Source organism: Molossus molossus, unplaced genomic scaffold (assembly GCF_014108415.1).
Source record: "Molossus molossus isolate mMolMol1 unplaced genomic scaffold, mMolMol1.p scaffold_m16_p_15, whole genome shotgun sequence".
Classification (NCBI taxonomy): domain Eukaryota; kingdom Metazoa; phylum Chordata; class Mammalia; order Chiroptera; family Molossidae; genus Molossus; species Molossus molossus.
Genome location: NW_023425350.1, coordinates 79,562,443 through 79,850,800, shown reverse-complemented (window position 1 = coordinate 79,850,800; position 288,358 = coordinate 79,562,443). Strand labels below are relative to the sequence as shown.

At 44.2% G+C, this 288,358-nt stretch overlaps 4 protein-coding genes and 1 long non-coding RNA gene across 13 annotated transcripts; 4 read left to right on the top strand and 1 right to left on the bottom strand.

Annotated features, from left to right (window-relative positions):
* Positions 1-22,506: 22,506 nt before the first annotated feature.
* IL1RL2 (interleukin 1 receptor like 2) lies at positions 22,507-65,272 on the top strand (the record flags this gene model as incomplete). The annotated part of the gene is made up of 11 exons (XM_036263352.1): positions 22,507-22,555; positions 24,084-24,318; positions 26,708-26,903; positions 34,305-34,464; positions 35,099-35,101; positions 38,794-38,865; positions 42,106-42,235; positions 42,925-43,061; positions 56,160-56,303; positions 62,650-62,811; positions 64,637-65,272. Coding segments are annotated over 11 exons (1,638 nt in total), but the record flags the coding sequence as incomplete, so codon positions are not given.
* Positions 65,273-81,893: 16,621 nt separating this feature from the next.
* On the top strand, positions 81,894-190,095 carry IL1RL1 (interleukin 1 receptor like 1). Of its 8 annotated transcripts, none has more exons than XR_004959721.1 (12): positions 145,195-145,394; positions 174,075-174,235; positions 174,764-174,974; positions 175,948-176,122; positions 176,213-176,375; positions 177,897-177,968; positions 179,346-179,487; positions 179,579-179,724; positions 183,660-183,806; positions 185,022-185,189; positions 187,949-188,413; positions 189,488-190,095. XR_004959721.1 is itself a non-coding variant. In XM_036263342.1 (12 exons), the coding sequence occupies exons 3-12, from the start codon at positions 174,169-174,171 to the stop codon at positions 188,332-188,334; spliced, it is 1,677 nt and encodes a 558-aa protein (XP_036119235.1). In that variant the 5' UTR covers positions 145,195-145,394; positions 145,693-145,849; positions 174,075-174,168; the 3' UTR covers positions 188,335-188,833. The 8 variants fall into 8 exon arrangements, 7 of the variants coding, with proteins under 7 accessions (XP_036119240.1, XP_036119235.1, XP_036119234.1 ...); XM_036263342.1 differs by lacking the exon at positions 189,488-190,095 and adding an exon at positions 145,693-145,849 and having other exon boundaries at positions 187,949-188,833; XM_036263345.1 differs by lacking the exons at positions 145,195-145,394; positions 189,488-190,095 and adding exons at positions 170,010-170,057; positions 172,404-173,021 and having other exon boundaries at positions 187,949-188,833.
* Positions 190,096-200,639: 10,544 nt separating this feature from the next.
* Positions 200,640-241,340, top strand: IL18R1 (interleukin 18 receptor 1). Of its 2 annotated transcripts, XM_036263349.1 has the most exons (11): positions 200,640-200,889; positions 206,819-206,904; positions 210,620-210,860; positions 214,578-214,743; positions 217,514-217,661; positions 222,354-222,416; positions 226,955-227,066; positions 229,454-229,593; positions 232,427-232,585; positions 237,856-238,014; positions 239,806-241,340. In XM_036263349.1, exons 2-11 carry the CDS (start codon positions 206,847-206,849, stop codon positions 240,159-240,161), a joined length of 1,602 nt encoding a protein of 533 aa, XP_036119242.1. In that variant the 5' UTR covers positions 200,640-200,889; positions 206,819-206,846; the 3' UTR covers positions 240,162-241,340. The 2 variants fall into 2 exon arrangements, with proteins under 2 accessions (XP_036119242.1, XP_036119243.1); XM_036263350.1 differs by lacking the exon at positions 210,620-210,860 and having other exon boundaries at positions 200,872-200,889.
* Positions 241,341-246,183: 4,843 nt separating this feature from the next.
* On the bottom strand, positions 246,184-250,691 carry LOC118631030. Its single transcript, XR_004959722.1, has 4 exons — positions 250,605-250,691; positions 247,840-247,963; positions 247,248-247,365; positions 246,184-246,685 (listed from the first exon to the last, which is right to left on the bottom strand). It is a non-coding gene; the product is annotated as an uncharacterized LOC118631030 (long non-coding RNA).
* A 380-nt stretch (positions 250,692-251,071) lies between these two features.
* LOC118631024 (interleukin 18 receptor accessory protein) lies at positions 251,072-278,971 on the top strand. Its single transcript, XM_036263339.1, is given in 12 exon segments — positions 251,072-251,375; positions 255,480-255,646; positions 256,067-256,355; positions 256,449-256,629; positions 263,085-263,235; positions 267,234-267,299; positions 269,742-269,865; positions 271,792-271,943; positions 273,004-273,144; positions 276,183-276,356; positions 277,297-277,593; positions 277,596-278,971. Coding segments are annotated over 11 exon segments (1,758 nt in total). The 5' UTR covers positions 251,072-251,375; positions 255,480-255,576; the 3' UTR covers positions 277,709-278,971.
* Positions 278,972-288,358: the final 9,387 nt, after the last annotated feature.

Sequence of the window (288,358 nt, the reverse complement as noted above, 5' to 3'; positions counted from 1 at the left end):
TTTTTCATCTTTTTCAAGATTGCTGTGGCTATTTAGGGTCATTTTGGGTTCCATAGAAACTTTTGGAGTATTTGTTCTACTTCTGTAAAATATGTCATTGGTATTTTGATGGGGATTGCATTGAATCTATAAATTGCTTTGTATACTATGGACATTTTAATGATGTCAATTCTTCCAATTAGTGAACAAGGTATATGCTTCCACTTTTTTATGTCTTCCTCTATGTCTTTTTTCAATGACCTGTAGTTTTCTGTGAAGAGATCCTTTCCTTCTTTAGTTAAGTTTATTCCTAGATATCTTTTTTTTTTTTATTGATTAATTTTTGTTACAAATGATTCTCCTTTTTTCCCCCACTGATTCCCCCCTCCCCCTTCCCTCCCGGCTCCTTCCCCAGATTGTTGTCCATGTCCACTGTTCATGCATACATGCATATAAGTTCTGTGGTTCATCCCTCTCTCACCTCCCCACTCCTTAGGGGATTGTCCTCAAACTGTTATGTTCATTATATTACACAAATCAGTGAGATCATATGAAATTTGTCTTTCTCTGTTTGGCTTGTTTCACTTAGGATGATACCCTCCATGTAGTCTCAAAGGATAAGAGATCTTTCTTACTGCTGCGTTGTGTATATGTACCACAGCTTTTTAATCCATTTGTCTACTGATGGGCACTTGGGCTGTTTCCAGATCTTAGCGATTGTAAATAGTGCTGCTACAAAGATGGGGGTACATATATTCTTTCTGATTGGTGTTTTATGCTTCGTAGGGTATATTCCTAGAAGTGGGATCATTGGATCAAATGGGAGATCAATTTTTAATTTTTTGAGGTGACACCATATTGTTTTCCATAGTGGCTGCACCAGTCTGCATTCCCACCAACAGTGTACTAGAGTCCCCTTTTCTCCACACCCTCGCCAACACTTGTTGTTTGATGATTTGTTGATGGCGGCCATTCTGACAAGTATGAGGTGATACCTCATTGTTGATTTGATTTGCATCTCTCTGATGATTAGTGATGATGAACATTTCTTCATATGTCTCTTAGCCATTTGTATGTCCTGTTTGGAGAGGTGTCTATTTAGTTCCTCTGCCCATTTTTTAATTGGATTCTTTGTCTTCCTTTTGTGGAGTTGTATGAGCACTCTATATGTATTGGAAATTAACCCCTTATCTGATATATCATTGGCAATTATGCTCTCCCATATAGTGGGTAGCCTTTCCGTTTTGATGATTGTATCTTTCGCTGTGCAGAAGCTTTTGAGTTTGATGTAGTCCCATGTGTTCATTTTCTCCTTTGTTTCTATTGCCTTAGGTGATGTGTCAGTAAAAATTCTGCTGCGTATGATGTCTGAGGTTTTGTTGCCCACAGTCTCCTCTAGGATTTTTATGGATTCATGAGTTACATTTAAGTCTTTTATCCATTTTGAGTTTATTTTGGTGTAGGGTTTAAGTTGATGGTCTAGTTTCATTTTTCGGCAAGTAGCTGTCCAATTTTCCCAGCATCATTTATTAAAGAGGCTGTCCTTACTCCACTGTATGCTCTTGCCACCTTTGTCAAATATTAATTGAGCATATTGCCTAGGGTCCATTTCTGGGTTCTCTATTCTGTTCCACTGGTCTATATACCTGTTCTTGTGCCAGTACCAGGCTGTTTTGATTATGGTGGCTTTGTAGTATAACCTGAAATCTGGTATTGTGATCCCTCCAACTTTGTTCTTCCTTTTCAAGATTGCTGTGGTTATTCGAGGCCTTTTTTGGTTCCATATGAACTTTTGAAGTAATTGTTCTAATTCTTTGAAGTATGCCGTTGGTATTTTGATGGGGATTGCATTGAATCTATAGATTGCTTTGGGTAATATGGACATTTTAATGGTGTTAATTCTCCCAATCCATGAACAGGGTATGTTCTTCCACTTTTTTACATCTTGCTCTATTTCTTTTTTCAAAGACCTGTAGTTTTCTGCGAATAGGTCCTTTATCTCTTTGGTTAAATTTATTCCTAGGTATCTTAATTTTTTTGCCGCAATGGTAAATGGAATTGTTTGCTTAGTTTCTCTTTCTGTGAGTTCATCATTGGTGTATAAGAATGCCATCAATTTCTTGACGTTAATTTTGTATCCTGCTACTTTGCCAAATTCATTTATTAAGTCTAGTAAGCTTTTGGTGGAGTCTTTGGGGTTTTCTATGTACAGTATCATGTCATCTGCAAATAATGACAATTTCACTTCCTCCTTTCCAATTTGGATCCCTTTTATTTTTTCTTCCTGTCTGATTGCTGTGGCTAAGACTTCCAGTACTATGTTAAATAGGAGTGGCGAAAGTGGGCATCCTTGCTTTGTTTCTGTTCTTAAGGGAAATGCTTTTAGTTTTTGCCCATTGAGTATGATGTTGGCTGTAGGTCTTTCATATATGGCCTTTATTATGTCTAGGTATGATCCCTCAATTCCCACACTGCTGAGCGTTTTTATCAGAAATGGATGCTGGATTTTGTCAAAGGCTTTTTCAGCATCTATTGATATGATCATGTGGTTTTTATTCTTCAATTTATTTATGTGGTGTATCACATTTATGGATTTGCGAATATTGTACCAGCCTTGCATCCCTGGGATGAATCCCACCTGGTCATGGTGGATAATTTTTCTGGTGTATTGCTGGATTCGATTTGCTAGTATTTTGTTCAGGATTTTGGCATCTATGTTCATCAGGCATATTGGCCTGTAGTTTTCTTTCTTTGTTGTGTCTTTTTCTGGTTTTGGAATTAGAGTTATGCTGGCTTCATAAAACGAGTTTGGAAGTCTTCCTTCTTCTTGAATTTTTTGAAATAGTTTGAGGAGAATGGGTATTAGTTCTTCTTTGAATGTTCGGTAAAACTCCCCTGTGAAGCCATCCGGGCCTGGGCTTTTGTTTGCTGGAAGAGTCTTGATTACATCTTCAATTTCTTCTGTTGTTATTGGTCTGTTCAAGTTTTCAATCTCTATCTGATCCAGTTTTGGGAGACTATGTGTTTCTAGAAATCTGTCCATTTCGCTTAGATTTTCGAATTTGTTGCCGTATAATTTTTCATAGTAGTTGTTAACGATCTTTTGTATTTCTGTAGGGTCAGTTGTTATCTCTCCTGTTTCATTTCTGATTTTATGTATTTGGGTTCTCTCTCTTTGTTTCTTGGTGAGTCTAGCTAAGGGTCCATCAATCTTGTTTATCTTTTCGAAAAACCAGCTCTTTGTTTTATTGATCCTCTGGATTGTTTTTTTGGTCTCTATGTCATTTATTTCTGCTCTGATCCTTACTATTTCCGTTCTTCTACTTGCTCTGGGGTTTTCTTTTTGTTTACTCTCTAGTTCTTTAAGTTGTGAGGTTAGGTAGTCTATTAGAGATTTTTCTTCTTTTTTGAGGTAGGCCTGTAGTGCTATGAACTTCCCTCTCAGAACTGCTTTTGCTGCATCCCATAGATTTTGTATTGTTGTGTCCTCATTTTCATTGGTTTCCAGGAAGTTTTTGATTTCTTCCTTGATTTCCTCGGTGACCCATTCATTGTTTAATAACATTCTATTTAGCTTCCATGTGTTAAAATGTCTTTGTATGTTCTTCTTGCAATTGATTTCTAGTTTCATACCATTGTGGTCTGAGAAGATGCTTGTTATAATTTCAATCTTCTTGAACTTGTAGAGACTTAGTTTGTGCCCTAACATGTGGTCTATCTTTGAGAATGTTCCATGTGCACTTGAGAAGAATGTGAATTCTGTAGTTTTGGGGTGTAGTTCTCTGTAGATATCTATTAAATCCATTTGGTCTAGTGCTTCATTTAGAGTCTCTGTTTCCTTGCTAATTTTTGGTCTAGAGGATCTATCCAGTGATGTGAGCGGGGTGTTGAAGTCCCCTGTTATGATTGTATTGCTATCAATTTCTCCTTTGAAGTCCTCCAATAGTTTTTTAATATATTTTGGTGCTCCTATATTGGGTGCATATATGTTTATCAAGGTTATATCTTCCTGTTGGATAGATCCTTTCAATATTATGTAGTGGGCTTCTTTGTCTCTAGTTATGGCCTTCAATCTGAATTCTATTTTATCAGATATCAGTATTGCTACCCCAGCTTTTTTTTCTTTTCCATTTGCTTGAAAGATTTTTTTCCATCCCTTCACTTTCAATCTATGTGAGTCTTTTGTTGTGAGGTGGGTCTCTTGTAAACAGCATATAGATGAGTCTTGCTTTCTTATCCAATCAGCTACTCTGTGTCTTTTTATGGGAGCATTCAGTCCATTTACATTTAAGGTGGTTATTGATATGTACTTATTTATTGCCATTTTTGTTTAGTGTGGTTCTATTTTTCTTCCCATTTCTCCTGGTAATTACAGCAGTCCTTTTAACATTTCTTGCAGTGCTGGTTTGGTGCTAATGTACTCCCTTAGCCTTATTTTGTCTGGGAAGCTCTTTATTTGACCTTCTATTTTGAACGATAGCCTTGCTGGGTAGAGTAGTCTTGGATTCAGATCCTTGTTTTTCATGACCTTGATTACTTCATGCCATTCCCTTCGAGCCTGTAATGTTTCTTGTGAAAAGTCAGCTGAGAGCCTTATGGGGGTTCCTTTGTAGGTAACCTGTTGCTTATCTCTTGCTGCTTTTAGGATTCTCTCTTTGTCTTTAATTTTTGGCAGTTTGATTACTATGTGTCTTGGTGTGGGCCTGTTTGGGTTCTTCTTACTTGGGGCTCTCTGAGCTTCTTGAACTTGAATGCCTTCTTCCTTCCCCAAATTAGGGAAGTTTTCTGTCACTATTTCTTTGAATATATTCTCTAGCCCTCGCTTACTTTCTTCTTCTTCAGGGACTCCTATGATACGAATATTATTACGTTTCCAGTTGTCCCACAATTCTCTTAAGCTCTCTTCTTGTTTTTTAATCTTTTTTTCCTTTTGGTTTTCTGATTGGTTGATTTCTTCTAGCCTGTCTTCTAATTCACTGATCCGGTCCTCAGCTTCCCCTACTCTGCTTTTTAGACCTTCCAGTGTGTTTTTCATTTCTGATATGTCATTCTTCATTTCTTCCTCTTGGTTTTTCATTTCCAGATGGTTTATTTTCAACATTTCTATGTCTTTACTCATGTTGCTCATGTCCTTACACATGCTGTTGAGCTTCTGCAACATCATGGCTCTAAATTCTAGTTCTGTTAACTTGCTTAACTGCACCTCATTTATTTCATCTTCTGTAGAGGTCTCTTGATCTTTCATTTGGCTTTTGTTTCTGTTTCTCACCATTTTCGTTATCACAGTGGGCTTTGGAGTCTGCCAAGTTTTCCCAGTGGGTGTTGGTGTTTTGCTGTTTGTGGCTCCCTCTCCTGGGTTTGGATGCTTCAGGGAGGACCCACTTTAATCCCGCCATGTCCCCTGTTCTCCGGGAGTCTGTGTGGCTCCAGCCAAGAGTTTAGCATGCTATAGCGTTACAAGGGCCCATGCAGGGTGGCAAGGGAGGCGGTGGGAATAATTTCCCGCTGAGTTCCCTGGTCCCGTGGAGTTCCCTGGTCCCACTGTGTTCCCTGGTCCAGCTGAGTTCCCTGGGGCCCTCGAGTCTGTGTGGCTCCAGTGGAGAGTTTAGCTGGCTACAGAGTTCCCAGGGCCCATGCAGGGTGGCAAGGGAGACAGTAGGATTAACTTCCCGCTGAGTTCCCCGGTCCCAAGGAGTTCCCTGGGGGCCACGAGTCTGTGCGGCTTCAGCGGAGAGTTGAGCCGGCTGCAGAGTTTCCAGGGCCGTGCACGGCGGGAAGGGAGACGGTAGAATTAACTTCCCGCCGCGTTCCCCGGTCCCGCCAAGTTCCCTGGGGGCCGTGAGTCTGTGCGGCTTCAGCGGCTACAGAGTTTCCAGGGCCGTGCACGGCGGGGAGGGAGATGGTAGAATTAAGTTTCTGCCGCGTTCCCCGGTCCCGCCGAGTTCCCTGGTCCCGCCCAGTTCCCTGGGGGCCAGGAGTCTGTGCGGCTTCAGCGGCTACAGAGTTCCCAGGGCCGGGCACGGTGGGAAGAAAGATGGTAGAGTTAACTTCCCGTCTAGTTCCCTGGCCCCTGTCCAGGCCGCTGTGGACCCTGGGCTCTCGGTCCCCTCTCCCGTCCTCGCAAGCCTACCAGGACTGAGTGGGTGTTTCTGGTTAAGTGGTCCTCCAAGATGTCTTTCGGCTGCCCTTTCCTGACGGTTTGCCTTTATTTTCCTTGTAAATCCAGTTTGGTCTTGGGAGACGGTCTCGGTCGCTCCATTCACTTCGCCGCCATTTTTTTTCTCCTCTTTTTTTTTTTTTTTTGCCACAATAATAAATGGGATTATTTTTTTTTAGTTTCTCTTTCTGTGAGTTCATTGTTGGTGTATAAGAATATCATCAATTTCTTGATGTTAATTTTGTATCCTTCTACTTTGCCAAATTCATTTTTTTAAATCTAGTAGATTTTTGATAGAGTCTATAGGGTTTTCTATGTACAATATCATGTCTTCTGCAAATAATGACTGTTCACTTCCTCCTTTCCAATTTGGATCCCTTTTATTTTTTCTTTATGTCTAATTGCTGTGGTTAAGACTTCCAGTGCTATGTTAAATAAGAATGGCAAAAGTGAGCATCCCTGACTTGTTCCTGTTCTTAAGGAAAATGCTTTCAGTGTCTGCCCATTGAGTATGATGTTGGCTGTAGGTTTTTTGTATATGACCTTTATTATATCAAGCTATGATCGCTTTATACTCACATTGCTAAGTGTTATCAGAAATGGGTGCTGGATTTTGTTAAATGCTTTTTCAGAATGTATTGATAAGATCATATGGTTTTTGTCTTTCATTTTGTTTATGTGATGTATCACATTTATTGATTTGTGAATATTACACCATCCTTGCATCCCTGGGATGAATCCCACTTGGTCATGATGAATAATTTTTTGATGTACCACTGGATCCAATTTGCTAATATTTTGTTAAGAATTTTGGCATCTATGTTCATCAATGATATTGACCTGTAGTTTTCTTTCTTTGTAGTGCCTTTATCCAGTTTTGGAATTAGGATTATGCTGACCTCATAAATTAAGTTTGGAAGTCTTCCATCTTCTTGGATTTTTTGGAATAGTTTGAAGAGAATGGGTGTTAGATCATCTTTGAATGTTCAGTAAAACTCCCCTGTAAAGCCATCCAGGCCTGGACTTTTGTTTTCTGGGAGTTTCTTGATTACTTCTTCAATTTCCTTAGTTGTTATTGGTCCATTCAAGTTTTCCATCTCTTTCCAGTTTAGTTTTGGGAGACTGTGTTGCTAGAAATTTGTCCGTTTTGCCTAGATTGTCCAATTTGGTGGTGTATAATTGTTCACAGTATGTTTTAATAATCCCTTGTATTTCTGTGGTGTCAGTTGTTACTGCTCCTCTTTTGTTTCTGATTTTGTTTATTTTGGTCCTGTCTTTTTGTTTCTTGGTGAGTCTGGCTAAGGGTCCATCAATCTTGTTTATCTTTTCAAAGAACCAGCTCTTTGTTTCATTGATTCTTTAAATTGTTTTTTTGTGTTTTTTTTTGTTTGTTTGTTTTTAGTCTCTATGTCATTTATTTCAACTCTGACCTTTACTATTTCTTTCTTTCTACTTGCTCTACTTTTTCTTTCTGTTTACTTTCTAGTTCTTTATGTTGTAGAATTAAAAAGTTCATTAGAAATTTTTCTTGTTTCTTGAGGTAGGCCTGTGGTGTTATGAATTTCCCTCTCAGGACTGCTTTTGCTGCATCCTATAGATTTTGTATTGTTTTGTGTATGTGTTTTTTTTTTTTTAAATTGATTTCCAGGAAGTTTTTAATTTCTTCCTTGATCTCCTTGGTAATCCATTTGTTGTTTAATAACATGCTATTTAGACTTCAAGAGTTTGAATGTTTTTGTGTTTTTTTATCATAATCAATTTCTAGTTTTATGCCATTGTGATCTGAGAAGATACTTGATATGATTGCAATCTTCTTGAATTTGTAGAGACTTATTTTGTGTCCTAACATGTGGTCTGTCTTTGAGAATGTTCCATGTACACTTGAGAAGAATGTATATTCTGCAGCTTTGGGGTAAAATTTTCTGTAAATATCAATTAAGTCATACTGATCTAGTTTATCATTTAAGGAATGTGTGTTCTTGTTAATTTTTTGTCTATAAGATTTATCCGGTGGTGTCAGTGGGGTGTTAAAGTCACCCACTGTAATCGCATTGCTCTGATTGCTCCCTTGAAGTCCTTCAGAACTTTCTAAATATATTTTGGTGTTTCCATATTTGGTGCATATGTTTACTACAGTTATATCCTCTTGTTGGATTGATCCCTTTACTATTATGTCATGACCTTCATTGTCTCTTATTATGGCCCTCGTTTTGAAGTCTCTTATCAGATATTAGTATTGCTACACAAGTTTTTTTTTTTTTTTTCATTTCCATTTGCTTGGAAAATTTTTTTTTATCCCTTCACTTTCATTCTGTGTGAATCTTATGTTGTGAGGTAGGTGTCTTGTGGACAGCATATATATATATATATATATATATATATATATATATATCTTGTTTTCTTATCAAATCAGCTACCCTATGTCTTTTGATTGGAGTATTTAAGCCATTTACATATAAGGTTATTATTGATAGATACTTATTAGTTGCCATTTTTATTTTATGCCTGTGTTGCCCTCCCGCCCTCTTTGTTTCTTCTTCTTACAACAGTCTCTTCAGCATTTCCTGCAGTGCTGGTTTGGTGGTGGTAAATTTCTTTAGCTTTTTTTTTTTTTTTTTTTTTTTTTTGTCTGTGAAGCTCTTTATTTCTCCTTCAGTTTTGAATGATAGGCTTGCTGGATAGAGTAGTGTTGGATTCAGACCCTTGCCTTTTATTACTTTGTATAGTTTATGCCATTCCCTTCTGGCCTACAGTTTATCTATTGAGAAATTACCTGACAGTCCAATAGGAGCTCTCTTGTAGGTAACTTTCTGTCTCTCTCTCTCGCTTCCTTTAATATTCTATTTTTTGTCTTTAATGTTTGCCATTTTAATTATTATGTGTCCAGTTGTGGGTCTATTTGTTGGGTTTATGTTGCTTGGGACTCTGTGTTTTTTTTACTTGTGTGACTTTTTCTTTCACCAATTTAGCAAAGTTTTTCTGTCATTATTTCTTTAAACAGGTTCTCGCTTTCTTTGATTCTTCTCTTTCTGGTATCCCTATGATGTGAATGTTGTTACATTTTGTATTATCCCACAGCTTCCTTAAACTCTCCTCCTGCTTTTTATTTTGTTTTCCCATTTGCTGCTCTATTTGAGCATTTTTTTCTACCTTGTCTTCTAAGTTTCTGATTCAATATTCAGCTTCTTGTAATCTACTATTGAATCCTTCTAAGGTATTTTTCATAACAGGTATTCATTCTTTATTTCCTCTTGACTTTTATTCATAGCTTCTACATCTTTTTTTAAGCTGATGTAGTTCCCACTGATCTCTTCATAATTCTTATTAAGTTGCCTGTGGTTCTCACTAAATTGTTTGAGCACCCTTAAAATAATTTCTTTGAATTCTTTATTCTGACAAATTGCTTTCTTCCTTTTCCTGTACTTTTTTTTTTTTTTTCAGGTGATTTCCCCTTTTTGTTCATTTGGGTGTTTTTCTTTGCCTCACCATTTTAGCATTTTGGTAGTTCTAGGCACAATTAGGGATGTTGTCATGTGTAGGCAGGTCAGTGTGTATCAAATAAGGTTGCTGTGCTTCCCAGACTATTATGGTGTATGGTGCCTCTTACCTGCTGTGGGTTCTGTAGAATTGATAACTGGCATTGGTCTGTCATGCAGTCTTGGCTGCCCATGTCTTGCTGCTGCTTGGGCCGTGGCACTGCTCCTGATCAGCCACTGTTGATGCCGCTGGAAGTGGGTCTCAGCTGCTGATCTGTGCTGCTGCTGCCTGGGGTGTGTGGTTCCAGCTGGTGCTTTTCTGGGGTGCATGGGTTCTGCTGGAGCACTGTTGGGGTGTGTGAGTCATACTGGTGCACTGCTGTGGTGCGTGGGTCCTGCTTGTATTCTACTGGTATGTGTGGGTCTTGCTGGTATGCTTCTGGGGAGTGTGGGTCCAGTTCATGCACTGCTGGGGTATTCTGCTGCCTGGTGGTGCTCAGCTCTTGATCAGTCACTGCTGGGGTTGTGTCAGCTCCCGATTTGCATTGCTACTACTGTTGCTGTTGTCACGGGGTGCTCTCAGCTTTCAATCTCTGCTGCTGTTGGAGGTTGGGGATGCTCTACTCATGGGACTTTGATGCTGCTGGGGGAAGGGCTCCATTCCAAATCCTCTGCTGCAGCTGTCAGGGGCAGGTCTCAAATTCCTGAATCTTGCTGTTGTTTGGGCAATGGCACTGCTCTTGATCAGCCTCTGCTTATGCTGCTGGGGATGGGTCTCAGCTGCGGGTCTGTGCTGCTGCCTGGGGATGGATGTCCGCCGAAGCCTCTGCTGCTGGGCGTGTGTCTTGGCTTCTAAGTCTCAGCTGCTGTTGGGGGTGGGGCTCCACTCCCACTCAGTCACTTCTGCTGTGGGGAAGGTGCTGAGCTCCGATCAGGCTTCTGCTGTGGGGCATGGTGCTCAGCTCCTGGCTGGTTGCAGCTACTGCAGCAGGCACATTGATAATGCCACTACTGTGTGCTGGTCTCTGTTGACACAGTGGGGTCCACTGGTGCAAGGCATTCTGGTGGACTCAGGTCACTCAGCCCTAGCCACTCCCCTCTGCCTCCTCCCAGAGAAGACCCCGGGTCTTCCAAAACGGCGGGGCCTCCCGGCTGCGAGAGAGAAGCTCCCTGATTAGCTGCTTACCACAGTAGCAGCTGCTTTCTGTCGACAGCACTGAAACCCTCTGCCCCACATTTCTGCACTGCTCATGGTTGCTCATCCATACTCATGTCCACTCACACTCTCTCACACTCACTCACACTCTCACACAGACACGCTCGCTCAGGTCCAGCCCGCCTCCATCCTATTTTTACTTCTTGTTAATTGTTGTGGCTAAGACTTCCAGTACTATGTTAAATAAGAATGGTCAAAGTGGGCAGTTTTGTTTTGTTCCTGTTCTTAAGGGAATTGCTTTTAGTTTTTGCCCGTTGAGAATGATATTGGCTGTAGGCTTTCATATGGCCTTTATTATGTCAAGATATGATCCCTCTATTACCACTTTGCTGAGCAATTTTATCAGGAATGGGTGCTGAATTTTATCATATGCTTTTTCAGCATCTATTGATATGATCATATGGTTATCTTTAATTTTGTTTATGTGGTGTATCTCATTTATTGATTTGAGAATAGCCCAGCCTTGCATCCCTGGGATAAATCCCACTTGGCCATGGTAAATAATTTTTTCAATATAATGCTGGATCCGATTTGCTAACATTTTGTTGAGGATTTTGGCACCTATGTTCACCAGGGATATTGGCCTGTAGGTTGCTTTCTTTGTAGAGTTTTTATCTGGCTTTGGAATTAGGATTATGCTGGCCTCATAAAAAGAACCTGGAAATCTTTCTTCCTCTTGAATTTTTTAGAATAGTTTGAGGAGAATTGGTGTTAGTTCTTCTTTGAATATTTGGTCAAATTCCCCTATGAAGTCATCTGGACCCAAGATTTTGTTTGCTGGGAGTTTATTTGATTATGGCTTCAATTTCCTTTGTTGTTATGGGTCTGTTCAAGTTTTCTGACTCTTCCTGGGTCAGTTTTGGGAGACTGTGTACTTAGAAATTTGTCCATTTTACCAAAGTTGTCCAATTTGTTGGTGTATAATTGTTAACAGTATTTTCTAACAATCTTTTGTGTTTCTGTGGTGTCAGTTGCTGTTTCTCTCCTTTTATTTCTGATTTTATATGGGTCCTGTCTCTTTGTTTTTTGGTGAGTATGGCTAAAGTTTAATCAATCATATTTATCTTTTCAAAGAACCAGCTCTTCATTTCATTGATCTTTTGAATTTTTTTTTTCAGTCTATATGTTCTTTATTTCTACTCTTACCTTTACAATTTCTTTCCTTTTTCTTGCTCTGGGTTTTTCTTTTGGTTCACGTTCTAGTTTTTTAAGTTGTAGGGTTAGATAGTCTATTAGAAATTTTTCTTGTATTGAGGTAGGCCTGTAATGCTATGAACTTCCCTCTTAGGACTGCTTTAGGTGTGTACCATAGATTTTGTGTTGTTGTGTGTTCATTTTCATTGGTTTTCAGGAGGTTTTTATATTTCTTCCTTGACCTACTTGGTAACTTGTTCATTGTTTAATAACATGTTATTTAGCCTTCATGTTTTTGAATATTTTTATTGTTATTAATTTCTAATTTTATGCCATTGTGATCTGAGAAGATGCTTGATATGATTTCAGTCTTCTTGAACTTGTAGCAACTTAGTTTTTGTTGTAACATGTGGTCTATCTTTGAAAATGTCCCATGTGCACTTGAGAATATAAATTCTGCAGTTTTGGGGTGGAATTCTCTGTAAATACCTATTAAATTTATTTGATCTAGTACATCATTTAGAGTTTCTGTTTCCTTATTATTTCTTTTGTCTAGAGGATCTAGCCAGTGATGTCAGCAAGGTGTTGAAGTCCCCTCTGATAATTGTAATGCTGTCAATTTCTCCTTTGAAGTCCTCCAGAGTTTTTTAAAATATATTTTGGTGCTCTTATATTGGGTGCATATATCTTTATCAAGGCTATATCCTACTTTTGGATAGAACCTTTCAATACTATGTAGTGGCCTTCTTTGTCTCTTATTCTGGCCTTCATTTTGAAGTTTATTTTATCAGAAATGAGTTTTGCTACCTCAGCTTCTTTTTTGTTTGCTTTTTCATTTTCATTTGCTTGGAAATTTTTTTTCATCCCTCCACTTTGAACCTGTTTGAGTCTTCTGTTGTGAGGTGGGTTTATTATAAACAAAATACATATAAGTTATACTTTCTTATCCATTCAGTTACTCTGTGTCTTTTGATTAGAGCATTTAATTTCTTTACATTTAAGGTTATCATTGATAGGTACTTATTTATTTTTACTTATTATGCCAATGTTTCTCTCTCTATCTCTTCTTATTATTACAGCAATCCTTTTAACATTTCTTACTGTGTTGGTTTGGCGCTAATATATTATCTTATCCTTTTTTTTTTTTTTGTCTGAGAAATTCTTTATTTCACCTCCTATTTTGAAGCCTTGCTGGATAGAGTAGTCTTGGATTCAGATTCTTGGTTTTCATTACCTTGAATACTTCATGCCATTCCCTTCTGGCCTATATTGTTTCTGTTGAGAAAGCAGCTGACAGCCATAGGGAAGCTCCTTTGTAAGTAATCTGTTGCTTTTTTCTTGCTGCCTTTAAGATTCTCTCTTTGCCTTTAATTTTTGGCATTTTAATTATGATGTGTCTTGGTGTAGGGCTCTCTGTAATTTCTAAACTTGCATGCTTTTTTTCTTCACCAAGTTAGGGAAGTTTTCTGCCACAATTTCATCAAATAGATTCTCTAACTGTTGCTCACTTTCTTCTTCTGGCACTCCTATGATGTGAATGTTGTTACATTTCATATTCTACCACAGCTCTCTTAAGCTGTCCTGTTTGTTTTTTCTTATTGGTTCTCTGATTGAGTAATCATTTCTACCCTGTCTTCTAATTCACTGATCCAGTCTTCAGCTTCCTCTGATCTGCTGGTTATTCCTTCCAATGTGTTTTTTGTTTTTTGTTTTTTTTTTTTAATCCTCACCTGAGGACATTTTTCCATTTTTTTGTTCAGGTAGAGTGGGAGGGAGAGAGAGGAACAGAGAGAGAGAGAGAAACATCGATGTGAAAGGAACACATCGAGTGGCTGCCACCCGCACGACCGACCAGGGCCGGGGACAAACTGCAACCGAGGTACGTGCCCTTAGCGGGAACCGAACCCGGGTCTCTCAGGACCACAGGCCAGTGCTCTAACCGCTGAGCCAAACCGGCCAGGGCCCAATGTGTTCTTTATTTCTGCTATGTCATTCTTCATTTCTGCTTAGTGGGTTTTTATTTCCAATTTGTTGATTTTCATTGTTTTTATATCTTACTCATGTTGTAGAACTCTTTACTCATTCTCTTGAGCTTCCTCATAATCATTACTCTGACCTCTACCTCTGATAACTTGCTTAACTCCATTTCTTTTAGCCCTTCTTCTGTAGAATTTTCTTGTTCTTTCATTAGGGATTTGTTTCTTTGTTTCTTTGGCTATCTCAGTGGGGTTTGGAACCTTCCAAATTTTTCCTGTGAGTGTAGATGTTCTGCTGATTGTGGCTCCCTCTGCTGGGTTTGGATGAATATGGAAGGGACCACACTAAACACCAATGCCTAGACTTATTTTCCTGTATAGAGTTGTGGGCCAAGAAAAGATTCAATTATCCCAGAGCTTTTGCCTGCAGGCTGACTATTAGTCTCAGTTACTTAATAAACCTCAGGTTGTAGCCTTCAGCTGAATAAAAATGCCACAGGTGGGCAGGGTAAGAGGATTTCCAGTGTGTGGGACAATTGCTTTCCCCTGGGCTAAAGTTGCTTTGAGAAGAAAATGATTTCTTCCCTGTGCATTAATGACTCAGTACAGGCCCAGGCCTCACTCTCAGGGCTCAGTCCCTAGAGACATTAAACCCAACACTGAGAACCTGGTCCAAGGCTCAAAGCCTTCAGAGGTTCTTCTCTGCCCACTGGCTGGCAGGTAGTCTCTGGATGTTAATGAGCCTCAGGTTGTACTTCTCCAGGTTGGGTGGTGTTAAATTCCCCAGGGAGGGGCAGTTGCTTCTCCCCCAGGCTAAAGCCACTCTGATATGAACGGGCTTCTAGAGGAAGATGGCTACTGCCCATGTGAAGGGATGATAATATAATGCTCCTGATGGTCTTCTTCCTAGCTCTCTCCCCAGCTCTACAAACTACCAACTCTCCTCATACAGCTCCAGTCCAGTGTGCCCTCCCTCTGCTGGAGCCCAGTGCAAGTGGATGTAGCTGTGATTTAGTGCACTGGGCTGATTTAGTGCTGGTGTTCCCAGCACATCTCCCTGCCAGACAGAACACATGCTCTGGTGATTTTTCTCAGCCAGGTGTTGTGTGGGCACCTTTCCCTGTTCAGCCACTCTGTGCTGGGGAGCTGGCTTGGGTTTAAACCCCAAACTTCTCAAAGGGAACTGCTCACAGCTAAGACAGCCCTCAGTTGCTGCCCATGTGAACCCAGCCAGACCACCACCAACCACTTCTACAAGTGACACACTCAGTGAGTGGACTCAGTGGGTACCAGAGCCCTGCTGAAGTAAGTCTTGCTCTGTGTGGTGGCCCCTGCACAGCTGATCCTCCAAGGGAGTCAGAGTGTTGTAGACCAATGAGACAGACCAGACTCAGACTCCGAACTGGGTTCAGATTAAGAGAGCTATATTAGCCACTCGGTGACTGTCCCATCCTACACAGAGGAGAGAGCAGCCCCGAGCTCAGGGGGTGGGTTGCTTATATAGTTGTCTTAGCCCCTGTTAAGGAGTTGGGCTAAAGGTTTGCAAGCAAGCAAACTTGTACAGAAGCAGATATCTGCAGTCAGCCGTTATGCCTGAGGGAGCAAGCAGTTTCGGTCTATACAATTGCAATTATTACCTACAGAATATAATGGTGCATTTGTTACCTACACAATATAATGCTTAACTATTAACTCTGGCTGCTAGTTCTGGCTAATCTTAAAGTCCAGGAGGTGAGGTCTGCCTAATAGAAAAATCTTTCTATACATTCACATAGCATGTGTTTATCCTTTACAAGAGGTCAGTGGTCATTGGGCACAGCCAATCCTTGCAGCTAATCAACCTGAGTAAATTATTCCTATTGACATACCAACAGCAATCAAGACTCCATTAGAACAGAAGGGTATACAGTCCACACTAGGGGTGCACCTCAAGGGCTCAGCTGGGGTAATCAGGGAGGCTGGGCCACTGGATCCTATAGGACACCTACAAAATAGGCCACCCTATGAAGCCTAATACAAAATAGGCCACCCTATGAAGCCAAAATGAGGAGACAAAGAAACATGTCCCAACTGAAAGAAAAGAACAAAACTACAGGAAAAGAACTAAGCAATCAATCAGATGCAGAATTCAAAACACTAATTATAAGGATGCTCAAGGAACTTAGTGAAACATTGATGAAACTTAGTGAGACCTTCAAGAAACTTAAGGAGAACTCCAAGAAACTTAGTGAGAACATTAACAACATAAAAAAGAACAAGTCAGAAATGAAGGATACACTAACTGAAATGAAGAATAATTTACAGGGAATCAATAGTAGAGCAGGTAAAGCCAAAAAGCAAAACATCGATTTGGAATATAAGGAAGCAAAAAACACCAAATTAGAACAGCAAAGAGAGAAAAGAATTCAAAAACGTGAGGATAGTGTAAGGAGCCTCTGGGACAACTTCAAGAGTGCCAACATTCACATCACAGGGGTGCCAGAAGGAGAAGAGAGAGAGCAAGAAATTGAAAACCTATTTGAAAAATAATGACAGAAAGTAACCCTAACTTGGTGAAGAAACCATACATACAAGTCCAGGAAGCACAGAGCCCCAAACAAGATGAATCCAAAGAGGTCCACACCAAGACACATCATCGTCAAAATGCAAAAAGTTAAATACAAAGAAAGAATCTTAAAAACAGCAAGACAAAATCAGTTTGTTACCTACAAAGGAGTTCCCATAAGACTGTCAGCTGATTTCTCAAAAGAAACTTTGCAGGCCAGAAAGAAGTGTCAAGAGATATTCAAGGTGATGAAAAGCAAAAACCTACAGCCAAGATTACTCTATCCTGCAAAACTATCATTTAGAATTGATGGACATATCAAGAGTTTCCCAGAGAAGAAAAAGCTAAAGGAGTTCATCATCACCAAACCAGTATTGTATGAAATGTTGAAGGGTCATCTTGAAGGAGAAGAACAACAAAATATGAACAATAAAATGGCAATTAGTACATATCTATCAACAATTGGATCTACAAACAAAATGAGCAAGCAGAACAGAAGCAAACACATAGAATCAGAGAACTTCTTGTGGTTATCAGATGGGCGGAGGCTGGGAGGTGGGGGTAAAACGAGAAAGGAATTAAGAAGTACAAATTGGGTGTTAGACTGATGAACCACAAAGGGAAGTAGGGAGGGAGAGCATGATGAGATAAACCAAAGAATTTCTATGCATAAATGTATAACCAATGGACACTGACAATAGTGTGAGGAAGGCAGAGGGGGGCCGGGATTGGAAAGGAGGGGTCAATGGTAAAAATAAAAGGGGGGCCATCTCTAATACATTCAATAATAAAGATGAGTTTAAAAAAGAAGAAGAAAGAAGGAGAAGCCTACCAGGTAGATATCTGGGGAAAGAGCTCTCCTCATAGAATAAACAAAAGACATATATAAAGGAAGAAAGAGTTTGGAAAATACTAAATAACAGATATAAAGTCAGTGGAATACAGTGAATAAGTAGGAATGTAGAGTAAAAAAAGTCACTTCATCAGGAGGAAGTCTGGGGCCTGTGGGCAATAAAAAGAAGATTGGATTTTATTACAGAGAGAATTAAAAACTATTAGACAATTTAAAACATAAAAAAGATATGATTTAATTTAGCTTTGAAAAATGTCATGCTGAAAGAGGAAAAATGGCAGCAGAATTAATGGCAGCTACACAGACCGTCCAGGACCAAGCTGGAATTACAACTAAAATAAAGACAAATCATCTGGAAAAATCAGCTGAAAAGAAGCTGGAGAGTACCTTTATAACCAGTGATGTAAAGGGGACCTGAAATCGAGTCCCAGATATGGCAGTCATCTGCCGCCCTTGGGGAAGGGCTCACCAAAGGAACAAAGTCCTCTGCCAGCACATCTGTCTGAGAGAAAGCCCCCTCTCCAGCCCTCACCCCAATGCCAAACGACTCAGTTCTTCCTGTATGTCTCCGGTGACTTTCAAGCTGCCTCCCCCACACTGGAGCCTAAAGGGAGTGAGCTGGAGTAAGTCTGTGCTGGAAGAGGAGCTGCCTGGGGCCCAGAAGCTGTGGCCTCCCTCAGCCTCAGTTCCCGCTGGTTTTACAGCCAGACGTGAGGGGACTTCTCTTCCTGGCACTGGAACCCTGAGCTGGGCTCCTGGTGTGGGTCGGGGACCCCTCACTCCTCAGGGAGGACCTTCCCAGCCGAGGTGTTCCTCCTGATTTTTATCTGCCACACGTGGACGTGGGACCAGCCTGTCTTCGCCTCTGCCCACCTACCGGTCTCCAAGAGGCTGCTTCTTTAATCTCGTAGCTGTAGGACTTCCATTCAGCTCAGTTTCAGGTGGTTTTGAATGATGGTTGTGCTGTAGTTTAGTTGTAATTCTGATGTGGCTGTGGGAGGACGCAATGCTGCATTTATCTACCGGCCATCTTGACCAGTGTCCCTGGTGGGCTCCCTATCCCTCCTCAGGCCTCAGCCAGACTGTCAGCTTTGTAAGAAGCCTGCCCAGTGCTCTCTCTACCTTCATATTTCAGGTCTTCCGTGTTTCTCATTAACCTGAAATCTTTTCTTTAAACTTTTGTATTCAGTGTTTCCCCTACACCTTCCCAGTACCCACTCCACTGCTACACACTAGGCTGTGAGCTTTGTTTGTGGTGCACAGTATCACCGGGCACACAATAGGAACTGCGACGTACTTGAGTGAACGAGTGAACTGATGAGCAGAGGTTGAGGGAGCGAGGCCCAGACCTCAGGAAACCAAATGCTTTTTGCATCACCCCTTCGTCACTCCTGCTGCTTCTCACATGTCTAGAAGTTCGTTTTTATTGCAGCAGCAAAAGTGTTCTACAGAGTTGCTGCGATGTGTTCTCAAGTGCCTTAGAAAAAGTGTGAGGTCTTAGGGCCTCAAAGGTGTAAAGATCTTGGGAGAGCCCCAACCTCCTACCCCAACCTAAGAGCTGTTGTGGAACATTTGACCAAGACCTGCAAACATATTTCTACTTTATCCTCACTATAAACTTTCTCTTCAGAAGTTGGGAAATCAGCTGATATTCACTTAGAACAAATAAAAGGTACTATCCATTAAATAAAATATATATTTGTGTATGAAGTGTTTAATAAAAAGATTTCCTTGCTGCTCTTCTGAATAGACACACATCCTGGTTTGAGAATCAAGTAGACTGAAGGTGAATTCAGTAAATCTGAACTCAGCAGTTCCTCCACCATGCAGAGGTTGTTGCTTTCCGCCTCTCTCAGGAAGAGGTGACGAATCTGTAGAGGAAGTCGCTTCACTTCATAAAACCATGAGCCAGTGGAAAAAGCCCATTGCCCATTCCTTGTGACCAATAGCATACACTTCTAAGAATATTTCCATTTCAAAAATATCTGCAATTGAAAAGACTGTGACAAGGAGTTGTTGGGAAGATGATAAAGAATTCTGAGTACGTCAAGGACGTATTAATGTCAGACACTCTGCTAAGGAAGTTTTACAAATGTCACCTCTGAAAAGTGGGTCTAGTCATCTCTGCCTTGTAAATGAGAGGTGCTGGGACTTGGATTCCTGCCAGAGAGAGGACAATGAAGTACATCTTCCCTTTGGAGGTAACCACATGAGACATCAGTGGTAGACTTTAATGAGTTCTCTACAAATTAATAAGAGGAAGACAAACCAAGTGGGTAAAAAGGCAAACATATGAGAAGGAAATTCATACAGAGAATATATGCATGGCCAAAGATGCCCACCAGAACAGTAAATAGGGGAACGTAAGATAAAATCAGAAGATAGCTTTCACATCACTGGACTGACAAAACTAGTAACCTGGAAAAGTGGGACATTACCAAATATTGGCAAGCCATGAAGCATGGCACCCGCTCCTCCAAAGTACCCAAATGTGGAGAAAATTTGGGATTTTCTAATATAATTGGAGATGGACCTCCCCAACGATCCTGCAGTTTCACTCACTAGCCTCTCACAAACCCACACAAGAGGATATTACAAAAACCTGCACCACAGCGCTACTTTTAAGAACACATACATTTGAAACAACCTAAATTCCCCAAGGAGATGGGTACATAATAGGGTGTATGTATGCAGTGGAATATGCACAGTAGCGACCTTGGGTGAACCACAAATACACTTTTCAAAGTGTTTGGATCTCACAAATATAATGTTGAGTGAGAAAAAGCAACTTACACAAGTATATAGTTATGTAAAGACTAAAAAATTCTACACACAAAAACTTTATATTCCTTGAGGAACACACACACACACACAGCGGGGTAATAAGCACCAAGCTGAGGACTGAGTCCTGTGGGTGGGAGCAGGGTAAATAGAAAGACTGCTAATTATTATTTCTGTGGCGGGTCTTGCTTACATACTGTCTGACTTGTTTTAAGTTATTTAGCTCTTATATACTGCATGATACACATTTAAAAATATCAAAAGTGAAAATTAGAGAGAAAACATAAAGTAATTCAATTTAGGGAATTTCAGCATAAACCAGCATTTCTGCGTGGTCATAACAAAGCGGACCTGAGCTTTCGCACCTGGAACCTCCATAAAGAAATTCTGTCTCCTCCCTCCCCATTCGCCTTAGCAAACAGTGCGATCCAGTTGTTTCAATTTTTCAAGGTAATTGAGAACCTAGAGAAATTTTGTTTTTCGGATTTTTAGTTGCAAAGTGCACAATCCCTAAATCAGTTCTGGTTTCAGAGCCTGTGCTCGTTTTTCACGTCTCAGGAAACACTTTCGGGTGGACACCATCTCTGGGAGTGTAGGTGTTAGGTCCGTAGCCCCACCAGCAAAGTGAAATGTCAGAATGTCCCAGAGAGAGCTGCTGAAGGGGGCTGGGACAGCCCCTCAACTGCATGAACTTTGGGGCAACTGGACTGACAGCCTTGGGACACATACTGATCCTCAAACCATAAAAAACAAGATCAGGCACAGGTTTGTCTCTTCATAAGGTAGAAACGGAAAAAAAAAAACAAACCCCAAAAGATTTAGAATCACCCTGGTCGGCTTGGCTCAGCGGTTGGAGCCTCGGCCTGCGGACCAGAGAGTCCCGGGTTCGGTTCCCGCTAGGGGCACATACCAAAAAAAAAAAATTTAGAAACAACTTTCAACAATGCTTATAACAATACTTGTAAGTGCAAGTCACTTGACATTTTTTATAGTAGCTCTTTTGTTTTGTGTTGTGTGGGGCCATAAACCTTGTGTACGGAGGAAACTCATTTAGTGCTGATGTTAGGGGAACATAATAAAGATCTCCACTTACAGCTGCCAAAGGGGTTCTGCCCAGTGTGTAGCGGACTTTCAGGAGGCTGCGTGGCAGGCTCCACCATAAGAAATTAGGTGCAGAGGCAGGTTAGACATTAAAGAGATTTCCAAATAGTGAACACGCATATGTAGTGTTCGTAGAACCATATCACTTTTCTCAGGAAGTCTGTTTGTTTTGGAAAGTATGGTTATTTTTCATAAAATGTCTGATGTTTATGTTCACATATAGTGAATTTATTGTTGTTATTGAAAATAAATAAGAAAATAAATCTTTAAAACACCCTATATTTTAATTTCTAATGTAATAAATAATGACAGACAAAACCCACATGAATGAAAGCACTTTGGAGCCCTGAATCGTTTTGAACAGTGTGGACATTTGCACACCGCGGTGAGCAGCCGCACTCGGGAGGAGCTGCGGCGACGCAATGGCTTCATCCGTCCCCTGCCCCTGTGGTCTCCGCTCACGGTCTCAGACCACGCAGAGACCACCAGGGGTAGCTTGTCCAGGCTCCCGCTCTCTCTCTCCCTCCCCCACCCTCTCTCTTAAATCCTCGCTGAGCATATGTTTTTACTGATATTTTAGAGAGAGAGGAAAGAGGGGATGGGGAGAGAGAGAGACATCAGTTGGTTTCCTCCCTTTGGGCCGGACCAGGAATTGAACCCTCTACCTTTTTTGGCGCAGGGGACAATCCTCCAAACGACTGAACCACCCGGCCAGGGCAGGAATCTCTTGAATGTTGATTGCACATTGTAGTTTCTTCTGTCTCAATGCCCCAAGGGCTATCTCTGGGGCTCACCTGATGGCCAGCAGCAGGGCCGCGGATGGCCTCCTAGTTCTAAGTTTCAGACACGGACAGTCTTTGTGCTCCGGGAACCTGAGCATCACCCAGGCATGATGCCTGCTCAGACTTAAGGAGCATGACTCCAGCAGATAAATGATAGTTCTTACAGCCATCTGGAATGGTTTCCACTTTGGGGTGTGCAATGCGGACCAGTGCAGGGCAGTAATAACTGCTCACATGTGGCGTGGAAAGGAACACATAATTCATTTACAAGGACAATTCAGAACAGACTTCAGCAGACATTCCTGGTCAGCGGCCAGAAAATTCGGCAACAAGCCCTCAGATCCACTTCCTTGTGTCTCCCTACACTCCCTCTGGGGAGGCAGGCCCGCCCCGCCCACGTGGCCAAGAAACAGCCCGGTAGGGAAATGCCTGGCAGAGCCCAGTCCCTGGGGGTCAGGTCCTCCGCGCCCCGGAACTCCTGCGCGCTCTGATCCCGTCCCGCGGGTAGGCATGGGCTGGGAGTCCGGCGGTGCCACCCGCGGGTGGGCGCCCACGGTAAGTGTGCCGGGAAAGAGGAGGCGAACCTGTGCGCGACCGGGGGGTCAGAGATCGGGACTCCCGGGCGAGTCGTGGGGGAGCGGACCCAGCTCTGGGCGAAGGTGTGGAGCCTGCGGCCACCTGCGCATCCAGCAGCGCTCCGCCTTCCTGCCGCGTTCCTGCCGGCCGTGGCCCGGCGCCCGTGAGCCGGCTCTCCGCGGGTGAGCTGGTATTGGAGCGTAGGCTTAGGGCACGGGCCCTGCGGAGCCCAGGCCGCTCAGGCAAGGTCGCGCAGGGCGGGAGTCACGATGGGGACGTGGGCCTCGGCAGAGGCGGGCTGGGAGGTGTGCCGCTCGCAGGGCTGCGAGGCCGATCCTGCCGGGCTGCCAGCTGGCAGAGGGCGATGCCCCAGAGGAACTGAAGGCGCGTCCTGGAAGGGAAGACCCCATCCTGCAGCTACCTACCCTGCTTCCCCGCCTGCGCCCTCCCGCGGACCCACGGACCCCTCTCCGCCCAGGATCCCTGAGAACAGGAAGGGGTCAGGGGAGGGGGTAGGTTTGGGGGCACGTCTAGTAAATGTGGGGCCAAAGTTGGAGGGCTCCCCACGAAGAAGGGAAGGTCACTGACCTGACTTGGGACCTGAGGTTCAGAGGTCGCAGAAGCCGGTCCCTGCCTCCTCCCCTCCCACCCTCTTCTCTCTCCCTTTTAGCCTGATATGGGGGCGGTGTCCCTGCTGCTGTGCGGTTTGTCCATCGCGCTTCCTCATTTTATCAGAGCAGGTATGTTGGGTTTGTCCTGGGCTCTCGGGCCACCCTCACCGCATGCCTCCCGCGGCTCTGCGGAGCCTGGGGTGCGCCCTGTGGAGATGGCCCCGGGCTCGGAGCGGCGCTGAGGACCGTTTCCCAGAGCGCCCGGGGGTCTCCGCCGCTCGGCCCAAAGGTCGCCTTGGAGCTTTGTGGGCAATTTGGAGAGGCTGAGGATTAGGCAAATTTGCAACTCAAGACCTGAGCCGGACGCTCAATGGGTGTAATACTGCTTAGTTTATCTGACAGTCATTTTATGACCCAAGGTAAAAGCAAAGAAAGCATCAAAAGAACAAATTTCTCCCAAGAAAAAAAATAAGCGATTTGGTACAAAAGAACTTTAAAGGGAGCAGATTTTTAAATAATCCTTTTGGGATGAGATGCACCTTTAATTTCAGGCGGAGGGGGAAAGCTGGGTGACAGAAAACAGGACGAAGAGGGCCGAGAGGAGGGCTGTTTCTTCCCACAGGGGGACGAAAGGATGGAGGTTTAGAATGGAAGGGACAGAGGGCATCATTCCAGGTGGTGAAGAAGACGGAGAGGAAACAGTAAAATCTGTCCTATGGACACATTGAAAGGACTTTGAATTATGCTTTCAAATCAACGGACTTTTTTTTAGGAGACTCCCACACCGAGAAAGCTCTCAAATAAAATTGGCTAGGAATTTGAGACATTTGTTAAAACTATTAATAAATAACACTAGAATTCTTTTCAATGGTGGTTGTTTCCTTTTCTCTCCCTAGATGAATGCCAGGATATTCATGTGGAAAATGAGACACCTTCGGCAAACCAGCCGTTCGCTTTCAATTGCACATACCCTTGGCTAACACCTGGAAAAGCCCGTGTGACTTGGTATAAATATCCCAGCAAAATTCCTGTATCCAAGAACATACAGTCTAGAATTTACCAAGATCAAAACTGGATTTTGTTTCTCCCCCTGACACAGGGGGACTCTGGGATCTACCAGTGTGTTATAAAGTAAGTTCCTCACTTAAAATAGAACTAACACTCTCTCGTTCTCTCTCTCATGTATATATTATAATTATATGTATATGCTTCTTTTACAAAAATTCTTAATAAATTCTTAAGTGTAGAAAATTCAATGAGAAGAATACAGTATAGTTTTATAGTCGTTATAAGACAATTTTCAATGAACACATTTTGAAACAAAGCAGATTTGTAAATCAGTTGTTGGAGCATGAAACAGCTTCCCCATGGAAACGATGCCACAGCCAGACCAGAGGACAAAGCTGGTGCAGCCCACCTCATCGCTGCTGCCTTCCTCCCCTGACTGCCGGAGTGTCTGTGATGGACAGGCTCCTGCCCACAGGAACCAGCCCCTTTGGAGTGCCTTTCGGCAAGGCATCTGCTATGGAACTTCAACAGTGACTGAGCACCCAGTATGCTCCAGACCCTGTGCTAGAAAGTGATACTGTGTGAGTGAATGACACAGGTCTGGCGGGAGACCCCTGAGCCCAGGGGGACTGTGGTGAACTGAAGACAGGTGCCTCGGCTTAAGTCTATTTTCCAAAATTTCAAGGAAACCTGGAAATTAGAGTGTATGTGTGTAACTTTTTTTACAGGCTTTGTGTATGTGGCCTAAATAAAACGCTTCTGTGGACCAAATTTTGCCTAAGGGCCCTAATTTTGTCATCTTCCCTTACTAACATGCATGGCCTGAACAAATGATTTGATCTCCCTGAGGCTTGGTTTTCTTTTTTTATTATTTTTTTCTATTGATTTTTTAGAGAGAGAGGAAAGGAGAGGGAGAGAGAGATAGAAACATCGATGAGAGAGAACATTGATTGGCCCCCTCCTGCATGCCCCCACTGGGGATTGGGCCCACAACTTGGGCATGTGCCCTGACCAGGAATCGAACCGGCAACCTCTTGGTGCAGGGTTCATCGCTCAACCACTGAGCCACACCGGCTGGAGGCTTGGTTTTCTTAAATGTAAAATGGAAACCATGCCAGCCTGATAGGGTTGAAGTGAAAATTAGCTGAGATCATGTGTGAAGTAGCTGCCCCCGGAATGAAGTCGCATCCCTCTCCCTTGTTTTGTTGCTGTGATACCTGCTGGTCCATTTCTGTGTCCCACTCTGATTCATGCCAGGCTACTCATTTTTATATGTCAGATCAACTTGAGGGACAGAATTACTTAGTGGTGCACAAGTGGAAGTGGCCATTATCCACCCACCCCGCCCCTTGCCACAGTTTCGCCCACTACTCGGACCAAGCCGCTGGCGACATGGAGAGCCTCTGTCCCGGCCAGTCTCGGTACAGACAGCGGAGTCGAAGGTGATGTGGAACACAAATTCACCCGGAAATCTAGGCTGGACTTAGAACATTTAAATCTGGGAGCTGAGCAATGGGGAAAACCATCTTTTATAGAAAGTAAACATGGATATTGTCTGTCATGGAAGAAAATAAACACTAATTTTCACAAAATTTTGCGTATAGATATGATATATATTTAGTAAACTATATTTTTACTTTGAAATAATTTCAAATTCACAAAAAATTTGCAAGAATAAATAACTCTCATTATTCTTTAACTATATTCTGTTATTTAATATCTTGCCACATTTCTCTTATTATTCTCTCTTCAAATATATAAATACATTGTATACACAATGTATTTTTTAAATCATTTTTTTCCCATATCACTTGAGTTCTATGCATCATCTCCCTTGACCTTTACTATTTCAATGTTATTTTCTATCATCATAAAGAAATATTTCTGCATAATCACAGGATAGTTAACACATCTAGGAAAATTTTCTGTCATGCAATATTTTTCATCTAACCCTCAATCCATCCATATTCCAATTGTATTAATCCTCACAATGATGACCAATATAATTGTTTTCCTTTTTTTCCAGTATAATATATAATTCAAGATCATGCATTGCCTTTGTTTGTCACATATTTTTCATTTCTTTTCATCTGGAATAGTTCCTCAGTCTGTTCTTCATGGCATTGACATTTTGAAGGAGTACAGGCAGTCATTTTATACTATATCCCTTAATTTGGGTTTGCCAGATATTTCTCCATGAGCCTCCTTGGTTGGACTTCTACGACAGTGGCTTGTGTCCTCTTCAGACAACACTCAGAGGCACACGGTGTCCGTCCATCCCTCGTTGGTGACGTTCACATTGGCCACTTGGTCAAGGTGTTCTGCAGGGTCTGCTATGTAAATATCCCCTTGTAACAGCGAGGTGTGCACACTCATGACATGTACCGTTGGGTTCGAGGCAGAGGGTGTGCATGGCACCTTGAGGGTGGCTGCCATATCTGCAGATGAATGGAATCATTTCATTTGGTGATTGTTTCAGTTGATGAGGTTTCAACCTGTTATTTTCTTACAGTAGTACAAATACATGTCACCAAACACATGTAAACATAACCGTGTTGGAAACACGTTGGTGTGGCACTCCTGGGAACAGTCCAATGAACGTATCAGGTGATAACCAACAAATATTACATGACGGAGTGGATAACAGTCTGGTGTGTTATCTGACCTTCCCGAAGAGTTTTCATTTGGACTCATTCAAGTGGTATAAGGTAAAACAAAACAAAGGATTCTTCTATTAATGTTTTCTCTTTTTTTCTTCAAAACCCACTTGTTTTTTCAATTTAAGTTATGTTTTTAAGGCAAAATTGATAGAGATTGTGCACCTAAGACAGCACTGTTAGCTAATTGCCATTGCTAATCTTACCTGTTAATCCTTTATTTTAAAATTTATGGATATTATATCTTTGTAATATTTTATTATTTGTATCTACCACCTCCCCACTAGTATGCTTATTTTTTAGACTATCCTTGACTATTTCTTTTTTCTAACATGTTAATTAATAGTTTGTTTGAATGGGTGCTACATGCACAGGGGTCAATAATCACAAAGCATAAAAGTCACACCCTGGGAGGTCTCCCTCCCACTGCTGACCCATGTGTCCCTGTGGCACCGTCCCTAACCTAGGGCTACTTGTATGTGTTCTCTGCATTCTTGCATTTCCCTTGTATAATGCTGCATAAGCAAATGACACTGTATATCTTACTTCTTTCTTTTGTAGCAGATTTAGCACATTGTGTTTGTTTAGAAATTTTCATTTTATTTATATGATTTTTAAAGTGTTGATCTAAAATCGTTTGAAATATGCTCTTATTACCTTTGTGGTGTTTGTCGGGTTTGCAGCAATGTCTTCCTATTCGCATCTGCGCCATGTGTTGCCATCTCGCTCTGTTTTTGTCAATAACTCTTGCCAGGTGTTTATTATCTTGAATAAGTTTTTCAAAGTACTAACTTGGTTAATTCTATCTTTCATTAATTTCTGCTCTAATCTAGTATGTTCCCCCTCTGTTTCCTTTGGTTTTACTTTGCTGTTATTTTAATAACTTTATGAGATGGATATTTTCATCAACTATAAGCCTTTCTTCTTTTCTACTCTATACATATCAAGTTGTCATTTTCTTTTAAATTCAGTTTTAGCAGCTTTCTACACTTTTGATATATTATATTCTCATCATTCAGTTAAAAGTATTTTCTAGTTTTTCACGTTATTTCTTTTTTCAACTGTGGACTATTTTTAAGAATTGCCTAATTTGCAAATGTAGTGGACTTTTAAAAAGATACTTTTCTGTGTGGTATTCAGCCTAGTTACACTGTGGCAAAGAATCCGCTCTGTGCCTTAAGCACTTGAAACTTGGCGAGTCTGGCATATGCTCCACTTTTGTAAAGGCCCCACGTTTATTCAAAACAATGTGAGCACTGAAATTTGCGTTTGTTAATTATGTTATTCAAGCCTTCAAATGTACTTTCCCCCCCTTCTTTTTCTTTTAGTTACTTAGAAAGACATGCAAAAGTAACCTGAAATGATTGTAGATTTTTAAGTGTGGCATCACTAGTTTCTAAAGTCCAGTTTTGATCTTCTCAGGTGCACCCTCCTCTGGGTGTCTCATAGCCTTTGTCCTCGGATGCCTCCACCCCACCTCACAGCCTCTCAGCAGCCACCTCCTGGCATCGGTGTCATGACCCTTCCAGGTCCTGACGGTAGGGGTCTTCTGGCAAGTTCTCCCTCTTGGTCTGGACCTGTTGTAGTCAAGGGTGTGAGGCAGATTTTAGAATCAACTCTACCACTATTCCACTGTCAAGATGCAGATGTATTGAGCCTTAATTTTCTCACTTAGAAAATGAGAATTTGGTCCAGCGGGTGTGGCACAGTGGATGGAGTATTGTTCCATGAACTGAGAGATCCCGGGTGGAATCCCGCTCAGGGCACATGCCCAGGTTGCAGGCTTGATCCCCAGTAGGGGGCGTTCAGGAGGCAGCTGATCAGATATCTCTCTCACATCAATGTTCCTATCTCTCTCTCTAAAAACTCAATAAAAACATATTAAAAAGAAGAAAATGAGAATTTAGACTACATAATTTTAGAAGGCTTTTCAAACTCAAGCCCACTAGCCTGAGGATAAAACCTATTCTCCCCCATTCCAGTGTGATCATACTCTGAGGAACTGGGGGATGGTTAGCAATTTAAAAAGTGTTATAGTACTTACCATTATTTAAAATGACTTTCTTTTTTTTTATCCTCACCTGAGGACATTTTTCCATTTTTTGTTCAGATAGAGTGGGAGGGAGAGAGAGGAAGAGAGAGAGAAACATCAACGTGAAAGGGACACATCGAGTGGCTGCCACCCGCACAACCCAACCAGGGCCGGGGACAAACTGCAACCGAGGTACGTGCCCTTAGCGGGAACCGAACCCGGGTCTCTCCAGACCGCAGGCTGACACTCTGACCACTGAGCCAAATCGGCCAGGGCTGAAATGAATTTCAATTTCTTTAAGATGTGGAGCTGAACTCAGGCTCTGATGATTGGTCTTCAGTGGCAGCAAATTTTATCCAATGGACCCTTTTAAAAAGCATATGGTTGGCCTCCTTCTCTACTACTGACTCAGATTGTGCATGAGTGAGACTCAGACATATTTATTTTTAAAATAACCACTCAGTTTGAGAAGGTAGAGCAAGCTAAGAAGCAAGCAATGTAGGGAGGAAGGATCATTCTGCAGTGTCCACCTTCCCAGAGTCACTGACCTCAGTTATGGCTCTGTTTTTGAAACTAACTAGTCATCTTGGGTCACTCCTTGGGCCTTGGTGTTTTCATGTATAAAATGAGAGGACAAATTATCAAAATATCTAGAGCTTATTATCTGCCTGGTGCTGGGCCAGGCACAGGGGACATGATGGAAGTTGCAGTTTACCAGAGGAGGCTGACTAGCGAACGGAACATTTGTCACAGCCCGAGGTGCTCATAAAGAAGGCGACATTGGGTCAGGCACAGGAACGTCTGAGGAAGTGTTTCTCGGAGAAGATGAATGTGAACTGTGTTTAAAGAATGAATAGCAGTTAACCTGGCGGGGGAAGGAAGGAAAGGATGGGAATTCAGGAAACGGGGTGTGAGATGTGTCAGGGAGAAAAGGAATGGGGTTTGGGGCACTGGTGGGAGTTTAGGTACATGTAAGAGTGGGCTAAGGTGATGTTAGGAAGGCCGTGGATGGTAACTCACACATAGCCTTTTCCCTACTCATGGTGTTTTAACAGCTAACCTCTCCCCAGGATAATTATGTGATGAACTTAATATTTCATGTAGGCACCGCAGTGAATAAATTAGAAGGGTTTGAGAATGTTGGCAAGTTGATTATTTAGGCTATTTTAGAAATTTAATTAAGAAATGAGGATCATTTAAAAGAGTATGAAGTAGAACTGATAGAATGAAGGAAAAGATGGAGGGTAAATGAAGGTCATTTATTTGTGATGGCTTCTATTTTCTCTGTTAACTGGAAGATGTTATATAGAAAATTTGAAAAAGCAACGTAGGTGAAAAGGTAAGAGAGAATGCTGTAGGAGATAACACAGTGTTTCTAAGGGGAAGACCTTGAGTTTGTAGTGGTACCAAACCCATATTCACGGGATTATCTCCTATGGTGCTCATCTGGCTGTAAGAAAGGGTGACAGGATCCACTGGGTGTGGGTTCTGCAGGATGAATATGCTGGGAGGATAAAGGGCTATAGTGATTGATTGAAAGTGATTGAAAGGGGAGGCGATGAACGTGATGGCCACATGAGTCTAGGTTGGGTTGGAAAGGAAATAATGCCTGAAGGAAACTGGAAATTAGGAGACAATAAAAGGTTAGGAGGATCTATACAACTTAAGATGAATGGGTTAGATGGATAAAAAATTCAGGTAGAAAAAGATGACAGATATGGTGGGAAACACTCACTATCCATGGTGAGCCTCTTTACAGAGACTATAAAGCTGAAAATAAGACAGAACAACCAAAGACACACCCTACGCTTTCGAGAGTTGCCTGCAGGGAAGCTTCTGGATGCAATTCAGTGTCTCCCCAGGCTTCACTGGCAGGCTAACGTGGGGGTGGGGGAGCTTCCTGCTTGTCCTCCGGGCTGTGGGGACTTTTGCAGTGGACTTGCAGGGTCTAGTCCGGGCGTGCGCATATGTCTCCTGAATTATTGTTGGGGGGCTCTATAGATGTGGCACGACTTCACACACTGGGACTGCAGAACTGGCCACTGCTAGTCTCTGACTTGCAGGTGGTATATTTCCAAATCTTGGTCCCACTGTCATGATTGTGGAAGAAGTAGCAGTTATTATGCGAGCTAGTTCTACAGTGTGGTTCTGGGCTAGACCTCATTCCATGAGTACTTCTTAGTATTTTGTAAGCACTTAATATCCTGTGTTGAATCCTTTTCTGCCTTAAATAGGTAGAATGCTTTTTGTTTCTTGCAATTAATTCCAGTCTGAGAGATATGATCTTATAGAGTTTTAAAGATTAAATGAAATAATCTATCTACTATGCATTTACTTCAGTGTGGGTACATAGTAATTACCTAATAAACATTATTAGATATTATTATTTGGTAAAAATAAAAGAATGAAATGGTGGCATAATAAAAAATTATAATCAGAAAGGTACATTTGTTTTTAAGGGTTTAGAGACATAGTAGCTATGGACAATGACAAAATTCAAGCTGTGGCTAAGAGAATTGAAAACTGAGCAGAATAAAGGTTGTCCTTGAAATTGAAGGGGTTATGGGGGGGAATGTTTGGGTATTAAAACATCCAGTCTTGTAGATATATAGGGAAGTACCTACACTTGGAAAAGCAGTAATGTCTCCATTTTTTTTTCAATTCCAAATTACTTCTCAATACAATAATTTCTGCTTCACTACTGTGCTGGGTCTGCCCTTGCTGCGGTTACTGCTGGCTTCCCAGCTGCCAAATCAAAGATTTATTTTCAATCCTGAGCTTGGTCTCCTGGTGCATTCATAACTGCTGCACATTCCTGTCAGCTGAGAACTCCCTCTTCTTTCTACCCGAGACTTACTCATTTCTTATCTCTGTTTTTCTCTCCTGGTCCTTCCTTAGTAATCATCACTGGATTCTCATCCTCTATATTGGGATCTTAGATTTTTGGGTTTCAATTTCAGTCATGGTCATCTTCTATTCTTGCTTTGATTACATTCTAATGGGGATGGCTCAGATAGAACCACCCATAGACAGATGGCTCCCATCTCTCCTTCTCCCACTTGGATCTTTCAACCTCCAGATACTTTGTCAATAAGCTAACATGTGCTCTACTTAGACACCCCATCGCCACCCTCAGCCATAGTCACCATGTTCACAACCACTTGTATCTTACACCAAATCTGATCATTCACTTGTATTTTCTTCGCATTTTCTCTACTTTCTGACAGTACTTTTGATAACCAAGTTGGGGTCATGGAGGTCTGTTCCCTCTCCATGTCCCAAATTCGTCACTAAATTCTGTGGAATTGCTTAAAATAATGTTTTGTGTTCTCTTCTTGCTGTCGTAGCTGTATGGCCTTAGTTTGCGCTCTATTTAGCCTTAATTTATGGAAATAAGTTCCTAAATTTTTTCTTAGTTTCTGGATCGTCCCATCATTAATCCTTTCCCACATAACCAGATAGATTACTTTCAAATGCAAATGTAATTATCTTATTCCATTGCTTAGAAGGCTTTCAATGTTCACCCCCTTCCATGGTTTTCTATCACTGGGCTCTGGCCTGTGCACTGGTTTCTTCTTCATCTCCCCCACGCCCACACCCAGCCAGGTGCTCTGGCTACTTTATGCCTCCAAACTGTTGAACATGCCGCATCAGGAGCGTTCTTTTTGGTACTTGAAATATGAAACACATTCAAATGTTGGCTGCCTTTATTATGAACACTTTCGTTTTAAATCTGATTCATGAGCTATCTATCACTCAAGAATTGTTAAATAAAAATCAAAGCCTTCTGAGAATTTAGACTCTAAAACAATGCTTCGTGGAGTACAGTAGAGGCCCAGCTAGTTACAATAAAAAGATAGAATGGCTCCTAAGAGAGCAAAACTAAACTTTAATATGGTTAATACTTGTACATCCTGAAAGAAAGAATGAGACCATTGAAAAGGGGACTGGTCAGCATTGGAAACATAGGAAGTGAGGCCCAGAGATTGTGCCCATCTCAGCCCATGTAGGAAGAGGTTTCCACAGTCCAAAGATTTGCTTTGTTTGTTTTTCTACCCTGAAGGACGCAACATCACATTACCAGAATCTGATGCCTTCGCCTACCTGGCTCTTATTAATTCCCATTCCACTTGGTAAGCCATTGCCCAATTAGGACTGTTTCCCATAAAGGTGTTTATAGAGAAAGTGTTTCTAGGGAAGGTGTTTCTAGGAAGCTGTAGTTCACATTGTAGATAAACAAGTGCTTGTTCCGGCATCATTGAATTTCCCCTTCTGAGATCAGTTTGTTAACACTGCTCTGGTGGCAGAGAAAAAGGTCCAAAACGTGGGCAATTAAATCTTTATTTATAAATTAAGGGTTAGCGTATTTGTCTTCTCTGCCATCACGGCTGAGCTCTCTGAGGCCAGGGGCCCGCCTGCTTCGGCGCCACGCAGGCCTCTCACAGCCAGCAGAGGGCAGGAGCTCTCGTGTTGGATGATGAAGATGGACACCGTTGTCCAAGAGGTCACTCTGTAGAGCAGAGCTTCCCGAAGAAAGGGGAAAAGATCTGAGAGAGTCCAGAAGTGGGTCTGTGAGTGGAAGAAGTGGAAATTAGCATGAGAATGTGAACTTCTGATAAGACAGGTGATGGCGAGACCTGCCTTCTGGGTGGCCACTGACGATGCGGGTGAGAAAGGTGTCCCTGAGACTAACTAGCCTTCCGGTGGGTTTGGTGCGAGGCTGGTTCTGTTGCTGCCATAGGAGACGGGAGACGGGAGAGGTGACACGGCATCTGCTGTTCATCAGCCCAGTCAGAGACTCCACTATGGTTCAGGCTTCCAAGTAAATGTTGGTCATGACTTATTTTTGACCTCTTCAAAGTCCAGCCCTCAACAGGTGCAGACATAATAGGGCCTGTAACACAGTGGAGGCAGCCATTGGCAGGGGTCTTGGTGCCATGACTGGCGGCCCATTGGGAGAGATGGGCCACTGCAGGTGGGAGACCTTCCTGCCTGTTCATGTCCTCCTACCAGACTCATTTATGGCTCAACCTCAGCCTTCCTCCATGAAGTCGTCCAGCCTACACTGCCCATTCAGCTCCCATTAGACATATTTGTAACACTCATGTCAGCCTGCTAAGCATTCATTTTGTCAGCTCTTCTGGAGAGATTCGTGGGTATAGTCTTCAGTTAGGTTACAAACTACCTAACGTCTGTGGACCACATAGCTTTCTTGTACGTCCTCACAGTTTATATAATGGTGCCAACTAGAAATGTAACTGATACCCAAGATACTCTTTGAATTGAATTTTCTCTTTCTTTCTTTCTTTCTTTCTTTCTTTCTTTCTTTCTTTCTTTCTTTCTCTCTCTCTCTCTCTCTCTCTCTCTCTCTCTCTCTTTCTTTCTTTCTTTCTTTTTCTTTCTTTTGTCTTGGTGTTTAGAACTGTCAAGAGATTAAAGGAGAGCGGTTTATTCCTTGGAGAAATCACCTTTCAGTGAACAACGTCTCGGCAGAAGACAGGGGGCACTACATATGTGAAGCCAGGCTGACACGCACAGGGAGACAGTACCGGGTGTCACACGGCATCACTGCGCACGTCAGTAAGTCTGCCCTACCCTCTGCCTGCTCTCCGCTCAGCTCCGTGATGCTGTCTGGCTGGGAGAGCGGCGACTCCTGATCTTGGGGTTCCCGAAGGCCAGCGGGCTATTGGGCGGTCATGATGGGATCACAGGGTAGAAAGAATGAGGCAAAGGGCACAAGCGGTGTCATTTCCGCCCCCGAGAGAAGAGAATGCTCAAACCCTCGGTCAGCTGTAACTGGAAGAAACACACCCAACGTCTGGGTTTGTTTATGAAAATTAAGTGATATCATGTACACAGAGCAGCTGGGGGTGCCTGCCCAAGACTAGGCATTTAACAGGTGGTGGGTGCTGTGGATCACTGTCTCCGTCCACCCCGGGGCACCCTCGGTGGGCCCTGGGCCGCCCCCTGCCTCCACCCCGGGGTGCCCTGCTGGGCCCTGGGTCTCCCCCTCCGCCCCGGGGTGCCTCGGCAGCCTCCAGTTGGTTCCAGGAAGCCTGATGCCCCTGTGGCTTTAGTTTTCAACCCAACGCAGTTAGTTTTCTTGAATATGTGACCCAGAAATTTTAAAGCAGAATTTTAGGGGTAGAAGAAACTCCAAATATTAATTTAGCTCAAGAGGGCCAAGAGGAGAGACTTACTGAGGCCTACAAAGCTGGTCAGTGACAGAAACCGAGCCTGAACTCAGGCTTCAGACCTAGAAAGCATTTCTCTCTCTCTCTTCTTCTAAAAATATGATTTTATTGATGTATTAGAGACAGAAACATTGATGTGAGAGAGAAACATTGATTGGCTGCCTCCTGCCCGACCCAACTAGACGAGTCCGCTCCCTGGGCATGTGCCCTGACCAGGAATGGAAAAGGGACCTCTCATTCCCCGGGGACACTCAACCCACTGAGCCCACCGCCGGGCAAGGCACTTTCTTTCTAAACACATTCAGTAGGAGTGTCTGCTAGGTTGCCTTTTGCTTTTTTTCCCCCCCAGTAGAGAGTTGTTTTCTATATTTACTGATAGATAATAGGAAATTAATAAATGGGAAGAACTGAAGGCTAAATATATCTTTATTTTTAAATTAAATTTATTGGGGGTAACATGGTTATTAGCAGTAAGTAGGTTTTAGGTGAATGATTCCATACCTTTGATGCGGACTTCGTGTTGTCACCAGTTTCGGTCAGACTTCACGCACTGGGGCTACAGAGAGACCTCTAGATGGCGTGGCTCTTAGGAGACAGGTCGGCGCGGATGGCTTCCCGCATCCCACCTGGAGCCCCTTAGTTATGAAAACCAATTGCACTAGCTTTTATGATTGATATGCATTTGGTTTTGTCTAAGTGATATAACTGACAGTAGGCACTTTTTTAAACAAAATTTTTATCCTCACCTGAGGACATTTTTGCATTCATCCTTAGATAGAGCGAGAGGGAGAGAGGGAAGAAGAGAGAGAGAAACATCAACGTGAGAGAGACATATGGACTGGCTGTCACTCACATGACCCCAAGCAGACTGGGGACAAACTGCAACCGAGATATGTGCTCTTAGTGGGAACTGAACCCAGGCCTCTCTGGACCGTGGGCCAATGCTCTAACCTCTGAGCCACACCGGCCAGGGTAGTAGGCACTTTTTTGTATTGTTCACCGTTGAATCCCTAGGACCTAACCCAGTGCCTGGCCTACATCAGGCCCAAATCTGTGTGTGAACTGAATGATTGACAACTACCAGACTTTAGTTTTATTGGTGCTGGAGGAAATTCTTTGAAAGGTGAAATTTCAAAGGCAACTGAAGAGTAATACCTCAAGAGATCACTGAGTCCAAAAGTCTACCTTTTATATCATTGAAATAAACATTTATTTGCCCCAAATTTTTAAAAAATCTTGTAAATAAAAAAATTTAAAAATAACACATTTTTTCCCCCATTGAGGAGCTCTCAGCCTAGTGGTGGTTGAGCTAGAGATCATCTTAACAGCATGTGGTAAGGACAGAGTTACAGACAGTGTCTGGGGGCAGGAAAGATTCACAAGCAGCCACAAGGGTGGCAAGTAAATGGTCTGGTGGGCTTCCAAGAGGAAATACCTCCTCAGCTGAGTTTTGAAGGGTGAGTAGGGTTTACAGCAATAAAGAAGAGTGAAGAGGGCAGAGAGGATAGTATAAGGCAAAACATACAAGTGTCTGCCCCCAGAGCTTATGTTGGAGGTAAGACTAATCTTGTTAGCACGTGTGCAAGTACACGGTGAGGAGGGCTGGAAGCTGAGGCCAGAGAGGCAAGGCCAAGGGAGCCAGTTACACACAGATTTTATCATGCAGCCTCTGAAGGGTCCTGGGATGGGTGCAAGTCCAGAGTGACAAGGCTGCATCTGTCATGGGTGACAGTTTTGAGATGGTTTGAGCAGGGATTGAAGAGGGTCTGGAGGCCTGGACAATTTAAGCATGTCCAGAAGAATGCGGATAATCTGCACTTTGATGGAAGAAGTAGGGATTCTTGTCTAGGCAGTCACTTAGTGACTCTTCACTCAGTGTCTAACAAGGCCAGGTCCTGTGCTGAGCCCCGAGAACATGGCGGTGAGGCGGGAGGAGGCAGAGTTGTATTAGCTAGCCTGCCAATGAGTAGTAACCAAGGAGATCAATGCAATGAAGAGATCAAGCAGGCAAGGACCTGTTGAGATGACAACGGGTCAGGAAGAGCTTCCGATGATAGTGATGCTGATCGTCGGGAAGTATTAACTGAGTGACGGAACGAGCGAGCTTTTCTGAGGCGGAGAGTGCAGCCAAAGGGAAAGCCCTGTAACAGATGGGCGGCGGCATGTCTGAAGGATAGAGAGCACACATGCTGGCTGGACTTGTGCTAAGTGAGGGAGATCATGGTAGGTTAAAAAGCTGGAGAAGTAGTCAGGAGCTAAGATCGGGTAGGAATATGCAATCTATAGTGAAGAGTATGGATTTTGCCCTAAGAACAATGGTGAGCAGCCAGAGAGGTTGAGAGCAGGACAGTAGCATGATGTGGCTTACATTTCTGAACGCTCACTGTGCTGCTGCGCACAGAGTGACCGCTGCAGACACAGGAGAGACAGTCAGCAGGCAGGTGAGGAAATACAGGTGAGATAGCAAGTAGGCACAGGCAGCATGGTGGGGGATGTGGATGGATTCGAGGAGTTTTAGGAGGTAAAATCCACAGATCTTAGTGTTAGATTGAATGAGGGGTGAGGGATGTGGCAAGGTCAAAGAAGCTCGGCTTTTGGGTATATGCAACTGGTTGGATGGTAATACTATTCAACGAAATAAAGTAGCTTTGGAGGAAAACTGGGCTTAGGAGTGTGATCATGAGTTTGGTCATGGATAAGCTGAGTACTTGGTGCTTTTGAGACACTCAAGGGAGCTATTGAGTAGGCTGTGGTCTAAGTGGGTCTGGACCTTCGAGAAAGAACTGGAAATAGTACAGCGTACAGTCACTGCCTTTAGGTGGTAACTGAGGAGCTGGATGTGAGTGAGAGTGCTTAGGAAAAGAGTAGAATGTCGAGGGTTTAGGAGTAAAGGGTCACAGATTGAGAAATGTTAAGAGATAAAATTAGTCTAACTTGGTGATTGATCATCTGCAGGGGGTAAGAGAAAAGCTGTTGCCCAGAATGACTTCCAGATTTTAGCTGTGTGACCTACTGGAAGGTGACACATCCCCTCCCTGGTGATTACTTCTGTTGAGAATGTACTGAGTTTGAAGAGATTGTAGAAGGTGCACATATTATTGCCGTCATAAAGGATATATGTTTTTGCTTTTTCCTAGCTTCATTTTTTTATAATTCTTCCAAAGCCCACCAACTGTGTGGGAAGAATACACACCCAGGCAAAACAAAGTCTTTTGGTAGGCCAGCTCTCCGGTTTGTTCCCTTAGCAATTAAATTATTTTTGGTTTAAAAATATGTATTTATTGAGTGATATTTTGTCTCACCATGAGTTCTGTTTTTGCTTTTTGTTTTTTTGAAGGTCTGCTCTGTGTCATTTAAAAAATGTTATTAGCCCTGGCCGGTTTGACTCAGCGGTTAGAGCGTCGGCCTGTGGTTTGGAGAGACCCCGGTTTGGTTCCCGCTAAGGGCACATACCTTGGTTGCAGTTTGTCCCGGCCCTGGTTGGTCATGCGGGTGGCAGCCACTTGATGAGTCTCTTTCACGTCCATGTTTCTCTCTCTTTCTCTTCCTCTCTCTCCCTCCCACTCTATCTGAACAGAAAATGGAAAAATGTCCTCGGGTGAGGATAAAATGAATGAATGAATGAATAAATAAATAAATGTTATTACATTAAAGTATTTGGGAATTATCATATGTGATTCTAATGCAATTTCATGTGGGTATGGTTTCTTCGCAGAAAATGTTGGATGTGGAACAAGAATCCCTAAAATAACTTATCCAATAAACAATACAATTGAAGTACAACTTGGTGAGTAGAGTTATGAAAGCCATTGAAATCACTAAGGGCAGAAATCACTATGTCCATATATCCTAGTGAGTTTTTTGAATTTCAAGGATGAAGACAGATTTCATACACACCTAGTTTTCCTGCTCATCAGGAGAGGCATCAAAATAACGAGTCCGGAGAGCTGAGTCCAGGGAAGTTGTGGTATCAAAGGTCTGGCAATGAGCACATGGGTCTAAATGAGCTTTTCAATCTATGTGTCACAACACATTTTAAAACATGCAGTACCTGACTATGTAGTCAGAGGCACTGAGATCTTTTCCCTTAGATTGTCAAATAAAAAAATGACAACAGCCAACACAACTACAGCCGTCCAGTGTGAATGAATCAAAATTATACCTATTTTGTTTGGTCAGATCAGCACAAAATATATTTTTTGGAGTGCCACTGAATTTTCATAGTTATGTGTGCCACGAGATTTAAAAGGGTTGAAAATCACTGGTCTAAATGATTAATGTAAATGTGTCTATGCAAAGGCAATGAAAATTTTAAAATAATTACTGAAAGAGATGATACATAATACAAAACTACTAATATAATGTTGGTCAAGAATTCTGAATTATATAGTCTTGCACTGGAAATTATATTAAAGGAGTAGAGAGAGTTATGTTATATTTCTTATTTTATATAGAAAGGGATCAGTAAACATTGTCTCAGTTTATGATCTAAGTGAAGAAAAAGGAGCTCAAGTTATAATTACAAATTTTAAAGTAATCACTAGTAAAATAAAAACATGTTGAATACTTTCTGAAGAAAAAAGTAAATTAGACAAAGTCTTATTAAAAGACAAATGCTCATGTTGAGTCCAACACTACAATCCGGTTATATGCTATTTTCAAGACATAAGTCTAAAAATAACTCAAATATACTTCTAGAAGATTAAATATAAATTCATATACCTTGTATGAATTAACACAAAGAAATCAGGTTGGCAATATTAATCTTTCAATATGTTAAATGTCTTTCAATGCAAAAAATTAAATGAAAAACTGAATCACTTGATACTAATAAAAATTACAATACTTCCCCAAATAAAAGTTATGTGTCAAATAGCAGTTGAAGATAAAATTCTCAGATATACAAAAATAATATAATAAGACAATATAATTGTTTTGATTATAGTTGGAGATATTAACATACTGTGGATTTGACTAATCTGTTAATAAATTAAGGATCCAAAAGATTCTATTATTATGATAAGAATAATGTATTAAATAAATCACGCTAATAGACATCTATGGAAAACTCAGAGTACCAGAAGAGGAAATCAACAAATGTATCTTCTGCTACTTTGTTGTGATGGTTTAATCCAAAGCCACAGTTACAGATGATTTAGACGCTGATGGCAGTGAAAAGGTGGAATGTGGCCAATGCGGAATCTAAACAAGATACAAATATTATCATTGTCAATAGTAATGTAGACATAATTAAAGTGCATAAACTGACCATTTAATTCTATAAAAAAGCACTACTAAATAACCCCATGGTAGAAAATAACAAAGATAAAAGTAAAAAAATAATAATAATAATGAATTTATTAAATAATAAATTCCAGAGTTGGTTCTGGAATAGAAGGTTTGGAACGGGGAAGGGTGGGGTGAGGGGAGGATTAAAAGAGAAGATAGAGAAAACTCTAGGAAATATAATCCCCCAAAGGTAGAGAAACTCAAACATAAAAGAAAGAAATGAGAAAGCTTATAAAGCAATAAGTGGAAAAGAGATAAATACTGTTTCAAAGCCCTTGGACCTACATGCTTTAACGAAGGTCTTGTAAACTTCCATGGAAACAAGAATGCCTGTAACAGAGGATATTTGCTGTCCCTCACCACGTGACTTCTCTAGTGGATTTCATAAACCCCTAGAAAAGATAAGTGTATCTGCTGTCTCACTCTCTCAGTTAACTTGTTTCCCATTCCTGTCTTTGAAAATTCTAATCATTGTGCTTAGACAATAAAGAGACGAGAAATGTAAACCTTGAAAGAGGAAGGTAAACATATAATTATTTTAAATGATCTATGGAGATCTACTTGGAAATTCTAAGAAAATTCTCTAAAAAGCTATAATCACTAGCAATTCTTTAGTAAGGTATTTCAATATAAAATAAACTCTCAAAGTTAACAGCATTGTTATATACCTGAAATCAGATATTATGTAATTGGGGAAGTTACATTCAACATTGCAATAAAATAGCAAAATATTAAGGAATAAAAGGAACAGGAAACTTGAAAGCCCTGCCTACATTTAAAAAAAAAAAAAAAAAATGCAACATTTTAAACCAGGACATTGAAGAAGACAAGTTTTAGTGATTTTCTTGTCATGTTTCTGACTGGGACACTCAATATCAAATGCAGGTTGTCTCTCCCAGATGAATGTGCGAGTTTAATATAACACCAACTCAATTCCACTGAACTTCCTGAAACTTGACAAAGCTTTTCTAATTTATGCAAAAATTTCCTGGCAAGAATTAGCAAAGAAATAATCGAATAGAAGAAACATACTGTATATTAAAGTATTATAAAGTTATAATAAATATTGACATTTGCATACAAATAGACAGATTAAAGCAGCATAAAAACAAAAAATAAACAGATGGTAGAATATATAGAAATTCAGTAAAAGAGATTTGAGACATCTAAAAATGTGCAGGTGGGGACAGGGGTGGGATGGGAGGAGGGTGTCTAGGGGGAGGAAAGGAGAAACATCTGTAACAAAAATAAATTAATAAAAATTGGAAAAAATGTGCAGGGAAAGAGAAATATAGTATATACGTGATGTTAGTATAACTTGTTAAATTTGAAGAATATATAGTTTATTCTTTACCTTATATCAGATACAAAAATACATTTTGATGAATTAAAGAAATATATATAAATAAAACCACGAAAGTGACATTAAAAAATAATGACAAAATTTATCTAATGTCAGAATGATGTACTTTCAAAACAAAATCTTTGGAAGAAATCACAAAAGATCAAACACTAGGCTAGCATAAAACACATAAACGGCTCTTTAGATGAAACATGGTAAAGACAGCAAGGTCACTTGTCCCTCCGGTCTCTGTCCAGTGAAGTAGATTAACACTGACCTCAGGAGCGTGCTTTTGGAAATCAAAAGATCTTCAAGGCTCAAAAACAAGGCGTATTTGTTAACCAGATCATTTTTGGTAGAGTTTTTATTTCATGTTTGTGAATGCGATTTTTATAGGCTCCACCCTTATCGTAAACTGCAACATAACAGACTCGAGGGATAATACAAACCTACGAGGCTGGACAGTCCGTGGCACTTGGGTGAACTTTGACTACAACGAGTCCCAGCGAATCCAAGAAGGAAACGAGTAGGTGTTTTGTTTTTCCGGCTTCTGGAAACAGCAGCAAGACTCTGCAGTTAAGGACTGGCGTCAGCACCGCCGCTGCAGGGCCTGGCCTCGGCCTCCAGAGCCCGGCGCAGTGCGCTGAGGGCCCGGCCGGTGCAGAGCAGCGTGCGGGGCTCGCGACAGGGGAGCGGGAAGCAGGCCTGCAGGCAGTCACACCGATCTTGGCAGCCACGCTTACCCAGCCTCTTTCTTAGGCCTGCGGTGGTCCGAAAGCGCAGCAGAGCAGGCGGCCACACAGCAGTCTCGGGGAGACTGCAGGGCCGTGAGCTGATGCGATGCTGTGAACCCCGTTTACGCGGGGAGGAAGCGGGCGGTGCAAAACAAGACTCGCGAAATCAGGGCAGAAGAGCTTGGGTGGGCCTTGCAGTGTAGACAAACGAGGATGAGCCGAGAGGAAGAGCGGAAGGTCCTTCCGGGAGGAGGAGGATGTCTGTAATGAGCAGAACTATGCTTCCTGTCACACCGTCCCCCAGAGGACGCAGATTTAGAACCACACAAGACACCCCGCTCTCCGAGACACTGTGAAGTGTTCTCGGGGTAAAACTGATGGCCTAACGTGTCTCTAGAAGGAACTTGCTGCTCCAGACGAAAGGTTACAAAATACGTGGATAAAATGTGACTCCTATTAATGACTGACTTTTCTTTCGCAGAATCTATGTTTCTTCTCAGGAACATATGTTTTACACAGTGAACGTAACCATCCTGGAAGTGAAAAGGGAAGATTACGGCCATCCTTTCACGTGTCGTGCTGGTGTGTCTGCAGCCTACTTCATCCTGAGGCCTCCAGGTAATGCTCCCGCGGGGACGGCTGTCCAGTCTCCAAAATGACGGCGAGGAGACACACGAGACAAGTCGCACTAAATGCTGGTGTGAGGCCACGGGGTGGTGCTCCACAGAAAGCTCAGCGCGAGGTGAGGGGACAGCTGGGGCGACAGATGGGGGAGCAGCCCCGCAGTGGGCTATGCTTCCGTGAGGCTTTGCGAGTTCAGGTGGCTGTACGTGGAGGCGCTCTGCACGGGAATGCTAGAAAACACTAGTGTTCTTTGACTGAATCTGATTGCTCAACACTTATAATCATGTGCTTGTGATTTTCAGCTTTTAGGTTGCATGTTATAAATAATTTGATATGAAAATGAAATGTTTATCAGTATTTTTATCATGTATCTTTGTAAAATTATCCCTAGAGGCTGAATTCTGATATTGAGCAGAAGACCTTCAAACGTATACACACAAATTTGGAATGCTCTCTTAACATTGTGCAGAGCATATTGGTTATTTTTGGAGGTGATACAACCAGAGGGGAGATGGTGATGGTTATAATCATAACCTGGAGAATGGCTTTAAATTTCTAATGTGTCAGGAGAAGTGTTCGAAGAACTTTGCAAAATGTTGATGTGTGGCTTATTAAGACAGTTTTATTTTCTTGACTCCATTACAATCAACTTTTTTATTCTTGGCTAGCTATATGCAGGAGAGGTCTTGAATTTGCATGTCCTTGATGGTCGTTGAACCCATGTTTGCATGTATCTAGCTAGAGTCCTACCAGAAATGTTCTGCTAGAACTTAATATAAAACGTTATCCAGTGGATGCTGTATGGAGCTATGAAATGTGCCTTGGCCCCTGCCCAGTCCCTGACCTCATGAGTGTCCGTCACCTCCCCTGAAATAACAATGAACAGGGATATGTCCACAGCAGCTTGCAGCTCTGACCTCACTTCCATGACCTGGAGGCCAAGGTCACTCTGTCCCTAGCCACCTTAGCTGTGAGTGAGCTCCCAGCACCCCTCTCCTCAGCTGCACCCCTGGGGAACGCTCTTGGGTTGCAACAGTGGAAGAAATCTTGGGCTCATCAGCCACCTCTGTCCATTTTTACTCTTCTCAAGGGCTTTCTCTTCTCATAAAAGTCGTTTTTGATGGCTTTCCGCCCAATCAGTCTCATGCAACTTGTTTCTCTTGGTGGCACAGCTGAGTGATTCTTGAGGTGCTATCAGCAGTGCTGCTCTTTCTGCTTCTCACCTTGACAGTCTCCCTACTCTCATGGCCTCAGCGCTCACCTGCATGCAGGTGCAGTGTCAGCTCTCCGGCCACAGGCCCCTCCCATGCGGCAGCCCTGCACTGCCAGCTGCTCACTGAACGGGTTTTGAACTTTATGTGAAAGGTAATTATGTAGCATGTTTTCTTTGATGTGTTGGTTTATAGGGTTAATTGCCCCATCAGTGATGCAGCATGTAGCTGCAGTTCATTTTTATTGCTGAATCCTATTCCATTGAATAACCAAGTCACAATTTATCTATTATACTCTAAATATGTCATCATTTCAGTTTGGGGCTACTCATAAATATTGCTGCTATGGAAATTTCTGTATGTGTGAGCCAGTATGCATGGGGGAGCATTCTTCTATGATATATCATTAGGAGTAGAAGTGCCACAGAGAATACTCAGGGTCCACCCCAGAGCAGAGGAGACTGTGCTCTGCTGTGGGAAGCCTGAGAGACTGCAGAAGGCTTGAAGTGGTTATAATTGAAATCTGCCTCAAACTAGAAGTATGAGTTTTATTAGCAATTTTGACTAAAAATGACCAGCATATATTTTCTTTATTTTATTTTTAATGTTGACACTATTACAGATGTCCCCCATATCCCCACACCCACAGCTTTTGCCCACCTCCACCCAGCAATCCCCCCCCCCCAACCCAGCCTTCACCACACTGCTGTCTGTGTCCGTAGGCTATGCATGTGTGTCTTTGGCTAATCTCTCCACCTTCTTTCATTCGGCCCCCGCCCTCCCCTCTGAGATCTGTCAGCTGGTTTCCATGTGTCCATGCCTCTGGTCCCATTTTGTCTGTCAGTTTATTTTGTTCATTAGATTCTACATATAAGTGAGATTGTGTGATATTTGTCTTTTTCTGACTGGCTTATTTTGCTTAGCATAATAATCTCCAGGCCTAGTCATACTGTCACAAAAGATAAGAGTTCTTCTTTTTACAGTTGTGTAATAGTCCTTGTGTAAATGTATACAACTTTTTTATCCTCTCAGCTATTGATGGACACTCGGGCTGTTTCCAGACTTTGGCTATTGCAAATAATGCTGCTATGAACATAGGGGTGCACATATTCTTTCTGAATGGTGTTTTGGGATTCTTAGAATATATTTCCAGAAGTGGGATCCCTGGATCAAATGGCAATTCCATTTTTAATTTTTTAAGGAAACTTCATATTGTTTTCTACAGTGGCTGCACCAGTTTACATCCCAACGAGAGTTCCCTTTTCTCCACATCCTCACCAGTTCTTGTTGTTTGTTGTTTTATTGATGGTGGCCATTCTGGCAGGTGTGAGGTGATACCTCATTGTAGTTTTAATTTGCATCTCTCTGATGGTTAGTGATGTGGAGCATTTCTTCATATGCTGTTGGCCATTCACATGTTCTCTTTGGAGACGTGTCTATTCAGGGCCTCTGCCCATTTTATTATTTGTGTTTCTGGTGTTGAGTTGTATACAATATTTATATATTTTGGAGAGTAATCTTTTATCATATGTATCATTAGCAAATATGTCCTCCCATTAAGTGGATTTTTAAAAGTTTTATTGATGATTTCTTTTGCTGTGCAGAAGATTTTTAGTTTGATATAGGCCCATTTGTTTATTTTTTTTCTGTTTCCCTTGCCTGAGGAGATGTATCAGCAAAAATATTGCTATGTGAGATGTCAGAGTTTTACTGCCTATATTTTCATCAAGGGTTTTTGTGGTTTCATGATGTACATTTAAGCCTTTTATTCATTTTGACTTTATTCTTGTGTATGGTGTAACTTGGTGGTCTAGTTTCATTATTTTGCATGTACTTGTACAATTTTCTGGGCACCATTTATTGAAGACACTGCTTTTACTCCATTGTATGTTCTTGCCTCCTTTGTTAAATATTAATTGACCATAAAGATGTGGGTTGATTTTTGGACTCTCTGTTCTATATGCCTATTGATCTATAGGCCTGTTCTTGTGCCAGTACCAGGCTGTTTTGATTACAGTGGCTTTGTAGTATAACCTGATATTCGGTATTATGATCCCTCCTACTTTGTTCTTCTTTTTCAAGATTTCTGTGGCTATTAAGGGTCTTTTTTGGTTCCATATGAACTTTTTGAGTATTTGTTTTAGTTCTGTGAAATATGTCATTGGTATTTTGATGGGGATTGCATTGAATTTATAGATTTCTTTGGGTAATATGGACATTTTAATGATGTTAATTCTTCCAATCCATGAACAAGGGATGTGCTTCCACTTTTTTATATCTTCCTCTATTTCTTTTTTCAATGACCTGTAGCATTCTTGGAAGAGGCACTATACTTCTTTGGTTAAGTTTATTCCTAGGTATCTTAACTTTTTTGCCACAGTGGTAAATGGGATTGTTTTTTTAGTTTCTCTTTCTGTGAGTTCATCATTGGTATATGAGAATGTCGTTGATTTCTTGACATTAATTGCCAAATTCGTTTATTAAATCTACTAGATTTGTTTGTCTGGTGTGTATGGCTCAGTGGTTAAGCACTGACCCATGTACCAAGAGGTTGCTGGTTCGATTCCCTGTCAGGACACATACCCAGTGGGGGACATGCAGGAGGCGGCCAATTGATGTTCTCTCTCATTGATGTTTCTATCTTCCTCTCCCTTTTACTTCCTCTCTCTATAAAACTAATAAAGAAAAGAAAAAAATTTAAAAATCTAGTAGATTTTTGATGGAGTCTTTAGGGTTTTCTATGTACAATATCATCTCATCTGCACATAATGACAATTTCAATTTCTCCTTTCCAATTTGGATCACTTTTATTTTACTTTATGTCTGATTGCTGTGGCTAAGACTTCCAGTACTATGTTAAATAACAGTGGTGAAAGTGGACATCCCTGTTTTGTTCTTGTTCTTAAGGGAAATGCTTTTAGTTTTTGCCCATTAAGTATGATGTTGGCTGTAGGTTTTTCATATATGGCCTTTATTATCTTGAGATATGATCCCTCTATTTCCACATTGCTGAGTGTTTTTATTATAAATGGGTGCTGGATTTTGTTAAATGCTTATTTAGCATCTATTGATAAGGTCATATGGTTTTTATCTTTTATTTTGATTATGTGATATATCACATTTATTGATTTGAGAATATTATACCAGCCTTGCATCCCTGTGATGAATCCCACTCGGTTATGATGAATAATTTTTTGAAGTATCACTGGATCTGATTTGCTAATATTTTGTTAAGGATTTTGGCATCTATGTTCATCAGTGATATTGGCCTATAGTTTACCTTCTTTGTGGTGTTTTTATCCAGTTTTGGAATTAGGATTATGTTGGCTTCATAAAATAAGTTTGGAAGTCTTCTGTCTTCTTGGATTTTTTGGAATAGTTTGAGGAGAATGGGTGTTAGATCTTTGAATGTTCGGTAAAACTCCCCAGTGAAGCTGTCTGGGCCCGGGCTTTTGTTTGCTGGGAGTTTCTTGATTACATCTTCAATTTTTTTAAAGTCTTATTGGTCTGTTCAAGTTTTCTATCTCTTCCTGGTTCAGTTTTGGGAAACGGTGCTTTTAGAAATTTGTCCATTTTGCCTAAATTGTCCAATTTGTTGGCGTATAATTGTTCATAGTATGTTTTGATTATCTATTGTATTTTTGTGGTGTCATTTGTTACTGCTTCTCTTTTGTTTCTGATTTTGTTTATTTGGGTCCTTTCTTTATGTTTCTTGGTGAGTCTAGCTAAGGGTCCATCAATCTTGTTTATTTTTTCAAAGAACCAGCTCTTTGTTTCATTGATCTTTTGAATTTTTTTTTTTTTTTTTTAGTCTATGTTGTTTATTTCTGCTCCAACATTTACTATTTCTTTCTTTCTATTTTCTCTGGTTTTTGTTTATTTGTTTGTTTACTTTCTAGTTCTTTAAGTTGTAGGGTTAGAAAGTCAATTAGAAATTATTCTTGTTTCTTGAGGTAGGCCTGTAGTGCTATGAACTTCCCTCTCAGGATCACTTCTCTGTGTCCCATTTTGTGTTGTTGTGTGTTCATTTTCATTGGTTTCCAGGAAGTTTTAAATTTCTTCCTTGATCACCTTGGTAACCAATTTTTTGTAATAACATGCTATTTAGGCTTCAAGTGTTTGAATGTTTTTGTTGCAATTGATTTCTAGTTTTATGCCATTGTGATCTGAGAGGATGCTTGATATGATTTCAATCTTCTCGAATTTGTAGAGACTTACTCTGTGTCCTAATATGTGGTCTGTCTTTGAGAATGTCCCAAGTGCACTTGTGAAGAATGTATATTCTGCAGCTTTGGGGTGAAATGTTCTGTAAATATCAATTAAGTCCAACTGATCTAGTTAAATCATTTAAGGACTCTATGTCCTTGTTAATTTTTTGTCTAGAAGATCTATCCAATGTTGTCAGTAGGGTGTTAAAGTCACCCACCATGATTGTATTGCTGTTGATCTCTCCCTTGAAGTTCTCCAGAAGTTTTTAAATATATTTTGGTGCTCCCATATTTGATGCGTATATGTTTACCAGGGTTATATCCACTTGTTAGATTGATCCTTTTAATATTATGTAGTAACCTTCTTTGTCTCTTATGGCCCTTGTTTTGAAGTCTATCTTATCAGATGTTAGTATTGCTACACCAGCTTTTTTAAAATTTCCATTTGCTTGGAAATTTTTTTCCTATCTCTTCACTTTCATCCTATGTGAGTCTTTTGTTGTGAGGTGTGTCTCTTATAGACAGCACATTATATGGGTTGTGTTTTCTTATCTAATCAGCTACCCTATGTCTTTTGATTGGAGCATTTAAGCCATTTACATTTAAGGTTATTATTGATAGATACTTATTAGTTTCCATTTTTATTTTATGCCTGTGTCCCACTCCCCTTTCCCCTGTTTCTTCTTTTTCTTACAACAGTCTCTTCAGCATTTCTTGTAGTGCTGGTTTAGTGGCCGTATATTCCTTTAGCTTTTTTTTTTTTTTTTTTTTTTTTGTCTGTGAAGCTCTTTATTTCTCCTTCAATTCTGAATGATAACCTTGCTGGATTGAGTAGTGTTGGATTCAGACACTTGCCTTTCATTACTTGTATACTTTATTCCATTCCTTTCTGGCCTGCAGTGTTTCTATTGAGAAATCAACTGACAGTTTAATGGGAGTGCCCTTCTAAGTAACTTTCTGTGTCTCTCTTGCTTCCTTTAAGATTCTTTCTTTGTGTTTAATGTTTGCTATTTTTATTATGATGTGTCTAACTATGGGTCTAGTTGTTGGGTTCATCTTTCTGGGGACTCTCTGTGTTTCTTGGACTTATATTACTTTTTCCTTCACCAATTTGGAAAGTTTTCTGTCATTATTTCTTCAAATAGGGTCTTTATTTCTTTCTCTGATTCTTCTCCTTCCAATACCCCTATAATGCAAATGTTGTTATGTTTTGTTTTGTCCCACAACTCCCTGAACTCTCCTCCTGCTTTTAAATTTTTTCCCCCATTTGTTGCTATATTGGGTGTTTTTTTCTACCTTGTCTTCTAAGTTGCTGATTCAGTCTTCAGCTTCTTCTAATCTACTATTAAATTCTTCTAAGATATTTTTCATAACAGCTATGTCATTCTTTATTTGTTCTTGATTTTTATTCATAGCTTCTACCTTTTTTTTAAGCTGATGTAGTTCTCACTGAGCTCTTCAAAATTCTTATTAAGTTGCTTGCAGTTCTCACTAAATTGTTTTAGCACCCTGAAAATCATTGCTTTGAATTCTTTATCTGACAAATTTCTTACTTTCATTTTCTGTAATTCCTTTTCTGGTGATTCCTCCTTTTCTTTCATTTGGGTGTTGTTTCTTTGCCTCACCATTTTAGCAATCTGGTAGTTCTAGGCTTGGTGAGGGATGTTGGAATGTGTAGGCAGGTTGGTGTGTATCAAATAAGGCTGCTGTGCCTCCCAGACTGTTTTTGTGTAAGGTGCCTCTTGCCTGCTGTGGGTCCTGTAGGATTGACAACTGGTAGCTGGTATTTGTCTGCTGTGCAGATCTTGGCTGCCCATGTCTTGCTGCTATTTGGTCTGGGACACCACTCCTAATCAGCCCCTGCTGATGCCACTGGGGATGGGTCTCAGCTGCCTATCTGTGCTGCTGTCACCTGGGGTGCGTGGTTCCAGCTGGTGCACTTCTGGGGTGTGTGAGTCCCACTGGTGTGTTGCTGGGGTGCATGGGCCCTGCTGGTATTCTGCTGAGGTTTGTGGGTCCTGCTGGTACTCTGCTGGTGTGTGTGGGTCCAGCTGGTGTACTGCTGCATACATGGGTCTCACTGGTGTTCTTCTGGGGTATGCTGCTGCCTGGTGGGGCTCAGCTCCTGATCAGTCACTGCTGGGGGTGAGTGTCAACTCAGGTTTGCACTGCTACTGCTGCTGTTGTTGCCAGGGGGTGCTCTCAGCTCCCAATTCTCTGCTGCTGTTGGGGGCTGAGGATGCTTTGCTCCTGGGACTTTCTTGCTCCAGGGAGAGGGACTCCACTTTAAATCCATTGCTACAGTTGTCAGGGGCAGGTCTCAGCTGCCAGAGTCTTGTTGCTGCTTGGGCTGGAGCACTGCTCCTGATCAGCCTCTGCTGATGCAACTAGGGATGGGTCTCAGCTGCTGATCTGTGCTGCTGCTGCCTGAAGATGGATGTCTGCTCCCAAGCCTCTGCTGTTGGGGGTGTGTCTTGGCTCCCATGCCTCAGCTACTGTTTCGGGTGGAGCTCCACTCCTGCCCAGTCACTGCTACTGTGGAGGATGGTGCTTGGCTCCCAGCTGGTTGCAGCTACTGCAGCAGGCACCTCAATAGCACCACTACTGTGTGCTGATTGACGTTGACACAGTGGGGTCCCCTGGTCTGATGGTGCAAGTCATTCTGGTGAACTCAGTTCACTTGGTTATAGCAGCTCCTTGCTGCCTCTTCCCAGAGAAGACCAGGGATCCTTCAAAATGGCGGGGCCTTCCGGCTGCACAGGGAGAAATTCCCTGATAAGTTGCTTACCGCCCGCTGTAGCTGCTTGCTTTCTGTCCACAGCACTGTAACCTTCTGCTCCACGTTTCTGCACTGCTTAAGGTTGTTCATCCACACTCATGTTCACTCACACTCTCACACTCACTCACACTCTCACACTCCTCCTTGCTCTGATCCTGCTTGCTGCCATCTTCCTCTCTGGAACCCTTAAATTATCTTCATGCTTTTAAATCATATTTTCTTTTTGCTTTTCAGATTGGGCAATTTTTCTATCTTATCTTCTAAATCAGTGATTCAGTATTCTGCTTCATCCAACTTTATACTTATTCCTTCCAGTGTATTATTTATTTCTACTATATCATTCTTCATTTCTGACTGGTTATTTTCCATGGATTCTATGTTACTTTTCTTTCTATTGCACATCCTTATTACTATTACTTTGAACTCTGTTTTGATAAATTGCTTGCCTCCATTTCATTTAGTTTTTTTTCTAGGGATTCTTCTTGGACTTTTATTTGAGGCCTCTTTCTTTGTTTTCCCATTTTGGCTGTCTCTTTGTATTTTTTTTTTTTTTATGTATTAGATAGAACTACTATGACTCCCATTTTCAGTGGAGTGGCATTTTGTGGTAGGTGTCCTGTGGGATCCAGTGGTTTAGCCTCCTTGATCTCCTGAGCAGGATGCTCTAGGAATGTCCCTTGTGTGGGTTATGTGGGCCCTCCTGATGTATTTGGGTCTTGATTGCTGTTGTCCCATTCATGGGTGGGCTCAGCCCTCAATCTGGCTGACTGAATTTCAGCCCTGGCCACATCAGCTCTGATGTTCAGGTGCTGACAGAACAAAACAAACCAAAAAAGAAAACAAAAACCCAACAACAGCAAATGTAACAACAACAACAGCAACAACAAAGGTATAAAAAAAGAAAAAAATAAATAAAAGACAAGAGACAAAAAGAATAAGAGAAAAATATATGAAAGGAAAGAAGAAAGAGAAAAAATAAATTAAAAATTAAAATATATGTCCTGGCTGATTTGGCTCAGCAGTTAGAGCATTGGCCCATGGATCAGAGAGTCCTGGGTTTGGTTCCTGCTAAGGGTACGTACCTTGGTTGCACTTTGTCCCCAACCATGGTTGAGGTTGTGTGGGTGACGACTACTCAATGTGTCTCTCTCATATCGATGTTTCTCTCTCTCTTCCTTTCTCTCTCCCTCCCTCTCTATCTGAAGATAAATGCAAAAATGTCCTCAGGTGAGGATAAAAATTTAAAATTAAGTATAGGAAAAGAGCCCTGGCCGGCTTGGCTCAGCGGTTAGATCATCGGCCTGTGGTCCGGAGAGACCCGGGTTCGGTTCCCGCTAAGGGCATGTACCTCGGTTGCAGTTTGTCCCCGGCCCTGGTTGGGTCGTGTGGGTGGCAGCCACTCGATGTGTCCCTTTCACATCGATGTTTCTCTCTCTCTCTTCTTCCCACTCTATCTCAACAAAATGTTGAAAAATGTCCTCGGGTGAGGATTACCAAAAAAAAAAAAAGTATAGAAAAAGAAAACTCATGAAAAAGAATAAGAAAAGAGAAGAAAAATGGTAGAATATGAAAAAGAGAGAGAAAATATGCAAGAAAAAAAGGGAAGGAAAGGAAAAAATAAAGTAGTAAAAAGTATAAAGAAAAGAATGAAAAAGAAGGAAGTGGAGTTCACCTCAGCAGTTTATTGCTTGCTGCACTCTTCCTTTTGATACTTGTGAAACTTATTGGACCTTGCTCTGTTGTTGTCTGAAGCTGAATACTTGGTGTGACAGTTATGGGCCTCCCAGGAGGATCTCTGGTGCAAGCCAATGTCAGAAGCTGTTCCACCTGGCCCTTGGCAACCTGTCCAAAGCTCGGCAGGAGAGAGCCCCTAGTCATCTGATGGGTGGGGTCTCTGGAGCTCATAGGTTGTGTCTGCTGCTGGTCTGGCCCATTGAGTTTCCTCATCCTGAGCTTCTCTCCCTTCCCCAGTGGAATTTCACTCAGGATTTGTATCCAGGATTTGCCAGGAATGATTCAGTCTTCAGTTGAGATGGTGTCCACAACCTGCAGGAGGGGGGTGTACACTTCCTCTCCTTCCTGGAGCTGTGTGGGCTGAAATCACAGGGGAGCTTGGATCTGCTTCCCTACAATGCATCTGCAGAGCCTAGCACTCACCTGCCTGGCTCCCAGACAGAAGCCTTTCCAGGAGACACAATCTGAAAATCCTAGCTTGTATGAATATACTATTTCAGATCAGCCACACTTCAACTGGTTTTTGAAGCTGATTGCTTTGTAGTTTAGCTGCAAATCCAGTGTGGGGCTGAGAGAGAGTGGACCGAGCTTCTAGCCACACTACAGCCGTATTAGAATCTGCTCCAGCATAGATGTTCATGCAGTACTGATTTGTTGATGCTGTCTACCTAGAGCATTGTGTTCAGAAGGATTCTGAGGCCAAGTTCAGGCTCAGATGAATAATGCTATTATCAGTGAACACCTGCCAATTGATGCAGGAGGGAGGAGGGGTGGTTTATCTCCTTTGTTGTAGGTCACTTAAGAATCCTGTGCTTCCCAAATCCATCTTTGCTCCTATCAGTTCTTATTTTGTTTTAATGTGTCAGTGAGATAATCAGAGATGCACAGCTGAATTGTAAATGAGAGGAGTGCTTTATTCACTGGCGGGCTGCGGGGGGCATAGTCTCCCCAAATCAACAGCCCTGAACATTCTTGCAGTCAGCTTATAAAGACCAAAACCACGTCCTCTTGACGCTACCTTGGTGTCATTAAGGGGGAAATTGATACAGATAGGGGGCATGAGGAGCTGTTACATAGGTCAGGGTAATCATTAATCACAGTATTTTTATGGTTTTTCTGGGTTTCCCAAGGCTATTACTAATCCCTTTATCTTCATGGTTCTGGTTCCCTAAGGCCATGGTGTTTAGATGAGTCAGGGAGTATACGTGTGGGTCAGAATGGATTTACTTAAATTAAGTAGTCTACTTCAATTTCACATCTCACATGCAATCTATTTTTGGACATGTGCATTTTGCTTTGTTTTCCCTGAGTTCTTAGAAACATTACCCTCTTAAATCCAAGCCTCTTGTTGGTTTACTTGGGGCCAGAGGTAAGGTTACAGCTTCTCCATCTGACCTTCTTATTTTTGTTGAAGACACATCCAGATTGAGTCTTATTTTGTTTTTTTGAAACAGTATCAATAGAAAATTGTTTGGATTGTGTTTACCTTTCCATGAATTTCTTTTAATCACTTATTTTCAGTTTAAGGCTGGTGGTAGCCATATGGACCCATCCGTATAGGGCCTTTAACAGACATCTGTTATCTCAACAGTGAGTTTTCCACTTATTTCCATTTCAAAATCATACTCCCTTTGAATTCACTCATTCATTTTTCTGTTTTGAATTTCACTGTCTTTTAGCTTATTTACAAAGCAGAGGGTATCAATACTCCTGAATGCAATGCATGATCAACTCAAGAACTTCAGGCCATTACTTTGGTCTACTCACCAAGGGCTTCTGAATCTCATAAATGACCATTTACAATATTAAGACCCCTGAAGTGTACATTAAGGATTCCCAGACATAGGTCCCCCCACAGGGAGAGGTGGCGTTGGTGTTCCAAGAACTGGGAAAGAGCAAAGACACATGGAGAATGGGGGAGGGGGGAGCGAACATCTAAGAGCTAGAAAGCAAAGGTTCAAATAAGTGGTCAGGATCAGGTTGGGCACCGAAGCGTAGAGCAGGCCCACTGGCTGTGCTGGCACTAATTAATGGGCTGATGTGTTTCTGGCTTAGAATGTGTTTATAGATATTATGCTTCATTGTACCATGTATTTGGAAACATGCAGTAGTAGCTGGGGATGTCTTTGGCCTCAAAGTGTTTGCAACATGGTATGGCCTAAGGCAATTGTGATGAGCTCTTTAATGAGTATTTTAAAAGTGAAAGTGCTTTGGAAATTCAAAGAAAAGTGAATTCACCCCCTTCCTTGCACATACTTTCCAGTGGGGACTGGAGAACCAAGAAGGGGTCCATGAAGGAAGGATGTAGGTGGTGGGTTCTAAGAATAAGGAAGATTTGTCTTCCCCTCTTCTCCTTCCCGTTTTCTAAGTCTCTGTTTAGAGCTTCCTTCTTTGGCGGCGCAGACTTGGGTTGTGGTAAGGAAGAAAGCTGTGCTGTTCCTCTTGCCAGATCTGTAGGAAGGAGCATGTTTTTGTGGACGCCGGGTTCCAGGGGAACTGGTTCTGCTCCTTGGTCATAACCTGCCCACAATGTTTTCCATAATTGCTCTGCGGTGTGCTCACCAAGCAGAGCAGCACACACACACCCTTTCTGAGACGCACCTCCCGGCAGAGCCCAGCCCGACTCCTGGCACAGGGAGGCAGAGGTGGGAGTTGGTTCCTGGCCAGTCCTGCAGAGTCAACAGAGGCGGCTTCCAGAGGCAACCGAGGTCCTAATTTATGACATTAGTCCTGCCGCTCAGCTCTGAAACATTACGGGGAAGCAGCTATAAAACATTACAACAAAAAACATGTGGCATTGTCACCTGGGGACTCCCCAGTAGTGTGCAGGGCTTCCCGCTGGAGTGCTGACTAGCGGGACGGCCATGTGTGTTCAGTAGCTGTCCTCATGGGACTGGAGTCATGCTGTGCCTGCTGCGGGCACCAGGGTCTGCAGAACATCCCTCTTCAGGCTCCCAAGAACACTTTGTTTCCTAAAATTTACCGGTCAGACCAGACTGGTCACACCTATGATTAAACCATAAGGAAATATTTAAGCAGTGTCCTCATTGATATCTGACATATTGTCATTGGTATCTGTAATGTGATATGTGTAAGGGAAGTGCATAATGGACGCTGTGTTTTTATTATGATTATTATCTTATTTTGCTGTCATTTACAGTGGCAGATTTTCAAGCTCACTTGATTGGAGGGCTTCTGGCCTTCGTGGGTGTGGCTGTGTTTGTCCTGTGCATCTACAACACGTTCAGGATCGACATTGTGCTTTGCTATCGAAGTGCCTTCCATTCCACAGGGACCACAGAAGGTAAGTGTGTGGAAACCCTGAAGAATGCCTCATCGTGGCGCGTGCTCATCTCATTCATGTAACCATTGTAAACACACTTCATCGTATTTTCCTAGTTTGCCTTTTATGTCCTTGACAAATTCAGAGGAAGGCATCTCCCTGGAACTTCCCATACTTCCAAGAAATGCTTTTCCCAAGACAACCAGCATTGTTCAGTGGCTGGGGGAACGAATATTCCGGGTCCCACTGTAACCTTTCTAGAATGGATCTCACATCCTCTGGTATAAGAAAAAGAAGAAAACTCCTTGAGCAAGGTGCTCCTCACATGCAATGTGCCCTCAGCACCGGGGACGCACAGACAGGTGGACACATGGACAGGTGGACACGGGACAGGTGCACGCACGGCCAGGTGGGTGCCGTGGGGCGCCCTGCGGCCTGTGGTTGCAGAGCTCGGCACTCCTGCCTGAAACATTCAAGTCTTCAGCTCTCACGTGTAAGAGAGACAGACTTGAGTTTGAATTTGAGTTCTCCACCTGCTTCCTGGGTGATCTTAGAGAGAGATTTTATTTTTATCTTTCTTAGTTATGGAATAAAAAAAAAAGGAAGGAAGAAAGGGAGGGAGGGAGGGAGACAGGGAGGGAGGCAAGGAGGAAGGGAAGGAGGGATGGAGGGGGGAGGGAGGAAGAAAGGGAGGGAGGGAAGAAGAAAAGGAGGGAGGGAGGGAGGGAGGAAGAAAAGGAGGGAGGGAGGGAGGAAACAGATCAGAGCCTGTCTCACAGAGTGCTGTGTGAGCAACTGAGTTGGAGCCCAGGAACACTGGGCAGGGACCTGGGCAGAGGCGGGCTCCCTTGTTGTCTGGAGGTCAAAGCCAGCTGCCCCGCTCCGCTGCCCAGAGACTGCAGCTGGTCACAGAGCCTCCGGCGAGCTCTTCAACACGGGACCCTCTGTGATTCCAGGCTCTGAAAAGCAGGCTTTCCCCATCGCTGCGGTTTGAACTGTGATACACAGGGTGGGGCAAAGTAGATCTACAGTTGTGAGTATGCAAAACAGTTTACTTTTTATTAATACTTATTATTATTTTCCATATGAACAACTGTAAACCTACTTTTGCCCCACCCTCAGACAGGAAGTAATCTATTCAGGCCTTGAATGAAGCTTTAGGCACGCTAACTGGGTGGAAAGATTAACAGAAGGCTGCAAGAAGTCGTGAGCTCACACGCACGGAGGCACACGCATGGAGGCACACATTTATGCCTTTAAAGCAGGACCGAGCAAAGGCAGCCCGAGCGGGAAGCGGGAAGCGGTGTCGAGCGCGTCTTAGAGACCCTGGCAGAGAGCACTGTGCCCGCTTTGCATATACGAGAACACGGTTGGAGTTGTGGCCCACATGCTTGATGTAACAGAGATGTCCTGACTTGGACTTTACTCTACATTAAATTTTAGAATTCAAAGTTGGAAGCCTTTTTGTAACACAAAAAGCAACCAATTTTTTTATTCTCACCCAAGGACATTTTTTTTTTTTTTTTTTTGCATTTTATCTTCAGATAGAGCAGGAGGGAGAGAGGAGAGAGAGAGAAACATTGATGTGAGAGAGACACATCGAGTGGCTGCCACCCACACGACCCCAACCAGGGCCGGGGACAAACTGCAACCGAGGTACATGCCCTGAGCGGGAACTGAACTTGGGTCTCTCTGGTCCACAGACCAATGCTCTAACTGCTGAGCCAAACTGGCCAGGGCACAACCAATTGGCTTTTGATGACACAATTCAATTGTGGAATTCTGGCTTGGGGTGTCCAGTGCAACTTCAGCGCCTCCGTGCTGGGGAGGGTCCGCTGGATGTGGGGTCTGGTCCCTGCAGAGGCCACCCCGCTCAACCTGCCTGTGCCTGAGCCCAGCTGCCCTGCTGGGAAGAAACCTCAGCGCACCACCACCTGCCCTTTTGGATACACAGATGTGAGCGGTTTGGCTGGCTGGCTGCCTTGTGTCTGCTGACTGACAGCAGACTAGAGCAATTTAGATGGTGTTCCCAGAATTCTGGCCCCGTGAGATTTGTTGTTTCCTTACTCACTACAGCTCCCGGGAGCATGACTAAGGAGTGGGTGGAGAAGTGGTCTGTTAGTGAAGTCAAGTTTAGCAGGAAGACAAAAAAGAAATACTGACTCACCCTGAGCTGGGGAAGCTGAGCAGAGGAGAGACTCAGGGAACCCCATCCTTGCTGAGCCTCGGCTACAGCCCAAATTCGGCTGAGGATTTGGAGATGGGAACCTATAGTCAGCGTGTGGTCCTCTTCCTCCTTGTTCTTTTTTAATCCAGAAAATTCTGTTTGCACTTTGTGATTAAATTCTCGACAGCTCAGTCTATGTGAACTACCCTGTAATACCTCTTGGAGTGCTGGCTTCAAAAGCGAGCCACTGAGGAACCTGATGATGAGTCCCACATGCTGTTTCCAGCCTGGCCTTCAGAGGCTGTTGATGCTTATTTGGGAACATGGGAAGTAATGGAGGGCAAACACAGATGAGAAGGAGGAGAAACTGTGTCCTTGTGATGACATATTTATCCCACAGATTAGTCAGGCTTTTTATGTGACTAATAGTTACTTGTATAAATTCACAGTTTTATAGGAGTCATCAATTGGCCAAACAAAAGCCCATTGTTCTGTATATTCTCTATTCAGTCACGAGATGCTTCAGTGATTCTCCTGCCAGGTGTGCTGGGTACGAGATACACAGATGGATTTACAGATCTCAGGCGATGTGTGTGTGCCTCACCTTATTCCAAGTACATTTGTGGAGAAAGTTCACGTAGAACAGAACAATTGAAACCCAAACCAAAAAAGGTACAGTGAACACAGGGAAACAAAGGAAGAATAGTAAAATAAAGTCAGGATAGAGTTTATGACAAACCTTGGACAGGTCTTATTTTTTATTTTTATTTTTTGGTTAATTCTCACCTGAGGATATTTTCCCATTGATTTTTAGAAAGTGTGGAAAGGAAGGAGAAAGAGAGAGAGGAGAAACATCGATGTGAAAGAGACACATCGATTGGTTGCCTCTTACATGCCCCAGTCGGGGATGGAAACTGCAACCCAGGTATGTGCCCTTAGCTGGGAATCAAACCCGCAACCCTTCTTTCCATGGGCAGATGCTCTAACCATGGAGCCACACTGGTCAGGGCCTTGGACGGGTTTTAAAAGTGAGCTTGTGTTAGAAGCAAAAGCAGAAGCAATTACAATCTTCATTGCATGCTGTTTACAGACACTGTTTAGTTGCTCCTGAGAGCATATGGCCTTCTTGGGGACAATTTTCCAATAAACACTGTTTTTTAGGGTGCCCTCATTTTCAAAGATGATGCAGTAGACCTTGTGTCCAAACACGTTTCCAAGGCGAACGGAGCAGGTTTTATGGGCTTTACTTCCCGTGCTTTCATCCATGTTGGGGATGCACCAAGCCTCATGCTGTTCAGTACGACACTCACACAGAGGCCAGATTGATTGGTTCTCAACATTTACCAGAATCAGGGGAAAGTAAAGACCTGAATAATTTTTCATGTAATCTTTTATAAACATCAGTTTAGGTAAATACATTTTTGTAGTTTTGCCAAAAGCCAATAAGGGCATGAGCAGATACTGTAACATCAAAAGTAGAGTTGAAACTTCTTAGAAAATGAAAGATATTCAGCCAGACCTGATGAACTGTCCCCACCGAGTGGAGCGAGCCGCGAGCACTTCTGGCCCTGTTCGCTCAGAACACTCCCTAGTAGGTCACTGTCTGCAATGTTCTTGATGAGACAGATGGTTGGGAGCGTCCAACTCATTGTTATTTGTTGCTATTTGCTCAACTGCTGTTCTTACTACAGTTGAGAAACCGATGACCTCAAAACTTAGCAGCGTAGAACAAGCATTTATTTTGCTTATGGATTCCATGGGTCAGGAACAGGGACCAACACAGTGGGCAGGGCCTGTCTCAGTTCCGTGAGACTGGGGTTCCCTCTTCATTTTGATGCTGGCTTCTTTTGCTGTGCAGAGGCTTTACAGTTTGACCCAAGACATCATGCTCAATTAATATTTGACCAAGGAGACAAGAGCATATAGTGGAGTAAGGACAGCCTCTTCAATAGATGGTGTTGGGTAAATTGGACAGCTACATGCAAAAAATGAAACTAGGCCATCAACTTACACCAATAAACTCAAAATGGATGAAAGGCTTAAATGTAATCTGTGAAACCACTAAAATCCTAGAAGAAAATATAGGCAGCAAAATCTCAGACATCACACAGAACAGAATTTTCACCAATACATTGCCTAGGGCAAGAACCAAAGAAAAAAATTAATAAATGGGAATACATAAAACAAATTAACTATTCTTATTTGTATAAAAACTAGGAGAACATATGACTGCATCTTTCATAAGGCTTACCACCCCTCTTCAAATCTGCCCGTCAAATGAACTTGCACAGGGGACCAGACGAGGCCAGCTGCTACCCGGCTTCCATGAGGCAGACTCTGAATTTCCACACAGCCAGGAGCCTGCCCATCCCAGCTTACAGGGAGACGCCCACTCACAGTCAAGCCCTGCTGAGCTTTCTTTTTTTTTTTTTTTTAATCCTCACCCGAGGACATTTTTCCATTTTTTGTTCAGGTAGAGTGGGAGGGAGAGAGAGGAAGAGAGAGAGAGAAACATCGACGTGAAGGGACACATCGAGTGGCTGCCACCCGCACGACCAACCAGGGCCGGGGACAAACTGCAACCGAGGTACGTGCCCTTAGCGGGAACCGAACCCGGGTCTCTCTGGACCGCAGGCTGACGCTCTAACCGCTGAGCCAAACCGGCCAGGGCCCTGCTGAGCTTTCTTAACCAGGTGATCCTGAGCAGGGCACACACCGCCGTCCTTCCTGCCCTTTCCAGCCCCTCACTGTTTTTCTAAACTCCCCCCACCCTTGCATGTCATGTTCTTTGTGAATTTTGTTCCAAAAAAAACTCCAGAATACAGGGGATTTTTCCTTTCTCTCCTTCTGCTCGTTCAGTCATTTGCTATCTTAAAGTGCCGGAGGTTCTGTTTATTTCTGTCTGTGAATGGCCTTCCCAGGTGGATCTTGCGTCTTGCTCATCTGTACAAGGCGAGCCCAGTGGCTGTGACCTGTGGTTGCTCAGTGAACAGGTGCTCACTCTGACGATGACGACATGGGCTGTGTTTGCGTTCTCAGGATGGCGCAGCCACCTGCTGGAGTGTGCTCAGAGGTCTGATCCCCTCACAGAGCGGGGTGCAGTTCCAACGATGGGATTCCAAAGGGAGAGTCTCCCCTTTGGCCTGGTGCACTTCGCGGTACTCTGCAGAGGACCCGTGTACCGTGACATCAGTGGAGACTCAGTTGTCACTTCAGCTACTACAGGGGGTCGTGTAACAACATGAACAGTGGCTCTGAGGAGACTGGCCACGGCTGAGGAAGACTCGCTGAGCCAGAGATTATCTACATAGAAAACCCCCCAACTGAAAAGTAAAGAGAACAAAGACTGAAACAAAAAAAAAGTCGAAGGACTGTGTACAACCACAAAAAGTGTAACACATGTTTAATAGGAACACCAGATGGAGAAGAAGGAGAAAAAGGAGCCAGCAATGACCGCCAATTTCCCCCAAATTAATGTCAGACAGTAAACCACAGATCAGGAAGCTCAGGGACTCCAAGTGAGATAAACATAAAACAAAACAGAAGAACCCTCACCTACACATAGGCATTATTTTCAAACTACAGAAAATCAAAGATAAGGAAAAAATATCCCAAAAGAAGGCAGAAGCAAAAACAATCACCATTAGAGAAACGAAGACGTGAATTGTGTCCGACCGCTCAGAAGGGGGAACCGACGTGCGGGTGTGCGGAGCGACGCCCTGCGGTGCTCACGCGGGGTCTGTCCATGGCACACTGACATCATCGACGTGCGGGTGTGCGGAGCGACGCCCTGCGGTGCTCACGCGGGTCTGCCCGCGGCACGCTGACGTCATCGACGTGCAGGTGTGCGGAGCGACGCCCTGCGGTGCTCACGGAGCCGACGTGCGGGTGTGCGGAGCGACGCCCTGCGGTGCTCACGCGGAGTCTGCCCATGGCACACTGACGTCATCGACGTGCGGGTGTGCGGAGCGACGCCCTGCGGTGCTCACGGCTCTGCCCGCAGCACGCTGACGTCCTCGGAGCCGACGTGCGGGTGTGCGGAGCGACGCCCTGCGGTGCTCACGCGGGTCTGCCCGCGGCACGCTGACGTCCTCGGAGCCGAGCAGCAGGGGCGTCACGGAACCGCCTCCGCCTTCTCGGCGTCCAGGCACGAAGGCGGTGGCAGGAGCCCTTCCACCAGCTTGTCCCTTTCTTTTTCAGACGGGAAGCTGTACGACGCGTACGTCCTGTGCCCCCAGCCTCCACGGGGGCGCAGGAGCCCCGATGTGGACGCGCTGGTCCTGAAGGCCCTGCCCGAGGTGCTGGAGAGCCAGTGCGGATACAAGTTGTTCATACTGGGCAGGGATGAATTTCCTGGTCAAGGTATGTTTTAAATGAGGTAGGAAAACAACCTGGCCGGTTTGGTTCAGTTGTTGGAGCGTCAGCCTGGGGACTGGAGAATCACGGGTTTGGTTCCCGCTAGGGGCACTGAATGAATGAATGAATGAATGAATGAATGAATGAATGAATGAATGATTTAGAAAAACAACAAATGAATAAAAAAAGTAAAGGAGACTTCCTCTTGCTCCTTGCCTTCCCCACCAAACCACGGGAAGTCTTTTACCCCCAGTTCTCCATCCTGAGTGGAGGACCCAGCTCTCTGCTCTCAGGAGGCTCATTCCTGGGACAGGATAACTGGGATCCTGGCTGAAATAACAGGACTCTCACTCGGAGCCAGCATGTGGCTAACCATTTCCATAAACCCGTGGTGGGCCACACAGCCCTGGCCACGGGACTAAGAGTGGTCAGTTCCCTGTGTCCTCATGATGAACTGCTGAGACTTTCCCATCAGTGTGAATAGGTAATGAGCTCCATCTAACACTGATTTCCTAAATCTCAACCGCCTAATCGTCCACTGCTCAAATAAAATAGGTCGTCACTTCTCTCATTCAATAGCAGGGTAGCTCTGAGCAAGCAACATCCTGAACATCCCATCTGTCACACGGGGATGAAAATGCTTCCCTGATCTGGTTGAGAGAATTAATTGAGTGTTAACCTGAGCGGGGACCAGTATGGAGCTGTGTACATATTAGACGTTCAATGGACAAATATTTCCCCCTTTGAAGGCTATAAAGCCAATGGCTAAAATTTCAAATAAGCATCGTTTTCTAGTCACCAGGAAATCAAGATTACTACCTTACTGCATTTAATAGTGGCTTATGCTGGGTTGATTTAAAAGATTTCTAACTAGTTAGGATTTATAGGCTACTCATATCCACAGTGAGACCACAGCTATATCTTGGCCCAGAACTTTTCAAGTTACGAGGTCATCCTCCATGAGGAAGTGAGAAGTCAGTCCAGTGCCCGTTATAAACACCTGGGGGAGCTCTGGTTTCATAAGCACATTGATGTTCATTCCTTTACTTCTTTAGCAAATATTAACTGAGCATTGGCTATGGGCCAGGTAATTGTCTGGGCTCTAGGAATATTAAAATAAACCAAAGAGAAAAAAGAGTCCGCTCTTGAGGTTGTGGTCTATTCTTATATTCTAAGTATAAGGAAGACATAAAACTTGGTCTTCATTTCTAAAAAAGACCAACTTTTGTCCATAGCTGGACATTTCAAGAACTCTCCCCTCCCAGCCACCAGAAGCCATCAGAGTATGTTATTTGGTATTTCAAGTTACTCCTATAAATCCTGGTCATTTCAATAGCTATAAAGCACAAGAGGAAAACATGAATAAAGATTAAGATGACATTTGAGCTAACTGCATTTTCTTATCCTTTTAAAATCTGTTTAACATCTGTAACAAAAGTAAATTAATTTAAAAAAATAATAAAATAAAATCTGTTTAATTTTCTAAAATATGTTCATTGTTGTATACCAGACCTTCAGCTGAGCCTGGGATAGGAAGCTAGGCATGATAGTTCTGAGCGTTCGCAGTCTGTGTGGGCTGAGGAAAGTGGCATACCAGCAACTATCAAAACGTGATTCACAATTATAAAAGACGAATTTTTCAGGAAAAGTAAGGAATTTTTCACAGAGGAGATGATAAATATAAAACACAAAAGCAGCTCTTGTTAATCCATTCCTAAGTCATGTATATTTTAACATTCTTACTTAGTGCACCTTTCTAGTGTTCTCAAGAGCACTGAGATCTGGGCTCTTTTATTCATGAGGTCTGCTCTGTCTCTTTCTCTATTTGCAGCTGTGGCCAATGTCATCGATGAAAACATTAGGCTGTGCAGGAGACTGATCATCATCTTAGTTCCTGAATCGCTGGACTTTGACCTATTGAAGAATATGTCAGAAGAACAAATTGCTGTCTACAATGCTCTCATCCAGGATGGGATGAAGATCATTCTGATTGAGGTGGAGAAGGTCAAGAACTATGCATCCATGCCAGAATCAATCCAGTATATCAAACAGAAACATGGGTCTGTCCAGTGGAGCAAGGACTTCACAGAGGAGTTACCATGTGCAAAGACCAAGTTTTGGAAGAAAGTGAGATATCGCATGCCACCCAAAAGGTTTCCACCTCCTCCAGCCAGCTGCTGAAGCTCATGCTCTGTGACCTCGCAGCTGGCAAGTGGGAGGCCAAGGCGGAGTTCTTTACCCAATGATGGAGCATTTGTCCTCATGAAGTGGCTCACAGTTGGACAAAATGCACTATATTCAGGCTATTTGCTCGAAGCTTGTCGTTGTGTGCTTGTGAGAGGGACTGTGTTTATTTGCTTGCTTTCATTAGAGATATTTCTTTAGGGAAAGATATCATCTCTCCAGAAGGCCCTCATTAACTTCTTAGCTCTGAACTCTTATGAATGTTTGCTGAACATGGAGTAGGTATAGCATTTGAGCCCCTGAGAAATGGGACACAGGAAGTTGTAGAGTTGTAGTCCAGATGTCAGGTAGTTAGCACATGGTGTGGCACCTGTGAGGCCAGCGATGGGAACCTGAGTACTCGGGATGATAGGAAGACAGTCTGTGGGCTTGGAGAGGGCTGGCAAGGATAATGGCAGCTTTTATGCCTGACCAGTATCCATAGGGCTCCAGTCCTCAGTGAATATTTGCTGTGTCTGTTTGTACTCCTCTAGTGCAAATATACAGCCATGACCACAGCCTTAGCAGGTTGATACTGGAAGTGACATAGAGGTCACCTAGACCAATGGGGTCAACAGTGGGTACACTGGAATTGTGCATTAATCACCCTCCTGGTGAGCCCCCTGCTTAGAAAGACTTCATCTGTCAAACCAAAATAAGTTATAATTCACTTATTTTTCCAACTGGCTCTGTTGGCCAGAATTCTGAGCAATGGCTATCACCCTGAGATGATGACATTATAGTCCCAATAAAACAAAGTAATATTTCAGTTATCCAGTGTACCTTCATCATAGGTCAGTTTATGATTTAACAAGTCACAAAGACTTTTGATATTAAAAACTAGCTGTAAAGTCTTATCACAACTTTCAAAGACCATAATGTGAGGAGCTTATATATAATCCAATGTTCATTCTGTAGTTGGGTACACTGAGCCTTAATAAGTGGCCTGCTAGCACACAAAATTAATATTCAGAAAATGGTGGCATTTTTATACACTAATAATGAACTATCAGAAAGTGAAATGAAAAGAAGTCTCATTTACAGTTGCAACAATAACAACAAAAATGTCCCTGGGAAGAAATTTAACCAAGGAGGTAAAAGACCTGTACTAGGAAAATTATGAGATACTGAAAATAGAAAAAGAGGAACATATAAATAAGTGGAAGTATATGCCATGTTCATGGATAGGAAAATTAACATTATTAAAATGTCCATACTACCCAAAGCAATCTACAGATTTGACACAATTCTTATCAAAATACTAATGGTGTATTTCACAGAACTAGAACAAATATTCCAAAAATGTATGTGGAGCAACAAAAGACCCTGAATAGCCACAGCAATCTTGAGAAAGAACAGTTGAAGGTGTCAGATATCAAACTATACTACAAGGCCGTGGTAATCAAAACAGCATGGTTTAAAATGGACATATAGAACAATGAAACAGAATAGAGAGCCCAGAAATCAACCCATGGCTTTATAGTCAATTAATATTTGACAAAAGAGGCAAGAAGATACAGTAGGGTCAAGATAGTCTATTCAATAAATGGTGTTGGGAAAATTGGACAGATACATGCAAAAAAATGAAACTAGACCACCTCCTTAAACCATACACAAGAATAAACTAAAAATGGATTTAAGACTTAAATGTAAGACCTGAAATCATAAAAATCTTAGAAGAAAACATAGACAATAAAATCTCAGACATTTCTGGTAGCAGTGGGTTTTTTTTTTTTAATATTCCCTGGGGCAAAGGAAACAAAACAAAAGTAAACAGATGGGTCTATATTAAACTAAAAAGTTTTTGCACAACAAAGGAAACTGTCAACAAAATGAAAAAACAACTTACTGAATGGGAGAACATATTTGCCAATGATACATCTGATAAAGGGTTAATACCCAAAATTTATAAAGAACTTCTGCAACTCAACACCAAAAATAACAAAAATCCAATTAAAACATGGGCAAAGAACCCGAATAGACACTTTTCTAAGGAGGACATACAACTAGCCAATAGATATGTGAAAAGATGCTCAATGTCACTATTCATCAGAAAAATGCAAATGAAAACCACAATGAAATATCACCTCACACCTGTCAGGTGTTTGTTTCCTCCAAAAATAAAAAATGGAACTGCCTTATGACCCAGCGATTCCACTTCTGGGAATATATCCCAAGAAATCCAAAACTGTTTTGAAAATATACACTCCTATGCTCATTCAGCTCTAGTTACAGGAGCCAAGATTTGGAAACAGCCCAAGTACCCATCAGTAGATAAAAATGCTGTCATGCATTTACACAATGGAATACTACTCAGCCATAAAAAAGAAGGAAATTTTACCTTTTGCATCACTTTGGATAAACCTGGAGATTATTATGCTAACTAAAATAAGTCAGTCAGAGAAAGACAAATACCATATGATCTCACTTGGATGTGGAGTTTAATGAACAAACTAAATTGACAAACAAAATAGAAACAGACTCATAGACATGGAGAACAAACTGACAACTGTCAGAGGGAAGGAAGGTTGTGGGCTGGGTGAAACAGGTGAAGGGATTAAGCAAAAAACAAAAATTGGCCAACTATGATCAGAATGTTTGTGTCTCGTCAAATTCATCTGTTGGAATCCTAACACACCTATTTCATAGTATTAGTTGGTGGAGCCGTTGGGATAATCAGGTCATAAAGGAGGAGCCCTCATGAATGGGGACAGTGCCTTATAAAAGAGAGCCCGTGGCGCTCCCTTGCACTTTCTGTCAAGTGAAGACATGGAGAGAAGTCGGCCACCAGGAGAGGCCCTCACCCAGCCATGCAGGCACCCTCATCTTAGACTTCCCATCTCCACACTGTGAGAAATACATGTCAGTGTGTGCAAGCCACCCATCAGGGGTATTTTGCTCTAGCAGTCTAAAGAGACTGAGGCATAGTCCTAATAGCAGGGACTGGAAGGGCACCAGCCCATGGCAGGACAGGAGATGAAGGCAGGGCCAAGGGGAGTGGGAGGGATGAGTTGGGAGAACGGGTCCCCAGTATGGAGGGACAAGTAGGATGTATTAGGGGGACAGGGCCAGGTAGGTATGGGCCTTTCTTCACAGGCTGTGATGGTTTGGAGTGTCTGGTGGGGTCTTAAGTGGTAAGAAGCATAGCCTGCACTTCTGAGAGTGTATGCTCCAAAGTGACCCAGCATTACACATGTGTTCACCATTCTCAGGTCCTGACTCAACATCTAGCTCCTCTTCATTTCATTTATTATTTGCTCTTTAAATACTTTTAAATAGTGGTAAAATATATGTAACACAAACTTTATCATCTCAACTGTTTCTAAGTGTCTAGCACAGCACGGTGTGTACAGCATAGGGTGTACAGCCCAGTGTGTACAGATCAGTGTGCACAGCACATTGTGCACAACCCAGTGTGCACAGCGCTGTGTGTACAGTCAGCAGTGCCATGCGTCTCCAGAACTCTTTCATCTTCCCAAACTGAAAGTGTGCCCACGAAACACTGACACCCATTTCCCTCTCCCGCCAGTTCTTGGCAATGTTCTACCTTCTGTCTGTGAGTCTGGCTACTCTGGGTACTGCACAGAGGAATCCTGCAGTGTTTGTCCGTTTGTGACTGGCTTATTTCACTTAGCAGAATGTCATCAAGGTTCAGCCATGCTATTTGCTTCTTGTTTCATTATTCTTATCTAGTCTCCCTACCTTCTTTCTTTCTTCCCCAATTGAAGGGTGCAGCGAGAAAAGAACAGAACCACTCTATTTTATTATGAGGGCAAGGACCACGCCCAGAAGTAATAAGCAAACTGGGGTTCTTCCAATTAGTTGTTTATTATCTCTTTGCATCTTGGTTTATCACGTTAACGTGAGGATGATAATTCAAACGAGCTAGTTAAAGTAAAATGACCTGTTATTCATGGTGCTCCCAAGAGCACAATGCTGGCCACTAATGTTACCGCTGTCCACCCCCTGGTCCTCCTCACGCGCCTCTTCTCTGGTTAGGCCTTGGGGGCTGTCAGCAGTGCTGAGTGGGGGTGAGCCGGAGGAGGTCTGAATGGCACTTCGCCCTCCGCGTGGTCCTTCTATGGAAGGAGAAGAGATAACCACAGCAAGTGGAATCCACTGACGTAGCCACCAGCTGGTCTGGACGACAAGGTGGAGGGCTTCGGCTTCACTAGAAGGCTGACAGCAGCCCCCACCCCCGCGGGGGAAGAGAATGGGACCAGGGGGCGTGCGCACTGGCAACCAGCTGGGCACGCTGAGCCCTGTGTGCCCCGAAACGCGCTGTGTCGTCCTGTGTCCCTCCTGCGTGCCACGCGTTCTCGCCGCAGGGTGCTGTTGGGTGGGATTGCGGGTACCCACTCGGGCTCAGCTAAAGAGGAGACCGGAGGCTGAGGGTGGGGGCCACCCTGGACTGTGGTAGGCGCCTGCTCCTTTCCCTCTCTGTCCGCAGTGAGAAGGAAGCTATAACCATGGGGAGTATCAGAAGTCCATGAAGTATTTTCTGTTTCAGTTTTGTAATGTCTATATCATAGTTACATTTGTTTGGCACTCCTGTGAAAATGTCAATTTTTAAAATCAATCTAGAAAATAAAAACATTTCTATTACAACCAAGTATCCAGTTTGTCACTATTCTAATAATTATGCTACCTGAGGGTGGTGTCACGCGACACACGGCAAGCCCAGCCTGTGATCATGCTATCGGTGGAAGGGGGGCATCACTTTCCCTACTGAGTGGGGTCCTACACAGTCTCGAGAAGAAGGCTTTTCTGAGACTGGCACAGGAGGATGAGTGGTTTCTATCTGTGCGGGTTTCCTGGGTCCCGCTCCCTTAGTCCAGCCCTGAAACAGGTGCAGCCGGGGCTTGGGGCGAGCTGGAAGCAGATCCAGCGCACGGTCTCTGCTCCCCTGAACTGGGTCTGCCACAGCCTCGGGCTCCCGCAGTCCAGCCATCCATTGTGGGGGTCCGCACGGCTGTGGGTCCCATGGGTAAATGTAGGGGAGCCAGGAGAGTGCATCCGTCCCCTGCAACAGGAGTCCCAAGAGAACTGAGAGCACGAGCCAGGAGCGTGAGAGAGCGAACTTCTTTGTTTACATTAGTATCTCAAAGCTTCCCAGGTCTACTCTGGCCAATGACCTGTTCCCAGGCCTGGCTGACAGGCAGGTACCTTCCCTGTTACCCGGACTTCACTAGGCAAGTTGTATTCTCCCTTCCCTCGGTGTTCTGTGGGGAATGGGCCCGTAGCCCCTGGGGAGTGTTGAACTGCAGCTTCCCGGCAAAGCTGCACAGATGGGCCCATCCTGTTCGGCCTTCCCCCTGCTCCTTTCCCGTTGCTGACAACTAGGTTAATTTTAGTGGTATTAATTATAATTATTAAAGAAATGTGAGGATGATGTATAATAACTTGTTTTTTGCTTACTTGATGGATGAGTTCTTTCTGAATCTGAGTCACTGCATCTACTGTTTTATTTGATTTATTTATGTTGTCCCTTAACTTACTCGGAGTTCCCTGGTAACAAAAGTTTACATCATGAGGCTGTTACGATCTCCACAGACCCTCTGACCCCCGATCTCTCCCTATTCACCTTCCTTTCTTGTCATCACCAAGGTTTACTTGCCCTTCCCCCAACCACCACTGCTTCTACCACCAGTCTGGTTGGCATCTTTCAGAAAATAAAAATATTTCTAAGGAGTGAGTCTTGGGCAGGGACTGGATGATTTTCAATACAGCTATCACGTGTGGCTAGGTTGCAGACCCATGATTTTATTCTTCCTCCATCGCAGACTGAGCATGTGCAAGACGTCTGTTGCGGGTGCTGAGCTCAGAGTCCCAGGTTTTATTGAGCTGAAGTGCCGGCACCCCTACCAGGGGCTTCGTATTTTTAAACTACGAACTACAGGATGAAACACATTTTACATTGTGGCTCGTTATGCACATAGAATGAAAAAAATATGCTCTATATTATCTTTCTATTCTGTTTTATTCTAGTCTTGTCCAATATTTCAGGTTGCAGCCCACCAGCTTGTGTTTCTTAAGCAATCTGAAAAACAACTCCAGCTTCATCCACTCAGTCACAATATTCTGTTTTCTTCCATCAACAAGGCTTTTTCAGGAGCTCATGACTCTTTCATTATTTAACTTCTGGGTCAATAAACTTTGTTATTTTACTTCACCACAGGGCAGCAGATGTCTTCCCAACAGCAGTGTTTCGTGAGCATAATTTCCTGCCTGCATTCAAGGACGGCATCATGAGGAAAGAAAGCAGCTCTGTGGGTGAAGATCCTAGTGGAAGAGAAAAACATTGCCGCTCATGAGACAGACACGGAGGTTCAATCCTTAACTTGGCAAAAAATAGACAAGGTGCCTCCTCTGGGTGCTGTTGCGCCCTCTGCTGGCAACTGGGGTCATACTCTGCATCCTGCTCCTCACAGCCTTTCTCTACCTGTGTCCTGAAGAGGGAGCCCACCCAGGCAGAGCAGGGATCTTTGCAGGGGTGCACACATTACCTCTCCAAGGTCTCCACCTCAAGGCAAGAACATCCTTTTTCCTGGGCTGTGGAAAAAGTTGCGATAGTGCCATTTTCTAAGTTTGTCGCTGTATTCCCAGTCCTTGCTTCAAAGACTGCACAGTCATCTGTCCACAAGGTGTGAATGGGGACCAGAACGTCCTACTTCCCATTTACCCACAAGACAGGAGCCTGGTGGAGTGGTTCTGCTGCCATGAACAACCTGGTTACTATTGAAGGAAAGGGGGAGGGGAGACCGGACAGCACAGGCATGCAGTCATGCAGCTCTGCCTCTTCAGGTCAGTTCCCCCAGACTGATGGCGAAAGGGCTGGACAGGGGCAGTTTAGACACATGCCCAGTGAGGTCTGAGTGACATAGGAAGGTGCTTACCTGTCAATCACACCTGGAAACAAATAATTGGCCAGAATTAGTGTGGCCACTGCAAGGGCATAAAATCTGAGAAGCTCCCGGACAATGGAAGTTCTCGGTTCTCCTGGCATCCTGGGGCTCCTGTTGCGGGGGGCGCACTCCTCTGCACTGGCCATGTGGCCCCGGCCCTGTGGGCTCCACACGATGGCCTGATGGACTGAAGCTAGCCTGATGCCCCATGCTACAGGGAATGCAAACTGGATGCCGGCCCCTCGCCTAGCTCTGCGGAACCCCCACCTACTCTCTGCCAGGACGGGACAAAGGGAACTGACACTTCAGAACCCAAGGAAGATAATTTCATGCAAATAAAAACCATTCATTCCCCCGTGCAAGTCTTAGAAAATTCATTTTCGCAAGAGCCCCACTCCCACTAGTGTCGGAAAGCTGCGTTTCTGGCGGCAGTTCCAAAAAAAAGCGATGTCAGCCTCTCTGGACCCCACACCTCCACCACCTACTGAGGACACCTGTTAAACTGGTGAGTTCTTTACCCCTTAGGCAAGTCACAAACTTTGTGCCTTGGTTTCTGCATTCATAAAAAGGGGATAATAAAAAGTACCGTTGACCCCAGGAAGAAATCTGTCACAAAGGATGCCTTATGGTTAATGGGGCCCCAATTCAAAAGGAGGGTCTAGCAGCTGTTGCTGACGAGGCCTCTCAAACTTTGATTTTCAAAGTTTATATGAACTAAATAAAGATGAAAACATAAAATACTAGAAAGTATAGATGTATACTCATCAGATCAGAACAAAGGAAAGGAAAAATTCACACATTTTATTACAAATTGTAAGTAAAATAAAAAAACATGTGGGCAAAATTATGAAATTTAAGAGTTTAAATCTTTAATGTCACTAGAAAAATGATCAGTTGATATAAACAAGAAGTTTACAAAATACCTAATCAATGATAAAATGTATATAACATCACAAATTCTACAATGCTACTAAAGGACATTTACAATGTGCTAATCTCTTTAAGTACATTATCTCATTTAATATTCTCAATGAAGCTTATATTTTATTCATTCTAAAATGAAGAAATTAAAGATGTAGGAGATTAGATGAGCTCCCTCACCCAGAGGTACCACAGTTGCAAAAAAATGGCCCTGGAAAATTTATCCCTGTCAAGGTGTTTCATGACATTGTAGCATTACTGTTACATTTTTGGTATGATAATGGTAATATTGTTATGTTTCCAAAAGAGTCCTTGTGTTTTAGAGGTGGAATACTGCAACATTACAATGAAATACCACCATGTCTGAGATTTGCCTCATAATGGTCCCGTGGAGGGGGAGCCGGAGCTCGTGGGGACTGATGACCGAGATGCCATGAATGAGGTCCATCATGCTATTTCCTCTATTTTCATATGAGTTTAAATTTTATCCAAGATAAGTTTTAAAAATATAGCAGTTAAAAAGGAGATCAGAAAACAAAAGCCAGACACTTAGCAAATTTGCCTGTGGAAATGGAGAGTGAGTGTCTGAGCAGGACGCAGCTCGGGGAGGGAGACTGTTTGCCCTTGTTTTGTTTGCAAAGTAGAAACAGATTTTTCTTTTTCTGATTCTTTGCTCATTGAAAAAATTCACTGAAACAGGAAAGTATTAAAATAATATTATTAGCCTTTTGACGTATATATGAATACATAGATTTGATCTTCAATAAATACTAATTGGTTCCCAATAAAATACTAATATACTAACATACCAATATATCATGGAAATAATTACAAGCTGATAAACATAGAACTACATTTTTTCTTTATTGAGGTAGAACTGACATATAGCATTATATTAGTTTCAGATGTACAACCTAATTATTTGATATTTGTATGTATTGTGAAATGATCACCACAATGTCTAGTTAACATCCATCACCATACATAGTTACACATTTTTTTCTTACAATGAAAACTTTTAAGACCTACTCCCTTAGGAACATCATTAACCAGGCACCATACATCATTTTCAGTGGCTGCAGTGCAGCCCGTTCCATTGGCTAGATGTACCCTAATTCACTTAACTGACTCTTGATTCACGGATCTGGGTTGTTTCCAGTTTGTCACTTTTGCAAACTGGTACATTCATCTGATGATCTGCCTTGGATAAATGACTGGAAATAGATTCTCCAGGTTAAGACATCCGATACCTCCTTCCAAGTTCCCCTGCAGAAAGCTTGTCCCTGTAGTGACTCATACCATGTGGGTTGAAGATACCAGAAAGTGAAGTATTTTAAGGGGTTCCAGTGAAGAATTTCAGGTCCATGTTTGAGTTCTTATTTTGGTAATGACAATAGGACATTTCTTGTTTTTTGTGTTTTTGTACATTTCATAAGAAATGACCAACACGCTGGGTGGGATGTTTGGATCCTGAAGAACCCAGGAACACACGTCTGTATTCTGGGGTGTGGCCCTGTGCTTCCCGGGCTCGTCACCCCGACCCCGCTGTCAGAGTGCACTCTGCCGCTGGTGGCCCTCGGGCTGTGCTCTCAGGCAGGGACTCACGGGGGCTGGGACACTCCTGCAGGCTCGGGCTCTGTTGTTCTTGCATCCAGCTGGGTGCACCCTAAAATGTGCTGGGCCGTAACACAGGGGCGAGGAAAAGCACAGAGCTCCAAACGTGGGGAGCACATCTACCCCTCCACTGCCCACTCTGGGAGGGTACGTCACTTAAACAACAGTCGCAGGAAGACCTGTGTTTCTTCCCTATGCCACCCAAGCAAAAGAGTCTGGTACCGGGGCTTGGGCTCATTTGCACTTAGTGTTCAGGGGGAGACTAAGGAGAGGAAGAGGGTGGGGGTGAGCTTGAGGCAGGCAGGCTGCAGTACAGAGCTGTCCCCCTAGGAGGTGGTAGAGATCCCCTAAACTAAGAAGGTTTGTGATTTAGAATGTGTCTGGCTCGCTTTGATGTCACCCTCTCTGATTTGATTTCACATATCACGGTCGATAAGGCATAGATATTCTTGAGAAGAGACGCTTAGAATCTTGAGAAGGCTATAGGTCTTAGCAAGGCACTCAACATCTGTTTGTTGGAATAAATCAGCAAAACCAAATACTTTATTAAAGGTGAGTGGGAGCTTTCTCCTGGCCCCTGCACTTGGGAATCGAGCGCCTATCACTGTGCCAACTCTTGCGCTACAAGCAGCACCCGTTAGCCAGAGATCCGCACAGGTGCCTGACTGGATGAGAGGCTCTATCTTTTTCAGGGTGAAAATAAAGTCAGCCTCTCTCAACTTGTACGAACACCAGTATTGCCCTAGAAGGTACGACCCTTGTCTGCCTGGAGCTGCGGCCTGCAGCCCCGACGCCCTCCACAGCGTCCGCTGCGTGAGCGGATGGCGGCTGTGGGTGAGGAGCTCCGTGGAATCTGCTCTGGTCTCTGTCCTGTCCGAGTTTGATTTGTGACTCTGCACAGTGACTTCCCAGCAAAGTGAGGGTCATCTGGCCTGCTTTTATTTATTTATATCTGTAATCTGAAGTTGGGTTTCAAGGACAAGTGCCAAATGGGTGACAGACTGCGGCAGGGCCTGGTCTCCCTGCAGGACCTGGCCCAGTGCAGCTCCCGGGAGGCTGAGTGGGCCGCCCAGCACTGGACAGGGCCCCCGGCCGTGCCACCCCCCTCTCAAAGATGTGTCCTGAGCAGGGGAATCCAAAGGTGTGCTATGCCTGGGTTCCCGGAGGCCCCTGGCCCCCACAGCACAGCACCTGCTGCAGTCTTCCCTTCTGAACCAAAGGTGAGAGTCTTGTACTGAAGACACTTCTGGAGGCGAGGAGAAAGCACGGTGTGGTCACTTAGCAGTGTTGAGACAAATGCCCCAAACGGGCCTTTGATGGTTTTCTCGTCACCTCTGTCACTCAGTCAGTCAGCCAGTGGGCCTCCTATGGACACAGGATGAGCAAAACAGCACCGTCTCTGCTGACAGGGTCTGGGCCACAGAAGCCAAGGGGCAAATGATAGGCGACAGGAAGGGGAGGGTAGACACAGAGCAGAGAGAGGTGAAGCAGAGAAAACCACAAGAATGTCTCTCTGAATCTGTATCTAAATCACCTCTTTATATATATATTTTTTTTAAATTTATTTTTGTTACAGATGTTTCTCCTTTTCCCCCCCACTGATTCACCCTCCCCGTCCCTCCCGGCCCTGTCCCCAGCTTTGTTGTCCATGTCCAATGTTCATGCACACATGCATGTAAGTTCTGTGGTTTCTCTCTCCCCCACCACCCCCTCTTCTGGGAATTGTCAGTCTGTACCCCACTTCCACGTCTCTGGGATTACCCCACTCCTCAGACTGTTATGTTCATTATATTCCACAAATAAGTGAGATCATATACTTACCTTTCTCTGTTTGGCTTGTTTGGCTTAGGATAATACTTTCCAGGTCCCTCCATGTAGTCTCAAAAGATAATAGATCTTTCTTTCTTACAGCTGCATAGTACTCCATTGTGTATATGTACCACAGCTTTGTTATCCATTCCTCTACTGTTGGACACATGGGCTGTTTCCAGATCTTAGCTATTGTAAATAGTGCTGCTACAAACATGGGGGTACATATATTCTTTCTGATTGGTGTTTCGGGCTTCTTAGGGTATATTCCTAGAAATGGGATCACTGGGTCAAATGGAAGTTCAATTTTTAATTTTTTGAGGAAACACCATATTGTTTTCCGTATTGGCTGCACCAGTCTGCATTCCCACCAGCAGTGCACTAGAGTCCCCTTTTCTCCACACCCTCGCCAACAGTTGTTGTTTGATGATTTGTTGATGGTGGCCATTCTGACAGGTGTGAGGTGATACCTCATTGTTGTTTTAATTTGCATCTCTCTGATGATTAGTGATATTGAGCATCTCTTCATATGTCTCTTAGCCATTTGTATATCCTGTTTGCGGAGGTGTCTATTTAGTTCCTCTCCCCATTTTTTAATTGGGTTCTTTGTCTTCCTTTTGTTGAGTTGTATGAGCACTCTATATATATTGAAAATTAACCCCTTATCTGATATATCATTGGCAATTATGCTCTCCCATACAGTGGGTAGCCTTTCTGTTTTGATGATTCTATCTTTTGCTGTGCAGAAGCTTTTGGGTTTGATGTAGTCTTATGTGTTCATTTTCTCTTTTGTTTCTATTGCCTTAGGTGATGTATCAGTGAAAATTCTGCTGCATGTGATGTCTGAAATTTTGTTGCCTACAGTTTCTTGTAGGATTTTTATGGATTCATGAGTCACATTTAAGTCTTTTATCCTTTTTGAGTTTATTCTTGTGTAGGGTGTAAATTGATGATCTAGTTTCATTTTTTTTGCATGTAGCTGCCCAATTTTCCCATTTTTGTTTAGTGTGGTTATTTTTTCTTCCTATTTCTCCTGCTAATTACAGCAGTCCTTTTAACATTTCTTGCAGTGCCGGTTTGGTGCTAATGTATTTCCTTAACCTTTTTTTGTTTGTTTGTTTGTTTGGGAAGCTCTTTATTTGACCTTCTATTTTGAATGATAGCCTTGCTGGGTAGAGTAGTCTTGGATTCAGATCCTTATTTTTCATGACCTTGATTACCTCATGTCATTCCCTTCTGGCCTATAGTGTTTGTGTTGAGAAGTCTGCTGAGAGCCTTCTGGGGTTTCTTTTGTAAGTAACCTGTTGCTTCTCTCTTACTGCTTTTAAGATTCTCTCTTTTTCTTAAATTTTTGGCACTTTGATTAATATGTGTCTTGGTGTGGGCCTGTTTGGGTTCTTCTTACTTGGGGCTCTCTGTGCTTCTTGAACTTGAATGCCTTCTTCCTTCACCAAATTAGGGAAGTTTTCTGTCACTATTTCTTCAAATATATTCTCTAACCCTTGTTCATTTTCTTCTTCTTCGGGGACTCCTATGATGCAAATGTTATTACATTTCCAGGTGTCCCACAGTTCTCTTAAGCTGTTTTCCTGTTTTTTAATTATTTTAATTTTTTGCTTTCTGATTGGTTGATTTTTTCTACCCTATCTTCTAATTCACTGATCTGGTCCTCAGCTTCCTCTACTTTGCTATTTCGACTTTCCAATGTGTTTTTGTTGTTGTTTTGTTTTGTTTTTTTTTAATTTCTGATATGTCATTCTTCATTTCTTCTTGGTGGTTTTTAATTTCCAACTGGTTGATTTTCAACATTTCTATGTCTTTACTCATGGTGCTCATATCCTTACACATGCTGTTGAGCTTCCTCAAGATCATGGCTCTGAATTCTAGTTCTGTTAACTTGCTTAACTGCACCTCATTTATCTCATCTTTGGTAGAGGTCTCTTGTTCTTTCGTTTGGCTTTTGTTTTTGTGTTTCACCAATTTGGCTATCACAGTGGGTTTTGGAACCTGCCAAATTTTCACTGTGGGTGTTGGTGTTCTGCTGTTTGTGGCTCCCTCTCCTGGGTTTGGATGAGGCAGGGAGGACCCACATTAAACACCACCGTCAAGTCTTACTTTCCTGGTTAGAGTTGCTAGCACAGGGAATGGTAGTTACCCTCTAGCTTTTTTTGCCCAAAGGCTATTAATAGAGGTCACCTGAAGAACCTTGGTTTCTGAGTTGAATGAAAAACTCCCTCAGATGTTCAGTGTAAGGGGATTTCCCAAGGCTGGGGCAGATGCTGGTTGTTAATGAGCCTCAATTAGCATTTCAATGGCCACCGGGTGAGGTTGAATCTCTGAGGGAGGGGCCGCTGCCTCTCCCCAGGGCCCTGGAAAGGAGTAAGATGACCACAGTCCTGTGTGGCTGCAACTCAGCAATAGCTCTGAGCGCCCTCCAAGTCCCAAGTGTCCCCACACAGTTCCAGTGCTGTCTGCCCTCCCTCTGCCAGAGCCCAAGGTGAGTGGCTGCTGCTAATTTAGCCTCTGTCCTGGCTCTGCACTGTGGAGCCGCCTGGGACTTTAACCCGAGGGCGCCGCTCCCGTCACTCCAGGCCGATGCTGCGGCAGCTCCCAGCCGAGGGCGTAGCTGGTAGCTGAGGGTGCAGGTCCCAGCCGAGGCCGCAGCTCCCAGCCGAGGTCACAGGTCCCCGCCCAGGCCGCTGCGGACCGTGGGCCCCCGGCCCCCTCTCGCGTCCTCGCAAGCCTACCAGGATTGAGTCAGTGTCCCTGGTTATGTGGTCCTCCAAGCTTCTTTTCGGTTGCCTTTTCCTGACAATTTGTCTTTATTTTCGTTGTGATTCCAGTTTGGTCCTGGGAGATGGTCTGTGTAGCTCCATTCACTCCACCGCCATTTTCCTCATTCTCCTCTCTTTGTATTTTTAATGTAGCAGTAGTCACCGGGGATGTGGCTGACCTAATGTGATCTTGCTAAGTGACTCAACTGTTTTTGACCAAGGTCACTCTGGTGTTTGGTCTGCTTCCCTGCGGCCTGAGCAGAGGCCAGGGCTGCGGCCAGAGGCCATCTGAGACCTTGGATCAGTGTCGCTCTTTCTGCCAAGGCTCAGCCCTCCACCAGTGTGCCCGTTTGGGAAGATGTTTGGAGGAAGTAGAATAATTCATTCACTGTGGTTTTCTCTCAGTACTCAGGGAAATTGTCCCCTGGGTAAAATTAGCCTAAAATGACACAGAGAGCATGTGTGGGGGTCCCTGGGTCATCTGTGGGAGAGGGGCTGGTGGTGGCCGAGAAGGGGGAGGTTCTGCCTCACTGATGAGGAGTGAGTGACCTGGAGATAAATGGGAACCATCTCAGGAGGCCTGCTGTTCCCTCCTCAGCCAGCCACAGAGCGACATCCTCCCCATCCCGCCCTTGCTAACTGTACTCCGGAGGCTCTGCCTGCCGTCCTGGGACCCTGCCGGCTCTACTTGTCTGGACTCCAGGGCAAGAGGAGACTGCAGTCCCTGCAGGCGGCAGCAGGATGGCCAAGCTCATACGCCCAGAGGGTGGCAGGCCACCGAGCAGCCCCTTGCAATGTTCTGCAGGGAGTGGCCTAGCCCTCCCCCTCCTATTTCAAAAGGCTTCTAAAAGAAATTGATTTCACACAAAGTAATAAAATCTATGACGAACAATGCATGGCAGGGGACAGACTGGCACAACAATTCCACATCTTGCCTCAGACAGAACTGATGATCCCCGGTAAACACTACCCACAGCCGTAGGCTCCTTGTAAGAGTGGCCAGTGGCGTTTTCTAGAGACGGTCCATCAGGAAGGAGGAGTGCAACGTGAAACATCGCTTTCTACCCCAACTCCTCAAGGCCTTTGCCACAGGCAGAGGACAGGTGTCGCCAGGAACAGCTCAGTGCTGAGGATCAAACCTGTCTTGTTCCCAGTGCTGAGCCCCCTCCCCACCAGGCAGAAACTCCTTACTGGTGCTTTGATAACGTGGTCACTTTGGGGTGTTTCATTTCTTTAAAAAGAACGCCTAGAGCAGGAGGTGGAGGTCTAAACCGAATGTTGCCGACTGCTGTTGGGGAAGCCCGGTGGCGGCTGTGTCTGTTACATCATTCTCCGCGTTGCTGTACGTGCGTGAAACATTTTCTGGTCGAACCAAGTTTGAATGGACGGCATTTCCTGGCGGGGAAGGGAGCCTGTTCTGCAGACGGCCGGAGGCGATGGCTGCCCAACGATGGGGATGTTCCCAGTCACACAGAGCTGGGCTCTTACAAAGGGTAAATTTTATGTGTATATTTTACCACAGTAAAAACACTTAAAGTTGGTCTGACCCTGTGCCCTTATGTTTCTATACAGTGTCGATGAGACATCACGAAAGGTGACCTCAGCTGTGTGTTCATGCTGGTCGGATTCACGTCCAGCGCTAAGGGAGGATCCTTGGATTGTTGCGTGTCATTCTGGGCTCGAGCTTTTGGGACCAGCATGTCGCTGAACATCAGATATCTTTGATTCTATGTCCTCAAAAAAGCTTGTACTTGACAAGGGTGGTCCTTGACACTGTGCTTTGACTGCACGCCCCCTGCTGGCTGCCTCGCCCGCTCGCAGGCTCTGGCGGTGTCCCAAGACCCTGTCGGCGGTGCGCCCGGCACATGTCCCTGGGTCCCTGAGTCCCTGAGTGGAGTGGAAACAGTCAGTGCCGGGCGTCAGCAAGAGGAGTTTCTGAAAACAGGCATGTTCCCAGCAGCTGCATTCGCACTTGCGGGGGGTACATTTGGGGGGTCATGCTGCCACCTGATGGCTGAGATGGCCGCAGGTACGGAACGGAGGCTTTGTCGCAGGGAAGAGCTGACATTCAGTGTGGGCTGCTGTGGGCAGAGGGTGCGAGGGGGCCCCCCTGGGGACAGTGTATGTCCTTCGTAATCAGGAAGAAGCTGGACAAAGGAAGGCATGTGTTCTGCACAGACACATGGACAGGTCACAGGGAACTGACCTGGAATCTTCCAATGGCACTTCTGCTGTCATAGGCTTAGCACTTTGCTGAGCGTTCACTACATGCTGGGCACTTGCCACGCAGGTCCTCACGCACCCTCTGGGCACAGTGTGCAGATGTGGAGTCAGCTTCAGGGGGTTTGAACCTCACTGTCAATCACAGTAGTGCTGGAACCCAGGGTTAGCTGACCCCAAGTTGTGAGACGGTGCCCTGCGTGGCGGTTTACTCCTACTTGGGCTTATTCATAGACAGGGCCCAGGTCTGTGGTGGACTGCACTTTGGGTCTGGCCCATGCATTTTCTTACCGTTCTGTTGATTCCATGAGAATACGCCTTGTCACAGGCATGTGGCCCTGTGTGCCACGGCCCAGGCTTGGTCAGTGCTGACACATGGTCTGCACACGGTTTGAAGAGAGATAGCCTGTGACCCAGGATGACCTTTCAAGATCCTCTTCAGCTGCAGTAAACACGGAAATGGTTTGCCTCCACCTCACTCCCTGAAATAGATTTCTCAGTAGCATTTTTCCTTTCCACAAGCAGAGCCGTGGTCAGAATCAAGAAAGAATCACACACACAGTGCAGAGCTGCAGAGGCAGCACGGCCAGAGAAGGGGAGAGCTGGACAGAGCAAGCCAGACCTATGATGCAGTGGGGGCCCTGGGCCCTACACGCCTGAAGTGTCTTGGAATTCTCAAGTTCAGAGGTTAAACTTCCTCTTTCAACGTAAGTGTGTGTTTCCGTTGTGTGTGTGTGTGTTTGCATTTGAAAGAATTCTAACACATATACCCTCCTCCATGTCTTCATCTTGCCCTTCAGACTTTCGTCTTATTGACATTAATCATAAGCAATGTGAATTTTTCTTCAGAATAACATTGCAAGTTTCTCCCCTTAGAAAAGAGATAAAAGCTATATTGCATTTGGGGCTCCTGTGATGAATCTGTTTTGGTTGAAACTAGAACTTTTTATGTATCTATTTGGTATAACCTCGCCAAATAAATGCTTTCAGTGGTGGTGAGAAGTTAAAGCTGAACCAGCAGTGGGGGGCTCCCCGACCCCCGCATGCCTCCCGCTCCTCACAGGCCTTAGGAGGTGGCAGAACGGGGCTGACCTTCTTCTGAGGTGGCGACTGGGAAGAGACCGGCTGGGGACCAGCGGTGTTGTCCTCGGGGTGGGGTAGGCCAGCGCGGAAGAACGCACCCAGGCAGGGAGCGGCACCTTTGGGTGGTAGAAACATACCCAAGTTCTGCTGATGGTTGGCACTTGTTTCTTCTGGCCAGGAAGCCCTGATTCCTCACCACTCGGACCACATGTGTCTCCCACGTGCACAGGCAAGTCTGGCTCCTCGTCGCCGCCCCTCAGCGAGAGACCGATCTTTCCTCCCTCGAATGAGCTCACTAACCAGATACCTTCACCATGAGAAGGAGAGCACAGCATGAAGCTGGACGTATTGTTCAAGGGAAAGGAAGGAGCGTGAGGTGCTCTTTGGGGGAGATCAAAGGGGGACCACTGAAGTCAGGAAGGTTGGAAAGAGATCTGGATCACGACGGTACAGATAAGCAGAACAGGCAGAGGCACAGGATGTTTCAAAAACTAAGACGGAAGAGACTCAGTGAAGGCCTCTACAGGAATCCATTGTGTCTTAGAGTCCTCAACAGAGGGCCTACTTATAAATACTCGAAAAACCTCTGTTTGAAGATTTTGTATGCCTATTTTCAGATGGAATCTGACTGAAGAACAGAACCATAAACATTCCTAGTGATACAACCAACTTGTATTTAAAGGTATTTTGAGTTGAGACCAATATACTAGTTTTGAGTCTAAGGGATGAAGGGGAATAGAAGGAATCACCCCCAAATATGCCTCTTTGGCCTAGGATTGTTTTGAGCTGATTATTTTTAAAGAAACAGCAGACAGGAGAAGCTCCGAAGGAGGAGCGGAGTGCTCTGTGGCAAGGGGTTTATGTGCATGAAGACGCCCCCTTCCGGCCGCCCCTCGGCGTCAGGAGGAAAGGGAGATGTGAAGTCACAGGAACCCGCGTCAGTGAAGAAGCCCAGCTTAACTCTGCACAGAAACCTTGCTCTGTTTCTTCTGCCTCCTCGTCACCCCAACACCTGCTTTTGGCTTTTTGGCTGGAGATGTAATCTATGGTGGTTGTTTCAAAGAGTTTTACTCAGTTTTCCTGGGTCTCTCCGAGGTGTACATGAGGCCCACATGTCATTAAATGTCTGCTTGTTTTTCTCTTGTTAATGTCTTCCATCTCAAGGAGTGGGATCTCAGCTGTAGAACCTAGAAGGGCAGAGAGAAATTATTTTTCCTCCCCTACAGGTTTAAAATATGAGTAAGACACAAGGGCCATTTGGCAACGTGTGGAGATAGTTTTGTTATCACAGCTGGGGGCTTTGGGCGCTCCTGGGATTAGTGACTCGAGTCAGGGGTGCGCTGAGCACTCTGAAATGTACAAGGACAGCCTCCCAACACAGAATTGCCAGCTGAGGGTGAGAAACCTGGCTCCAGGTGCAGAACCACCTGATTCTGACACACCCTACAGAAATCGGGCCGAAACACCAGATGTTTGAGTATAGCTGTCCTAGAGCAGGGTCGACTCGTGTCCTGCGTGACACTGCTCTGTTTTCTCCGAACCTGCTGGCTGCTGCTCCTTTGGCTTAAGTGTATCCACGTGCAGAATGGCTTTCAGGGATGTCGCTGTTCTTCAGTGGTGTCCTACCTGAAGGTTAAGTGAAGTGAGGAGCTTGCCTGGAGGGTGAGGCTCCCTGAAAGGGCCCAGCTGCCCCCGCCTGTGCTCTGGCTCTGGGATCTGAGACAGTGCCTGACAATGCCAGGTCTGCTGGCAAAGCTGGGAGCTCAGCCACAGAGCTGCTCCAGCGGTCACCAGTGAGAAGCAAGTGTTCCTCTCTCCAGCGGGTGGCGCCGAGGCGCAGGGCTGCAGTCACACCTGCAGAACACAGGCCTCCTGCGGCAGCACACAGCAAGCAGAGGACCCTCCTTCCGTTCTGAGAACGTTCCCTTTCTCAGAAAAAAAGGTGTTGCCTTCACTTTTTCTTGTAAAGTGGTAACTGGAAGTAACCACTGGTTGCAGTTGCTAATTCAGCTGATCTCTAAAAGACAAAGAATTTTAGGCAAAGTTCCTCAGCTCCGCGCCCCCCCCCCCCCCACACACACTCTTCTCTAAGTGTTTGTCTTGAGCATTGACCTCACACACTTTTTCTTAAATTTGACTTAAGTGAATCTAAAATGACAAACCCAGTTGTTCGCTGCTGTTCACTAACGACCCCCGAAGCCGCAGCCACACCGTATGCTGCTACTGGGAAGTCTTTACCTTGCAAGGACTCATTTCTACAGACAACAGTTACTTGACTTACACTATCAGGGTGGGTTTCTGTTTAAAATGTATTTTTGTATTTTATTTTTTGTGTCATGACACAAATTTACTTGGAGCTTTTGTAAAAATAAACTTTATTTTGAAAATATAAACTCATGCATAATTTATTTCTATGAATTCACACTCCTTCTCATCCTTTCTTGAAGGCTAGACTTTTAAAAACTACAAGTTTTCAAATGAACATTTGGCTATGAATTCGTTTCTGAGACGGCGTCTGTGAGCCGGAGGGAAGACCAGCGCCCCTGCCGTTCTCTTCGCGAGGTTTCGAGCACAAGCACCTCGGCTACCAGGTGTCTTGTCCATGATTACTGTCGGTGACTCCTACTTATTGTCCAGCTAAATGCAGCATTTTCTTTTTCTGTGTCTTTTGGATACACTTTCATTTCTCTTCCTCCCGTGGGTCAGCTTAGCAAGCTATTCACCTCGGGCCCTCGCCCTCACGCTGGCTGCACGGAGTGGCCTGGGGGCCTAATGGGACACGTAGTGCCCCCTACACTTGATTCCAATGATAGTCAATTATTTCGTATATTATTTCCAACTTTAAAATTCTGTGATCTGACAATACCCACTTTGGTGAGGCTGGTAAAATTGGGAAATGGTTGATTTTAAATGGGATGGTTAGGTTGGTGCGGAGCGTCTCAGGGCCAATTCAGTTGCAGATATCAAAAGCCTTGAACTCACACTTGACTCAGCAGTTCTATTTCTAGGCATTAATTCTTTTGTTTTGTTTGTTTTGTTTTGTTTTTATCCTCACCTGAGAATATTTTTGCATTTATCTTCAGATAGAGCAGGAGGAGGAGGGGGGGGGGGAGAGAGAAACATTGATGTGAGAGAGACACATCGACTGGTTTTCACCCACATGACCCCAACCAGGGGCAGGGACAAACTGCAACTGAGGTACGTGCCCTTAGCGGGAACCAAACCCAGGATTCTCTGGTCTGCGGGCCCAAGCTCTAACTGCTGAGCCAAACCGGCCAGGGCTAGGCATTTATTCTTTTTTTTTTTTTTTTTTTTTAATCCTCACCGGAGGATATTTTTCCATTTTTTGCACAGATAGAGTCGGAGGGAGAGAGAGGAAGAGAGAGAGAGAGGGAAACATCGATGTGAAAAGGACACATTGAGTGGCCGCCACCCGCACTACCAACCAGGGCCGGGGACAAACCGCAACCGAGGTACATGCCCTTAGCGGGAACCGAACCCGGGTCTCTCCGGACCGCAGGCGGATGCTCTAACCGCTGAGCCAAACCGGCCAGGGCTAGGCATTTATTCTTAAAATATGTGCTGTACCAAATATTAGTTATGTGCACATTCACTTCAGTCTTATATAAAATAGAGAAAAATTAAAATCAACCTAAATGAAAAATGTTTAAATAAATCATGGTATAACCATCCAGTGAAATAGTTTGCAGACATTAAATATCATAATTGTATTAAAATATTTTATATTGCCCTGGCCGGTTTGGCTCAGTGGTTGGAGCATTGGCCTGTGGATCAGAGAGTCCCAGGTTTGATTCCCGCTAAGGGCATGTACCAAAAAAAAAAAAGAAAAGAAAAAAAAAATTTTATATTATTAAAAATGATCATGAGTTCCTAAGTTTAAAAGTAGGTATAATCTCATTTTTTGATTCATTCATATATATATAAAATAGCATCTATAAGTTTATAGAGCAAAATGATAACAATGATTATCTCTTGATGGAGGGATTAGGAGTAATTTTGATTCCTCTTTGTTTTACTTATCTGTATTTCTAAAAATTTACCTATGGTCATTGTGTATGATTGCTTTAATTTACAAAAGGTTATTTTATAATCATTCTTTAGCCTGGTTCTTTCATAATACACACGTTTATTCCCTAAACTCTGCTTTAGCCTTTTGTTTTCCGAACTGCAACCTGACGGGGCTGAGCTACAGATCCAGCCTGCCAGGACCCCCGAGTTCAGAGCGGCCAGCAGGAGTGTTCTCCACGTCAGGTCCCCCACAGAGCAATGGAGGAGGCAGAGCTACCAATATTCGCTGATTGTTTAAGTTGTGGGAATCCACGAGAGTTCCTGGAGAAGGAAGTAAGGGCAGATGTTTGGAAAATGAATGCGTTTAAGCTGCAGACATAAACAGCAAAGGAATTCAAGCAGAGCGCTCAGGGTGACAGGTAGGAGACCAAGAAGGGAGTGAGTGTCCTGGGGACCAAGGGTGGAGTCTCCGAGGGGAAATGGTCACAGTGTTGAATGACTTCAGTGGAAAATTGAGAAGATTTGCATGCCAATCAGGTTTTCGGTTACCTTTTCATAGGCAGTTCAAGTAGTACTACAGAAATCAGACTCTAAGAGTCCGAGGCTAGGTGTGCAGACGGGTGGTGAGTGCCAGCAGAGTTCTTCGTAAGGACATGGCAGGGAAGGAAGGAGGAGGGAGAGTGACCGTCTCACAGGACGGCGAATGTAGGGGAGGCTTCAGTTATGGTGAGGGGACTGGGGCATCTTTAGAGACGGGGCGGACGAAGCCTGCAGAAACAGACGTAAGAATGAGACAAGGCAGAGTCCTTGGAGAGGTCAGCCTGTGCTCTGGGCTGGGGGATTGAGAGATCAAATTCAAGTGCACACATGAAGGGGCAAACTGTGGAAAAAGAGGCGTCTTTCTCAGGGATTAGGAATGGGGAGGAGGGAAAATCTGGCGGATCCTGGAAAGCTCTGTTTCCTAAGTTGAGAAGGAGAGGGCGTGCTGGTACCGCAGACAGTGCCCACTTTTTTCAGTGGTTAGGAAATGAGACCAGAGAGTCATAGATTCAACAATGCATTTTTCAAGGCAAACAGAAGGCATGAAAGGATGAGAGTGGAAGGGAATTCGGCTTTGAGCGGGGTCCACTGGCACTGTGGCTGGTCTCCCTCCTGCAGCCAGATAACATGAATCTGTTAGTTTTGTGAGAAGACAATGTTTATCGTGTTGATGAAGATAGACTTGTTTGTCTTACCATTCTATTTTCATGATATAACACAATGCCAAGCCAGATCAGATGCTCAATAAATATCTATTTAATGAATAAATTCTGTAATTGTGCTGATTAGTAAAATTGGGTGAGTGGCACCGGCATTTTTTTAGTAACCAGTGGAAAGCTAAATTGAGTAAGGATTAGGGAACGGGAAGATGCATGACCCAGTGGGACACAGGTCCCTCTGCTGTTGTGTCGGTGAACTTCCTTCTTGTCACTCTCAAATGACTGAAGAGGGAAATACTGTGTGTGGGTTCACAGAAATTCTCCACTTTCTTCTACTTGTCAGTTTCCCCTTCTCAAAACTGTCCATGTAGTGTAGTGCTATCCATGACCTGCATTCAGGGGTGCCTAACAGTGCAGGTGACCTCGGACTGGAACGGGTCAGGGGCTGTGGCCTCCTCTGGCTCTGCCAAAGCGCAGGGCTGTCCATCGCCCAGCCCTCTGGCTGTCCGTCCTTCTACCGTCGCCCAGCCCTCTGGCTGTCCGTCCTTCTACCGTCGCCCAGCCCTCTGGCTGTCCGTCCTTCTACCGTCGCCCAGGCCTCTGGCTGTCCGTCCCTCGCTACCGTCGCCCAGCCCTCTGGCTGTCCGTCCTTCTACCGTCGCCCAGCCCTCTGGCTGTCCGTCCTTCTACCGTCGCCCAGCCCTCTGGCTGTCCGTCCTTCTACCGTCGCCCAGCCCTCTGGCTGTCCGTCCTTCTACCGTCGCCCAGCCCTCTGGCTGTCCGTCCCTCGCTACCGTCGCCCAGCCCTCTGGCTGTCCGTCCCTCGCTACCGTCGCCCAGCCCTCTGGCTGTCCGTCCTTCTACCGTCGCCCAGCCCTCTGGCTGTCCGTCCTTCTACCGTCGCCCAGCCCTCTGGCTGTCCGTCCTTCTACCGTCGCCCAGCCCTCTGGCTGTCCGTCCTTCTACCCTTCTACCGTCGCCCAGCCCTCTGGCTGTCCGTCCTTCTACCGTCGCCCAGCCCTCTGGCTGTCCGTCCCTCGCTAGAGGCAGCCGCTACTCCCTCCAGATGCTCCAGCTGGCAGCGCGGTTTTGCCTCTCGGTTTTCAGCTCACTCGCCTTTCTTTTCTATCCTCCAACCAAGCCAACCTCTTCTCTTTGGCCTCATCATTGCGCGCCCCGCCCACCCCCATCTGAAGCACGAAGACCGTCCCCTGCCCAGGACTTCTGTCTTTCCTCTTTGGCTTCTGCTGGAAACATTTGTCCTGGGAACCTGGGGCCTCACTGATGTGGCTGATATTCCCTTGAGCTCTTCTGACATGAAAATTCATGAATCTCATTTCCAGCCATGGGAATGAGATTCATTAAGATGCTCTTACTTTCCTCGTGTTGGCTGACACAGTTCCAAGACTCCTTTTGGGGTCTCCTTCTGACTGGTGCTCTTCTCGCAGTTGTTTGGTTCTCTCGGCTCCTCTCTGAATAAGGTCTGGCTTTCTCCCCGGCCCTCGAACCCCTCCCTCCGCCCTCCCCACCCTCCGAACTCCTCTCAGGCCGTCCGGAGGCTGAGTTTTAGAATTTGTAATATGTCTTAGAATACAAAAAAAAAGCAATAATTTTTCTAATTGTTTTGCTGAAAAGCAAAACTTGCACATAAATTATGGCACTAGAAAGTGACATTTCAAGCACAGGATACTGAGAAATATAGAATTACCCTGAATTTGAGGCCAACGAGCCTAGGAGTGCACATCTAGATAGTGTTGTTTTAGGCTCAAAACCACATCCCTTTCTGTGTGGCACACAGATCTGGAGCTGAGCCACTGCCCCTCCATGCCATGGAGCCGCCGGGAACCTTGTCCTTCACGCCCAGAAACGCAGAGAGCTGTGTGTGCGTCAGTTAGCTCAGCTGGCTCACACAATGTCTAATGGCTTAAACAACAGAGATGTGTTTCCTCATAGTTCCGAGGCTCCAAGTCCAAGCTCAAGGTGTGGGCAGGCTTGGTTCCCTGAAGCCCTTTTCCTTCCTTGTGTAGACAGTTGTTTTCTTGCTCTGTCCTCACATGGTCTCACCTCTGTGCACACACATCTCTGGTGTCTCACTCTCATAATAAGGACATCAGTCATTGGTTAAGTCCCTGACATATGACCTCATTTAACTTTAACTACCCATTTAAAGGCCTTATCTCCAATATAGTCACATATTAAGGTATGCTGGGGATGAGGACTTCACAACATGAATTCTGTGGGGATGCCATTCAATCATAATGCCAGCCATAGAGAAATCGGGAAGACGGACTTAAGGAGCACTGTGCCACAGTGGGGAGATGCTGGGCCCCCAGCCTACAGGTTGTGGGGTTCAGTCATGCTCTGCCTTACCCTGAGCACATGCTAATACATGAAATAAGCAGTCACAACAGCACAGAAATGGTATGATTTCACCCAAGAGGTGTCCAGTGTAGTCAAAATCAGAGGGACAGAGAGAGAGCACTGGTGGCCAGGGACTGGGCGTAGAGTTTCAGCTTTGCAAGATAAAAATCGTTCTGCAGTTAGATGTTGATGGTTATACAACACTGTGACTGTCTTTAATGCCTGAAACTACACTTCATGGAAACTGTTACATGATGTATACTTTATCACGATAATAAAAACAGTGGGCTGAGGGGGTGGACCTGAGTTTCAGTGCCGTCCCTCACACCATTATTTTACTTGTTTAAGCTTCGGGTTTTTGACCTGAAAAATGAGGATAATGTTTCCTACCATGTGATCGAAGGAGATGATGAAGCTAAGGTGTTTGGAGACCCAATTCCCCTCTGAAGACTGCATGTCTTCATGGGGCCCTCTCCCTGTGTCCTCTCCATGCTTCTGGGGAGGGCGAGGAGAAGGCGGTTGGGTTCCACCGCTAATCCAAACAGCAGTCTGCTCTCACATCAATGTTCCTCTCTCTCTCTTCCCCCTCTCTCCCTCCCACTATATCTGAAGATAAATGCAAAAATGTCCTTGGGTGAGGATAAAAAAAATTAAAGTAAAAAAAAGCCCTGGACAGTTTGGCTCAGTGGTTAAAGAGTCCGCCTGTGGATTGGAGAGTCCTGGGTTCGTCCCGCTAAGGGCATGTACCTCGGTTGAAGTTTGTCCCTGTGCTTAATTGGGGTCATGTGGGTGGCAACTAGTGGATGTGTCTCTCTCACATGAGTGTTTCTCTCTCTCTCTCCCTCCCGCTCTATCTAAAGATAAATATAAAAATGTCCTCGGGTGAGGGTAAAAGAAAATTAAAAACAAACAGCGGCCTGTGGGACCCACCTCAGTGTCCACTCCGCTGACACCCCTTTCTGCCCCTCCTGCCCGTGCGCCCCGCGCCGCCGACACCCCTTTCCCCCCGCCTGCCCGTGCGCCCCGCGCCGCCGACACCCCTTTCCGCCCCTCCTGCCCTGCGCCCCGCGCCGCCGACACCCCTTTCCGCCCCTCCTGCCCGTGCGCCCCGTGCCGCCGACACCCCTTTCCGCCCCTCCTGCCCTGCGCCCCGCGCCGCCGACACCCCTTTCCGCCCCTCCTGCCCTGCGCCCCGCGCCGCCGACACCCCTTTCCGCCCCTCCTGCCCGTGCGCCCCGTGCCGCTGACACCCCTTTCTGCCCCTCCTGCCCGTGCGCCCCGTGCCGCCGACACCCCTTTCCGCCCCTCCTGCCCTGCGCCCCGCGCCGCTGACACCCCTTTCCGCCCCTCCTGCCCTGCGCCCCGTGCCGCCGACACCCCTTTCCGCCCCTCCTGCCCTGCGCCCCGCGCCGCCGACACCCCTTTCCGCCCCTCCTGCCCTGCGCCCCACGCCGCGGACACCCCTTTCCGCCCGCGCCTGCCCGTGCGCCCCGCGCCGCTGACACCCCTTTCCGCCCCCGCCTGCCCGTGCGCCCCGCCGCCGACACCCCTTTCCGCCCCTCCTGCCCTGCGCCCCACACCGCGGACACCCCTTTCCGCCCCCGCCTGCCCTGCGCCCCGCGCCGCCGACACCCCTTTCCGCAAGGTGGCCTGCGACCGCACTGGTTGCAGCTGGAAGCGCGCTGTCCTCTGCACTGACCACTGGTAGCATTTCCCATGACCCCCGCCTGCCCAGTGCCCTCTCCTGCTCCGCCTCTCCGACCGCAGCGCTTTCGGTTCTTTTGCTTTCCCGTGGGGGCCACTCGCCCTCTTGCCCATCAAAGTACCCTTCCCTGTGGCAACAGCAAGCTTCCCTTTTATAAAAAACGTACATTTATAAAATCTCCCAGCAGGGTTTGAGCTCTTGTGTTCACTGTGGGATGCAGACATCATCGAACCCCTGGCTGGAAGGGGCCGCTAGTGTAGCTTAGGGAGTTTCTGGTTACATGCTCTTCTCCCTACGGGAACCTGCTGTGCTGGAACATTCAGCCTTCCTGGGGCCACTCTGAAGACAGGCACTACGTGCAGGGGCAGCAGTGTCGTCTGCGCGGCGGGCTCTCACCGCTGCTCTCCTGGTCCCGGGCACATCTGTCCTCCTTGATCTGTCCTGCGGACTTGGCCTCTCCGCGCCCTCGGGCTCCCTCAGAGCATGCGCCTGACCGCTCTGCGTTCGCTGCTGTCCAGCCGCCCATCGAAGGGCGTCTGACAGTCTGCCCCATCCTCTAGATCTGTCTCGATGTTTACAAACCACCTCGTCTGTCTTTAAGTGAGGATTTCCTAAAAACACTCTTGTCCCATCTTGAGTTTAGGAGACAGTTCTTAACTTTGGGCTCTTGGCTCTCGTGTCTTCCCTTAGTCTTCCCGTAGTCATCGCTGGGTCAAGAGCCTGCCTGATCTACAAGGACGGTTGGGCCCGTGCATCGCCTGTCCCTTCTCTTTTTTTTTATCCTCGCCCGAGGACATTTTTTGATATTTTGTTCAGATAGAGTGGGAGGGGGAGAGAGAGAAACATCGACGTGAAAGGGACACATCGAGTGGCTGCCACCCACACAACCCAACCAGGGCCGGGGACAAACTGCAACCGAGGTACGTGCCCTTAGCGAGAACTGAACCCGGGTCTCTCCAGACCGCAGGCCGATGCTCTAACCGCTGAGCCAAACCGGCCAGGGCCGCCTGCCCCTTTTCTAAAGGCTGTACCATCCTTTGAGATCGCTATTTTCCTCTTGACAATGTGACTCCCTTTCCCAATTCGTTATGAATGTATTTCTTTCACTTAAGACATAAAATTTCTAACACTACACCGCTTCTGACTACAGGACCAATACTTCTTTTTTTAAGTGAAAATAATTTCTTCTTTAGTGTCTATGTCAACAGTGTTCTTAGAGACAGTACATATCTTTTGGAATTTCCTTTAGCTTCTTGTAAAGCTTTTGTTTTAATTTCAATTCAAAAAGGTAGTAGACTTACTATGTGCTATCAATCTGCTTTATAAAGGTCCCTGGATGACCCTAGTGGCTGAGCCTGCAGGTTGGGTTTCTGAAATTCACAAACTTTATCAGAAATTATGCAAGTAATGATCCTGAATTAACATGAAGCTTCAAAGCCAGAGCCTTCCTCTAGCTCGAGGGCTCAAGTGCAGGCTTCCCGAACCGCAGGCCGCCTTCTGTACGCATAAAAGAGGAACGAACAGAATGTGGGCAGCTAACCTCTGCCCTCCCACCCCAGGGTAAAGACCAGAACAAGAGTCTTCCATGCCCATGTGCCCTGGAGCTTTGCAATGTATACACTAGATAAGGAACAGAATGAAGGGGAGGAAAATAAATGAGGTTACTGCCCCAAATCTCACTACTGATCCCCTAGTCTTCGCTTGGTATCCGCTGGGGGTCTACACTCTTCAGGGCACCTACAGATCCACTCATTGTGCTTGTCTTTGAAGCCTGAAGACTCACCCCTGAAACTTAGAGATGAGACTTACTAAAAGATTTTGTTCCAGAGAGTCTCCTTACCCAGGGCACTGAGTGTAGCTCAGGGGGGCTGAAGCCGGGGCTGCTGCCAGGGTGTCCCGGGTTTGGGTCCTTCGTGCTGCACAGTGTCTCTCGGACGCCACTGTCGTTGCTAGCCTGGCAGTGGTCCACACGGCAGTGCGTGGTGGACATTTGGGAACGTGGTTCAACAGCCCTCCTCCCGGGGAGGTTCCATGTGATTGACGGGGAAAAACCAAAGTCCCAGACCGCCCAGGATTGAAGGTAGGGTGCAGAGAGACTGTCCCTCCAGTGTCACAATGACCACTCAGAGGAAAATTCCACCCGAAGGTGTGGAAGTCCAGAGGCTGAGGACGCTGAGGAGGAGGCATGGCCTCGCTGGCCCCTGGGCAGGGCTACCAGAGGGGTCTCTCTTGTTTGCATTTGCTCCTCACTGCTCCTGCTCCTGTGTGCCGCGTCCTGGGCTCTGAGAACACAGACTTCATCCTGACTCGCCGATTCCGCGTTTGGGGATTGGCCTCCTCGCGAAAAGTGACTGTAACCAGGTCAGCACTCAGCACTCCGGCGCCTGGCAGCCCTTCGGGACCTGTGCCCGCGGGAGCGAGGGCCCGGCACCGCCTTCTTCCAGCAGCGTTCGTGCTGTCAACGGCCCTTTCCACGATCTACGTGGTGCCACACGTCTGGCGGTGTTTTGCTGTGGTTGGCACTCTTAGTGTTTAAATCGGCCCCAAGCACAGGAATGCTGCGTGTGCTTCACGGAGAAAATGCGTGTGTCCGGTAAGCTTCGTCCAGGTGTGGCAAACGGTGCTGCTGCTGTGAGTTCAGTGCTCTTCAACACTCTTCTTAAATAAAGTATCTTTCCATAGAAACACAGGTAAAACAAGATATGTATTGATGGGTTCGTGAAAATGTTATGCCCAGTGGCCTGCAGAATCCTCAGCCTGTGTGTCCGTGGGAGCAGGGGTTTGCTGTTGCAGATCAGTGTTCACGCTGACTTTATGAAACAGAACCGCTGTGAGTAATGAAAGTCAGCTGGGTTTGATCAGAAGGACCGTTGGAAAGGCTGGGATTTTTTTTCTAAATTTTATGGGTACTTGTGGGGTTGGTGGTGCGGCAATGCCATGGGTTTGGGCATTTGAGGAAGCTAGGGTGCATGCAGGGTGGGATTGGAAGAGGGAAACTCGGAGGGGGTTCTAGTAGAAAAGGACCAAGTGTGCACTGGAGGAGTCGGGCTCCTCTGACTGAGTCAGAATGAGAAGGTGAGTAGAAAGTGATTTGGATCCTTGGTCTTTAATTCAAAGCGAATTGACCTGGGACTTTAATTTCTCCTTGAGGATTGAATAACAAAGGATAATTTAAATTTTTTGTTGCTGAAATTGAGACATTATTATATTATCACTTGAATTTATTTTTCAATTTCTATTGGTCTTTATAGATATTGTATTTGGGCGTGACTTACGACTATTAGGAGATTAAGCCCTGAGGGGTTTTTTTTGCCTCAGTTGCAGAAATGTATTTAATGTTCCTTGCTGACCCATTGCGGAGCAATTTGGGGACCCAAACTGAATTTCCCCCCCCTTGGAATCGAGAAGTAGTTGGTGCTTTTCTGAAGAACAGCCTCAGAATGTGAAGCAGCTACTGGCCTCCGGAAAGGAGGGAGTCCCACCCACGTGACAGCGGCTGGACTGCCAAGCCCGGAGAGATAAGAGAACTAACCGTTGGGGGGTGTTAGAAAGTGCCTTATTCTCCCTTCTCATGTTCCCCAAGGGGCTTCTATTAGAGATGGAATTGGCTGGGCTCTAACTTTCAAGCAGCTCCTCTCTGAGGTGATCGAGTTATTGCTCTAAAATCTGTTAGGGTGGCAACTCCTTCGCTCCTGTTTCCTCCCTCTTTTCTTTCCTCTTTCCCGCTATTGATATAGCAGACGCAGGCTTACCTTGTCCATATAATCAGGGGGGCATATCAGGGTGTTATAGTTCCAAGGGTCGTGCTCAAGGAAGGAGGTAGAACAATCTGCTTTTCCCCCCAATCTAGATTTATTGTTAACATTGATTATATATCTTGTCCATAGCATATGTTTTGTATGTATTCATCACTAAGCTACAATACAGGAGCTGAGCTTTAATGTCAGGGGGATTACTCTGAAGGTGGTCCAATATCACTAGTCAAAGGGTAAAGGGCAAACTAAGTTCAATCTGCACATAATTTAATTTCCAAATAATCTGGCCTGCATAGGATGTGGTACAACTTCAAAACTTCTTCTTGTTGCTTTTTGTTGTTGTTAATTCTCACCTGAGGATATTTTTCCATTGATTTTTAGATAGAGTGGAAGGGAGGAAGGAAGGGAGGGAGGGAGAGAGATAGAGGTACATCAATTGGCTGCCTCCCATGTTACCCCAACCCTGGGCAGGGGATTGAACATGCAACCCTTTTCCTGAGATCTGATGCTCTAACCACTGAACAACTAGCCAGGGTTGCTTGCTGCTTTATCTTCTTTAATTAGGCATCTGGTTTAGTGTTTAATAGAAACCTGAGAACTAGGGTCCAACACTGGAGAAGGAACAGGCGGCAATGAAGTGAGGCTCAGATCCCTTGGCTCAATAGGTGAAGTTCAGGGGTCAGTCTGCAGGGGGTGCCTGAGGAAGTCGGGCTTCCCCCTTCTGAAGATGCAGTGAGGACTTCGGTCTGATATGAGTTCCCAAGAAGCTGCTTCCATTGGCAAGGTCACTGCATGAGGGCAGAGGGGATTTCTAGATCCTTCTTGAGAGGAGGAGGCTTTTTACAGATGAGAGTCTCACCACCTCAGTTCCTCTTAAGGGCTGAGCCATAAAGTGGCAGATTCCTGACTTTTAGCAGAGGCTGAACTGGGGCAGATAGACTGTGATTTTACAATCAAGTTCTTTCTAAACATTTATTAACACGTGGCAGGGTGATAGGTAATTTTGATTTTTTGTTTGTATTTTCCATTTACATATATTTGATTTGTTATATTAGAGATTACAGATATTATTGTATATTATAATATGTGTAATACATTATACTATGTGTTAAGATATGAAATTTTGTGGTTTTATATTCATTTTTATTACTATATATATCATTTTATATTCAGAAAAAAACACATTTAATTTTTAAATAACTAGGGCATATCATCTAGGATTCTGCTAAAGGTAGCATTTCCATAAAGTTCTGAAACATTTAATCTCCAGTAAAAATCTAGAATTAATGAGCTAAAGTTTTCAGACAGATAATCTTTGGTCTCTGCACAACTCCACTGACATCAAACTAGAACTGAGCAAAGCCCTGTTCTTGAGAGAGCGGGAGCACTTATCATTGTCACCTGTTGTTTTTGCACAGACGAACTCACTCTTTGACTCTAAGTTGAACCTCGGCTCTCCACATCAGTTTATCTATCCCTGCAGTTGCAGCGTAACTTGAATACCTTTCACTCTCTCTCAAATGAAATCACAAAGTAATTTTATCTTTATGCAGTGGGCTTTCACTGAAGCTATTCCTTTGTATGTATTGCATGTGTAACAACAAACATTTATTTCATATTTTAGGCAGTTCCATAACATCTTCATTCTAAATAACACTGGAACATATAAGAACTTTTCAGAGAATGATGTCATTAAAATGCCAGGATAGGAGTTTTCTATCATTCTTTCTTCAAACAACATTAATTTGACAATCACTCCTGAATGAGAGTAACTTGGTGGAAGTCTGTGAGTCCAGTGGAGAAGTTATAACACATGTACACATACAACACACACACACACACACACACACACACACACCCCTGAGACTAGACACATTGAAGATGGTAAGAGGAAGAGTTCACTTTACCTACACAATGCCAAGCTGGTATGGCTCAGTGCCAAGAAATATCTTCTTAGACTATGGTTTTTCCCTGGGTTAAAATAAGAGCCTCAGAATTTCTAAGAGGGCTGGAAAAAGATACTTCCCTTGAGAAGCCAGTCAGTAGATTGGAAGAGGTGAACACTTCTTCAAATGTGAAGACAATAGTGCAAACTTCAAAGAACATTAAAAATCAAGAATACATGACTCCACCAAAAGAACACAATAATTTTCCAGCAACTGATTCCAACAAAATAGAGATCTGCAATTTTCCTGGTGAAGAACTCAAAATTGCTGTTTTAAGGAAGCTCAGTGATCTACAAGAGAACACAGAAAAAAATTCAACAAAATCAGGAAAAAATACATGAGTAAAATAAGAAGTTTAACAGAGACAGAAATCATAAAAACAAAAACAAATCGAATCTCTGGAGCTGAACAGTGCAATGTATATAATAAAGAAATGAAACAAAGAGCATCAACAATAGACTTGATCAAGCAGAAGAAAAAAATTTGTGAAGTAGAAGATAGGTCATTTGAAATTATCCATTCAGAGAAGAACAAAAAATAAAAAGTAAAGAAAGCCTATGTGAACTATAAAATACCACTGAAAGAAACAATCTACACATTATTGGAGTCCATAAGGAGAAGAGAGGGAGAAAAGGGTATAAAGCTTATTTTAAAAATAATGGCTGAGAACTTCTCAAATCTGGGGAGAGATTTATGAAACTCACAGATCCTCCCAATTATAGCCCAAAAGATTTTCTCTAAGATATATCACAATAAAACTGTCTACAATAAAAGACAAAGAGAGAATTTTAAATACAGCAAGAAAATATATTTGCACATACAAAGGTCTCAGTGAATTTCTCAGCAGAAATCCTGAAGAAGAGTATGATGATATATTCAAATTGCTGAAAGAGAAAACTCTGCCAATCAAGAATATTTTACCCAACCAAGATGTCTTTTAGAAATGAAGGAGAAATAAAAGCTTTCCAAGAAAAACGAATGCTGACAAACTTTATCATAACTAGACCTGTTTTACAAGAAACGTGGAATAAATTCTTCAAGGAAAAGAGAAAGTGTACTAATTAGTCACATGAAAACAAATGAAAATATAAAGCACACTGGTAAAGGCAAGTATATAGAGAAATTAGGAATACTCTAATATGGTGGTGTTTTAATCACCTTACCCTATTAGAAAGTGAAAAGACAACAGTATTAAAAGGAGCTGTAGCTACAACAATTTGTTAATGTGTACATAGTATAAAAAATTTAAATTTGACATCAACAATATAAGATGTGGGTGTGTGGAAAGTTAAGGGATAGAGTTTTTGAATGTTATTAAAGTTAGTTTGTTATCTGCTTAAACTAGACTGTTATAACTATGAGATGCTTTATGTAAGCCTCATGATAACCACAAAGCAAAAAGCGACCGTAGAGCCCTGGCTGGTGTGGCTCAGTTGCTGAGAATTGTCCTGTGCACGGAAAGGTTGCTAGTTCAATTCCTGGTCAGGGGATATGCCCACGTTGTGGGTTCAGTTCTGGTTGAAGTGTGTACAGGAGGCAACCAATCGGTGTTTCTCTGTCTCTAAAAAAAAAAAAAAAAAAAAAAATCAGTAAAAAACCCTACAGTAGATACACAAGAGGCAAAGGAGGAAATCAAAGCATACCACTATGGAAAATCATCAATTCAAAAAGGCCGATAGCAAAATAGTAAGAAGAGGAACAAAAAAATACAAAATCTTTACTTAACAATAATTAACCAATTTGTATGTAATTGAGTTAAATTATCCAATCAATATTCATAGTGGCTGAATGGTTAAAAAATAAGACCCAACTATACACTGCCTAGAAGAGACTCATTTCAGCATTAAGAATACACATAGGCTCAAAGTGAAGGGATAAAAAAATATATCCCAGCCCGCTGCTGTGGCTCAGTGGATTGAACATCATCACATGGACTCGGAGGTCCTGGTTAGATTCCTGGTCAGGGCACATGCCTAGGTTGCAGGCTCGATTCCCAGTAGGGGACGTGCAAGAGGTATCCATTTGATGTTTTTCTCTTACATCAATGTTTCTATCTTTCTCTCCCTTCATCTCTCTGTAAAAAATGAATAAAAACATATTTTAAAAAAGAAAAATATATTCTATACCAAAGAGAGCAGGAGTAGCTATTCTTATTTTAGACAAAATAGACTTTAAATCAAAACTGTAATGAGATAAAGAATGTCATCATATAATGATAAAAGGTTCAATTCATCAAGAGGATATAAAAATTGTAAAAAAAAGGGGAAATATTTACAAATCATATATCTAATAAGGGATTAATATCCAATGTACATAAGAAACTCTATAACTCAATAGCTAATAAAATAATAATAATAAAATTAAAAAATGAGCAGAGAACACAAAGAGATATTTTTCTAAAGAAAATATACAAATGACCAACAAGTACATGAAAACATGCTTAACTTCATTAATTATCAGGAAAATGCAAATCACCTCCCACCAGGTAGAATGTCTATCATCAAAGATGTTAGCTCTTATTAATGTTTTTAAAAGGACAGTACATTATTCTTTAAATCTTCTCTGGAGAAAAATAATTGATGAATGGCTCCATCTTTAGTAACTGGCAGAGCTTTTTAATTTGTTTAGAAGCATGTTTAGCCATGGCCAGTTTGGCTCAGAGGTTAAAGAGTTGGCCTTTGGACCAGAGCATTCTGGTTTGGTTCCCGCTAAGGGCACGCACCTCGGTTGTCCTTGGCCCTCGTTGGGGTCATGTGGATGAAAAGCACTTGTTTTGTCTCTCTCACATCGATGTTTCTCTCTCTCTCTTCCTCCCTCTCTCCCTCCCACTCTATCCGAAGATGAATGCAAAAATGTCCTCTGATGAGGATTAAAAAAAAAAAAAGCATGTTTATTTTTCTGCACATCTATTTTGGATGCCTACTATATGCCAGACCATGTGTATTTGATGTAATTCTCATATGACAGTTTGGGAAATATGTTGAAAATTTACAAAGGTCAATTATTCTAAGGAGGCTAATGGCCAGTGGGTCAAATCGAGAGGTCACTGTATGTTTCCAGGGATACCATGTTTTACCAAAAAAACCACTGCTCCCCTGGCAAAAGCACTGAGTTATTTCCTGTGCACTGAGAGACTACACATTAGTATCTTTAACCTGGACTATAAATCTTCAAAAATTTTGTAGAATGTTTTTATAACCAGTTTTGGGTCTTTACTATCTTTTTCTGTGACCATCCATCATGTATTCATAGTGTTATTGCAAACATGACAGTTCCCAGAAACACCTTTATCAGAATCATCTAATTGTGTCGAATCCTTGTCTCGACTGTTTTGCACATGAGCGTGATTACTGCTGAAGTGTCAGGAGCTACTGAGCGAGCTCCTGGGTTTCAAGGTGTGCGTTCTCTCGGCAGACTTTCTCCTGACAGAGTCTACGTTTCCACACTGTTGAGTGCACAGGTGACTTCTCACAACCTGAGGAGCTATTGGTGGGTCTTAATTGATTTATAGAATAATATTTTCTGGGTCAAGCATTTAAAAAAGAACTATTTGTAACAAATAGTTTTCTAAAGGAAAACTATAGTTTTACAAAGGATACTAATAACATAAAAGGAACAGAAGAGCGTGGTTGAAACATATCACCTAATATAATTTAAAAAATTATGTTTCAGAAATTTTTTTTGGAATTTGTTCTTTTTTAATTAATTAATTAATTTATTTATTTATGTTACAGATGTTTCTCCTTTTTCCCCCAATGACACACTCCTCCCCATCCCTCCCCGCCCTGTCCCCAGCTTTGTTGTCCATGTCCATTGTTCATGCATATATGCATATAAGTTCTGTGGTTTATCTCTCCCCCCAAACCCTCTTCTATTGTCAGTCTGTACCCGACTTCCACGTCTCTGGGACTACCCTGTTCCACAGACTATTATGTTCATTATATTCCACAAATAAGTGAGATCATCTGATACTTCTCTTTCTCCACTTGGCTTGTTTCGCTTAGGATAATACTTTCCAGATCCCCCATGTTGTCTCAAAGGATAATAGATTTTTCTTTCTTATAGTTGCATAATACTCCATTGTGTATATGTGCCACAGCTTTTTTATCCATTTGTCTACTGATGGACACTTGGGCTGTTTCCAGATTATTGTAAATAGTGCTGCTACAAACATGGGGGTACATATATTCTTTCTGATTGGTGTTTCAGGCTTCTTAGGGTATATTCCTAGAAGTGGGTTCACTGGGTCAAATGGCAGTTCAATTTTTAATTTTTTGAGGTAACACCATAGTGTTTTCCATAGTGTTTTGCATTCCCACCAGCAGTGTACTAGAGTCCCCTTTTCTCCACACCCTCACCAACACTTGTTGTCTGATGATTTGTTGATGGCGGCCATTCTGACAGGTGTGAGGTGATATCTCATTGTTGTTTTAATTTGCATCTCTCTGATGATTAGTGATGTTGAGCATCTCTTCATATGTCTCTTGGCCATTTGTATATCCTGTTTGGAGAGGTGTCTATTTAGTTCCTCTGCCCATTTTTTAATTGGGTTCTTTGTCTTCCTTTTGCTGAGCTGTATGAGCACTCTATATATTTTGGAAATTAACCCCCTAACTGATGTATCATTGGCTATTATACAGTGGGTTGCCTTTCCATTTTGGTGGTTGTTTCTTTTGCTGTGCAGAAGCTTTTGAGTTTCATGTAGTCCCATGTGTTCATTTTCTCCTTTGTTTCTGTTGCCTTAGGTGATGTACCACTGAAAATTCTGCTGCGTATGATGTCTGAAATTTTGTTGCCCACAGTTTCTTCTAGGATTTTTATGGATTCATGAGTCACATTTAAGTCTTTTATCCATTTTGAGTTTTTTCTTGTGTATGGTGTAAGTTGATGGTCTAGTTTCATTTCTTTTTCATGTAGCTGCCCAATTTTTCCTACACCATTTATTAAAGAGGCTGTCTTTACTCCATTGTATGCTCTTGCCCCTTTGTTGAATTTTAATTGAGCATAATGTTTTGGGTACATTTCTGGGTTCTCTGTTCTATTCCATTGATCTATGTGCCTGTTCTTGTGCCAGTACCAGGCTGTTTTGATTACGGTGGCTTTGTAATATAATCTGAAATCTGGTAATGTGATCCCTCCAACTTTATCCTTCTTATTCAAGATTGCTGTGGCTATTCAGGGTCTTTTTTTGGTTCCATATGAACTTTTGAAGTATTTGATCCAGTTCTTGAAGTATGTCATTAGTATTTTGATGGGGATTGCATTAAACCTATAAATTGCTTTTGGTAGTATGGACATTTTAATGATGTTAATTCTTTTAATCCATGAACAAGGTATGTGCTTCCACTTTTTTTCTTATTTCAATGTCCTGTAGTTTTCTGTGAATAGGTCTTTTACTTCTTTGGTTAAGTTTATTTCTAGGTATCTTAATTTTTTTTTGCTGCAATGATAAATGGGATTGTGTTTTGTTTTGTTTTGTTTTGTTTTGTTTTGTTTTGTTTTGTTTTTAATCCTCATCCGAGGACATTTTTCCATTTTTTGTACAGTTAGAGTGGGAGGGAGAGAGAGGAAGAGAGAGAGAGGGAAACATCGATGTGAAAGGGACACATCGAGTGGCTGCCATCCGCATGACCAACCAGGGCCAGGGACAAACTGCAACCGAGGTACATGCCCTCAGCGGGAACCAAACCCGGGTCTCTCCGGACCATAGGCGGACTCTCTAACCGCTGAGCCAAACCGGCCAGGGCAGGATTGTATTTTTAGTTTTTCTTTCTGTAAGTTCATCATTGGTGCATAAGAATATCGTCAATTTCTTGACGTTAATTTTGTATCCTGCCACTTAGCCAAATTCATTTATTAAGTGTAGTAGATTTTTGATGGAGTCTGGGATTTTCTACATATAATATTATGTCCTCTGAGAATAATGACAGTTTCACTTCCTCCTTTCCAATTTGTATCCTTTTTATTTTTTCTTACTGTCTGATTGCTGTGGCTAAGACTTCTAGTACTATGTTAAATAAGAGTGGGAAAAGTGGGCATCCTTGTCTTGTTCCTGATCTTAGGGGAAATGCTTTTAGTTTTTGTCCATTGAGTATAATGTTGGCTGTAGGTCTTTCATATATGGCCTTTATTATGTCGAGATATGATCTCTCTATTTCCACATTGCTGAGTATTTTTATCAGAAATGGTGGTGGATTTTGTCGAATGCTTTTTCACTGTCTATTGATATGATCATTTGATTTTTATCTTTCATTTTGTTTATGTGGTGTATCACATTTATTGATTTGCAAATATTGTACAAGTCTTGCATCCCCAGGATGAATCCCACTTGGTCATGGGGAGTACTTTTTTTGATGTATTGCTGGATCCAATTTACTAGTATTTTGTTCAGGATTTTGGTATGTATGTTCATCATGGATATTGGCCTGTAGTTGTCTTTCTTTGTAGTGTCTTTTTCTGGTTTTAAAATTGAGATTATGCTGGCCTCATAAAATGGGTTTGGAAGTCTTCCTTCTTTATGAATTTTTTGAAATAGTTTGAGGAGAATGGGTGTTAGTTTTCTTTGAAGGTTCGATAAAACTGCCCTGTGAAGCCATCTGGGCCTGGGCTTTTTTTCCTGGGAGAGTCTTGATTACATCTTCAATTTCCTCAGTTGTTATTGATCTGTTCAAATTTTCTATCTCTTCCCTGTTCAGTTTTGGGAGAGTATGTGTTTCTAGAAATTTGTCCATTTCGCTTATATTGGTGCATTTGTTGCCATATAATTGTTCATAGTATTTGTTAACAATCCTTTGTATTTCTGTGGTGTCAGTTATTATTTCTCCTCTTTCATTTCTGATTTTGTGCATTTGGGTTCTCTCTCTTTGTTTCTTGGTGAGTCTAGCTGAGGGTCCATCAATCTTGTTTAGCTTTTCAAGAACCAGCTCTTTGTTTCATTGATCCTTTGAATTGTTTTTTTGGTCTCCATGTCATTTATTTCTGCTCTGATCTTTACTATTTCCTTCCTTCTACTATCTCTGGGGTTTTCTTGTTTGCTTTCTAGTTATTTAAGTTGTGAGGTTAGAAAGTCAGTTATAAATTTTTCTTCTTTTTTGAAGTGGGCCTGTAGTGCTATGAACTTCTCTCTCAGAACTGCTTTCACTGCATCCCATAGATTTTGTGTTGTTGTGTGTTCATTTTTGTTGGTTTCCAGAAAGTTTTTAATTTCTTCCTTGATCTCCATGGTAACCTATTCATTGTTCAATAACATGCTATTTAGCCTCCACGGTTTCAAATGTCTTTGCGTGTTCTTGTTGCAATTGATTTCTAGTTTCCTGCCATTGTGATTTGAGAAGATACTTGATATGATATGATATTTCAGTCTTCTTGAACTTGTAGAGACTTAGTTTGTGCCCTAACATGTGGTCTATCTTTGAGAATGTCACGTGTGCACTTGAGAAGAATGTGAATTCTGCAATTTTGGGGCGTAACTCTCTGTAGATATCTATTAAGTACATTTGATCAAGTGCTTCATTTAGAGTCTGTGTTTCCTTGTTAATTTTTTTGTCTAGATGATTTATCGAGTGATGTCAGCGGGGTGTTGAAATCCCCTGCTATGATTGTATTGCTCTCAATTTCTCCTTTGAAGTCCTCCAGAAGATTTTTTAATATCTTTTGGTGCTCTTAATTGGGGTACATATATGTTTACCAAAGTTATATCTTTCTGTTGGATAGATCCTTTCAATATTATGTAGTGGCCTTCTTTGTCTCTAGTTCTTTTTTTTTTTTTTTTTTTTTTTTTTTTTTTTTATCCTCACCTGAGGACATTTTTCCATTTTTTGTACAGATAGAGTGGGAGGGAGAGAGAGGAAGAGAGAGAGAGAGAGAAACATCGACGTGAAAGGGACACATCGAGTGGCTGCCACCCGCACGACCAACCAGGGCCGGGGACAAACTGCAACCAAGGTGCATGCCCTTAGCGGGAACCGAACCTGGGTCTCTCTAGACCGCAGGCGGACGCTCTAACCGCTGAGCCAAACTGGCCAGGGCTGTCTCTAGTTCTAACCTTCATTTTAAAATCTACTTTATCAGATATAAGTATTGCTACCCCAGCTTTTTTTTTTTGCTTCCTGTTTGCTTGTGAGATTTTTTTCCATCCCTTCACTTTCAACCTATGTGAGTCTTTTGTTGTGAGGTGAGTCTTTTGTAAACAACATATATGTGAGTCATGCTTTGTTATCTACTCTGCGTCTTTTTACCAGATCATTCAATCTATGTACATTTAAGGTGATTATTGATATGTACTTATTTATTGCCATTTTTGTTTAGTGTGGTTATATTTTTCTTCCTGTTTCTTCTACTAATTACAGCAGTCATTTTAGCATATCTTGCAGTGCTGATTTGATGTTAATATATTCCCTTAGACTATTTTTTGTCTGGGAAGCTCTTTATTTGACCTTCTATTTTGAATGATAGGCTTGCTGGATAGAATAGTCTTGGATTCAGATCCTTTTTCTTCATGACCTTGGTTACTTCATGCCACTCCCTTCTGGCCTGTAGTATTTCTGTTGAGAAGTCAGCTGTCAGCCTTCTGGGGTTTCCTTTGTAGGTAACCTGTTGCTTATCTCTTGCTGCCTTTATGATTTTCTCTTTGTCTTTAATTTTTGGCATTTTAATTATTATGTGTATTGGTGTGGGCCTGTTTGGGTTCTTCTAACTTGGGGCTCTGTGTGCTTCTTGAACTTGAATGCCTTCTTCCTTCACCAAGTTAGGAAAGTTTTCTGTCACTATTTCTTCAAATATATTCTCTAACCCTTGCCCATTTTCTTCCTCTTATGATGTGAATGTTATTACATTTCCAGTTGTCCTACAGTTCTCTTAAGCTACCTTTCTGTTTTTAATTGTTTTTCCTTTTGGTTTTCTGATTGGTTGATTTTTTCTACCCTGTATTCTAATTCACTGATCTGGTCCTCAGCTTCCTCTACTCTGCTGGTCAGTCCTTCCAATGTGTTCTTAATTTCTGCTATGTCATTCTTCATTTCTTCTTGGTTGGTTTTCATTGTTTCTATATCTTTACTCATGGTATTGATGTCCTTACTCATGCTGTTGAGCTTCCTCAAGATCATGGCTCTGAACTCTACCTCTGAAAATTTTCTTAACTGCATTTCATTTATGTCATCTTCAATAGAGTGCTCATGTTCTTTCAATTGGGATTCGTTTCTTTGTTTAACCGTTTTGGCTATCTCAGTGGGTTTGGAGACTGCTAAATTTTCCCTGTGGGTATTGGTATTCTGCTGTTTGTGGCTCCCTCTACTGGGTTTGGATGAGCCTGGGTGGGCCCATGTTAAACACCAGTGTCAAGTCTTACTTTCCTGGGTAGATTTGCAAGCCCAGGAAAGGTTCAGTTATCCTCTAGCTTTTTGCCAGAGGCTAGTAGTCTCAGTTACTCAGTGCCTTGGAATGTAGCCCTGGTGTTCTGCATAAGAGAATTGCCAGAGGGTGGGACTGATGCTGGTTGTTAATGAGCCTCAATTTGCATTTCTTTGCCTCACCTAGAAGTAGCTGAATCTCTGGGGGGGGGGGGACTGCTGCTTTCCCCCACAGCTCTGGGAAGGAGCACACTGGCCACTGTTCTTTGTGGCCGTGACTCAGCAGAAACTCTGAGTGCCCTCCAAATCTCAGCTGTGCCCACAGAGTTCCAGTCCAGTCTGCCCTCCCTCTACCAGAGCCCCAGGTGAGTAGCTGTAGCTTAACCAGTGCTCTGTCCCTGCCCTCTGTGCTGTGGAGCAAGCTTAGTATTTTATCCCTGAGGGCACTGCTCACAGCTAAGACCGCTGCTGTCCTTGGGCTCCCAGCCCGCCGTCCTCTCGCGCCTCCGCAGATCCTGCCAGTGTCCCTGGTTATATGTCCTGCTGCTTTTCTGTTGCTTTTTTCAATGATTTGTCTTTATTTCAGTTGTAATTCCTGTTTGGTCCTGGGAGATTGTCTGTGTAGCTTCCATTCACTCGGCCTCCATTTTCGCATTCCCTTTTTTTTTTTTGGAATTTGTATGAAACACTTTCATTCAGATTAAAATATAGGCTACTTATGTTTAGTCCAAAGCTTTTACCAAAGATTGTAGTTTACCTGCAATTTGAGCAGCTAGTTCTTTCCCCTAACTTATAGCAAATATCACTAATCAGTCATGGAACTGTTCTCGACATAGTGCTCTCGGGAACCCCTGCCAAAGGATCAGAGTTGACAAAACATTGAAATCCATTAGTCAATCTTAATTTTTATTAGTCTTCCTCTTTCTGTTTTAACCAGCTGACCACATTACAGTAGAGTAACTTGTTAAGATGATGATTTGAGAAAATATTATTAAAGAACCTGAGGTGCAGCTGCTCTGGCCACAGCCACGTGGGGTCTGGGCCACTGCTGTGAAGATGGACATCGGTAAACATGCGGCGGAAGGCAGCAGCCTGCCCTGGATGTGTGCCCTGGAGAGGCTGCAGGGCGGATGAGTGCCGGAAGCAGGGAGGTCAGAGAAGTATGATGATGTCAGAATTTGAGATATAAGGAACTGGAAATAGAGAAGAAGAGTGGCAAGGAAAGTTTATAGAAATAATCTAACATTGGGTGTGGTAAATGGCTTGAGCAGGAAATTCATCTGCATTCAGAACAGCCAGCAACAGAAGCTTGGGCAGAGGAGGAGAGACCTGGAGTGGAGATGTGCCTTGGGGAGCCGGCTGCTGGGCAGAGGTAATCGCAGGTGAGTGGGGCCACAAGGCTGAAGAAGGGAGAACTTAGATGAAGAAAGTAGATCCGAGGCTCTGCTGAGTCAGAACCAATGGCCACAGGTACATGCGGGTAGAATAAGACAGTCAGCAAAATTAAACACAGAAGACAGTTTTCTGAGAAACATAAATGTAAAGACAGTTACTCTTATTAGTAAAGAGAGAGTCTGGAAGCAGACTGGTACAGAGAGAGAGAGGTGACAATTGCTCACTGGGTTTTGAGGTCATTGATGACTACAGAATGAAAACTTTGAGTCTCTTTCCATCTCCCTTTTGGACAGGCTTCTTCCCATCTTTTATTACACACCCATAACTCTGTGGAAAAAAACACAAGGTAGAAAATAATTATCTCCTCAGACCTCTCCTCATCTGGCTTCTCATCAACATTTGGCCATGTTGACCTTCAACTCCTCTCCTTTTGGGGATTTTGACGAGCAAGCTGCTCTGCTTTCTGTTAACTCTGACTGCTTTTCCAGGCTTCGGTAGCCTCCTTCCCCTCCATGACTGTTAAATGTGAAGTTTCTCCAGGCTTTATGCTCACCCCTCTCTTCTTCTCACTTTACGTCCTCTCTGGTCCCACCTTCAGCTGTAGTTTAAATGATGACTAAAATACTAACATTCCCAAGTATAGATCCAGCTTCAGTTTCTTTTTTAAGTCCATAGATTCAGCTGCATGCTTGATTTTTATTCAAATGTCTCAAAGTTTCTCCTAGCTCAACATTTCCACAACCAAATTTATCTTTCCTCCAAAACGAAACAAGCAAGCCTGCCAGTCTTCCTCTGCCCTGTCAGGGGCACTGGGTGCCCTCCGCATGCCCGGGGGCTGTCCCCTCTCACAGCCGTTCTGTCACCAAGCCCTGCTGCCTTCACCCCTGACTCCTCATCCTCCCCTCTGCTACCACCACATGAGTTCAGGCTGCCCGCGGCCACCCCCGCATCTACTGAAATCAGCTTATTGCTGTTTTTTTGGTTTTAAACATTGCCTTTGAGTCTTTGGTATGTAGCCCACTGAGAAGTGAGGTCTATATCTGGCCCATTCAATCTGGGTGCACTTGGAACTACATTGCCCTGTACAGCATCATACAAGCAGCATTGTGTGCCTTGGGAGCGGGGTCATAAAAGGCTTCCCCTTGCTTCTGGAACACCCATGTTGGATCCCTGAAGTGCTGAAGTCACCAGGCTGTCAGGAAACCAAGCCGCAGGAGAGCCCACAGGTAGCACCTTGGTTGGTCGTCCTAGTCTTTGTGCTGTCTTAGTCAATGCCCAAACAAGTGGCTGAGTAAGACTTTTAGATGCTTCCAGCTTCTGGGTGTCAATTCACCCTCCGCTTTGAGTTTTTCCAGCTAAGGTCCCAGACATTGTGGAGACGCAGCAAGCCATGCCTTTCCCTTCCTCCAGCCCACTCCACTTATCCGCCATCCACCCCCAAGGCCAGTCCAGGTTCCAGAAGCACTAAATCAGTCAGCATGATGAAAAGGTCAGAGCTCGTAAATGTTGGGGTAATTCATTATGCAGCAACAGTAACTGAAACACTGACATAGTCCATATATCTGACACATTTCTAATTTGTTCTTGACACTGCAGAGCCAGAGTAACCTCCCAACTTAAAACTCTTCAGTTGTGCCCCACTTCTCTTAGGTGGGAGCTCGGCATTCGCAGCATGACCTGGAGGACTCGCCAAGGCATCCCCACCCTTGGCTCATGGCACACACCGCCCTGTCTCAGTTCCTGCATTTTCCGTGGTTCTCTGCACAGTTCCTTTATCTGTTCCTTTATATGTTTCCCCCTCCTCTCTTCCCCCTGCCAGGCACAGGTCAGTTTACGTTCCTCAGGGAGCAAGTGAGGTGTCCGCTCTCCCCTCCCTCATCAGTACTGCAGCCGAATGGTGTCAGGAGCAAGGGATGGAACCCATAAACATGGGGCAAAGTAAGATTCTCTCTTTTTTTCCAAAGAAATGAGTGTGTATGCAAAAATTTTACTTTGAGAAATATTAAATATAAAAGCTCTAGGGTTAATACATGAATTTACAATGGGATGGAAGATCAGTATATATTAATAATTGTTTTTCTGTGTTGTAGCAGTAAAAAGTCAGAAACATATCTTAAAAAGAACATTTATAATATGTATATAATATACATGTTTAAACTTTGAAACATTGTTGAAATTAAAGTAGATATAAAAATGAAGATATATAGCATATTTATGGGCTGGAAATATAATTAAAAGACATTGATTCTCTTCAAATTGACCTACTGACTCAATTACAACAAAAATTCCACATTTGCATAAATTTGAAAGCTAATTTCATAATTTATATGAAAATATAAAGCACCTAGAATAGCCAAAATTATTTTGAAAAAGAAAAAAAGCTAAAAGACATATTACCTAATTTCAATACTTAATATAAAGCTATGGTAATCAACACTGTGTATAACCAGCATAAACACAGACAAAAAATGAGTGATAGAGAGCTCAGAAATAGACCCACACTTATATGGCTTTGACCAAGACAACACAACACTTTATTAATGAAAAGGTTTTTTGAAGAAGAGCTGAACAGCTATATAAGAAAAAAACCAACATAGATTCATATTTTACATCATGTAAAAACTTTAATTTCAAATGAATTGTAGACTAAAGGAAAAAAAACTAAAAATATCATACTCCTATTAAAAAAAACATAGAAAAAAGTTTACTTCATGCCTTGGGGTATGCAAAGATTTTTTACAGAGGACACAAAAAGCATTAACCAATAGAAGCTGGGAAGATGGAGGCGGGCAGGACTGGAGGGAGGGTGAGAGTGAGCGAGTATGAGAGAGTGTGAGTGGATGCAATGGTGGACGACCAAACCCGAGCAGTGCAGAGCCGCGGAGCAGAAGGTCCCTGTGCTGTGGATGGAGCACCGGCTACCATGGTAAGGGGACCTTCAGGGCGCTTCTCCCTGCACCGCGGGAAGGTCCCACCACTTTGGAAGGTCCTGGGTCTTCCCTGGGAGGAGGCAGTGGGAGTGGCTAGGGCCCAGCAACTTGAGCCCACCAGTGCAATTGGCACCGTCAGACCAGTGGGCACTCTGTGTCAACATAGATCAGCACACAGTAGTGGAACTGCCAAAGTGCCGGTCCTGGAAGCCACAGACAGACCAGAGCCCAGCACCATCCCCCACAATAGCAGCCCGATCAGAGTCCAGATATACCCCCAGCAACAGAGGCTGGGAGCAGACATCCATCACCAGGCAACAGAAGCACAGACCAGCAGCTGAGACCCATCCCCAAACTCTACAGCAAAAGCTGAGCAGGAGTTGAGCCCCACAGGGAAGCAGCACTCCCCAGCCACCAGCTGCAGGACCTGGGGCTCCACAGAGGCCTGTGCGGTCCAGTAGCTCACAAGAGCAGTGGGAAGCCAGAGCCCTAGAGAGACTGGTGCCATCCAGCTGCCTGCCCCTGGGAACTGCAGGGTGTGAGGGCACCAGAGAGGCCTGTGTGACCCAGCAGGGACTGTGCCATCTAGTTACCCATGGAACCTGTCGGGTAATGAAGTACCAGAGAGGCCTGTGCTACCCAGCAGGAGCTATGCCATCTAGTTACCCACAGGGCCCGTGGGGTGCTGAAGCACCAGAGAGGCCTGCACAACCCAGCAGGGACTGTGTGATTCAGTTACCCACGGGACCTGCAGGGTGCTGGAGCACCAGGAAGGCCTGTGTGACCCAGCTGCACACAAGATAGGCATAGAGGATGTGAAAAACAGAAGCAGAATGAATAGAAGGTACTCAGATGATCTCCCAGGACCAAATGGGAATACAACTAAAATAAAGACAAATCCTCAAAAAAAAAGGCAACAGAAAAGCAGCAGGACAGGACCATATAACCAGGGACACTGGTAGGATCTGTGGAAGCATGAGAGGGTGGTGGGCTGGGAGCCCACAGACAGCAGCAGTCTTATCTGTGGTATAATACCCTTGGGTATTAAAGACCAAGCCTGCTCCACAGCTCAGAGAGCTTGGACTGGACAGAGTGCTAAAATAGCCACAGCCACTCACCTGGGGGATACAACAGCGGGAAGGGCACACTGCGCTGAAACTCTGCAGGGACACCCGGAATTTGGAGGGCACTCAGAGTTTTTGCTGAGTTGTGGCCACAAAGGACACTGGCCAGTGTGCTCCTTCCCAGAGCTGTGGGGAAAAGTAGCAGCCCCACCCCCACCCCTGGACTAACCAGCAGAGTAGTGGAAGCTGAGCACCAGGTCAGTGAAATAGAAGACAAGGTAGAAAAAAATCAACCAATCAGAAAACCAAAAGGAAAAACAATTAAAAACAGAAAGATAGCTTAAGAGAACTGTGGGACAACTGGAAACGTAATAACATGCACATCACAGGAGTCCCAGAAGAGGAGGGAAATGGTTAGAGAATATGTTTGAAGAAATAGTGACAGAAAACTTTCCTAACTTGGTGAAGAAGGAAGGCATTCAAGTTCAAGAAGCACAGAGAGCCCCAAGTAAAAAGAACCCAAATAGGCCCACACCAACACACATAGTAATTAAAATTTCAAAAATTAAAGACAAAGAGAGAATCCTAAAGGCAGCAAGAGATAAGCAACAGGTTACCTACAAAGGAAACCCCATAAGGCTCTCAGCAGACTTCTCAACAGAAACACTACAGGCTAGAAGGGAGTGGCATGAAGTAATCTAGGTCATGAAGAACAAAGATCTGATTCCAAGACTACTCTATCCAGCAAGGCTATCATTCAAAATAGAAGGTCAAATAAAGAGCTTTCCAGACCAAAAAGACTAGGGGAATATATTTGCACCAAACCAGCACTGCAAGATATGCTAAAAGGACTGCTGTAATTACTAGAAGAAATAGGAAGAAAATTACAACCACACTAAACAAAAATGGTAATAAATAAGTACACATCAATTATCAACTTAAAAGTGAATGGTTTGAATGCTCCAAGAAAAAGACACAGAGTAGCTGACTGGATACGAAAGCATGACTCACATATAGGTTGTTTACAAAAGACCCACCTACAAGAAAAGACTCACATAGGTTGAAAGTGAAGGGATGGAAAACAATCTTTCAAGCAAATGGAAAGCAAAAAAAAGCTGCGATAGCAATACTCATATCTGATAAAGTAGATTTCAAAATGAAGGCCATAACTAGAGACAAAGAAGGCCATCACATAATATTGAAAGGATCTATCCAACAGAAAGATATAACCTTGGTAAACATATATGCACCCCAATTAAGAGCACCAAAACATATTAAAAATCTTTTGGAGGACTTCAAAGGAGAACTTGACAGCAATACAATCATATCAGGGGACTTGAACACCCTGCTGACATCACTCGATAGATCATCTAGACAAAAAAATCTTAACAAGGAAACACAGACTCAAAATGAAGCACTAGACCAAATGCATTTAATAGATATCTACAGAGAATTACACCCCCAAAATAGAGAATTCACATTCTTCTCAAGTGCACATGGGACATTCTCAAAGATAGACCACATGTTAGGACACAAACTAAGTCTCTACAAATTCAAGAAGATTAAAATCATATCAAGCATCTTCTCAGATCACAATGGCATGCAACTAGAAGTCAATGGCAACAAGAACATGCAAAGACATTTGCATGTAACAGGCTAAATAGCATGTGATTGAACAATGAATAGGTTACCATGGAGATCAAAATAGAAATTAAAAACTTCCTGAAAACCAATGAAAACACAAAACAACACAAAATCTATGGGATGCAGCAAAAGCAGTTCTGAGAGGGAAGTTCATAGCACTACAGGCCTACCTCAAGAAACAAGAAAAATTTCTAATAGACTATCTAACCTCACAACTTAAAGAACTAGAAAGCAAACAAAAGAAAACCCCACAGCAAATAGAAGGAAGGAAATAGTACAGGTCAGAGCGGAAATAAATGACATGGAGACCAAAAAAACAATTCAAAGGATCAATGAAACAAAGAGCCAGTTCTTTGAAAGATAAACAAGATTGATGGAACCTTAGCTAGAGTCACCAAGAAACAGAGAGAGAACCCAAATACACAAAATCAGAAATGAAAGAGGAAAATAATAACTGACACCACAGAAATACAAAGGATTGTTAAAAGATATTATGAACAATTATACGGCCACAAATTCGACAATCTAAGTGAAATGGACAAATTTCTAGAAACACTTACTGTCCCAAAACTGAACCGGGAAGAGATATAAAACTTGAACAGACCAATAACAACAAAAGAAATTGAAGATGTAATCAAGACTGTCCCAGCAAACAAAAGCCCAGGCACTGAAGGCTTCATGGGGGAATTTTATCAAACATTCAAAGAAGAACTAATACCAATTCTCCTCAAACTATTTCAAAAAAGCCAAGAAGAAGGAAGACTTCTAAACTCGTTTTATGAGGCCAGTATAATTCTAATTCCAAAACCAGAAAAAGACACCACAAAGAAAGAAAACTACAAACCAATATCCCTGATGAACATCGATGCCAAAATCCTGAACAAAATTCTAGCAAATCAAATCTGGTAATACATCAAAAAAATTATTCACCATGACCAAGTGGGATTCATCCCAGGGATGCAAGGCTGGTACAATATTCGTAAATGAATAAATGTGATACACCACATAAACAAAATGAAAGAGAAAGATCATATGATCATATCAATAGATGCTGAAAAAGCATTTGACAATACCCAGCACCTATTTCTGATAAAAACACTCAGCAATGTGGGAATAGAGGGATCATATCTTGACATAATAAAGGCCATATATGAAAGACCTACAGCCAACATCATACTCAATGGGCAAAAATTAAAAACATTTCCCTTAAGACCAGAATAAGACAAGGATGCCCACTTTCGCCACTCCTATTTAACATAGTACTGGAAGTCTTAACCACAGCAATCAGACAGGAAGAAAAAATAAAATGGATCCAAATGGGAAAGGAGGAAGTGAAACTGTCATTATTCGCAGATGACATGATACTGTACATAGAAAACCCCAAAGACTCCATCAAAAATTTATTAGACTTAATAAATGAATTTGGCAAAGCAGCAGGATACAAAATTAATGTCAAGAAATTGGTGACATTCTTATACACCAATGATGAACTCACAGAAACAGAAACTAAAAAAATAATCCCATTTACCATCATGGCAAAAAAATTAAGATACCTAGGAATAAACTTTAACCAAATAAATAAAGGACCTGTTTGCAGAAAATTACAGGTCATTGAAAAAAGAAATAGAGAAAGATATAAAAAAGTGAAAGCACATATCTTGTTCATGGAGTGGAAGAATTAACATCATTAAAATGTCCATATTACCCAAAGCAATCTATAGATTCAATGCAATCTCCATCAAAATACCATTGACATACTTCACAGAACTTGAACAAATACTTGAAAAGTTCACATGGAATGAAAAAAGACCTTGAATAGCCACCGCAATCTTGAAAAAGAAGAACGAAGTTGGAGGGATCACATTACCAGATTTCAGATTATACTACAAAGCCACTGTAATCAAAACAGCCTGGTACTGGCACAAGAACAGGCATATAGACCAGTGGAACAGAACAGAGAACCCAGAAATGGACCCAAGGCAATATGCTCAATTAATATTTGACAAAGGTGGCAAGAGCATACGTTGGAGTAAAGACAGCCTCTTTTATAAATGGTGTTGGGAAAATTGGGCAGCTACATGCAGAAAAATGAAACTAAACCATCAACTCACACCATATCCAAGAATAAACTCAAAATGGATAAAAGACTTAAATGTGACTCATGAATCCATAAAAATCCTACAAGAAACTGTAGGCAACAAAATTTTAGACATCATACGCAGCAGAATTTTCACTGATACGTCACCTAAGGCAATAGAAACAAAAGAGAAAATGAACACATGGGGCTACATCAAACTCAAAAGCTTCTGCACAGCGAAAGATACAATCATCAAAATGGAAAGGCTACCCACTGTATGGGAGAGCATAATTGCCAATGATACATCAGATAAGGGGTTAATTTTCAATATATATAGAGTGCTCATACAACTCAACAAAAGGAAGACAAAGAACCCAATTAAAACATGGGCAGAGGAACTAAATAGACACCTCTCCAAACAGGATATACAAATGGCTAAGAGACATATGAAGAGATGCTCAACATCACTAATCATCAGAGAGATGCAAATTAAAACAACAATGAGGTATCACCTCACACCTGTCAGAATGGCCACCATCAACAAATCATCAAACAAATGTTGTTGAGGGTGTGGAGAGAAGGGGACTCTAGTACACTGCTGGTGGGAATGTAGACTGGTGCAGCCACTATGGAAACAATATGGTGTTTCCTCAAAAAATTAAAAATTGAACTTCCATTTGACCCAGTGATCCCACTTCTAGGAATATACCCTAAGAAGCCCAAAACACCCATCAGAAAGAATATATGTACCCCCATGTTTGTAGCAGCACTATTTACAATAGCTAAGATCTGGAAACCACCCAAATGTTCATCAGTAGATGCATGGATTAAAAAGCTGTGGTACACATACACAATGGAGTACTATGCAGCTGTAAGAAAGAAAGATCTTTTATCCTTGGAGACGACATGGAGGGACCTGAAAAGTATTCTCCTAAGTGAAACAAGCCAAACAGAGAAAGACAAGTATCATATGATCTCACTTATTTGTGGAATATAATGAACTTAACAGTCTGAGGAACGGAGTAGTCCCAGAGACATGGAATTGGGGTACAGACTGACAATCCCCAGAAGAGAGGGTAGTGGGGGACAGATAAACCACAGAATTTATATGGATGTATGCATGAACAATGGACATGGACAACAGAGCTGGGGACAGGGCGGGGAGGGAGGGGGAGGGGGAATCAGTGAGGGAAAAAGGTGAAACATCTGTAACAAAAATAAATTAATTAATTTAAAAAATATATTAGACCTTATCAAAATTAGAAACTTCTGCACATGACTACTTATAGAAGCATTATTCATACTGGCTAAAGTAGGAACAAGTTTCCATAAACTGGTGAATGGCTAAACAAAATTTGGTGTATTCCTACAATGGAATACTATTCAGCAATGGAAAAGGTGAAACATGTATACACATTACAACACGGAGGAACTTCAAACACAGCACGCTAAGTGAGAGAAGTCAACACAAAGCTACATATTTGATTTTTTTTTTTTTTTTTTTTTTTTTTTACTGGAAATGTGTGTAGTAGGCAAATCCACAGAGAGAAAGCAGGTGATTACCTGGGCTAGGTGCGATGGGTCTAACTCTAGGCTGGCCAGGCTGTCTTGTTGGGACAAGGGAAGTGTTCTAAAACGGTTATGGTGATGGCTGTGCAACTCGTCAGCATTGCACACCTGAAGTGAGTAGATTTGTGGAATTAAATTTTACCTCAAGACAGTTGTTAAAATAGTTTTAAAGTTCTGCTCATAAAAAGACAATATTAAGAAAATGAATAGGCAAACCACTGAGTAGGGTAATATTCACAACTCGTATTTGACAAAATCTTTACCCTGAATGTATCAGGAACTCAATATAAAAAGACAAACACTCAATCAAAAGATCCACAAAACACTTGAGAGGGATGGAGGTAGTCTAGGCCAAAGAGCATCCTGAAGTGCCGATCATTTGGCCCCGGAGAAATGCAAATGCAAAGCTCAGTCCCATCAGCAAATGCCTGCGAGGATGGCTGAACCCAGAACCGGAACCTGGAAGCACTAAATGGGTGTCAATGTGAGCAACTTCTGCTCTTCCCTGTCACCGTTTGGAATGTAAATGGTGCGATCACTATGGCAGCTACACATTTAGTTACTCGCATGTCTCCCCTGACCCTGAAATTCCATGCATAGGTGCATACTCAGATGAAATAAAACATGTGTCTACAAAGAGATTGGAACAAGAATATTGTAGTTGCCTTTTTCATAATACCTCTAAATTAAAAACAATTCAAAGTTTATCAACAGAACAAATAAATTGTGGTAAATCCATATAAAAATATTACTCAGCAATAAATGGGAATTAACTTCTTGAAACCCATGACAACATGTATAAATATCAGAAATATTATGCTGAGCAAAAGAAGTCAGACACAAAAGAGTATAAACTACATGTTTTTATTTTTTAAAAACATGTTTTTACTGATTTTTCTTAGAGAGAGAGAGAAACACCAGGGCATGTGCCCTGACCAGGAATCGAACCAGTGCCTCTCAGCCCATGGGGTGACATTCAATCCACTGAGCCACACCAACCAGGCTATTTATTTGAAGTTCTAAAACAGGCACATTGAATCTATGGTGAAAGAATTCTGAAAAGCTTTGGAAAATGACCGGGATGGTATAATGGTCAGCCTCCAAGATCCCCCCAATAATTCCTGTCTTCTGAGATTTATGATTTTGTCTGATTTCCTCCCACAAAGTACCAGGGTTGGTCTGATGGTGAGTATGTTACTTCTGAGATTAGGTTATTGACACTGTCGCTTCTGTTTTGTATTCCCTCTCTCTCCCTCTTCCTCTCATCATGTACACTCACACCGGGTCATGCCGTGAATATCCCTGTGGAGAGGCCGGTCTGGTGAGGAACTAAGGCAGCACTGAGTTGGTTTGGAGGTGAACTCATCAGTTCCAGTCAAGTCCTTAGAGACTGTGGCCCAGGCTGCCAGCTTGATGGAAGCCTTAGGAGAGAGCCCGCGCCAGGACCCCTGGGCGAATCACCCCCAGATCTCTGATCCCAGGAACTGTGTGAGCTAGTAAAACAGAATGCTTACTGTTTTAAGTTGCTACACTTTGGGGGTAATTTGTTATTCAGCAGGATATAACCAATACAGGTGGGCATAGGGGAGCTTCCATGGGTAATGGCAAAGGTCTATACCTTGAGCAAGGTGTTGGCTATATAAGTTTATGTATTAGTCAAAAATTATAGTGCTCTACACTTAAGACCTATGAATTCATGTAAATTGTAACCCAGTACAATATGTTCTGTATATAAAAATACTCAGGTTTAGGAAGTTTCTTTCAGTGCAGGAGTACATGAAGTGAAATTGGTTTCTTAGAGATGAATTTGTATGAGGTTTGGCATATTTCAGAATTTTTTTAGAATAATGTGTGGTTTCTCAGAAAATATAGTTGACGAGTGCATGTCTGTCTAACAGGAGACAGCTAGGAAGGTGTGATTTTGAGCGGACCTGGGGGCAGCACCTCGGCCTACACAGGGGACCCCTGGCAAGTGGCTGCTCTCGCCGAGCACGCTCGGGCCCCCCTGCCACCTGAGCTGACCGTGCGGCTCTGCTCTCTGGCTCGCAGGTGGAGTGGTGAGGATGTTTCTGAAAACAGGTACCCAGTGTGCAAGCATAATTCTCAAACTGTGAATTTTAATTCTCATATGAATAAATGCCGTGTGTCAAAATTTAATTAATGAAGGAACCAGTGGAATGTCAGGACTGAGCCCATAAGGTTATGAGAAACTGGAATATTTATAAGAAGTGGGGAAAGAAATGTGGAGAGAATATTGCTAATTTGATCCAAAATAGCATAAACCATTTTCTAGTGTGATCTCATGTATCAGACAGGAACAAAAGCTCTTCTCACTATCGGTTTTCTACAATGTAATCTCTAATGTTACAGAGTTGCAAAATAGATAAGCTCTAGTCAATTTTGAGTCAGAATTACTTGGGTTTTTTTGAAAGAATATAATGATTCTTAGACTAGCTTATTAGAAAATGTTATAGAGTCTATTTTTTTGTCTTACTTTCAGTATTTCTTAAATACCAATAAACCTTATATTTATTTCAAGTTGGGGACCCCCTCTCATTTTGTGCTCCATGGACTGAATGTCATGGGGTCTAAGCTGGCGGAGCGGAATGCACAGCAGGGAACGGGAAGCCCCTGAAGTGGGCTGGTTGCTGCTCAGGCCTGAACAGGACACTGGAAAGGAAGAGGACATCTGAGAGGCACTGCGGTTGGCACCAATAAGGCTTGTTTGTTAGCACCTGGTTGAACATGAGTGAGGGGCAGGGGGTAGGTTCCAATGTGCTGAGCGAAGCATCATGAAAACAGAGGCCTTCTGCACTTCGGGGCAGGGACAGAGCAGAGTGGGGGAGGAGGGCCGGGGGAAAGGGATCACTCGACGGTGCCTTGTCTGAGGTGCGAAGCGTAGGTGGAGTCACATAGATGAGGCTTTAAATCTTAGCTCAGCAGTTTGCTGCAGGCAAGTCGCGTCATCTCTCCAAGCCTCGGTTTCCCCTCTTAAAAAGTAATAGTGTCTACCCTGGATTGTTGTGAAGGCTGAAGCATCTGCACATGCTCACACCGCACCAGCCACCAGTAGCAATGTGGCAACAACGTGGTAGCTGCGGGGCTCCCACAGAGCGCTAGCGTGGAAAGGGAGGTCGAGAGGACGACGGTAAAATAGACGACCGGGGAGACAGAAGAGCCGCTGGGTTTTATGTTCAGGATGTTTGAAGAGATGGCAGCCAGGTAACCAGATTTCAGCAGTGAGCCATGGTGGGTAGTGAAAAGGTGGGAACAAATGCAGAGACTGCTCTTTGGTGACATTGAGAAGGCAGGTGAAGGAGACAGAAGGTGCCCCCCAAACCATGCTCTGTGGCAGGTGGATTGTCTGAGCTGAAAGCTAAGACTCAGCGGAGCCCGGAAGGCCTCCTGCCTCCCCGGCGCTGCCTGAACGAGACCAGCGAGGGGCTGTGGGGACGAGGGACACTTCGTACCTGAGAGGTTCATCTGCACAGCAGGGCAGGCATTTTCTTACCAAACGTGTTCCCCACTGCCTTGTGAATTGTCTTAGAAGCCCTGGAGTCCCTTGTCCCTTCCCTTAGCTCAGGACGGTCCATGAGCCTCAACTGCCCGGCTGCCCTTGAGTCTCATATCTCTGTAGGGCTTCTATGTGTACGAAATTAAATTAGTATTTTTTCTCCTGTTAATCTTTTTATTTTTTTCAGTGGTATAAAATTTTTTTACTTAATTTATTTTTGTACATCCACACAATAGAATACTATGCAGCAGTAAGAAAGAAAGATCTCGTGTCCTTTTTTTTTTTTTTATCCTCACCCAAGGACATTTTTCCATTTTTTGTACAGACAGAGTGGGAGGGAGAGAGAGGAAGAAGGAGAGAGAGAGACATGGATGTGAAAGGGACACATCGAGTGGCTGCCACCCGCACGACCAACCAGGGCCGGGGACAAACTGCAACCGAGGTACATGCCCTTAGCGGGAACCGAACCCGGTCTCTCCGGACCGCAGGTGGACTCTCCAACCGCTGAGCCAAACCGGCCAGGGCTCGTGTCCTTTGAGACGACATGGAGAGGCCTGGAGAGTATTATGTCCATCTTTCCGTGACCCTGTGGGGGTGGGGTGGTCCGCAGCCGAGAACCTGGGTGGGTAGAGAACATTCTCCCTCCGCATGAACCAGTGCGCGGGTCCGTGAGCGACAAGGCCGAGGACGGCTGCCTGTAGCTCGCCTCGCTCACCTCTGGAGACACACGGGCCTGCAGGCTGGAAGGAGAGAGAGGGGATGGCAGGTGGTATGGGGTGTTGAGGAGACGAGGACAGAGTAGATTATGAAAATCTTCACAAGGAAAGAGAGAAGAATGGGTGGAGACAAAACCGCAGTTGAAGAAAAGCACAGTGAACTGTGGTCATGTTACCGGCACAGCGAGGAGGAGAGGCCGCTCTGCAGGGACCTGAGCAGGGTGGCAGGCCTGCGGAGGACGCCAGAGGGTGGCACGGTCACTAGGGAGACCGCCAGAGGTGAGCGACGACCGAGAGCAGGCACGAGCTGACCGGGGTGCGGGGAGGGGCCCTGCGAACAGGACGGACCTGGAAGAGCGAGGCTGCCGTCAGACTCGAGCTCCTCCGGGAGACGAGGGCAGGCAGCGGGCTGGGCCGCCGTCGAACTCGAGCTGCTCCGGGAGACGAGGGCAGGCAGCGGGCTGGGCCGCCGTCGGACTCGGGCTCCTCCGGGAGACGAGGGCAGGCAGCGGGCTGGGCCGGCGTCGGACTCGGGCTCCTCCGGGAGACGAGGGCAGGCAGCGGGCTGGGCCGGCGTCGGACTCGGGCTCCTCCGGGAGACGAGGGCAGGCAGCGGGCTGGGCCGGCGTCGGACTCGGGCTCCTCCGGGAGACGAGGGCAGGCAGCGGGCTGGGCCGCCGTCGGACTCGGGCTCCTCCGGGAGACGAGGGCAGGCAGCGGGCTGGGCCGCCGTCGGACTCGGGCTCCTCCGGGAGACGAGGGCAGGCAGCGGGCTGGGCCGCCGTGGGACTCGGGCTCCTCCGGGAGACGAGGGCAGGCAGCGGGCTGGGCGGCGGGGCCACAGAGCCGTGTCTGGGAGCCGGTTTCAGGTTGGTGCCAGGCCACAGAACTGCCCAAGCTCGGCTGTGACAGGCGGAGGTGAACGTCGCTCTGAGTGTGGGAAATGACAGGTGGGCGATGGAGGCCACACAGCCGGGAGCAGAGTGGGGGTCAGGGCGGGTCAGCCAGGGTCAGCCAGGGTCAGCCAGGGGCCAGCCAGCACAGGGCTGCACACAGTCTCAGTCGGAGCAGCCGAGGCGGAAATCACCTTCCGAGGGGCTGACCAGTCACTAACACACAGAGGAATTCTGAAACCAGTTTCTGAAACCAAGTGTGCCCCCTGGCCCGCAGGCAGAACACCCTCGGAGGCCTGTAGCGGCCACAGGCCAATGGGGCCCAGGGCCAGGGGAGGAGCGTCCTTCCTTGTGACTGGCTTTGCTGGGCGAGAACCGCCTTGGGCCTAGGCGCCCAGTGGCTGTGTCAGCTGACACTGGCCAGACCGAGAACTCTGCTCTGTCCCCAGGCCCACACCAGCCCACGGAGCCGCAGCAGGAGGGGAGACGCCTGAGCCTCACGGTCAGGCAGTGCAGGGGACAGGCTGCAGAGTTTTGAAGCGAGAAACCTGTCCGAGCCTCAGGTTTCTTACAAGTGGACATTGCAGTTTGAATGTCTGAAATCTCCTAGAGTTACGACTTTCATTTGCCTCTGCCAGGACGTGTGCACCGGGCACTGTTCGTGTGCACGGGCTGGAGGCTGCAGGGCCCGTTTCAGCTCAAGCCTGTGGCCTGAACGGTGGCCAGCAGGGACGTCCTGACTCATACTCAGTATGACTGACAGACAGGGAGCCACTCTGTTCATCCTGCCCTCCCTCGTGCCACCTCCGCAGGGGCACACACTTAAAGGAATGGCATTGTTGAGGTGACGGGTGTGTCCCCAGGTTCTCTCAGATGACATCGCTTGGCAGAGGGACGTCAAGTGGCCCTCGTGAGGGACACCATGTGCTCTATACATGACAGATGAGTGACTCTTCTCTTGAACATAGAGTTGACATCGGTAAGGGCTTCTCCAGCACATACATCACTTATACAGATAAATAAGGAAAGAAAAGCAACGTCCTGTGTGGATTTGGCCTCTTCTAAAGCTCCTGTGGGCCAGGTACTGGGTCAGTGAGGCAGGGGCCCCTCTGACTGCACTGCTCTCTAACTCTGCGGAGTTCCTTCCCACAGGGCCTCGCCCGCTCCCTCCACCACCATGCAAGTACCATCATTCCCCAGACTCAGGTTTAGAAAGTGGTAGAGTTAGGGCCCAAATGTCCTCTCGCTTTAGCACTAAACCCTCCTGGTGTCTCATAGCTGCGCTGACTTCATGGCTGACCTTGTGTGAGGCCTCGTTCAGACGCATCCGCGTGGCCCAGGGGCTGCCACTGCTAACCCACCTGGTGTCAGCTTCACGGGAGGTCACGGCCCCAGGGAATGCGACTCTCCATGTGCAAAGAGAGCACTTCTGTTCTTGGGAAACAAGTTAGGAGATATGTGTTTTGATTGGGAGCAGTGACAGCAGTTTTCATCATTCAGGAAGAGTCAATGGGTTTGGACTGGAAGCAAAGCCAAGCAGTAGCTGGCAGGGGTGGACCAAGAGAAGGGACACGGCCTCTGTCAGGGGGCGGGAAAGACACGCAGAGAGGAATGTGACAAGAGGCAAAAGGGAAAGGAGGAAGCCAGGAGGATGAGTGATTTCTTTCAGGAAAGAGGTTGGGGTGAAGCCATGTCACCCCCCAGATGCCCAGTGGGCAATTTCTAAGCTGGATGGTTCTGACTAGCTCAGTTACTTCTTAGGGAAAGTCGTTCCATAGACAATATGACCTGGAGTGCCATGTGCTTCCTGTTTCCAGCTGTGATGACATCTGTTATCACAGATGTCAGAAGTGCTTTCGGCCCCACTCGCTATGACCCTGGGAGAAGCACTGTCCGCACAGAGGCTGCGGTCCCCATGGAAGAGTGTCTGCCGAGGGCCGCAGGGGCGGGCTCCCCTGGGCTCAGCAGCGACAGGTTCGACCTGGGCACCAGCAGCACCTGCTCTGAAGGAACAGGGTCAGGGCCGAGCTGCCGGCGGGTGGCACAGCGCGGGCGTGTGATGGGAGTAGGGCGGGTGCCAGCCGCGGGCAGTCACCAACCCCAGGCAGTCACCAACCCCAGGCGGTCCTCCACCGCACTGTCAGATGAGGCTTTGAAAGTGCCTTTGAGGGCAGTTTCATGGGCAGAAAAGATGATACATGGATTGATTTTGGTTTTAAAACTGATATCCAATTGATCAAAGTTAGAAATCTTAAAACCTAGTTTATTTGAATAAAAAGTTTAGCTTAATCCTATTATGCTATATATGAGTCTAACACATTTTAATAAACTTTAACACAAGATTATCCCATTTACAAATTTAGTAAACTAAATATCTTTATGTATTTTTAAACTGTATTTATAAATTTAATATATTTTATTTTGCTTCTTGTGTACTTTGACTAGAATTATCCCCCTGAATAAATTAATTCTTATATATTTAAATTATATTTGAAGTTCCAAAGGTACATATAACCTGATATGCTATATATCAATTTAGTAAGAATTTTACTTAAAATTGTAAGTCTAAATTAATTATTCAAGTACACCTTTTAATATCAAGTTGTAGGACTATTATTCTAATAGGTCAATTACTTAGGTATTACAAGTACATAAATTCAAATATTCATACTGCTTAATACACACAAAGTGCAGTTATCTTTCTGCCCAGGTCTAAATGTCACTGAGTTCAACATGAGTGCTGCATTGTTAGCACCTCAGAGCTGCCTGCCGTGCGGGGGCCAGCAAGTGGGCTGGACGCAGCGACCGCGCCGGAGAGCCCCTCAGAGCCTCCTCGCAGCCGCCGGCCCTGCGCACTCAGCTCGCAGCTGCTTCCCTGGCGTCCGTCCAGCTCGCAGCTGGTTCTCGTCCTGCCGCTTCTATTTCTCCAGCGTGTCGTCTTTTCCAAAGAACGCTGTGTTCTCAGGATGTGACCGCTTCAAAACCCTAATGAGCATTAAACCATGACCCAGTTATTTATGGATATGACTCATAAATGTGCCTTGATATTTGGTCACTAATCCAAGGTCATTCTACTAACAAATTGTTTGTATAAAGCCCTGGCCAGTTTGGCTCAGTCGTTAGAGTGTCAGCCCACGGACCGGAGAGACCTGGCTTCCGTTCCCACTAAGGGCATGTACCTTGGTTGCAGTTTGTCCCTGGCCCTGGTTGGGGTCATGTGGGTGGCAACCAGTCGATGTGTCTCTCTCACATGGATGTTTCTCTCTCTCTCTCTTTCTCCCTTTCTCCCTCCTGCTCTATCTAAAAAAAAAAAAAAAAAAAAAAAATTGTTTGCATAAAAGTATGTAAAATAGCCTGGCTAATGTGGCTCAGTGGTTGAGCGTTGACCCAGGCACCAAGAGGACACTGGTTCCATTCCTGGTCAGGGCACATGCCCAGGTTGTGGGCCCGATCCCCAGTGGGGGGCATGCAGGAGGTGGCCAATCAATGTTCTCTCTCATCGATGTTTCTATCTCTCTCTCCCTCCCCCTTCTTCACTCTCTAAAATCAATAAAGAAACAAAATATGTAAAATAAATTGCAGTTACTTTTCATTTCAGCATGTGTGCTTTGACTTCTAACAAATCCATTTGAATATTATGTAATGTCCTAAGAACAAGAAACCCTAACTGTGACCTGAAGCTACTTAATACGGTCATATAGATGTGACTCAGAGTCACCTTCCTGGTCCCCAGAGCAAGCAAAATGAGGAAAGCAGCTTCTGTTGTGGGGTGATGTTGGGACTGTGACAAGCCAAGGAGGCAGTCAAGGTTTCCTGGTGAGGATTACGTGAGGATTATCTGTGAAGTTAGCTAGCAGAGATTCTAGAAAACAACAGCTATTCAGAAAGCTAGTTGGAAAAGGAATAGACCGAGGAATTAAAAGTAATTTAAAAGTAGTTTTAATTCCCTGTTGGGACCACCTCTTTCCTGTCTGTCCTTATCATTACCCTTACTCACAGGACTGGGGAGACAGGACCATTCCCTAGGGTAGCTCTATTTACTCCTTGCTAGTCATGATCACTCACTTAGTCACTCTTTATGCATGACATGTTTTGCTTTAGTCAGGGTGGAAAAAAGAGACCAAAAGTAGAGTACCTCAACACACACGTATTTCTGTCTCCTGCAACAGGCTATGCGTGGGTGGTCAGGGTCTCTGGCGATGGTCGGCGGGTCTGTCCTGGATCGCTGCCCGCTGCTCTGCTGTTCTCTGTGGGTGTGCTCCTTCCGCATGTCCTGTGGGCACTGGCTCAGCACCGATTCCATACTGTGACCCATTCTGCCCAACTTGTGATGCAAACACTAGATGCTTGTCATATAGACGTCAGCCAAGAACCTTGATATTTCTTAAATAATAGAACACCTTTATCTATTGAAATGTTTAGTTTAAAATTTTATTCTGCTGCTGTTTAAACATCAAGATAAAGGCTTAGTTACAGAATTAAGAATTATCCTACATTTAGGCCAAGGGTGCTATTCCTGGGCTGTGATCGGAGAGGACACTAAGAAGTGATTTCTTCTTTAAAGCAGCCTCGCTACATGAATCTCCACCATTAACTATGGTTCAAATCTGCCAAGTTTTCTTGTTGCTCCTATGGAGAAGTACATGTAATTACCAACTTAACTAATATAATCTATGCTCCAAAATTGTTAGTCTACAGTCATTTGGAAATAATGTGTTTAGGTTTGGAAAGGAACTCAGCAGTTATTAAGGATCTACTATTGCCAGACAATGTGCTAGAATTTCTTACATTATTATCATATTTATACCATCTGGCAACTTGGTATCATTTCTTTGTTACAAATGAGGCATTTGTGACTTGTATTAGAATTTAGGTGGCTTCCTCTAGGTCATGCAGATCCTTGGTGGTACAGTGGTCCTTGGCAGAAAAGGAAAAGTAAAAGGCAGGAATCAGATACTTTGAGGAAAGAACTCTGGCTCAGTAGCATTGTTGGGTCTGTCCCTGAATTTGTTACAAACTAGCTGCATGGCCTTGGATATAGCCTGTAGCATTGTCAGTCATTGTCAGTGAGAGAGTTGGGTTAGATATTCTTTAAATTATCTTTTTTTTTTTCTTCTTCTGGATTTCTACCTGGTTTCCTCAACCATTGACTTCTACTCAGTATTTTCAATTCCAGATGATAAAACCTATTTCACCAAGGAAGTTATTTGATGGTCCTTTAGCTTGGTTTCTGAAATCGCAGCACTGTCTTTTTGGCAGGTTTGAAACTGCTAGAAATCTCCTGTTTCATCCTCCCAGATGTCTTTCACTGTCGAGGATGGTGCCGAGGACGGGCTCTCTCAGCTCATGTCGGGGGTCTTGGTGCCAGAGACACAGGGTTTTCTCTCTGGAAAGTTAGCTCCTTTATTCAGCAGCTGAACATGAAATGTTTTTCCAATCTTTATCAATTTGGTAAATTTATAAAAATGCATTTTGATACAACTCAAAACATTCATATACATTTATGAGTCACTTGCATTTTAAAAAATATTCTCAATTTTACTAATTATTTTAAAATTATTCTGTTTTTACTGACTGGTAAGGTCTTTTACTATATTAAGGATATTAAAGACAGACACATACAAGGAACCTTTAATTTTTTCCAGGTTTCATCTTTCTTTTAAGTATTTATTATTGTTTTTTAGTTTTGAACATTTATTTATTCAGATTGAAGATGAGAAACAGTAACATCTTTCATCCCCAAATGTCTCATATTTGGAGAGATACTGCTATTCCCAAGGTTCTAGTGACATACAAAATTTTTTAAATGTATGTAGTAGTAGCTATATATTTTCTTTAGCACTTTCTCATGCATTTTATCATGGTTATCATGTCTTCATGAATATAAGAATTGTCTTTTATTTCATATTTTCTTTTAATATAGAATACAGAACATGCATAGTAAGTGTTTATTAAGTAAATAAGCAGAAGGTACATGACAAACACTTGTCTTATTTGCATATTTTCTCAGGTGTCATCTCAGCAGTGATAGAATAACTAGGATCCCTGGTCATCTCTGGTCTTGGCCAAAGTGGGCTTGGGCAGCCTGGAACGGAGGCGGTCGACCACTGCTACTCAGGTTTAAATTACACTAGGAAACTGAAAACCAGTGTGTAAAATGCTTCCAGAAGATTATGGAAGGAGGAATTTCCCACAATGAGAAACAATGGACCTCACATGCCGTTACTGAAGCATATATTATGCCCAAATTTCTTGTTCTCGGGTCTTAAAAATAAGGGATTCTTTGTCTGAATTAGGTCATTTTGCCCGGAACGAGAAGAAATGTGGAATAAGCACGTATGTTCGTAGGATGTGCGCACACACACAGTCTAGCTTCAGGCAGTACTGCATCTGCTCACGCCCAGCCCTGCCGAGGCTCCCTGCCCCCCGCGCCGCGTGTCAGACGTGCCTTCCGCGGAGATCCTGGCCGGGCCTTGCACTGCAGTTCCTTTACGCAATCAGTATCTCTTCAGTGATTCAAATAGTAAGAGATAGAAATCTTTATGCTTACCCACACAGTTAGCAATTCCGGTTTTCTGCACTTCATCATGTACATTCTGATTTCTATCTGATATTATTTCTTTTTGTTTGGAGGACTTACATTTAAAATGTCTGGCATTGATGAACTTATTTTTCAGCTGTTTTATGTCTGAAAAAGTATTTCACATTCATTTTTAACAATATTTTTGAATAACTAGGATCCCTGGTTATCTCTAAAGTGACTTTTTCTATCAATTCTTCAAAAATTTCATTCCATTGTCTTTTTGCTTGCATTGTTTCTGATGAGAAATCTAATAGAACATTTGCCTTTATTGTTTGTAATAACATGATCTCCCCCACCCCCCCATGGCTTGTCAGTGTTTCTCCTTATCATTGATTTTGAGCAATTTAATTGGGATGTACCTTGAGATCGTGTTCTTCTTGTCTTTAATGCCTGAGTGTCACAGCTCCTTGGACCTGCGGCTTTTATAACATTCATCAAATTTGCTACACTTGGTGTCATTATTTCTTTAAATAACATTTTCCCCGTGTCCCCTTTCTAGCTACTCTCCTTTGCAGATTCAAATGACCACTTATATTAGGTGACAAAAATTCCCCACAAGTCACTAATGCTCTATTTTTTATGGTTTATTTTCTTTCTGTGTTTCATTTTGCATAATCGCTATTCTCATACAACACATTTGTATTTCATCTGAGATATTTCAGTTTTTATCTCTTTGAGTTCTCTTTGAGGCTCCTCATATCTACCATGTCTCTGCTTAACACATTTCATCTTTCATATTGCTTTTTGAACACATGGAATCTAAATGTAATAGCTGCTTTAATGTATTTTTTCCTATTAATTCTAGCATCTTTGTTAATTCTGGGTCAGTTTTCATTGATTGACTTTTCTTTTTATTAAGGGTAGTATTTTCCAGCTCCTTTGCCTGCTTGAAAATTTTTGCCTGAATGGTGGACAATGTAAATTTTGGGATAATTTTGTATTCCTTGTACTCTTCTTTGGCTGTGCTCTGGGTCACTGCTAAGTCGAACTGATGCAGCTTGATCCTTTGGGCCTTCTTATTAAGTTATATGTAACCAGACCAGCAGTTATTCTACTGTGGAGACAGCCTTTCTTAGCAGCTTATTTGATGACTCATGAACTACGTCGTTTTTCATTCTAGATGGTAGGAATAGGTACCACTCCCAGCTCTGCGTGAGCTGTGAAGATTACTCCAGCTACCTTTTGGGGGCACTTTCCTTGGCTTCAGATGATTTCCTCACAGCAGGAGCTAATCAAGGCTCACTGAGTGATTAAAGGACCTCTGCGGGTCTCTGTGCAGTGCTCTGCTCATTGGTGTTCGGCGCTCCGGACTACAGCTACTGCGGCCTCCTAGACCTTCAGCTCCGCCTGCTCGGCTCGGGCAACCGCTGGGCTCCGTCTCACTCCTTCTCGGGGCGCCAGAGCTCCGCAACGTCCCAGCAGCGGGCTGGGCAACTGGGGCTTGTCGCGTCTGCCTCCCTTCTCTCAGTCCATTGCCGTCCCTACCCGGTGTCAGTACCTTGAGAGTTGTTTCATGTGTTTTGTCTAGTTTTCTCTTGTTTTAGGCACGAGGCAAATCTTGGCCCTGTTATTCATCTTGACTGGAAGTGGAATTCACAACGTGTGCTCTTGAAACACTATGTTGCAGACAGTTCCTGTTTCTTTAAACATTATTACTCTATATCACTTAAAAAATTTTTCTTGTTTATTAATTTATTTTTGTTACAGATGTTTCTCCTCATCCCCTCCCTCCCCCGAAGATACCTCCCTTGCCACCTCCTACCAAGCATTGTTGTCTATGTCCATTGGCTATGCATACATGCATATAAATTCTTTGGTTTATCTCATCCCCCCCACACACACCTCTGAGGTGTGTCAGTCTGAACTGTACTCCTTTCTATGTCTCTGAGTCTGTTTTATTCATCATGTTTTTTTGGTCACTATATTCCACAAATAAGTGAGATCATGTGGTATTTGTCTTTTCTCTGATTGGCTTATTTCATTTAGCATGATACTCTCCAGGTCCCTCCATGTCATCTCAAAGGATACAAGATCTTTCTTTCTTAAAGCTGCATAGTACTCCATTGTGTATATGTACCACAGCTTTTTTATCCACTCATCTACTGATGGACACTTGGGATGTTTCCAGATCTTAGCTATTGTAATAGTGCTGCTATGAACATAGGGGTGCATATATTCTTTCTGATTGGTGTTTCGGGCTTCTTAGAATATATTCCTAGAAGTGGGATCACTGGGTAAAATGGCAGTTCAATTTTTAATTATTTGAGTAAACACTGTATTGTTTTTCACAGTGGCTGCTTCAGTCTGCATTCCCACCAGCAGTGCACTAGAGTCCCCTTTTCTCCACACCCTCGCCAGCACTTGTTGTTTGATGATTTGTTGATGGCGGCCATTCTGGCAGGTGTGAGGTGATAACTCATAGATGTTTTAATTTGCATCTCTCTGATGATTAGTGATGTTGAGCATCTTTTCATATGTCTCTTGGCCATTTGTATGTCCTTCCTGGAGATGTCTTTCTGGTGTCTTTTTAGTTCCTCTGCCCATTTTTTAATTGGGTTCTTTGTCTTCCTTCTGTTGAGTTGTATGAGCACTCTATATATTTCGGAAATTAACCCCTTATCTGATGTATTATTGGCAATTATGCTCTCCTATATAGTGGGTTCCCTTTTCATTTTGATGGTTGTTTCTTTTGCTGTGCAGAAGCTTTTTAGTTTGATGTAGTCCCATGTATTACTTTTTTCCCCTTTGTTTCTCTTGCCTTAGGTATTGTATCAGTGAAAATTCTGCTGCGTGTAATGTCTAAAATTTTTCGCCTACATTTTCTTCTAGGATTTTTATAGATTCACAAGTAACATTTAAATCTTTTTTTTTTTTCCTCACCCAAGGACATTTTTGCACTTATCTTCAGATAAGTGGGGAAGAGAGAGAGAAAAACATTGACGTGAGAGAGACACATTGACTGGTTGGCACCCACCTGACCCCAACCGGGGCTGGGACAAACTGCAACCAAGGTACAAGCCTGTAGTGGGAACTGAACCTATGTCACTCTGGTTTGTGGGCCAACACTTTAACTACTGAGCCAAACTGGCTAGGGTACACATTTAAATATTTTATCCATTTTGAGTTTATTCTTCTGTATGGTGTAAGTGGGTGGTCTAGTTTCATTTTTTTCATGTTGCTGTCCCATTTTCCCAACACCATTTATTAAAGAGGTTGTCTTTACTCTATTGGATGTTCTTGCCACCTTTGTCAAATATTAATTGAGGATAATGACTTGGGTTTATTTCCAGGTTCTATGCTCTGTTCCATTGATTGATATGCCAGTAGCAGGCTGTTTTGATTACAATGGCTTTGTAGTATAACCTAATGTCCAGAATTGTGATCCCCCCTACTTTGCTCTCTGTTTTCAAGATTGCTGTGCTTATTTGGGGTCTTTTTCGGTTCCATATGAACTTTTGAAGTATTTGTTCTAGTTCTGTGAAATACGTTATTGGTATTTTAATGGGGATTGCATTGAATCTATAGATTGCTTTGGGTACTATGGACATTTTAATGATAATTCTTTCAATCAATGAACAAGGTATATGCTTCCATTTTTTATATCTTTCTCTATTTCTTTTCTCAATGACCTGTAGTTTTCTGCAAATAAATCCTTTACTTCCTTGGTTAAGTTTATTCCTAGGTATCTTAATTTTTTTTGCCACAATGATAAATGGGATTTATTTTTTCAGTTGCTCTTTCTCTGAGTTCACTATTGGTATATAAGAATGTCATCGATTTCTTGATGTTAATTTTATTCTGCTACTTTGCCAAATTTGTTTATTAAATTTAGTAAATTTTTGATGGAGTCTCTAGGGTTTTTTTAATGTACAATATGATATCATCTGCAAATAATGACAGTTTCACTTCCTCCTTTCCAATTTGGATCCCTTTTATTTTATTTTTTCTTGTCTATATGCTGTGGCTAAGACTTTCAGTACCATGTTAGATAAGAGTAAGGAAACGTTTTTAGTTTTTGCCCATTGAGTATGATGTTGGCTGTAGGTCTTTCATATATGGCCTTTATTATGTCGAGATATGATCCCTTATTCCCAGATTGCTGAGCATTTTTATCAGAAATGGTTGCTGGATTTTGTCGAATGCTTTTTCACCGTCTATTGATATGATCACATGGTTTTTGTTCTTCATTTTGTTTATGCGGTGTATCACATTTATTGATTTGCGAATATTGTACCAGCCTTGCATCCTTGGTTTGAATCCCACTTGGTCATGGTGAATAATTTTTTAAATGTATTGTTGGATTCAATTTGCTAATATTTTGTTAAGGATTTTGGCGTCTATGTTCATCATGGATATTAGCCTGTAGTTTTTTCTTTGTAGTGTCTTTATCTGGTTTTGGAATTAGAATTATGCTGGCCTCATAAAATGAGTTAGAAAGTCTTCTCTTTTTATGAATTTTTTTGAAATAGTTTGAGGAGAATGGGTATTAGTTCTTCTTTAAATGTTCAGTAAAACTCCCCCATGAAGAGCTGTTTGGGCCTGGGCTTTCATTTGCTAGAAGATTCTTGATTATATCTTCAATTTCCTCAGTTGTTATTGGTCTGTTCAAGTTTTTTATCTCTTCTTGGGTTCAGTTTTGGGAGACTAAGTGTTTCTAGAATTTTGTCCATTTCACCTAGACTGTCTAATTTGTTGGCATATAATTGTTCATAGTATTTGTTAACAATCCTTTGTATTTCTGTGGTGTCATTTGTTACTTCTCCTCTTTCATTTCTGATTTTGTTTATTTGGGTTCTCTCTCTTTGTTTCTTGGTGAGTCTAGCTAAGTTTCTATCAACCTTGTTTATCTTTTCAAAGAAACAGCTCTTTGTTTCATTGATCTTTTGAATTGTTTTTTTAGTCTCTATGCTGTTTATTTGTGCTCTGTTCTTTACTATTTCTTTCCTTCAACTTGCTCTGGGTTTATCTTTCTGTTTGCTTTCTAGTTCTTTAAGTTGTGAGGTTAGATAGTCTATTAGAAATTTTTCTTATTTCTTGAGGTAGGCCTGTAGTGCTATGAACTTCCCTCTCAGAACTGCTTTCGCTGCATCCCATAGATTTTGTGTTGTTCTGTGTTCATTTTCATTGGTTCCCAGGAAGTTTTAAATTTCTTCTTTATCTTCTTGGTAACCCATTCATTGTTTGATAACACGCTCTTTAGCCTTCATGTGTTTATATGTTTTTGCATGTTTTTGTTGTAATTGATTTCTAGTTTCATGCCATTGTGATCTGAGAAGATGCTTGATATGATTTCAATCTTCTTGAACTTGTAGAGACTTAGTTTGTGCCCTTACATGTGGTCTATCCTTGAGACTGTCCCATGTGCATTTGAGAAGAATGTGACTTCTGCAGTTTTGGAATGTAATTCTCTATAGATATTTATTAAATCCATTTGATCTAGTTAATAATTTAGAGTCTCTGTATCTTTGTTAATTTTTTGTCTAGAGGATCTATCCAGTGATGTCAGTGGGTGTTGAAGTCTTCTGCTATGATTGTATTGCAGTCAATTTCTCCTTTGAACTCATCCAGAAGTTTTTTTAATATATTTTGGTGCTCTTATGTTGGGTGCATACATGTTTACCAAGGTTATATCTTCCTGTTGGATAGATCCTTTCAATATTATGTAGTGGCCGTCTTCGTCTCTAGTTATGGCCTTCATTTTGAAGTCTATTTTATCAAATATGAATATGGCTACCTCAGCTTTTTTTTCCTTTCTATTTACTTGGAAGATTTTTTTTTTTCATCCCTTCACTTTCAACCAATGCGAGTTTTTTTTTGTGTGAGGTGGGTCTCCTATAAACAACATGTATATGAGTCATGCTTTCTTATCCAATCAGCTACTCTGTGTCTTTTGATTGGGCTATTTAAGCTATTTACATTTAAGGTTATTATTGATATGTAAGTATTTATTGACATTTTTGTCTATTGTGGTTATATTTTTCTTCCTATTTCTTTTACTAATTACAGCAGTCCTTTTAACTTTCTTGCAGTGCTGATTTGGTGCTAATATATTCCCTTAGCCTTCACCCCCCCCTCCCCCTTTTTTTTGGTCTGGGAAGCTTTTTATTTCACCTTCTAATTACTAGACAGAGTAGTCTTGGATTCAGATCCTTGTTTTTCATGACCTTAATTACTTCATGCCATTCCCTTCTGGCCTGTAGTATTTCTGTTGAGAAATCAGCTTATAGCCTTATGGGGGTTAATTTGTTAGTTACCTGTTGCTTATCTCTTGCTACCTTTAGGATTCTCTCTTTGTCTTTAAGTTTTGGCATTTTAATTATTTTGTGCCTTGGTGTGTGCTTGTTTAAGTTCTTCTTACTTAGAACTCTCTGTGCTTCTTGTACTTGTATTCATTTTTTCTTCACTAAGTTAGGAAAGTTATCTGTTACTATTTCTTCAAATATATTCTGTAACCCTTGCTCATTTTCTTCTTCTTCTGGAACTCTTATGATGCAGATGTTGTTACATTTGCAGTTGTCCCACAGTTCTCTTAGTCTGTCTTCCTGTTTTTAAATTGTTTTTTCTTTCTGGTTCTCTGATTGAGTGATTTTTTTCTACCCTTTCTTATAATTCACTGATCCAGTCCTCAGCTTTCTCTACTCTGCTGGTTATTCCTTCCAATGTGTTCTCTATTTCTGCTGTTATTCTTCATTTGCACTTGGTTGGCTTTCAAAACTTCTATACTCATGCTGTTGAGCTTCCTCATGAGTATCATTCTGAACTCTTCCTCTGATATCTTGCTCAATTCCCTTTCATTTATTTCATTTTCTGTAGAATTCTCTTCCTTTTTCATTTGGGATTTGTTTCTTTGTTTCACCATTTTGACAGTCAGTTGGTTTTGGAGCCTGCGAAATATTCCCTGTTGGTGTTGGTTTTCCATTGATTATGGTTCCCTCTACTGCAGCGGTTCTCAAGCTATAGGTCATAACCCCTTTGGGGGTCGAACAACCTCTTTCACAGGGGTCACCTAAGACCTTCAGAAAACATATTTCTGATGGTCTTAGGAACTGAGACACTACTCCTCTATCCGTCTCCAGGCAGGTCTGCCCACATGCAGATACTCCCACATACAACATAAGGAACTGTATTAAAGGGTCACAGGATTAGGAAGATTGAGAACCACTGCTCTACTGGGTTTGGATGAGTGTGAGAGGACACATATTAAACACCACTGTCAAGTCTTACTTTTCTGAGTAGATTTGTAAGCCCAGGAAAGGCTCAGTTATCTTTTAGCTTTTTGCCTGAAGGCTATTAGTCTCAGTTACTTGATGAGCCTTAGGTGTAGCCTTCAACTAAATGAAAAAATCCTTCGGGTGTTCAGGGTAAGATGATTTCCAGAGGGTGGGGCAGATGCTTGTTGACTGTCAATGAGCCTTAATTTGCATTTCTGTGGTCTGGCTGGGTGGTGTTAAATTCCTGAGGGAGGGGTTGTTGCTTCTCCCTGGGGCTCTGGGAAGGGACTCTTTGAGTAATATGTCTACTGTCCTGTGAGTGATTGATTCAGCAAAAAACTCCCACTGCTTCCCAGCTCCCCAAGCTCTCAAGTCTCCCCACACAGTGTCAGTCCAGTCTGCCCGCCCTCTGTCGGAGCCCAAGGTGAGTGGCTGTAGCTAATTTAGTGCTCTGTTCCAGCCCTCTGTGCTGTGGAGCCAACTTGGGATTCTAACCCTGAGGGAGCTGCTCACAGCTAAAACAGCTGCTGTCTGTGGGCTCCCAGCCTGCCCTCTCATGATTCCACAGTTCCTACCAGGCATGGTTTCATGTCCTCTTTCTGACCGAGGTTATATGTGTCCTCTCCAATCCAGCTGCTTTCCTGTTGGTTTTTCCTGATGATTTGTCTTTATTTTAGTTATAATTTCAGTTTGGTCCTGGGAAATGGTCTGTGTAGATTTCATCCACTCTGTCACTGTTTTGGAATGTCTTTACTCTATATCACTTTGATGACTATAGAGTATTTTATTAGTTTGAAGTGCCATAAATTATTTATTTAATTAATTGTTTAATATGTATTTAGCTTTTATTTTTCACTATTACCAATGACCTTATCTATGAGAAGCTGAATAGTTTTGAACATCCATGATTTCCTTAGATATAATGAAAGATATAACAGAAGAGGAATTACCAAGTTAAAGGTATTTTAATTCAAATTTCCAAATTATTCTCTAAAAACATTGAACCAGCTCATATAGCCATTATTTTCCTATACTTTTTGCCAGTATTGGGTATTATAACTTTGTAAAGCTTTTATTATTATTGATTCTAATTTGTATTTCTTGATTACATTTGATGCATAACATTTTTAATTAGCTTATTGAAAATTTATGTGCCCTCTTTTAATTTGCCTGTTTATATCTTTTGCCTATTTTACTTTTCCTGTTTTGTTTTGTTTTTATCCTCACCTGAGGATGTTTCTGCATTTATCTTCAGATAGAGCGGGAGCAGAGAGAGGAAGAAGGAGAGAGAGAGACAATGACGTGAGAGAGACACATCGAGTGGCTGCCACCCACACGACCCCAACCGGGGCCGGGAACAAACTGCAACTGTGGTACGTGCCCTTAGTGGGAACCAAACCCAGGACTCTCTGATCTGCAGACTGATACTCTAACTGCTGAGCCAAACTGGCCAGGGCACTTTTTCTGTTAGTAATGTATGATGTAGATTTGTATAGAAAGTATATATTGTATATGTGTGTATATGTATATAAGCTATATATAAATAAATATATGCTATATTTTAAGTATTTTTCCAAGTTTTTTCTTGATATTTATATTATATTCAGATGTAATGAAGTTGATTTCGTTTTTGCCATACTGTTTCTACCTATATAGCTTTTTTTAGAAAGCCAATATTAATCCCAAATCATAAACAGATAAATGTTTTATTCTATTTGTTTACAGCTTTATTTTTCTTACTTTTAAAATCTAATTCACTTAGAATTTAATTTTTTCATCAATTAAACTTGATTTTTCAACTGCTTTAATATATTTTATAATGCTTATATTAAAACTTCCATAAGATCTATATAAATTTAAAATGGTTTCACCACCATTTATGTAAAACCTATTCTTTCCCCCAGGTTTGATATGCTTTTAAAAATCATGTTATGATAAATTCTTATGAATGTTTGCATCTGTTTCTAGATTGTCTATTCTGCACCATTAATCAGTTTGTGTCCTGTGGCTGTTTCATATTATTTTAATCACAATGACTGAAACTTAACTGGATTATAGTAGGTCCCGAAGAGAATGTTTAGAAGGCAAAATCACCCATTTTCTTCACCTCTTACTATTTTTCACATTTCCCTGGCTGGTCTGAGGTGTCCCTGGAAAGTTGAGAGCAGTACAGATGCTGGGTTACAGGCCAGGGTTTACATTCGTGGCACCCAGGTTCAAATCCCAGCCCCAGTGGCCAGCAGGGGGCCCCGTACATTTATTCACTTGTCCACAGCCCCGTGTTCTCATCTGGAAAGTGGGGCTGACAAGGTCCCTGCCTTCAACACTTACAGTGATGATGATGATGATGGTGATGGTGGTGGTGGTGATAGTGGTGCTGGTGGTGGTGGGTGATGATAATGATGGTGACGGTGGTGGTGGTGGTGGTGATGGTGGTGATGATGGTGGTGGTGGTGGTGGTGGCACCAGTCCACAGCATACATGAGCACTCAATAAAAAGTTGGTTTTGCTATTTTTATTAAAATGACTTTGCTGCCTCAATATTCTGATGCTTGTACTTCAAACCTGAGGGTGGTCTCAGGTAGATATTATGTGCTACATATTAATAAGTACAACCAGCAAATAAATTGTTTTCTTCTAAAAATGTGTCATCAGTTAGGGAAGTTGATTTCAGGAGAATTAGACAGGATCTTGAAGAAAAACAGTTTTAAGTGGATGACTAATGTGACTTCCTGAAAATGCAACCTGTGGTCTCTGTGACCACTCTTCCATAGTCCTCTTTCATTCCTAAGTCTAAACTGTTTTGAGTTGCTTCAAAATATCTGGACTTGCCCTGGCCAGCTTGGCTCAGCAGTTAGAGTGCCATCCTGCAGTCCGGGTCCCGCTAAGGGCACGTACCTTGGTTGCAGTTTGTCCCGGCCCTGGTTGGGTCATGCTGGTGGCAATCACTCGATGTGTCCCTTTCACATCGATGTTTTTTTTTCTCTCTCTATTCCTCTCTCCCCCTCACACTCTATCTGAACAAAAAGTAGAAAAGTGTCTTTGGGTAAGGATAAAAAAAAAACATCTGGACTTGATCTCAGAAGATAATTTGTCATAAATATTTACAGGACTAGAGAATTTCAGCAAACGAAGATCATGTTTATATTCTTACCAGCCCCAGATAAAAGCATCTAGATTTATAGATTTTAGAAGACCTAGGGCCATGAAGGGGAAAAAATGACATTTATTTAAATAGGAGGAGAGAATGAGAATAATACCTATAGATCAGAATGTGAGGGATATGACTGAGACACAAGGGAATGAAAGCCACCGCAGGGGCAATACTGAGACTGCAACCTACAGATTAGAGACTCCTCTTATGTTCTCACTGTGGTAGAAGCCAAAGCGTTTGTTCGAGATTCCAGGGAACAAAGGTCATGCTAAGAGGAAGGCATCAAATCACAGTAAGACTATTTCTGATCCAAACAAAGGCTGTCTACCCATTCAGACCCTGCCCAAGGTTGAGCCCCAGCTCCTACCCACTCCCCTAACTAACCCTGGCCTTTCCTATTGCAACCTCTGACCTGCCTGCTGTGCTCCTGGTAGCCTCACTGTTCATGGCGACCTGCCCATGGCCACTCAGATGCTACTGCTCAGGAAGAACGTGAGAGGCAGCATGATGGATCGTTGTTTTCCATTATCAAACTAACTTGTTTCCTTTCGATGCAGGGCAAAGATCTGTTGAACCCATAGAATGATTGTGTAGAAGAGAAGCTACTTTATCTGATCAGACTAGGGGTGAGGTGCTTTTAAGAACTTTGAGACAATCTTTAAGAGGAAGTCTCCACTGATAACAAATCCTGGAGATGCAGCAGAAGCAGTTTCCTGATGACACAGAGAGCAAAAGGCTATTCAGTAAGAGCAGAAGTTGAATTTCTGACTACTTTTTAAGGAAAATAAAATGCAAAACACCCATGGAGATCAAGTTGTTTCATCCTAGCAAGGACTGTGACTTCTACCTCTTTGTTGATAGATCTATAAGGAAAATAGCTGTGGACATATTTTTGTCAACTACTAGTTACTTACTGCTAGGTAACAAGTTACAGTTTAGCTTACACAATAAGAGTGAGTATTATCTCACGTGTTTTCTGTGAGACCAGAATCTGAGTGCCTTAGCTGGGAGGTTCTGCTTCAAGGGCTTTTATGAAGTTGTGGTCCAGCTGTTGGCCAGAGGGAGCTGGGGGACTTGCCTCCACACCGGCTCAGGAGGCTTCTACACCTCCCCATGAGGAGCACACACAGGGCTGCTCACACCTGGCTTCGTGCAGAATGACAGGGAGGCCTAGATGGCAGCCACATGCTCTTTGTAATCTCATCTTAGAAGTGGTTTATCCCAGAGGTTTTGGATCACATAGACTTACCTGAAAGAATTTGGAAGAATACTGCACAAAGGGTGACCAAAGGGCAGCAGAGGTCACTGGAGGCCCTCTTGAAGGCTGCCACACCCCCTGAAGGTATCTTTTATTGGGGCCTAGCATCCCATTCTTTTGTTTAAATTACTCAAGTCTTGTTACTCCTTGAAACTTGTTAAAATGTGGAGAGATATAAATGTATTTTATAGAAACCAATGACTAAATATTTTCCATTATTATCTTTTGGTGGAGGGAACGTGTGTTTGTGTGTGTGTGTGTGTGTGTGTGGTGTGGTGTGAGATGCGAGGGAGAGTTAAACAGAATATAAAATTCAAGTTTTTCAGATAAGTTATTTCTTTTCTTCCAGTTTTTCATATGGCTTCAATATAATGCCTGTTCCTCATCTCTCAAGTCAAGCATCTCTGTAACTCTCAGCTAAGCAAAGAGCTTTTAAAACATTGGGATAAGAGTAGGAGGAAGGGAAAATTGAGCCTTCACAGTAGTTTTCATTTTTCGCGTCTGAGTGACGGGGAGAGTGCTGAAGCCAGGGTCTCTGACCCACGTGGGTACGTTGGGATGAGGAGGATGCTTACGGCAAATGCTCCAGCAAAGTCAGGAACAGCCAGGAAGCTCCTGAGGCAGAGCGATCCCTACCAGTTCCGGAGTGAGCGTCTGCACGAACCTGCTGTGGTGGGCCATAGAGCCGTACTGAAGTCTATCTTTGTCAAGTGTGACTGGGCGCAGGGTGAGGCAGAGACTTGCAAGGCTGGTCTTATATGTCAGTGACATTCCTGGTTATGCATTGGATTTGTTTAGTATTTTCTGAGTTAAAACACTTAATACAGTTTTCTTTATTTTATAGGTGCTGAGATTCATTTCTAAGCCATTAGAATTTGTATTTATAAGGCTTTAAGATTTTTTTTTAATGAAACTCTTGCTCATTGAAAGAGTAAAGCAGCAAGTCTCAAGAGTCAACCTATTCAGTGGGTTGCAGCAAGCAGGTCAGAGGGGGAGGGTGCGAGAAGGAGCAGGAGGGTGCTCATGGGGAGGTAAGGTGAACCAGGGAGATGCAGAGACAGGAATTTCCTATCTGTATCCTCAGCTTTTTTCTAAAAGGTGCACCTCCTTCCTGACTGCCTGGCACCTTGGTGGACTTGGGTGTGCGTCTGGGATGGGCGTGGGAGAGCAGCAGGAGGCTCCTGAGTGCCCAGGGAGGGAGGGTGGTGGCCAGAGAGGCAGTGGGGAGGGCGGAGAGCTCTGCTGGGTGGTTGGAGGCACGAGAGCTTCCACGTAATGTACAAATCTCTGGCTAATTATACCATATTTTAGCTAAGTGTACCATATTTTAGAACTGTTTGGTGTAACTGGATTTCTTGTGCAAACAGGAGAAGTAGCTGAGTTTGGGGTTTATGCGAATAAAACAGAGAGTGGACTTCTGGGCACAGACACCCGAGACAGGAAAGCTCGAGATGCTGAGCCCCAGGCCTTACTGAACATCTCGGGAGGGCTCTAAGTGGTCACGTGGACGTGGGACTGCATTGGGTCTGAACAAATTCTTAGTTCTCCAAAGCGCAATGAAGACAAGTTAACCTCTTGGTTTTGGAAATTCAGTAAGATTTTTGACATTATCAAAGCTCATTTTGGTTTGGATACAGAACTCACAAAGAAACACAAGCACATGCACACATGTGCAAATGTGTACACACACTATGCCCCCCCATCAACACACAAGTGCAAATGCACACCACGCCCCCCCCCCCCACACACACCCAACATACATTTTTCCTCTTCCTACAGCAGCAGTGTGTTGTTCCTATTTCAGATGAACAAATGTGGCCAATTTCCACCTTCCTTGCCTGTCATGAGATGTCACTTCTCAGGGCTCACATGGGATGTTCTGCTTCCACAGAGGAGAATCGCCTTTGTCGGTCTGGGGCACTTTTGTTTTGGAGAGTCAACTCCAGGGGGTACAATTATCTTTAGTGGGTGCAGTCAGAGGGCAAATGATGCTTGGGGGGGGCACTGTCAAAGATCTTTAGATGAAGGAGAGACCCAACAAGGCATGGGATGTGACCCTCCAGGCTTGCCCAGTCTCCCCCTGCCAGCTGGCCAGTCGGGCACATCAGTAGGAGTCTTTGAATTACATTTTTCAGAGCCTTCCCGATAGAGAGATTATTAAAGAAAAACTTCCTGAAGTTTCCCGTGGCTGCTGAGGCCCCTCATCTTCCTTCAAATGTTACCTTCTTTACTACTAACCCTGATGGACCTTCACAGATGTTGGCCTCCTTAAACTTCACCACATGTCTTGAACTATTTACAGAAACATTGAAAATGTCAATAGTCATCTTGATAACTATCGAGTACGTAAATGACAATGCTGAGAGACTCTTTGAAAGATAAGTTCCACAGCTGACTTGGCCCAGGTTTTAAATACTGCTCTCAATACAGTCATGTGATGATAAAGAAAATCGAGAGCTCTACAGTTAGGGTAGAAGAACCTAGCTCAACCATGTCGGAAAGATTTTAAAAATCTGCTCTTGAATAAAGACTGCTTTATAGTCTTTCAATTCTTTTAAAATGTTGAGATTGTTGCAAATACCTAATTTAAACTAAATTTTTCAGATTTGTAAACTGCTACTCCCCTCCCCTTATTCATGAGTTTAAGTTGCTTGAGGCAGGAATGAGTCCTATACTTCCCTTGTCCCGCACAGTGCCTGACACAATGTTGGACGTGTCACTGACACTGTCCAGTTCATTGTTTAAATATATTTCTTCAGTTCTCTGACAGTGGAGAAGAAATGATAGATAACTGCATGTAAAATATCCATTCCATAGAAATCATAGAGTAGATAGATTCTGCTGTAGACTTTCATCTTTTATGTTTAGGGACCGTTGGTAAGGAGCAGAGATGACTTGGCCTTCTTAATCTTGATGCAAATATTAATAAAAATAAATACTGAAGTTTATAGGTGCAATTGTGGTTGAATATATGAAAGGTAAAAAAAAATCAGTATTCATTAATATTGTTGACCCCTGGCATAGATTTTTTATTTAATATTGATAACATTACCTTTTGCGTAACAGATTTAGAGAGGAGAGGGATTTGCCCAAAGTCCATGGCTCATAAGAGGAGGCCTGTCTACAGCTCACGCACTACTGTATTAGCGAGTTCGTATGGCACGTCCTGGATATTCGTAAGTCACCGACATTTCGAAAAAATTACATAGATAATTCAATTTGGTTCATCCAGAAATTTTTTTTTTTTTTTTATCCTTGCCCGAGGACATTTTTGCATTTATCTTCAGATAGAGCATGAGAGAGAGGAAGGAAGAGAGAGAGAGAAACATTGATGTGAGAGAGACACATCAAATGGCTGCCACCCACACGACCCAACCGGGGCCAGGGACAAACTGCAACAGAGGTACGTGCCCTTGCAGGAACCAAACCCGGGACTCTCTGGTCCCCAGGCCAACACTCATGGCTGAGCCAAACCAATCAGAGCCAGAATTCTAATAATTGTAATATGTGTCCCTAAATGTGCATTATAACCACGTGATATGGGCCATCTGGTGACACGTGGGAGGGGCCCAGCTGTGGAGGGTTTGGGTTCTGGTGTCACCTTTACTGGCCATTACCTTTGGGAAAGGGAATTCGTTAGCCTCTTCGAGTCTCTGAGCAGTGTACACACAGCCCGGAACACGTTGAGCACCCAGTGTTGCATCAAAATGATCGGAGATGGAAGAAAGCATCAGCAGGCAAGATGCATTCAAGATGATGGGAGGGCTACAGCTGCTGGGCATGGTGCACTGATCTCAGGCTTGCCATGGCTTTTATTACGTTTAACAATTACATCTGAAGAGCAAGTGAGTAACTACATTAGCACCAACAATGCTTAGCAAATGGAGATTATTTTTATGTTAATATCTAACCTTTACTTACATGCCCACAAGCAATGCTTGGTAAGCAAATGGCTGTGTTAACATCTAACCTCTAACTATATGCACACAAATGATGCTAATCAAGCACTGACTAGTTCAAAGGCTATTATCTAATCTTTAAGGTTTGCTTACTCTATAGTGGAAACAAATGGGCCTCATGAACCTTTGAGACAATTCCAAGAATTTGTTTCAGGAACTGTTTGCAGTTTCTTGATCTGTATGACTCCTTTACAAGATCACACAGAAAACTCCTTGGCTGTCCTCCAGTCCTTAGGGATCCACCGACCCAGGTCTATCAGAGTTTTCACAACACTGGTTGAGACACCCGCAGTGGAACTAGGGGCAGAGACAGCAAGTTCCCCTCCTGGGCAGGAAGTTGCAGCGGCCAGCCAGCCGCTCTTGGTAGTGCGTGACCTGCCACCTACAGGGAGTCAGGGAGGTTTTACCAAGAAAGTCATTGTCAGGGGGCAAAACATGGTTAAGATGAAACATGATCATCTATTGAGATAATATTAAAATTGGGAGGATAGTTTCATCAAAGATCTTTCAGAGAGTGTGGTTAAACTGAAGTTGACATTCATGAAGAGTACAGTCTGTTGGATTTTATCTTATCGGTAACCTGGTTCCGTGTCCTCCCCGATAAGGAAAATGGGAAGCTTTGGAAGGCTAGCTACTGTCTATATCACAGAGCTCTCCATAGACTGGTTTGCAGAGTGACTGAACTCTGCTGGTGGAAGTGGAGGGGGAGAGCCAAGTGCCACCAGCCGATGGTAAGTGCCTTTGGGGTGTTTAAAAAATACTTTTATCTCAAAAGGACTGGGATTTTAAAACAAAAACTTAGGCTAAAGATAATAATTGCTATCGATCTTTTGCTTCTGAAGCACGCGCACACACACACACACACACACACGCACGCAGAGCATTCCCACTGGGACAGCCTCGTTAGAGACTGATGGGCCCTGCAGCCTGTCTGCACACCTGGAACACGGGTGTCAGGATTGGCAGCGTCTGCTGGGAGGCGAGGAAAGAAAGGCCTTGCGTGACGCCTGCAGAGTGTCCATGTTCCAGAATCACTCTTTCTGGAGTCCACTAAAACCCAGAAGCAGAGCCGGCTCGGGGTGGAGGACAGAACGGAGCTCGGGTGCACAGGCTGCTGGCCCAGGCCAGCAGTGCGGCTGTGAGGGAGCGGAGTCAGGACCCGCAGCCAGAAGGAGATGCAGCTCGGGTGAGAGTGTGGGCTGCGAGGAGGCGGGCTGACGGCCGGGCTTCGGGTGGGCTGGGAGGGGTGGGTCCTCGGGGGATGAGTGTCCCTGTGCCTGCTCTGGTCCCGGCTGTTTCTCTCTCGGGAGGCAGCGCAGCAGCCTGTGCAGAGTCTGAGACGGAGACGGCAGAGCTGCCCCAGAGCCTCGCCCACCAAGTGTCAGCCTTTCCTTCTCATTTCCTCCAGGAGCAGAGAAATGGGGGTCTGCTTACCCCCAGCTGCAGCAAGTCTTTATTCGATGCATAACTATTGGCAACTCTTCCAACCTCTTTACTCTCCTATTGCTTACCTGTAAAACCAGCATATTACTACTAATACCAAGCTCAGACGGCGGTTTCTACAGGCTAAATGCATGTAAAGGCAGTACCTAGCTGACAGCAAACATGGCAATGTCGGGCCTCATCACTGTCATTAGTTTTTCCCTTTCCTGCTGTGGGGACTCTTACTCTGTGCCCTGCAGACCGGCTGTGAGGCTGCGGATTTGAACTTGGCAGAATCAGTGGGACATCATGTGCTGTCTGGTTTTGAACAGGTCATTTAGAGGAAGCGACTGTTCCCAATCTGTGTTTTCCTAATCTGATGTTTCGATGTTTGGAGATGTGGACCAGCAGCTCAAGCAAACCTGGGGTGTCTTTGTGTCTTTAGTTTTCAGACACCTGCTTTTTCTGTAGGGAAACTCTTTGTATGAGTCCTTCAAAATATTTGTTTTAAGATTATAAGGGTCTGTATTTCTCTGGTCACCCCTCCACACTTTCAGTTTTGTGCCTGTAAAAGGGAAACAAGTGCAAAAGAGAGGCCGTCCAAGGTTTTGGGGTACACTGATATCCAAGGGAGAATGCACCCTAGTGGGTGAAACACAATACAGGAATCTCCCAGTGGTGGTGATGCCGAGACTGTGCAAGTGTGCACATCTGTGCGAGTGTGTGCAAGGAGCACGGTCATAGTTCAAGGTGGAGGGAAAGGTCCCTATTGTCTGCAACAAAACTCTGACAGCAGCCAAGTCCGGTTCCTAGAAAGAGGAAGGAAAAGTCTCAGCAGGCTGTCTGGATTCTAAACAGGGACCTTTAAGAGTGTTTTTTATTTTATTGAGGCAAAAAACCTTAACATGAGCTCTATTTAAATTTTTTTAAAAAGGTACAACTCAGTATTGTTAACTATAAACACATATTGTATAGCAGATCTCTAGAAATTATTAATTTTGCTTAACTGAAACTTTATGTCTCGTAAATACCACCTCCTGACCCTCTTCCCCCGAGCACCTGCCAACCACCATTCCATCCTCTGCTGTGAGTCTGGCTGTTTAGATGCCTTAGATAAATAGAATCATGCAGCACTTGTCCTTCTGTGACTGGCTCATTTCACTTAGTGTAATGTCCTCTAGGTTCAGGCTGAATATTATCCCCCTGTATATATTTACTACACCTTCTTAGCCACTCATTCATTTCTCAATGGACAGTTAGGTTGTTCATACATTTCAGCTATTGTGAACAGTGCTTCAGTGAACACGGGAGTGCTAATGTCTCTTTGAGATCCTGATTTCAATTCTTTTGGATAAATACCCAGGAGTTGGATTGCTGAATCATATGGTATTTCTCTTTTTAACTTGTTCAGGAATCTTCATACTGTTTTCCATAACCACTGTCCCGTTTTGCATTCCCACCAGCCATGTGCAGAGTTCCCTTTTCTCCACATTCTTGCCAGCACATGTTATCTTTGTTTCTCTGATAATAGCCATCCCGACAGGTGTGAGGTAGTATGACATTGTGGTTTTGATGGACATTTCTCTGATGATATGTGATGATGACCATTTTTCATATACCTATTGCCCATTTGTATATCTTCTTTGGAGAAATATCTATTGTAAAGTCTTTAGTTCATTTTAAAAGTTGAGTTAATATTTTTTATGCTATTGAGTTGTATGAGGTCCTTATATATTTTGGAAGTCAATACCTTATTAGATATATGGCTTATAAGTATTTTCTTCCATCCCATAGATTGCCTCTTTATTCTGCTGGTTTTTGTTTGTTTGTTTGTTTGTTTGTTTTTTGTGGTGCAGAAGCTTATTACTTTGATGTAGTTCCTCAAACACAGGGAGAATAGAGAAATGGGGTGATGAAGAGAACTTGGGTCAGGGGTTGGGAGGCTCCAGCTTGTCTGGGACAAGGTTGTCTTTAACACATGTGTAATAACACAGCAGCAGAGCAACATAATTATTGACTGAATGTCCGCCATGTGCCAGACCCTGAGCCAAGAGCTCTCCATCACAATGTCCTCTTGTCCTTGTGATAACTCTGAAGTAGGGGTGGAGCTCAGACCAGCTGGCTCAAAGCCTGTGCCCTCGACTACTGCTCCACACTGACGCTGGGGAGGGCCTGGCTCGTGACAGCAGAGCCCGAGCCCGAGCACGAGGAGGGTTGGCTGCCTCAGAGGACTAGGCTCTGGAGCCGTGCGTGGCTGGGCCTCAGGGGAAAAAGAACAGGGCTCTGATGCAAACATCCCAAACGGAGATGGTGTCCACTGAATGTCAGAGACTTGAAAAGAGCTTATGACCTCCTCCCAAGGTGGATGGATAACTTTGAGTTTTAACAACTGCAGACCTTATCCAAGACTACTGTGTCTTTTGACAACTTCCTTAAACATGATTTAAGTAGATGTTAAATGCCCATCCGAGCTCACTCTAAGCTGGGAATGAAGACTTTCCTACATCTTTTCTCAGAAACCTTGTAGTAAAAGTGATAAAAGGACTGAAGTTTGAGTCACTGTGCACTGGAATCTCCACCCTCTTAGCCCCACTGAGCACATCCGAGGCTCCAGGACGGCGGCTTATCCCTAAGGAAAGGTAACAGGATGGTGCCCACGCATCTGAGCTTCCTGGAATCCCTCCCTGCTTCTCACGCTCTCTGCCCATCTCCAGAACCACTCAGTGCTTTCTAGAGTCTTCTTTACCTGGGTCCTCAGTTGGTCAGAAAATACAGCCACTTGGTGCTGGAAGCTTGGCTTACTACACACTGGTATCTGGATGTCTCAGTGAATTGTCTGAGCAGTAATTGTAAACTTTAAATAAAGTCACAGGTCCCTTGGCTCCACATTCGGGAGGGACGCGCTTCCTTGGGCTCACCGATCTGCAGGAATGGTTAGCTCAGGCAAAGACAGACTGCAGTTGTGAATTCTCTCCTCTCAGCAGAACTCTGAAAGATTCTGGGTTGGAATATGCAAAGTTGCTTTATCTTCATTTCAGTAGTTTTGAGCATTGTTTCCTGGAAATTTAAGCATTTTACGTTCAACAAGTTTCTGTTAGGTTACTGCTGACTTAAACACCAACTTTCAAAAGCTATTAGAGGAGTTTCTTGTGAGAGGAATTTTCTATTAAATTAGCCTTCATGCAAAGTGATTAATCTTTTGAAAATGTGATCTATATTAAGCTTCATAAAACTAAGACATTCTTATATCATGGTGACCAAACATATCACTAGAGAGTAGACTTGCAGTGTTTGAGCAAATTAGAGGTTAAGCCAAACATTCTCCTTCGAGTTTCTCATTTTTTCCTATTCTGCAGTATATGCTTGTTGCTACTTTAATTCTCCCCCTTTTTTAGTCCATCAGAGATGGTTCGAGCCCAAGACCTCTGGGTCAGATCTCGGGCTTACTCACACACTGCCTATTTCTATTTTCACCTTTATAATTAAAGTATCATTAAAGCTAACTTTCCTATAAACAAAATAATTTGATTAAGTAAAAAGATGTTTGGAGAGGAATGGAATTCGCCTGCTATGCGACAATAGGCCATGCATTTGCATGTTCATTTAAAAAGTATTAATGAAGCCCTGGCCGGTTTGGCTCAGCGGTTAGAGCATCGGCCTGCGGTCCCGAGAGACCCGGGTTCGGTTCCCGCTAAGGGCATGTACCTCAGTTGCAGTTTGTCCCCGGCCCTGGTTGGTTGTGTGGGTGGCAACTACTCGATGTGTCCCTTTCACATCGATGTTTCTCTCTCTCTCTCTCTCTCTCTCTCTCCTTCCTACTCTATCTGAACAAAATATCCAAAAATGTCCTCGAGTGAGGATAAAAAAAAAAAAAAAGGTATTAATGAAGACTTTCCAGGGAATTGTAAGTGAACAAGACAGAAAATATATGTGCGATGCATAAAGTCAAGTATTTAGTGTGTTTGAGCTATGAAGCAGAAACCATGGAAAACACAGCACAGAGTAAAGGAATTTGGGAGCTGAAGAGGAATAGAGACCTCATTAAGCAGGGTGATGGAGTGAGCCAGACATGTGCACGCAGACGGAGGAAGAGAAGCCCAGAAAGAGCATTCAGCGGGTGCGGATGCTCTGGGGTGGGGACATGCTTGGGTGTTTGGGGAAGAGGGAGGAGGAAGGTGTCCAGGGAATGGAAAGAGGGCGGAGGGCTCAGAGGGCCTACACGAGAGCTGGGGCAGTGGCCGAGCACAAGGGCCTTTGTCCGTCACAGTGTTTGTCTTCACCGAGTAAAAGGGGAGGTTTGATAAGACGAGTGATTACAATGATCTTACTGCTTTCTGCTTTGGAAATAGTTTATAGGGGGGCAAGAGAAGAACCAGAGAGATCAATTTAAGACTATTGCAATAATCCAGGCAAGAGATGGTGGTGGCGTGGATCACTCCCTAGGGAGGCCGTGAAGAGTGGTCACGTGGTTGAGTTCTGAACGCAGGTGCGAAGCTGCTGAAACAGGACTGCTGGCAGGCTGGTGAGACGGGCTGGGGGGAAGAGGTGCAGGAACGCCTGCACGGGTGTCCATCTGTGCAGCCGCACAGGTGGAGTCGGCAGCCACCACCGTGGTAAGGGATATTGGAAGAGCAGGTTTTGGTGGGAAGAACAGGAATTTTGAGGAATCCAGGATACAGACAAATAGAAGTGTCATGTAGGCAGGTGAATGTCTGATTCTGAAGTTAAAAGAGAAGTCTGGCAGCAGACTTAACTCTGAGGGTGCAATCAACTTATGGATGATGTTTAAGCAGGACACTGATGACATCATACAGGGGATGGGTGCAAGCAGACAAGAAGAGAAATTCAAGAACTGAACAGTGAAGTGGTGGGGAAGAGGACAGGGAGAGCAGCCAGTGGGGTCTTGAAGAAAGACGGAGGAGAAATCGCTCAACTGTCACAGAGGCTGCTCAGAGTGTGAGCAGTCAGTGCTGAGGACTGGCCGGGCGTTAGCGGTCACGTGGACACAGTCGGCGGCATGGACTATGGCCCAGCACCATTGCATTCTTAACGAGTTACTAGCAAAATTAAAATGTCAAGAAACAAAAAATGCAGTGTTCCCAAAGTGGACTCAGATTTTATAAGGTTATTTGCAAAATAAACAAGCAAACGGACCAAACAAGAGAAAGAAACAAAGAAAAAAAGATTCTAAGTTAAAAACTTACTTTAACTCTCAGCACTTCTGCAGTGTTTTACATAGACAGGCATAAATTCATCTTTTAGGAAAAGAATATTTCTCCCCAGGGAAGTTTTATAGAGAAAACAAGACTTTGCTCTTTCGTACCTGGGCCTACTTTCACGTTTGAAGATTTTATATGTATAAATATGTATCTGCAGTCCTGATATGTCTCCTGAACTTTAGAAGCAAATGTCCTACTGACTTGGCGTCTCCATGTCTAACAGATACATCAAGCTGCGTATGTACAAATGATCTCATCTGACTCCAAAACCTGTTCCACGTCTAGTCTCCCCATCTCAGTCAATAGCAACCCCCTTTGTCCAGTTCCTTGGGCCAAAGGCTTGGAGTCATCTTTGATATCTCTTTTCCTCCCATACCTTATATCTTAGCCATCAAGAAATCCTGTCACCATTACCTCAATTCTATCCAAAGTCCAGCCTTTTCTCACCACCTGCTTCACACCCTGGTCCAGGTCACCGTCTTTCACCTGGACGATCACACAGCCAACGTGTCCTTCTCCTCCTCCCCTCGTCCCGCTTCAGAGTATTTGCGACACCGAGAGCTCTTGTTTGTCCTATGTCAGGCCAGGCCATCCCCAGGCTCAGAAATTTCCGTCTCACGGAGCAAAACTAAAGTTGCTCAAGAGACTCATGAGGCCCGGCATGATCTGGTCAGCAGATGTCTCTGCCACGTCTCCCTCCACTGAGGCCACAGGCCCTCTGCTGCTCCTCAGACATCCGAGGGACGTGCCTCCCCCTCAGTGCCTGTGCTGTGCTCTGGCTGGTTATTAAATGTCACCTTTCGAGTTAGCTTTCGAGTTAGTTTTCCCAGGTGACCTTCCTAAAATTACACCTTTCCAACTCTCCTTACTTTCCTCCTCTGCTCTCCTTTCCACTCTAAACTATCACCATCTAAATATTTTGTAGGTATCTTTAACTTCTTCTCTACTGGGATATCAATCGTACATGAACAGGTATTTTTGTCTTGGTTGTTCTGTCTGGTACATTGTTGTACCCCCAGTATCTAAAAGAGTGATGGACATCTAAGAAAGAAGTCCCTCTGCAAATCTGGGTTCAGCCTTTTGCTCTCACAAAGCCTGCTGATGCAGAATGGATATGCATGGTGATACTGGCTGTTAAAACACTGCAACATTTCCTTTCTGATGAGTCAATCACCCCTACCCCAGGCGCTCCCGCACCTGGGCTGCCCTTCCTCTGGACTCCTCACAATCCAGACACCACAGGATCAGCATCTCCCTCACAGAGGCTGAGGTCCTTGTACGTGGTCAGTGCCTTTGCTGTGTTCTTCTGGCAAATATTTCAGGCATCACATCTGCTCTCAATAAACCACAAACAAGGCTGATCGCTCATGATCTCAGATGGGAAAACTGAAATAAATTCAAAGGGGAAATTTCTACGTTTCTTTTTTTTTTTTTTTTTTTGTATAGATAGAGTGGGAGGGAGAGAGAGGAACAGAGAGAGAGAGAAACATCGATGTGAAAGGGACACATCGAGTGGCTGCCACCCGCACGACCAACCAGGGCCGGGGACAAACTGCAACCGAGGTACATGCCCTTAGCGGGAACCGAACCCGGGTCTCTCCGGACCGCAGGCGGACACTCTAACCGCTGAGCCAAACCGGCCAGGGCTCTACGTTTCTTTTTTAAGGACAGACTGTAGAACTTGTTTTGGACAACTTTTCTTAGTAAATGATTCTAATCATTTACCAAAAATATTGAGAGTTTTTCTACAAATTATTCATTTTGGAAAGTTTGATGATAAAACATTGGTAAGAGCCCTGGCCGGTTTGGCTCAGCGGTTAGAGCGTCGGCCTGCGGTCTGGAGAGACCCGGGTTCGGTTCCCGCTAAGGGCACGTACCTCGGTTGCAGTTTGTCCCCGGCCCTGGTCGGTTTTGCGGGTGGCAGCCACTCGATGTGTCCCTTTCACATCGATGTTTCTCTCTCTCTCTCTGTTCCTCTCTCTCTCTCCCACTCTACCTGAACAAAAAAATGGAAAAATGTCCTCCGGTGAGGATAAAAAAAAAAAAAAAAAAATTGGTAAGACCTTGAGTGGAGATTTCTCCTGGTATCTCATAAGTGAATCTGGTTCTCTTGACTTCAGTATTGTGCTCTTCCTATTACATTATGGGGAGGAATATGACTATTTTACTTTATATTGAGAAATATGCTTTTGCATCCTTTGTCGAATATTAATTGTGCATAATGTCTTGAGTTTATTTCCAGGTTCTCTGTTCTGTTCCATTGACCTATATGCCTGTTTTTATTATAGTAACAAGCTGTTTTGATTATAATGGCTTTGTAGTATAACCTGATATCTGGTATTGTAATCTCTCCCACTTTGTTCTTTGTTTTTTTGTTTTATCCAACATTGCTGAAGCTATTCAGGGTCTTTTTTGATTCCATATAAACTTTTAGAGTATTTGTTCTATATGTGTGAAATATGCCATTGGTACTTTAATAGGGATTGCACTGAATCTGTAGATAGCTTTGGGTAGTAGGAACATTTTAATTATGTTGATTCTTCCAATCCTTGAACATGGTATATTTTTCCAATTTTTTATATCATCCTCTATTTCTTTTTTCAATATCCTGTAGTTTTCTGCAAACAGGTCTTTTACCTCCTTAGTTACATTTATTCCTAGGCATCCTAATTTTTTTGTTGCAATGGTAAATGGGATTTTTTTTTTTTTTTTTAGTTTTCCTTTCTGAGTGTTCATAATTGGTGTATTAGAATGCTATCGATTTCTAAATGTTAATTTTGTATCCTGCTACTTTGCCAAATTCATTTGTTAAATCTAGTAGATTTTTGATGGAGTCTCTAGTGTTTTCTATGTACACTAGCATATCATTTACAAATAATGACAGTTTCACTTTCTCCTTTCCAATTTGGATCCCTTTTATTTTTTTTCTTCTTGTCTAATCACTGTGGCTAAGAATTCCAGTACTACGTTGAATAAGAGTGGCAATAGTGGGCATCCTTGTTTTGTTCCTGTTCTTAAGGGAAATGCTTTTAATTTTAGCCCATTGAGTATGATGTTGGCTGTAGGTTTTTTCAAATATGGCCTTATTATATTGAAGTATGATCCTTCTATTTCCACTTTGTTGAGCATTTTTATCAGAAGTGGGACCTAGATTTTTTCAAATGCTTTTTCAGCATTAATATGATCATATGATTTTTATCTTTCATTTTGTTTATGTGGTGTATCACATTTATTGACTTGTGAATATTGTATCAGCCTTGCATCCCTGGGATGAATCTCACTTGATCATGTTGAATAATTAAAAAATATATTGCTGGATTCAATTTGCTATTTTTTTTATTTTTTTTTTTTAGGATTTTGGAATCCATGTTCATCAAGGAAATTGGCCTGTACTTTTCTTTTTTTGTAGTGTTTTAATCTGGTTTTAGAATTAAGATTTTGCTGGCCTTATAAAAAGAGCTTGGAAGACTTCCTTTTTCTTACATTTTTAAAAATAAAGAACAGATGTTAGTTCTTCTTTGAATGTTTGGTAAAACTCCCCTGTAAAGCCACCCAGACATGGCTTCTGTTTGCTGGATTTTATTGATTACAGTTTCAATTTCCTTAATTGATATTGGTCTGTTCAAATTTTCTGACTTTTCCCAGATCAGTTTTAATATTATATAGTGGATTTCTTTGTCTCTTGTTATGGTCTACATTTTGAAGTCTATGTTATCAGATATGAGTATTGCTACCCCAGCTTTCTTTTTTTTCTTTCCATTGGCTTGGAAAATTTTTTCCTTCCCTTCACTTTCAACCTGTGTGAGTCTTTTGTTGTGAGGTGCGTCTCTTGTAGATTATATATATATATATATATATATATATATATATATATATAATCATGCTTTTTGATCCATTTAGCTGCTCTGTGTCTTTTCATTGGAGCATTCAATCCATTTACATTTAAGGTTATTATTGAATTATACATATTTATTGCCATTTTTATTTATTATGCCTATGTTTCTCTCTGTTTCTTTTGTTTATTACAGTTATCCCTTTAGCATTTCTTGCAATGCTGGTTTGGCGCTAATATATTCCCTTAGCCTTTTCTTGTCTGGGAAGCTCTTTATTTCACCTCTATTTTGAATGATAACCTTGTTGGATAGAACAGTCTTGGATTCAGATCCTTGTTTTCCATTACTGTGAATACTTCACGCTATTCACTTCAGCCTGTAGTGTTTCTGTTGAGAAATCAGCTGAGGACCGTATGGGGGTTCCTTTGTAGGTAACCTGTTGCTTTTACCTTGCTTCCTTTAGGATTCTCTCTTTGTCTTTAATTTTTTGGCATTTTAATTATGATGTGTCTTGATGTGAACCTCTTTGGGTTCTTCTTACTTGGGACTCTGTGCTTCCTGAACTTGTGTGCCTTTTTCTTTCACCAAGTTAGGGAAGTTTTCAATTAGTATTTCTTCAAATAGATTCTCTAACCCTTGTTCACTTTCTTCTTCTTCTGGTACTCCTATGATGTGGATGTTTTTACATTTCATATTGCCTCACAGCTCTCTTAAACTGTCCTCCTGTTCTTTTCTTTTGTTTGTTTGGTTTAAATATGTTTTTATTAATTTTTTTAGGGGGGGAGAAAGATAGAAACATTGATGTGAGGGAGAAACATTGATTGGCTGCCTCCTGCATGCTTCCTACCGGGGATTAAGCCTACAACCTGGGCATGTGCCCTGACTGGGAATCGAATCAGGATCTCACGTTTATGGGACAATGTTCAATTCACTAAGCCATACTGGCATAGTTGTCATCCTGTTTTTTCTTTTAGGTTGATTGAGTAATTTTTCCTGCCCTGTCTCTAATTCGCTAATCAGATCCTCAGCGTCTTCTAATCTGATGGTTATTCCATCCAATGTGTTCTTTATTTCTGCTATGTCATTATTCATTTCTGATTGGTCGTTTTTCATTGTTTCTATATCTTTTCTCATGCTGTTGAGCTTCCTCATAATCATTACTCTGAAATCTTTATCTGATAAATTGTTTATCTCCATTCATTTAGTCCTTCTGTAGAATTCTTTTTTCTTTCATTTGGGATTTATTTCTTTGTTTTACCACCATGGCTGTCTCAGCAGAATTTGGAGCCTGCCAAAATCTCACTGTGTGTATCCATGTTCCACAAATTGTGGCTCCCTCTGCTGGGTTTGGATTGTATGAAAGGCACCAAGCTGAACATTAGTGTCTGGTCTTACTCTCCTGGGTAGAGTCAGAGGTCAGGTAAAGATTCTAGTATTCCAGAGCCTCTACCTGCAGGCTGACTACTAGTCTCAGTTACTTAATGAGCCTCATGTTGTAGCCCTCAGCTGAATGAAAACTCCTACAGGTAGGCAGGGTAAGAGGATTTCCAGCAGGTGAGACAGTTGCTTTCCCCTGGGGTAAAACTGCTTTGAAGGGAAAACTCTGCCTGAGAAAATGATTTCTGCAGCATAGGTTAATGGAAACCAAACACATCTTATGTTCAAAGATTATTCACTGTAGCTTTCTTTACAAAACCTTGGTGAAATATGAGAATAAGAAACATATCCATGGACATTCTCAATTTCTGACAGGTTTTTCTCTGAAATATGAAACAATTTTGGACTTATAACCTCACTGGTGATTTGTGGAGAAATGTGCTCTTGAGGTAGTGTATCTTCATTTTGATACAGATATTTTTGGACTTGCTCTCTCTGAGCTCTCTCTGGGGCAGCAGTTTGAAAGAACCAGGCACATACTCTGTGGACATGTGCTTTTAATTCTCTTGGGTTAATCCTAGAAGTGGAACTGTAAGTCACAGCATAGATGTTCTTTAACTATTTGTTTTGTTTATCAATTTTTGGAGATATAAATGTACATATAATAAAATGAACTAACTTTAAGTGTAAAATTCAATATGGTTTGACAAATGTATAGCCTATGAAATCATCTTCTCAATTAAAGACAAGTATCACATGATCTCACTTATATGTGGAGTCTAATTAACAAAATAAACTGACAAAATAGATCAAGAGACATGGAAGCAGGGAACAGACTGACAAACCACAGAGGGAAGAAACAGACTGACAAATCCCAGAGGGAAGAGGGACAGGCAGAAAGAGATTAACTAAAGAACTGTTATGTCTATATGCATAACTAATGGTCACCCACAATAATGTGGTGAAAGCATGGGGGGAGTAGAGAGTCAAAAGGGGAAAATTGGGGACATCGTAATACTGTCAACAATAAAGATAAATTTAAAAAAAGAAAAAAATGTTATCCCATAAATTTATCTTATGCTGCTCTATAGTTAATTGACCTTCCTAATTATCTATCCTAAGTGATCACTCAGAGCTTTGCATTTTAGAACATTATATATAAATTGGACCATATAGTGTGCCCTCTTTTACACCTGTCTTTCTCCACTCAGCATAATGTTTCTGAAATTCATCATATTGCATGAATCAGTAGTTCCTTCTTTTGTATTGCTGATTAGAATTTCAAAGTAGGAATAGAAATTACCCATGTATGTGCTAATGGTCAATCTTCAATGAACATTTGTGTACAAGTCTTTCTGTGGACATATGCTTTCATTTCTTTCGTGTAAATCCTTGGGAGAAGAATTCCTGGGTGACATGGTATTTACCAGAAAATGCCAACTATTTTCCAAAGTTATTTATCGTTTTACACTCCCATCTGCAATGTACGGGAGTTCTAGTTCTATCACATCTTCATCACAATGGTATTGTTAGTCTTTATAATTTTAGCCATAAAGTAGAATCTCATTGTAGTTTATTTATATTTCTCTAATGACTAATAAATTTGAGCATTTTTTTTTTTTTTATGTGTTTGCTGGGTACTGATATATTTCTTTTTGTGAAATCTCAGTTCAGGTCTTTTTTTTTCATGTTTTATTTTGACCATTTTGTCATCTTTATATTAATGTGTAAGGGTTATTTATAAATTACACATACATATCTTTCATCAGATGTATAAATAGTAAGTATGTTGTCTGAGTCTGTGGCTTGGCCTATACAAATTTTAAGTATGTTATTTGAGGAACGGAAGTTCTTTTTTTTTTTTAATGATTTTTTTTTTTTAGAGAGAGAGGAAGGGACAAGGAGAGAGAGATAGAAACATTGATGAGAAACAACATTGAATGACCATCTCCTGCATGTCCCCCACTGGGGATTAGGCCCACAACATGGGCATGTGCCCTGACAAGGAATTGAACCAGTGACCTCTTGGTACATGGGTTGACGCTTAACCACTGAGCCACACCAGCCAGGCAGAGGAACAGAAGTTCTTAATTTTGATGAAGTCCATGTTATTTCTTTTTCTTTCATGATTAGTGGTTTTTGTATCCAGTTTAAGAAATATTTGTCTTACTTCAAGTTATGAAAGATTTTCCACTATGCAATTTTCTGTATGTGTAATCCATTTTGATTTTATTTTTGTGTATATGAGATAATGATATTGTTTTTATGTAGATAGCCAGTTTTTCCATCATTATTTAATGAAAACTCTCTGTTTTCCTCATAGACTTATATTGGTACTATTATGAAAAATCAATTTAGTGCCTATATTTGAGTCTATTTGTAGACTCTTTTCTGATCCTTTGATTTATATATTGATCTTTATGCCAATACAACCCTGGTTTTATTAGTATAACTTTATATTAGGACTTAAAGTCATGTTGTGTAAGTTCTCCAATTTTGTTCTGTTTTTCTTCTTAAACAATATTTTGGCTATTTTAGGTAACTTGATTTTCCATGTAACTTTTATAATTCTCACAGAAATTAAAGATGATCCTTCTAATTCTGGGAAAACAAAGATCACACTGACCAAGACAAAGGAAGATGTGCAGGAACTAAATACAGGACGACAAACACCAGAGCAATAAATGCTGTGGAATTTGCATGGGAGAGGTCATCTGGGTCATAAAAGACTAGTCTCAAAGGGGTCTTAGGTATCATCTCATCATTTCACATAAGCAAATACTTAGGACTGCTGGCTGGTCTTCACGTGTCCAGCCCTCCGCTTCCCTGTCCTGTCTGTGCTCAGCTCACAGAGCTCCTTCTGCCCCGCTTGATGCTCACTCTCTTCTTGGCCCCGGGAGTTTCCATGGTCCCTTCCAAGGGTGACTTAGGCCTCATTTTACCACAAGCTAGAACAGAACAGACAGAGTTTTAAGGAAGAGTTGTAAAAGCATGGTAGAAACACATTGTATCTGTTCAGATCCATACGTTTTTTTCAGACCCAAAACTATCACTTAATTGGTTGTACTGGTTCACTCAACAAACCTTTTTGAGTACCTACTTTGTGTAGGCACTGTTTCAGGCATGTGAGTTACATCACTGGACAAAACTGACCCAAATGTCTTTCCTTCTGGAGCTCATATTCAGTGGGAAGAAACAGGACTTAAACAATAAACAAATGACATGGGTAGAATGGTGCAGGCCATGGCCGCTCAAGGAGAAGCCAGAGCAGAGCAAGGAGACGGGTTTGGGAGGGGGCACTGGATTCAAAATGGATTGAATAGATACTCAGACAAATACCTGGACGCTAATGTCTATAGTAATACTATTCACAATAGTTAAAGGTAAAAGAAACCTAAATGTCTATTAATAGATGAATGGGCAAACGAACGGTCGTATATACATACAGAAAAATATTATTAAACCATTGAAAGGAATGAAGTACACTATGTTAAATGAAGGAAATCTAATACAAAATGTACTAACTGTGTGATTCCATTTATATTGGATTTTCAAGATTGTTAAATCCATTGAGCTACAAAGGAGATTGGTGGTTGCTATGGTAGGGGAAGGAAGAAATGGGGAATTGACTACTAACTGATATGGGGTTTTAGTAGGGGCGATGAAAATGTTTTGGAACTAGGTAGAGGTGGTAATTGCACAACATCGTGAGTGTAGTAAATGCCGCTGAATTGTCACTTTAAAATGGTTAATTTTATGTTATGTGATTTTTTTACCTCAATAAAAAAGAAGAATCAAAATCCCCCTCACCAAAAAAAAGAAAAAAGAAAGAAAAGAAAATCGTGTATTCAAGGTAAGGCTCAGTGGGAAGATACAATGGAGCATTGACTGAGGAGGTGAGAGGGGTCGCCTTGTGGCAAACTGGAAAGAGCTGTTCAGACAGTAGAAAGAGCCTGTGCAGAAGAATAGGTCTGGTGCCTTTAAGGATTGGCAAGGGGAACACAGGATTGGGGAGGAGGAGTCAGAGAGGTCCTCAATTTCAAGGCCCCTCCCCTCACAGTGTTGGCATTTCCTCTGGGTGAGGTGGAAAGACATTGGAGGCCTATAGGATTTGACGTGGATTTTAACAGGGTATCTGGACCCCAGTTTTAGCAGGAGTCTGAAGAGAAGCACCAGGAGAAGCAGTGGGATGCTGCTGCAAAATCCAGGAGAGAGAGTGGTGGCTCGGGCAAGGAAGGGGGCAGTGGAGGTGGAGAGAGGAGTTGCAGGGAGGATGATTTTGAAGTGAAACCCATGGAGTTTCCTGATGGATTGCATGTCAGGTATGTGAGGTGGAAGGGTCACTTGTGTGTGGAGAGTTTTGCCTTGAGCAACTGGAAGAACGGAGGTGCCATCACTGAGGTGAGAAGGACTTGAGAGAAGCTGCTTCCCTGAGAGGCGAGGGAGGACAGGAGGCTGCAGGAGAGCAGAGTTTAGTCCTGGAGACCATAAGTCTTTGTCCACTCCGGTTTTCCCAAAGGAGGTAGAGGAAAGGAGCTGAGCACTGAGTAGTCCTAGAGTTAGGAGGGTGACGAAGAAGAAGAGAAAACAGATCCTTAGCCCAAGGGGACACGGGGAAAGGAGCTGGGCCCAGAGCCTCCTCCCGAGGCACAGGCCAGGCCACCTGACACCACACACAGGGTCTGCCCCTATCTCTCATCACAGGCTCCACACACGTTTCATCAGGAGAAAAGAAGCAAAGTGGCATCTAAGATGCTTTCTAGTGAAATGAAGAAAAAAAATGTCCCCTTATAGAACTTGTGTGCATGTGTGCATAACCAATGAATATAGACAACAGTGCAGTGAAGGCCTGGGGGTGGGAGCAGGGAAGAGGGGGTCTATAGGGAAGAAAAGGATGGACATCTGTAATACTTCCAACAATAAAGATAAATTTTAAAAAAATTATTGTGTGAGAACCTGACCCACTTAAGTTCATGTATTTTTTTTTTTTTTTTTTTTACTTTTAAGGTCACATTTTATTTTTTATTAATTTATTTTTTGTAATTTTATTTATTTTTATTTTTTAACTCATCTTTATTGTTGAATATATTACAGATGTCCCCCCATTTTTCCCCATTAACCCCTCCTCCCCAATCTTGCCCCCCTCCTGCCTTCCCCACACTATTGCCAGTGTCCATTGGTTATACATATATGCACAGAAGTTTTTGGTTTATCTCATCCCTCCCACTATCCCTCTTTCCCTTTGAGGTTCATCAGTCTAACAACCAATTTGTACTTCTTAATTCCTTCATTTTTTCACCCATCTCCCCTAGTCCCCACCCATATGGCGAGCAACCAAACGTTCTCTGTATCTATGAGTCTGTTTCTGTTCTGCTTGCTCATTTATTTGTAGATTCAATTGTTGATAGATATGTATTAATTGGCATTTTATTGTTCACATTTTTGTTTTTCTTTCCTTCAAGAAGACCCATCAACATTTCATATAATACTGGTTTGGTGGTGATGAACTCTCTTAGCTTTTTCTTGTCTGGGAAACTCTAGATATGTCCATCGATTCTAAAAGATAGCTTTTCAGGGTAGCATAATCTTGGTTGTAGGTCATTGCTTTTTTATCACTCCTTCCTGGCCTGCAAAGTTTCTTTTGAGAAATAGGCTGACAGTCTTATGGGAGCTCCTTTGTAAGTAACAAACTACTTTTCTCTTGTTGCTTTTAAGATTCTCTTTTGTCTTTAACCTTTGGCATTTTGATGATGATGTGTCTTGGTGTGGACCTTTTTGGGTTCATATCGTATGAGACTCTCTGTGTTTCCTGGATTTGTGTGTTTGTTTCCTTCAACAAGATAGGGAAGTTTTCAGTCATTATTGTTTCAAATAGGTTTTCAATTTTTTGTTCTCTCTCTTCTCCTTCTGGCACGCCTATGATACGAATGTTGGCATGCTTGATGTTGTCCCAGAGGCTCCTTACACTATCTTTATTTTTTTTGGATTCTTTTTTCTTTTTGCTGTTCTGATTGGGTGTTTTTTTTTTTTGCTTCCTTATATTTCAAATCAATGGTTTACTTCTTGGCTTTACCTACTCTACTATTGATTCCCTATAAATTATTCTTTATTTTGATTAGTGCATCCTTCATTTATGACTGATTCTCTTTTATGTTGTTGATGTTCTCACTAAGTTCCTTGGAGTTTTGCTTAAGTTCCTTAAAGGTCTCACTAAGTTCCTTGAATGTCTCACCAAGTTTCTTGAGCAACCTTAAAACCTGGGTTTTGAACTCTGCATCTGATCGATTGCTTATGTCCATTTTGCTGAATTCTTTTCCTGGAGTTTTGTTCTTTTCTTTCATTTGGGACATTTTTCTTTGTCTCTTCACTTCGGCTGCTTCCCTGTGATTGTTTCTATGTATCAGGTAGAGTTGCTGTATCTCCTAGGCTTCATAGGGTGGCCGATTGTTGTAGGTGTCCTGTAGGATCCAGTGGCACAGCCTCCATGAATCACCCCAGCTGGGCCCTTGAGGTGCACCCCTAGTGTGGACTGTACATCTTTCTGTTGTAATTGAGTCTTGATTGCTGTTGGCATGTCAATGGGAGGGATTTACTCAGGCTAATCAGCTGCAAGGACTGACTATGCCCACTGACCACTGGCCTCTGACTACCTTGGAGAATCAGCTGTGTAGGGGCCTACCACACAGAGCAAGACTTACTTCAGCAGTGCTCTGGTACCCACTGAGTCTGCTCATTGTGTGTGTTACTTGTGGAGGTGGTTGGGTTGTAGTGTTTCGATGTCTGAAGTTCTCCACTGGGTGTGCTGGCTCTAGGGCAAGGTCAGCCACTGTCTGTGTTCTATCCAGGGCCAGCCAGCATAAGCTACAGAGTGATCTTCAGATGGCTGCTTCTTGTGCTGGGCTTGGAGATGCCCAGAAAAGCCAAGTTGTGAACCAAGGCTGGCTGCTTCTAGTGCCAGGCATAGGGCCACTTAATGAGAGGTATGAGGCTTACTGAGACCAGATGCTGCTTGTTTGAGAGATTTTAGGAAACTCTGAAGCAGGATCCAAGACAGGCCAATCCTATGGTAAAACCTTTGGAAACAGCTTGGGTGGGCCTGAAAGTTGGGTGGGGCGGAGCCTCAGGGAATCACCAGGGCGGGGCAAACAGTGTGAGCCAGGTTGCTGGAGTCCCAGATATGACACCTGTTTGCCTGCCCTGTGGGGGAAGGGCTCACCAAAGGAACATCAGCCTCTGCCAGCACGTCTGTCCAGTAAAAAGCCCCCTCTCCAGCCATCGCTCCAGTGCCAAGCAGCTCAGTTCTTCCCTGCATGTCTCTAGAGCCCCTCAATCTGCCTCTCCTCTGAGATTAGAGGGAGCAAGTCCGCGTAAGTCTGTGTGCAATTTTGTGTATGGGCCCTTTAAGAGAAGCTGCCCGGCGTTCCTGCAGCCTCAGCTTCCCTCAGCCTCAGTTCCCACTGAATTTATAGGCAGAAGTGATGGGGATTCTCTTGCTGGTACTGGAGCTCTGAACTGGGAGCCTATCGTGAGACAAGGACCCCTCATTCCTCAGGGAAAACCTTCCTTGCAGAGGTGTCCTATTCATTTTTATCCTCCACATATGGGTGTGGGACCAGCCAGTCTTCCTCCACCCCTCCTACCAGTCTCCATGTGGCTTCTTTAATTTCGTAGTTGCAGGACTTCCATTCAGCTTGATGTCAGGTGGTTCTGAAGGATGGTTGTTCTGTAGTTTAGTTGTCATTTGTTTGTTTGTTTTTAGGTTATACAAATTTTAATTAATTAGTTAATTGATTTTTATACAGATGTTTCTCCTTTTCCCCCATTGACACCCTTCTCCCCCTCCCTCCCCTCCCTGTTCCCAGCATTGTTGTCCATGTCCATTGGTCATGCACACATGCATATAGGTTCTGTGGTTTATCTCCCCCTCACCCCCTCCTCTTGGGATTGTCAGACTGTACCCTGCTTCTAAGTCTCTGGGACTACCCTGTTCTTCAGATTGTTATGTTCATTATATTCCACAAATAAGTGAGATCATGTGGTATTTGCTTTTTTCAGCTTGGCTTGTTTCACTTAGGATAATACTCTCCAGGTCCCTCCATGTCGTCTCAAAGGATAAGAGATCTTTCTTTCTTACAGCTGCATAGTACTCCATTGTGTATATGTACCACAGCTTTTTTATCCATTTGTCTACTGACAGACACTTGGGCTGTTTCCAGATCTTAGCTACTGTAAATACTGCTGCTATGAACATGGGGGTACATATATTCTTTCTGATTGGTGTTTCAGGCTTTTTAGGGTATATTCCTAAAAGTGGGATCAGTGGGTCAAATGGAAGTTCAATTTTTAATTTTTTGAGGTAACACCATATTGTTTTCCATAGCGGCTGCACCAGTCTGCATTCCCACCAGCAGTGTACTAGAGTCTCCTTTTCTCCACACCCTCACCAACACTTGTTGTTTGATGATTTGTTGATGGCAGTCATTCTGACTAGTGTGAGGTGATACCTCATTGTTGTTTTAATTTCCATCTCTCTGATGATTAGTGATGTTTAACATTTCTTCATATGTCTCTCAGACATTTGTATGCCCTGTTTGGAGAGGTGTCTATTTAGTTCTTCTGCCCATTTTTTAATTGGGTTCTTTGTCTTCCTTTTGTTGAGCTATATGAGCACTTTATATATTTTGGAAGTTAACCCCTTATCTGATGTATCATTGGAAATTATGCTCTCCCATAGAGGGGTTGCCTTTCCATTTTGGTGGTTGTTTCTTTTGCTGTGCAGAAACTTTTGAGTTTGATGTAGTCCCATGTGTTCATTTTCTCCTTTGTTTCTGTTGCCTTAGGTGATATATCAGTGAAAATTCTGCTGTGTATGATGTCTGAAATTTTGTTGCCTATATTTTCCTCTAGGATTTTTATGGATCCATGAGTCACATTTAGGTCTTTTATCCATTTTGAGTTTATTCTTGTGTATGGTGTAAGTTGATGGTCTAGTTTCATTTTTTTTGCATGTAGCTGTCCAATTTTCCCAACACCGTTTATTAAAGAGGCTGTCCTAACTCCACTGTACGCTCTTGCCACCTTTGTCAAATATTTATTGAACATAATATCTTGGGTCCATTTCTGGGTTCTCTGTTCTGTTCTACTGGTCTATATGCCTGTTCTTGTGCCAGTACCAGGCTGTTTTAATTATACTGGCTTTGTAGTATAACTTGAAATCTGGTAATGTGATCCCTCCTACTTTGTTCTTCTTTTTCAAGATTGCTGTGGCTACTCAGGGTCTTTTTTTGTTCCATATGAAGGTTTGAAGTATTTGTTTCGGGTCTGTGAAGTATGTTGTTGGTATTTTAATGGGGATTGCATTAAATCTATAGATTGCTTTGGGTAGTATGGATATTTTAATGATGTTAATTCTTTTAATCCATGAACAAGGTATGTGCTTCCACTTTTTGTATATCTTCCTCTATTTCTTATTTCAATGTCCTATAGTTTTCTGTGAATAGATCCTTTATTTCTTTGGTTAAGTTTATTCCTAGGTATGTTAATTTTTTTGCTGTGATGGTAAATGGTATTGTTATTTTAGTTTCTCTTTCTGTGAGTTCATCATTTGTGTACAAGAATGCCATCGATTACTTGATGTTAATTTTGTATCCTGCTACTTTGCCAAATTCATTTATTAAGTCTAGTAGATTTTTTTCTTCTTTTGATACTCACCCGAGGACATTTCTTTTCCATTTTTTTGTTCAGATAGAGTGGGAGGGAGAGAGAGAGAGAGAGAGAGAGAGAGAGAGAGAGAGAGACATCGACGTGAAAGGGACACATCGAGTGGCTGCCACCTGCACAACCCAACCAGGCCGGGGACAAATTGCAACTGAGGTATGCGTCTTTAGTGGAAACCGAACCTGGGTCTCTCTAGACCGCAGGCCGATGCTCTAACTGCTGAGCCAAAATGGGCAGGGCTAAGTCTAATAGATTTTTGATGGAGTCTTTAGGGTTTTCTATGTACAATATCATGTCATCTGCAAATAATGACAGTCTCCCTATCTCCTTTCCCATTTGGATCCCTTTTATTTTTTCTTTATGTCTGATTGCTGTGGCTAGGACTTCCAGTACTATGTTAAATAAGAGTGGCGAAAGTGGGCATCCTTGTTTTGTTCCTGTTCTTAAAGAAAATGCTTCTAGTTTTTTGCCATTGAATATGATATTGGTGATAAGTCTTTCATATATGACCTTTATTATGTCAAGATATGATTCCTCTATTCCCAAATTGCTGAGGGTTTTTATCAGAAATAGGTGCTGGATTTTGTCGAATGCTTTTTCAGCATCTAAGGATATGCTCATATGATTTTTATCTTTCATTTTGTTTATGTGGTGTATCACATTTATTGAGTTGCAAATATTGTACCAGACTTGCATGCCTGTGAAGGTCATGGTAAATAATTTTTTTGATGTATTGCTGGATTCGATTTAGTAGTATTTTGTTCAGGATTTTGGCATCTGTGTTCACCAGAGATATTGGCCTGTAGTTTTCTTTCTTTGTAGTGTCTTTTTCTGGTTTTGTAATTGAGACTATGCTGGACTCATAAAATGTGTTTGGAAGTTTTCCATCTTCTTGAATTTTTTAAAAATAGTTTGAGGAGAATGGGTATTAGTTCTTCTTTGAATGTTTGATAAAATTCCCCCACGAAGCTGTCCGGGCCTGGGCTTTTGTTTGCTGGGAGAGTCTTGATTACATCTTCAATTTCCTCAGTTGTTATTGGTCTGTTCAAGTTTTCTCTCTCTTCCTGGTTCAGTTTTGGGAGAGTATGTGTTTCTAGGAATTTGTCCATTTTGCTTATATTGTCGAATTTGTTGCCGTATAATTGTTCATAATATTTGTTAACAATTTTTGTATTCCTGTGGTGTCAGTTGTTACTTCTCTTTCATTTCTGATTTTTTTGTATTTGGGTTCTCTCTCTTTGTTTCTTGGTGAGTCTAACTAAGGGTTCAACAATCTTGTTTATCTTTTCAAAGAAAAAGCTCTTTGTTTCATTGATCTTTTGAATTGTTTTTTTGGTCTCTGTGTCATTTATTTCTGCTCTGATGTTTACTATTTCCTTCCTTCTACTTGCTGTGAGGTTTTCTTTTTGTTTGCTCTCTTGTTCTTTAAGTTGTGAGGTTAGATAGTCTATTAGAAATGTTTCTTGTTTTTTGAGGTAGGCCTGTAGTGCTATAAACTTGCCTCTCAGAACTGCTTTCGCTGCATGTCATAGATTTTGTGTTGTTTTATGTTCATTTTCATTGGTTTCCAGGAAGTTTTTAATTTCTATTTTGATCTCCATGGTAAGCTATTCATTGTTCAATCACATGCTATTTAACCTGTTACATGCAAATGTCTTTGCATGTTCTTGTTGCCATGGACTTCTAGTTGCATGCCATTGTGATCTGAGAAGATGCTTGATATGATTTCAGTCTTCTTGAACTTGTAGAGACTTAGTTTGTGCCCTAACATGTGGTCTGTCTTTGGGAATGTCCCATGTGCACTTGAGAAGAATGTGAATTGTTCAGTTTTGGGGTGTAATTCTCTGTAAATATCTATTAAATCCATTTGATCAAGTGCTTCATTTAGAGTCTGTGTTTCTTTGTTAAATTTTTTTGTCTAGATGATCTATTCAGTGATGTCATCAGGCTGTTGAAGTCCCCTGCTATAATTGTATTGTTGTTGATTTCTCCTTTGAAGTCCTCTGGAAGATTTTTAATATATTTTGGTGATCCTATATTGGGTGCATATATATTTACCAAGGTTATATCTTTCTGTTGGATAGATCCTTTCAATATTATGTGGTGGCCTTCTTTGTCTCTAGGTATGGCCTTCATTTTGAAATCTAATTTATCAGATATGAGTATTGCTACCCATCTTTTTTTTTTTTTCTTTTCTTTTCTTTTTGTTTGCTTGAAAGATTTTTTTTCAATCCCTTCACTTTCAATCTATGTGAGTCTTTTGTTGTGAGGTGGGTCTTTTGTAAACAACATATATGTGAGTCATGCTTTCTTATCCAGTCAGCTACTCTGTGTCTTTTGATCAGAGCATTCAAACCATTTATATTTAAGGTGATTATTGATATGTACTTATTTATTGCCATTTTTGTTTAACGTGGTTATATTTTTCTTCCTATTTCTTTTACTAATTACAGCAGTTCTTTTAGCATATCTTGCAGTGCTGGTTTGGTGCTAATATATTCCCTTAGTCTTTTATTTTTGTCTGGGAAGCTCTTTATTTGACTTTCTATTTTGAATGATAGCCTTGCTGGATATAGTAGTCTTGGATTCAGATCCTTGTTTTTCATGACCTTGATTACTTCATGCCATTCCCTTCTGGTCTGTAGTGTTTCTGTTGAGAAGTCAGCTGAGAGCCTTATGGGGTTTCCTTTGTAGGTAACCTGTTGCTTATCTCTTGCTGCCTTTAGGATTCTCTCTTTGTCTTTAATTGTTGGTATTTTAATTACTATGTGTCTTGGTGTGGGCCTATTTGGGTTCTTCTTACTTGGGGCTCTCTGTGCTTCTTGAAGTTGAATGCCTTCTTCCTTCACCAAGTTAGGAAAGTTTTCTGTCACTATTTTTTCAAATATATTCTCTAACCCTTGTGCATTGTCTTCCTCTTCAGGGACTCCTACGATGAGAATGTTATTACATTTCCAGTTGTCCCACAGTTCTCTTAAACTATATTCCTGTTTTTCAATTGTTTTTTCTTTTAATTTTCTGATTGGTTGATTTTTTCTACTCTGTCTTTTAATTCAGTGATCCGGTCCTCAGCTTCCTCTACTCTGCTGGTTATTCCTTCCAATGTGTTCTTAATATCTGCTATGTCATTCTTCATTTCCACTTGGTGGTTTTCAATGTTTCTATATCTTTACTCATGGTGCTGATGTCCTTACTCATGCTGCTGAGCTTCCTCAAGATCATGTCTCTTAACTCTCCCTCTGATAATTTACTTAACTGATTTCATTGATCTCATCTTTGATAGAGTTCTCTTGTTCTTTCAATTAGGATTTGTTTCTTTGTTTCACCATTTTGGCTATCTCAGTGGGTTTTGGAGCCTGCCAAATTTTTCCTGTGGGTGTTCGTGCTCTGCTGTTTTTGGCTCCCTCTACTAGGTTTGGATGAGCATGGGAGGGCCCATGTTAAACACCACTGTCAAGTCTTCCTTTCCTGGGTAGATTTGCAAGCCCAGGAAAGGTTCAGTTATCCTCTAACTTTTTGCCTGGAGGGTAATAGTCTCTGTTACTCAGGGCCTTGGAATGTAGCCCAGGTGTTCTTCATGAGAGGATTTCCAGAGGGTGGAATAGATGCTGGCTGTTAATGAGTTTCAGTTTGCATTTCTTTGCCTCACCTGGGAAAGGCTGAATCTCTGAGGGAGGGGCTACTGCTTTCCCCACAGGTCTGGGAAGGAGCACACTGGCCACCGTCCTTTGTGTCTGTGACTCAGCAAAAACTCTGAGTACCCTCCAAATCCTGAGTCCCCACACAGTTCCAGTCCAGTTCGCCCTCCCTCTGCCAGAGCCCCCAGGTGAGTAGCTGTGACCATTTTAGTGCTCTGTCCTGGCTCTCTGCGCTATAGAGCAGCCTTGGTCTTTATTTCCCAAGGGCGCTGCTCACAGCTAAGGCTGCTGCTGTCCATGGGCTCTCAGCCCGCCACCCTCTTGTACCTCTGCAGATCCTGCCAGTGTCCCTGGTTATATGGTGCTGTCATGCTTCTTTTCTGTTGCTTTTTCCCAAAGATTTGTCTTTATTTTAGTTGTAATTCTCATTTGGTCCTGGGAGATCATCTGTGTAGCTTCCATTCACTCCGCCACCATTTTCCTTCTCCTAGTTGTCATTTTGATGTGGTTGTGGGAGGAGGCGAGATAACATTTACCTTTGCTGCCATCTTGACTGGAAGTCAAGTTCATGTATTTAACATGAGAAAAAATTCCTGATTTTTGACGTGGTTCACAGTAAGACAAAGCCACAGACAGCTAGCTCAGGGGTAGAGGGCATTTTTATTTAGTTATGAAACCAGCCAAGACAAATACACATGCCTCCCATGATATTTTTGAGGTTATGAAATATTTGGGTGCCTCATTCCAAATGTAAGCAGCCAGCTTTTACTCTGGCAATAAAATTTTTGTTTGTTTTGTCTTTTTGCTTTTTACTGAAAATATCAATTAGGTCATAAATGGGACGTGCAATATTTCAAAACTGTAACCTCCAAATCAGAAAAAAATTATGGCCAAATTAGGTTAGGTTAATATTGAACATGAAGAGTAGTTCTGAATAATCTTTAAAATAAGGTACCTCTCAGAAATGAGTAGATGCTGGAAGATTTCTGATTAAGCTGGCAGAAATTCATGGCTTCTCAAAATCTGTTTTATTTATTTATTAAAAGTTCCTGCCTTTCACATTTTACCTGAAGTTACTATTAACTGCTATCCTTTTGTATTGGGTAGTGTCATAGTAGGTAGAAGCCAGAATGGTTTAGTTCTTTAAAAAGAAGAGGCTTAAGGAAATTAGACTGGTTTATTTTGTTTAATACAAGAAGGAAAGCTCTCTTGCTCTGAGCTCTCTCCTCTTTAGTTGATATTAGAAAAACAACACAAAAACTTAACTTTGAGGTTCAGCAAGCCTGGTTTCAACCCAGCCCCAACTGGGTGAGCCTGGATAAACTATTTGCCCAGTCGCATCCTTGGGTTTTTATTTTCATCTGTAAAGTTTTAATGATGTTGATGATAAGTACCACCAAGTATTGTACTTTGAATGACAGAACTTAACTGTTGAATAGATGACTGAAGTATTTTATAATAGTAGTTAGACTTTATTAAATGCTTCTTTAAGATGTCATGGTTATTGGGGTAAAATTCTAACTGAAATTTTATTTTAAACAAAGAAACCTTATTTAAAATTAAGAAAACAATGTACATGTGGCCCAGTTTAATGAATAAATGCCTAAATAAAATTTTTGAAAAGATGTCTTAGGATACAAAATATTAGTTTATATTCAAGTATGAGGACGTTCAGAATTGTATTATTTTATTAACAAAACATCATCTGGAGCTCAGAGAGCCCTGGACACTGTTCCGAGCTCTCCTGCTCCTGATTCTGTGGCCTTAGTGCCAAAACCCATGTGATCTTGATTATAAGAACGTGATAACTAACTTGAGATCAACAACGAGGGACCTCACAGTCACCCTTCCAGCAGGGTCGAGACTATATCTTCTCTGTCGGAGCCTGACTGATGTCCCAGATCTGATGAACCCCTTGCAGGTGGGGAGGCCAGCCCCAGTCAAGGGAGTGCTTGAGGGTCAGGGAGATGCTGTCGTAAGTTCCAAACACCCACTTAGAACTCTTCTTTGGTAGCACCTCCTCCCTTAACCTTCCTTAGCTGATGGCATTATGGCTCAGTAACTAGGCACCTAGCCTTTGGAGTCAGCCTGCTTGGGTTCAAATTCTGGCTCTACCTCTTAGAGGTATGTACTTGGACAAGTTGCTTAGCCTCTCTGTGCCTTAGCATCCTCATCTGTAAAATGGGGATAATAATAATAGCATCTGCCTCACTGGGTGGTCACGAGAAGGGAGTTAATACACCTAGAACTGTATCTGGCCTGGCATAGAGTTCTAGAAGAACTTAGCAATTCTTCTTCTTCTTCATTATTATTATTATCACTATTGTGCTGGTCTAAAATATGTCTCTGACTCCTTCTGGAATGCAGTGAGTTTCAAAATTAAGTTGAATTTATTCATAATAGAGTCATACCAGCTGTGAACAACTAAAACCACATTTATAATTAGCATCTGTTTTACATGGAGCCCAAAAGTTACGGTCTTCCTGTCCGCCCCTGAGGTGGCCGTCCTGCTCTCTGCCTCCCTCATTTCCCAGAACTCCTCAGGAAAACTTCTTTCCCATCTAAATGGAGATCCCAACAGAGACTTAAACCTGCTGAGCTGGAATCTGGTTTTGGATGAGACATCACATTCTGAGTCATAAACCACACACTGCCAGACCCTCTTCAAGGCCCCTGGCTTCTCAGGCTTGTCCCCGCAGCTTGCTTTCGACACCCTCTGCCCCAGACCTCCAGGCTGGCGGGCCTGCCTGGCTTCGTCTGCAGGTGGACATCAGGACATATCTACTGCAGCACCGTTTCAAGGCCTGCTGTTCCCGCGGACCAGACCCGAAGGGGCGATCCTATCAGGGCAGTATGCGGAAACAGGGGGAAGGAAATGGATTACTTCTCCTGAAGGAATGTTGGTCTTTAGGTTTAAATATTTATGTACCCAGGCTAAGAATTCTTGGTACATGATGCACCAGCATTTTTTAACAAGTCATGAATTTTGGCGAAAAATCAATGTCCAGGGGGTGGAGTGGTGGCTGGAGGATCTCTGAGCGTCTCCTCTTAGAATACTGGACACTGCGTGTGGAGCCTCACAGGAGCTTGAAGCGGAAGCCGCCCTGCTCTCAGCCCGGGTCTGTGGGTCCTGTGTCCGCCCCTCGGCTTGGGTAAGCATCAGTCACCCGTCTGGAGCGTGCTCCGAAAACTGTCCCACACCTTTCATTCTACAGTACCGGCCGTCCATGTCTAGAGGAAACGAGCTTTCTTAGCTGTATTTATCCTTAGATTCGTCTAATTCTAGCTTGTTCCATTCCTCCCCTGGCTTTTAAAGAAAAACAATGTAGTTAGGTGGTTCTTTTGCTGAAAGAAGAAAGAGGGGTATGTAATTGTTTTCCACAGACTTTAAGTGCTTCTAGAAAGCCTCTGGTGAATCCTGGGACAGGCTAAGACAGGGACACATTTTTGGGGACTTGGTGCCGTGCCCAGGACAGTTTTTGATTACTGCTGCACTCGGTACTTTCCTGTGTTCCTTAGTTGCTTCTCGATGATTATTTGTGTGTGTGCACCTGAGCATGGGTCATGTGTGTAAACCCCAGTATGGGTCAGTCACGCATGTGCACCTGAGTATGGGTCATGTGTGTAAACCCCAGTATGGGTCGGTCACGCATGTGCACCTGAGTATGGGTCATGCGTGTGCACACTGCCGCTAGGCCGGGTGGGTGTTCGTCATTTTATATTAGCATTTGTAATATTGTATTTTTTAGGGTCTGTCAAATTTTATGGTTTAATTTTTTTCAAAAATAGAAATTAATTTTCTTTCCTTTTAATTTAGCTTCTTTAGTCCACTGTCATAGACTGTGAAATAGTGACCACTGTGCGGTCACTCTCCTTGGCCCGAGGTTCAGGAGGGTCCCACGCAGTTATAAATGTCTGAAATCCTGCTGTTCTAAATGTTTATTCAGAATAAATACCTGTTGCTGGATTCATTCTTCTGGGTATTATTAAGCAAGTAAAATTCATGGTTGTAAATATTTTGCTTGTGATTCTGTATGATTTTTGTTGTTGTTGTTGTTTTTGTGGTACATGCCCCTAGCAGGAACCGAACCTGGGACTCTCTGGTCTGCAGGCCAACACTCAACCGCTGAGCCAAACTGGCCAGGGCTCTATATGAATTTTTTTCAGCAGAGACACTGAAAACTCTTTCCAATGATAAATCTTAGGTAGCACCATCAACCTTCTCGGAGAGACCTTCGCCTCAGATCCGACCCGAGTCATCACAACTGGTGACTGCACTTCCTCTAGACTGAACTGAGAATGAGACTCTGGGCCTTGGCAACTCTAACTCTAACACTTCTTATACATTTCCCAGCAGCAAACTCTAGTAAGTGTTCTTCTCAACTGTAATTTAAAACCTTTTAAATTAAGTAGTTTAAAGAGTACTTGCCTTGTTTGAAACTGCCTGCTTCCAGTCGCCCCCTGAGTTGTAACCTGGGAAATGCACTTATGCCCTACAGCCCTTCGTTCTCACAAGTCTGTGAGAATGAATTCCTCATGAATACACCATAACTTTAGCTCTCCGTATTCGAAGACGTCATCGTTTCACAGGGTGCCTGCACGTGGGCGGTACTGTAGGCATTTCTCCATTGACAATGGACTTTGTGTACATGGACATGGCTGCTTTCCCACTGGGCCGTCAGGGGGATTTACTCCAAACTGATTCACTGATTTCTGGTACCCATGAGAACATTTCATACGATATCTTAATCACTTACCTATTCTTTCTTTGTTAAGTATCACAAAGTATGGTTCATTTCTCAATTTAATTTTAAAGGGGAATATCCTAGAATATAAGAATTGTAATCTTTATATGATCATTTCAAAATTATATTCTTTTTTTTTTTATTTGCAGGCAAGTCATCCTGGGGTCTGGAAAATGAGGCTTTAATGGTGAGATGCCCTAGACAAGCAAGATCTCGATACCCTGTGGATTGGTATAACTCAAAGTCCAATAAAACCATTACCACCCAGAAAGGAAATCGTGTAATTGCCTCAGGGGAACGTCTTAAGCTTCTCCCAGCCAAAGTGGAAGATTCTGGAATTTATACTTGCATTATCAGAAGGTAGAATCAGCCACCATAATGTTTAGGCTTGTTCTCTTTTCTTTAAGTGGTGACAGTCGAGCTGCCCCACCCCCTTTCCTTTCTAGACTTGTCTGGTACTGTTGAACTTGCAGAGTGATTTGAATCAGAGTACTTCCAGGAACACCGTCGGGTTGGGGTATAGATGACTATGAACTAACTACTGGGTAAATAACTTCAGGGATTCATTTGTAGTCCAGTTAGAAAAGCTCTGGTTTTCCTAATGACCAGGAGAGCTGAGACCAGTTGCTCAGTGTTGGCTGGACATGAGAATGACAGCACAAAGCACAGTGACCTAGGAGACGGACACCCGGGAGGCCACGGGTAGTGCAGAGGGGATCACCAGTCCCTTCCCCCCACAGGTCAGCTGAAGACGGTTATGTGAGTCTAGCTGCCTAAAAATTACTCTACATACAGACTGTGAAATGTTTTGATTTTGTGCCCACATTTGGTACAGACCAAATGTCAGATGAATTGTACGGAAAGGCAGACGTGTATAGTTAGGGTACTTAGGTTCTGAAGTCAGACAAGGTTTATTTTCAAATTCATGTTCCATCACTAGTGAGCTGGAGGTTTGTACATTGCTTCTCTGTCTTTCAATTTCCTCATCTGTAAACTACATATATTAATATAACCCAGTTAAAAGCATCGTGGGAATAAAATGAGGTAATCTTAATATCATGAATAGTACATAGTGGATTCTCAATAAATAGTATACAAAGAGGTGGTGAGGGAGTCAGTTTTAGGGCTGCCATAGGAGTTATGTTTTACCTCAAATATAAAATAAATATTTAAAACCCTAGATTTCGATAATTATTTTTAAACAACAACAAAAAAACCCACTATATATCAATTGTTTTAAGGAATAAAATAATAGTTAGTACAAGCTAGATTTGGATAAAGTTATTTCATAATGCTAAGTGACTTTTAAAAATTATTTGACTTATGTTAATAGTCCTACCTTCAATAAGACTGGATATGTGAATGTCACCATATATAAAAAACAACCAGATTGCAATATCCCAGACTACCTGATGTATTCAACAATCACTGGATCAGAAACAAATTCCAGAATAGATTGTCCTACCATCAGCCTCTACAATTGGATAGGACCTGTTGAGTGGTTTAAGGTAAAGGAAATTTGGGGGAAATAAATGAACATTACCCCAAATAGATGGAAGTAAAGAATTACTGAAAATAGAATGGCACTTGTATTTCAGAATTGTAAACCTCTTCAAGGCCCAAGGTACTACATGCAAGGGACATATTTGCTGATTGACAGTGCAACTACTGAGGATGTGGGTGATTATACATGCAAATTTATGCACAATGAAAACGGAACCAGTTACAGTGTGACAGCAACCAGATCATTCACGATCCAAGGTAAACCACAGAGCTTGACAAACAGAGTATTTGCCAGAAGGTAAGGCGGGAGAAATGTGGTCCTTCTTGTTGATGTACCTGTACCTCCTCCTCCCTCTCACTTCCTCCTGCTTCACGCTATTTTGCACATTCTTTGCTATGACCACTGTCAAGATTTAAGACATTTCTGAGGGACATTGTGCTACTCATCCAAAATCACATGGGTTCTTTCCTTTTTTACTTAATTTTTCAAAGATAATGTGATCTGAATGCTAACTTAACTTTTTTGACTGGCATAAATCTATTTGAATAACTTTTCTTCCCCAATTTGTTGTCAAAGATTCTATAAATTAAAAGAAGTCTATTTAATCTCTAATATGCCTTACTGGATGAGAAGCTTTATGAAGATACATAGGTATTGGTGAATGACTTTCAGTCCTGGTTTCAGCATCATCAAAGACCTCAAGGAGGTCACTGAATTCTCCATTTTTTTTTTTTTTTTCAAATTTACTTTAAATTCTATAAAAGCCCATTCAGGGAAGAGATTTCACAATCAAGAGTGTCATCTCCACAGCGTCGGGCTCGATCGATGGATGTAGAGGAAGTCGCAGCTGAGGGTGTGGCAGGTTTCTCAGGGCAAAGCCACGTGGAGGAACGTTTTGTCTGGAGTCTTCAAAGCTCCACTGTGGGACAGTGAGCCCTGGAAGCCACATTTCCATCGGTACCTGTCACCGAGCCACGTCCAAATCCCCAGGGGTTCCTAGTCACCGTGGCCTAGAGTCAGTGGGAATGCAGCAGGGGTCCAGAGAGCCCCTTTCCATGGTCTCTAGGCATCAGGGCCACAGGAAAATAGCGTTTCCTAAGAGGATGGGTCACAGCAGTAGGAACTGATGAGCAAAGTATAGACTTACATGTGTATCATTTTCATGGGCCTCTTTTTTTGTTTTTTGTTTTTTATCCTCACCCAAGGATATTTTTCCATTTTTTGTACAGATAGAGTGGGAGGGAGAGAGAGAGAGAAACATCGATGTGAAGGGACACATCGAGTGGCTGCCACCCGCACGACCAACCAGGGCCGGGGACAAACTGCAACCGAAGTACGTGCCCTTAGCGGGAACCGAACCCGGGTCTCTCCGGACCGCAGGCCGACGCTCTAACCGCTGAGCCAAACTGGCCAGGGCTTCATGGGTCTCTTGAACTCTTCCCATAGTGCCACGCTTTCTGCAGAGTTGCAGTTTTTCTTACAATGGTTAGGTCGTATACTTAATTTAATGGGTTGGACTACTATTTGTTTAATGAGATTAAAGAGGTTAAAAACAGTAAAGAGCATCATAGGTAGTAAGAGAAAGTATTACCTCGACGTTTTTGTCTCACTTGTGTGTGTCTGTGTGCGCGTGTGCGTTGGTTGCCATTCAGGTCACGTTGCCAGAAGACTGGAGAAGCATTGCTGTGAAATCGGATGGAAGCATGCGATAGGTTTCATACTGATGACCATCCAAATGCTGCTCTAAGTTTAGATTCTCTTCTTGTCTTTGATTTCAGATGAGAAAGGCTTTTCTTTCAGTCCAGAAATTATAGCGCCTCCACAAAATGAAACAAAGGATGTGGAAATCGGTAAGAAAACATTAAGAATGCTGTAAAATGTTGCTTGGAAAATCCTTCCCTCCGAGCCCTGGTCCGAAAGCCCCAAATGGGGGCCAAGCACTGAGCACAGTGGACCGTGAGGGTCACATGCGACGCGGAGGGTGGGACCTGCCCGGCACCCGCCCTACCAGGAATAAGTGGTCAGAGCAAGTGCAGCGCTGACTCTCGTGCTGCGCCGTGAAACTCACGCCACTTCCACCCAGGAGGCCCTGTGGATACCTGGGCTCGGGCAGGGTCGGTGACACACCTCAGGCTGTGCAAAATCAGCGGCAGAAGGGTGAGAACCCAGACTCTCTGACTCTCTCCATCTTGCCCTTCCTGGTTCCTCACTGGAGCTGGGGTACCATTCAAAGACGAGCCTGCAGAACTTCCCCTCATGACCCGGTCCTCCCGCACCTCCTGGCCCATCTGCAGCCAGGAGCCCACGTCCCGCGACCCCACCACAACGGCCACCTCACGGCGCTACACTGATGCGCAGATTCTCCGCAGTCCTGCCTGCTTCTGCCCATGTTATTCCTCCCTCCCCTCTCTCAGCAAGAGGCTCAAGCAGCACCTCCTCTGTGAAACCCCCCATGCCGCCCCCTTTGCTGCCACAGAACAGGATCAAAGGTCCTTCAGAGAGAGTCCAGGGCCGCCATGTGCCCAGGCAGTGTGGCAGCCCTGCTCCCTGCAATGATTTTGTCCCCTATGTTCCCACGTCATGGCATCAATGCTTCTACCAGAACACAGGGTACCTTGTGGTCTAGTTGTTTGTTTATACCCCTGTCCCCTTTGGAGAGATGCTGAGCTCGTTATCCCTCTGCTGACCTCTAATTCTAGACGCAGGGACCACGGGCTCGGGAAGGGGTGGCTGGCCCAGTCCCCAGCCTGCAGCTGTGGAAGGAGGACATCCTAGTTGAAGCAGTTGGAATGGAGAGGGCTCTTGTGGGCTGGTTAAATACTGGGGCGGCAGCCAGTCAGGTGAAACAGTCTTCCTTACCAAGAGCGAGGAAGAGAATTCAGAACGAGGGGAATGCATGCAGGGAGGAGTTACAAAGGAATTCCAATGTATCGCCCAGGGACATAGTCCACTGCACCGCGGCCTGGTGACGCTAGTCCTTTGCCCTGGTTCCCTCTCCCGGTGAGGGTGGGCAGGGCAGCTGAGCTTCAAACCTCCTGGGAGCGAAGTGAAGGTCATGGGGGAGGAGGAGGCAAAGGAGGGCATAGACTGGTCAAGGTGCTAAGAGCCAGGATGGAAAATGGTGAGCAAGTTATGGCACACAAGTGATTAACGATCTTGTTCACATGAAATTAAACACTGTGTGCAGAGTTTAATTTTATTGGTGAATTTCTGTACTTCTCTCCCAGGTAGAGCAGCAAACATCACTTGCTCGGCTTGCTTTGGGAAGGGCACTCAGCTCTTGGCTGCTGTCCTGTGGCTGGTTAACGGGAGCAAAGTTGGGAACTGGAGTGAAGCAAGAATTTGGGAGGAGCAAGAGCAAAATTTCAGGTATTTTCATGTTGAACTTAAAACGCCACCTTCGCCTCGCACGCGATCGCAGTCCCCGTGGGCGCCGACGACCTGACCGGGTGCCTCTCAGTTCCAGCAACCAGCTGAGCTGCCTGAGCGCCGTCCTGAGAATCGCGCGCGTGCGGGACGAGGACCTGCGGCTGCGGTATGAATGCCTGGCCCTGAACTTCCGCGGCCTGAGAAAGCACACCCTGAGACTGAGGCGGAGAAAGCCAAGTAAGGAGTGTCCCTGAGGCTCTGGCCACCGCGCTCCAGTGCCCGCCGTAGCCGAGACCACTCTCTAGAGAACAGGTGGTCGCGGTGTGGTCCCAGGGGGTCCTGAAGACCAGAGGCCGGCCATCTCCCCAAATGAGCTGGTCCGCGGAGAACACTGAGCATCTGCAGTGACGCCTCGCAGACTTCCTTTGTCCGGTTGCCTCTCCACTGGCCTGCTTCCTTCGGCCTGTCCCCTTCCCTGTCCTCTCTCTCGGTTCTGGAGCTCTGCTCCTACTCCAGACCCTCCCTGTGTCACTGTGCCAGAGAAGGCCCGAAGCACACTGCGAGCATGCTCTTTTGTTACATTTTATAACGTGGGAAACATGGGCCCTTTTATGATGTACTTTTGTCACGAGAAGCACACATTTTGTTAGTGAAGCTGCGCCGTGAACAAAGGTGCTGTGTTCAAATCCCGCCCACTCCAGGAAGAAACCCTGCCCTACGCTGCCTCTGTCGTCCTTTTAGGAATGTTCTCTGTTCCTGCGGGTTGGAAGTGCTTCCATGTCACGTGTCCTTGGTGGTTTTGTCCCTTGTAGCTCATCTGTATTTGCTGTCACCTGCTTTTCTCAAGTCAACGTGGTTACACTGTTTCAACAACTGTGTACATTAAACAAACAATTGTTGCTATTCCTGTCATATTGCCACAATGAATTCCTTTATTTCTAATCATAGAATAAAAGAAACTACAACATTGTCTTGAATTTCAAAAACTTCCAAGGCCTATATCCCTGTATTATTAAATATTTTCAATAAATATTTGATACCCGTAGTAATAATATTACACATTTTTTTATTGTTTCCTATGTACCAGGACCTAATTAGTTTTCATGGAATTTCTCATTTAAAGGAATGAAAAAAGACACCGTTATGTCACCTGATTTTAAAGATGAGCCTGGGGCACAGGGAGGTGGAGTAGCTTGCCGAGGGCTAGAGTTACAGAGCCAGAGGCAAACGCAGGCAGTGCTCCCTGCTTACAAGCACTTCCAGAAACGATGCGGTGTTCAGTAATCACGTAAAATAAATATTTGTACATTTACAAAGCCACTAATGCTTAGGACGACAGAACTCCAACTTCCTGTAGTGTCTCAGTAACTTCTTTCCTTAGGTTGAATGTAGCCAGCCACACCCATGGTCACTTCACAACAATGTCCACAGGACACTGTCCAGATAGCAGTTTTAGGGAAAGGGAGCCGAGGAGGGTCCTTGGAGACGTGCTCGGGGTGTTTAGCAAACTGACGGCAGGGCAGACCGCAGGCCTTCAGACAGCTTGCTGCCCCCTGCCTCCAGCCTTGAAACCTTGTTCACCTTGGCCATTCTCTTAGGTTTTTGGGGTTTTTTTTGCCTGTTCTAGGTGCCTCACATAGGTGGAATCACACAATATTTGTCCTTTTATATCTGCTTTATTTCATTTAGCATAATTTGTTTAAGAGTCTTCCATGTTGTCACATGTCAGAATTTCATTCCTTTTAAAGTCAGGTACGATTTCATTGTTCTAACAAAGACACTTTGTACGTGGTGCTGTGTGTTTCATATTCCATCAGAAAACGGGCGCATCCCGCTGGCCTCATCGTGACGCTAAGACTGAGAGGGGGCTCTGGTCGTTTGAGGCTCGGCTTCACCGGCTGCTAACGGGGGCACCCACTGAGGCGTGTTCATGAGTCTTTCTTTCGGTGGGAGCTATAAAACTGTCATTTTCTAACTCTGTTAAACCTTGCACATTCATTAGCTCGACTTCTGTAAGATGGACTTTCCCCTGATTAACTCAGGCTGCTTGGTTTCCCTGAACTGACTACAGTTCGTGCAGGGAAGGCGGGATAAATGCTCCATTCCTTCCACTTGTTCGCTGATTTGTAGAGTAAGGAATTGGTGCCCTAGTTATGTCTAATGGAGTTCAATGTGTTTTGTTTTGTTTTTATCCTCACTTGAGGACATTTTTCCATTTTTTATTCAGATAGAGTAGGAGAGAGAGAGAGAGAGAGAGTGAGAGAGAGAGAGAGAGAGAGAGAGAGAGAGAGAGAGAAACATCGACGTGAAAGGGACACATCGAGTGGCTGCCACCTGCATGACCAACCAGGGCCAGGGACAAACTGCAACTGAGGTACGTGCCCTTAGCGGGAACTGAACCCGGGTCTCTCTGGACCACAGGCCGATGCTCTAACCGCTGAACTAAAGCGGCCAGGGCTTCAATGTGTTTTTATCTCTTTCTGTGTGGTGGTGCAGGGAGGACTTTCTCTCTCTGATGCATCATTATATTCTTCTGTTTTTTTATTGGGGTGACACTAGTTAACAAAATTATACAGGTTTTAGGTGCATACTTCTACAACACATGTGTACACTGCATCGTGTGTTTACCACCCCAAATCCAGTGTCTGTCCATCACCATTTATAACCCCAGACCTGCCTCCACCCCCCAAACCCCTCCGCCTGGCAATCACCACACTGTTGTCCGTGTCCAAGCATTTTTGCTCTTCTTTTTTCTTTTTCTGTCAATTCTCCACCCCCACACAGCAGCTGGCAGCCTGCTCTCTGACTACGAGTCTGTCTCTATTCTGCCTGTTAGGTCACTGTGCTCGCTACAGTCCACCCGCCTTCCTCCGCCTGCACCTTGGCCGTTGCTGAGCTCACGGGGCTAGCGATTCAGGAATCTGGTGAAGGGTTGAGGGCATTTTGAATATAGGCCAGTGCTTTTCCTTGTCAAACCTGGGAGCCCATGCTTTGAGATTTGAGATGAAAATCAAAAGAGAACTGTATGACTAATTCTTATTTGAGATTCTTCTCATGAGCATCATTAAGTGGGACTATTTGTAAAATATGATAGTTAACCATTCTAAAGAGGTAAGTAAACCTAAAACAGCCAAAAATACTATTAATGAGCCAGATCTTAGGTTCACTTTGCACATATCTGTTACAAGCCCTTGAGGATGGGGCCCATCAGCGAGTGCAGGGTCAAGTTCAGTGATGGCTAAATGGTGTCACCATGAGAAAGGTAAGGCGCATGCGTGGGCCCCAGAACCAGGAGTTTGAGTTGTCCCTCAGATAGCTTTACAGGCTTAAATGGCTCAAGTTTCTTCCCTCCTTCCCCAGGCCACTAACTCCAGATTCCGTGATCCCCGAGATCAGTCGCTTCTTCCTCCTCAATGCCCCAGCCTGGGCTTGTCCATCCTTCCGCATTACTGCGCGGGTCTGGCCTTCTTCACCTCTCGCTCGGAGCTCCTGCCTGTTCTGTCCCAGGCTCTTCCCGCAGGAACAAGCCTGCTGCTGCGTCAAATTAATCCTGCTTGAAAATCACGTTCACTGTCTGCACATCGCTCCACCTTCCTTGGCTTTAGGACCTTCAGAATAAAGGCTGAGGCCTTAGCTGGAGCCTCAGTTCTGGCCAGAACGCCACCTGACTCACCGTTCTTATCGTATCTTCTGTTATCGGGTTATTGCAGTTCCTCAGAAGGCACACTCTATGCTTGCCTGGGCTCACCGCATTTCCTCTGGCCAGGAGCAGTATGCTTCCTTTCTTGCAGCAATCTGCCTCCTACTCCTGCCTTCGGACCTCCTCTGGCAGGTCCTCATTGCCCAGTCCGGCGCGGAGTGAGCACTCTTTCTAAAACACCTCTGCCAGTTAAAACCATGCCTTTATTTCCTATCCTGGTTAAGTCCACAAGTGTCTCTCCTCGTACCCTCTGAGAGACTCCCTGGAGAGCCGGGCCTGGTGCCGTGCACATGTAGGGGCTCGATGCACTTTCACCGACTGATTCTTAGAGTAGCCGGGACAGTTCCAAGTAGGCATCTGTTGTATGAACCTCTGTACCCCTAATGGAGGCCAGCATCCATGCATTTGTTCATTTTATTTTGTTTACATAATAATAATAATCATTTTTGTCCTCCCCCTATCTTTTGAATAGTTGATCATCAAAGCACCTACTACGTAGTTGCAGGATTTGTCATATTGTTAATGCTAATTAGTACCATGATGATAATGCTGAAAGTGTTCTGGATTGAGTTTGTTCTGCTCTGGAGGGACATAGCTAGACCTCACAAGGCTAGGAACGGTAAGTGGCGAGTTTCAAGTTCTTCCAAAGAAAAGGTCTTACAATGGCTGTTGGTACTTGTCTCTTAATCTGTTCATCTCTGTGTGCAAAGCCCAGCGTCCCTTTGCTCACCAGCATACAACCAGCAAACCTTTATGAGGTCACTCAGAAGCTATCCTGCCTTGTTGCTCCTTGTGGTTCTGAGATGCATCTCAACATTCAAACTCTCTCCCCAGCAGGACAGTTTTTCCTACTAAAGCCCCAGTAACACACTCTGCCCCAACCCCAGAAAGGTTTACACATCTTGGAAAGTGTATATTAATAAACATTATGAAATTCAAAACCTTAACTAAATTGTTCTGTTTCCCAGATGTGAAGAAGTTAGGCCCATGAGAGTGTAGAAACTTGTTTCACAGAGTCTTACCTGTCACTTGAATATACACTTGAAAAGAGTTCTGCTAGCCCTGGCCAGTTTGGCTCAGCGGTGGGAGCATCCGCCTGCGGTCCAGAGAGACCCGGGTTCGGTTCCCGCTAAGGGCATGTACCTCGGTTGCAGTTTGTCCCCGGCCCTGGTTGGTCGTGCGGGTGGCAGCCACTCAATGTGTCCCTTTCACATCGATGTTTCCCTCTCTCTCTCTTCCTCTCTCTCCCTCCCACTCTATCTGTACAAAAAATGGAAAAATGTCCTCGGGTGAGAAAAAAAAAAAAAAAGAAAAGAGTTCTGCTAAATGTGAACAAATTTTATATGGAGACAGACAGACCTTAGATATTTCATAGGGGCCACTCCAGTAGGGCTGATTGTTACATCTGCTGAAAATTAAGTTTCCTTAAAGTGTTTCACTTCCTTGCCACTGTTAACCTTCAGCATTTTTACTTCCCCACGGGAAGCATGGGGAAAATAAAAGATAAAATCAAGCTCTTTACAGCACAGCATCCCTTATCCATGACTATTAATACTTGTTAACAGAGTATTGATTAAATGTGACAATATGGTTTGAACTAAACTGGCCAGACTCTTACCTGTTCTCTATCATTCAGTCTGGAACAATTAAAAGGAGAACTTTGGATTAAGATTGATTTTCTGATGATATTTTGTGGCAGTAAACTGTTGTCATCTCTAGATTCTAGAATATTTTGGGGGGTGGGATACATTCACAGATAACCATTAAACTTGGTGATGGGTAATGATTTTTTCAAACCAGGTAATGAAGATGTACTTTCTACTCTCATTTTTAGATGGAAAGACCTATGATGCTTATGTTATTTATCCAAGGAACCACAAAGATAGTCCAGAGATGATCAGTTCTGTGGAGTACTTTGTTCATCAGATTCTGCCAGATGTTCTTGAAAATAAATGTGGCTATAACTTATGTATTTATGGGCGAGACATGCTACCTGGAGAAGGTAATGCTATCAACGTACATCAAGGACAGAAATTCATTTCATCAGAAGGCTAAGGGATGGGTAGTCTTATCCTTGTATTGGATAAGGACTTAGAACCATTATTTCAGACCTAAACACCAGAGGTTTTCAATATTTTTTCAGAAGAAGGAGATACTTATTCTTTGCCTCGCCTGCCCCCTTTCCACCCTGATCATGAGCTCTTCACAGCAGTGTCAGTGAGGTGAAGACAGGGCAAGGCATTCTGGTATGTGGATGAGCGGGACACGCCCTGTCATACTTCCCTGTCCACGACCTACGCTACTCAACATCTTTTAATTCTGTCCAGAGGATTTGAAGGAGGATTCTAAAACCACAGAATTTTGTTCATATCCAGAGGCATTGCCTAAAATATTTCTAGAGTTATATGATTTTCCTTAAGTTGTTGAACCATCTGCAAATTTATATTCTCACAAGAACAACTAAAACTGTGTCTTCTGTTTCTTAATATTCCCACTTGATTTCATGCACTTTTATTTTATTTTTCTTATTGATTTTAGTGAGAGAAGAAGGGAGAAGTAGAGAGAGATAGAAACATCGATGAGATAGAACACAGATTGGCCGCCTCCTGCATGCCCCCCACTGGGGATGAGGCCCACACCCTGGGCACGTGCCCTGACCGGGAATCGAAACGGCGACCTCCCAGTGCATGGGCCATGCTGCTCAACCACTGGGCCATACTGGCCGGGCAATTTCATGCACTTTTCAAAGCTGGGTCTCCATCACTGCACTTCAGTGGTCATTCTGTCTCCTCTATATTTATGTCACGTGCCCATGAGCCCTCCCTACCCTCCTGGGTCCTCCGAGACCAGGGAGAATTCGGACTGTGAATGAGGGTGAATATCGTGAGCGGAAGCCCAGTTAAGTTGATGTTTAGTAGACTGTGAATTTAAACTGGTGTTCCTCCTGAAAAGAGGAGCCCACATGCTTAAAGATGAAAAGATACACACAACAGGCGAATTTGGTTTATCCTGGAATATTCCAGTGTTGTGACCAGCCTAGTGATGAGTTGGGTGACATTTCAGTTTCCTGAAAGTACAATTCAAGAAACTGAAACCTAAGGCGTCTCTCAGGGCTCTCTTCCTTCTGCAGCTCCCCCCACTGGCTCCCCACACAAGCGAGAGGCCTGAGTCATGCTGCACACCGGTCTTCGCCTCCCACATCTGCTCAGGCAGCTGCTAGTGATGTCACTCCGCGTGCCAGCTGCTGCGAGCTCTTCAGCTCTCCTCCCTCGGGCCCAGCGGCCTCAGTGCTGGTCGCACCACGCCCCCCAGACGCGCTGGCGCTCTTTCATTTGGGAAAGTTTCCTACTTCCCCTCCCTCAAGTGCTTCCTCCGTTATTACTGCAACTGAAGCAAAATAAAATCCCCCCAAAAACAACACCAAGCTTGATTCTAGCCTTGGAAAATGTCTATAACTGACAAATGCAGTGTATGTCTTCCCTGCTAGTCACCTTCCATTGGCTCCACGCTGGTTTTGGCCCAGTGAAGGCCCTGGAAGGAGTTGCGAGGGGAGGGGGCACCTCTCCTGCCTCTTCTCTGTGAAGCTGCCAAGGTAGCTGCACTTCTCCGTCCTGGAGCAGGGCTCCGGTTAGCTGGCCTCCCCCAGGCCTTTGCCTCCTTGTACACTGGAGGTGCCCGGATGCGGGCCCCTGTGGGTCTGCACCACCTCGCACCGATGTCCCTGGGCTCTGTCCACAGAAACTCTCTTTCACCAGTCTTTTGAGTGTGCCAAGTTTTCTGTTGGGATCCTGAATGGCCCCAGGTGTCTGTCTGGCTCTGTTTAACATTTACCTCCTTGTCAGATCTCCTTGGAAATCTCCATCCAAGTCACCCCACCCTTCCCCCCGCCGTCCTTCCGCCCACTCTCCAGGGAGAGCTTGAGTTGTCTGCTCGGGGTTGGCTTCCTTCATCATGCTGTCCCCTCTCTGCAGTGAGACGGTGTTGTACTACATTCACCCAGAAGCTAGTCAAAGTCACTGTGGAGCTGATGCTTCATGGACACTGACTTGCCAAAGGGCTCCATCTTCCTAAAGATTTTTTAGACGGGATCAAATCAGCTTCTGAAACAGAGATTCTGGGGAATGAAGTGGATCCAGGACTTCCTAGAGACCTCAGTCAGCTCAGAGGAGCAAGGGTTCTGAGTTTGCACTCTCTTATTTTAATCCTCACTAGAGGACATATTTCCATTGATTTTTTTTTTAGAGAGAGAGGAAGGGGGAGAGAGAGAGACATTGATCAGTGCCTCCCATATGTGCCCTGACTGGGAATGGAACCCGCATCCTTTTGGTGTAGGGGTGCCGCTCTAACCCACTGAACCACCTGGCCAGGATCTGAGTTTGCACTTCTTAATATAAGAGTCAAAACTCTAAGCCCTTTAAAAACAGGTAAAGTAATATTCTAAAAAGAGAATCTATAGTTAATAATCCTGAATTCTGTCTCCTGCTAAATATCTCTACCTTTGCATTCAGCTGGAAAGACTGTTTAGTTAGGACCGACCCACCTGGGAAGGAAGACGGCAGCGGTGAGCTCACCCTGAAAGCATCAAGACACACCCAAGGGCTCTCTATCCAGGGCACCCCACCTTTTCCCAAGAAGTGAATTGATAGTGTCAGAAGCTCATACTAGATTATAATGATAACATTTCTTAAAGTTCCGAACATTATGATCAAAGCACTAGACTTAGAGACATAACAACAGGGTGTCTCCGTGTCTGATTCCTAGACGTGGCCACTGCGGTGGAAACCAACATCCGGAAGAGTCGGAGGCACATTTTCGTCCTGACACCTCAGGCGGTGCACAGCGAGGAGTTGGCCTACGAGCAGGAGGTCGCCCTGCACAGTGCCCTCATCCACAACGACTCCAAGGCCATTCTGATAGAGATGGAGGCCCTGAGTGAGCCCGGCCCACTGCAGTTTTCGGGGCTCCCGGGGTCCCTCCAGCACCTGGTGCAGGTGCAAGGCACCATCAGGTGGAGGGAAGACCACGTGGCTGACAAGCGGGCCCTGAACTCCAGGTTCTGGAAGCGCGTGAGGTACCACATGCCCGCGCCAAGCACGCTCCCCAGGGAGACCTCCGGGCCGGCAGCCTCCACCGCCCACGGGCAGTAGTGCCTGCGCGGGTGTGCGATGCGCCAGATGGATGGACTCCAGATGGACCACTGTCTGCAGTGGCGCTGGGGTTCAAGAGGTGGGAAGGGCAAGGGTATTTGAGTCCCCCCTGTAATCTAGAAACTTTGCTTCTGTTTTCCTGATTCCAGGTGGTTATAAAATGCTTTCAAATTGTTCTCTTCAATCTCCCTCGCTCACCCCACCTTCCTCCCCTTCTCCTTGGCCAGCTTTTCTCCACTGAGGCCTGCGGCCTTGCTGTTCGCCCCTCCTATTCCTCGTCAGTGTCCTGCCTTTGGAACATCACACTCAGTTTTAGCATTAAATTTTACTAAGCTGGAAGAACACTCGGACTCCCTTGTGCGGAATGTTGGTAGCGGATCTTGTTCCCACAGGCCGGACTGACTATATTGTACTTGATCAAAGCTTAGTTTTACCATCTCAGCACTGCCTATTTTGTTGGAGTGCCTTACCCACTTGCTGTTACAATCACGTTGTTTACAGTGCCTTTCATGTATTGCTATTCTCTACAGAAATATTTCTCACTATACAAATTATAGAACAGAAAGTATAAAAGAAGAAATAACAAAAAGAATTCATGGATCTGTCATCCTAAAATAACGTATTTGCACTTTTAAAAAATTTAATTCATACTTAAGTATACTCTTTGTATAGCAAAGTTCACATAGTGTGTAGTTTTTCTACTTATCATTATAAAAGCATTTGACATGTCATTTAAATTTAACATTTTAAAATATTCATTGTGTTCTATCTCATGGTTGTGCTTCAGTTGCTGTGCCTAATTACTTATTATTAGATATATAAATTGTGTCCAGTTTAAGTAGCCATCATTATAATAATTCATATCAGTCTATTTATATCTTCCAATTTAAAGAACCTTTTAAGAAATTGTATTTGTTGTAACATTTCTATGAAATGAGCATGCCCATGGTGGACCCAGAGCTAAGGCTGGAGTCCTGGAGAGCTCAGATTCTTCAAGGGGACGAAGATGGTACGCTTAGTTGAGCTGCTTAATAAAGTGTATACTTTTTATTTAACTGCTCTTCCCCCAAAAAACAAAACTAAAACCAAACCTGCACTGCAGACCCTTGTGAGGGAGTATAATCCTGAACTCACGGCATTCGATACCTTGCAGAGTCTGAAGAGAAATTGTATTTCTGGAAAGTTGGCAGAGGAGCTGCAGCTACTCGTCCCTCCAGACACCCTGCCATGTACAGCTGTGCTCCCTGGAGGGGGTGCCAGAGAAAACGCAAGGCCTCAGTGAAAGATGAGCTCAGACAATGAAATTTATCTGAAAGTGACTTGAAATTGAAATGTACCTGGAAGTTTTCTGTCTTTATTTGCTAAATCTGCTTACCCTACTCTGGTAGATTATTATACTTTCATGTGGTGACATATGATTTTTTAATTCCTGAGAAGTTGGCCAGTGAAGAGACTGCAGTATAGTTGATTGATCAACATCACAGAATTTGGAATCAACGTCATCCTGTTATCAACCAGCTGTGTCACCATGAGCACGTGAGCCTCTCTGAAACCATGAAAACCTCTGTGCACTTCTTTGCTAAGCAAATGAAACATACTCGGATTTGCCTAGAGTGAGAATTCAATAAATAGAACGTTGTGATGACACTCCACTGTGTTTCTCGTAATGTGGATTATACCCCAGGTCCTCTCTCAACCAGGACCACTGAAGAATAAATCTCTCCAGCCTCATTATCAGAACAGATGTGCCTTTACTCCTGCACCCCCACCCACCTCGAATGGCAGGCGTGTTATTGATTTATGGACACAAGTCCTTTTTTTTTTTTTTTTTTAAGTTTTTTAATTGATTTTTAGAGAGAGAGGAAGGGAGAGGTAGAGAGAGAGGGAGACATCGATCAGCTGCCTCCTGCAGGCTCCCGCCTGCCATCAAGCCCGCAACCCTGGGCACGTGCCCTGACTGGGAATCGAACTGGCAACCCTTCAGTGCACAGGACGATGCCCAACCACCTGAGCCACACCGGCCAGAGCGACAAGACTTTTCGAAGTTGATTTTATTTTCCTCTTTCATTAGTTTCTTGGAAGCATAGAGTAAAATTTGAAATCTTTCTACACAACTGTATAGGCTATCATAACAAGGAATTTATAATAATTTCTTCCCTGGCTCCATAATACCTTTGTTTTCTACTCGACCTATATTTCTTATTTTTAAATATCTTTTAACTCTATTATACACTCTTTTGCAAGTATTTAACAAAGTTACATTTTCTAAATGCGTGCTGAGTGTCTGGGGGCGGGGCTGTGAAGGGAGATAGACAGGTGAGCGAGGCACATCCCTTCCTTATCTGATGAGGTCAGTGCCCACGTGGGACTTGGGAGGGAGAAGGAAACACTCCCGAGAGGGCAGGAGGGCTGGTCTGGGGCATCTGATGTTGCTGGGCTCTTCCTTCCACCTCCTTTCCTACACTCACACCACTGCCCAGGCCAGCTGGGCTCTGTGGGCCTCCTTCTCCTGACTGCAAGTGCACACTCACAGAGGCCAGGGGATGTTGTGGGCCTCCTTCTCCTGACTGCAAGTGCACACTCACAGAGGCCAGGGGACGTTGTGGGCCTCCTTCTCCTGACTGCAAGTGCACACTCACAGAGGCCAGGGGACGTTGTGGGCCTCCTGTCTCCTGACTGCAAGTGCACACTCACAGAGAGGCCAGGGGACATTGTGGGCCTCCTTCTCCTGACTGCAAGTGCACACTCACAGAGGCCAGGGGACGTTGTGGGCCTCCTGCCTCCTGACTGCAAGTGCACACTCACAGAGGCCAGGGGACGTTGTGGGCCTCCTGCCTCCTGACTGCAAGTGCACACTCACAGAGGCCAGGGGACGTTGTGGGCCTCCTTCTCCTGACTGCAAGTGCACACTCACAGAGAGGCCAGGGGACGTTGTGGGCCCCCTGCCTCCTGACTGCAAGTGCACACTCACAGAGAGGCCAGCTGGGCTCTGTGGGCCTCCTGCCTCCTGACTGCAAGTGCACACTCACAGAGGCCAGGGGACGTTGTGGGCCTCCTGCCTCCTGACTGCAAGTGCACACTCACAGAGGCCAGGGGACGTTGTGGGCCTCCTGTCTCCTGACTGCAAGTGCACACTCAGAGAGGCCAGGGGACGTTGTGGGCCTCCTGTCTCCTGACTGCAAGTGCACACTCACAGAGGCCAGGGGACGTTGTGGGCCTCCTGTCTCCTGACTGCAAGTGCACACTCACAGAGAGGCCAGGGGACGTTGTGGGCCTCCTTCTCCTGACTGCAAGTGCACACTCACAGAGGCCAGGGGACGTTGTGGGCCTCCTTCTCCTGACTGCAAGTGCACACTCACAGAGGCCAGGGGACGTTGTGGGCCTCCTGTCTCCTGACTGCAAGTGCACACTCACAGAGGCCAGGGGACGTTGTGGGCCTCCTGTCTCCTGACTGCAAGTGCACACTCACAGAGGCCAGGGGACGTTGTGGGCCTCCTGTCTCCTGACTGCAAGTGCACACTCACAGAGAGGCCAGGGGACGTTGTGGGCCTCCTTCTCCTGACTGCAAGTGCACACTCACAGAGGCCAGGGGACGTTGTGGGCCTCCTTCTCCTGACTGCAAGTGCACACTCACAGAGGCCAGGGGACGTTGTGGGCCTCCTTCTCCTGACTGCAAGTGCACACTCACAGAGGCCAGGGGACGTTGTGGGCCTCCTTCTCCTGACTGCAAGTGCACACTCACAGAGGCCAGGGGACGGCAGACAGCCCAGCCTGGCGCACAGCAGCTTCTCACCAACCTTGGCGCTCCTTTATCTGTCCAGCGAGAGTGACAGGTGCTTCACCTACCCCACAAGGGGGTGAGTAAGAGGAATTCGGCCAAAACCTGTTGAATGTCTACCATAGGATTGTGATGAAAACTCCTGTGAATTGTAAAAACAAAGAAATATTGCTAATTGAGTTAAATTTGCATACACTAAAATGCAAATCCTGTTATACGGGTTTTGATAATTACACATACTTATGTAGTCATCACCCCAAACAAGATAGAAATATTTTCATCACCTTACAAGTTTCCCTCCTACCTCTGATGCCAATGCTGTTGATTCCTATCTGCCTGGATTAGATTTGTCAGATCTTGATATTCATATCAACAAAGTCAGACATCATTGTGACTTGTGACTTCCATGCAGCAAATGTCATGTTTTTGAGATTCAGCCCTGATTTGCATGTGTGATTAGTTTGTCCCGTAGTATTACTGAGCAAGTTTCCACAACGTGGCGGCGCAGCCGTGGGTCTAACCATTTCCCCATCAGTGGGCATAGTTCTTCCCACTTGCAGCTGTTACAGATATGCCGGCTGTGAACATGCTTGTGGACATGTTTTCACTTTTTTGGTTCAATTCCTAGGAATGGCCATAGGTATATATTTAACATTTTAAGATACAAACAAATTGTACATTTTACATTCCCTGCAGTTACATCTCAGACTTCCGTTGCTCTACCTCCTCACCAGTGGCTGGGATGGTCAGGTTTCCTTTGATCTTAGTTATTTTAGTGGGTGTCTGACGATCAACGCTGCTGAGCCTTTTTCATGCTCCTGTTGGTTATTCACGTATCATTTTGTGAGAGTGAAATCTTTTGACATTTTTAAATGACGTTGTTTCTCTTAATATTGTTTATGTGTAGACATTATTTTATATTCATGATACAAGTTCCTTTCCAGACAGATGGAAGGTGGAAACTTTGCCAGGCTTGCCTATTCATTGTTTAATGGTCATTGATTAGCAGCATATATATATATATATATATATATATATATATATATAGTGTGTATATATGTATTTTTTAAATTCTCACTGAATGATATTTTCCCATTTATCTTCAGATAGAGTGGGAGGGAGGGAGGAAGCAAGAGAGAGAGAAACCTTGATGTGAAAGAGACACATTGGCTGGTTGCCACCCACACAACCCTGACTGGGGCTGGGGATGAACTGCGACTGAGGTACGTGCCCGTGGCCAGAATGGAACCTGGGACTCTTTGGTCCACAGACTGACGCTCTAACTGCTGAGCCAGACAGGCCAGGGCAGACATTTAAATTTTTATGACATCTATTTATCAAATTTTCTTTCACATTTAGAGCTTTCTGTGTCCCAGCAAAGAATCCTTTTGTTTACTTGTCCCAAGGTCATAGAGATACTCTCCTACATATTTTCATGAAATATTTATGGTTCCTGCTTTTCTTTTAGGTCCATGATCCATGGCGAATTATGTTTGTGTATAGAATGAGGTAAGGGTCATGGCTTATCTGTTTATTTTTCCTATAGAGATATCTAGTTGTTCCAGCAACATTTGTCAAAGACTCTTCTTTTTCCATTGAATTGAAATAGTGCTTTGGTGAAAAAATTAGTGCACTACATATATAGGGTCTATTATTCTACTCTGTATTAATTTCCATTTATATGCTCATGCAAACTCACACTATAAAGATTACTATTGCTTTATTATAAAATTTCAAGTCACTGTAAGTTATTTAATGTGGGAGACTGTTTGCATGGCATCCATTTTGTTAAAATCTGCTCTGCCATCTCCTGCCCCAGGCAGGATACCTCTGTACACAATGTTTCTGCATTCCTTTAAGTAACCATTTACTCAGCCAGTTATGCTCTGTTTATCTTTTGTTCCACCCGGGATATTTACGTGATATTTACCTGAAATTGCTTCAGGGTGGTTACCACAAACTTATCGCTTGGCAACAAATGTTCTTGTTTTTCTGCTCCTTGCCCTATATATACTGTGGATCTCCCCAGAATAAACGAGACTTGATCAGAGCCTTGTCTTGTCTCCATTTCTCGTGTCTCTTGTCCCTCCTCATCCTCACTCCCCCTCTAGAGTCCTCGTTGCTCGACCTGCGGGCCGGGTCAAGTGGCGCCCAACGTGGGGCTCGAGCACGGGGGATCCAGTGAAGGACGCCGTTCGAGGGGCCGGCAGAAAGGAAAAGAAAAGAGGGAACGACGTGGGAACCTGCTGCGTCTGCACCCCTCGGGTAAGTGAACGGCGATTATGGGGCAAGCATTGAGCCAAGATAAGACGTTCGTTGAAGGACTAGGAAAGGCTATCAAGGCACGAGGAGTAAAGGTGAAAATTAAGCATTTGTGTCAGTATTTTGATTATATTAAGGAAGTTTGCCCTTGGTTTCCTACAGAGGGAACTATAGATCAAAAGTGATGGAAAATAGTCGGTGATGCTCTTAGAGATTACTATAAGACTTATGGACCCGAGAAGGTCCCGGTAACTGCTTTTTCTTATTGGTATTTAATAGATGAAGTTCTATCTCAGAGACATTCTGATCCTCTCGTTGCCAATGTAGTAGAATATGGCGAGGGTATATTACAGAAAGAAAAAAAGGGGAATGAAAATGAAAGTAAAGAATGTGAGGACTTCATGTCATTCGATAGTGATAATGAGGAAGAAGAAACCGAGCCCACTCGGAATAAAATTATGCCTAAAAGCTCTCATACGGGGAGACGAGAAAAACTAACAGAAAGAGAGGATGGAGAAATCAAAAGAACAAAAACTAGTGTTGCCCCAGAGGAAATAATCAAATCCAAGACAAAGATTTATCCCGACCAATCAGTATATTTGGAGACTGTTCCTGATGAAGGGGAGGTTAATTGGGATGAATTGGCGGATGGAGCTGCCAGATACCGTAACTCTGATTGGTCGCCTGTTTCTCAACGCCCCCCGCCTTATAATAACCCCAGTGCTCCCCCGCTGGCATGTCCCGTCCTTGACCCTAGAAAAGAACTTAGAGATAAAATTGAACACCTCAAAGAACAAATAAAACTGGAAAAAGAGCACCAAGATCTCATAGCCCAATTAGAAGGACTAAAAGTAGGAAAATCTAAAAAGGAGAGTGAAGTAAGATCAGAAGTCCTTGGTAATCAAAAGCCACCCATGAGGGGAGCTGTCCCAAAGATCCCTCCCCGCTTGCAACTTACACCAGAGCTAGATGATATAGAGGCTTTTCCAGTAACAGAAACAGTGGACGCGCAAGGACAGGCTTGGCGCCACCATAGTGGGTTTGATTTTAAATTAATAAAGGAGTTAAAAACCGCTGTAGCACAATACGGAGCCACAGCCCCGTATACTACGGCAATTTTAGAATCAGTAGCCGAGAATTGGCTTACGCCTGGGGATTGGCAGACGTTAGCCCGAGCGACACTTGCTGGAGGGGACTATCTCCTATGGAAATCAGAATATGTAGAGAACTGCAGGGACATTGCTAAACGCAATATGCAGGCTGGTAATGGATGGAATTTTGATATGCTAATAGGAGAAGGAAATTATGCCAATAGTGATGCCCAAATGCAATATGATGCAGGTCTTTTTGCCCAAGTTCAGGCTGCAGGCACTAGAGCATGGAGGAAACTGCCCACCAAAGGCGACATGAGCTCCTCCCTTACTAACATTAAACAAGGACCTGATGAGCCTTTTGCAGATTTTGTTCACCGCTTAATTACTGCAGCAGGCAGAATTTTCGGTAATGCAGACACCGGCATGGATTTTGTTAAACAATTGGCTTTTGAAAACGCTAATGCCGCCTGTCAAGCTGCTATTAGACCTTATAAGAAAAAGACTGATTTAACTGGCTATATTCACCTATGCTCTGATATTGGGGCTGCCTACCCACAGGGCCTTGCCATGGCTGCCGCCTTGCAAGGGTATACAGTTAGACAATTCTTATCCCAACAAAACAAGAGTAAATGTTTTAACTGTGGGGAAACTGGCCATTTCGCAAGGAATTGTAAAGGAAATCCCACTAATAACTCAAAAACTCAGACTCCAGGAGTCTGCCCTAGATGTAAAAGAGGGAAACATTGGGCTAATGAATGTAGGTCTACAAAGGATGTTCAGGGTAAAGAACTGCCCCTGATGCAGGAAAATGGGCACAGGGGCCAGCCCCAGGCCCCCAAACCCAAACAAATCTTTGGGGCAGTCAGTTTTGTTCCAGCAAACAACAATCCATTTCAAACCTCCTCAGAGCCACTGCAGGAAGCGCAGGATTGGACCTCAGTTCCACCACCTACACAGTATTAACCCCTGAAATGGGAGTTCAGGCCCTTCCTACTGGAATTTTTGGCCCTCTGCCTGAAAACACATTTGAACTAATAATAGGACGTAGCAGTTCAACAATGAATGGACTACAAGTCCTTCCAGGAGTCATAGACAATGACTACTCCGGAGAAATTAAGGTTATGGTATCATCCCCAAAAATATTAATACTGTCATCACAGGACAAAGATTCGCTCAATTGCTGCTCTTGCCTTTGATGCCCACCACAAATAGGGCAGTATCAGGACAAAGAGGTGATCAAGGCTTTGGGTCATCAGATGTTTACCGGGCAGAGGTCATATCAGCACAAAAACCCATTATGTCTCTCTGGTTAGATGGTAAGAAATTTTCAGGGCTTATAGATACAGGGGCTGATGTCACAATAATTAAAAAAGAAGACTGGCCTACAGCCTGGCCCCTAGACGCAACTCTGACTCACCTAAAAGGAATAGGGCAAAGTCAAAACCCAGAGAGAAGTTCAAAGCTATTAATTTGGAAAGATCAGGAAGGTAACCAGGGCACCATACAACCATATGTTATAGCCGGATTGCCTATAAATCTTTGGGGTGGAGACCTCTTATCCCAATTAGGATTAATAATGGGAAGCCCGAATGCTGTTATTACTACCCAAATGTTGAAAACCGGATATCTACCAGGCCAAGGGCTGGGAAAAAATAATATGGGTATAACAGAACCCATAGAGCCCTCCCCAAAGACTGATAGGGCAGGATTAGGCCATTTTCCATAGGGGCCATTGACACTCCTGTGACCCATGCAGGAAAGATCACGTGGCTATCTGAGGAGCCGGTGTGGGTTGATCAGTGGCCTCTAACAGCAGAAAAACTGATGGCTGCACAATAGCTGGTACAGGAGCAGCTTGATGCTGGCCACATTGTCCCTAGTAACTCCCCTTGGAATACTCCCATTTTTGTCATTAAAAAGAAATCTGGTAAATGGCGGCTATTGCAAGACTTAAGAGCTGTAAATAAGACTATGGCACTAATGGGAGCCTTACAGCCAGGACTTCCCTCACCTGTTGCCATACCTTTGGGTTATTTCAAAGTCATTGTTGATCTAAAGGATTGTTTTTTCACGATTCCTCTGCATCCAGATGATCAGACGCGATTTGCATTCAGCTTACCAGCTATAAATTTCAAAGCGCCTATGAAAAGATTCCAATGGCGTGTTCTGCCACAGGGAATGGCATGGCCCAGACCCAGTCCTCATCTGGGGCCGAGGTTCTGTTTGCATTTACTCTAAGAAAATGAAATCTGCCAGATGGCTACCAGAGCGTCTGGTTAAACAGATTGATCAAGTTAAAGGAATAACAGATAACCATATAGATAACTCCAGGGACGAAAATTCGCCCTGAGAGGCTTTTTCTGTTTTTTCGTTATTTCAGGAATGGACCGGAAGGCTGAGATCTTACTGCTAGGGATACTACTGCATCTTTGCCTGCTCGTGGAAGGAGATTTTGGGCTTCCTCCAAACCCTGGCAAGCTCCTGAGGGCCTTATTTGGGCCCCCATGTGACTGCCTTGCAGGAATGCTGCTGCTTAAAAGAACTTTTTGATAACCCCCATTGGAGCAGGCTAAATGGGGTGCTGCCTTATCTTCTCCCTCTGTTGGGCCCCTTACTTGGCCTTTTACTGATTGTGTCACTAGGACCCTTCCTCTTCAATAAGGTGATGGCTTTCATCAAGCAGCAGATAGATGCCATTAAGATGCAACCTATACAGGTCCATTATCATAAACTTGAAATGGTCGACAGAGAAGCTCACTCTAGCTGTGAGTCAGTAAGCTATGACTATGCCCGAGATGGCAAATAGTCTCAAAAACCTCGTCACCTTGGTGCGCTGGACTGGATAGCCAGAGACGGGCAACTGGAACTCACACGCATCGCCAACCACCACCTAAGACAGGAACAAGGCCTTATGCTGCCTTGCTATTCCAATGACAGTTTCGGACAGGTTGGCACCGTGTGCAAGTTTCCTGACCTAAAACAGGCACAGTCCCCTCAAGGTATTATTTTGGCCTTAAAATAAAAAAAAAGGGGGACCTGTGGGAGACTGTTTGCATGGCATCCATTTTGTTACAATCTGCTCTGCCATCCCCAGCCCCAAGGCAGGATACCTCTGTACACAATGTTTCTGCATTCCTTTAAGTAACCATTTACTCAGCCAGTTATGCTCTGTTTATCTTTTGTTCCACCCGGGATATTTATGTGATATTTACCTGAAATTGCTTCAGGGTGGTTACCACAAACTTATCGCTTGGCAACAAATGTTCTTGTTTTTCTGCTTCTTGTTTTATATATTGTGTGGATCTCCCCAGAATAAACAAGACTCTATCAGAGCCCTGTCTTGTCTCCATTTCTCGTGTCTCTTGTCCCTCCTCATCCTCACTCCCCCTCTAGAGTCCTCATTGCTCGGGATGGGTCAGTTTAACTTTGTTTCTTTTCATAAGATTGTTCTAACTATTCAAGACTGAATTTTTACATAAATTTTAGAAACAGCTCAATTTCTTTGAGAATTTCTTCTGAGATTTGGTTTGGGACTGCATGAAATATATGGACTGGATAAACTATGGAGTCTAAAAATGTATGGACTATAAACTCTATAGTTTGTGGAGAATAGATATCTAACAGAGTCTGCCAAGCTATAAACATGGTATATCCCTGTATCTTGAATAACCAATAGGGGCAGATATCTTGTATGTCTTGTACATCTTTCATTTTTTTAAAAATATGTTTTTATTGATTTTTTTGAGAGAGAGGAAGGGAGAGATAGATGGAAACATTGATGTGAGAGAGAAACAACAATTGGCTGCCTCCTGCATGCCCCCTACTGGGGATCTATCCAGCAAAATCACCATGTGCCCTAACTGGGAATCAAAGTGGGGACCTCTCAGTCGTGGGATGATACTATCCACTGAGCCACACCAGTTTTGTACATCTTTCAGAGAATTTATACTTTGGTGTTTGATTTTTTTTTTATGCTATTGTAAGTTGTATTTCTAAGAAATTTCATTTTCCAAATGTCCATTTAAGACTGTATAGAATTAGCCCTGGCTGGTTTGGCTCAGCAGTTGGAGTGTCAGCCTGCGGACCAGAGAGTCCTGGGTTTGGTTCCCACTAGGAGCAGGTATCAAAAAAAAAAAAGAGACAGTATAGAATTATAATAGATTTTTGTATGTTGACTTTGTATTCTAAGATCTTGTTAAATTCATTGTTTCCAGTAGTGTTTTTGTAGATTTCAAAGGATGATCTACATAAAAGCATGCCCTCTGTCAAAAACAGCAGTTCCTTTCCCATCTTTATGCCTTCTATTTTTATTTTACTTACTACAAATGGGTGAGAGCTGTCCTTATTGTTCCCCAGTTTAGTAAAAGCAAAGTGTTTACTATTAGTTATGAACTCACCTACAGGTTTCTTACAGGTGTTCATTGTCAAATAAAGAATGTTTCTTTCTAGTGGCAAGTTTCTGAGTATTATTAATCAGGAAAGGGTGATGAGTTTTGTCAGATTTTTAGAATTACATTTATCAAATTAATCCTATGATTTTTCTTTTATTATGTTTATTATGTACAATATTATATTAACATATTTTTATCATATGGTGATTTATTTTAATTGGATAAAATAAATGAAAGTTACTGTCTCTCATTAAACCTTTCCCTGTAGGCCACAGTTTCATTCTTCATTTTTGTTTGAAAGATCCATCTTCAGTTCAGTCTAAAACTGTACGGTGTGTCCCATCACAGCATGAAAATGTAGAAACACACGGTGTCCCTCAGCCTTCCTGTTCCAAGTCTCAGTCCACACTGTGCCCCGCTCTGCTCCCCTCCCAGCTCCCGGCCAAGCGCGGCCTCAGGACAGCCTGACCTGAGCGCGGAGGCCATGGCCTCCTCCGCACCTCTGCTCATCGCAGGGACTTGATGTGTCCTTGGGCCTCTTCCTGGGCTGCTTTCCTGTCCCCAGCCCTCCCCATGCCCCTTCCCCTCCGCCATGTGCCCCTCGCCGGCGCAGCTTGGCTCCCGCCTCCCCTCACCGGGCGGCCTGCAGGGGGCGGAAGCGCCCGCCACCTCCCCGCCCCGCGTCTCCGGGCCGCCAGGCAGTCGGGCTGCGCGCACCGGAGCGGGCTCCGGGCGGACGCGGGGTTTCCCGGCGGGACCGGGCACTCTCCCCGGCGCACTGTGGAGGAGCCGCCGCGCAGCCGAGCACCCCGGGTCCGAGCAGCGGCTCTCCCCAGCCGGCTTTCCCTTTCTTCTAACTTTCCGCCCCTTTCTCTGTCACTCGGGTTGCCACACCTGATCCTCTCTGGGTTCTTGGTTCCCAGAGCTCGGGAAGCGGCCACTGCTGTTTCCCAGCCGCGTCCTCAGCTCCCGCCCGCGCCTTGCCCCCGGGAAGGAGGGACGCCCCGCGCAGCCTCTGCGACTCGGGCAGGTAAGGACCGCGCGCCCCACTGCGCCGGTGCGCCGGCAGGTACTCCGAGGGCCAAGTCGGCGTCAGAGGCCTCGAGGAACAGGGATGCTTCCGTCCGCCGGGATTGCCGGTCCTGAACTTGTCCGGTGACTGTGATGCAGTCCTGAGGGGGTCTAACTCCTCCAGGCGCCTTAGATTACAGGGGAAGGTTTGGGAATCAGGACAATTCAGGTGCGAACCAGGATCTATTACCCTATTACTTCTTAGCTGGATGTCCTTGGATCAATGACTGAACCTCTCTGTGCCTTGGGTTCACCTCCTTTTATTAAGCACAATGATAGTGCCTACTTCATTTGGCCCCTAGGAAGATGAATTAAAATATTGCACCCAAATGTTTTTACACAGCGTCAGACACAAAGCAAGTGCTGAATAAATGAAAACTCTCACCTATTTTAATTGGTCTCACTTTTCCAGAAAAAAAGGAAGTGTTTTAACCTATACAACAATACTCTACTATAATATTATAGTATATAGTAATACTACTATCTATTACATGTAAACCTTGGTATACATGTATGTTTGCATGCGTGTATGCACACACTCAGAAACGCATGAACGTAAGTGGTGCAGGGGGAAGCATATGGAGAGTAGTGACATTTGTGTCACAAGGACTAGGAGGTGGGAATGGCGCTCCTGGGTTTACAGATGAGACACTCAATTCAACATGAATTCTTTTCTCCTTAGTGGGGACGTGTATGAATGCACACATACGTATGTACATGTGTATGTATGTCCAAGGTCATTTTTCCTCGGTGTGTTTGGTTGTTTTATAATCAACATACCCATCGAACACTACAGAGAAAGAATACCTTTGAAATAGTCGCTGGTGTTATGGTTTCCATCAAGACCATTTATCTTAGATGCTCAGTCATGTTTTGCTAATTAGAGTGACTTACATTGAGACCATCTGCATCTATTTGTGTGGTCAGTGTAACTCTCCATAATTTGGACTTAATCATTTCACCTGTCGAGTGTCAGGTTCCTCATTAGAAAGAACTTGGATGTGGCTTAACAACCACAGGTTTCTGCGAATTGTTTCTAGAGAATGGTCACGTTCCTCAGGGTGGGGCTATGAACAAGGGCAGTGGGACAGAACCAGGGGCTCAGGAGATGACAGGCCACTCTGGAGGGACCTTGGACCATACTACTTTGGGGGTCTGAGAGAGTGATCAGCTTGTAGCTAACCCTTACCTTAAGTCACAGTTTTTGGAAGAGAAGCTTTTCCATTTAGAGAAAGATTCATGTCATTTGGTGATTTAGGGGAAGTTTGTGAGTGGCCTTTGTGTGTAAGTGTATGAGTGTACACACATACATACTATGTATACACCTACATATATACATGCATGTACATACACACATATATTCCATATAACTAAAATACTATAAAGTATATATATTTAAGGTATACTACATTTACTTTTACGTATACAGGTAAGTCCCTTAGATCAGTGTCTCCTTACTATGGCTGCATATTAGAATCGCCTAGAGGATTTTTACAAATCAGAATGCCCAGGCTGTACCCCGGATATCTGGGTGGAACCCAGGCATCATTGTTTTTCACACTTCAAGAGAGAATGAGTGCCCTAGATCTCACATCAGTTGCTGAAACATACTTTAGAAGGTGTCATGATTAAGAAGCATTTCACAGGTAGAAGATAATGCAGATGTAACAATGGATCAGATGCTCACCCAAGACTCCCCAAAGCATATATTTGCCTTCATTAATTTAATCCCTTCATTAATTCAACAAATATGCAAGCAGACATAAAATGATAATATGTCAGTTAGTGAAAAGTGCTATAAATAGAAAAACCAAGGAATGTAGGAGAGAGTAGAGAATGTGTGTGTGTGTGTGTGTGTGTGTGTGTGCACGCAAACACATGAGCAGACAGGCTGGTGTGTATTCGCACTTGAGTAAACATGCTGTGTTGGACTGTTTTACATAGCGCTCAGAGAGGACCTGTGCATTATAGCTATGGTATCGACAAACTGTCAAGGGAAGACAGAACAATTTAATTTACCAGAGAGAAGTAATTAGTAGCTACTTGGGGAAAATGAGTGAAGTTGACCCAATCTGCATACCAAACAAAAGAATTACAAGTTAATGAATGAAAAAATTACATGTTGCCCTGGCTGGTTTGGCTCAGCGGTTAGAGCGTCAGCCCGCGGACCAGAGTCTTGGGTTGGATTCCGCTCAAGGGCACGTACCTCGGTTTTGGTTTGATCCCCAGCCCTGGTTGGGGTCATGCAGGAGGCAGCCAGGTGATGTGTCTCTCACATCAATGTTTGTCTCTCTCTCCACCTCCTTTCCTCCCTCCCACTCTCTGAAAATCAGTGGAAAAATATTTTTGGATGAGGATTTAAAAAAAAATTAAATGTAAAAAGAAATAGAAAACTAAACCATGAAAATGAAGAAAATACAGATAAGTATCTATCTGACCACTGAGGGGAAAGGGATGTTCTAAGTTCTAAGTAACGGAAAAATCACAAAGCAAAGGTATGATGGGTTTGACTGAACAGATCTTTCGTATATAAACATCAAAAGAGGAATTAAAAGGAAAACTAAGCAACAAGTTGTAAACACACTAAACATCTAAAAATGGGACAAAAAGGCATGAAAAGATAGTTCATAAACATAGAAAGAAAGAGAGCCAAAAATACATGACTAATATTTTGCTTTCTTTATACCAATAAAAATACAGATTTAAAAAACTGTGAGAGACATTGTACTAATTTGAATACCTAATTAGATTTAAAGACTGAGAATGCCCAATACTTATTTGGGTGTGGTAGGTGAATATTGTCTCATACTGTTTAGGGAGTGTGAATTATTACAGCATTTCTGGAATGCTGTTTGGCTGTATGTGTTTATCCTGTTTAAAATGTATTTTTTGTTTTTGTTTTTTTTTTATCCTCACCCGAGGACATTTTTCCATTTTTTGTTCAGGTAGAGTGGGAGGGAGAGAGAGGAACAGAGAGAGAGAGAGAAACATCGATGTGAAGGGACACATCGAGTGGCTGCCACCCGCACAACCAACCAGGGCCGGGGACAAACTGCAACCGAGGTACATGCCCTTAGCGGGAACCGAACCCGGGTCTCTCCGGACCGCAGGCGGACGCTCTAACCACTGAACCAAACCGGCCAGGTCTAAAATGTATTTTTTGCACTGTCATGTAGTAAAACCAGGAAAATAAGAAATGTAGATTAATAATAATAACTAACCTTTAAGTGATGTTTATGATTCACCAGATATTCTGTGATAGTGATTGTGTACTTCACCCCTGCTCTGGGTGGTAGTATTGCTGTTCCCTTTCATGGGTAAATAAACTGAGGGGCAGAGAAGGTGAGTAGCTTGGTCAGCACTGTCCAGCTGATGAAGAGGAGGGAGAATTTAAGTCCAGCCATTCTGGCAGGAGATGCTATGCTTCAAAGATGGACCCAAACTGCCTTCCATGAGAAGATGGCAATGGTTTAGTTTATAATAAAATATATTGTAAATTATAACATCCATATGAAGGGGTATTATGCAACAATTAAAATGATGTTGACAAAGATTTCAGACACAGAAAAATGCTCACTTATGAAGTGGAGGGTGCAGATAAAATATTAAACATCATCTTAGTTATTTAAAAATATATAAAGTACAAGAAAATGTTAAATAAAGTATTATACATGTTGATATTTTCTTCATTTTATATATGTCTATAACTGAAATACATTACTTTAGAAATCAGAAAAGTTTTTAAAAGGAAGGAAAGAAGAAATTTAAAAATTATATAGTAGCAAAAAATATCAACATTAAATATAACACTAAAAGTCCCACAGAATTTCTACATACAAGAAATGTAATATTTATATCCTCTTACATATATTGTATAACTAAGGTATCTATGATATTTCTCAGAATAGCTTTTGTTTTGGAAATGAATTTTATAATTTAATATCTTGGTTTTTAAATTCACAATATGCACATTAATAAATACACACACACACACACACACACACGCATAGAGTGGTGCACATAACAGCTAATTTGTATCCTGGAATCTTGACATGTTTCATATTGAAACTCAGACTCAAGTCATCAGAATAATGGGTTATCTCATAATAGTTTCATCTCTTTGTAGACCTTGGAAAAAAAAAAAAAAACCAAACCAAAAAAAAAAAACAACCCATCAGTGCTCTTACAAGGCTGTGTCAACCTTAACCAGAGGAAATAACACTTTTTATTCTACCCTAGATAAGAGGATAGATAGTTAACAACAAGAAGTGTGTGTGCGTGTGTGTGGAAGAGTTGATTTCAAACCATAGAAATAGTCTAATTTCGTTATGAACAGTTTGTACTTTCCATACATACTTATTCCTTTTGTCTTTACATTACTAATTATTATCTGCTAGAAATTACATCAAATGCTCGATGATATTATTCATAAAGATTGATGTAAGTGGTTTGGCAGCTTAGCCGTTAAATTTTATCCAGGATTTGAGCATTAACAGTTTTTGTTTGTTTGTGTTTGGTATGGGAAATGAGTTGTAATTAATAAGAGAATTATTTAGGGCTGAGAGGCTACCATGCACCCAGAAAGTCATCATAAACATTGGTCCCTTTATTATTATTATTTTTTTACTTTAATGTTTTTATTAAATCTATTGGGGTGACATTGGTTAATAGGATCATATAAGTTTCAGGTGTGGATTTCTATGATACAAGATCTATATATTGTACTGTGTGCTCATCACTCAAAGTCAAATCATCTTCTGTCACCATATATTAGCCCCCTTCAGGCCCCCCCCAACCCCCATCCCTCTGGCAACCTCCACTGAGTTTCAGTTTTGTATCCTGTGTATGAGTGAAATCATATGGTTCGTTCCTAGCTTTCTCTGTCTGACTTATTTCACTTAGCATAATATTCCTGCTCATTAATTTTGGAGATGGGCATCCTTACCATCTTCATTTGGGAATGAGCAAGCCGACTCGGAGACGTTTAAGTAACGTGCCCAGGGCTGCACAGCTAACTGGAATGCCAGCCCAGCTAGGTGTGCCCCAGAGACCAAGCTCGTTCCAGGATGCTGTGCTTCTCGACGCGGTGAAGCCAGGTGTCCGGTACAAAAGAACGCGGGTTATTTGTGAAATATCCAGACCTGGTGTATGAGCCCAGCACACCCTTCCCACCCATTCCACCCTCTGAATTTGTAATTAGTAGGACAAAACTTGGGTTGGAGTAAGAACAAAATTCCACACAGATTTGAGTTCTTTGAGTCTGGAATGTACGCAGTTCGCATTTTTCTCTCCGTTTTCCGCCAGTAAACACACACAGGTGTGAGTGCAGAAACAGGCGCACGTGCACACGCCCGTTCCCAGGAACAAGGCTGATGAACACTTACTGTGTGCCAAGCACTGTGCCGGACTTCAGAGATACACTTATGCACAACCTAGACTTTGTTCCTAACTTCTGAACTTATGTTCTGAAGCTAGACAGTGGATGAGAGAAAACACCAGCTGGGACACCACGCGCTCTCCTACAGGGCCAGGACTGTCGTCGAGTCTAATGCACCAGATCGCAGACTCTCCACAAATACAGTTGTTTCAAGTTTGTTCTTGGAGGCAAGGTTTGGTAGGCCAGGCCTAAACACACCAGACACTCTTGTATTAAAAAATTGTGTTACTAGGGATTTCTTCTGGATGCCAGAGTTCATTGCCTTGACATCTTATTCATTTTGCTTGGCTGGAAGTTCTAAGACGGCTTGGTGACTAGATTAGGGATATGAAAATTTTCTAGGCCCAATTTTTAAATTCCATGTGCCAGAAGACTTTTAAAAACCTTCCTTGTAAACAGATATGCTTTGATTTGAAAGTCTTAGCTGAACCTGTCTTACTCTGTTTTCCAGGAAAACTTTTGAAGCAGCGTCTTACAACATGCGTTGTGGACCACGACCCTGGGCACTTGTGGTACTCATGTTTAAGAGCACCTTAGGTAAGTGATGGCTATGCACAAACATTGTCGTTGGTAATCTAGAAGGAATATCAAGGTTTTGCTTTTTATGTGGAGGTGGCCATTGAAAGTGCTGAATTTATTAAAATTAGTGATTTTAAATTTTACTGCAGGAAGTTGCCAGATTTTTGGTGTCTCTGGCATAAAGCATAAAAATTCAGAGGAATGGGATCAATAAAGAATCATATGGTTTTGCTGACAAGGAAAAAATTGGCCTCTGCCCTGGCCAGTTTGGCTCAGCGGTTAGAGCGTCGGCCTGCGGTCCGGAGAGGCCTGGGTTCGGTTCCCGCTAAGGGCACGTACTTCGGTTGCAGTTTGTCCCCGGCCCTGGTTGGTCGTGCGGGTGGCAGCCACTCGATGTGTCCCTTCACGTCGATGTTTCTCTCTCTCTCTCCCTTCCTCTCTCTCCCTCCCACTCTATCTGTACAAAAAATGGAAAAAGTATCCTCGGGTGAGGATAAAAAAAAAAAAAATTGGCCTCTGAGTTTAGGTAGAGAAAGCAGAATGTGAAAACTGTATCCTGAAATCAGTTCCGTTGTCTGAGATGAAAATGTGCTTCATGCCGTTTGAAACTGAACAGCTGTCTTTATCACTGAATTTTAGAAAATCTCACACAAGTTATCTCCTGCCCCAAAGGAAGGCAGAGATTCGCCTCATAATGTAGGGAATGAAGGATGTGTGTGGGAACACCTTGCAGATCTAAAGGAAATGTTAGAGTTAGAGCAACTATATGTGAAAGACACTTCTCAGGCTAGGCAAAGTCGAGGAGGTTTTATGTCTGGTGTCGAAGCCAACTTGAACTTCTTAGTGGTGACTGCTTGATGACTTTTACTGAGAAATGTTCTGAGGCCTCATCGAGATTCTTTGGAGAAGAGTTCTGAGCTGCATTAGTAAGGTTTCCCTCTGGCTTTTGAGGAGAAAGTGGGGGCACACATACTGAGTTGCCGGGACACACACGAACCCCATCCCTGCTTGGAGCATGGTACTGAAGAGGTAGTGGTGCCATGTTATTGACGCTTTTAAACAGTCCAGGACCGACTGGGGGTATCTGTACCGAGGGGTCTAGGTGGTGTTGAGATCGCACAATGCATGCTGCCCAGATGCTAAAAGAAGGAGGTGGACCTGCTCTTCGTGACAGGGAGTGGTCTGTCAGCCCTGCTGAGTGCAAAACCAAGGTGCAGGACAGGTCATCGTGGTCCTGCCCTCTGCGGACACTGATAACCCTGCTCCTAGGTTACAGCAGAAACATGTTTCAGGCTCTGAAATAGCCACACACCCTGTTCAGTTAGGGTGCTAAGGTCCCAGCTCTCTGTCCTTTAGGTATTTTATTATTGTTGTTGTTGTTGTTGTTCTTTAGGTATTTGCAGAGCACCTACCGTGGTGGGTTCAATCTAGACAGACATGACAACATTCTACATGTAAGAAGACTCACATAACCTAGTTGAAGTTAGATGACAACATCCCATTATTGTCCAAACTCAAGATAATTTATGGAAGTGTCTTTTTCTGGAGATTCCATATGTGTTGAACTCCAGTTATTTCTCCAATAAAAAACATTAAAAAAATAGTTTTTCTTTATTGATTTTAGAAAGAGAGGAAGGGGGAGGGAGAGAGATAGAAACACGGATGAGAGAGAACATCAGTTGGCCTCCTCCTGCATGCCCCCTCTGGGGATTTGGTCGACAACCTGGGCGTGGCTCTGACTGAGAATGGAACCAGCAACCTCTTGGTGCAGGGTTGACACTCAGCCACTGAGCCACACCAGCCAGGCAAAACCATTTTTTAATCAACAACATAAGAGTCAGTATCTGCAGCCATTAGCTGCCTGGGGAATGGAAATGGTCAACTGACATGCAGCCATCCTGGAGAGTATGTATTCCAGGCTAAGTTTCTTCAAATGATAACTACTCCAAAGAGGAATGAGTCATATATGTGTCTATCAAACCACAGGACGGGCCCTGGCTGGTTTGACTTAGTGGTTAGAGCGTCGGCCTGCGGTCCAGAGAGACCCGGGTTCGGTTCCCGCTAAGGGCACGTACCTCGGTTGCAATTTGTCTCCGGTCCTGGTTGGTCGTGTGGGTGGCAGCCACTCAATGTGTCCCTTTCACATCCAGTTTCTCTCTGTCTTCCTCTCTCTCCCTCCCACTCTATCTGAACAAAAAATGGAAACATGTCCTTGGGTGAGGATAAAAAAAAAACACAGGACAGGTGTTTACAGAAACTTTTTAAAGACTGGCCAAACCCTGGAAATAACTCAAACGTTCAGCACCAATTGACGAATAAATAAATTGTCAAATGCCGAGATAGTTGGATGCTATATGACGATGAAAACAGAACAAATGACTGCTGCAGGCAGCCACAGATGCCTGTCACAGACATGATGATGCGCAAAGAACCCAGACACGAAGAGCACGTATTCTATGATCTGCACACTCTTTAATATGCATATATGTATCTCTAAAGTAGGAAACATTAAACTGAGAATAATTTGACATCCTTTTGGGTGTCATTCGAAGCTAACGCCCACATACACACATGCCTTCTGCACTCAAGTGCTGAGATGCGAACTGGGGGTTCTGTAACCAGCGCCCCACGCAGGGCTCATCTGTGCATTTAAGTCACTTTGACATCCACGGTTTGAAAGAATACTTCTACCATTTGAACCACTTCCTCTTTACATTGTAGTTAACAGTACCGAGTTACAACCCAACTGTTGCTTTCAGAAATAAATCCTACTTATAGGAAAGACACTTTCCCCATACCCTCAGGGAAATTCTCATTCTCATTCTCAAAATGAGGTTGAAGGACATCCTGGGGCAACCCAAAGACAGAATACAGGAAAGCTCCATCTATTTATGCTGACTTTGTAAGTGAAGGGATCAGATCAATTTTCAAATCCAGTTTCTGGGTTAGTTGAGAGAGAGAGAGAGAACACTTGGAGAGGATGTGCCAGAGACTCAGGTTTGGAGTGATATTATATTAATCAGTTCTTCATTAGCCACATTGTAAACTAGAACGATAATGAGTTTGCATGCACTCGAAGCTGCCCAGAAGCACCTGTAACCACCTCCACACCTGCGGGGAGTGGACGGCTACGTGGCTGTTGAGTACAAGACAGGTGAGACGTCTGGTGGTGCAAAGAAAACCTCTGAAGTCTCGAGGTTTCTGGCTTTTTTTCTACGGGCACTCTTCAGCTAAGGATGTTTTCTGGAAGGTGTGACAACACTGTGACTTCTGTGGCTTCCCTTATGAGGAAGTTGTCATGTGTAACATTTTCTTTTAAAAGATTACACTACAGCCCAGCCAGTGAAGCTCAGTGGTTGAGCATCGACTCTGGCACCAAGAGGCCCCAGGTTCAATTCCCAGTCAGGGCACATGCCCAGGTTGTGGGTCTGATCCCCAGTGGAGGACATGCAGGAGGCGGCCAGTCGATGTTCTCTCTCATCAATGTTTCTCTCTCTCTTTCCCTCTCCTTTCCTTTCTCTATAAAATCAATAAGGGGAAAAATTTTTAAAAAAACGATTACACTACATTTATCTGTCTTCCAGCATGGTAGGTTCAGGTCTGTTGCCTTCCTGTTTGGGAGAAGCTGTTGGAAGCTTTGTCCTTTTTTATGTTCTGAAAATGCCTTAGTGTTGGAAAAGTACTATGTCATCCTGTGTTTGATTTTTTGTTTCATTTTGCTAATCTTTTGAAGAAATCTGTAGGATACATTCTAACATCAATGCTGTTGAAGGGGAACCTTTCTATCTGAAATATTGCTCATATTTATCTGAGCATAAGAATGAAACAGCCCCCCCCAAATGGTACAGAAATGTGTCACACGGACCCATGGAGCTGAGCTCACACAGTTCGCCCAGGATTACTCTGCATGATTACGTTCTGGAGTTTTGGCCGGTGGAGCTGGATGACAGCGGACCTTACTTTCTCCAGTTGGGGTGAGTGCACTTTCCCTGCGTGCGCACGTGCACCGGGCCGACCCCGCTCAGCAGGCGCCAGCGAGGCGCACGGCCAGTCACTGTGCACCGGCCACCCTGCTCTTCCGGCAGCGCGACATCAGTACTCATTATTGAAACGGAATTAAATGTTGCCCCTATGTTTTTGTTTTTAGTGATCTTAATGAAATTAAGATGATGAAAGGAGATTACCTTAAAATAATTCCCTGTTAGGGGATTCTTGCCAAAGATAAGTGAAGATTGAATGAGAGTCACTCTGAGACTCAGCTGGTCCCGAGTCGCTGGTCAGTGGAACACGCGGCTGGACGCCGGGCCCTGGACACGTGGGGCAGGGGCGTGTCAGCTGCAGGAGCGGTGCTCCAGCTGGGCAGTGGGGTTGGCGCCGGTGCAGGTGCATCCTGGTCTGCTCCACGGTGTTTGTTGAGAGCCAGGTGGCAGTGCCAGGGAAGGACTTGTGTGTGTGGCAGCCAGTCACAAAGCTGTAGCCAGGGCCAGTGAGAGAGGGGCGCACAGAGAGGCTGTGCTCAGTCTTCCCGTGAGCACCCGAGACGGCCAGCTGCTAGGATCGGAGTCCCAGTCCTGTGAAGTGAGAGCAACCAGTTTGATGTGTCAGCAGTTACTAGGGAGCCCGGCTCTCTTTACAGGCTATCTGATGAGGTGGGGGGGGGGGGGGGCTGCCAGAAGGGATTTTGCATGTGATGAACTGTTAGTGAGAACCTGGATGTCAGTGCTCCTCTGCTACTTCTGTGACGTCCTGTGTGGACGCATGCGTGCATTGCATGGAGATTTGAGGCTGACCTGCAGGAAGCGGCTCAGGGCCAGGGCAGGCGATGGTGCAAGCTCAGCAGACTTTCTTCATGAGCACATGTGGGGTGAGTTATCACCCTGTTTTTAGTTGTCACACTGTTATCAACCGTGCATGGAAAGCGGACTATATGTCACAGTGAAACCTTAATGTCACTCCTGTGGTTTCAGAGAAAGTGAGGTCATTTGGGTTTTATACATAGGCAGCCCAGGAGTCAGAAAGAAATTCAAGAAGTCTTTCTTTTAACCTATGTATTTTATATGACCTTTCAGGAGAGATGGTTCTAGAAATGGGCCACAACCACCCTTTACACAGAGGCAGAATGAGCGCTCGCAGTGAGGGCAGAGAACACCTCCCCTGATCCCCACGGAGTGCTCCGAACAGGGCGGGGGAGGAGCGGGGAAGAGCCGGCACCACCGAGCCACTTGCAGAGGGGCAAGAGGGCAGAGCTGTCTGGGGCACAGAGGCGGGATGCAGCCTGCGTTAGGGAGAGGAGTGGAACACCATGCAGAGGGAGGATGTCAGACAGGCCTGGACGTCAGACCAGGAAGAGGCCCGGAGTGGGTGGAGTCACAGAGGCCAGGGCTGTCACTCTGAAGGGTTTTGGAAGCTGACAAACGAGATGAGAGTAAGTGATGGTGGAAAGAGCAGGCCTGACGATGGTTTTGAAAATAAATGGGAACTTTGTAGATATAGATGTTTTAAATGTAGTGCAACTGGTGAGCAGGACCCAGTGCTTGCACAGAGGTGTGCACACGTGTGCCTGTGTGCACCACTGCTGATGAGAGGCTTTGTGGCTTCTGTGGGGTTCATCCACAGCCAGCTCCTGCTCCAGGACTGTCCCCTTAGAACAGTAGTCCTTTTTAACTTATCAGGATTCCGTTGCTAATGCTCCAGTCCCTCTGGAGACAAATCCTCTAACCCTGCAGTGAGAATCACTGTGTTAGATCCAAGTTCAAGGAGGAAATCCACTACGGGGGGTGCAGGAGAAAGTTTGGATGATAGAGGGAAAGAAATAAAGGTAGGGGAAGCACCTGCAAAGGTTTTATCAGGCTCCAGGCCGGCAAGCAGCAAGGTGGGCTGAGTCTTCCAGATCCCTCCGAGGGTCACCAGGCATGGTCCTTGCAGCCGGGATGACTGGCCCTGACGGGGGTGGAGATCACAACCTTGGGTCCATAGGCTCAGCCTCACACCAGCCTTTGAGCTGCTTGTGTGCACAGCAGGCTGCTGGCTCCAGCCCTCGGCTCCCGTGGGCGGCCGTGGGCTCCGGCACGCGGGTCCCGCGCACGGGTAGACGTGGAGGCCGTCCGCCAGGTGGTGTTTGTGGAGGGTCAGGGCGAGGACTGTGGAGGTGGAAACGATACGGCTGATAAGTGGGAACACGCATGTGCCTCACTCCTTGTGACAACCTGACAGAGACCTGTGACTCCCTCTGCCCGTTCAGTGAGGCCCAGGTCAGGGGACATGGCAGACACACTCAAGAAGAGGATGCTGCCAATGGGATTCTGCATCCTTTCCAAGGACCCAGTAGCTCTGTGCTGTTTCATGGCCACTGACCCACTGCCTTTAACCCTTAGGACAGCCGCCAGCCCCTGGGCCCTCCGCTCCTAGCCGCAGCCGGTCTTGTGTGAATGCACAAGCAAGGGATGGGCCCGGTCCACACCGACTGTGATGACAAGCGCTGTGCAGGGCGCTCCTGGCCTCAGGACCACGGCGTGGGTGTGCACCCAGCCTGTCACTTACCAGGCATGTGTGTGGGAGAGTTATTAACTTGAAGTTTAGCTTTCTCACTTAACAACAGTCATCTCTATTGTGCATGGTACGGTACAATCCCTGCAGCTCATGAATGCTGCTCTTCTTCCATTTCATCAGACTTAAAGCGGAACTGGAGGAGCCTACAGCAGGGACAACTTTTTTTTCATACACACAGGACAACTTAACAATAGGGCTTGTTGTATTTGGTATAGGACTCTACACACCACATGTGCAGTTTAAGCTAACATCAAATTGCAAACGATTTTCTTTTTATTTTTTATTTTATTTTATTTTTTATCCTCACCCGAGGATATTTTTCCATTTTTTTGTACAGATAGAGTGGGAGGGAGAGAGAGGAAGGGAGAGAGAGAGAGAAACATGGATGTGAAGGGACACATCGAGTGGCTGCCACCCGCACGACCAACCAGGGCCGGGGACAAACTGCAACCGAGGTACGTGCCCTTAGCGGGAACCGAACCCGGGTCTCTCCAGACCGCAGGCCGACGCTCTAACCGCTGAGCCAAACTGGCCAGGGCCAAACGATTTTCTTTTTAAAAACATTGTTAAATTTCTTTCTCTTTAGATTTCTAATCCTAATCAGAAGGAACAACAGCAATATCTATTCAAACTAACTTTGCTCAGTGAGGCACAGACGTGCTGCTGTGAGATGCTGAGGGCAGCCAACAGTAAGACAAAAGGACCGGAATAAAGCGCCCTGAGAAATACCGACGTTCAGAAAACAAATTCAGGAGTGTTGTAGACCTCTTGAAACCACGGTCTCTCTCCTGTCTTGGGTTAAGAATCTCTGAACTTGTTTATTGCCAAAATCATTGACGTTCTAAACATTTCTGTCTTGAAATCCATAACATATGGACTGCAGTAGGTTGTGTGTGTGTGCATGTATGTGTGCATGTGTGCATTCGTTTAGGGCTGCTCCGGTGTTTATCTGTCACCGCTTTCTGCCCCCACCCATGACAGGTGTTCAATGTCTTGCTGAACTGAAAAGAGGCAGAGTCTGGGCAGGAACAGATGAGTCTATTCATACAAAAATAGGGAAAAAATGCATTGCATTGGTTACTAAAATGTGGTATTTACAGTCTCTGTACTAACTATAAAATATCTTTAAACTTTTTTCATAGACATCATACTCATGAATGGAAATTAAATGTCATCAGAAGGAGTAAAGACAGCTGTTATGCTGAAAAACAAGTAACTAGCAAAACTGTGGAAGTTGGGAAAACTTTGCTGGTTCGTTGTGAAGATAGCTACTATCAAAAACTGGTGAACAGAACATCCTTGTATAAGGTAACATTTTAACTTGAAACTTGTTAGAAAAGACAAATTACAAAATGAGGGTCTGCTGGGTGTGGAGCATCTTGTTCTCACGACATGTCCGCTGTGCGAGCCCCCAGCTGGCCGCCCTCTGGCCCGCAGTGAGCGCCCCACCGGGCGGGGTGCCCCGCACCCCCTGCCTTCCTCGCTCTCGTCCTTCGTTAGTTTTTCCTCTTTTCAATAATACATTTTTAGAAATACTAGTTTAAAGATTTTCATTTTTTGCTGCCACATATACTTAAAATTTTAAATTTTATTGTACCCATATTTGTCTGATTATGTTAGTTCATTTTATAAAGTTGGAAGACAGAAAAACAAATACTGAAGATAGCAGAAATCACTTATAACCCCACTGGCCAGAGATGGTTTTTCCTGTGTAAATACCTACTTTTAAAAAGTGGCACTGTTAATGGCTTGCGTTTTTTCTTCAGTCACTAAAAATTACATTGTGATTATTTCTCTACGTCTTTACACATTGTTCCAACCACGGGGTTCCATCGTGTATATATTTGTTATCAGACGTTTGTTAGTTCCTATTTAAAAAAAATTTTTTTTTTCTTTATTGATTTTAGAGAGAGGAAAGGAGAGGGGAAGAGAGATGAAAATATTGATGAGAGAAAACATTGACTGACCGCCTCCTGTGTACCCCCACTGGGGATCGGGCCCACAACCTGGGCTGTGCCCTGACCGGGAATCAAACTGGCGACCTCTTGATGCATGGGTCCATGCTCAACCTCTGAGCCACACCGGCTGGGCAGTTTCTACTTTTCACTATTATTTATCAGGCTAAAATAAATATTATTCCTATAAGTCTTAGAGTGTACATATGATTTCATCCTCTGACCAAATTCGTGAAGTAGAATTGTTGGTTCAAAGCTATGAGCACGTTTCTGGCTTTGATGCACATGATCCGGCTCCTCTCCAGGGAGCGAGGCTGTTTAACACCCTCTCCTCGTGCAGCCGTCGCACTGGGAGTGCTACTGAGGAACATGTAAACATGTGACATGCAAAACCTCTGTAACTTTTAGTAGGTTTTTCACACTTCTTCAGAATAAACATTCTTTGTGTACTAATTACATCTTTGCAATACTTCTTTTAGACAATACTATAGAAATTATATATACAGATTTATATATACGCATATGTGTATTACCTAAGCACATGCATTTATACGCTCAGATGTATATTACATATGCACATGCATGTATATGCTCACATGTATGTTACATATACACATGCATATATATCCTCTCATGTATATTATATGTACACGTGCATATATACACTCACATGTATATTATGTATACATATGCATTTATATGCTCACATGCATGAAAATATACACACAGGTACATACATAATATACATGTACACACAACACAAATTATATTCTTAATATAGAAAAACAAATCTAAAAAGTATGACTCCATCATGGAGACTTTGAAGACCGTGACAGAGGATGGTCTGAACAGAAGACCTTGGGGGAGTTGAAATTCTGGTTTCCTAGAAACTTGTTTCTTTTGTAGAACACAGTTTACTTGTTATTTTTCAAGGACAGCTCTTGTGCAAAATGTTTTCCCAGTGTCTGAGTCAGCCCCCAGCTGACTTGACTCCCTTTTCTTTCAAACTTGCAAATGTTTGACAGTACATGTAAACTTGAGGGTCAGTGTGCTGGGGTTTAAGAAACCCCAACATGCAGACAGTTAAGTTTAGAGAAGGGATGCATGGAGGATGTTTCCAGCCAGACAGCTGACCACAGGGCTAAGTTTTCACAGCCTGTTTACATCACGACCTGCCTGAGAGGATGGAGCAAGGAAGCTCAATCGGTAAACGATTCAGGGGAAATGAAGAGTCTTTGATATTTTAACGTGGTTCAAAAAAAATCAGGTTTGGTTTATCACATTTGGTGGATACAGAAACGATTACTGACATGAGGTGCGCCCGGCTGCTTCCCACGCTGGTGCTGAGCACCCCAGCCCTGCCCCCACTGCCCCCAGCCCTGGTGCTGAGCACCCCAGCCCTGCCCCCACTGCCCCCAGCCCTGGTGCTGAGCACCCCCAGCCCTGCCCCCACTGCCCCCAGCCCTGGTGCTGAGCACCCCCAGCCCTGCCCCCACTGCCCCCAGCCCTGGTGCTGAGCACCCCAGCCCTGCCCCCACTGCCCCCAGCCCTGGTGCTGAGCACCCCAGCCCTGCATCCACTGCCCCCAGCCCTGGTGCTGAGCACCCCAGCCCTGCCCCCACTGCCCCCAGCCCTGGTGCTGAGCACCCCAGCCCTGCCCCCACTGCCCCCAGCCCTGGTGCTGAGCACCCCAGCCCTGCCCCCACTGCCCCCAGCCCTGGCAGCTCTGGGAGGAGACTCTGGGCAGCGGGTTCTCCTCCTCTGGCATCTGCAGAAACAATGGCATGTCGTCCTCTTCTTTCTCTCCCTCTCCCCTTCCTTCTCTCTCTCCCTCTCCTCCTCCGCCTCTCTCTGTACAAGAGAGGGTTTCAAAGAAAGCCGCTACAGTACCCCACATCGCATCCCACCGTGCATCGATAACGATGATGGTTAAAGCAGTATCAGGGCTGTATTTCATGGTCCCAGTGAAGGCAGCACCAAATCGCTGGCTCGTTTACTCAGAAACGGCTAGTTTCCGTTAGATTTCCCTTTTTCTCTAAAGATCTTTAACGTTAACATTGTGAATTATTGTAATATAATGTTGGTTTAACCTAAAATATTTTAACTTGCTTTTTAAAAAACAGAACTGTAAAGAGATGAATGATACAAGCTCATCATTAAAGAAGAATGCAGAGTTTAAAGATCAGGGATATTACACCTGTATGTTTATCATTCATCGTAATGGAAAACCATTTACAGTCACCAAAACCTACAATATAACAATAGTTGAAGGTAAGAGAAATTTTAGAATCGGAAGGAAACAAACGTATCATAGTAAAATAGAATGTTTCTTTCTTCTAAAGCAGTACAGGATGCCAGAGGCAGCTTAGTTAGAGTTTGGACCACATCACTAGTTCAAATATAAGGATCAAAACCATTTTGGGCCCTGGCTAGTATGGCTTAATGGTTAGAGTCTGCCCACACACCAAATGGTCTCGGGTTTGATTCCTGGTCAAGGGCACGTACCTGGGTTGCAGGTTTGATTCCCAGCCGGGGCAACCAATTGATGTGTCTCTCTCACATTTCTCTCTCTCCCTCGTCCACTCTCTCTAAAAAAAAGAATAAAAATCAATGGGTAAGGATTAACTAACAAACAGACAAAACATTTTGACATTATTCACTGTGCTTAAAGAATTTTGCGGGGTAGTAATTAAAAGTTCATAAAGGTGAACCTCCCATAAGTTAGTTCCCTTATTTGGTATTTGAATACATTGTGGGGTCTTTTATTTTTAAAGCATATACTTTCACTCAACAAAAGAAGGGAAAGGAAGCAGGGAAATATGAAATGAAGTGAGTAATATTCTTTCCTCAAGGAATTTGATTATTGTCAGGAAAGGTAATCAGACACACAGAGATACCCTAGTACAGTTCACCCTTGAACCACACAGGGGTTAGGAATGCCAACTCCCTCCACCCCCCCGCACAGTCAAAAATCTGGGTATAACTTTTGGTTTTCCCAAACTCAACAACTAATAGCAGTCTCTTGATGAGAAACCTTTCTGATAACACATATTTTGTATGCTGTATTCATTATGTTCTGTATTCTTACGATAAAGTAAGCTAGCGAAAAAAATGTTAAGAAAATTGTAAGGAAGAGGAAGTACATTTACAGTATTTATTGAAAAAATTTGCATATAAGTTGGATCATGTAGTTCCAACCTTGTGCTGTTCAAGGGTCAACTGTTTATGAACCTGGAGTCAGCCGTGAGGTGCTGAGCTTGGGGGGGTCCAGGGAGAGCAGGTGGCGTCCGTCGGAGCCGGGTCCTAGAGACTGGCCTTGGCGGGTGGGCGGGTTGGCGGGAGGGCATGCGGGGCAGGGCACTCTGACAGAGCATGCAGGGGGCACAGCTGTGCTGCCGGAAAGGGCTGTGCATCTTGGGATGGTGGCTATTAGTCTGGTTTATCATGAACTCAGACTGTATATAATGCAAACACTAAAGTCTGGATTTTAGAGTGACGGAGACCTTAGAGGAGCGGTCTCAACCTGTGGGTCGTGGCCCCTTTGGGGGTCTAACGACCCTTTCACAAGAGTCGCCTAAGATATAACAGTAGCAAAATTTTAGTTATGAAGTAGCAACAAAAATAATTTTATGATTGGGGTCACCACAACATGAGGAACTGCATTAAAGGTGGCGGCTTCAGGAAGGTTGGGAACCGCTGCCCCAGAGGGAGTTTAAGGAAACCACACCCAGGGAAGGTGCCCTTCATGTGGCATAGCCAGTAATTGATCAGCTGGTCGCTTCTTGGGAACTGCCATGGAGGTGCCGAAATCGCACAGTCCAGATTTCACTATTTCACTGTTGAGAGTCGTTTTCCCCATCCAGTGCAATATGCCTTCATGAAGCCTCTCTTCATAACTCCACAGATCAAGTCTGGTCTCCTCTTAAAATGACAGCTCCTTTGGGTATTTGACGAGAGGTGGCTTATTTACCCTAAACGTCCTTCCCCACCGTCCAGTGAAATTCCTGTGATGGCTGGTTCAATAGAACAACGGGCTCTCAGTTACCAGACTGCTTGGCTGTGACAAAATTGTCTTCTTCATTTTCACCATCCACATCCACAGCCGTACTCCATGCAGTGCTAATGGGTAAATCATCGCAGACTCGGTGTCTCCAGCAACACACCTTGTTATGTAATGGTTCTGAAAGCCAGGAGTCTGCAGTGGGTCCTCGGGGCAAAAACTGCAGTTTCAGCAGGCGCGGTCCTCCTGGGGACCCCGCGGAAAGGGTTCCCTGCGTCTCTCAGCTGCAGAAGCACCTGCTCGGCTCGGCCCCTCCATCTTCAAGGCCCACCATGCAGCACCTTCAGATCCCTCTTTAACCTTTGCTGCTGACAGTCACTTCTTTGGCTCTGACCCTTCTTATGAGGCCCCTGAAATAACACTGGGCCCACCTGGATGATCCAGGACACTGTCCTCATTCAAAAATCCTTAATTTAGTCACATCACAAAGTCACTTCTGCCACGTGAGGTCTAATATTCACAGGATCTGGGGATTCGGATGTGAACAACTTTTTGGAGGGGCATAGCCTGGGACTCCCGGGACTCAGTTCTGAAACTCGAATGTCCCTTCCGCGCTTCCGTTCCTTCCCTTCTGTATTCTGTGATCTCACGTAGAACTCTGACCTCCCACCACCAGCACGCTCCCCCGCCCATCTCTGTCTTCTCCTGGGGAGCATTACGAATATGCGTTGTTAAAGGAGCAATGACTAGAGGCCAGAAACCGTGCCAAGTACATTCACCGAATCATCTGATACAACCCTCACAACATCCCTGTGAGATTGTGACCTTGGGTGAGTTCAATGACTCGTTTATCCAGCCTCAGATACCTCACAGGCAGAAGGCACAGTGTGGTGCCTCCCTCCGGGGCTGCGCTGAGGACCGAGGGGGTGAAGGCCCGCAGAGCACCGGGAAGGGCCCACAGGACAGGGAAGCTCTGTCGCTCCTCTGTCTCCGTCTCCGTCACCTCGCTCCCCCACCCACCACTGCGATTTTCCGCCTTAACTCCCCACCTTACTTATTTCGTCTTCTTGGGGAATGCCAACTCCTTGCTTCGGGATTCAGCTCGGGTCTCTCCCCTCCTCCCTGTGCCCAGGGCCTCTAGTTCATCTTCTGATTGCTGTCAGAATTCGGGCCACGTGTCTGTCTCCGTCAGGAGCCTGAGAAGCTCTTGGAAAGAAGGAATTGAGCTGAGCTCCTCCTGGTTCTGCATCTGCCATACTTGGGCCTGGCACTTGGCGCAGAGCTGGCGCTCATTACATGCCTGTTGAGCGACCTACTGAGGCAGCAACACTTCCTTCAACTGTGCCTCCTTCAACAAGAAGTCTAGACTCTCAACCATCCTGGCCATTTTCTTTGGATTTGGTGACGTTTGCCATCATTCTTCTAAAATGTAAAGCTTAGAGCCGAAGTCAGTAGTCAGGAGGTATCATGAGCTATGCTGAGGACGGGGGCTCTGAGCTCCTACCTGCTGTGTGGCGTCTTTATCACAGCTCACCTGTGTCAGGGATGGAGCGCTCAGCTACCACGTGGTGAGCGCAGTGCCTTGACTCACCGTGCGCTCACTCCACCTGGCATCTCACTTGTTCACTTCCTGCTCCGGCTGATCAGGCGATGTCTCCTCCTGCGGACAGCCTCTGAGCCATTCCGATGCACAGACCAGGTATGCCAGGGGCACATGCAGAGCTTGTCGTCTTTCTCCTGTTACCGGAATAGGGTTGTGCCCTTCACCTTACACCAGTCTTGAAACCTGGTGTTGCTCTGGGTTCTCAATGACACACTTCAAGTTGTAGAGACGCATCCAGAGAGAGTCATCAGGGGAGAGTTTCCCGTTACACCAAACTACCTCCCTCACCTCTGTCCTTGATCCAGCTCCTCTTCCTCAGCACACTCAGACCCGAGAGTCCAGTCTTTGGAGCAATTTCAGCTCCTCCTGCTTGCCCAGGTGAGCTCCAGACCTGCCCAGTGAGTCTGAGTCTCAGAGGATCTCAGCCCTGCCGGGTTCACTCCCTGATTTCATTCTCCAGTTCGGCCCACTGTGCCCGCGCAGCACCGGACTCTTTGCGAGAGCGCGGGCGTGGGTGCGGCGGGAGAGCTCCTGAGTCCCGTTTCGCTTCTCACAACCAGGCCTTCTGGAAGCCCCATGAAGCTGCTCTGGACAAGAGTTGTCAGTGCCCCACGCAGCAGGTGGATTAGCAGGGAGAGTCCATGCCGTGGAGAAGGTGGCCAGATAACAGGAGCAGCAGCCACTGGACTATGTAGCCGTGTCCGTGGAGGACCACAGTTGCTCCCAGTGTTCTTAGCCATTTGGCGGTATTACTGCAGAGGCAGGCTGCTGGGGGCTACCTGCCTCCTGCGAATGACTAGACGGGAGCAGAGGTGAAAATAATTGTGCATCTCCAGCTGGGGTCAGAAGTCCCTGAGGAGGAGAAGTGGAGCTGAGTCCGAAAGTGCGGACCTAGCAAGGCTGGGGCTTCATAAGGTGAGGCCTCCCGGCACAGAACTGAGTGTGGGCACCTAGTACGCCAGCTGGGTTTGGGTCTTGCACTGGGTAGTGGGGAGGCACGAGGAGGGCATGAGGACGGAGCAGAAGGCACTTCCCAGTGGTCTTGCCTCTTCTAAGGCCTGCAAGTGTGGCTCTCTCCGCGGACAGGAGCGTCCTCTGGCTGCTCTGAGCAGAAGCCCCAGATTTGCATCCAGGGAAAACGAACTTCAGCGTGCTTCCTCCAGCTGTGAGCGTTGACGCTGATGGACAGCGAAACAACAGTATTGACTACAACCATTATGTAATGCGACTATGACCAAAATGGATGTAAAGCTATGACTGTTGGAATCTTCATTACACGGAATGAGCATATCACAACAAATGTTTGTCTTAGAGAAGCTCATTGTAATAATCACTTTTTTTTTTTTTTTTCCACTTTTAGGTCATAGTAATGTAGTTCCAGCTATTCTTGGAGAAGATCTTAACCATGTTGGAGTGGAATTAGGTATATTTTGACATACATGTACTTTGCATTTAAGAACGGGACAAAGGGGAGTCTTCCAAGGCGAATCCTGATTCATTATTGATCAGTGCTGTGTGCATGACACATTCTGTATTTAGTGAAAAACCTTACAAAAGCAGAAACACCTGTCATGGTTTGAGTGTTTGCTATCTTTAGGCTGATTAACATGAATAGTCTGGGATGGCTTGTGGTTGGTAGATTAGGATTTTCGTCTCCCTGTTTATGACTTTTCTCTGATATGTTTATGACACTTTTCTCTCCCTGTTTATGACACTTCTCTGAAGTGTTTATGGTCATTTTTAAGCACGAAAACTCAGTAACAATACTCTAGAAACATTACTCAGACTTGTATGGCTTGAAGATGTGATGAACAAATTTACGTTGAATCAATGGACTGAGTTGTCTAGAGAGGTCTTGACGAATCCACATCACCTTTCAAAAAGAAAAGGAAGGTTAAAGAAGAAATTCACACATGTAAACCAAGTTTTCTGTTAGGTGATTGAAATACGTTATTGAATTAAATCTCCAGCAACTCGGAGGGTTCTTCTTCCTATTTCATGAGTTAAATGACTGAAGCTCACAGATCACAAGTGATCTGTCTAAGGTTAGACCACTGGACAGGGGCACAGGTGGGATTCAAGTGTCTGTTGACAGTTTCTAAAGCCCACACCTTGGCCCACAGTGGTCCTAGTTGTGTATGACAGCTATGCTCAATGTAGCGAGGATACCTTGCCATTTATATTTGTGGTTTTTCTGCTTTCTATTTTTAATTGATTCTGAGCTTATCTATTATTCTTTCTTCTCATTTTGAGCTTAGTTTGAACCTCACTTTTCACCTGTCAGCATGGAGCGTTAAGGAATTAATTTCAATTATCTTCTTGCAATATGTGCATTTTAGCTCTAAATTTTCTTAATCACTCCTTTAACTCTCTGTTTCCCACAAGTATTGATACACCAGATTTTCATTACTGTTCTCTCAAAACATTTAAAAAACTTTCTCTTATGATTTTTTCTTTCATCTATGAATTTATTTGTGTTTCTTGCTGTCCAAATAGTTTGAGAATTTTCTAGTTATTTTCTATAATTGATGTCCAAGATTATATACCATATCATTTCAATCTTTTGAAATTTGTAGTAACTTGCTTAAGGACCAGAATATGGTGTATTTTGCTGAGTGTTCCAAGTAAACACATTGAAACAATTGTGTTTCTGCAAGTTTTGGTTTTATCATTCTATTAATGTCAATTAAGTGAAGTTGATAAATCATCTATATCCTTACTAATCTTGTGTGTGCTTTCTCTGTTGCTGAGAGAGATGTTAATATCTCTATGACAGTCAATTTGTCTGTATAGCCTTTAGTTCTGTTAATTTTTGCTTTATGTATCTTTTTAATTCTCACCTGAAATGCTTATTGACTTGAGAGAGAGAGAGATTGATGTGAGAGAGAAACACTGATTGATTGCCTCTGTACATGCTCCCACGGGGAATTGAACCCACGACTTAAGTATGTGCCCTGACTGGGAATTGAACCTGCAACCTTTCAGCATATGGGATGATGCTCCAACCAACTGAGCCACCCTGCCAGGGCTTTGCTTTATATATGTTGAGGTTATCTTGTGGGCACACACAGACTGATACCCGTTGAACTGGCACTTTGTCATCATGAAATTCCTCTCTCGGTCCACCATTATGCTTCTTCCCATCCTATCCTGTCTGATATTCAATAGACTTACCAGTTTTCTTTATTTAGCATTGACATGTTATAGCACATTTATAACTTCACAAACACTTGACAATCTTACTACATTCATCCTCTCACTTCACTTTGTGGTATTATTTTATATATTTATTTCCTGTACATGTTATAAAATTTATATGATATTAGCATTATTATACATAACCAAAAATGTTTTATGTTTCCCCAGATAGTTGTCCTTTCTTGTGCTGTTTATTTGTTCATGTATTTCTTTGCTTTCATCTGGGATGATGTTTCTTGAGTCTGAAAATTTTCCATTGCAATTTCTTGTAGTGCAGTTATATAGGCAATAAATTCTTTCAGCTGTTATTTACCTGAAATATCTTTATTTGCCTCCAGTTTTAAAGAGTATTTTTTCAATAATTTTGATAATTTTACACTGAGCTATAAATATTCCCTGGTTTCCATAGTTGCTGTTGAAAAGGTAGTCTTTAGTCGTTGTTGCTACTTTCGTGTCTGTTTCTTCTGGTTGCTGTCAAACCTTTTTCTTTTTCTTTTTTTATCTTGATGTGCCTACATATGATTTTCTCTCATTTAACCTACTTTCGGTTCTACAGGGCTTTTTGAGTCTGTAGGTGTATGTATTTAATTGATTTGGGGGAAATTCTCTGCCATTATGTCTTCTGCCCGTTTCCTTTCTTCTCTCCTATCTGCAACTATAGGCACTAACTGTGTCCCACGTGTCTCGTAGGCCCTGTTCTGTTGTTGCCATCGTTTCCCTCTGTGCTCTAGCTTTCATCTTAGCCTGAATTAAAGCTCAAATAGTCTGCCTTTTTTTAATGCCCAGTCTGCTCTTAAAACCATCAGGTTCTTAAATTGTGTTTTGTAGTTAACAGATGTTCATTTAATTCTATTGAAACAGCTAACTGTTCTTTGTACAAAATGTTAAGCTTTCATCTATTTGTTTATATTTTCCTCTATTTAACTTGTTTACAATATTTGTTACAAATACTTTATGTGCTAAATCAAGCATTCAGGTCATCTCTGGGTCTGCTTCTACTATCAGTTTCTCTCTATTGATTATTGTTCCCATTTTTGTCTCTGCTTATTGTTTTTTAAAATTATTGTCAATCAATGCCTGGCCAGTGTGGCTCAGTGGTTGAGCATTGACCCATGCATCAAGAGGTCACCAGTTTGGTTCTTGGTGGGGGCACATACCCAGGTTCTGGGCCAGATCCCCAGTGGGGGGCACGCAGGTGGTGGCCAGTCAGTGTTCTCTCTCATCAATGTTTCTCTCTCTCTCTCCCTTTCCCTTCCTCTCTTTCTAAAATCAATAAAGAAAAAAAATAAAATTATTGTCAATCTTTGTGTATCTAAAACAACCAAAATGAACAAAGTTTGTATTATTATTATTAATTATTTATTTATTGTTGACATTATTACAGATGTCCCCCATTTCCCCCCTTTTTGTCCCTCCTCCACCTAGCCCCCATTCCCCTCCTCTCAGCCTTCACCACACTGTTGTCTGTGTCCATAGGCTATGCATATATGTTCTTTGGTTAATCTCCCCACCTTCTTTCATCCAGTCTCTCCCTCCCCTGTCCCCTCTGACAGCTGTTAGTCTGTTCTATGTATCCATGCCTCTGGTTCTATTTTGTTCATCAGTTTATTTTGTTCATTAGTGATCTCATGTGTAAGTGAGATCATATGGTATTTGTTTTTCTCTGACTGGCTTATTTCACCATTATTTTTAAAAGAGCATTTGCCTTTCCTCTGTTAGGCAAGTAGTGTGAGGAGTTGGTCATCTCAGTCGATTTAGGAACTGAGTTGGGTGGAAGGTAGTGTGCAGGTTTGTTAGAATCGACCTGCCTTGCATCTCTGACAGCCGGAGGAAGACTTCAGTCCTGTGTTTGTGGTAGGTCTTTTCCTGCAGTGGGTCTGGCTCTCTCAGTACCATGAGACTGTAGGAGGAAGTGTAAGCTTTGAGCAGCCTCCTACATTGCTCAAGGCCTCAGCAATGACCTCGCAAGGCCATGTGGCTGTCAACATCTCCACGGGGGCCCCGTTCCTTGTTGAGGTTCCCTCTGTGCTGTTCAAACCAAAGAGAATTTCTCCGGGGAATAAAATGGCTGGCTAGCTCAGCCCACCTAGAAAGGCTTTTTTCTGATTGCCTTTCAGTTCAACTGTTTCTCTTTATTTTTCTTGCACTTGTCTTTAATTTTTAGCTAACTTAATTTTTGTGACTTGTCTATTTGGTTTTTCTACAAGTTGCAGTGGGAGTGTTGGTCTGATACTACCTACTAAATTGTATGTTGAAAAGAAAGTGCACTGGCCACCCTATGTTTTAATAATTTATTTAAACATAAACATTTGAATAGAAGCTAATTCATATTTTGGTGATGACGTACAACTGATACTTAATTTCTATGCTTTATAACAATTTTAGGATTTAAAACCAAACAAATCACATCTGTTTTCCTTCTGGAATGTAGCACTACATCAGCCTTATAAATTAGGTTAACACATATTGACTATATGAAGTTAAAACCTTGGGAAATCTGAATTTCTGAAATCAGAACTCTGGCCCTGGCTGGTGTGGCTCAGTTGGTTGAGCATCGTCATGGACACCGAAAGGTCACTGGCTTGATTTCCAGTCAGGGCACATGCCCAGGTTGCAGGTTTGGTCCCTGGTCGGAGGCAATTGATAGATGTTTCTCTCTCACATCAATGTTTCTCTCTCTCCCTCTTCCTTCTTTCCTCTATAAAATCATAAAAATATATAAAAATAAAAAATAAAGTCAGAACTTTGTCAACTTTTATCTAGGAAAAGATGTGGAGCTCAACTGCTCTGCTGTGCTGAATGAAAAGGGCCTCATCTACTGGGACATCCATAATGACAGTGGAAATGCACATGAAGAGAAAGAAACAAGACACAAGTATGTTTATGTGCTATATCACATATATCATTATATATATATAAGTATTGTATCATATATACCTGATATAAAAAACTCTAGATTCCTGAATAGCTAATGGAATGTTTGGCGTAAGTGTATATTATAATTTATATATTTTATAGTTATAATTTTCATACTCTGTGTTGATGGATTGTACAGAAATTTATTGCTGAGATCTAAACTCAAGAGAGAAAGTCAATGAGGCTCCTTCGCATCACCTTGCAAAAGCAGCTTTTGGTCAGTCGGTCTTATGGGGATGGAGATTGTACCAAAGCATCTTTTAAAGGAGTGATAACCTAGGCCACAGAATTATGGATTTTAAAATTTCTGTTAAGTGCTTTATTTTCACTAATGTGCCAGAGTAAAGACCAGGTCAGGAGCCTGTGACATGCTGAGTTAATTAGGGCTGCTTGTGCATAGGAGGAATCCCTGGCTGGGTTGCCGCGTGTCCCTGTGAGACCTGCTGGAGTCTCTCGGTCAGAGTGACTCATCAGTACCCTTCCCTGCAGGGCCATAGGCAGGCAGTCCCCTGCTTCCTGTCCTCAGCTGTAGCCTGGCCTTGCACACATGCGCTTCTTTTTTATGATTGTTGAAAATCATTCATTTTAATAAAAGGAGAAATCCTGAAAGTCACAAAAAAGGAAATAGTCATTTGAACACAATAATGTGTGTATTTTGGGAATCCCTTGTATGGGCTAGAGATACACTGACATGGGCACTGGCTCCTCCTCTTTAGAGAGAGTTTGTCGCTTCTGATCAAACATTCTTCACAGTGATTGCCTTTCTCAAAGCACCAAAGAGCACCAAGGACACTTGTCAGGTATGCCAGGGTTTCCTGAGACTGTCCCAAGCAAATGATAATTTAAGTGACCAGTCACCTGGATTGATATCGAGCGTAGTAATTACTGCAACGTTTTCCTGAGTCCATTTATGGAAATTAGAAACATGATAACAGCTGAAATACAGGTAGAACAAGCAAACAGGACAATGATTAGATACAAAAATCTAGGAGGCAGTATTGGTGCAAAATGTTCCAAATAACATGTATTAATATTGAATAACCTTTATTCCTTCATGAAGGAATGGTCAGACTTATGGAAATGAAACATGCTACGTCTACGGTCATTGAAATGTTTCTGAATGACTTTGGGTCATTGCTGTCATTATTAATGCTCCAGTTCTAGTGAGCAGCGATCCTAAGATATCTGTCAACTTAGATGTACTTTGGAGGTTTTTTCCTGCATTTTATACTTAAACAAAGAAAACAAAACTGTTCTTCACCATCATGCTGGCAGTTCTCAGTCCTTGTTGACACCTGCCTACAAACTCCTTGCTGACCTGTTCGCAGGCTGCTCTCCAGAAGCAGGCTCCTCGAGCTCAGAGGACGCCGCTCAGCCCAACGGCACGCTCGCTGCCGCGGTGTCTGTCCTCCCTGGGGCTCTGAGTCCCCGCTCCTGGTGCCCCCTCGCTCATCCTCGGAGAGGTCGGAGACCAACTCACCACTTATTAATGAAGCTTCAACTAAGCAAGAGCGTGAGGAGGTCTTTATTGTCGGTGTGCAAGTTTTCATGTCATTGTTTGGCTCTCGCTGTGCCTCCCTTCTGGGTTGTCCAGTGATGTTACGTAGTTGATATTTCCGTACTGGGTCCATCTGTTCAGGACGATGTGCTGAGATGTGTTTGAGACAGTGGGTGTCAGGTCCCAGGTAGGAGAGACCCTGCTGCTGGGAGGTCAGGGGGTGGCTGGGGGGAGTGCTGGAGTGGTCACCGGAGGGGAAGCCACGTCACCAGCGTTTGCCTTATATCTGTGACGCGGCAACTTGAGTCCTTTAAGAAGGGAAGGAAAACTTGCTGCCAGGGGTGTCTCAGTCACTGTCTGACACGCCCTGAGCAACTCGGTGTTTCTCGTCTTCTGGGGGTGGTGTCTGCGAATGATGTTTTAAATGCTGACAAAATGAAAATGATCTTTAGCATCACCCGTGCAATACAAACTTGATGTGGATGTCCCTATGCCGAGCACGTTGCAGTCCCGTCACCGCTGTGGAGGCCGCTGGAGCAGGGACACCGAGTCATTAGAAGGGGGACGAGGGGAGAATATTGTCTTGTATTTTTATCTTAGCACATTCCCTTCCAAGCACTTTAATGCTTGAAAGTCGCTGAGCATCCCCAGGGTTCAGAGGCTGCTTCTGTTGGCCCCAAAGCCTCCTGCAGGAGTGGGAGGGGCCGTGGCCCTCAGAGCCCCACGCGGACGGGAAGTGCGTGCGAGGGTCCACGGAGCCCCTCACTCTGTGCGGGCGGAGCCGCTCTCGTGGGCGGGGTCGCTGGCAGTGAACAAAGCCAGCAGTAAATTACTTTCTTCTCTTACAGGAGTTCCAAAGGCAAATGGTCTGTTTCAAGAATATTGAAAATTGAGAATATTAATGAAAAAAATCTCAATGTTTTTTATAATTGCACCGTGTTCAGCGAGAAAGGCATAGACACCAAAAGCTTCATTTTGTTGAAAAAAGGTTTGACAAATTTTATTTTGGGGTCTGTGGAAATTTTGAATGTGGCTGCTGAGGGACTCCTCAAAGATCTTTCCTCCCCCATTTTGTGCACCGGAGGCCGGGCTCCTGGGAGTGAACCCCTGTGTGAAGGTGCTTGGCGGGGGGCCGGCGCTCAGCCGTGCGGGAACCCTGTGCCCTGGTCCCAAGCAGAGCCTGACGCACAGAATTTCTCCCTCTGCCCTCAGTCATACTCCAATCCTGTGTACAAACCAGGGCCCCGAGCATGCAGGCGGGTGGACCTCGGCGACAGAGGGTCACGGAGCAGACAGGGCAGCTCTGGCACACCCAGAACAACCAGAGGGGCTGTGGCCAGCCTGCCTTAGCTGGGCAGTGGGCATGGGGGCCCCTGGGTGTGGTCATTCATTCAGTAACAACTGACCGCAGTCCCCCTTCTCTGGGCCAGTACCTGAACTTGGCAAGTGGACATTTGATGGCTCTGATCACAAGACTCTTAGTTTCTCAGTGTGTACCTGATGGAGCTTTCCAATGTCACCTTCATCCTCCGCTAAACAATACAACCCAGAACCTGTGGCCCAGTAACTGCCTAGAAATGGCTGTGACAGGCCCAAAAGTTGTCACGACTCATTCAGTACTCACTCCCAGGCGGGGCCGTCCACCCCTGGAGAGGCAGGGGAAGACTAGGCTCGGAGAGACAGAGGGTGTGCCGAGACAGAGAGACAGAGACAGACACACGGACAGGAGCGCTTGTGATGTCGGCTCGGGCGAGACCTGCAGGATGAGGGAGAAAGGCCGATGGCCAGGAGGCCCCTCCTGTGTGATGCCCTGCTTCCGTCTGCAGCGCACCTGGATCACCTACCTGTTCTGAGGCCGCAGTAGCTAACGTTCTTTATGTTTATTAGATGATAGGCTCTGTGCTCAGCTCTTACCACTATTTTACTTGATCTTTATAACAAACTTTTACAGGTGAAGCAGCTCACCTCACATCAAATAACAAGGAAAGATATCAGAAGGCAGACCATGAACTCTGAGATTCACCGGTTCACTCGGTGCTTATGTTCTACACCGACACAGCCGTGTTCCCACCTCACGTAGACACACATGCCTCGGTCTGGGGACATGTGAGGAGGAGGCTTTCGAGTCCATTATTTTAATTAATTAATTTTAATCCTCACCTGAGGATATTTTTGCATTTATCTTCACACACACACACACACACAGGCGGGGGGGGGCATCGATATGAGAGAGACGCATCAACTAGTCACCTCCCCCAGGACCCTGACCAGGGACGGGGACTGAACCACAACTGAGGTACATGCTCTTGACCGGAATTGAGCCTGTGACTCTTTGGTCTGCTGGCCGATGCTCTGACCGCTGTGCCAAACCAGCCAGGGCCAAGGGCATTGTTGTTGTTTGGTCCATAGCCTCGCCTGGGTTTCTGATGACTGCTGGCCACCAGCCACCTCTCCCGTCTTACATTAGCGCTCGACGGTTCTGTCCCTGCCGTGGGAGTTTTCACCCAGATCATGTCCTCTTTACTATGCACACAGATGTCACGGGCGGGGTCTCCACCCACCACATCCCTGCAGGCGTGTGCACCCGTGTGCAGGTGTGTGTTTGTGCATCTGTGTGGCCCCGCCTCAGAGAGGCAGACTATTCAGAGATGCGGGAGTCCCAGGGTCTGGCTTCTCCAGAGTTCACTCATTAAGCAGATGGGGCTGCTTCCTTCTCTCTGGTAGCTACTTGTGCCGGAGAGGTCATTCCTGGGTTTGTGCAGAGGCGAGGAGCTTGCGCATGGTGATGCTCTCTGACCCGGAGTTCCCGCGGCCTCCGGAGCCTGTGCTGGAGCGCCACACGCAGGAGGGCCAGCCTTGTTCACTGCGACACTAGGCATAGTTATAAACATTACAATTAATCTAGATATTGAGATACTATGAATTACAATTTTATGGACCTAGTGAACTGCTCATATATAGTGTTATGCAAGAAAGAGAGATACTATATGATTCCAACTAAGTCAATATTTTTAGGGAAAATAAAAACCTAAAATGAAATATATTAGCATGTTACATGCCCATTACCACATTGTAGGATGGTTGTTTAATAAAATAATAATTATTAATAATTTATTAAAAGAGTAAGATAATTATTTTATTATTTTACTCTTTTGTATTATAGTTTCCATAGTGAGCATAAACTGAATCAATCTAAGAAATGTAATTCTTCCCGAAGAGCACTTTTGTAAAAAGTATGCTGACATTATCAGAGCTGCGACAGAGGCTGTCGTAATACTGCTGGGCACTGTGTCACCTAATCTTCCCTCAGAAACAGCCCCGTGAGTGAAGCCAAGATTAGCATTAGCTTCTACTGTCATTTCCCCTTTGTATTGCAGATTAAGATCCTAAGAGTTAAGAGCATCAGTGCCATTTCCCAGGCACAGAGTGGCAGAGCTGCCTGGGAGCGGGTCCTGTCCACCAAGTGCTTTCTCGTCTAAGACCATGGGCCTCCGTCTGTGGTCACGATCGCTCTCTGACACTGACGTGTGGGTCCCTCTGGACCTCACCCTCCTGTTTTGCAGTGCGAGGGGTCGGGCTCCCACAGCAGGGACAGACTGCCTCACCGTGCTCTCAGCGCAGGCTGTGGACACCTCGTACACACGGGAGTAGAGAGACCATCGCTGCCAACCGGGAGCAGGAACTGGAGTGGCTCGTGGGGACGAGCCGGTGGGCAGTGGGCCATGCTGACGGCCCGGACTGAGTCCACAGTGCGTTGTGGAAGACGGTGGTAACGTTTCTTTGACTAATTATTCCCTTTTTTTTTTTTTTAATCTTTCTAGACCATCCCGATATCCCAGGCCATGTCTTCACGAGAGGAATGATCATAGCAATTTGGCTCTCTGGGGCAGTTGTGTGCCTAGTGATTGTGGGTGTCATTTACAGAGTTGACTTGGCTCTATTTTATAGACGTTTCATGGGAAGAGATGAAACGTTAACAGGTAACAGATATCGTAATGTTGGGATTTCGTATCCTATGGTTTTATTAGGAAGCCTAATAAAGAAACATTAATCTTCATCTTACTTTGATTCTGCGGTAGAGGTTTTCCACAGGAAGCGTTGCTGTGAGCTCATCATCCATTGTGAATGTTGTCTGTGCTGCCTTGTGCTGTGCTCACTTACACATCGCCAACGACTGCAGTTGTTCTGTGTATATGTGTTGTGTCCTCCTCAATGCCCCGTGACATGCTGGGCACCTGACACAGTGCACTCACCCAATAAAGCCATTTAAATGGAATTGATTGTGGGTCATTATTTTAACCTGGCAAAGGAGGCTGTGTGCTGTACCTGAAGCAACCCTGCCCTGGAAGCCAAAGGGCCCGGGTTCCAGGGCAGCAGGTCTGCCAGTCTTTACCTACTACTATTTCTATCTGCTGACTCTATGGCTCAGTTCCCCTATTTATTTTATTTTGCTTATTCATTTATTTATTTTCGGTTAGTCCTCACCCGTGGATATTTTCTCATTGATTTTTAGAGTAGAAGGGAGGGAAGGAGAGAGAGAAATGTCAATGTGAGAGAGACACATTGATTGCTTGCCTCCCACATGACCCTGACTGGGTCTGGGGATCGAGTCTGCAACCCAGGTGCACGCCCTTGAAAATAATCAAGCCCACGGCCCTTCAGTCTGCGGGTTGATGCTCTAACTGCTGAGCCAAAATGGACAGGGCTTAGTTCCCCTATATTTTAAAGGCAGCTAGAAGGATTTCATATAATTACTGAATTAATAAATCAGTCTAATTCATTGTACTTGCTTTCATTTGTGTGTGTATGTGTGTGTGTGTGTGTATGTGTAGGACACACATATTTCAAAGCTGAGTCTAAAAAATTGTACAATAGAAAGTTTTCCTGCAGCCTACTTATGCCTGTTCCCACCTCATCCGACCAACAGTGTATCTAAAGAAACACACATCTTACTTTGCTTGTTTCAAAACAAATGTTCTTGTATAATGCACACTCTTCTGAACTTTGCCTACTCTTTTTTGGATATCCTGTCATTATTAGTTTATCAAGTCTCTCATTATTTAAGTTTTATTTCTATGGATAAAATCCTACAGTTTTATTTTTGTGGATGAACCACTACTTATGTAGTCACCTTTTGATGGACATTTGGATTGTTGACAATCTTTGTTATTACAGAAATGGTGTGACAGATGGCTATCATTATTTCCTATGTGTGTAGTGTAATTGAAGGAAAAACTCCCCCCAGTGCAATTGCTGGAAATACAAAGTAGAGATACAGTTGTTATTTTGAAAGTTATTTTCAATTTGCTATACTGCCTACGGCTTTCACTGGCTGGGAGTGACTTCTCCCCATAGCCTTACCCACAACCTTCCAATACTTGCCAATCTGAACGGTAAAAAGTTGCCCTTCGATGTCTTTTTCATTTGCAGTTCACTTATTGTACAAGAGCGTGAGCAAATTTTCATTTGTTAAAGAGTCATTTGTATTTTCTTTCTCAAAGTACCCATTCATTTCCTTTGCCCATTTTTGTATTGAGTAGTTGGCTTTTCTTTCTTGCTTATTTCTAGGAGCAATTTACATTTTAAAGAGGTTAGCCTTTGTCTATAATATGGAATGCGAATATGTTCCCAGGTTGTAATTCGTTTTTTGACTTGGCTTATGTGAAATAGTCTCTGATGTATTAAAATTTATTCTTCCTCTTATGGTTTCTGGATTTCTCATAGTAGAAAGGGCCTCCTAAACTCAAGTTATAAAGGAATTCATATATATAAATATTTTTAACAGATTTCTTCACATTTACAACTTTTACTGATATATAATTAGCGGTTAATTAATTTAGTTTTGAATCTGCATGTGTGTGTGATTTTGCTGTGGAGACAGATGCGCCCACACACTGGGAGGTCTGGATTTTAATCCTCACCCAAGGCTATGTTTTCAATGGTTTTTTAGAGAGAGAAACATTGATGTGACAAACATCCATTGGTTGCCTCCCGTACACGGCCCAGCCAGGGATTGAACCTGCAACCTAGGTATGTGCTCTGACTGGGAATGGAACCTACAACCTTTTGGTGCACAGGACAATTCTCCAACCAACTGAGCCACCAGGCCTGAACCGAGGGGGTAGGTCTGTTTTGATCCCTTATCACAGGTCTCTACTTGCATAGACAAGTACATATCTCAGAATGGGCGTTCACTGATAGCTCTCTTTTTCATTTTTAATGAAGACTTTGTTTACCCCCCTATTGTGTTTGACCCAATTCGCAGGTAGTGATTCTAATTCTCATGTCTCGGCTCTCAGAACAGCAGTGCAGAGACGCCTGGAGATGTGCCCCACGGTACTCCCCTTACAGTGCGGTCTGTGGACAGAGACCGTGAAAAATGAATGGGGACACAGGTCCAGAAATGGAGATGTTTACATTGTAGCAAGTCTACATTGCTGCCCTATTCAAGAATGTGCTGTTACTGGTTTACGAAGGATTAGAAACGAAAGAAACCAATCAACCAAAAAACTAAAATTAAGTTAAAACAGGCTATTGGCCACACAGTGTCTGTCTAAGAAGCTCTAGTCTAATTGACTCTGTAGTTTCAAACACCCATTCATATGTTGGTCTCATTTATACGGAACCAAAAAAAAAAAAAAAAAAAAAGCATTAGCTTTCAAATTACTTATCTCAGGCACTTTGTCAGTTTTAAAGCCACAAAAACTTTCATTACTTGGGTTGAAAAATAAATTGTAATATAAATTAGCATATTTGCTAAACCAAGAAGAGAAGTGCTTAAAAAATGAATTTGAATTAATAGTTGAAAAACTAATTTTTCATGGGTAAGAGTAAAGCTATATCACAGGTATACCACAATATAAACTTGACTAGATTATCTTTCCAATTTATTGCAACTAGTTACATTCTGATAATGAGAAAAATATGCTTTTTAAAAGTTGTACTGATTTACTTCTTACACCTTGGTGTCCGTTTTCCTCACCAACACAATGATCAGATTGAGGGAGGCACCAGCTCTTACATTGATAACAGCTGTGTCTCACACGATCTAACATATTAGGAACTAGCTTTATTTATTGATTTATTTTAAAATTATCTTCATTGTTGAGAGTATTACAGATGTCTCCTTTTTTCTCCCATTGTTCCCCTCCACCCTGCTCCAACCCCCTACCCAGGCCTTCACCTAATATTGTCCAAGTCCATGGGTTATGCATATATGCATGTAAGTTCTTTGGTTAATCTCTTCCTGCCCTGCTCCCCTAACTTTTAACCTATCTTTGACATGCATGTTAATTTTGCAATTTTGACCAAAATGTCCTATCATTCACATGCATGCAATTCTGCAAAGCGGTTGCTTCACATCAATAGTAGGTTCTGACTCAAACTGCTGGACCAGAGAGCTACATGTAGAACTGAAGATTTGCCAGAAAGAGTGTTGAAAGTTTTGTGAACCCAGATCCTGTTTAAGAAATTAAGCCAGAATTTTGGGTCTAAATGATGTGGCGCCACACAGAAATAGAACCTAGAATGGTTTCATCTTATTAAATTTTAATGAAGGAGCCAATGATATTTAATCTTCAATTCAGTGGCATATTCATGAATCCCAATCAGAGACCCAAGCATAACTCCTCCGTCATGTAACTAGTGGCCATGGGGTCCGGACAAAGCACCCACTGCCCCCTTTGGCATCTGCTGACTCAGAATTTCCTTCGTTCAGAAAGCATGTTCAAAACCACTCCTTATTCTCTGACCAGATTATTTTGTTTGTGTTATACTTTCTTGTTGGTGCCAATGTGTTATTTGTAAACTTTCAACTTGTTGCATTTGTCTACTAAAATAGATTGGATGGAGGTAGAAGGAAAATGTATATAATTTTTAGTAACCCAGTTAGTAGAATGCACTTTGTTATTTAGGTAACGCATTCCTGTTGAGTTTGTCTTCTAGCCATTGGAATGCTGAATACTGCTTCATTATTAGGAATAAAATAGGAGCCAGATGTTATCAAGAAAACATCAATAGACTGGAAGTTTTTGTTTGTTTGTTTGTTTTTAATTTTTTCCCTTTATTAATTTTAGAGAGGAAGGAAGGGAGAGGGAGAGAGAGATAGAAAGATCAATGAGAGAGAACATCGATTGGCCGCCTCCTACATGCCCCCACTGGGGATTGGGCCCACAGCCTGGGCATGTGCCCTGACCAGGAATCGAATTGGCAACCTCTTGGTGCCTGGGTCAATGCTCAACCACTGAGCCACACCAACCAGACTAGACTGGAAGTTTTTGTATTGGCATTTAGTATTACATAATATTTTAAAGTATCATAGCATGCATCTCTATAGCATATTGTTTATTCCCACTCTCCAGTGTACATGTTCAGTGTTGTATGTTCTCAATTCAAATTTTATTTTTCAATTACAGCTTACATTCAATTTGCGTACAGCATAGTAGTTAGACAATCATATGCTTTACAAAGCCTCCCCCCCCCCCAATATTTCAAGTACTAAGCTGGCACTATACATAGTTATTATAATATTATTAACTGTATTCCCTATGCTGTATTTTACATCCCCATGACTATTCTGTAATAGCCAATTATATCATCGGTTTCCAGAGGGTCACTTTGAAGGTACACACTGGGATGGTGCTGGAATTAAATGATATGAGTAGAATAAGCCAAGGTGAGGTTTGCTCTCTAATGCTGGACCAAGGACATATTCGGGCTACTTGGTGCTCTGGTATCTTCAGATTCCTGTATTTCTCTGACCTGTCACTTAGTTTTCCATCCCTCTGTGGTGTCAAACAGTGGGAGTCTTCGTGTCCATGCTGAAAAGTAAAAATATTAACAGGTTGCTCAACTATCATATAAGCTTTGAGGATGCTATTTTTATCTTTAATAATAATTAAATTTATTCCGTTTTTGACATTTAAAAATTCAGAGATAAAGATTAATGCATACAAAAGAATCATAAAACCAAAGACTATTTGAGGGACCTTAGGAATTACCTAAACACTCTTGTTTTACAATTTGTTTTCTATCAAAAATATTTTTATTTTTTGGTGGCTTTATTGAGTGTAATTAATATACAAAGAATTACACATATTAATATGTACAATCTGATGCATGTGGACACAAGGATAGCATATTTAACCTTTCTTTTTCAATAATTCCATTTTTGTTTTTCATGACTTTCACTCAAATTTGAACTTAAACTTTTATTTGCTGACGAATTAAAAGAACAAACCTTGTTTCCTAGATGGAAAGACATATGATGCTTTTGTGTCTTACCTGAAAGAATGTCAACCTGAGAATGGAGAGGAGCACAGCTTCGCCGTGGAGACGTTGCCCAGGGTGTTGGAGGGACGCTTCGGGTACAAGTTATGCATCTTTGAGAGGGATGTAGTACCTGGAGGAGGTAAGCAAGGGACCGCTGGAGAGAAAACGAGTGAAGATTCTTTCTTTTTATCAGATGAATAACTTAGGCTAACCCTATTTCACTTAGAAACCAACAATGAAACAGGACCCTCTTGCCAGAGATAACCAGGTAAATCAATATAATGAGCGGCGAGCAAAGCTGACGAGCTGCTGTGCTCCTGGTGTGGCCTGTCTAGGGCCATCTCCTCACCGTTTCTCAGTTCTCTGACCTGGGGACGGCACCCAGCACCCTGCTGCCAGAACCTGGGTCAGGAGTGGTGTTACCATGAGGCCTGTGTCTGGACACGCCCAGTCGTTAAGAATACCTCTTTAGATAACACTTTGTACAGCAGAGCCCCATCCTAACTTAGTATGTGACCCTTTGGACTATAAACACAGAAGATGCTTGTTCTTTATTGTGTTGATATCAGGGAGAAAATTAAAGTAGGAAATAGGAAAGTTGGAAAAATAAAAGGAGATTGGTGGTTCATATCATATTTTACTTATGAAATTCCATTGTTAACTTAATATAGGAATGCAAATGGCCATAGCACATATCTTGAAGTCAAGTGCAGTTAGAATCAAAAGTATCTAGTGGCATTTGCAGGTTTTCCCTGAAGTCTTGCAGAGCAAACGTTTGAAAGTGGGCGCCCTGGGTGCTGAGGCGCCGCCGATGCCCTCAGAGTCGCCACCCTGTGGCCGCTTACCAACATTTACGAGCGCCATCCTCGTGCCCCATTCTGAGCGAGGCCTTGAAGACATGGCAGTAAATAAGAAAAGACTGTGCTTTTTCTCTCCGACCTTACAAGTTAGAAAGGGAAAATGTTACAAATTGGAAAGAGAAAAGATACTCCTGCGTAAGTATGAATAACTTCCCAAAAGGAGGAGCGTGCGAATTGTCAGGCGCGCGTATCACTGTGACATCCGTGTGTGAACTTTCTAAGTGCTCCGAGGGCACTGCTGCTTGCTTTACACCGATTTCCCTGTTTTACATTACTTCTAGCAGCCATTGAATAATGGATTTTTTTCTTAATTCCTAAATATCATAAAAATGAAGGAGGGTTGTCATGAGTCTTGGGTAAAACCTGTACTTGCAGAGGGACAGAGGCCTGGGGGGGCTGGCGACGCCGTGTCGCGTGGGCTGCCGCACAGGGGCGGGACCGCCGCCGGTCTGCTGGCCTTGCATTGGCTGCTTCGTAAGCCCCAGCAGCACGGGGGCGCTGGGACAAAGCTGTGTGACCTGTGGAACCTGGACACTTGCTGTCGGGTCCTTTACAGAAAAAGTTCACCAACCTCTGGTCTAAAATAGCGCAGGTTTTTCATTTTTCTTTCTAACCGATTTTAACGTGCTCCTCCCTACGTGCGGGGCAAGGTGGTGCCGCCGTTAGGAAGGAGTGCCCCACGCGGGCACAGGTGGTGCGGCCCCTGGGGGTGCTGCGGGCCACCTGTGCGGCTCTGGTCGCTCCTCACCTCTGCACTGCGGCTTCCTCCTCTGTAAGACGGGGTGAGCTTTTCTTATGGGGCCATTATGATGGTTAGATGAACCAATATGCCTAAAACAGTCAGTAGGTGGTGTGGCACAGAGTAAGTGATAAGTACTCATTATTATTTTTACCTAGATGATTGCTTTTAATAGGGATATTAAATTGAAAATAAATGGTTTGTCTTAAAGAAACCCTTATCTGTGAACATCAGATAATGCTGTTAAATAATACATTAGACTGGAGAATGATTTCTGTCTCATGCTCACCTCATCCATTCTTAAACCAGTGTCCACATGTTGCGTTTTCAGCGGTGGTTGACGAAATCCATTCACTGATAGAGCAGAGCCGAAGACTGATCGTCGTCCTCAGCAAGAGTTACATGTCTAATAAAGTCAGGTATGAACTTGAAAGTGGACTCCATGAAGCACTGGTGGAAAGGAAAATTAAAATAATCTTAATTGAATTTACACCCGTCAATGACTTCACATTCTTGCCTCAATCACTAAAGCTTTTGAAATCTCACAGAGTTCTGAAGTGGCAGGCTGATAAATCTCGCTCTTATAACTCAAGGTTCTGGAAAAATCTTCTTTATCTGATGCCTGCAAAAACTGTCAACCCATACAGAGAAGAATCCAAAGTCTTGCCTCTACTCCCACATTGCTGACCTTTAGAACAGCTGAGTGTAAGGAAGAACTCCCGACGCTCCGGAGACTGAGTGGATGAGCTGTTTATAACCAAGGGCAATGTTCAAAACCTTTCCTTCTCCGAAAGGCCTACCCCCAGTCCAAAGATGAAACATCATTAGGTTGCCAGGGATAAGACTGATCGCTGCGCTGTGGGGTGTGGTCCCAGAAGCCCCTGGGACTTTAAAGAAATGGGTCTCCTCTTTCTCCTTCATAACTGGATGTTGAGGCTGGGAATTACGCAAGATAACATGTGCCTCACCAAAAGGACACATCTTTAGGAGTTTAACCTAACAACTGAATGAAAGGATTCCAAGTTTATGAAGTGGCACTTTCAATGAGCCAGTAAATGACGTGGTACCTGGCATGGCCTTCGCCCTGACCTCCCACCTGCCTCCAAGCACCCGCCCAGAACCAGGGAGGGTGGCTGCTGGCAGGCGGGCTGCGTGCAGAGCAGGGAGAGGCGTGGCCTGTGTGGCAGGGCAGGCGGGCTGCGTGCGCAGTGGACCGCACCAGGCAGCAGGCCCGTGGCTCTGGGAACCCTGCGAGCCCTGCGCTCGCATGCTTAATTGGGCCGATTTGTGGGACTTCTTAAAAGCAATCCAAACAACTTTTTATTCTTCATGAGAAACACAAATTTGAATTCAAATAATTCTCTAGATCTTTCAAAATTGGTCAAAAAACATTTATTGATTTTACATAAATATTTACACACAGGGTGGGTGCCAGATCATATTAGCTATTAAGCAATGAAAAACATGATTGTTACTTGATTTTTTTAAAGCCACGTATTTACAATGCCTGTTGGAGGAAGCAGCAGGGCACCCCAGTTTAGTTTGAGCTGTGCAGCCCAGATACTTGAGCTCAGATCCCAGCTTTGCTACTTACTTCTGTGACCTCTGGGACCTTTCTACCTGACATGTGCCTCAGTTTCCTCACCAGTAAAATTAGAATTTATAACTATACCCACTTCACAGGGGTACTAAGTGAATAAGAAAAGTACCCACAACAGTTTTTGGCCCAGACTTAACATTCTGTGTTGTTTACTATTATTACTGTTAATTATGACTTACATAAATGTTGTTGTTGTCGTTTTTTTATTCTCACCCGAGGACATTTTTTCCATTTTTTATTCAGATAGAGCGGGAGTGAGAGAGGAAAAGAAACAGAGAAACATTGACGTGAAAGGGACACATCGAGTGGCTGCCACCCGCACAACCAACCAGGGCCGGGGACAAACTGCAGCCAAGGTACATGCCCTTAGCAGGAACCAAACCCCGTCTCTCTGGACCACAGGTTGATGCTCTAACTGCTGAGCCAAACCGGCCAGGGTTTAGATAAATGTTTTTAATCCTCATCCAAGGATATGTTTTTATTGATATTTTAGAGAGAGAGGAAGGAAGAGAGAAACATTGATGTGAGAGAGAAACATCGATCCATTGCCTCCCATACGCACTCCAACTGGGGATCGAACCCACAACCTTTTGGTGTGAGGACGATGCTCCAACTGAGCCATCTAGTGAGGGCTAGGTTGATATTTTAGCAGTGGAGTCAAATGGAAGCCAGAGAGTAGGAAAGGAAGGAGGTCTGGAGAAGGAGGCAGTTATACTTGACAACATTTGTGTGTAGAGAAAAGTACATAGGAGAAGTATACCAGCAGGCAAAGATATTTCTTCACTGGACATATGCAGTTTTTGACATTGAAAGACACAGATCTGTCTCCCTAAAGCGGGCCAAGCACGGTGGGCCTTCCTGATGGCCTCAGCAGTAACGTCTGTCCAGGAAAATCTCTGAGTGCGTGACAAACGTCAGCCCTAAAGACAAAGGAAAGTTTTGGGAGGTCTGGGGGCTGGTTAGCATGTGTGTGCACTGTGAGCTCTTCAAAACTTTTAGAGCAGAGACTGTTGACTACAGCTGTAGTACATATTGCTGAAAATTAAGGAATAATTATATTTTCAGTGCCAGAAAGTGATTTAATTTTTATAGAGCTTATTTTGTGTTCTAGTTGTATGGCTAAAAAAAGTAAAAGAATTGCATTACATGTTTTATATGTGAAAATATATGGTCAGGAGAAATTTTATTGCTATCATCATAGTCTCTAATACAAGAATAATTGTGCTTTTTTCTTTTATTATGTATGCTTTAAAATATATTAAATATATTTTTTATTAAATGTGTTAAATATGTTCATTAAATATATGCCTTAAAATATATTGGTCTAGTGACTTTACTTTTGAAATGTCTCAATGTCTGTTTCATTTTAAAATTCCAATCCTCATTCTTAACATAGGTTCCCGTCTATTTGAATAAGATATAGGTCACCCCATGTCTGTCATTTGTTTGATATCGGACTATTTCGCACTCACCTTTTCACTTTCCACCCAGGAGGGAAGCAGAACCCCTCCCTCCTCTCACAAGCTCGCTCAGTTCGCTGCTGTGCAGGCGTCTAAATTTCAGTGCAACAGTTTCCAAGTAGGACCAATGAATAACTTCTGCTGACAGAATAAAGTCTTTCTCTTCCATGGCTCCAGAGGTCCTTAAATTGTGGAATCCACTTCAGAGAATCAGTGAATGACCAACTCTCTAAGATGTATAAAGAAACACATGTATGTCAAGGGGGGGGGCGGCATTTGAAATACTTTCAACAATAAAGATAAATTTATAGTAAAGAAAAAAATATGTGTATGTCTATTATATACTGGAAGCATTTGTTTTTTATAAATATATTTTTATTGATTTTTTAAATTAGATAGAGAGGAAGGGAGACAGGGAGAGAAATAGAGACAGCAATGAGAGAGAAACATCAATCAGCTGCCTCCTATATGCCCTATACTGAGCCCACAACCTGGGCATGTGCTCTGACTGGGAATTGAACCAGCAACCTCTGTGTGCACAGACCAACTCTCAGTGCACTGAGCCACACTGGCTGGGCCGTACTGGAAACTTTTGTTAAATTACAGTTATACTCTCTCAAAGCAGAGAGAGACCTTATTAACTGTATATCCCAAACCCAGGAACTTGAGACGCGGTCAGTCCAGGACTTGAGCCAGGTCCCGCAGCCAGCTGGTGTGAAAGGCTGGGCAGAGACATGCCCCATGCTCCCCCCGGGAACTGCCTGTTCAGTGAGAGGAGGTCGGTTTTGGGGGCTGAGGACACTTTCCTGCGGAGGCACCTTGTACTGGACTGACTAGGACAGATCTGCAGAGAGGACGCAGGGCTGCCTAGGACTGGCTCAGAGGAGAAAAGATGAGTACAAAGGACCTTCCACTAGGGTGAGGGTGGAGGGAGGAACAGCACCTGAGACCTCTAGGATGAAGCATGCCCACTGTGCCACCCCCCGAGGGAGAGCAGCTGGACCCTGACAGGCACCAGGCGCTCACCCTGTGTTGGCGTTGAGGGTCGGCAGCTGGGCTTCGGGCTCTCTGCAAGGCGCAGGGAGATGGGGCTTCCCTGCATCTGTCCACATGCTGGCCTGCACGGGGTTGCTGGCAGAATCAGTGTCCAAGGCTGCACTGAAACGTACCTTTAAATACTCGGAAACAAGAATTTGTCACTTTGGCCTGAAGCATAGCTCTGAGGGAGGAAACCCCGGGGTTAGGGGAAGCCATCATTTTGAATAGAAGCTACCTTGAGAGACCGGCTCATGAGTAAAGCAAGGCTGTTCAAAGAGTGACCAAGCCACAAGTCTAACAGGAAACAGGATGTGTGTGCTGTGGGCAGGACACTGGGACCTTCCAGCCACACCTGCACGCCTCACTGAATGGTCACAGTGCGAGCTGGGAGCCCTGACCCACGCGCACCGTGCTGCGCGAGGCTGGAGAACCAGCCGTTCAGTCCTGTGGCCACCCTGTGGGTGATGTACACAGCCAGCGGGGCCCACTCCCACAGTCCTGCAGCCTGATGGGTGTGTTCAATAGTTAACAGGGTAAGCGTGTCAAAATAGACTTTCAAATTATGCTTTCAGAGTCCTTGGTTCCTCAGAAACTCCTGTACTTGCTTTTTCTCGTTTAAACACATTGGTAATTAAACCTCCAATATAATGTTAAATAATTATAGATGTAGATATCCTTGTCTTATTCTTGACTTCGGTGGGAAGGCCCTAGTGTTTCCCCAATGAGTATAGTACTATTTTACATATCTACACCATATATATATACACACACACATACACACACACATACATATACCATATATATATACACACACACACACGCATACATATGTAGTTAATTGAAATAAGTACATCTCCACTAATTCTAGGTAATTTATTTTATTTTATTTTTGTATCTTTATTATTGAAAGTATTAGAAATGTCTCCTTTTTTTCCCCCATTGACCTCCTCCTTCTTGCTCCCACCCCTTCCTCCTTTTCCCACACTGTTGTTTGTGTTCATTGGTCATGCATGTATGCATATGGGTTCTTCGTTTATCTCTTTCCACCCACCCTCTTTCCTCTGAGGTTCCCTACTTCCATGCCTCTGGATCCATTTTGATCATTAGCTTATTTTGTACATGATATTTCATAAATAAGTGAGATCATGTGATATTTGTCTTTCTCTGACTTATTTTGCTTATCATAATACTTTCCAGGTCCCTCCATGTTGTCTCAAAGGATAAAAGATCTTTCTTTCTTACAGCTGCATAGTACTCCATTGTGTATATGTGCCACAGCTTTTTTATCCATTCGCCTACTGATGGACACTTGGGCTGTTTCCAGATCTTAGCAATTATAAATAGTGCTGCTATGAACATGGGGGTACATATATTCTTTCTGATTGGTGTTTCAGGCTTCTTAGTGTATATTCCTAGAAGTGGGATCACTGGGTCAAATGGAAGTTCAATTTTTAATTTTTTGAGGTAACACCATATTGTTTTCCACAGTGGCTGCACCAGTCTGCATTCCCACCAGCAGTGCACTAGAGTCCCCTTTTCCCTACACCCTCGCCAGCACTTGTTTGATGATTTGTTATTAAGTAATTTCTTTAACATAAGTTGGTGTTGACTTTTGTCCAATGACTTTTTTGCAATTATGAATATTACGAAATAATGTTTCTCCTTAGAGAATATATATATATATATATTTTATCCTCACCCGAGGACATTTTTCCATTTTTTGCACAGATAGAGTGGGAGGGAGAGAGAGGAAGAGAGAGAGAGAGAAACATCGATGTGAAGGGACACATCGAGTGGCTGCCACCCGCACGACCACCCAGGGCCGGGGACAAACTGCAACCGAGGTACATGCCCTTAGCGGGAACCGAACCTGGGTCTCTCCGGACCGCAGGCCGATGCTCTAACCGCTGAGCCAAACCGGCCAGGGCTCCTTAGAGAATATTAATGTTTTCATAATATTTAACCATTCTTGAATTTCTGGAATAAATTTCATTTTATCCTAATGTGTTCATTAAAGTAAGCAATGTATTTAAGTCACTAATATTTTATTTAGGAATTTGCACATAGTTTGTGTATGTGTGTATTTGAAATCCTTAAATATCCTTAAATGTTAGCAAACACTGAAAAACCATCACACATTTGAGAAAGTTTCTTACTATGAAAGGTCAAGATTGAAACAAAATGGAGTCTGGAGAAAATGAAGATAAGGCAAAGGGAAAACATTTAAAACAGACTTTTGCATTCTCGGGGAAACAAGAAATGATTTTACATTGAGCATAATAAAGTGGAGTTGGAAATTAAAAAGCAAAATGACTGAAATGGAAAACGAACTATCAGGGTTGGAGGTTGGTGAGGTGTCTCCTAGAATATAAAACAAAAAGCTAAATAAATTGCAAATAGAGGGGGGAAAATTGGAACATTAGCCTAAATTAAAGTAATAGAATATCTATAGAACAAAAATAAGCACATAACCTATAAAATAGGAATGGAGAAATGAAAAAAATATATTTTATAAATAATTTAAGGAACTATCTGAAAATTGAAGGACATGCATTTCCAGATTGTAAGGCTACTGATTACCCAGCAAAATGAATAAAGAATTGTCCTTAAAACTGGCAAAAATGATGTGCTTCCTGGTGTTCTATATTCAACCAAACAACCATTCAAATATGAGGGCAAAATAGAGATTTTTAAAAAAACATACAGGGTGGGCAAAAGTAGGTTTACAGTTGTTCATATGGAAAGTCCTACAATACTTAATAAATAAATACTTCAAGAATAAATTTGTGTTTTACATACTCACAACTGAAAACCTACTTTTGTCTCTACCCTCTGTAAGCTCTCAAGATACTTCCCTCCCATATACCCTTTCCTGGGGTCTACTGGAAAAGATCTTCTCCCACAATGCGCATTCTCTAAGACGAGGACAGTCCAGCGTTCGGAGCAAGGGGCCCGGCTTAGAAGAGAGGTTGAGTGTCTCCAGACCTATGGCACAGCCAGACTGTGCTGGCCATGGAGGGCGACCCTCCAAACAGAGGGGCAGGCCCAGACACACCGGCGCAGGAGGAAGGTCGAGTCCCTCGTGTTGAATGCCTTGAGCAGCGCTGTCCATTCTGGTGGAGAGTTTAGAAGTGAATTAATTATAGTTATAGAGAAATTTCATCAAAGGACAAAATGGCACCTTCTCACCAACCCCACTCCATTTGTGTAGCATCTTCGGACGGGTGTGGCCTCTGGATGACCAGAGCTGATGGACCCTCTCAACCCTTCTGTTTGATTTTCCTGTTGTATTCACACTGTTACCCCTCTTTTCTCCTTGAAACCACCTTGGATCTGCGAAACCATTCCCTCCTGTGGTCACTGCACTGTGTTAACATTTCCCATTGCTTCCATGCTTTCTGTTCTCTGTCCCCAGCCCCTCTTCCAGGTCCCTTCTGGACTCAAGTTGTACATTGTCCTTGCCCATCGCGTCGGCTAGCCTACAGACAGACATCTGACTACCTGAAATGTGTTTACTGAGTCTAGAGTCATATATTCAGTTCTCCATGGGGTAGCTTTATCTAGAGATGTACATACCATCTAATACTCACCGATTTATACTGGACTTATTCTAGTTTCTCTAAGCCTGCTCTTCCTACGACATTCTCTGTCTTGAATAATAAAACCATTTTCTACCTGGTGACCAAGCAGGCGGCTGAGCGTCATCTATAGTAGCTCTCCCTTATCCGCGGTGTTGCTGTCCACGGCTTCAGGTACCCAGGTCAACCACAGTTCAAGTATAGAGTAGGAGATTCTAGAAATGAACATTCATAAGCTTTACACTGTGCACTGCTCTGTTCTGAGCAGTGTGATGAAATGTCACACTGCCCACTTTGTCCTGCCGAAGATGAGCACTGCCCCTCTGTCCGCATAGCCACTCGGAGTGTGTGCCCTGTCCGCTGGCTTCTCAGGAGCCGTCTTCATTCCGGAAGAGACAGAAGGAGACGCTATATTCACACAACTCTTATTACAGTATATTGTTATACTTTCTTATTTTATTATAAGTTATTATTGTTAATCTCTTACTCTACCTAATTTACAAATTGAAATTTATTATAGGTACGTATGGAAGTACAGGAACAAACCTAGTTTATGGAGGGTTCATGACCCCGCGGCTTCAGGCATCCACTGGTGTCTCAGAACAACCTCCTGCATGGCTGGGACGGTTGTGCATCAACCCCTTTCTCCATGTGTCCGGTTCCGCCAGACAGCTCTACCCCAGACTTACGTTCTCTCTGAGGGCTCCTTGCTGGCCTGCGTCTCTTACTATTTCTTGCAAAGACCGGTGGCGGATGCTTTGGACAGGGCTCGCGGAAACTGTTTCCTGCCTGCCGTGGCTTTCCCGTCGTCAGCTGAAAACGAGGTCGAGGGAGGAGATTTTAGTAAAATCACTATGAAATTGTTTTCTGGAAGAATGGGAGGCTGACTGAACTCGAGAAATACAGAACAGCTGCCAAGAAGCATGAGTCTCCTGTGACTGAGAGTGAGGCTCACAGCACGGCTGTGTTCTCTGCAGCCAGGCGAGTTGTGCATGTGCAACTAGGTAACAGAGTTAGTATTTTTCAAGTAAATATGATAGAGATTGACAAATGAACTAAAGTCATTTGTAAGAGAGTGATAATAATAAATAATAAAATTTAAGTGGGAAAATGCAAGTGTAGAGGAGGGTCATTGCAAATTTGTAGGATCAGTGTGAGCTTCTGTGACCAAATAGTGGTCACAGTTGACTTGAGATGAGTATGTTTCGGGAGGAAGCTGATGGGAGACAAGGACCCAGGAGGGGGCCACTTGAAATGGAGGTTCTGGAGGCAAGTTTTGAAATGACAAGTCCAGGGTGTGACCATAGGAATAAATGCCTGTGGTCAGGTGGAGAGCAAGACATTTGGAAGAGGAGAAGAGGGTGTTCCATAGATCGTGTATGTAAACACTAAAATTAGCAAGAATCAGAACAGAATAAGAGTGAGTGGGGAGCTCATGTCTTCGGGAACAGAGTGCAGTGACTGGATTTGTGAACAACCTCAGCAAGGCAGGTGAGGGGACAGTGTGAGGCCAGGCTGCGCAAGGTGGGATGGGGGATGGATAATGTCTGGAAATCAGTGGTTCAGGGGGTCTGGGGGAAATAACAACCATCATTTAAATGGGGTGTTAGAGAAACTAAGTCTGGAAAGAGTCAAGCAGCAGCTGGTGGGGAGGGGTAAGCAAATGAATGTCTAGGGAAGAGTTTGAAGACATTACAGATGATCAATCTACAATTGAGGTCAGAGAAATATTTAATGCAAATGAATCCTCTCTCAGAGTTGTGCCGGAGTCCACAGAGCACCTCCCTGTGGTCTGCGGTGCACCCCAATCCAGCATTTACTGCATGAGAAATATCTTTAGAAGCCCAGCCCGTCTCTCCAGCTAAACTGTCACTGCTGAAGGCCAATGTACAATGACAGTTACCAGCAAAGGACCTGGCACACGTAGACGTTTAGCAGACACTGGTTAGATTGGAATTGTTGTACACTTACTTCCTTATCTTCCTACCCAAATACACCTCTTTGAAGGAAGAGACTGTTATTTACCCTGCTATCACTTTTCTGATACAATAATAGACACACATAAGACCGTTAGATATATATTCAGAGTGAATTATTATTATTTTTTAAAATCCTAAGCCAAGGATATGTTTTATTGATTTTTAGAGAGAGAGAGTGAGAGAAGCATCAATATGAGAGAGAAACATCAATTGGTTGCCTCCTATAAGTGCCCCAACGGGGATTGAACCCACACCTAAATATGTACCCTGACTAGGAATCTAACCCACTGCCTTTTGGTGTGTGGGATGATGCTCCACCCACCGAGCAACCTGGCCAGGGCTGAACAGATTCATTTTCATTTCTCCTAACAATTACCCCCTCGTGAAACAGAATTGATTCATCCAGTGGGAGCAGATGTTTCAGTTATTTATTGCTGTCTAACAAGCCTAAAACTTAGTTGCTTAAACATAACCAATTATTATTTCTCAGTTTCTGCAATCCATGTTGGGCTCAGATGGGCCATTTTTCCGGCTCTGCATAGTGTCTGCTGAAAATCTAGTAAGTTCTTCACTCATGTCTGAAGCGGAGATGGTTGGAGCTACTGGCCTCTGACAAGACATTTCTCTCTCCCTCTCCCTCTCCCACTCCCTCTCCCTCCCTCTCTCTCCCTCCCTCTCTCTCTCTCCCTCACTCCCTCCCCCTCTCCCTCCCTCTCCCTCTCCCCCCCTCTCCCACCCCCTCTCCCTCTCTCCCTCTCCCTCCCCCCCTCCTTCCCACACTTTCACAGCGGCTCTGAGCCAGCTGGGACTTGCTTACAGAGTAGCTGGCCTCTTATGCTGTGTGTGGCTCCACGAGAGAGAAAATGGAAGCCGCGGGCCTTTGGACACTAGGCCAGGGCTGGCACGGTGCTCTCCACTCCGCTGCCTAGAGCTCGTCCCTGTCGGCCCTGACTCGGGGACGGAAAACAGGCTCTAGCCTGGGCTAAGGAGCAGCCGTCCAGGGAGGAGGCAGAGGAAGGACAGCAGCCATTTTCGGAGACTCTGTCCCCATGCCCGGACCAGCTCGGTTCCGGTTCTGTTCCAGTGAGCACATTCACTTCCGAGTCCCCTTTCTAAAAACCTCCAGACTCGGCTCCAAGGTCTGCGTGGGGGTGTCTGGAACCTCAGCGAGAGCTCCCACCCCACCCACCGCAACCCAGTTCAACTCAGCAGTCACTGAACGCCGTCGTGAGACCCGGTACTTCGTCCTGTCCTGCCCACGCCTGTCCCCAGAGCCCCACGCCCGCTGCTGCGCTGTCGTCACTGCTGCCCCACGTGACTGAGCGCCCCCCACCTGCTCCTGGAGCCCTGCAGGCTGATGACCAGTGCGCGCGTGTCTAGAGCGTATTTCCAGCTATAATTGCTCACGCCCCTTCTGTTCGCCCACTGTGACCTCGGGGAAGGCTGACTTCGCCTTCGTCCCGAAGCGAACTCACCCTCCTTTCGCACTGTGTCCGGGCTGCACGCAGACAGGCCGGGCCCTGTGCGCTCCCGCGCCAGGCTGTTCCCCAGCTCGGCCCAGGCGCCGGCCGCCGCAGCGCTGTCGGACCACCGTGGTCTCCAGGTGCTGCCCGTCTGCGTTAAATGATTTCAGTTGTTCTATCGAAGAACAGGGGTGTTCTTAGTTATATGTTATATTTTGAAGCTTTCTCTTAATAAATAGGCACAAAATAACCTTAGCGATTTTAGATTATTTTCAATCACAAGTGAAGCTTGACCTATCATTAAGGTTACACTTTGGGGGTTAGTTGTACAAGAGAAGAAAACAACAACAGAAAACCACAGTTAAGAAACCTAGTGCTAATAGTCTTTGCGGAAATTCCTGTAAAGGAAACAGGCTCACACGGGTTTCAACTAACCCTGACCACAAGCCTAATCTAGGCAAGACGTCAGAATCAGAGATGCTTCACCTTCCGGGCATTTCCCTCGCTGACAGAGGCCGGCTGCCCGATTTTCTTCAGTATGACCACGGGTTTGACAGTGTCAGTGGTCACTCACAAAATAGCAAAGGTTTTCTTTTGACTCCAGGTGTATTTCCACACTTGTAAGAGTTAAATTGCTTATGTCTTCAAGCTATCCCTCTGGCTAGAGAGATGGCAGACTCTGAAATGGATATGCTCACACCGTCAGGGAGAAGCTGGCAGTCGTGAGATGACTGGAAGATCCTTCCTCTTTTATTTTTTATGTCTCAAGAACAGGAAACAAAGGTAAGGCAATAGTACTTTTTTTCATAGATTTCCTATCCAGAAAATGTAAGCTGAGAAAATAGCGTAAGTTTCAGAATGAATTGCTAAGACAATTCCTTTTCATACGATATTTTGTAATAATAGATGTACTGTCTAACTAGCAAACTTTATATCTCTGTGTCTGGAGACTTTAGTTCACAAACAAACAAAACCGGTGGTGACCACTAACGTAGAGCTGTTGGCAGTGCTTTGAGAAGGCGGCCCGCGGAGCAGGGCCCGGGCTGCCAGGCCAGCGCTGCCCCCGCCAGCACCCCTCCCCCCCCCCCACGCATGGGCAGTGGGACTCCTAGTGCCCTGTATCCCCCCGCTCCTCCTCCCCACCACGCATGGCCAGTGGGACTCCTAGTGCCCCGTCATCCAGAGTTCGTTGCAGTTGTAGTCTTGACCATCTGAGGGGAACCTCCGCCTCTGACAAAAGAACCCAGCTCTCAGAAAGAACTACGAAAACGTTTTGAAGAAGAGACCCTTCGGACACTAGAAGTCACCCTGATGGACTCTCACCTCTTTCTGTGAGGCAACAGCACGTGGCGATGGGCCGGTCGGAGTCTTTGGGACATTCTCCATCTGTATATAAATCCCTCTCTCATCCTTCGCCATTAGTAATGGGGCCATTGTTGAAGCAATGTAAGTTTTGCTTGTCCATCAATGAAACAAAAGGCCAATAGCTATCATCTGGAGAGTGAATGAGAGAGCAGGAGTCCCCTGAGACAAAGTGACATCAGTGAGTAACACGAGCGATGAAGGTGGAGGTGCAGGTCTGAAGGGGTGAGGGTCGCTCTGGGGAAGGAGTTCCGATCAGGTGTGAGAGAGCCACATCACACAAGGTGTCACACATGCTGCCTGGGGACTGACTCTCAGGCAGTGGGGCTGGTGGAGCCACTGGCATGGAGGTGTCACCCTTGGGCTTGCTTTTAGAAAGACACCTCTGGAGGCTGGAGGCGGGAAGTCTATTCGTCAGGGGCTTTCGGGAGAAGGGAAGACAGCTGAGGGGCAGAGCGAATCGTGAGGCAGCTGCTCTGTCCTGCATTTACTTTGACCACAGTCCTTATGAGAAAGAGCCCCCAGTGACCCCGGGGACTGTCCCTGGCACTGAGCACTAGCAGCTTTCCTCAGGTCAGCAGCCGGGGAGACATGGTGCTTGGCTCCCCTGAGCAGACTGGTCTGGACACACCTGCCGCGTGCATGGCTCTGCCGCCTCCCGGCCGGGACCATGTCCCTGTGCCTTTCCGAGCTGTATCTCGTCCGCCTCCTCGGGGAACTCAGTCCCTGAACTCGCTCCCCCTCACTTGTGCTTGACCTGCTGCCTTGTCTCCTCGTCCCCTCACAGCGGCATCATGTCAAAACTCCCTTCAGCAACAAAGAAACAGGCACCACTATGCCTCCCTGCACAGTGTAGCTTCTGAAAGATGTGACTTGTCCCCACCCCCATTTGTCTCTTCCCCCATCACAGCGCAGCTCTCTCCTCTCACCCACCCTGTGCCCACTCTGACCCACTGGCAGCCAGGCCTGATGGACACTAGGTCTTGTTTGTCTGATTCCTCTGCAGCTTCTGACATCGACATCTACACTTTCCTTCAAACTCTCTTTGCGCCTAGTGTCAAGATGGTCTCCTCCTCCTCCTCCTCCTCTTCCTCCTCCTTCTTTTGGTCCCATTGGGTAAATTATTTTTAACTTTTTCTCGGCCCTGACCCACCCTTCCAGGCTGGTGTTCCTCAGGGAAGTGTACCTGCTCCCTCCTGGCGGCCTACAGACTTGCCTGGCTTACAGCCCCTCCCCCCAGACTCCTCTGAGTGCCACCTGCTGCCCTTGGACTGCTCCCATTGGATCCCCAAAGACACCTCAATCTCAATATTTCTGCTAGAGAAACATTAAGTATTGATAACTAATTTATAAATATTAAAGTTATTTCTGCCTCCTGCATCTGAAGATGTTGGAGACACAGTGAGTGAGTGTGTGTGTGTGTGTGTGTGTGTTGGAAACTGGTTGAAAATGAAGAGTTTTATAAGATGAGGAAAACCAAGTGTTTCTTTATGAGAAAAGAAGGAGATACCTGGAGGGAAAGGTTCTGGGAAGGTTGTGGGTAGAGGGGTCGGTCACAGGAATGACAGGGAGGCTGGGAGGAGCTGAGAAGCAAGACTGGCCCGATGGGGACAAAGAGAACAATTTTGTTGGCTTCCTAAGAATGAAGAATGTGAGGAGAAGACCTAAGGGCACGTTCAGAGTGGCCACACGAGAGCTAATGTAACTTATCCCCCCCATTCCTTCCTTTCTTTTCTCCCCTCTTTATTTGTTCTTCTCTGTGACCACTGCACTTGTTCCTTTATTTCATTTTCCTGGAATTATTAATTTTCATATTGTGTTGACAAAGACTCTCTCCTTGACCAAGTTCCAGTCAGGAGCTCTGAAGACCTCACCAGGCCTGGGGCTGGGCCTGGGCCCTCTTCTGTCCTTGGCCTGCCCAGCCCAGGGTCAGCAAAAGCTTCTGCTCAGTCAACCTCCATCCATGGTATTTGATCAGCTTTCTTTTCTCCCATCCTGTTTCTAAATAAACCCTAACTGTCTTCAGAAAGAACCCTGTTAGGTCAGTCTCGTGAGAATCCCCAGCCTTGAGGTCTGTCCCTCCTTGGTGAGTTCCCACCTCCTGCTCCTACCTGTTCCTTGGTGTAAATCCTCACCTGTCCTGTCGTACTCTGAGCTGAGCTCTCCTCCCCCTGCAGTGGTCTTGGCCAAAGTCTTCCTTGCAGTTTTAATCAGTGTCAAAATAGTTGTTTTTCTTTAACATTGTTTCCCACGGTGTGTCAGACCCTTGAAAACAGGGGCTCTACCATTTTTATTAATTGCCTAAAACAGTATGGAAGTGACTTAGCAGAAAATTTTAGCTAAGGTTCAGGGGTTAATTGCCTTATGTCTGTAACCCCAAGAATAATGCAGGTCATGTGTATGTCGGTGATAAACATTAGAACCCTCAGAGGCTCAGGCTAAATGTTGTACAGGAAAATTACTTTTATTTTTCTGCTCAAAATAAAATTAAATAATCATCGAATATCACCCACTGCTATGTTCTGAATGTTTGGATTTCCCCCAGCCTCCAAATGCACATGTTGAACCCTAACCCTCAGTGGTGACATCCTGGTGATGGGGTTAGGAGGTGGGGCCCCGTGGAGGTGTTTGATAACGAGGTGGAGTCTCCATGAGTGGGGTCTCTGATCGGTCACCACAAGGAGGCACAGGCTGTAAACCAGCTGAGGGTCTTCAGCAGAGCCCCTCATGCTGGTGCCTTGACTTTGGACTTCCTAGACTCTAGAACTATGAGAACTATTTCTGTAGTTCAAGAACAATCCTGTCTCTGATTACATATTCTGTTACAGCAGTATGGATAGACTAAGGCGCCCTCAAAGCACCCTTCTCACTCATCTTTTGTAAATAATTTGGAATCCCAGTGATCACCCTGTGAACCAGGGGACTAACCGCCAGGGACACAGGCTGGCTTCTTATTCTCTCTCTTTCTCGAGGTGACCTGCTCCCCTTTTAACATTTCAGAAATTGGTAGTAATGCCATCCGGTAACAACTTTTTCTTTTTTATTTGAGGCATGGAGAGTCAAGCATCCTCTATTCTCCAACAGTTTTACAAACTAGTAATATGCAGACAGTCTGAAACTTTATACACATGAGCTCTATTGCTAGTTTCTCTAAGTGTGGAGAACCGATCATTTATCATTCAACTTGGGTCATTTCTTTTCCAGAAAAACTTTCACTTAGTTCTTTCTAAATTACTCATGGAAACATGCGTACTGGTGAGAACAGGAGAAGAAGGGAATTCCGTGAGAAAACAGTCAAGAGACACTCCGCATGGTGCAAGGGCCGCGTGATACGCTGAGCTGCGATGTTCTCCCTCCCCCAGATGTGTAAGAAATGACACACACAGAGATTGCTCCACACCCTGGAGAGACTGCACACATGTGGACAAGTGTGGCTCATTTGGGGCCCTGCCCTTTCAAAGCTTCCTGTGTGACTTGCGTTTTGGTCACAGCTACAATTTCCTTGTCTCCCGTTATCATTTACAGAAATGAAGATGCTCTCGGGGCAGAGCTCTGAGTTCCAGTGACTCCACTCTGGCAGCGGGACACGTCCCTGCAAGGAGGACAGGACCCAGGGAGAGCCATGTCTTACTGGGGATGGATGTTTCTTTGGCTTGTCATAGGAGAGAGGAGTAAAGGATTTAATATTTCAGGTAGGGGTTTCCACATTCATGTCAACACTGATCTTGTGGTTGAAGTTTAAAGTGACAAATAATTTGATAAATCAGTAGCATGACATATTAACACAGAACACTCTCTTCTTACTGTTGAGATGAGTGTCAGAGGAGAGAGTATTGGGGTGAACAGCTTTCAGCTGATACCAAGCATTGACAGGGACCCCGTTACCACCGGAGGGTGTTGGCGGGCGGAACGGGCGGTGGCTCTGTCATCTGGAACAGGAGGCGCTGTGGCTACTGAGGCTGCTGGAGTCACCGAGAGGTGTTAGACCATGAACTCCCTCTTCCTACAGAGTGGGGACAGTGCCGTGGAAAGACACACCGCTGCTCTGTAAATATGAGGCAGATTCATCTTCTAATGCATTTCTGTGCTGCTTTGTTTGTTATGGTGTTCAGGTTGCTCCACCAAACGTTTTCTTTGGACGTATTCTGCAAAGGCTGAGGACGAGTTTGTCCTACTCTGTGACCTACCAGGGCCGAAGCAATCCCATGTCCCTGAACGCCTGCCCTGCAGTGGTATTAAGGACCTGTCTGATGTCCAGTGGTACCTACAACCCCAGAATGAAGATACATTACGAGAAATTACTAAAAACTATTCCCACATCCTTCTGAACAAGACTACCCTACGTTTTTTGACCGCAGAGATGAACAATGCTGGGTCATATATTTGTAGACCCAGGGCTAGGTATGTCCCAAATGCACCCTTATCTGAGAACACCCCCAGACCCTGTTATCTGGATGGGGGACCCGTGCTCACAGGCCCTGTTGACCCTCCTAGGAGCCCCAGCGATGAGGCCTGCTGTGTCAGGATGGACTTGGCCGTTGAGCCCAGGACGGACACCTGCGTGCACCCTGTGCCACGAACGCAATTCCTCACTCTTGGCACCACTGACTCGATTTACTGCCCCAGCCTCGGCTGCCACAGTGACGCGCAGAGTGCAGAGGTGACCTGGTACCGGGTAAGCATGACTTCCCAGTCTCACGTGAGAGCGTGGTCTTAGTGGTGCATCTCTGAGTAGACAGAAACGTGGGTTTGGGGGTCTGATGTCTAGTGCTTTCCAAAGGCTGGCCTTGTGCACAGAGAGGACCCTGCTTTCTGAAAGGGTCTCTGCCCTCCTGAGCCAGAGCCTGGTCCTACAACGACGGAAATCGTCCTTCCAACGGTAAGGGGAGAGCTCCTAACAGTCAAGTGACCCCTGTGAAGTAAGACACCGAGTACAGTCCTCAGGGCCGGGGCAGTGGGGAGCGGGGCATTGCTAGGGGGCAGCAGCAGGTGAAGGGGGGCTTCTGGAAGGCTAGGAGAGTAGAGAGCTTCCCAGGGGACACACCTGAGACATCTAAGGCAAACGCAGAGTGGCCCTGAGTGGCAGGTGAGACAGTGAGGACAGGGTACAATACTAAGAGAAAAAGGGAACCGGGGCCAGGAAAAGGCAGGTGTTGTAATGATTCTGCGTTATAAACCCATGTGAGCAAGCACAACTCACTCTGCACGTCGTCATCGTGTGCGTAGGGGCTCTGGTCTCACAGACACGCGGTGCTCCGCGAGCACGTCGGCGCGGCCCTGCCCCGCTGCCCGTGGAGCCGGGGACTGAATCTAAACGGCTCCCTCCACTTGCAGGAGCTGTGTAAGTCCAGTACTTTGCCTTAAAATTTATTTACAACTTTACATCTGGCTTCAAAATATGTCTGTTCGTTAATATAAAAAGATCATATTAAATGGCCACTGACTGAGGTCCAGCAGGCAGCGTGGGGGTGCACGCCAGGGTTCGGGGGCTGGGGGCACAGTGCCCGTGTGAGAGTGCGTCTTCTCGCTCCATCTCGAGCCTGGGGGCGACAGGGGGCTCCTGGTGTGTTTGTAGAAGTCACTGCTCAGGGACGAGTGAGATGCGCCAAGGCCGCACGTCTGTGTTTTGAGGTGACACTGAAGCTGTGCTGTCTTCAAACATGAACTTCGCACCTTCTGCCGCGAGGCTGGTGTGGAGAGTCAATGACTCTCGTCGTTTCCAGTTCTCTCTGACTTCCCTCGATCAAACGTATGTGTAATCTGGGTGACAGATGTCCTGCTATGTCAGGCCGGCTGTCCCAGCCCGTGGAGCAGGCTGCACCGTATTTCTGAGGAACATGCACACCCGGGGACGGACAGCTCACTTCCACCTCGCGGTGAGCACAGAGCGGTGGCCCCTGCACGCATTGCTCTGGCCAGCCGGGCCCCAGGGCTGCCTGGCATTTACAAAGGGAAGTTCCTTTCTTTCCTCTGGGCTTTGACCGCAAATGGCAGGATGTGTTCGCCAAGATAGGCATCTAAAAGCAGGCAAAGAATGGCTGCTGCGAAAATTGTACCTCCTGATGCAGATTTGGAAAGGCCACAGGTCAGGTTATGTTTCATGCATTGTGTGTGTGTGTGTGCGCATACATGCATTCCTGGGAACTCAGTGTATTCCTGAAAGTGATGACGTTAGTTGGGAAATAGTACCCGATGCTCCTTTCCTTCATGCAAACCCCAGGCAGTCAGCTGGGGGGTGACTCCCACCTAGGACATCTCAGAGCAGAGACACTGCGCCGGCTGGGAGGCTGCACACATGGCGTCACTGGTCCAGAAGGAACTGCTCACCAGGGATGCACCTGCTGGGCGTACAGAATGTTCAGCTGCAACCAATACACAGGCTGGAGTCTCGGAAAACCAAAATATTTTTTTTTCCAAAATGTTTTTAATAGACATGTCAAAAAATTTAGGCTTGGAGATTCTTGATTGAAATATTTAATGACTGAGAAGTTGGAATTGAAGTGAATCATTTATTATTTATTCTGATATTATTTTCTCTATATTTTCTTAATTAATGAAGACATAACCTTGGCATAAAGAGACTTCAGTGAGAGGGCATTTTATGTTCATTTGACCTGGGCTACATCGCCACAGAGGTCAGGAAGAGGGACTCTTCTTGAGTGGCCGTCAGTGAGGCCGTCTGCGGAGCGCCTCCCGCAGTGCCCGCCGCGCTCTGCCGGGGCTGCCGGGCCTCTCTGAGCTCTGTTCCGTGGAACTTCTCACCTAAACCTGCGCTTCTCTCATTTCCTTTTGGCCCAGTTCTCACTCACTGGTATGTGTTGGCATGCCGTGGCCTCGTTTCACAGAGAGCTGTCGCGGGGTGACACTGGCTGGGCCAGCGGTTCGTGTGTTTCCAAGCGGGAGGGAGCAGTGGGTTAGGTTTGATTTTTGAAAACCGTTTCCAAGGGTGACACATTGCCCACGAGATAGTGCTCATGGTTCACTGGCACACCCCTCCTAATCCTGCAAGTCTTCACTTCGGTCCAAGCCTATCCCCCACCTGCGGTCTAACCAGCACCGAAAACAGAGATGCTGCTGCCTTCCTGGTTGCGAACAGTCCGCCGTGCAGGCGTCTGGCGTTAGCTTAGGGGCAGCTCATCACAAGGCCGGTTCGCTCTGAACTGGCAGGTAGGTCTTTTTCACAAGAACTGCAATAGGATCAATTCAATTCTGTGCTAATAGAGTAGAATTTATAACCCATGTTTATGGCTTTAACTTTATTCCTGTTAAACTATAATTTTTTGGTGTCAGCTCATCATTTTACACGTCAAAGGTTGGCATTCTGGTGTGAAATGCAGCCTATGAACAATCACGCCCGCATCTGCGAGCAGCCTGGCGCGGAGGGCGGCCCCGCTGCCACCTCAGGGTCACCCTCTAGTTGCCGAGGGTCCGTCGCCCCGCTGGGCAAGGGTCAGTGGGCAGCACTTTGCTGCTGGACTAACTAGAGAAGGCACTCAAAGTGGAGTCACTCGGCCTACACGTGCCCACGTTGTCTAAGGGAAGTATTTTCTGAATGACTTGCGATAGGTATGACGTGTGCACGGCACTGGTCCAGCCTTGGGCCTCATCGCTTCCTGTGGAGGGAAGTGAGGTGACCAGCATGAGTGCTGGTGGTGAAAGCCAGCTGGCTGGCAGCCACCTGTTCTTTGAGGGGTCCTAGACCATCTGCTTAAAAGTTCATTCAGGGCTTTGGCTAGAGATTGACATTTAGCTCATCAGTCTATAATTTCCATGATGCACCTTTTTCCCATGATAAGTATTAGTGCCCTGGACGGTTTTGCTCAGTGGTTAGAGGCAGCTGGTGGACCAAAGAGTCACAGGTTTGATTCTGGTCAAGGGCACGTACCTCGGGTGTGGTTCCTTCCTGGCCCTGGTGGGGGTCATGCAGAAGGCAGCCAGTCCATGTGTCTTTCTCACATCGATGTTTCATCGATGTTTCTCTCTCTCTCTCTCCCTCCCTCCCACTCTGTCCAAAGATAAATGGGAAAATGTCCTCGGGTGAGGATTTAAAAAAAATAAGTATTAGCACAAAACTCATGCTCGTGTATAAATTAAATACTGCCGGTTGATTGCGGCGGGAGACTGCAGCCGCACGCGCAGGAAAGAGCACGTGGACTGTGGGAACAGGCAGGGCGCCCGCAGTGAGTAGCTCAGCCTGCGGAGCAGAGTTCCAGAAGGTGGAGTTAGGGTCAGACCCAGGACAGGCTGCAGGTTGGTGATGTGGTTTGTTGTCGGGTCTCTGTTGGTGTGTTTGAACTTTACAAGTGTAAGTCCTGATCCAGGGACCTCTCGGCGGGAACAGAAGGAAGATGGTTAAGCTGGAGACACTTTCAAGGAATAAGATAAAAGATGAACTGCTTTAACGAGATGGTGTGAAAGAGGTGACTATCACATTTTGAGACTTTAAGGTTCAAAGTAAATTCATAGCATTTACCAAGTCGGAGAAACTAGCGGCTGATTCAATTAGGAGTGAGAAGAAATGACACACTGAGCTGGGGACAAGGTGTCATTAAAACAGACGTGGAGACATCACGTCCACCAGAAGAAGGGACTAGAGATGCAGACCGCAGAGCCCGCCCAGAGCAGGGCGGTGCCCACACGCACGCAGGCCCCGTGCTGCCAGGGCAGGGGCTCCCGCTCACGCACAGGCTCCCGCTCACGCACAGGCTCCCGCTCACTCACAGGCTCCCTCTCACGCACAGGCTCCCGCTCACGCACAGGCTCCCGCTCATGCACAGGCTCCCGGTCACGCACAGGCTCCCTCTCACGCACAGGCTCCCGCTCACGCACAGGCTCCCGCTCACGCACAGGCTCCCTCTCACGCACAGCGTGCGCACATGCTCCTGCAGTGCGGCTGCGCACGGGACTCCAGCCACATTGCCCCTGCTCCTAGTACTTTGGGCTTTCTTTGCTTTGCTCTTCTCCTTGCTCCACACACCTTTAGAAGTCCTTTTAGCCCCGGCCGAGCAACTAGGTTGGAGTGTTGTTCTGTATCCCACAAATGTCGTGGGCTCCAGCCCTGGTAGGGAGCACGAGAGGCAACCGGTCAACTGATAGCTTGTTTCACCTTGGCTGTCCCACCACCTGACCTTGATTTACTTCCACCTGCACTCCCTCCCCCTCTGCTTGCCAACCTGCTGGAAATTCCTTCTTGAACCACGACAACCACATCAGAGACCTGGAGTGGGGGAATCCCTGACTCTTCAAGTCAGCAGGCAACGTGGTAGGGAAATTCCTCAGTAGGAACCTGAAACTCAAAATCAGAATAATTTAGATAAATTATTCTAGTTCAGTCCTCTCACTGACTAACTCTGTGTTATGGAGCAAAACACAAAGCCCAGAAGCTCATGTTTGTCATCTGTAAAATGGGAGACAGAAAGTATGCAAACCTAGCCAGAGAGGTCTGTGCATCACATGAAGTAATATACAAGAAAGAACTTTGTAATCCATATGGATACTAGGTTCTTATTGCTGTTATTTCTTTGTTACTGTTGTTTATCTCTTTTCTTTTAACTGCCACGGTGAGAGAGATGCCCCTGGTACTCTCCACTGGACCTTGGAAGGCCATGCGCCATGTGCCTTGTGTAAGCTAGGGGCCACTAGATTTCTAGCACGGTGATACTCATTCAACAAGTACTTAGCTCCTGCTACATCCCAGTTCCTAGTGATACAAAGGTGATTATGTAGTCTTTGCTTAAATCTGTAACAGCTTTCACACTTAGTTGCTATTTTGAAAAAATGTCTAATAATGTGACTCAGGCTTCAGAAGCTTTCATTCAGCGGTACATGCGCTCATTCACTCACACTCACAGAGAGCGTCCTGTCGCTGGCCTGCTGCTGCGGACGGGACCGAAGATCAAACACAGCTGCATGCAGCAGCCCCCTCGCCTGGCCTGACTTCCTGTGCTCACTTTGCTCAGTGTTCCTAAAACGACACTTCCCCTTAATTGCCTGGCTCTTGCCTGTCCCTGATGGGACCCGAGGGGCAGTCCTGCTTCAAATAAGCTGAATCAGACCCACAGGAGTGCATCCAACTCTGCTACTACACGAGGTCTGCCTCCTTGGACTGAGGGCTCGCTGAGAGAAAGGGTCTGTGTTTATTCCACTCCGTGTCTCCAGGACCAGGTCTTGGCACAAAGGCTGCTCTCAATGACTCCAGCAGGTGATGCCTAAGCACCAAGCACATCACTCCTACGCAAGGGGCACATGACGATGGAGCCTGCACTCACTATGCTGGGGTCTGCCGTGAGGCCTGGCGACTCCCCTTCCGGAGCTGCCCCTGGAGTGGGAGCTGGCGCTTGAGCAGCAGCCTGGATGCGACGGTGGCGGCACCGTGCAGTGCCTGGGTGGAGAGACGCGTGGCTATTCAGGGAACGGCAAGTGGGAGAGGGGCACTTGGGGAAATGAGTCCAGGAAGGAATGGCAAGATGCCATTGTAAAGAATTTTAGACTCTGTGCTAAGGGCCAGAGTGACACTGATACATTGTAAGAAAGGGAGGAAATGTTCATCATCTGTTAGTTACATGCAACTTCGCGTCTACTGTGAGTTAAATGATGGTTTTCCAGGCATCGGCTATTCTTTGTCATATTTGTGTGCTTAGTATTTTTAATTTAAATTTTATTATTTTATCAAAGTTACATTTATTTAAAGAGGAAGTTTTATATTAGCCCCCTATACAGAACATCTGCATCAATTTTCAGTCATATAAACACCTATGTTTTTAAATTTTATTTAGGTATTAGCTACTTAGAACATGATGAGTTTTCTATAATACTCTCAGGGGCCTGAGTCATTCTTTGGAAGAAAATACATTAAATATATCCTAGTGGGCTGATCAGGTTGGGTGCCCAGATCTCTGCACAAATGTAATTGCATTTAAAAATGCCTTTTATTTTATGAAAGAATTTTACAAATACAATTTTTGAACAGAATCTTTTCATAGCTTGGGAGTAGAATTGTTATGACCTTACCTCAGACTGATTGTCCCCTTCCCTGATTCAAATTTGTGAAGTGTTTTGAAAGATACAATTAATAGTAATAACAATTCTCTGGTTAAAGACATGTATTTGATTTTCTTGTTCTTGAATTAGAATGGACAACTAGTCTCTGAAAAAGGGAGCAACCCAATGCAGCTGGATGAAATCTATGACTTTCACGAGGGCACGTACATCTGCGACCACACTCGGTCAGATAACACAAGTGCATGGACCGTCAGGGCTGTTGTGCAAGTGAGAACCATCGGTGAGTGAAGTTTTGGTTTCAAGATTTCAGATTTGAGCCCAAATTACCCAATTAAAGTTATCTTTCTGTGGCTTAGTAATATTTTTCCTTTTCAGAAAACAATAAAAATAGACATGACTGTAGTCATATAAAGCCTTGAACAGCGACGAACATCAGTTTTCCCCTTGACCTTGATTCCGTTCTCCAGGGTAGGATCATATTCAAGTTGTCATGAGTTGGGTTTTCCATGCATTGACCTCTGTTGCTTGTTCTTTTTCATAATAAGTTAAAAAGACAATATTAATAATTCACACACAGAAATAACTGACACCCATGTTCCTGCCACCTGTTTTAATACTGTTAACATTTCCCACAGGCTTAAAAATCTCGCTTTTTCTTTAAAGAAACCAAACATTGCAGACACAGCTTGAGGCCGCCATCTCTTCCCTTTCCCTCTGTCCCCAGATGTGGTTTAGATTTATAGATTATATCTTTTCTATTTATGCCTTTTAAACATTTTTATGTATCCATTCATAAACTAGAATACTGTTCTATGTTATAAAATGTGACTTGTATTATCAGCACATGGTACCGTTTTGCCCGTTTACGCCTTCATCAGCAATGAATGCATTCCTAGCATTCCTAAATAATACTTGGGGTCTTCAGACTTCTTTTATTGGTGTCAAGTGGTATCTCTTTTATTTATATCAATTTACATTTCCTTGAATACTGATGAAGTTGAGTATCTTGTCATATGTTCATCAGCCCCTTGGGTTCATTCCTCTGAGATTTCTCTATTTCTTGGCCCAGTGTTTCCCTCGGGTCATTCTCACTAGATTCACAAGTGCCAGCATGAATAACTATAGCACGTAATTAACTTAAGCAAGGCCTATGTCAAAGCATAACCACATCTGTCCTTCATGTTTTATATTAAACAGCTACAGAATGGTTGACTTGTCTCTGAGAAATGGTAATCAGTCTTAGCTCCTCTTCTTTTATTGTGAAACACAGTCCACATGGGGCACCCTGAAGCCACGTCAAACAGTCCGGCCTGTTCCTGGCCCTTGCCTGTTCCACTGCCTGTGATCTCGGCAGCTTACATGTGTCCTAGCTTGTTCCTGGGTCCGAAGGTGGGCTGCAGGACCACTGCGCACCCGCTCCAGTGCTGGGCGGCTCCTCCCCTCAGGCAGGACCAGCTGCCCCCCAGCGCCCCGGCAGATCTGCCTGTCCGCTGCCCAAGGGCTCCTTGCAGCCCCGCGGCTTCTGTCAGTGAAACTCACGTCTTCTGTTCACTCATCCGTCGAGCACTTGTTCATTCTCGCACAGATGTGTGTGGAAAATCCAGTGTGTGCCAGGCACTGGGCTTGGTGCTAAGGATGTAAGAATGCGAAGCTTCCTCTGTTCCCCAGAACTTAGCCTCCTGTGGCAGACAGAGAGGAACAGGCTGCACAGCACAGTGTGACGAGTGGAGAGAACGTGGGGCCCACGGCCCCCAAGCCCCACCTGGGCATGCCTTACCAAAGTGGGACTGAGGGGTGGGACCCGATCAGCCAGCGAAGGGGACAGCTGCCACTGCAGGCAGAGGGCAGCACGGGTCCGTCGTGAGATCGGCCGGTGCCGTCAGGACGGGCAGGAGGTCAGCTGTGGTGAGTGTCCGAGAACAAGACGAACACCACACTGTCCCAGTGCGTGTGGAGTATCCGAGGAGCAATGGGGAGCCCCTGAGGGTCCTCAGCAGACGAGTGTCCTGAGCAGATTTGAGATGGGCACTGGCCACTGTGTGGAAAGTGGATGCGGGCGCGGGGACGGGGACGGAGGCCGCGGAGGCCGCTGCCCTCAAGCTGGAGTGGATGACGGGCAGCGGCAGAGGGAGGAGGGCAGCGGCGGGCTCGAGAGGTGTTCGGAAGGCGCACCCCAAAGGGTTGAAATTGAGAGTGAAGAAGAGGGAAGGGACGGGTCTAGGATGAGAGCTAGGTTTTGGTTTGTGATTCACTGATGGAGGGTAAGACGTGCCGCCGGAGTGGCTCAGGGGATGGAGCGTAGTCCATGGACTGAGACGTACCAGTTCAATTCCCAGCCCCCAGCAGGGGGCGTGCAGGAGGCAGCCAGTTGCCGTTTGTCTCTCACATTATGTTTTTATCTCTCTCTCAAAAAATCAATAAAAACATATTGAAGAAAGACGTATAGCACAGCCAACAGAGAGCCATGTAAGGCTCAGGCGGGCGAGCAGCAGGTGCCAGTCATGTCCTTGAAGGACGTCTCTGGCTGCTCTTTGAATGGGCTTAGCAGAGTTGATGAGAAATTGCTTTTTGATAAATAGAACATGATGATGAATTTTATCTGGAAGATAAAAGAAAGAGGGAAATGAAGAATGTTTAGTTTTCTGGCCTGGATAAGTTGGTAAGTGGTGGCACCATAATGAGGCAGAAGAGGCTGAACCAGAAGAAGGTCTGAGCAGTCAGCTAAGTGCAGGTGGAGGGTTATAGTTGTTTGCATGAAAACGACACAGTGACGAATCACGCAGATCACAAGAACGAGCTCTGTGTTTCAAATACAACTCTCACCCTGCTGTCGTCCACACCGCGTTCGGCGGGAAGGGCGGTTAGTCACGCAGCTCGTGATGACACGGGCGGTCTGGAGAGGTTGGGGCTGGACGTGGACATGTGCTGTGTAAACAGAACACGCAGAGCGAAGGCCCGGGCCGCCTGCCCGGGAGTGAGTGCAGGGAGGAGAGCATCCACAGGGAGGCCTCGGCAGGCCAGCGCTCGGAGAGGAGATGGAGGCCGGCATGGGGACCGAGGAACCTGTCTTAGGGCACAGTGACGAAAGAAGGACGGAGGGATGTAGCGCCTCAGTCGAGAGCTCTGAGAACTGGTCATGGGATCTGGGAAGGCAGGGGCTGTTGTTTGCCTCAGCAGGTGCGTATCAGCGGAAGGTGGGGATGAGAACAGCAGAGATGGTGACATAGGAGAGAGATTGTTTCGGGACCAGGACCCTGTGTGGGCACATGCATAGAGGGTGAACTGCACTGCCCGGAGAGAGCGAACAGGCCCTGGGACAGGAGTGGTGTCACTCGGGGCCAGAGGGGAAGGCCCACAGCACATGAGAAGTTGGAGGAGAGCTGAGGTCAGCGAGAGCACAGAGCCATCAGCCGGGAGAGGGCGGGGTTCCAGAGAGGCTGTGGCCCGGGCTGCTGGGAAGCCGAGCAGATGAAGCCGCAGGTGCGCCCAGCGGACTCCTGAGCAAGGCGGTCTGGGGGCTGGGCCAAGGCGGTCCAGTGCCCTTCTGGGCAGCAGGCAGGCTCCGCGGAGCTGAGGGCACGGAGGGCACAAGCACATGGTACTCTTTCAGGAATTTGGCTGAGATGGAAGGAGAATGAGTGAGAGAGAGAGGAAACGAGAGGAAGGCCCGAGGTGGGGGACCGGCAGGAGGAGGCCGCACCGGGTCAGCGAGCTGTCCGGAGCAAGGGGGCTGCGTTCCTTCACGGGAGACGCAGCCGCTCCTCCAGGAGGACTCACAGTGGAGAGCATTTGAAAATGTGTGGCAGAAAGTTGAGAAATCAATGACTAGTGAAGGGCTGGCCTTAATTTTATTTTGAAACAAACTATGAATTTAAGGGTGGAGGGGTGGTCTCCAGCCTGGCCGACTTGGGCCTTTTCTCGGGTGGGTTCTCCTAGTGTCGGTTTGCTCAGCCAGGGGCACCAGCAGCTTGTGGAAGATGGGGTGGGGGCTCGGGTCTGCAATGGCTGAGCGGGGCTGGCATGTAAGAAAATGCACCCAGGCAAATATGGATTTATCAAAAACTGATGTTTTGCTAGCACCCGTAACCTGATGCACAGTCATTTTGGAAGCTTGCTTTCCTCATGGAAGCCTGACTTTCTGGCCTTACAGACTAGGAACAGAATTCAGAGAGGCAGCTCCCAAATGCTTAGATCTAGGTGTGGCCAAGCATGCGGATGTTTAGCAAGCAGGCGCTCTGACTTCCCAATGCAAGTACTGACTTTGTTCTCATCTGCTAGTGAAAAACACCACGCTCCAGCCCGACATTCTCAGACCCGACAAGGACACGCTGGAGGCAGAGCTTGGTAAGGTGGGCTGCTTCCACCCCTGGTGACACAGTGATGCCGGGAGCAAGTCTAACTGAGTGTGCTGTTAGGAAAAAGAATCGGATTCAAGTCCAATAGGATTGGGTGTGGATCTCAACTCAGCCACTGACTGGAGCTGTGACCTTATACAGTCACTTACCATTTAAGTCTCAATTTTTAAATCTGTAAATAGGCAAAATAAAACAGACCTCACAAGGTTACAGTAAGAAATATAGAATAATATATGTTAGATGGCTGGTGCATTTGACATGATCATTCTTTCTTACTCACCTCAGGAACAGGTGGTTATGTATACTAGGTCTATAGGCTTAGTTAAGTCCATAAATTTAACCAATTTATCAAGTTGAGTAGTATTAACCTTAAAAAATATGGTAGTTGGCCCTGGCCGGTTTTGCTCAGTGGTTAGAGCATTGGCCTGAGGTCCAGAGAGACCCGGGTTTGGTTCCCACTGAGGGCACGTACCTCGGTTGCAGTTTGTCCCCGGCCTCGTTGGGTCATGCAGGTGGCAGCCGCTTGATATGTCCCTTTCATGTCGATGTTTCTCTCTCTCTCTCTCCCTCCCACTCTATCTGAACAAAAAATGGAAAAATGTCTTCGGGAGAGGATAAAAAAAAAATGGTAGTTGGTCTGGTCTTTAAGATAATTATAAGAGAATGCTCAAATCCCTGCTCAATTAATGCATTTTCCAAAGTAGTGTCTTCTTTTGGGTAGAAGGCATGATTTTCCTATGGTCCCCTTTCATTTTGTCAAATTCAATAACACCTGTATCTTACCAAAAAGTCAAATAAGAGCTGTGTTATTTAAAACCAACTACTGGTTGCTTCAATAAAATGTGTTTTTTTAAATACAAATATTTCTAATGATAGAAATGTAAAAGTAGATACTGTACTATGGTGAAAGACCGCTAGGTGGCGGTATCAGTACATTCTGTTTATAGGAGTATCAATATGAGCAACAACACAGAATAGAAGAAGGAAAGAAGAAGAAAAATATTTACTTAAAAAAAAAACCAACAACAAAGTTGCATATGGTGTCAGGAAATTTTACTAATTTAATTTTTTTTCTTTATTGATTTTAAAGAGAGAGAAAAGGAGAGGGAGAGAGAAATATCGATGAGAGAGAACATCTATTGGCTGCCTCCTGCACACCCCCCACTGGGGATTGTCCCACAACCTGGGCATGTGCTCTGACCAGGAATCGAACCAGCGACCTCTTGATGCATGGGTCAACCACTGAGCAACACTGGCCGGGAATTATAACAGGAAATTTTAAGGTAGTACTAGGAGAGAGACATTATTAAGGTGCAAAGATGAGTTTTCAGATGGGGTCCCTAGCAGTTACATGGTTACAATACTAAGTTTGAGGCAGAGCATATCTGGATACTTCTTAGGAAAAAACAGAGAGACAGTAGCTAGTGTGATAAAATGCACATTCATGGTGCATAGTCCAAAAAGCACCTAAATATCTAAATAATTTCTTCTGTAAACTACATGCTATAGTAAGCTCATGACTTTTTACTTAATATGCAAATATTGGTTAGAAAACTGTCCATTATTGACATACTTCAACAGAACTACTGGAGGACTGAACTGGTTACTGAAACTTTGCATTTTCCTTGTGTATATCTTTAAGCTACTTTGGAACCCTTAGTGCTCTGCCCAGGCCAGCCTTCATTTTAAAACATATAGTCACAAGAAACTCACCCTTTGCGGCAGCGTGGATAGACTGGGAGAGTATTGTGCTAAGTGAAATAAACCAGTCAGAGAAAGACAAATACTACATGATCTTGCCTATATGTGGAATCTAATGAACAAAATAAACTGATGAATAAAATAGAACCAGAAGCATAGAAACATGGAACAGACTAGCAGAGGTCAGAGGGAAGAGGGGAATGGTGCTGTATAAAATAAGGTGAAGAGAGTAGCCAAAGAACATTTCTGCATAGCCCGTGGACATAGACAACAGTTTGTTGAAAGCCAGGGGGTGAGTGGTGGAGGCTGGATGGAGGGGAGAACAAGGGGAGGTGGAATGAGGGACATCTGTAATAGTGTCAATAATTTAAAAAATAGATAAGTAAAATTTTAAACTAAATGAATATGAAATTTGGTTCTGATAATGCCATTTTGAAAAATATATTTTCAAAATATCTATACATGTTTATAATACAGAACTTAGAACTGACAAAAACATACTTTCATACATAGAAGAACACAGTCTCCTGGTTGAGATGAAAGGGTTGCCTTGGAGACTAGCATGCCTGGCTTCCGAAGGAGAGACAGGCAGACACCCGGTTGTCTCCGGCACACCTGCTTCACTCGCAAGCCTGCGCCCGGGCTGTCTTCATTCGGGTGGAGTCTCCTGCTGCTCGGGCCGTGTTCTCACCGGCTTCCTTCCTGCTTTCTGCGGCCCCTTCGTTTTCAGGAAAGCCTTTGACTATTCACTGCAAAGCACGATTTGGCTTCGAAAAGGACTTTAAACCGGTGATAAGATGGTACAGCAAAGATTCTGACCAGAAGTTGGAAATCCTAACAGCGGAGGGGAGAAGGTAAGAGGATGTGAGAGGATGATATTCTTCGCAACCCACAGTAAATGCTCGCCCCTTTGGAAACCCCTAAACTGTACACACAGAGGTGAACACACAGATGCGCGCACACACACACACACACACACACACACACACACAGGATTGATGGTGTAGCCACGAGCACCAACTAGTGGTGAAAATAAAAGTACAAAGTGTGCCCTGGCCAGTGTGGCTCCATGGTTAGTGTCCCTGTGCACCGAAGGGTCACAAGTTCGATTCCTGCTTTCAATTCCTGCCAAGGGCATGTACCGTACCTGGGTTGCAGGTTTGACCTCCAATCGTGAGTGTGGGAGGCAACCAATGATGTGTCTCTCATATCAGTGTCTTCTCTCCCCTTCTTCCCTCCCTTCCACTCACTAGAAAAATCAGTGGAAAAATATCCTTGGGTGAGGATTAACAATAACAAAAATGTACAAAAGTACAGGTTAATTTTAAACTTGGAGGCCAGATGCAATTTCAGACAAGGCCATAAAATGAAATATTTAAGTTGCTTTATTTTTTAATTTTTTTATTAAAAATTTTTTTCTTTATTGATTTTTAGAGAGAGGAAGGGAGAGAGAGAGAGATAGAAACACCAATGAGACAGAACATCGATTGGCTGCCTCCTGCCTGCCCCCCACTGGGGATGGGGCCCACAACCTAGGCATGTGCCGTGACTGGGAACCGAACTGGCGACCTCCTGGTGCAGGGGCTGACACTCAACCACTGAGCCACACCAGTCAGGAGAAATATATCAGTTGCTTTACAGCTTAACTTATAGGGACAGTTTGCTGTGGCTTCTCCAAGCACCAGGAGCAGGGAGAGCCGCACACAGCTGGGCAGCTGCCCCACCCCCGCCCACTCCCCGCCTCCCACTGCCAGCGGCCAGAGTACCCAAACTCCAGAGATATCAACAGTCCAGAAAACATGAAATGAGGAGATGGTGCAAAAACAAGGGACCTGTACAAAGACGATGTGCAATGAGGAATGGTTGAAGCGATGCACCCTGGGGAAGGAGATGCAGTCAGAGATCTGTCTTGAATTGCTGGGACGCTGTGAAGTTTTATGAAAAACTAGACTTATTTGTTGATATCAAGAGCACAGAACCCAGATTAATCACCAAAATTTACTGGGAAGACAATTTGGCTCAATAAAATGGAAAACTCTAGCCATTTGGATCTATCCAGCTCCTCAGAGAGCTGAGCAGGGGTCCCTGGAGGGCTGAGGGCTTGATGCAGTTGCTAACGGTCTAGTCCCTCCTCTAAGATCTGTTCCAAAGTAATAGTCTGTGGATTGAGCACCCTTCTGATTTTTAAAACATTTCAATGAACAAATATAATTTTGAAAGTATACAACACTATAAAAAGAAAGGACAGATTTGGGGAACAGTAATACAATTTAGCAAGAACTTCTAAAACAAGGAAAGTCATTGGGTGCCCTATTAGGTTGATATTGCATCCAAGTTCAAAGTAGTCGAGTATGACAAAGAGCGTGCGTTTTGACTTTGGTTTGAATTTGTTTTCCACCTGTCGGCAATGCGACCCCAGTGAGCCCCAACAATGTCATGTATAATCCACCTTGCAGGTCCCTGTAGGAGTGGGCACAGGATAGGGGATGTGCCCATCCCAGTCTCTGGCAGGTAAGAGGCATTCTGGGAGGAAGAGTTGGTATTGTAGTCTCCACGCAATACAGCCTAAAACATCATGCACGCAAAAATATTCCTTAATGTGAAGACAGACTAGAGATTGTGAATAAATGCCACGACGCCCACTTCCTGGAGGGGCAGGGGCACAGTCCCGGGATCAGCTGCCACGTCCGGTAGTGTGACCCTGCTCACGTTTGTGCCTGGTCCTCACTGCTGGCGTCGGGTTCCCACTGTTGGCTGTGTGGTCCTTCCTCCTTCCCTAGTGTACAAGACACCGTCGAGAACAAAGACATTGAGTGTGTTCTCCACTTGAAGGAAGTGACTCGGAGTGATCTTCACAAGACGTTCATCTGCTTTGCCCAGAATTCCATTGGGAACACGACTCGGTCCATCCACCTGAAGGAAAAGAAAGGAGGTAAGCCTGGAGCATTGCTGCAGACTGCAATCCAAGTTGTGACTAAATGCCACAGCACCCCATCCCCGGGTAGGGCAGAGGGCACAGCCCAGGGTCAGTCCAGGATTTATCTGCGGGTGAGGAATGTTCCTCAGTGATAGTGATCATGGTGATAGCAATTAATATTTACTACTAGACAGAGTTCTGTGCACTTTGCTGTATTAACTCAGTTAATACCTTGACCAAGGCCACACGACTGTTAAGTTTCCTGTGAGAGGGTCTTCTTAACCAATATTGTGTGTATCAGGGCTATATCGGAAAAGCCTATCATTCATTCATCACATGAACACCTATGTAGGCTCTATGCAGAAGGTATTGTGCTAGGACCTAGGTCCCTCTTCCATATTCTTTTCCTGGCTTCTGAATCCAGAAAATGTGATGGTCAGGAACTGAAGGGTGGAGGCGAGAAAAGGTGATTTTGCTCAGTGTCCAGAAGGGTACGTGTATATCACAGATCATACCCTCTGAGGCTGGAGTGGACAGCCCTAGTAAGAAATAGCACTAAATTCTTTTGAGAAGATGTTCAGAGATGAAGTTGCTATAATTCATTCATTCCATTAATAAATGATTCTGGAACAGAGATTGTGAATCCCACGAGGCTTAAATAAGACAAGCTGTGCCTGGTCCCTGGGGGGCCTCTGAAAGGTGTGTCTCCTGTGTCAGGTGCCGTGCAGGGGCGAGAGCCTTGGGAAGTTCAGACTTAGTGGGGCAATCATACATGAAGATAAGGCACAGTACAAATGAGAGGGATGCAGAGGTGTTGTGTGGAAGTTTATGGGGAAATGAGTGAAAATGGCTTTGACCGGTTTCCCAGGCCGCCCTGACCAGGAGCTGCCCATCCCCCAGGTTCTGTCCAGGTCAGTTAGGATAGTTCCCTCAAGGTGTGACCACGCATTCCCTATTGGACAGCAGCACGTCCAGTAGCGGATACAGATGGGCGCACAGGGCTGGGGGGCTCTGGGCAGCCCCGCGCCGGCCGGCCGGGCGCTGGCTCGTTTGCTCACGCTGCTGGTCTCCCCAGTGCTGTTCCTCTACGTCCTGCTGGGCACCGTCGCGACGCTCGTGGGCATGCTGGCGGCGGGCGCTGCCCTCTTCACCTACCGGACCGAGATAGCGCTGCTGTGCCGCGCCTGCAGGAGGAGCAAGGACGAGGCGCTGGGCGGTAAGGGCAGGGCGGGCACGCTTCCTCAGGCTGACCCGCAGAGCCGCTCCGGAAACGCTGGGCCCTGGCGGGTCGGGTGGTGCTTCCCAGGCCAGACCGTGTCCTGATGGCGCCCTCCTGCGAGGGCTGGGAGCGGGAGAGGAAGTCGGCGCGAAGCTGCGTGGGGAATGACTGAACCCCTCCGTGGCCAGCGCCCCTCTGCCGGAGGAGGGGGCCGGTTTTATCACAGTGCATGCTGTAGGGCTCGACGCAGCCTCAGCCTTAGAGTAGCGTCTGGGGCACAGGGAACACTCCGCGCTGGCCTTGTCTCGGGGGCACCAAGTGCCAGCCGGCCGTGCACCGGGTCCTGAATCGTCCCGCAATCCCAGGGCTCAGAAGGAGTCGCGCCCAAACTGAACTGCTGGGCAATGTCAGCGCTGGGGCCCTGGCGCCGGCCGCGGCCCAGAGACGGTAACGATCGCGTGGTCAGCGGGCTCCATAAAGTGAGGGGCTGGGAGTGGATGGGAAGGTCCCCGAGAGGGTGACGTCCTGTAAGGTGCAGGTACTATACTATTAGTGAAGGGTCTGTCCGTGTCCCCACGAGACGGAAAAATAACATGGATGAATGTTTGCTTCTTCAGAGTAGAAGAGCTGCTCCTGTGACTGTCTAGTCCTGAAGTCCCCTGAGGTTAGAACCTTGCAGTTTTAGCAAATGATTCTGTTGCCTGGAAAGAGCTCCCGCCCTTTGGCCGACTGCGGGGCTCATTCCTTCCCTGGCAGGGCCCTGGCGCAGTGCTGCTCCGCCCCGGGTTCGGGGAGGGCTGCAGGCCTCTGGGAATCCGAGTCAAAACACACGCTGTCACGCCTTCCTGAGACCATTCACTGAGAATATGCACCAGAAATCCTTAAGCCAGGAGTGTTTTTAAGATTTATTTAAAATAAAAGTTAGCCTTTTTTAATTAAGCCGATATCTCATCAGGTCTCAATTGTTTCCCTGGACAACGTCATCTTTTACTAAAATGCTGATTATCCTAACATCCCAGCGCCTGCGAAGCCAGCCGACTGAGAGCTGGAAGTGTGCCCTGGGCGGGCACGTCACAGAGCGGGCCACGTCACAGCGCCGGCACACGTCACAGAGCCGGCACACGTCACAGAGCCGGCACATGTCACAGAGCGGGCACACGTCACAGGGCGGGTACATGTCACAGAGCCGGCACATGTTACAGAGCGGGCACACGTCACAGAGCGGGCCACGTCACAGCGCGGGCACATGTCACAGAGCCGGCACACGTCACAGAGCCGGCACACGTCACAGACGGGCCACGTCACAGCGCGGGCACACGTCACAGAGCGGGCCCACGTCACAGAGTGGGCCCACGTCACAGCGCGGGCACACGTCACAGAGCGGGTACACGTCACAGCGCGGGCACACGTCACAGCGCGGGCACACGTCACAGAGCGGGCACAGGTCACAGAGCGGGCACAGGTCACTGCGCGGACACACGTCACAGAGCGGGCACACGTCACAGCGCGGGCACACGTCACAGCGCGGGCACACGTCACAGAGCGGGTACACGTCACAGAGCGGGCACACGTCACAGCGCGGGCACACGTCACAGAGCGGGCACACGTCACAGCGCGAGCACACGTCACAGAGCGGGTACACGTCACAGAGCGGGCACACGTCACAGAGCGGGCACAGGTCACAGCGCGGGCACACGTCACAGAGCGGGCACACGTCACAGCGCGGGCACACGTCACAGCGCGGGCACACGTCACAGAGCGGGCACAGGTCACAGAGCGGGCACAAGCAGAGGGGCCGGCGGGTCCCCGCCACAGTGACTCAGCGCCTCGCTGCCCAACCCCATGCTGCGCAGCAGAACCATTCCCTGCGCTGTTAGTGGCAAATACACAGAAGTTTGGAGACAGAAACTGTCAGCATTTTGGAGGACCTAACAGGTTGTCCAGTTCTTCCACTATATTTTATTACCAAGGAAATACTTTCAGATTACAGAAAAATCCTAGTTTGCTGGACTTTCCCATGGATGCGGAGGGAACCGAGGCCACGGTGCGTGTTCCGTACCCACACTGCACAGCGCTCACCCGCGAGCCACACCGTGGGCGGCCCTCGTTCCCCCCGGGCCACGAGAGCTTCACCGGGGCTCTGGGCACGGCCTGGTGCCCTGGTCGGGGCTGCAGACCTCCACTCCCTCTCCCTGTGCTATTCCTGGACTGCCGTCCACTAGGCCCCTCTCAGGGCCACGTGGAACAAGTGTACTTCTGGGTCGCACCAGCAGCTGGCGCTGTTACTGCTTGTGAGGATATCATCCACCAGGCAGATGGCCAGAGGGCTGCAACGAGCTGATGCAGGAGATTTTCCACCACTTCCAGTTTGTTCCTTAGCCGTCCCAGGAATCAATGTGCATTTGTGATCCTTCAGCAGAGGCAGAGACCTAACGATATCCCAAAGCAAGTTCCATCCGATGGAGTCCCATTAGAGAGGAGGGGAGAGCATATTTGTCCTGTGCCTGCTATGTGCCAGACACCAAGCTTTTCACATGCAGTGTCTCACGCTGCCTGCTGGGGAGCTGTCATGGTGTCCTTTACCCCTGGGACCCCAGTAGAGGTAGGTGGACCATCAGCTTCTCCGGCACAGGTGCCAGTCTTAGCAGACTTAAACACTGCATGTTGGGCTTCGGTGGAGCAGACTCTTCCTTGATGTGTAACTAATGAGATGGCAACTGCAGATCCCAGGAGAGCTGGAGGAACCCCTGAGGGCCTGTGATTTAACCGTAGGGGCCCGGCAGTTTAATCTGCGCAGGACGCGGCAGGGAGCGGCCTCGTGGAACTGGACTCTGATTCTGGGTCAACAACCAACACCACTCAGCAGTGCGACTTGGAAATGGACTCAGTTGCTGAGTTTGATTTTTTAAATCAATTCAGTAGTGATCCCAAGTCTTCATTATTAGCTGTTGACTATGTTTCAAGCATATGTAGGTGTACTGCACCAGTCACAAAATCTGTGAACGGCTTACATTTTGATTATTCCTCTTCTTCAGGTGGAAAGGAATTCGATGCTTTCATTTCCTACGCAAAGTGGGGCTCTTTCGAGAGTGAGACTGCTTCACCTGTGAGTGAGGAGGACCTTGCCCTGAACCTGTTCCCGGAGGTTTTGGAAAACAAATATGGATACACCTTGTGTTTGCTCGAAAGAGACGTGTCCCCAGGAGGAGGTAGGTCCTGCGTGGCCAGAGCAAATCCAGAACAGAGGGGCGGGCAAAGGGAGGGCTGCCAAGCTCTCCTCTCGTCCTTACTGCTGAGATGTACATCTCTGGCAGGGTTCATGGACTTAGAACACGTTGGGCAGCAACACAGAAAAACATGCGTTGCAGAGACATGTCCCATCATCTAAAAACCCATCCTCGCCCGGCCGGCGTGGCGCAGTGGCTGAGCGTCGACCCTGCACTAAGAGGTTGCTGGTTTGATTCCCGGTCAGGGCACCTGCCCAGGTTATGGGCCCGGTCCCCAGCAAGGAGCATGCAGGAGGCAGCCAATCGATGTTCTCTCTTATTGATGTTTCTATCTCTCTGTCCCTCTTCTTTCCTCTCTCTCTCTCAAGTCAATTTAAAAAAAATCCATCCTCAGAAGAGAAAGATAATATCAGGCCATAGGGAGGCCTCTAGAGCAAAGATGTCTCTCCTGGCTCCTCAGCAGGGAGTCATCTGTCCTTCCAAAGGGTGTCCCTCTGCTGTCTGGTGCTGGCCGGCAACACACCTCAGCACTGGGAGGAGCAGGCCCCTGAGCCAGCCCCAGCCGGCCCTGTATTAGACGTGCAGACCTCCTCCTGTCCTGCTGACCCTCTGCCTCCTCGACCTCAGACACCCTGCCAAGGGTCCTGGAACCTTCATGGCCCTCCGCTACCCCTGGCTGTTCCAACAAGCTTTGCTCCTAGAGGGGCTGTCCTCTGAGGAGAGAGAACTATAAAGCTGAGTCACTAGACATTAGAGCGTCTCTTCCACTGTCGACAAAGTGGACGAGCGAGTGTGACGCAGTCCACCCGGCTCCCTCCCCTCACATGACGGGTCCATTGCAAGGAACCCTCGGGTGGATCAGGGTTGTTTCCACTCAGGGTTTTAAAGCAACAGCTGCAATTAATTAATGCTTTATTCCCAGTGTACACAGAAGACATTGTGCGCATTCTTAAGAAAAGTAGAAGAGGAATATTTATCTTAAGCCCCAGCTACGTCAATGGGCCCAGTGTCTTCGAGCTCCAAGCCGCAGTGAACCTTGCCTTGCAGGACCGAACTCTGAAACTCATTTTAGTTCAGTTCCGTTCCTTCCAAGAGCCAGAATCTCTGCCTCATTTGGTGATGAAAGCGCTCCGGGCTCTGCCCACAGTCACCTGGAGAGGCTTGAGGTCGGTGCCCCCCAGTTCCAGGTTCTGGGCTCAGATACGCTACCACATGCCTGTGAAAACTCGGAAGGATTCACGTGGAACCATCTCAAAGTTACCTCGAGAACATTCTTACTGGAAAGACTCAGTAAAACAGAAACCACTGGGAGGAGCTCCCAGCCCAGGGAATGAGCACAGGAGCCCCGAACTTCCCTGCAGTTCTGGCGAGCTGACATGGTGACAGACAGAACACAGCACGGTCACTGACCTGAAGTGGAAGGGGTTCTGCCAGCCCTGGGCGGGCGCGGCAGGCCTGGTCCAACCCTGAGCTGTGGCTAGGGCTCCGCTCCTGGCCTCACAGAGGGAGATGGAGCTCTCTGAGACCCCCACACTCAGCACACAGCCCCCGAGGTTCCTTAGGGTCAGCACACAGCCCCCGAGATTCCTTAGGGTCAGCACACAGCTCCCTGAGATTCCTTAGGGTCAGCACACAGCTCCCTGAGATTCCTTAGGGTCAGCACACAGCTCCCTGAGATTCCTTAGGGTCAGCACACAGCTCCCTGAGATTCCTTAGGGTCAGCACACAGCTCCCGAGATTCCTTAGGGTCAGCACACAGCCCCCGAGATTCCTTAGGGTCAGCACACAGCTCCCGAGATTCCTTAGGGTCAGCACACAGCTCCCGAGACTCCTTAGGGTCAGCACACAGCTCCCGAGATTCCTTAGGGTCAAGCACACAGCTCCCTGAGATTCCTTAGGGTCAGCACACAGCTCCCTGAGATTCCTTAGGGTCAGCACACAGCTCCCGAGATTCCTTAGGGTCAGCACACAGCTCCCGAGACTCTTAGGGTCAGCACACAGCTCCCGAGACTCCTTAGGGTCAGCACACAGCTCCCTGAGATTCCTTAGGGTCAGCACACAGCTCCCGAGATTCCTTAGGGTCAGCACACAGCTCCCGAGATTCCTTAGGGTCAGCACACAGCTCCCGAGATTCCTTGGGGTCAGTACACAGCTCCCTGAGATTCCTTAGGGTCAGCACATAGCTCCCTGAGATTCCTTGGGGTCAGTACACAGCTCCCTGAGATTCCTTAGGTCAACAGAATCGGCAGATGTGTCCACTTTTACTTTGTGGCCATGGACGCTTAGGTCTACTATGATATAAATGTATATACATTTACAATAAAATAAATATTGTTTTATCAGAAACAAGTGGTGTAAACATTACTAAAAGCTTCTCTATAAAGAAGATCAGTGTTTGATCTTCTAACTGGATCAGAGGGCAAGTTGGCGAGGCAGACCAGGGAAGAAGGAGCAGGGATGGCCACGGCCAGGCCTCACGTGTCCTTGTGGGAAGTGACCCTCTGGGCAGACAAACTGGGCTGCTGCAGCCCTGTGCCAGGGCTGGGGAGCAGAGCAGGAATATTGTCAACTTCTCCTTGTCCCCTGGGTCTTTGTGCAGGGCCTGAAGTGCAAAACCTTACTCTGGGCCAACGGCAGTGGGGCCACCTAGGCCGAAACGGTCAGGCCGGTGACAGACTAGCAGTGGCAAGGCGATAGCAAGTGTGAACAGCCAAGAGTCTGGGAAACAAGTCTACACCCTGGAGGAAGGACAGCAGGGAGGGAGCTGGACAGCGTCTGTCTGAGCTGTGTGCCCTTGGGGCTGACCCTTCTCATATGTGCTTCCTGGTCTCAGTTGGACTACTCCTGGGAATGGGTTCGTTGCTGGAGGACCACATAACTGTTTCTGATATACAAGAACTTTGTTCTCATACGTTTGTTTTCCTTCTGAGCTTTCCAGTAGCATTCTAGTCACTGTGAATGTAAAACCGTCATGGTCTCCCACCCCGACGGAAGGGGATGACGCAGTTAGTGATGAAAGCAGCAACTCCTGCCCTGCCGGTGTGGCTCTGTGGAGTGAGCGTCCTCCCGTGGACTGAGAGGTCTGGGTTGATTCCCGTCAGGGCACATGCCCGGTTGCGGGCTCGATCCCCAGTAGGGGGCGTGCAGGAGGCGGTGATCCATGTTTCTCTCTCATTGATGTTTCTCTCCTGTCCTCTTCCTCTAAAAAAAATAAACAAAAAAATCAATAAGAACACATTTTAAAAAAAGAAGAGCAAATTCTGGACTCATTCACATGCAATGTGTCACCTCCACTGTGTACATGTGATCCAAGTCTAGAGTGACTAAAGTCATTGTCATCTGACCACTGACTGGAGCCTGTGAGAAATGTTCTGGAGTTTTTTTTCACAGAGGTGCCCACATCATAAGAACCACTGTGGCTTTGGCCTGAAGAAGCATCCTTGTTGGGAATTCCAGTGATAAAGCTAAAGATGAGTTAAAGGGTATCAATTATCCCCACAGGAAGTTTCCTGTGGAAAGCTTCATTGCAGGGTCTCGGAGGGGAGGAACCCACACTGTCATTGTGGCTTTGTGTTATGGGGATGGCCAGGATCCCTAGTTTTCTACCATAAACTCTGGGATCTAAGCCTCAGAGACCTCTTTTAACCAGCCTATCTAGGTTCATTTTATTCTAAAATAAATACTGTTATAATTCATCTATCCTATGTTCCAGAGTCCTGTTCTAAGCTTAACAGAAACTCAAACTGAGCCTCTGGTTTGTATATACAGTAAAAATAAACTATTTTGGTCTAACATTTACAGAATACACTCTTTACAGGTTAGTAGGTACACTGAACATGACAAATTAACTTTTAGGACAAAGGCTTATTTACATGTAAATCAATCAAAACAAAGTGGACAACCCAAACACATTATTTATATACAGGTGGGTGATGGTAATTAAACAATGAAACTCGGTGAATACAATGAGGAAAGAGCATTATTTCCCCACAAGACCTTCTAAATAAGGTGGTGCTATATTCTAGTTCCTAGTTCACATCTATTGTCTAGGTATAATTTCATAGCTCGGGTGAATTTCTCATCCTGACAATGTGTTCTATTTGGTTGATGGTCACCCTACCCTAACGCACACTGGAGAGCACTCCTTACTGAGACCGGATGATGGTCACCCTACCCTAACGCACACTGTAGAGCACTCCTTACTGAGCTTGGATGACACCTCACAGCTTTCCTGTCTTTTCTGAGTTTTTATACCTACATTTTAGGATCTATATTATTTTTAGGTCACAGTTATAGGTAAGACGGAGTAAGGAAATACCACCATATTTCTCCCAGTAATTATAGCTATGAAACCTGGAATAAATGCACAGAAAATCAGTTTGAACATTCTGAAAACTAAATAGAAGCAGTAAGACTAGAGATGCCAAGAATGCAAAGTTTCATGGTTTTTAGTTTTCTCCAGTATCCCTGCTTAGACTTGGTGCAGTCAGAAACCCAGAAGTGGAGTGGTGATGGAGAGTTCCAGAAGTCCTCTAGTTCTGCTTTGGAGAGAGAAAAACTTTCCCTAGTGTCCCTGCATTTGTTCCTCTCTCTATTCTTTCACTTCCTAGTCCTATGCAGTTCTGTGACGGTGGCGGTTGTACCAACCAACACAGTGGTGACAAGTTGCCCTCATAGCCTCCATTTGTGATGAAGGGGAACTTTCCATTGTGATACCAAGAGCTGAGGTCCCAGGAGAATGTGAGAAATCTCTCTCGGTGTTTTTCTCTCTGTCCTCTCATCATTTGACTATGGAGATGGAAGCAATTGTGGAAAGAGCATTCAAAGTGGGGTGTATAAGCCACCAACACACTGGCCCGAGAGACTCCAGAGGAGGCCAGGAAGCTGATGGAAGCATGGAGCTGGCAGGCAGGGGCGCTCAGGAAAGCCAACCAGGGGTGCTGCTCCAGACACCCAGGCAGCCCTCTACTGCACGTGCGTGCATCTAGCACCACGTAGAACACGGTGAACTTCAAGAACGAACTGAAACACAGGCCGCTTCCTCAGCGCCAGGTTGGCCGGTGCAAGGCGTGTGTGTGGGGCCAGTGTGAGCGGACCTGAAAGACACGGAAACAGGGCTTTGAAGCCCCAGGGCTGGTTCGCATTCGGGCTGAACCAACTTGCTTAGCTGCCTACTTAAGGAGGATTTCAACAAGGTCCAGCGTTGCATCACATAACATTTATTTATTTATGAGAGTTTATTTATTGATTTTACTTTTTTTTAAGAGAGAGAGAAGAAGGGAGAGAGAGAGGATTTGTTGTTCCACATATTTATATATTTCTTGGTTGATTCTTGTATGTGCCCTGACTGGGAATCAAACCCACAACCTTAGCATATTGGGACAGCGCTCTAACCAACTGAGCTACGTGGTCAGGGCTGTATAACATAGCATTTAAATTATTCAGAATACAAACCATTGAAAGCAAAATATTATAATGTTTTCTGATAAAAATTTTAATGTAGGTAGATGTAATAATATGAGTCAGTTACAATATAAAGGAGGGAGGGTAAGGAAAGATATATTGGCCTCGCTAGCGTGGCTCAGTTGAGCACCAACCCATATACTGAGAGGTCGCTGGTTTGATTCCCGGTCAGGGCACATGCCTGGGTTGCAGGTGCTATCCCCAGAAGGGGGTGCGCAAGAGGCAGCCAATCAATGTTTCTCTCTCTCTCTCCCTTTCCCTTCCTCTCTCTAAAATCAATAAAAACATTTTTTTTTTTTAAGAATGCATATATTGGATATGGTATCTACATACACTTGAAGTGGTAAAGTATTCATTCTGAGTAGAGAGTGAAAACATAAGAAATTATATATTAATCCCCTGGGCAACCACTAAAACAAACAAAAAATATTGTTAAAACATGATGGATAAATTAAAATGGAATAATAAAAAAGTTCAAATATCCCAAAAGAAATAAGGAAAAGGAAAATAGGGGAAAAACTGAGGGTATAAACAGAAATCAAATAATAAAATTGTAGATATAAATTTAAACATAGCAATAATCAGATTAAATGTAAAGTGTATACATTGTCATCAAAATACCAAGATTATGAGAATGGATTTTTTAAAATGACCCAAGTATATTTCCTATACAATAAACGCTTTTCAAGTATCATGTTATAGGTAGGTTACAGGTAAAGGGTTAGAACATAGACAACAATGCTGGAGGTGTGTGGGATCAGGAGGAGGGTGTCTGGGGGAGAAAGGAGAAACATCTGTAACAAAAATATATAAATTGATTAAAAATAAAAATAAAGGGTTAGATACAAATATATTATGTGAATATTAATTTAAAGGAAAGTTGGAGTATCTATATTAACATCAGCTCATCTACACTTTAGAGCAAATAAAATTACCAGGGGTAAAGATGATATCACATGAGAACAAAAGAAGACATTTGGCAAGAAGACATAACAACGTCCATGTGCTTGCACCAAACAACAGGGATGCAAAACACGTGAAGAAAAACGGAAAGAACTCAAGTAGAAATAGACAAGTCCATACATGTAATTAGAGACTTTAACGTATTTTCCTCAGGTATTGATCAAATTAGTAAACACAACTTCAGCAAGTACATAGAATAATGAGATAAGGTACTTAATTTATAATTGCTGGATCTACTAGACAATATAGAACATCCCACCCAAAGACAGCAGAATACACATTCTTTTGATGTGCACGCAGAAAATGATCTAAGAGTTTTCTTACCAGTATCCTAGATTGTAAAACAAACATTAACAAAAATAAAATAATTATTTGAAGTATTTTCTCTATTTATAATGGAATAACAGTAGAAATTAATAACTGAAAGATGACAAAAATCTTAATCTTAAAAATTAAACATCACATTTCTAAACAATCCCTGGGTGAAAGAGAAAGTCTCAGGGAAATTAACTAATATTTTTAACGGAAAAAAATGAAAATACAACATATCAAGATTTGCAAGATGAGGCGAAAGTCATACTTAGGGGAAATTTATAGTGCTAAGTGCTTATATGAGAAAAGGAAAATATCTCAAATTAATGATCTAAACTCCTACTTTGGCAAATAGACAGAAGGAAATAATAAAGATGAGAGCCACGACCGATTATAGTAAACACAGGAAAACACAGAGAAAATTAACAACAAATTCACTTCTTTCAAAAGCAATGAAATTAATAAATTTCTAGGAAGGCTCACCAAGAAAAAAGGGAAAGACACAAATCGCCAATGTCAAGAATAAAATGACAGCACTGCAGACCCTGCATATCTTAAAAGGATGATAAGAGAGACTCTATATAAATATATGGACACATATTTGGCAACCTAAATAAAATGAATAAATTATCAAAAATCATAAGGTATCAAAGCACACCTAAGATAAAATAGACAACCTGAATTGTGTGTAACTAATAATAAAGAAGTTAAATTTGTGGTTTTAAATTTCCAAAGAGAAATCTTCAGACCCACATGGCTTTACTGCCTTCACCAAACATTTACATAAAAGAATTAACACCAACGCTACAAAAATTTCTTCCAGAAAATAGAAGTTAAGGGAGCATTTCCAAAGTTACCAATATGACCAGGATTTTCCTAATACCAAAACAAATTATAAGAAAAGAAAACATTGACAAGAAAATATTAGCAAATTGAATCCAGCAATATATAAATATAATAGTGCACCATAGCCAAGTAGAGTTTATCTTAGATTTGCAAGACCGGTTTTATATTCAAACACTTTACAATATGGGGTTCTATATTAACAGTCTAAAGAAGAAAAAACACAGGATCACATCAACCAAGTCTAAAAACACATAATCATATCAACCAATTTGTCAAAAATCGTTCATCTTAAACCCTCTCAGCAAAGTAGAAATAGAAGGAAATTTATCATGACAAAGGGCTCTACAAAAACAAAAACAAATACAAACAAAATCCTGCAGCTAAAATTATATTGACGGTGAAAGACTATGTATAGTTTTTACATAAGATTGGGAACAAAGCAAGGATGTTTGCTCTCATAATCCTATTCAAAGTTATGCTAAAAGGCCCACAGGTGTGGCTCAGCGGTTGAGCATTGACCCAGGCACCAAGAGGTCCCGGTTCCATGTTTCGATTGCCAGTCAGGGCACATGCCCAAGTTGTGGGCCAAATCCTCAGTAGAGGGCATGCAGGAGATAGCCAATCGGTGATCTCTCTCATGAGTGTTTCTCTCTCTCTCTTCCTCTTCTTTCCTTTTTTCCTAAAATCACTAAAGGAAAAAAAAGTTTAACAAAGTTATATTAAAAGTCTTCACCAGTGCAATGTCAAAAAAATAAATAAATAAAATGAATGCAATTTGGAAAGAAAGAAATAGTGCAGTTCTTATTCCTGACACATTATTTTTCTACATAGAAAATCCAAGAAAGCTATAAAAGTATTTCTAAGACTTGTAATTTTAACAAGATCTTAGGACACAAGATTATCATGAAAACAAAAACAAATATATCTTTATCTCTGGCAATAATCAATCTAAAACTAAACATTAAAAAGCATTGCTATTAGTTGCAAAAAAATAAAAAATTACTTAGGTATAAATCAACAGAACATGAAATGTTCTGTGTGCTAAAAACTACAAAATATCTATGAAAGAAATCAAAGAACAATTTAATTAATGGAGAGGCATAGCATGTTTATTGACACAAAGGTTTAACATAGTCTCAAACCAACAATTCTTCAAAAATGATTTAGAAGTTTAGCACAATTCCAGTCAGTATCCCAGTATCCAAGCAGGATTTTTTTTTTCTTTTTTTTTTTTTTTGCAGAGATAGGCAAACTGATTCTAAAATTTATATGAAAAGGCAATGACATAAATGCCATAGCAATTTGATAGAGAAAATAATGTTACACTACTATGAAATTTTACACTAGTAAATTTTTCAATTAATAAAAAGTTACAATCAAGACTGTAAAACAGTGGCAAAGTGACAGCTCAATGGAACAGAGACAAGAGTGAAAAAAATGCATCCACACAAATATGACCTGTTGATTCTTGATAAAGTTTTAAAGACAATGCAATAAAGAAAAGATGGAGTTTTAAGCAAATAGTGTTGGATTAATTGGACATCCATAGGCAATAAGATGAACTGTATACCTCTACAAACATTAACTCAAAATGGACCATAAATCTAAATGTAAAACCTAAACCTGCAAATCTTGTAGAAGAAAACATAACCTGATATTAGGCAAAGAGTTCTTAAATATGAATCAAAAGCATAATCTATAAAAAATAGATAATTTGGACTTCAACAAAATTAAAACTTTTGTCCTGTGAAATACTATTAAAAGAATCAGAAAATAAACTTAAAGCTGTAGAAAATATTTGAAGATAACATATACAAAAAAGGACTTGTATCTAAAAAATACAAATAGATTTTTAAAATTCAATAATAAAAAACAAACTATACAATTAAAAAAAGGACCAAAAAACTTGAATAGACAATTCAGCAATTAGAATATATATAAATAAGCACATGACAAAATGTGCAACATCAGTATCTGTGGAACTACAAACTTAGGGGGAAAACAAACCAACAAAAAGAAAAGAAAAGAAACGTGACAACACTAAACGCCAATGATGCTATGAAATTCTCATGCACTCCTAGTAGGAATGCAAAGTGGTCTAGCCATCTACAAAGCAGCTTGACAACTTCTAATAAAGTGAAATATCCACTTACTCTACATCCCAGAAATCCATTCTTAGATACTTGTCTCAGAGAAATTAAAACTCATGTACACACACACACACATACACACCTGTATGTGCATGTTTATAGCAGCCCGATTTATTATCATCAATACCGGGAAATAACTATACGACCTTCAACTAGTGTATATGAGTTTGGGTTCAATCAGGAGTCAGAAACCACACAGTAATTTTTAAAGACAAATTTTGATTCAAATGACTATTTGTCCATAAGAGAGGGACTATGCATATGTAAGTAGAACTTCAAAGAGTATCTTCAGGCTGAAGGAGAATGGGAAGAGAAACCTGCCAAGGGCCCCTTCCGCAGTCTGAGTTACAGCTGTTGTTGGAGAAGTCGTGGTGCTGCCACTGAACGGCAACATTCTCTTCATTGCTGGGACGGAACTGGTCTGCGGGCTGAGAAGCAGCAAGCAGGCCTCCAGAACACGACAACCGTGCTGGCGCACAGGCTTGAAGCAAGAGTTAGAGAATGGCTGTGGGTGGGCGGTCCGGGTCACGGGCATCCACACTGTGAGAGCTTCAGGAAGCAAAGCGTCGGTGCGCAGGTGAGCTGCAGCTGGCGTGGGTGCCTGGGCATGCGGAGGCCACTGCGGGCAGGGAGCGTGGAGTGCAGTGCCCACGGCAAGAGGCCATGGGAAGGTGATCACCTGGCTCAGACCAAGACTGCAAGGTCTCTAAAAGACTGCTCCTTGTGGGCACAGCTTGGGCAAGGCATCGAGAGATGTCGTCACACCCATGCCACTGCCTGATGGTGCAGCAGGAACAAGAGGAAGTACAGAAAACAGCAGCTGGAACCGGAGAGTAATGCCCCTGCAGCTCCCTCTACTGGTAGAGTTTAGCATTACGCTTATTGTGAAGAAGAAATGCTTCAAAAGCCAACCCATTACTTGGAGAAGTTGCTGAATAGTGAGTTCTGGCCTGATAGCTAATAAAATGATAACTGGCACAGGCCAAATGAGTGAACAAATGGCTGTACATGCAAAAATTAAATACTTCTCAATATTTGAAGTGTTTTCTTCAGAGATACCCAACAACTTGGATGAATCAGGAAGCATTATGTTGAATAAAAAAAAAATCTCAAAAGGTTAAAGTTTTCTGCTTTTATGGCATTTTTTAAAAGCCAAAACTATGGCAGAGGAGAGGTCTGTGGTTTCCATAGGTTAGTGATGGAGGAAGGTGTGACAAACAGACACAAAGGACCTGGTTGCCTTGGTGATCGTGTGAACTATGGGGCAAAAGTAGGTTTACAGTTGTTCATATGGAAAATAATGTAATAATTAATAAACAATAATATAAGAATGAACTCTTTCCCATACTCACAACTGTAAGCCTACTTTTTTTTTTCTCCTGTAATAATTGCCAGTTTTATTCCACTGGCTGAGATCCAGAGGTGATTTGAGGTTTACTTTTTAATAGTTATTTTATCAAGTTTAGGTGCTCCCTCTGCCCTTATAAGCTGATTGCTAATTATTTGATTCGCTTACTTATTTAAAAAATTTAATTCTGTCTGTGACATGAGTTCATTAAAAAATACATTTAAGCAAAAAGAAAAGTCATACCACACAGAAAGCAGCACAGTTGCATTTTTGGTGTATGTAGATGTGTATGCATACCCACACGCACGCACACACACAGTTTGGGCTCTTTATCCTACATCTGTGAGCTGATACTAACGGTGCTGCTTTGTGACCTGTGTTCCTTTATAACAGGGAGTGACCATGTTCACATGCACTTGTGTGAAACTTCCTAACTGAAGAAGAGACCTGGAGCGTGGGTCAACATCCAAAATCCAACACGATTCTGGTTAACAAGGAAACTATCTAAAACAGAATTCCACAAGATAATTAAAAGTAAAATGAAGGTAAAATATATGTCAGAAAATGTTAACAGAAAGAAGGCAGGGGCAGATATTACTTACTATCAGATCAAAGAAAGGAGTCCAAGGCCTGAAATACACGGCATAAGGTCTTCGCTTCCAACGCCTTATCAAACACTTGTCTGTGCTCTTCTTATTTCTCCCCTAAGCCTTTTCAAATGATCACGCCTCCTAGCAGTTCTCCAGGGTCCAAATGCCTAAATCCCTGACAGGCTCAGTCACCCACTTCTCAGATTTCCTTCTGCTTCTTGCCTGACACCTTCCGAGGGCCGAGGATGTACTTCTGCCTCCTGTGGCACATCTTCTGAGGGTGATCTTCCTGGCCTTTGGCACATACTGTGG

What these genes read in the sequence shown, in the direction of transcription:
- IL1RL1 (XM_036263347.1), top strand. Translation starts at nt 174,169, where the DNA reads ATGAGACTCTGGGCCTTGGCAACTCTAACTCTAACACTTCTTATACAT. An exon ending in TTTCCCAGCAGCAAACTCTA is followed by an intron (nt 174,236 to 174,763) that starts GTAAGTGTTCTT and finishes TTTTATTTGCAG; the next exon opens with GCAAGTCATCCTGGGGTCTG. An exon ending in ACTGAGGCGGAGAAAGCCAA is followed by an intron (nt 179,725 to 183,659) that starts GTAAGGAGTGTC and finishes TCTTTTGAATAG; the next exon opens with TTGATCATCAAAGCACCTAC.
- IL18R1 (XM_036263349.1), top strand. Translation starts at nt 206,847, where the DNA reads ATGCGTTGTGGACCACGACCCTGGGCACTTGTGGTACTCATGTTTAAG. An exon ending in CATGTTTAAGAGCACCTTAG is followed by an intron (nt 206,905 to 210,619) that starts GTAAGTGATGGC and finishes AATCTTTTGAAG; the next exon opens with AAATCTGTAGGATACATTCT. An exon ending in AAGAGATGAAACGTTAACAG is followed by an intron (nt 232,586 to 237,855) that starts GTAACAGATATC and finishes CTTGTTTCCTAG; the next exon opens with ATGGAAAGACATATGATGCT.